The sequence below is a fragment of the Odontesthes bonariensis genome, chromosome 9, assembly GCF_027942865.1.
Source record: "Odontesthes bonariensis isolate fOdoBon6 chromosome 9, fOdoBon6.hap1, whole genome shotgun sequence".
Classification (NCBI taxonomy): domain Eukaryota; kingdom Metazoa; phylum Chordata; class Actinopteri; order Atheriniformes; family Atherinopsidae; genus Odontesthes; species Odontesthes bonariensis.
The window spans coordinates 5,517,145-5,748,880 of record NC_134514.1 but is presented as its reverse complement, the minus strand read 5'-3'; the positions used below and the strand labels follow the sequence as shown (position 1 = coordinate 5,748,880).

Below are 231,736 nucleotides of genomic sequence, written 5' to 3'. Positions count from 1 at the left end.
ACCGTGCAGTAAACAGGCGCGGTTGACGGCAGGCGTCTTTCCTTTCCTTTCCTTGTCTTTTGTTTCCTTTCCTTCTCTTTCCTTTCTTTCCCTTTCCTTTCCTTTCATTGTCTTTACTTTCCTTTCCTTTTGTTTCCATTCCTTTGCATTCCTTTCGTTTAGTTTCTTTTCCTTTCCTTTCCTTTTGTTTTTTTTCCTTTCCTTTCCTTTCCTTTCCTTTCCTTTCCTTTCCTTTCCTTGTCTTTCCTTTCCTTTCCTTTCCTTTCCTTTCCTTTCCTTTCCTTGTCTTTCCTTTCCTTTTCTTTTGTTTATGTGCTGTGTAGACCGTGCAGACCGAGCAGTCCCCTGCTTCCGAGCAGTAAACACCATAACAGGCGCGGCTGTCGGCAGGCGGCAGCAAGCAGTGATACGAAGGGAGAGAAAATAGAGCCAAGCGATTGTGAGGTCTGACTTTTTCCTGGAGAACCATTTTGTGATGCAAATGTATTACTCTTTTGAACGCATATTGTTTTGAGAAGCAAAACGCTTTATTTCTTAAACCCCAGCCAACTAGCTGGACTACCCTCGTCAACGCCAAAACGAGGCTGGAACTCGGCTCACAGGACGCAGCAGGGGGTAAGAACATGTTCATAAATGATATTGCTAATATGGGATGTCATACAGCTTCATGTCTCAAGAGGCGAACTATCCCTTTAACACAATGCCAAGGAGGAAAGACATCAGCAATGATCTTAGAGAAAGAAATTGTTGCTGCCCATGGGGAAAAAGCCTGGGGTTCGATAACTAAACCTCCACAAACTGAAGTCCCTTAAAATAAGTCCTAATGTATGAGTTTAGATTTGTATTCAGCCTGCTAGCTCCCAGCAATCACCTCATCAAGTCCCATAAAAACGACCCCATGCACCTCTGTTTATGCTCCGTTTTTATGGCACTGAGCATCAAGACAGAGAATCTGTCTCTCAAGCCTTTATTTCTCTTTACTTTCAAGCTTAGGCTTTTGCCTTTGTTGCATCTGTCCTCAGAAAGTTTAAAAATGCTCACTGATCTTTATATAATCTCCAGAGTTAGTGATCAATTCTTACATACTGAGGTATAATTTCAAGTTACAAAGTGGCCTGTGACCAGCTAAAAATGCCACATTTTTAAAATACAATGAGACAGATTTAGGCTGATTACACAGAAAATAGGTGCAATAAAGCATTCAGATGTACGTGTTGTTAATTGTTTGCGCTGTTGGACTTCTATGGAAGGTGGAAGTCCATCAGACGTGGGAGAAAATCCACATAATGATGTCATTTCAAAACCTGCAAACAGTAATTTAATTGAATGATAATTTAAAACTACTTTTAGAGCATTCTAAACTATAAGAGACAACAAATGTGACTAACCGAAATAAAAACACACTTTACACGGTTTGCATGTTTATCTCTATGCAGAGGACAATTATTTACATAGTTGACAGAGTCACAGGCATGTGACAGTGAAATAAAGGCATTCCACACCAGAGAACATTCATGAGAATCTCTAAATAACTGGACTCAGCTTTGGCAGTGCTAAACAAAAGAGGACTTCTTTGCAGATCACATTAAAACATAACCCTGCGCTTAGTGGGATGACTTGTTCTAATTTTTAAGAAGGTTGCACTCTTACATTGGAAATAGCAGCAAGAAATAACTACTTTTGAAATGATATAGTCAATTATTATGTTGTTTAATCAGTAAAACAACAAGAAAAAATGATAATCATACACCACCACCACACAAGAGTGATCACACAATGATCAGGGGATATAATTCATACAATAAGATCAGCTTATTTACCTTTTGGAGGACTAAGAAACAACATAAGGGCACCTTTTCAAACCAACAATCTTTTCTACCCACATTTGTTTTGTGATTTTTATCACATGAGAGTTACACCTAAAGTTTGAGTAAAAAGTATAAAAGTTCATTTAAATTACAAGGGCTAGACTTACAGACAATAAAAGATGCAACAATGACCAAACCGACCAAACGGGATGCTAATAAGCTAAACCTTCTATCTTAATATCCATTATCCCTCATACCCAGCTATGATGTCACATGCTCTGCAGTTATGCATCAGACAGATAACATGAAAACATTTAAGAGTTCTCCAGGAGGATCACAAATTTCACAGTTGCAGCCACCTGCCAGGCGGATGCTGCAGCCCCTTTGCACCCCCACTTCCAACATCCCCCGTGGTGCACTTACTTTCTTCTCTTACTTTTTGACGTAGTCAAAGTCATCAAATTGAGAACAGAAAGTGTTGCCTCACTGGAAACTTGATTGCAAAGTCAAATATTGTGAGATACCATCCCACATGCTGTTATTTTTTTGTCAACAAGTAAAACAGGAAGTTGTTTTGGCAAGCGGAGATCTATACGGCACTGCATTTCCTGTTCTCATCAGTATGAACACACTTATGCACTCAAAGTGTAATAACAGAAGCACACTGTTATGGACAGATCAACTTCAAAGGAACAGAAATCTCTCTCATTCTTTCTCCCACACACCTCATATCCAGCAACTGGTGAAAAACCTTATGTTTTAAACCTCTTTTTCCTTTAGAATCAAATCTTGTCTCTCCTTTAAAGGGATAGTTCGCCTCTTTTGACATGAAGCTGTATGACATCCCATACTAGCAATATCATTTATGAACATTTTCTTACCCCCTGCTGTGTCCTGTGAGCCGAGTTACGGCCTCGTTTTGGCGTTGATGAAGGTAGTCCGGCTAGTTGCCTGGGGTTTAAAAAATAAAGCGTTTTGCTTCTCAAAACAATATGCGTTCAAAAGAGTAATACATTTGCATCACAAAATCGTTCTCTAGGAAAAAGTCACACCTCACAATCTCTTGGCCCTATTTTCTCTCCCTTCGTATCACTGCCTGCTGACGCCTGCCGGCAGCCGCGCCTGTTACTCAGAAGCAGGGGACTGCTCGGTCTGCACTTCAGTCTGCACGGTCTACACAGCACGCAGTGATATGAAGGGAGAGAAAATAGGGCCAAGCAATTGTAAGGCCTGACTTTTTCCTGGATGAACGATTTTGTGATGCAAATGTATTACTCTGTTGAACGCATATTGTTTTGAAAAGCAAAACGCTTCATTTTTGTAACCCCAGCCAAATAGCCGGACTACCTTCGTCAACGCCAAAACGAGGCTGGAACTCTGCTCACAGCACGCAGCAGCGGGTAAGAAGGTGTTCATAAAGGATGTTGCTAATATGGGATGTCATACAGCTTCATGTCAAAAGAGGCGAACTATCCCTTTAAGGCCAAGAAGAACCTTGTTGCCACCACTTTTACGTCTGTGTTGGATTTTGGGGATGTTATTTACATGCTTTAAATGCTGTTTCCAGCGGAGCACTGAGGTTCGTCCCAAACCTTAAAACGCTCACCTATCTCTGCCCTGTGCTTCTGCATATTCAGACTCTGGCATATTCTCGTTTACAGAGCTACTCTTGGTCTGTTCCCTAATTACTTTTGGAACACCATCTTTCAGAGAAGTACAGGAAGTTATGATTAAACATTAAACATTGATTTATGTTGTTCTGTGGTTCTACTTATACGTGCATTACTTTTAGTGAAGGATGAGTGTGTTGCTGTGTTGTCTTCACCGACCTGGACTGCTGCCTCTCTGCAGCTCGTTCTGAGTTTAGTGGTTTATTTCTCTTTTTAAAAATAATTTTGCCCATATTTCCTGTTTGACACATCATTGATGACACCACACAGGCATGATGTTCTCTTTGTTCCTGCCTCATCCCATCTCAGGGGTGTGCTTTGCACCCTGCCCTTGTTTTTGCATTAACAGCTGCTTGCTAACATCACTTAAATGTGATAGATGGTATCAAATGTTCTCTTGCTTTTAAATCAAATCAGTGACGGTGACTGAATCAAACTGAATTAAGAATTGGAATTAGGTCATTTTCCTAAAATAATTTTCCACTAAGTTCTCAGTCGTTTATCTGCAGCTGCTGCTATATTCCCTCACAGCTACATGCATTCTTTGGCATCATTTGTGGCACTGTTATCCAAAGTGCTCACTTCAGAATGTTTCTCCACATGTACAGTATCACACCCATCGGCCTGCAGCAGCTCTGTTGAGACAGATGGAGTCTCCTAAACATTGGAGAGGATCCAGGCCTGTGTGAAGCAGCAACAAAATGAACGCCACGCAGAGATGAAAGCATTTTTGTGGCTGCGCAAAGCATTATAACGACTGTTTCATGACAACCTGGTGGACTTTCTGTGAGGTGGGCAGGTCTGAAACAACAGTACACTGTAAGACTGAGAAGTCATCTGCGGTCCTGGACAGCTGATGTTCAGTATTTGAGTAATTTCATCCCATTTTAACTCAGTTGGTCAGCCTCAATCCAGCTCATGAAACTGTCATAAAAGATGAGTCTTTGGCAGATTTTAAAAGTGAAGAAAATGACTTTTCTTTACTTTAATATTTACAGCTTTGTCAGGTTGGGGCACCTAAATTGTCTGGTTATGCAGAGGCATTAAAAAATGATTCGATTTTGGCACTGAAAATGATGGGGTCACCTTTACGCAGTAGAAACAAGCCGGGGAGGTTTAGGCATTGAGAACTACATCGAGGTTTGCCTTAAAAGTAGGGCTGGGCGAGTTAACTCGTTATTATTGCGTTAACTCGTTAATTATTTAACGCCGATAAATATTTTATTAACTCTTTTTTTTAGTTTTGTAAAATTCTGTTGCTCGCAGGCTGTTATTTTGTAAAAGTCTGTTGCTGTCTGCTGTGGAACCGGAAAAGAAAGTAATCGGCAGATCCACCAAACATGGAGAAGGGTACGGAACTTTTACTCGGCCATTTTCATTTTAAAGTTCTTCCAGACGGCGGAGTCGACAGAACCAAAGTCATCTGTAAACACTGCCAAGTTGAATTGTCTTCTCAGCGTAGTAGTTCCAGTCTAAAATATCACTTAAAGGCAAAACACACAACTGATAGCAGCAAGTCATTCAAGGAAACAGACAGTGGAGCGAGGCTTCTACATAAAAACTACAGAAAGATGCTGATGTTAAAAGTGTGTTTGCACAACAAATGTTATGGCACTTTCATTCATATGGCAGCACATTTAAAATAAAACTAAATGCTAAAAGCTATACACTACTTTTGGATTTTGCGTACAAATGCGATTAATCAGGGAAATCATGTGATTAATTAGATTAAACATTTTAATCGTTGCCCAGCCCTACTTAAAAGAGACCCTCTCACAGTCGGAGTAGTTACATGCATCGCTGAGTCGAGCTATGGTTGTAGCCCAGCCATCTAACTGGACCACCAGTATTGTCCCAGTTCACATGCACAGGAGCAGAATCAAGTTTTTGACTGCGGACTGTAAAAGAATGAACGTTCGAGACATTCTGCTGCTCACTTAAAGAAACTTTGTTGGGTAATACTGTTGTACAGCAGCTAATGGAATCCTACTGTATATAAACGAGCCCTCATACAGGTTTTTTTCCGCTCAGCAGGTTGACCAGCACATAAATTGATGTTACGCAGCAACACCCCATACATCAACATGTGGCTCAACAGGCCGTTGGCAGCAGCTCAGACACCCCGGTGACACAGAGAATAGATTATCAAACAACCTGCATTCCTCACCCTTTCTCCAAGCATTTCCTCTCTCCCACTCCCTCTTTCTTTTGCTCTAACCTCAGCTTTCTTGGTGTTTCAGTCCCGTTCTCAGCCCCATTTGAACAGTGCAGCCCACCTTTTATAATACTTTTTGCAACAAAGTAACCCATCTGGATTTGATTCATGCTGCTTCTCTGAAATGATGCCGTTAAAAAGTTTCTAAAAGAAACCAGTTACACAACACAAGTTTTTATATCTCCACAGATAAGGAAAAATGTTGAAATCTAAGATAGTTTTGTGTAGATATCTTTTAGAGTCTGATCAAATAAGCTGCAGCTTTTTATGTTTAGACAAAATTGAACAAAGCTCAAAATCTTGTGTGGGAACCCCTGGTTGAATTGACACAAAATGCATCACTTTTGAGTTGAGTGTTGAGCTGCATTCAAACAATAGCTCTTGCATGGGAGGGGAAGTCTTATAAAAGTGCAAATCTGTAAATGCTGAAGAGTCTGATAACATTTGTATGCTGTAAACATTCTCAGAGGCTTTTTTCATGGGATGATACACCCTGTAAGATGGTGAGGGTTGCGTCAGGAAGGGTATCCGGTGTAAAACATGTGCCAAATCAATGATGCGAGATCGACTCCGAACCCCTGAGAAAGGGAGAGGCCGAAAGAAGAAGAAGAAAAATAATACACCCTTTAAAGTCATAGTCAAATTTATTTGTTGCACATTTCATGTACAAAACAATTCAAAGTGCTTTACATAAAATAAAAGCATTGCAGCAGGGAGTGTAAGAAGCATTAAAAATACATAAAAGAATATCAAGAGAAACAAATAAAATCATTTAAATGAATTTGAAAACAAGCAACAGTCCAGATAAATTCAAAGATATTGTGCAGATTTCATGCATAGACACATGAGAAAAGAAATGTTTTTAACCTGGATTTAAAAATGTCTCCATTTGGTGAAAGTTTAATCTCCACTGGCAGTTTGTTCCACTTGTTTGCAGCATAACAGCTAAATGCTGCTTCTCCATGTTTAGTCTGGACTCTGGACTGGACCAGCTGGCCTGAGTCCTTGGATCTAAGAGCTCTGCTGGCTTTATATTCTCTGAACATATCTCTTTAATTTGCTGTGACGACAGACTGACTTAATTTGTGGGGTGTACATCTGGAACACCTTTTAAGCTCAATGCAGATCCGCCTAACTGCAGCGCTCCAACTGGACAGCTCATTACTTGTCTGCTGTTCCTGGTGTCATCTAAAGCTGTCAGTTTAAGTATAAACTTAGCCTGTTGATCTAAGATTGGTTAACAGTTAGTTAATGGTTATCAGGATGGTTTCTGAGGCATGGCTGCTGGATTACAGCTTGTGTGTTACCCTAAACATTTTCATTTGTTTTTTATGGGACAGAACTAGTCACCTTGAAAATAAAGATTCTCTAACATGCAACAGAAGGTTTAATGAAAACCAAAAACACCATGTTTTTATAAGTGATAGTCTAGACTGGTGATGAACTCGGGTATTAATCTAGATGACAGTCCTGTGGGACTTTTTCATGGGAAAAAAAAAGGGAAAACTTCCAGCACCACAAATGAATAGATTAGATTTCATAACAGTTTGATGGGAAACCTACATCTCTGGAATAAATATGATAAAAAAAACTAGGTGGGATCCTCTGGGAATCGCATGTTGTCACCCTTAGTGTTCTAGTAAACAAAATAAGTAGACCCAGCCTGTTGACTGCTGATAAATAGGACAAAATAGGCCACTGCCATCAAGTGATGGCAGTGGCTGAGATCTGTGTCCTGATTGTGTCAGAATGACTCTGCCCTGAACATGAGAAGATTTATTAACATCCCAGTTTTTAGGCCCAACATTGAAAAAAAAATCCTTTAAAGGTAATAATGAAGTCCTTTTCAATACACTTGAAAGAACTGGAGCTCATTCAAAGACAGCGCAATAAAAGGTTCATATACTTCTAAACTGTTGCTGTTCAGATTCTAGACTTTATTTAACCCTTTGTACGGTCTTAACATTGTGTTTACTCCCCTTGTCCTACGGGTAAAAAAATGACCCGCCCTACCAAAGCCCCAAAATAAAGCAACTTAATTGAATTTTAAATCCAAAATCTATTTTGTATGATGAAACCACCTGTTATTTATCTATTCAACTCAATTCAATACATTTTTTATCATGTAGGTTTTGTTACACAATACAAAAAGACAATCACCAGTTTTCAGGATTACACTTTTTTGTTTTAGCACAAACCATCTGAGACGGCGCATGTTTGTGTTTGTGAGAGCGACAGCCTCAGGGTTGTACTTTCACTCACTGTTGATCCCAGACTGTCAGAATATTCCGTTCTGTGTTATATCATTAAGTGTCACAGGGAACATGAGAAAAAAATCTGGGCATTTTCTTTTCTCACGACTCTTCTCCCATCAGAAAAAAGACGGGTGACACTTGCAGTGTTTTGTCTCGTTTACATATTTGTGTATTTCACACATTTTTCTCTTTATACCAAACAGGTATGAAGCATCACTGTTATGGGATCAGTTCTTGAAATGATCAAGTTATTTTGGATTTTTGTAGCTTTATCTCATAAATCTGTTCACTTCCAATAAAATTTGAACTTCAAATAAAATATGCATATATATCTATATATATAGATATATATATATAGATATATATATGTATATGCATATATACATACACTAGGGCTGGGCAACGATTAAAATTTCAAATCTAATTAATCACATGATTTCCCTGATTAATCACGATTAATCGCATTTGTATGCAAAATCCAAAAATGAATCCAAAAGTAGTGTATAGCTTTTAGCATTTAGTTTTATTTTAAATGTGCTGCCATATGAATGAAAGTGCCATAACATTTGTTGTACAAACACACTTTTAAAGTGATACTCCGGAGTAGATTCACCCTGGGGTCATTTGAACCGTGATATCCAGCCAAGTAGCCCACCCGCAGTTTTTTCGATATTGGCTGAACATCAGCTGAGTTACTGAGTTATCCCGAATAGCTTCGTACAAGGGTTAATGGATCCTGGCAGTATCTCCAAAATTACCACACTAAAATCACATGCCATGACACCAAACTTCTACAGTTGTACAAATATGGTCTGTAGTCACAAAACGATGCATTTGGAAGTTTGAAAATAGTCCAGGAGTTAATTATTATCAACACAAGCCTGATAGCTTCTCTGCTGCTAAAGCTGCGTCGACGTCACTTCTGGGAGCTGGGAGCTTCAAAGTAAGATGAGGGTTGATCTACTACTGTAGACAACAAAGTATATGCTATATTCTACATGTTTTTTTTATGAATTTTTATGTTGTAGAGTTGTGAAATTATTTTATCAATGGAGAAATTGAGCAGCCTTGCTTTGAAATGCAATACACCTAGCAGCATTTCCGGTGCGAGAGAACTACAAACATGTCCGCTATCGACGAACATCCAGTCTTCAATACAACTCAATGGGATTTACAAAATGTCAAATAAAACACGACAGAAGCAACTTTTCGCTACGCAATTTGATATGGATTACCAATGCACACCAGTAACCACTCCGGTGAGTTGATTATTTTGAAAACGGACGTTTATTGTGCTTTTACGGACCTTTTTGGACATGCACATGACTAGTCGTTCTGAAGCAGGTTGAGAAGAATCAAAATTAGGCAAATACCAGAGACAGCAGTAAACATCAAAAAAGCGGTGAGGGGGGTTCTAAAACATTGCAGATGACTCAGAAAAGAGGCTTAATGTTGAAAATACAGGAATTCCCCTTTAACGCGATAATAACGAGTTAACTCGCCCAGCCCTGATATATACATATTTTAAACTATCGTCTTTTTTTACCTACCTCCTAACTTTTCTTGAGTGTGTTGCTGGTATTAGATTTGGAATAAAATTAAATCGGTCATTCAGAACAGTTACATGCACAACTGAGTCAAACTGCTGCTTGAGGCCATTTAATCGGACCGCTGTACACAAGCACAGAAGCAGAATCGAGTATTTGATCCAATGTTGTGGAATAGTAAAGCATAATTTACAGCATAAACGTTGTTTTTAGGTTATTTTTATGTTGATTTTTTTTCAGATTACGCTGTGGTTATAAAAAAAAATCTGGATTTTATTAGAGCAGAGCGACAGCCTGGAAATGCTTTGAGAGATATGTAGTCTTAATGGGCTGATTTTCAGTCCCAGTTTCTGACAAACTAAACAGAAAAATATGTGAATGCAATTGAGCTGCATTATCATACCGTTACACATTTCTGTTTTTACAAAAAGATGGAGCTTTTGAGCATTTGTGGAGCACCTAGGACCCATTTTAATCTCGCTGAGTGATTTGATCCCCAACAGTCTTACGTAAACATGTTAAGAAAAGCATTTCTCTGTAGTTATATAAGTAAAATAAAGGTGTGAATTACAGATGAGAGGTTTTGTTGCCTTTTACTTTGATTGTTTAGATATTTCAGAATCTTCCAAACCAGTTGAACCTGTGAGGAAACTGTGACGTGGCAGCACTGCAGATGTATAAAAAGAAAGAAAGAAGAGTTTAAAGCGTTACCCTGACCCTCTGAATGTCTTCTGATGTCTCTATCCTCCATCTTTAGGTCTTTCGGGTTTGTGCAGACCTCGTCCTGCCTCCTCTTCCACGTCCCCTGTGTCACCCCGGTCCTCGGTTTCTCTGTTTATTATGCTGAAGTTGAGGGTATTCTATGTCTCTCACTCTTCCTTTCACTGTATGGGAAGTTCTTTAATGTGATGCCGGCCTTAAATCTCACAGAGCTCATAAAACCTACAGAAACAAACTATCTTTTACATCTCAATATATGAGGAGTCACGTATAGTAAAGTTAGTATTTACTCAGTTTACGGAGGGACATGGGAAGGTTATTTCTACAGGATACAACAAGTAAATAATACATTTAAATTTACCCCAAAAAGTTGTGAACTCGTTTTTGTGCCTTGTAAATCTGTGGAACACAGGACCCTGGGAACTGTAGAGTTACTCCTGTATCCCTCCTGTTGTCTTACGGGTCAAAAGTGACCCACCACCATGTTTAGCTGTAGAAAAAATACCTTAAAATATCTTTTTCCAACTTGAAATTTTATGACTTTTCCTAAAGTGGACCCCATCATTAGAAAAAGTCATACTTTATTTTTGTTTATGTTTCCATGTGGGCTGTACACCACTAGGGTACAAAGATTGTATTTTGGGTAATTGTTGACCCGTGAATTATAAAAACATTTAAACAGCAGAAAAAAGTTAACGGTTTTTTTTCCCTTTCAATATAATTAATTCAGAAGTAATTACTTCACATTTATATAATAGCAATAATAAACCTTTATTATGTAAAAGAAAACTGAGAAAACAAGAAAACTGTTGGTCCAAATGACAGTTGGTTTGTGGTTAAAAAAAAAAAGTGTAATCCTGAAAACTGGTGATTGTCTTTTTGTATTGTGTAACAAAAAATACATGATAAAAAAATTTATTGAATAGAGTTGAATAGATAAATAACAGGTGGTTTCATCATACAAAATAGATTTTGGATTTAAAATTCAATTAAGTTGCTTTATTTTGGGGCTTTGGTAGGGCGGGTCATTTTTGACCCGTAGGACAAAGGGAGTAAACACAATGTTAAGACCGCACAAGGGATATTATCTGACCGTTCGCTGCGATCTTTGGACAAACACTGGAGTCTTGTCCTCTCTTTGAGAACAAAATGACCACTCAGCCCCAGCATATGTAATTACTCAGTTACTCAGGCATTGGATGTTTGTGTTACTGCTTTTAAGAAGGTAGCAGTAATGCCAAATTAATTCCAATCCTCGGTTCAAAGTGGGTCCACTGGATCATTCAATTAGACACACTGATGCGCAATTTCTTCTAAACGCCCACAGTGGCCTGAAAGGTGAAAACATTTTCATTAACAACATTTCTGTTCTACTACAGTCATCATTCAGGGGAATTTGTTTGCAGACACAATCAGTTTGATCTAGTTTTCGTTAATTTGTGCTAAATAAATAAGGAAATAACAAAGTTTAGACCTTCACTTATCAGTCAGAGTGATCAGAGTGATGTCCAAAGTCGGTCCTGGAGGGCCGCTGTCCAGCAGGTTTTTGAGTAGGTGTTTCGAGGATATCACTGATATATAAGTTAAAGTAAGAGAAACTGAAAAAGAATAAGAAAAAACACTGTGCATCTGGAAATATGAAGGGCTGATTTAATGTTCCTTTAATGAAGGTGTGGGAACCTCCAGCATGTGTTTGTGTGTTTGTATCACTCACTTCCTGTTTATGACTTTTAGTCACAAAAGTTCACAAGAACTCGTTCAAAGTTCAGTCCACACAAATTAAGATTGTTTTTTATTCACCGTTTGATTTTCAGAACCAAATTCATGGTCCAAAGTTAAGTAGTTCACGCTTTTTTATTCTTTAATTATCCTCCTTCTATACTAAACAGGACATTTCAGCAGATTTGCGCACATCTCTGAATTACTTAATTTATCCATCAGATATATTCAGTCAAATTTTGTTTAAAACAGAACACATGCTGTTCATGGTACGTAGCCGACGTTGTTTCAGTGAGTTTAACAGTGTATTTTATTCGTAATACAGAAATTCTGTTTCAGACATGTTAAATAAAGCATTAATGTCTCTAAAGGATCATAAACTACTGAACTCACATTAGTTTACATTTATTAATCTTTTAAAAGCCGCTCTCAGAGGCAGAAATCACTGTTAGGTCAGGTGCCTTTGCGTGTATGCAGTAGTTAGATCACCTGAGTTTCAGAGTAGTTAAGAGGTTTGGAACCTTATTCACCAGAACTAAACTTCATCCATCCAGTGCCAGGTCTCCACAGCACTACATTTCTGAGATGAGCACCAAATCAAGGGCCAGAGTTAGTGGCTCTCACATCATATTTATCAGTCAAAAATTCTCCAAAGATATAAAAACTTTGTAAGTCTTGGCAAACTAGAAAAAAAAAAAAAATCAAGGAAGTCTTGAAGATAAGTTAGACTGAAGAGACAAACAACCTCGAGAAATGTGCAATAAATATCTGAATTATCTTTACTTATGTGTACGGAAACAAGGACTTTTCACGGCTGCTTTCACCACTTTCACTGCACGAGAGAAAAGGATATTTCAGTTTTATCAATGTGTGTTGCCAAAATAGAATTCATGGCAGTGAGAACCTGTAGCTACCTGATAATCTAACTTTTACAGGTTTTTACACCCAACATAACATGCTAAATATTGCTCATCTTGTTTTTTTTTTTTTTTTACACAGGACACCTGTTGGGGAATGTCAGAGCGTTAAAACAATTAGTGATCTGAAATGATTGGATGACTGCCATAAAAATATATATAATAATAATATAATTGACCCATCGGAGCCATAAAACAGCTAAAATAGATTTTGAAAGGTTTTACAGGATAAATTAAAATGATTTTTAATGTTGCTGCGATGGGAAGGATTCAGATAGACACAGTGGTGCAACAAATATAATGGAAAAGAGGGAAGAAGAGGGTTTCCCAAACTAAATTCAATTTATCAGGTTCTATTCTGAATTCTGATATTTAAACCGTCAGTCTTTGATCCTGAAATAATTCACCTTTAAACACACCACCTGTTGGCTGTCAGTGCATCACAAAACTGTTAAATCATTCAGTTTTCCATTTTTACTTCTCCTTTTCCACAAAAAAAGTTATTTCAAAAAGCACAGAAACAGATTTAAAATGGGAAAAAAAGTCGACCTGGATTAAGTGCCAAACATAAATTTATTCAAAGGGATCGAATACTTGGGTAAAAAACTTTATTAACAAAACAGAAGAAGGCAAAGCACAGCTCAAGCTCACTTCCAAAGCACAGCAGCATACATTACCTCTATGTCAACAACCCAAAAGTCCCACAATGAAATGATAATAATAATAATAATAATAATAACATCCATTATTGTTACAGCTAAATATTAAAATAACACAGCCACTCGGATATACTGCATAATATCTATATTTACTCAGGAGACCATTGACAGCATCTACAGCAGGAGGGAAGCCTCAGTCATGCTCATTCTTTTGCACTGTAGTGCCATCTAGTGCCTTCTCAGCACAGTTACAGTAGTAGTACAATCAAACACAGCAGCCTGGGGGGCGAAGGTCAAATGAAACAGACACTTTGTACCGTTCTCTTTCTCTAAAAGCAAAACTTTACAATCTGCACCTTAAGAGTTTGGAAATAAGGCTGAAGGACTGAAAGAGGGAAAGATAAGAAGGCGAGGGGTTGAAATTAGAACTCTAATGGGGAATGCCATCTATTTTAGGATTTCAAACAATCGTACTTTGCTCAAGGACGGGTCAGTGGATTCCGACTCTGGAATCTCACACTTTGATGGGGTTACATTCTGTTGTACAAGATCCCTGCAGCAAAGTTTGTCACAAGTTCGCAGGTTTAACTGATTTTATTTTTAAAATCACAAGCATCTACTGTGATCTCTTTTTTAATGAAATTAGGGCCATACTTTAATCTCCATAGTCCAAATCCAGGATACTTTACATCATAGCTCCTCTTGCTGTTCTGTTGACATTTACGGGTATTTTTTTTTTCCTGATTATTCAGCAATTAGTTGGTTTCCATTCAGTCAATATGATAGAAAAATATTTTGTAACAACTTCTGGATTTTATATGAGTTCTTTGTGAAATTAATGGAAACTAATGGCAGAAAAATACCACAATACATGTCAAGATATTAGTGTAGCATGCAGTGAAAACTTGCCAGCAAGCCTGTGTGTTAAAATAGATGGAATTCCCATTAAAAGGGGTTCAATTGAATGGAATTTAGGCACAGTTAGTACTAATGCTAAAGTCACAGGTCTATCATGTGGTCACCATCTGCATCATTCAACTGGGAACAAGTCAAGATTCACTTTCTGCATCACAACAAGTCATTTCTCTACAATCCATTACAAACAGCAAGACTTTTCTAGACTTTTTCAATTACAGTGATTACTCATAATCTAATTCATTGTGACATCAGCGGTTGATCAAGTTATGCGTGCTGTTTTTTTACATTTCTATTAGGCACAGAGGGGTGCTGCCACCTGGTGGCAGGGGAGTGATGTGGCGGGGAGGCGGCAGGGGGCCAGAAGTGGTGCTGATCCCCGCCTCTGGGGATGTAAAGCGTTGCCTACGCAACCACCCACTGCAGGATGCTGGTGTCCTTCCCGCCGGTGGAGATCAGGTGACTGTCACCATGCAGGAAGGCAACGTTGGTCACGTGACTGCTGTGGCCGCTGTACTCGTGACCCGGAGCCTGAAAAGAGTCAGAAAAATGACTTAAATACAACTGAAAGTAACAGTAATAGTCTGAAAACATCTGGCAGGCCGAGTACATTTTACAGGAACGATCTCTTCTTTCGTAACACATCTGGCGAGGTTACAAATCTTCAGAAAAAAAAGATTTGGTGGAGTACTCCGAGTGATCGAAATGCCAGAAGTTTGAAAAAGTCATATGTACACTGTAACGTATTGCTGTACATTTACGGTGGATTTACAACAGTATCCGACTGTATTTTACAATAATGGTAAAATACTGTTGAATATTCATCCCTCACGTGTAAATTAACAGTTAAATCAGTCATTTAACAATACCAGTAGATAACTGTAATTTAATTTAATGAATTGATGTCCAAATCCAAAATACGTAATTATACTGTTAAATAAATTACGGTAGATGCGCCGTAAAATGACTAAAACACAGTTATCCTCCCGTCATGTACTGTAATCGAAAAAAACATTATCATACTGTTTAACAAATAACAGTAGTTGCACTGTAAATTAACATTATTTTACAGGGAAATTCTTTACAGTGTATTAAGGCGAGACACTACAGGTGAATAGGGTAATATTTTAAAATAATAGATAGATATCACCATGAAACTTCCCCAGTTGATTACTTATACAAGTATGAAAAAAATGTATTACAAGTTTTAGAAATATGTATGTTTAATTCTGCAAATTAGGCATTATCTCATTAAATATGCGCACATTTGCATATATTTCTGGAAGATAAATCTGAACATATGATAAAGCCAGGTGCAGAATTATTTTTTCATTTTGTTTACACGCAAAATGAAAAGAAAATTACAGAGGGATTTCAGGATATCTGCTTTCATTTCTTAGGAAATCAAAATATACTGCCCATAGCCTAAAAAACATCGATTTTCGCCATGTTTTTTTATTATAATGTCACATAAATCAGGCCAGGAATGATTTATCAACAAATCCTTCTGTAAATATCTTCAGAATACTGCTAAGCGTATAACTGGAACGTTTGGTGTTAATAGGTGCTCCATAGGCTGAGATATTGATACTGGAAAAATACAAAAAACTGATTTTGAGAAAACGGCATTTAAAGATTTAAATAGGGGAATTCATTTTGGTAAATTTGGGGCGAAACGCACTGCCGCGATTAAACAAAATGGGATGAAATAAACATTTTAATTTATGTTTTGAAACAACATATTGAAGGAGTAGACTGGCCCAAAATCTAAAAATTGACCACTGCATGAAAAAAAACAAAAAAAACAACAAAGTTTTTGCCTGCCGTGTCTCGCCTTAAACAAGGATTCAGTTATTAATGATGGGTATACACACGTTTAAGACAGTTAAAACCATGTTGCAACAATTTGCTGCTTCTGAGAGCCTGAGCTGATGGAGGTAATTTTGTCTGAATGGATAATTACGTTTACAACACTGGTTAAATGTGTTTGGATAAACACTTGTAAAAGAAAGTGGGACAGCCTGAACTGGATTTTTGTGAACAGAACGCACACACCTGGCAAACATTATGCTCATTATGTGTCTGGTGATGATCCAGTTTTCACAGCATTCGTTAACACTCCATCAAATGCGGGCTCAAAATAAACAGTGTGGTTGCTCGGCTCTCCTAAAGTTTATGCTGGATGTGTGTGGAAGCAAATGGGGCGTCAGAAACGGTCGCAAAAGGCTTTGTGAAAAGTAAATGTGGCTGTGTCTGACCCTTGGTTGAGAGCAGGGGAAGGAGAACAAGTGCACTTTGCCAAAGTCATCAGCAGAGGCCAGCAGGGATCCATCATGTGACCTGCACACGGCGTTGATGTCGGTGCCGTCTGCACCATCTGGCCAAATCCCTGGGAGACAAAAAGAGTGAGGAAGACAGCAGGAGTTAGCGGGAGACAGACAAATATTGTTCGAAACGTAACGTTCTGTTTCAGCCTGCAGGAAAACACAGAGTATTGTGCACTTGTTTGGACTGGAACGCAGTCAGTCGGCATTTGGAGGGAAAGACACACTGGAAAAAATCTAAATCTTACCAAGTATATTTGTCTCATTTCTAGTCAAAATATCTCATTATACGTAATATAAGACACAACTGCCTAACAAGTACTATTTCAGCCAGATATAGGGACTTGTTTGAAGACAATACATCTGGAATATCTTGTTAAATGAAAAAGTCTTGAAAACAAATTGTTTTGAGTCATATTTCACATGAAACAATCTTTTTTTTTTAATTTGAAGAGGTTTTTAAACTAATTTCAAGATCACTTTTATCTCAAAAGTCCCAAATATCACATCTTATTTCACGAAATCTTGACAAGCCGATTTTCACTAGTTCCATTGGCAGATTTTTTTGCTTATTTCAAGCAAAAACGTCTTAACGTAACCGGTTAATCTGGTAATTCATGCATGGACTTGCATCCCAAAGTTTCACTTATGAACAGCGTGGCTTTGACATCTTTATAGTAGTTCAACAGAAACAGGTGCAAACAAAATATAAAATCAAAGAAAAAAGGCAAATATACAACAAGCTGAAATACAATGAAAAACAGAGCTACATGGCATCATATTTATCTTGTATGTTTGAGTCTGCCATCCTACATAAACGGTCTGCAGCCCCATGTGCAGGTTGTTTGATGGTGGAATCAGATGATAAATAACAGCAAGATATCCTTATCCTGTGTGGCAATATTCTGAGATTATAATAGGTGACTCACAAAGTGAGATCCTTCTAATTGACAACTTTAATAATCTGCATCTTTGAACAAACGACAAGGCAGCACAAAAACACAGAGATGACAAAGAATCAAACAGATTTGGGATCTCGATTCGTGGTTTAAAGATTATATAGAATTAGGATCTGGAATGAAATTCCTTAATGTATTTTCTGCTTTTCTCGGTTGTTAATGGGGCTGAATTCATCTGCTGCACCAGCCTTGAGGTTTTAGTTAAAGGGTGAAAAACATCTCTGAATACTCACTCGTCTTTATAATACAGCAGCCAGGCATTCTAACTAGGGCTGGGCGCGTTAACTTGTTAATTATTTAATGCCAATAAATATTTTATCGCGCATTAACGCAGGTTTTATTATTGTAAAAGTCTGTTGAATGCATCACATTCACAGTTACAGCAAACACCACGAAGCATGGAGTAATAAAATAAAGATAAACTAGCAGGTAACATCACCGTTACAGGTGCTCCTCGGTCTCTCTCTACTTCCTGTTTCACTTCTTTCAACATAAAAGCACGTATTTCAAAATAAATTGGAAAAAAAAACTCCTGCATTTACAGCCAAGTTGAATTGTCTTCTCAGCGTAGTAGTTCCAGTCTAAAATATCACTTAAAGGCAAAACACACAACTGATAGCAGCAAGTCATTCAAGGAAACAGACAGTGGAGCGAGGCTTCTACATAAAAACTACAGAAAGATGCTGATGTTAAAAGTGTGTTTGCACAACAAATGTTATGGCACTTTCATTCATATGGCAGCACATTTAAAATAAAACTAAATGCTAAAGGCTACTCACTACTTTTGAGTTAATTTTTGGATTTTGCGTACAAATGCGATTAATCGTGATTAATTAGGGAAATCATGTAATAAATTAGATTAAAAAATGTAATCGTTGCCCAGCCCTAACTCTAACATTAAACCAATCAACAAAGTAAAGGCAAAGACAGACTAAAACCAGTGAAATTTATCAAAAGAAATACTAACTGTCAGCATCCTGTGTTACATTTTATATGTATGTATGTATCCATGGGAAAAGATGTGCCATCAGTGAGCCAGCATAAGTTATCTAATAATATCGGCAACAATTAGCTTTAGCTTGCTGCACATAGACAAAAAGCAAAGAACTAGCTAACATTAATTCCTTACTGCAAATCTTTGTGTGGTCACTTTGTGTCTTGTTTGATTTAGCATGTGTTCATACAGGACACCTGGGGTAACAAAATGTTTTACTTGTTGCTGTTTCCACTTTATTTGTTGGCTGGTTTCATCACTTGTTGATCGTGTTGAACATCAGCCAGCTCCCCCCAAAATGAACAACATGTGAACAATAACAGCCCATCTTAATAACACCGGCTTTAATGACCTACCAAAGGTGTTGAAGCTCAGAGTGCAGGTCGAGGTGGCCCACTCCAGGTTGCGTATTACATCCATGTTGGTCATGTGTTTACCATTGGATGCCTCCCCTGAGAACAACAAAATATTCATCATGTTCTATCATAAGTCAAGAGTTTGACTATTTTAGCCGAGTAACAAGTTACAAATAAGTTAGCTGATGGCTTCTTACAGTTAATGGGTGCCATCTGAATGAATTAAAACAGAATAATTAAAGAACATGTGGACAGAGAAGAAGGACGACCTACAGAAGAGGATCTCATAGTCTCCTGAGTTGGTGGCAAGGTACTGGCTGTTTGCTGTCCAGTCCAGATGGGTGACGAAACTGGAGTGTCCCTGAGGAAGGAGGAAGCCGAACAGAGCGGGAGGATATTTATATATTTATACTCTGGGCAGTTTAACAGTAAAGATACAACTGTTTCCATTTCAAGCTTAGTTTTAAACCTTCTGTGGCTATTTCATTTCATTCTTAGAGCTTTCAGAGAAGCCTAATATTTGCACTCACCGTGCATTTCCCCACACGGCTGTACTTTCTGCCATTCTCAGTCACAGCATAGATGTAAACAAAGTTGTCATGGGAAGCGACAGCCAGGAAGTTGCCATCTGCAGGCACAGTGAGCTCAGAGTTAACGGTGCAGTTCACACAAAGCTGATGCGTTTTATGGCAGCGTGTGGGTGAGGCGTGCGCACGTGGCGATTACCTGGAGAGTATTTGACATTGGAAATGATCTCATTGCCATCTGTGTGCACAGAAACAAGGTCTCGAGTGTCGGTGTCCAGCACCAACCATCTGCAACACACATGGGCCAGACATTCGGGAAACTTTAAAGGTAATGTTCTTCAGTAGTTTTACAGCCAACTTAAAACCATCACAAAAAGTGGGATTTTCTCAGATTTGTACCAAGATTAACAAACTGTGTCAAATATTAGAAAGATACATTATAGCTTTCGTTGTTATCTTGTTTTAAATGGTTTCTGCCTCATCTACAAATCATTCACATGTTTATTTTGTGAGTTACTACGGAAGCCCAGAGCGGACGTGGTACGTATAAACTTTTTTCTGATGGTTTTCTCGGTATAATTATCTCGTTATCTCGAGAAAACAATGATCGTTTTCTCGAGATAACGAGATAATTTACCGATTGTTTTCGAGGCCACTTTTTCTCCCCAGTCCGCCCCTGTTTATATGTGTTCACAATTTGTTTGTCTTGTAGAGATAACTCATATCAGCCCGCCTCATTTAAGGAGACGGCCGGCTCGACTGCAGCTCAACAGGCGTTTACACCTCAGTGATCCTGTTGATATAGTCAACTTCATCAGAGACCAGCTGAGGGGACCAGACTGTCTCCACGGTTACCGAATGATGCACAAGAGGTGCCGAGATAACGAGTTTATCTCGAGAAAACGAGATAATGCTGAATCGAATTAAAACGAAATGCTTGTCACACCAGCAGGATTTGCTTTGTGCATTTTCACAGCAGAATTGTTACACAAACGCTCCACATTCCATGTTTGATTCATAGGCTACTTTATTCAGTTTTCAATGAAAGGGGGGTAAAGATGGGTAAAAAACTTTGCCAGAAATACATATAAACACATATAAACAGGGGCGGACTGGGGAGAAAAAGTGGCCTCGAAAAACAATCGGTAAATTAACTCGTTATCTCCAGAAAACGATCAGAAAAAAGTTTATACGTACCACGTCCGCTCCGGGCTTCCGTAAGTTACAGCTGCTGTAAAAATAAATACATATAAGAAAAAATATGTCAGACGGCAGAAAGGCTGACCTTCCACTCATGGTGCCCACAGCCAGAACAGCCCCGCTGGGATGGAAACCTGCAGACCTCCCTGGATCCTGAGGCACAGGAGGAAGCATTTTTATCATTTCTTTTGCTTTTTGAGTCGGCGCTCATTTAATTTCGCCATCCTGCTTACCTCGATGGTCTTGCTCCAGAGGGGCTGGTGGGAGTTGGTGTCCCAGAGGTGAACCTGTTTGTCCTGTGAGCAGGTGACAAACTGCTCCATGGAGGGATGGACGTCCAGACCCCACAGCTCATCCGTGTGACCCTGCAGCACGTCGCAGAACTCATTTAACACACCCGAGGCTGTAACATGCGTCAGGAGGGTACAAATAAACTGAATTTTGTGGGCAGATACCTGTACAATAGGGGTTAGGGTATCGGGAAAGGCGGCCCTGATGATGGCGTTCCTCGTGGTTCCAATGAAGAGTTCTCCTGGTTTACCTTCAGCCAGCGCCCGGACGGGACCGAGCGAGTCGGCCACCTGCACACACATACATCACAGAGGGTCAAATAAAGCTCACGTGTTCCCATCCGGACACTTTATTCAGCTTTTTGTTGTCTTTTTAAGCGACAGCTCCATCTTCTGCTTCTGAAGTAAAACAGTACAGCTCCATATTATTTGTATCATTACAAAAAGATTCCACATGTAGCTTACAGAATGCCATGTCAATGTATATTAGAAGTTATTTAAGTTATTGAATTTCGCATATAGCTCATAACAATAAAAAAAAAAAATCCACAGTCAGGACTTCTTGTTGTGTTGTAAACATAAACTACACCAGGTTGCCTTTGGGTGAAATTAGCTGCATGACATGATGCCTCAATTCTAATTCTAGTTCAGCAAAACTAAAAATCAAATACAGTCGTGGCTAATAGCAACATGTTAACAAGAGGCTAACGAATAGCCTACGTCACTCAGGTCACTCGTAGAAATCTGAGTCGTTTTATCTTTTGCCCTTTTCGCCACTTCTTCTCTTTCTAAACTGGGCACCTGATGGCTTCTTTGGTCTTTTACTATGATGATGATCCATGATCCACATGGATCACCTCTGCTTTTCCCATTTACACCGTCCGTTCACCCGTCAATCAACCGGAGTCACGTGACGTATACAAATTCACGTAGATGACTGCACAGATTTTATTTTTTTTTTTTCACATTTTTCACATAAACCAGTTAATTACATGAAGATATATGGGTCTATGTTCATTTTAGGAATGAAATACAGTTTACTTGGGTTGGAAGTAGTTTGTGTTGTGTGGCCTGGGATCAGTCTATCACATTGAGTGCGCCCTGGGCGGTCGCCCACATTGCCCATAGCACAAACCGGCCCTGGCTCCAGCAGCTCTTACCTCCATCTCAGCCTGCTTCCTGTAGTTGTGGTCCCACAGCACCACCTTGCGGTCTTTCCCACCTCCAGACACCATGGTGCCATCCTTCAGGACGCAAACAGAGAAAATCCCCCCTTCGTGGGCCCCCGACACCACCTGGCTGATGCGGTTACCACCTGGAAGTCAGAGCAGCTGCGTCTGATGGATTCTTTTTTGTTTTCAGGCTTGAGGGCATGTGCAGCTCAGTAACACATCTTTTATGGCTATGTTGATGAGGAACAACAACTGGTAAATTGAGCCTATTTTCACATGATCCCATATGCATTCCTTAGTTTTAAATAAAAACAATCTGACATTCTGAGCAGTTAAGACTATTATACTGGAAAAAATGCCCCTCCAAAAATAAGTAAGAAAAACAACAAATAAAAGACATTTTTGCTTGAAATAAGCAAAAAATGTCAAGATTTCTTGAAATAAGATGTGATATTTAGGACTTTTGAGTTAAAAGTGATCTTGAAATTAGCTTAAAAACCTCTTCAAATGTCAAAAAAAGCTTGTTTCATATGAAATCCGACTCAAAACAATTTGTTTTCAAGACTTTTTCATTTAACAAGATATTCCAGATGTATTGTCTTCAAACAAGTCCCTATATCTGGCTGAAATAGTACTTGTTAGGCAGTTGTGTCTTATATTAAGTGTAATGAGATATTTTGACTAGAAATGAGACAAATATACTTGGTAAGACTTTGATTTTTTCCAGTGTATAGGAAGATTTAATCTCCAAATTTCATGGATCATTGCGACTCTTTTCGGTTCTACCTTTGGCCCAGGTGTAGATATTTCCACTGGAGTCTCCTGTGATGGCGTCTCCATTCTCCGCAAAGGCCACACACAACACATACTTTGGTTTCTCGTGTTTCTAGACAGAAAGAAGTAGAAAAAAGTGCTGAAAAGACTGCAGTTGTTTTAACATTGTGTACTTCGGACCTACAGTCTAATGGTCGTACCTCAAACAGGCCTTGTCTCTTGGTGAGAGTGTTGCCCTCCATGGTCCAGAAGTTGAGGTGGGATTTCCCACACGTGACAATCAGGTTTGTGTCCATGGGATGAAACACAGCGGCCAGCACAGAGTCGTTGGAGCACTGCAGGGACAGAAGGCACGAAGCTCGAAGATCAATTCAATTATAGCCCTTTGTTCATGCGTCTAATCCTCTCAGGTTCTTAATTAAAGTTTAGAACAAACGGATAATATCAGTAATGATGCTGCTGGTCGCCACAAAGTACCTTGACCTCAGCCAGTTGCTTCTCCTTCTGCCAGTTCCAGACAGACAAGATGTGATCGTTGGCATCGTCCACAGCACAGAGGAAGGTACCGCCGTTCTGAAAGTGGAAAGTGAAGAGTAAGACCACAGCAGCAGCTTTTTATTTCAGCCGATACTCGAAACAACTGAACCTCTTACCGACTTGGAGAAAGACACACAGGTGACTGCTCGGTCAAACACGCCCATCCCGATCACATGGAGCGTGTTGAGGCTCACGGAGTCCCAGACACGAACGTGGGGAGCCAGCAGCTGAGCAGGTGACAGAGATGTAAATGTATTTTATTCATACAGCCCTTTACAGACAATCCTTTCGGTGTACCAAAGTGCTTTACAGCAGGTAATAAAAAAAAGAGAAGAATAAGTAAAAACAATAAAAGAACAGTGAAAGCAATAAAATACAACAAAATCAAATAAGATAAAAGTGTCATCATACTACTGGGTATTAAAAGCAATCCTAAATAAGTAGGTTTTTAGCCTAGATTTGAAGAGGCCCAGGTCAGAAATAAGACGAAAACTGAGATGAAAACTGATTAAGAAACACTGTGCTAGAGAAACAAATATATATAGTACGTGGGATAAGAATCACAATAGATGTTTAAGCATTTTTTCTCCTCATACAAACTATTTTGAGCTAAATGCTCTTTTTTTTTCTGAAATATCGAATTAAAGAAAAAAAACTTTAATTCGATATTTAGCGATGAGGAAAATGCACGGCGGGAAGATAAGTGTGATCTCACCTTTCCATCTTTAGAGTTTCCGGCCATTTGCCCCGTTGCTATGGTAACCATGTCAGGATGCACACTCAAGCTACGACGAAAAAAAAACGAAAGAAAATATTAGTGACTTTTGCGCTTTAATGCAAACATGGAGAAGCAGCATTTAGCTGTTATGCTGCAAACAAGTGGAACAAACTGCCAGTGGAGATTAAACTTTCACCAAATGGAGACATTTTTAAATCCAGGTTAAAAACATTTCTTTTCTCATGTGTCTATGCATGAAATCTGCACGATATCTTTGAACTTATCTAGACTGTTGCTTGTTTTTAAATTCATTTAAATGATTTTATTTGTTTCTCTTTATATTCTTTTATGTATTTTTAATTCTTCTTACACTCCCTGCTGCAATGCTTTTATTTTATGTGAAGCGCTTTGAATTGTTTTGTACATGAAATGTGCTACAAATAAATTTGATTTGATTTGAATGCGTTCCACTGCTTCTGGCTTTTGTGGAGGAAATGTGTGACAATCAAAGCTTTTCTGGTGCGTTTGTGTAAATCTAAACATATCATGACGCTGCAGCTGAAGATGGTTTGTTTCCATCTTTTAGGTTTTTTAATGAATTGACACTTTAAAATTTGACAGGAAGCATCTAATGCTCTGCAGAAACGCTACATCAAAGATAGAAACTCAGAAACTAAGTTTTTTGTACTATATCTGTCGTACAACAACCTTCTACTTCTGAAATAATAAAAATAAAAAAAGATTAAAAGGAAGCTAACAATGAGGGGTTCTTTATGGTAGCAAGAAGACGAGGATTCAATATGATGGCGTGGGAGCGAAGAGAACAGCCGACTCCCTGCAGAGACAAGTCGCTTTCCCAGCATGCCCCGGGGGGAATTTGGTGTTTACATCCCTGTGGCTCCAGGGACAAAGCTGACTCAGGATGTCAACCAGTGCCAATTAATAAAACCACACATTTCTGAGCCTGTCTACAAACGTTGTGTCGAGAATAATTTCAGCAGATGGTCACAAAAAAGTCAAATGAAGCATTTAAAGTAGGGCTGGGCGAGTTAACTTGTTAATTATTTAACGAGTTACTGTTTTATCGCGCATTAACGCAGGTTTTATTTATTTCTTTATTTATATTTTTTTTAATTTAATTATATTTTTTTTAATTAAAAAAAAAACAAACATTTTTGGCAGAGAGAGGGGGAACGACACGCAGCACAGGGCTGTCCGATGCGAAACTCGAACCGGGGCCAGCTGCAGCGAGGACTATAGCCTCTGTACATGGGGCGCCTGCTCAACCCACTACGCCACAAACCACCTCTGTTTTATTCTTTATTTCATTATTGTAAAAGTCTGTTGCTGTCTGCTGTGGAACCGGAAAAGAAAGTAATCGGCGGATCCACCAAACATGGAGAAGGGTACGGAACTTTTACTCGGCCATTTTCATTTTAAAGTTCTTCCAGACGGCGGAGTCGACAGAACCAAAGTCATCTGTAAACTCTGCCAAGTTGAATTGTCTTCTCAGCGTAGTAGTTCCAGTCTAAAATATCACTTAAAGGCAAAACACACAACTGATAGCAGCAAGTCATTCAAGGAAACAGACAGTGGAGCGAGGCTTCTACATAAAAACTACAGAAAGATGCTGATGTTAAAAGTGTGTTTGCACAACAAATGTTATGGCACTTTCATTCATATGGCAGCACATTTAAAATAAAACTAAATGCTAAAAGCTATACACTACTTTTGAGTTAATTTTTGGATTCTGCGTACAAATTCGATTAATCGTGATTAATCAGGGAAATCATGTGATTAATTAGATTAAACATTTTAATTGTTGCCCAGCCCTAATTTAAAGTTTAAACTCTCACACACTACACTAACCAGGACAGCATGTGATCAAAGGGGTACGTTAACACGTCCCAGAGTAAGTGGAAGAGGCCGGGCTGTGCAGGAAATCGTGCAGCTTTGTTAAAACATGCCTCTCTTATCCGCTTTCTGCTCTCTCACCATTTCACATCGTCGTTGTGACCCAGGTAGTGTCTCTGCTGCTGCTCCTCCGTGTTGTACAGCACCACCACCGAGGCGTTGAAGTACACAATCTCTCCTGTGGGCAGCAGATAGAGGTTGGAGCGGCAGTCACGACCGCGGTAGCCGTACCTGGTCCACGCTTTGGTTAGGGAAGATGGTGGAAGCTGGACGAAGGTCTTACGTTATCGATCAATACAAAAACAAGAGTGATATTAAAAGCTCAGGCCAGACAACACTTTAGGTGATAATCCATGTCTACACTGGAAAAAATGCCCCTCCATAAATAAGTAAAAAAAAACAACAATTAAAAGACATTTTTGCTTGAAATAAGCAATAAAATCTGCCAATGGAACTAGTGAAAATCGGCTTGTCAAGATTTCTTGAAATAAGATGTGATATTTGAGACTTTTGAGATAAAGTGACCTTGAAATTAGCTTAAAAACCTCTTCAAATGTAAAAAAAGCTTGTTTCATATGAAATCCGACTCAATACAGACAATACATCTTGAATATCTTGTTAAATGAAAAAGTCTTGAAAACAAATTGTTTTAAGTGTAATGAGATATTTTTACTAGAAATTAGACAAATATACTTGGTAAGACTGATTTTTTTTCCAGTGCAGAGGTCTGATAGGATAAATTAAAGCATGTCTGACCTAAAGTTTATAAAAAATAAACCCCAATTTATTATAATTCATTCATATATCAGTCATCCATCCACACAGTCCTGCCCGTGTCCATATATTTCTCCCCCTTTCTGCCTGAAGGATACACCCACTGCAGCTTGAGCTTGTGGTCCGGCGGCGCCATCTTCTGGTCCAGGCTGTAGCTCTCCCTCTGCTGGTCGGGGATGTGCATGGTGACCGGGCGACCTCGGAGGAACATCCTCACGTAGCCGTCCTCTGCAGGAAAACAGAGGGATGAAGAGAGAGGTGCAATCGATGATTAAATGGAAAGAAGAGAACAGAGACACAAAGGTCGAACTCACATGTGTGTGCACGTGTGTGCACGTGTGCTCTCAGGGAGTGACATCATCTCAGTACAGATACAAGCCGACCGTCAGCCCGTTTCACTCATCCAACAGCTCTGAGTTTTATACATTTTCTGACCTTCCACAAGCAGCTTTATTCTGGATTTTACAAAATCTTAAACTTGCTTACTGACCACAGTAACTGAACAACACATATTGTACACACAGTTTATTAAAAATAAAGCAGGAGAGAGGGGAAGCAGAGGAAAATATTAAGTGTTTCACCAGCCTGAAAAGCGAGGCCTCATTGACCTTTGACTTTAACTTTAATTTATGGATGCTTGGAAATCACAACCTCAGATATATGCAGTTCCATCTCTTCGTCTTAACACTTTCCAGCTACAGATCTTTCATTTTAGAGCAGTTTTATAATATCAAAATGTTTGTACTCGTCTTAATTAGTGGTTCTAATTAGGTTAAAATGACAGCAACGTTGCTCCAGATTTGAATCTGCCTACAACTATCCACAACTTTCTGGCCTTTGCCTCTTTATTAGCTCAACGAGCTGTTTCACTTAAGTGGAAGGATCCAGCTCCTCCTTCCTCTTCAGAGACATGATGTCCTGCATGGTTACTGAGAAGATGAGATACACTATTCGGGGATCTGAGAATAAATTTTACAAAATATAGTGCCCCTTTTTGGTATTTTATGAGAAACCCACAACAATAATATCTGCGTTTACTTGTAGTTATATGTCTGTCCATGTTTAGGCAGGGTTATGGGTTATGTCATGGGTGGATGTTGTTCAGAAAATACAAAATAATCTTCCCGTACAATGATGGTCTTATTTATGTTTTGTCAATAATAAAAAAGACCTTTGAAAGAAAAGAAAATGACAGCAACGAGCACTTTGGAGAACAGTAAGGACTCCTGCTGGAGTTCCACACATTAGCAGCTGCTCGTCGCCTTTCCAACAGTTCAAAGTAACGCTAACTGGAGGGTGAGACATGATAACTAATGCACGTTTGCACACAAATACAAAGCAAAAGGTGGAGTAAAGGTTGCTTTACCTGCATTGAAGGTGCATTCTTTGGATTTGCTGAAACAGAGGAAATAAAAAAGCGATTAAATGTCTGCTGTGAGGACTGATGTGCAGGAGGAGACAGTTCACTGTCTGACTTAGAACCAGCTAAAGATCTTTGTAAAAGGATGCATCCTCAGTGTGTCTTCATCAGAGTGAGACAGAGTGGTGGTGGTGGTGGTGTGTTAAACAGGTAAATTCACTGTTAAACTGGTAAATTTACTGTTAAACTGGCTGCATCCTGCTTAGCGATGCACCAACTGCGATTTTCATGGTCAACTCTAAAGAAGAATAACCTTAAATAACATTATTTTCTTTCCAAAACGGCACCAGGCTACAGCGTCTTCTCTCTCTCTCTGTCACCGGAAATCCCTAATACAAATTTACTATAACGTAGGGTGAAAAATATCCTGATTTGATTTGCTATGGTCAAGCTATAAATGAGCTTATTCTGATAACAGGCTGATCAGTGAGGGCATCCCTGTTCCCGCTAGCTTTCATCTCATGGGATGCAGAGGTTGTGGGGAATCCATTTCATCTTTGCAACAATTTCAGGAAAGAAACAACAAATTTAAACATCACAAATTTGTTTCCCCAACTTAATCTATCCAGCTCACAATATTGTGGACAGATCCATTATATTTCTCTACGTGGGACACCTGAAAATGGTCTTTTGTTTGGTTTCAGCCGTTTGAGAATCATTTTTAGGCTTTTTTTCCCTTCTGGAAAAATCATGCAAGTCTGTTGTGTAAATATATTTCCCCCTCAGGCTCTAACAGACCAACAGAGAGCACGAGCAGAAGTTTGAGCCCTTTAATGTTGTTCCTTTGATCTCATCAGCAGACAAAGTCAACAGCGAGCTCGTATCGTAGCCACTTATACAGAAGATTCCCACACACAAACGTTCGGTGCGTCTATAAGAAGTGGTGACTGAGTCGAAAACGATGACACCCGAGTAGGCCACTTTGCCTAAATGTATAATTAAATCTGTCAATCAAAAGCTGTGGCCGTCTCGTGGCTTTGCAGCAGCTCAGCTAAAACTGCAGCTGTTCCTGAATCAGCCATCTGTCAACTAATCAGAAAACAAGCATTTCAGGGCATGCTGGCCACTCAGCCCGACCTGTCAGGGTGCTGTCAGCCAATCAGCCGACAGCTGGATACTGCTGCGGCAGTAAGGGGAACAGGTAAAGCTTGATGAGATGGGAAAGTGAAAGCTTTGACTCTGTGTGTGCTCAGCAGCAGAGGAGGCACATGTTGGAGGAGTTTTTCTGTGGAAAAGGTGGAGTGGAAACAACCCAAAAGGATGTGTTAAAGCTGTGCTTTGTGAAAAACTTCACAGGGACGAGCCACGTGCGTCAACATGTCCTGATTTTAGTCAGACTAAGAGTAAAGGAGCCACCAGGTGACATTTATTCATAAAGGTTTTCCAGAACAGTTTTGGAGCTCAACAATGGGTTCCATTTAAGCCACAAGCACACCGATGAGTCACAAAAGATCAGAGCTTGTATGTGTGTTTGAATTACCGTGACGGATCTGAAGGAGATTAAAGGACAGTCTGAATGGTGAACTGAGAACTGAGCGGTGTCTGTTGTGTCTCTGGGCAGCTGGATCCCAACAGGCAGGCCGGGTGTCGGCTCTTTAATGCAACCACATAAAGGCCTGTTTGATTCCTGGACTGTGAGAGTGTTTGTGAGTTGTCTGCCAGGAAGATGAGGCGTGGCGCGGCTCTAACCAATAACAGACTGAAGATCGATCCAGGGCCGGTAATTAGTGCAGGGCATGCTGGGTAACTGGCAGCTGAACAGGCCACATAACTCTGAATCCAAAGCCGGTGCAGCGGCAGCGTGAGCCTCCAGGTTTCCCAGGAGAGGGAACGCACAAACAGAACATTCATTAGCATGCAGCACCCAGTGTGTTGCTGACATTTTCTGCATGCTTGCACACTGAAAACACACTGAGCTCAGATGTAAAGGTCCGGAGGGGCCTGATGAGCAGCTGAGACCGAGAGATCCTGCATCACGTCAGAATTTAGGAGAAGAATTGTTGGAAGTTATAAGCTGGATATGTTTAAACTTTTACAACAGTTTACATCCTGTTGCAGAACCAACACACATTTCTTTTAAGCAAATAGGCCGTGTTTACCAGCTGCCATGACAACCAACAACACTGACGTGCTTCACTTCTCTGAAGAAGTCAGCACAACTTCTTCCTCCTTTCTTCTAACAGTTTAATTTTATTTTGTCCTCCGTCTTTATCTGGTCCACTCACTGGTTCACCCGTTTTCATTCACAGTGAAGTTGCACCACCACTAAAAGGCCGTAATCTGACTCGGGCTACGTTCAGACTGCACATCAAATGTGGCCCAAATCTGATTTGTTTGTGTCAGTCTGAACATCAAAAATCACATGAAAACTGATTTTGTTCTATCAAATTATGCGATCATAAACCTGATACAGACCGGATTTTTTGTAATGTCTGCACAGTCAAATCCGAATTCATGAGACTTCTTCGTCACTCTCGAGTCTGTGCAGTCGGAAGTCACCGCATGTCTGCGTCTGTCTTTTCCAAACATGATGAAGGAGAGCACAGACGTTAACTGTGAGCAGTCAATCAGAGCTGAACATTAGGGCCTGCAGTCTATATGCAGTCTCAGTCCTGACTGCTTCAATGCGGTCATGTAATTTAACTTATCCCATTTTGTCTGTGTTTAACTTTAACATTTTGTTTTTGTACTCAACAGCTGAGAATAAATGAATTTTAAGAAGTGAAGATGACACAGTTTATCCATTGCTTGATTCATTACTGTGAAAACAAGAGATTTATTCTTTTGCTGTGATGAGAGCAAGACAAACGTCATGAAACGTGGAGAAGAGATGAAACTATAGGAAAAGGAAAAATACAGGAAATATTGGTGTGGACTGAGGAAACTTTTCTAAAATAAAATTCCGATATAAATTAGCATGGGCACACTGGAAAAAAATGCCCCTCCAAAAATAAGTAAAAAAAACAACAAATACGAGACGTTTTTGTTTGAAATAAGCAAAAAAAAATCTGCCAATGGAACTAGTGAAAATCGGCTTGTCAAGATTTCTTGAAATAAGATGTGATATTTGGGACTTTTGAGTTAAAAGTGATCTTGAAATTAGCTTAAAAACCTCTTCAAATGAAAAAAAAAGTTTGTTTCATGTGAAATATGACTCAAAACAAGATGTTTTCAAGAATTTTTCACTTAACAAGATATTCCAGATGTATTGTATTAAAACAAGTCCCTATATCTGGCTGAAATGGTACTTGTTAGGCAGTTGTGTCTTATATTAAGTGTAATGAGATACTCAATGAGAAAAATATACTTGGTAAGATTTAGATTTTTTCCAGTGCAGAGGCTCGTCTTCGTCTTTCATATGTGAGCTGGAGGCCTTGTGAAAGAGCTACATCCATCTTGAGGAAACTACTGTGATACACGCAAAGAGGAAATGGATTCTGCGGCATCACTAATGGGTTGCAGCCCCCTGAACTGTGCGGTCTGTGGGAGGCTGAACATCCATTTGCTGATCCATTATGACTAAAGTGCTGCAGCAGTCCAGCTTCTGTACACAAACGCTTCTGATTTACTTCACGTTTTCACTCAACTCATGTAAAGTACGCACTAAAACCTGACTGTAAGATAATGGCCAGAAGGTGGGGAGACGATGCAGGGAAAATATTTAGACAAATATTCGTCCTTTGACCTTGATCCTGTTCTTTCAATAGTTTCCTTCAGCGTTCACAGTTAGAAGTGGGACGCTGCTTTTAGATTTCTTGTCATAAAGAGATTTAAAACACAAATAGAGTGAAATTGACAAATCATTCCTCATATATTCACATCTCTAAAATAACCCACCTCTGTGCAGCACTCCTGGATTTAAAGGATTTTTTTAAATCCAACTTTAAATGCGTTCGTTGTTAGATGAAAGGAAAGGAGCAGGTTACTAATTCAATTGTGCTGCTCTTCAATCCGATACATGGTCAGTGTGTTTGTTGCATGTTAAGCAGGAAGTCCAATCAATGCTATCTGCAAGCTGAGCAGCGTCTGTGGTTGTAACATTTGTCCTGCAGTCCCGTCAGCCTCCTCCCTTTGCATCATTTTTACACAGACTCTATGCTCTCAAGCGCTCCAATTAATGTTATACAAGGAACACAACTGCACTCAAAGCAGTTCATGCAAATAAGATCGGAGTCAGCGATGTGAGGTGGTCAGTTCAACCTGAACATGGGCAAAGCCGTCATTGTGCTGAGCACAGTGTGTCTGTTCTGTCACATCCTGTTCACCCGTCTGTGCTTCATAATCCGACAGATTTGCTGCTCATTTAATAACTTTTTAACCACTTCATGGAAAAAAGGAGCTTTCACCTGAAAGCTAAAACTAAAATAATAGTTGGAGCAACATTTTTCTTTACTGTTTAAACTATTAAAGTAACATCGTTTTGTATTTTGAGTGATTTGATCCATGACTGACTCCATGACTGGCTGCTGCTTCTGTTTTATTCATGGGACTGTGCAGCTGCCCCTCCCCATAGCTGCCCACAGATCTGCAGAAGAGAAACTCTGCATCAAACTGTTTGCGTGACAACCGTTTCATAAAAAATAAAAAAAACTTCCCCAGGCTGTCAGGAAGCAAGACCACAGCGAATAACTACCACTAGCTTTGTTTGGAGTGAGAAAACTGCAGCTTATTATGGATGAATGTGAGCAATCAAACCAAAAACTAACCTGAGAAATTTAGGTTTTTAAAAAGCTACGACTTTGTCATCCAGAGGCTACAGATACACACTTTCTAAACACATATTCTGAACCAGTAAGAGCAAAACTTTGTCTTCCAAAAGCTTCAGCAGCAAGCTCTTTGCCTACAGTCTGCTTCTTCTCTGTCAGTCTTTACCTACCATAGAGCTGATATTTACCTGGTAGATCTCTTCATGTCTGCAGAGTTTCCGTTACGGTCAACAGTGTCGAGCAGTCGGAGTGGTTTCTGTCCTGTTCAACAGCCCCAGCAACACACCGACTTCCTCCTTCACTAAGCAAACTTTTAGCTCAGCCTCAAGGCCACCAGCATCCAATCAGACAGCAGTTCCTGACTGTGCAGCCAAACCCTCTCTACCCACTGGCCACACCTCCCTTTTACAGGAAATCTGATCCATCAGCAGAAAGCTGTGACAGAGGAGAGGAGAGGGGACTATTTCCTCAATAGTTAACGAGAGTAAATAACATAATTAAAGGTGGTTTGAGAGAAACTGTTAGAATAAATACAGGATTGTACTAAAGTCTTGATCCAGCCCTCATTTCTTTATGTTTTGCTTCCAAGCAAATGGTCCTGATCAACAGTTCTCCAGCTTTCTGAAGGTTCTTTCAAAGTTTTTCTTTGGACATTTTCTGATTTTTCCCTCATCTTCAGTCCAGTCCTTGTACCTGAGCATTTTCAGAGGGATGTGTTTTTTCTTTGTTAAAGGGATAGTTCGCCTCTTTTGACATGAAGCTGTATGACATCCCATATTAGCAATATCATTTATGAACATTTTCTTACCCCCTGCTGCGTCCTGTGAGCCGAGTTCCAGCTGAGTTTTGGTGTTGAAGGGAGAGAAAATAGTACCAAGAGATTGTGAGGTCTGACTTTTTCCTGGACAACGATTTTGTGATGCAAATGTATTACTCTTTTGAACGCATATTGTTTTGAGAAGCAAAACGCTTTATTTTTTAAACCCCAGCCAACTAGCCGGACTACTTTCGTCAACGCCAAAACGAGGCTGGAACTCTGCTCACAGGACGCAGCAGGGGGTAAGAAGATGTTCATAAATGATGTTGCTGATATGGGATGTCATACAGCTTCATGTCAAAAGAGGTGAACTATCCCTTTAAGCCACTTAACTCTGACCTGTGAATCATTCAGGCAGAAAAATAGGCTCCTAACTCATGGGATGAACCTGTGTTGTGTCCACACACACATTTAAATTGGATCTTTAGGCACTTTGTTCCCAGCAGCCTGTCACAGAGACACATCATTTGTTCCCAATTTGTTTAGTTGCAAACACAGTTTAACAGACATGCTGATTGGTCGATAGTTTAGCATGGGCAGTAACTGATTTCATCATAAAAAGGATAAAGAATGACATTTTAGTTTCCCTCCATCACCGTGTCTGTGTTTTCTGGCAGTTCTCATCTCAGACCGTCCCTCGTGTTTCTCACACCACCCCCAGCTGGCAGCAACACAGCATTTCTACCTGCGTTTACAAAGCTGCACTGAGGCAGAACCGTGGCTGGACCCTCCAAATGTTATCAGCAGGTGACAGTTTGATCTGCAGGAAGGTCAGTTTAGCACCACCTCTCTTCTACTAAGGAGCCACGCTGTTGTAAAATGTGCAGAATGGGCTTTGGAACTGTTAGATGGCAGCATTTCCACCACAGAATGGCATCCGTTTCTAATGCAGTTCTGAACATAATAGCTATCCAAGACCTTTTAAAAAAAGTGGTGCTTTCAAAATGTAATATTTCTCAGTTTTAATATTTAATATTTTGTCTTTGTGCATATTTCAGTTAAATATATGGGTCACATCACATTTCAGACATCATCCCAACTCTTTTTAAAATGGGGTCAGTCCATCCTGGATTGTGAGGGACGAAGCTTACCCAGCATGCATTGAGAGAGGGACCGGGCACACACTACAGCATCAGAACTTTAAGGTCTATAAAGCTCTGAATGGTCCAGGACCAGAATACATCAGTGACCTCCTGACCCAGGATGAACCTTCCAGACCCCTCAGCTCATCTGGATCCGGTCTTTTATCAGTTCCCAGAGTCAGAACCAGACATGGAGAAGCTGCATTCAGCTTCTATGCTCCACATGTCTGGAACAAACTCCCAGAAAGCCTCAGATCAGCTGAAACACTCAGTGTGTTTAAGTCCAGGTTGAAGACGCACCTACTTTCAGCTGCATTTGAATAAAGCTCCAAATCTGAAGCTTGAGTTTCAAAACAATCATATTTTAACTTCTGATTTTATCTATTGTTCTTATTTATTTCTTTTTTGTTTAAAATTTAAATCGTGCTTTTTATTTCTACTGTTTTAATGTATCTGTAAAGCATTTGAATCACCTTGATGTTGAATTGTGCTGTACAGATAAACCTGCCTTGCCTTACATGGGCTGCCAGCGCATTAAACTGATGTCTAAAATGATCTGTTACTCAGTTAAATTTCCTGACCTGTACAGACTAAGTTCACATTGATGCATGTTGATGTTACAGTCTGTTTACAGACAGACAGACAGACAGACAGACAGACAGACAGGGCCGCAGTAAGACGGCTCATTAAAACAATCCGAGTGACTCACTGAGCTCCTCCCCAACTCTGACCACAGTACACAAAAAATTGCTTTCAGCTTGTTAAGCTAAATTGGGAATTTCCTGTCTTTTCTTCTTTTCTTTGTCTCTCTCATTGCAACAGAGGAGGTTACACTGCGTCCACTCAACGACTCGTCCCCACATATTAAGGGGTGCTGACAGATTTAGAAATGCAGCGTATGGTTGTATACGATCCGGCAGATGACGACTGCTACCTTTTTCCACCGGAGGAGCTGCTGGAGGAGGTGGTGCGGCTCCGACTCTCGGCGGCCATCTCTCTCCTCACCAGAGTGAGCCGCTCGGTGGACATACTCTTTCTGAAGAGAAGGGAAGGAGAACGGGAGTGAGCTGTGTGTATCCTGACAGGAAAAACTTTAAATTAAAAGATTTTATCATAACAATAGGACAATAATAAAAGATTCGGAGTCAAAAAACACACAACGTTTTAATCCTGGCTTTGTAAAACACGCCTAAAAAGGAAAAAAATCTTATTCTAATATTAATATTCTTCATTTATCAGGCTCCAACTTTCCTGTACAGCAGCTGACAGATCAGGATGGAGGATGGAGCCTTGTCATGCCTCTTTTTTTCTAATTCAGACTGAGATACGGGCTAATTTCTGGCTCTGTCATTGAGCTGATACGTCTTTCCAGAATAAAAAGTCTGAACGCTCTTTGCTCTGCGACAAGATGCTTTATCATCCTGAAAAATGAGCTCAGCGTCACCAAAATGAGAAAAGCGTCCACCTGTACAGTCACTGTGGAGGCAATGGCTGCCATCTCCGCTGGTCCTTTACCCGACATCCACCTCATATCATCAGTGATGGTGGAAATGTGCCCGTTTTCTTCAGCCAGTCATTGGACCAAACTAAAGTTCCAGCATCGTCTCCATGGTGATTCATCTCTGAATCTCACTTCCATCCAACCATCCACAGTCCATGGCTGCTTCTCTTCAGCCCGCTGTGACCTGCTTTTCTTCTCTTTAGATGTTATTGATGGTTTACGTTTGGCTTCTCTGGATGAAAATCTCATTTTTGTCAGTGTCTTACAGTTCTAGAGTCTTTTGTCCCGATGCTTTGGCATCTTCCTTTGTCAACCTGTTTGTGTCCCTTTTTAGACAAATTGACCAGGAACAACCAACACTTTTTGACACATTCTGAGTTGAATTACCATCTTGAATGAGTTTTATAATCCACTGACTGCTCTCTTGTTTCCTGTCCATCAGCCAGGTCCAACACCTTTTACGCTCTGCAAACTAAGCTCTATTTGAACTGCACACTCACTTAGATTTGTGCCGTTATCTGTTTCAAAAGTGCAAATTAAAAACTTCTGAATTCATATTCATTGCAAGAGGTTGCAGTTAGGGCTGGGCAACGATTAAAATGTTTAATCTAATTAATCACATGATTTCCCTGATTAATCACATTTGTACGCAAAATCCAAAAATGAATCCAAAAGTAGTGTATAGCTTTTAGTTTTATTTTAAATGTGCTGCCATATGAATGAAAGTGCCATAACATTTGTTGGGCAAACACACTTTTAACATCAGCATCTTTCTGTAGTTTTTATGTAGAAGCCTCGCTCCACTGTCTGTTTCCTTGAATGACTTGCTGCTATCAGTTGTGTGTTTTGCCTTTAAGTGATATTTTAGACTGGAACTACTACGCTGAGAAGACAATTCAACTTGGCAGTGTTTACAGATGACTTTGGTTCTGTCGACTCCGCCGTCTGGAAGAATTTAAAAATGAAAATGGCCGAGTAAAAGTTCCGTACCGTTCTCCATGTTTGGTGGATCCGCCGATTACTTTCTTTTCCGGTTCCGCAGCAGACAGCAGCAGACTTTTACAAAATAAAAGCCTGTGAGCAACAGACTTTTACAAAATAATGGCTTGTCAGCAATAGACTTTTACAAAATAAAAGACTGTGAGCAACAGACTTTTACAATAATAAAATAAATAATAAAACAGGGTGGTCTGTGGCGTAGTGGGTTGAGCAGGCGCCCCATGTACAGAGGTTAAGGTCCTCGCTGCAGCTGGCCCCGGTTCGAGACCCACATCGAATGGCCCTGTGCTGCGTGTTGTTCCCCCTCTCTCTGCTTCCTGTCTCTCTGAGCTTTCCTATCCATTAAAGGCACAAAAGCTCCCAAAAAAAAAAAAAAAAAAAATTTTAAATATTTTATCGCGCATTAACGCAGTTTTTCATTTTATTTTTTATTAAAAATAAAAAATTAATAAAAAAAACAAACTGCGTTAATGCGCGATAAAATATTTATCGGCGTTAAATAATTAACGAGTTAACTCGTTATTATCTCGTTAACTCGCCCAGCCCTAGTTGCAGTTGATCTTGCGCTTTTTTCTTTTTAAATCGTACCTCTTAATGGATTGCAGCACCTCTTTCTTTGGAGATGAAGGCGAGGAAAGAAGGCGTTTCTGTTGAACATATCCGTTACTCAGAGGTCTGGAGGGGAGAGCCTGCAGCAGCTGACGCACTGGAAGGTAAAAACACCGTCATCAGTCTCACCAGAAGAGAAAACGTATAAAGTGGACTAAAACTACAACAGCAGCGCTGACAGGTGGGTAGCACTTACTCTTTGTTGGTGGTGTTGAACCCGCTGGGGCCAAAGGTCTCCTCCCAGCGTGGGCACCTCCGGGCTGAACCCCGTGACTCTGCTCCTCGCAGAAGCCGAGTCGGCGCAGAGCGTCGGCCAAAGCCGACTTCAGCAGCTGGATCTCGTCCTCCTGCAGCTGCAGCCTCTGCTCCAGGTGGGAGACCCGGTCCTCCATGTCCATGTTACTGCTCGCTGACACCGTGTCATCTGCATGCGGGAGAACAGATAGTTTGAGTTCAGATCTCCGTTAAAAGCCTGGGAAAAGTTGGTTGATACTTTACTCACAAACATGTCACTTAGAGCTTTAAACATAATCAATTGGAGATAAAAACTGAAATGACTGTAAAAAAAAAAAAGAGAAAAATATTAAAAAGAGCATGAATGAAAGTATGACGGCTGCCTGAATATTTGAACATGTTTTTGGATTTAAACACAAAATGCTGCCTCAGGTGCATTATGTGGATCTTTTTCCTTCACTGCTGCAGCTTTGTTTTCAGTGGTTTTGAGTTTCTTTGGGTAGGACAGCAGAACGGATTCTTCACGAGTTTAAATAATTCAGACAAAAGGTGAACATGAGTCTCAACCAAAGATTAAGAAAGAGGAAGGCCAGGCGAGCCATTGCAGTTTGAACCACCGGGCTCCACTTTTTTGCCTTTTTTTACATCCTAACCGTTACACAGAAGGACAGATGTAAATGATGTAGATCTGAAGAACAACGTCAGTAAAGGTTTAGTAGATAAAAACCAGCCAAAGGATCCAAATGGGAAATTATTCCGGTTTTTCAAATATTCATTAGGCAGAATCCACTTTAACTTTCATTCACCTAAAAGCTTGAATACCTACTTCAAACTAAAAGAAAAACAAACTTCTGAACTGCTATTCATCCATTTATTCGGGCATAAATATCCATTTCTTCACATTTCTTTTCCTTTCGACCTCGACACTGTCACATAAGCAAAGTCCGCAGCCTTCGCTTCTCTCATCTTGAACCTGTTTCAGCCTAATCGTCCACCATCATCCCCTCCATGTCATCACACGAGGCTGGCCAGATTAAAGAAGGCAAACTGCCCACAGCGGATTATTCATCTGTGGCCCATTTAGGCAGATTACAACCTGATGAAATCAAAAAGCAAGTTTCATCTCTGTCCCCTCTGGGAATCATCCACAGCCACGTGCACATGCTCACGAATACAGACTTTAATTCGATAGCGAGAATGAAGTAAAAGCAGCCGATGTTTTTTGTTTTATACAAACATATTCCCTAGTTGTTAAAGCTGGTTTTATATTCTCCTCTAAACTTGACCTCAGATATCAGACAAAGAGTCAAACAGTGATGAGTTGACACAGAATCACTATTAATTAGAGCTACTAAACGCATTCATTCTTAGTTGAAAAGAGATGATCAGATGTATCTGTTGAGAAGCAGAGGTGGAGATACTGCCATCAAAATATGAGAAGCAACTCTGACCAAAGGACAACATAGAACCCGTTAAACTGGGGCCAGCATCGGCCCTGAACATCTCACCGGCTGTGATGTTCGGCTCACTTTTAAACAGAAAGCAGCTACAGTTTGTCCTGATAGATTCATCCCTTGATGCATTATTTTGGAATAAAGGCACCAAAGTCAATAAGTTGGCATCGATGAGGACGGTCGAACACGTTTGCAGACACAGTGGCAGTCTGTGGACAGGCTCCCATGTTGGTGAGAGGAGATTTACAAACTCTGTCACATCTTTACACAGGAAACAGGTTAGCTAACAAATAGCATCGTGCCATTTTAGATTGTATTAATAAGATATCAATACAAATCAAAAAGTCAATACAATGCCCAACTCTACAGCCATTCATTTTGAGAAACGCCTTTTTAAAAAGTATAATCTGTCAGTCTATCAGTCTTTAAACAGCTGTTTTAATCTAACCCATAAATTAATTCTGTATATTAAAGGTTTCCTCTCCCAAACAGACCAGGAGAAACTCATCCATGCATTCATCTCCAGTAGACTCCACTGTACACTGGAAAAAAAACAAAGTCTTACCAAGTATATTTGTCTCATTTCTAGTCAAAATATCTCATTACACTTAATATCAGACACAACTGCCTAACAAGTACTATTTCAGCCAGATATAGGGACTTGTTTGAAGACAATACATCTGGAATATCTTGCTAAATGAAAAAGTCTTGAAAACATCTTGTTTCGAGTCATATATCATATGAAACAAGCTTTTTTTTTTTTTTTTTTTTACATTTGAAGAGGTTTTTAAGCTAATTTCAAGATCACTTCTATCTCAAAAGTCCCAAATATCACATCTTATTTCAAGAAATCTTGACAAGCTGATTTTCACTAGTTCCATTGGCAGATTTTTTTGCTTCTTTCAAGCAAAAACGTCTTGTATTTGTTGTTTTTCTTACTTATTTTGCGAGGGCCATTTTTTCCACTGTAACGCTCTTTTAACTGGACTTCCCCAAAAAGAGCATTAAACATCTGCAGCTCATCCAGAACGCTGCTGCTGGAGTTTTAACCCGGACTAAGAGATCTGAACACATCACAGCAGCTTTAAAATCTTTACTCTGGCTTCCAGTCCGTCACAGAATAGATTTTAAAAGCCTGCTGATGGTTTACAATCTGTGATCTGTTCAGAGAATATAAAGCCAGCAGAGCTCTTAGATCCAAGGACTCAGGTCAGCTGGTCCAGTCCAGAGTCCAGACTAAACATGGAGAAGCAGCATTTAGCTGTTATGCTGCAAACAAGTGGAACAAACTGCCAGTGGAGATTAAACTTTCACCAAATGGAGACATTTTTAAATCCAGGTTAAAAACATTTCTTTTCTCATGTGTCTATGCATGAAATCTGCACGATATCTTTTAACTTATCTTAACTGTTGCTTGTTTTTAAATTCATTTAAATGATTTTATTTGTTTCTCTTTATATTCTTTTATGCATTTTTAATGCTTCTTCCACTCCCTGCTGCAATGCTTTTATTTTATGTAAAGCACTTTGAATTGTTCTGTACATGAAATGTGCTATAGAAAATAAATTTGACTTTGATTTGATTTGATATAAATTCAGATTAGCAGCAAATGTTTCAAATTCCCCTCAGATAATAGGGATAATGATAAAATTATCCAGAACTTTGCTGTATAACAGTGAAGGGTGACAGGAATCAAGTGAGGATGGGATACAGAGGAATAAAGTGACTTTTAAACCAATCAGAGGACCTGGGTTCTGTCAAAGTTATCATATATATTAGCATGAACACTGGAAAATATTCTTTTTTAACACTTTTATCTCTTAAAAAGAAAGAAACAACTACATGTAGCAAAACAATAAAACCAAAAAAAACACTTTTTAAGCTGCACTAAATTCAAGTATAAACTTTAAACCCGCAGTAAAGGAACTCATCACTACAAAGATGCCATTTCACCCCCCCCGCCTCACCACAAACTGCTGCAATGCTCCCAGGATGCATTACCTCAGCACTGTTAGCTGAGCCAGGGGACACATGAAGCCCTGTTACTGTAACACATATCACTGTCAAATGAGACGCAATGGGACCGCACGGATATCAGGCCTCTGATTTACATGAAATTATCAGGCTCGGGGGAGATTTGCATGGCAGAACCGACCCAAGTACCAGCAGGATAATATCAGATTAGCCTTCAACACAGTTTCTCTTCATTGGGACGGAAGGAGTCGGGTCTCCCTTTTTACATATAGCTGCCAGTTTATAAAAGCCTTTCATTCATCTTCACTGTGGTCGAAATGCTGATTCAGAATCAGTACACCATTCGATAATTAAAACTCAGCTCAGACTGTGGTCTGTGGTAATGACACAGATAGATAATAAAAAAAAAAAACCAATATATTAATTAAACCGCAAACTAAATTAGGAAGAAACAAACAAGAAACAAGGTTATTAGCTGAAGTAGGAGACAGAATGTTGGTGGGAGGAGATCGTGAGAGAGGAAGCGACAGAGGGTGAAAAGGTCTGAGCAGAGAGAAGAATGATTCATTTTTAACTGATGAATAATAAACTGAGCAATAATCTCCTTTATCTATACTGTTGTAACCATCAAGTACGCTTCACTGAGAGAAATCCAAGCAAAACCCTCAAATGAAAAGGCAGGGTAAAGTGGGACTGCAGTAATTTAATATACTGGCATTTGAAAATATATGTTCAGTTCTTTTATGATTAGAATTCAAATGTAAATCAGTTTTATACTCACATGATCAGCCAACATCAGTGTGAGCACAGCTTCCAGCTCATTTTCCATCTCATACAAATGTTCTAAAAGGTCAGCATGCAGTTTATAGAAATCCACAGAACATTTAAAAGAATATCCAGCCACCACGTCTGAGATGTGAAGCCTAAAAGGAAGCGCCTTACCGATGCCAGCTCGTGGAGTCACATCGTACGTATCTGTTATTCACACAGCCGAAAACATGGAAGGCTTTTCATTCCCTTTGAATGGAGAGACTTCCTGCTTTGCCAGATTTTAAATCTGGGTTCGTTGCTACACTTGTGGAAAGGTGAGAATAGTTTAACTTTTTCAAGCTGCAGCAGAGGCACGAGCAACTCAGAACACCTGATTAATAATGCGTCTGTTCCTGTGACTTCATTATCGCAACAATTCCAGGCATCAGGAGTGTTAAAGCATCACATCTGTGGCAAATTGAGTTACACTGGAAAAAATCCAAGTCTTACCAAGTATATTTGTCTCATTTCTCGTCAAAATATCTCATTACACTTATTATAAGACACAACTGCGTAACAAGTACTATTTCAGCCAGATATAGGGACTTGTTTTAATACAATACATCTTGAATATCTTGTTATATGAAAAAGTCTTGAAAACAAATTGTTTTGAGGCACATGTCATATGAAACAAGCTTTTTTTGACATTTAAAGAGGTTTTTAAGCTAATTTCAAGATCACTTTTATCTCAAAAGTCCTAAATATCACATCTTATTTCAAGAAATCTTGACAAGCCGATTTTTACTAGTTCCATTGGCAGATTTATTTTGCTTATTTCAAGCAAAAATGTCTTTTATTTGTTGTTTTTCTTACTTATTTTTGGAGGGGCATTTTTTTCAGTGTACAACTGAACATTTAGCTCAGTTTGAATGAAATACGTCATTAAACCTAGAAAAACAGGGATATTTTGGTACATACTGCCCAGCCCACAGTTCCAATGCTGGACTTATGCTGTCAGCATCTATCACTGTGAAACTGCGGCACAGATGACGCCCCTCATGCTAGGAAAGCTCCTACAGTAGGACTCAAAAACAAGACCTTATAAAAGCAGTTATATGATCTACAATCAGTAAACAGGCCCTAAAAAAAGATGGCAAACTTCCTTCAGCAGTTTCAGGACTGTGAAAAAGTTCCAGCGGTCCAGAAGCACCTGATGTCATTTCTGCAGCTTCCATTTCCTCGTCACTGAGGGGAGTTTTGTCCTGTAACCCGATGAGTCACGGATCCATGCAGATACATAAACCTCCATCTGATGAAGAGGAAACAGAGCAAACAAAGGCCGAGTCTGCGGGGTTCACCTTCCAGCCCTCTGCTGTCAGAACACCTGTTTAAAGCACTGCAGCGCCAGCTTCTTTTCATTTCGCCCTTGAATTATCATACAAACACACACTCACACCATCACAGTGGCTGCACCTCGGCGGTACTCCGTTACTCTTCTTCTAAACCTGAGGTCACATCTGTTTGACATGCAGCACATTTTGTGTTTGAAGCCAACTTTCCAAACACCACAGCAAAGCTTTGCTGAAAAGTCAGCTGAATGTGAGGCTGTGTCAGACACATGGCTGCTGTCAGGAGGCAGAAAACACAACCACGCTGAAGGGAGGATGGAAAGGAAGTAGAAACAAAGGAGTGGAAGAAGAGATGGAGGGAAGACAGGCAGACAGATAGGGGTGATAAACACTGAGGGAGGTCGGTGCGGGGCAATAAGAAAACTGAAGGCTGATGAAATATTCATGCGGTAAAGTGAGGATGAAGGTGGAGCTGGTCTTGCCTACCTGCCATCGTGCCACTCTGAGTTTCTGGTCACTCCTCCTGTCACTCAGCCCACAGAGCAAACAGCCGGTCAGTCAGGCTGTCCCCCTCACTCTCACCCTTCCTCCCCTGGAAGCTTTTCGGACTCCGTCTCCCTCCCCTCCCCGTCTGCAACCACAGCTTGATAACACTCTCCCTCTCTGCACATTCACCTCCCCTCCGTCCGAACCACTCCCTCTTCCTTCCATCCCCTCCCCCCACTTTCCTCCTTCTCCCCTCTTTTATCCTTTCACTTCCATCCCTCCTCCCCCCCGTCTCATTAGCAATAGGCAGGGAGAGCAGAGGCAGAAGGGGGTGGAGCCTAACACACACACTGCATCAGCATCTGTACAGCCAGGCACCACCAGGACGAGATGCTGCAGAGCCACACTCTGCAATCGATGACACACACACACACACACACACACACACACACACACACAAACAAAGGTTAGGCACAACACGTGACCCGCAGGCCAGCACTTTATTTCAAATCAAAACGTAGAAAATGACCATCGTCATGACTGGCGTTCTCCAGGATTTACGTGTTTCCAGGCGAATGTTTTCTTTTTGTAAACAAACCAAAAAAAAAGAAAAGAAAAAAAGGTCAAAACCAATAATAAAAATAATCTCCCTTTTAGTCTGTGTGGCCAGAGCCTGACCACCAACACAGAGTATTAGGGAGCAAATATTGATATTTAAATATTAACTCATTCTTGTAGTGTTCTGGTAAGAAGTTTAAATCAGTTCATTACCAAATTAATTAAACTGCAGTTAATCGAGTGTTTGTTTCCAGTCAGACTGGAATATGAAGAGTTTCTCTGAGAGGAGCAACCACATTAACAGTTTTAATTAGGGAGTTAACTCGTTATTATCGCGTTAACGCATCAATTATTTAACGCCTATAAATATTTTATCGTGCATTAATGCGTGTTTTATTTTTTAAAAATTAAAAAAACATTTTGGGTGGGGCTTAATGGATAGGAAAGTTCGAAGACACAGGAAGCAGGGGGCAGAGGGGGAACGACATGTAGCATAGGGCCGTCCGATGCGGGACTCAAACCGGGGCCAGCTGCAGCGAGGACTGTAGCCTCTTGTTCATGGGCGCCTGCTCAACCCACTACGCCACAAACCACCCGTTTTATAGGCTTTTATTCTGTAAAAGTCTGTTGCTCACAGGCTTTTATTTTGTAAAAGTCTGTTGCTGTCTGCTGCGGAACCGGAAAAGAAAGTAATCAGCGGATCCACCAAACATGGAGAAGGGTACGGAACTTTTACTCGGCCATTTTCATTTTAAAGTTCTTCCAGAAGGCGGAGTCGACAGAACCAAAGTCATCTGTAAACACTGCCAAGTTGAATTGTCTTCTCAGCGTAGTAGTTCCAGTCTAAAATATCACTTAAAGGCAAAACACACAACTGATAGCAGCAAGTCATTCAAGGAAACAGACAGTGGAGCGAGGCTTCTACATAAAAACTACAGAAAGATGCTGATGTTAAAAGTGTGTTTGCACAGCAAATGTTATGGCACTTTCATTCATATGGCAGCACATTTAAAATAAAACTAAATGCTAAAAGCTATACACTACTTTTGAGTTAATTTTTGGATTCTGCGTACAAATTCGATTAATCGTGATTAATCAGGGAAATCATGTGATTAATTAGATTAAAGATTTTAATCGTTGCCCAGAGGTTCAAATGTAAAAACCTTCTGTTGCTGTTATTTGGAAGCTTAATGGCCATGATAAAGAGAATAGAAAACAATCTAAAAATCTAAGTTTGTTCCCTATTAAACAGCTGGTTGTCATACATCCATAAGTGTTACGATACGAGATCTAACCAGACAACTGTTAGGCTGCTTTCCTCTGTTTCGGCTCGAGTCAACCGGCTGATGGGTGACGTATGTTCCAGAGAAAACTGGGCTGCTTCCTTGATCAATGATAGCATCGGCTAATTTATGGCTTTCAAGTGTGCTTGTCCAGACAATCAGCCCAACAATCCCATTATTTCAATTTACTGTAACCATACTGTGAAAACTTTGTTATAGTGAACGCTAAAAATATCAATTTAAACTGTGATTATTGCGACAACCCTGAAATAAATCATAGTTATTGCCAATAAACAATGTTGTCTTCACATACTGATGAAGACTAAATGTATTCTAACAGAAATGGATTCATCCCGAAATACACAGACAGACGAAGGCAGAGTGTAGGAGCTCAAATTTAAATCATACATGACTATGAATGAGAGACAGAATGAGGAAAAAGGAGAAGGTGACGTCACGCTCCCCAGAAAGTTTCCAGTGATGACGATGAACTTCTTCCTGACCGGCAGCATTGGCAGACAGGGAAGTTCAGGAAATGGATAAAAGGAAATTGAGGTTGTGGCAGAACTCCACTAAAAACACTAAAAACTTCCTTCTGATGCAGGCAGTGCTGAGACAGTCTGAACCTGAACAAACACATCAGTCATATCTGAGTGAGAGGCAAATTTTGGTAAATGATATCCCTGACAAATCAATCCGGTTCTTCTTCTAAATAAAGCTAAAAATACTCAAAGACTCAAAGCTGCGCTGCACAGCTCGACGGTTTGTTCTCACCCTTCACAGCCTTTGCAGGGGAATATGTAAACGCACCATCCTGAAAATGTAAATACTCAGAAAAGCTCCAAGAGTTTATTAAAAAGAAAACACTGAGGTTCTATGGTTCTATTTACTGAGGTTTACTCAGGTAAGTATGAACCTTCCAGACCCCTCAGCTCATCTGGATCCGGTCTTCTATCAGTTCCCAGAGTCAGAACCAGACATGGAGGAGCTGCATTCAGCTTCTATGCTCCACATGTCTGGAACAAACTCCCAGAAAGCCTCAGATCAGCTGGAACACTCAGTGTGTTTAAGTTCAGGTTGAAGACACACCTTTTTTCAGCTGCGTTTGAATAAAGCTCCAAATCTGAAGCTTGAGTTTCAAAACTTAATCACATTTTAACTCCTGATTTTATCTATTGTTCTTATTTCTTTCTTTTTTGTTTAAAACTTAAATCATGCTTTTTATTTCTACTGTTTTAATGTCTCTGTAAAGCACTTTGAATCACCCTGTGGTTGAATTGTGCTGCACAAATAAACTTGCCTTGGCTAAGCTACCAAAGGTAACAGTCACATGAATTCTTCCTCTCTCGACACCTAATTTACACTCTCTCCTTTTCAATGGATTTTGCACTTCAAACTCTAAACAAAACTGCAACTCTGTATCCCACGGAGATAAAGCACTTCAAGCAGGCTTTTTTCTTCTTTTTAATCAACCTTAAGAGACTCAGCGCCTCGCAGCGGGGCCGTGATTGGCAGGCGTTGCAGCTGTAACCCTCCACACGCCGCCTCAGTTGTCAGTCACATCAATCTCCAGCTAAAGGAACAGACTGTTCATCTCTTTACTCCGTTAATGTGCTTCAAATGTCACTTTGCTCTGCAGTTCTGGGTGTGTTTACAAAAAGGATTACAGCTGCACCTTTGATTAAACCGACACTTAAACACGACGGGGTTAAAAAGATTAAAAGAGAAAAAGGGCCACCAATAGAAAATTCCCTCAAAGAAGTGTCAGGATGCAAGTATGGCTGACAAAATATGCTCAACACCTCACTGCTGACTGGAGACAAGTCTGAGAAGCAGAACTAAAGCTTTAGGTGAGGCAGTTATTGCTCCTGGGTTCATGATAAAGGTACATTTGATTAAAAGTTGCTTTTTTAAAGCAACGTATTGAGTGTAAAGAAAAGCAGCCCAGATGTGTGCAGCTCACCTGAGAAGCATCGCTGCAATAACACCATAAACCTGTCATTATATGACCCGGAGTGGCTGGATCAGGGTACAATAAAACTGTAAAAAGTCATAAACAGAGAATGCAAAGTGTATTTGGCTCAATTTGTGAGCAGGTGTGAGCGGAGGTGGATTTCTGGGTGAAATGAGAAGACAGATGGCAGGTGGACACGGACAGACAGAGCAAAGACGTGGAAACAAAGGAGGGGAAGAAGACACCTCGCCTGACTTTACGCTTCTTTTCATGTCCCATCCCCTCTTCTGCTCTCAACACAGTTTAAAACCTTTTTTTATTATTATTATTGAGGATTAAAAAGCCAACCAAAGCCTACAGCTGCCCCTCTGATGCTGACAGGAGTCTTTCTTTTCTTTTCCTTTACCCAAGCAGGCTAAAAACACCTTCCTGTCTCATTTAGGGGTGTCATGATGATTAACGGCTGTAGAAATAATTGTGATTAATCATCTAATTGTCTCGTTAATATCTTAAAACCCTGCGGTCCGTGAATCTTGAGATATATGGACCAGGGATAACTCATTTTTAAGTTATTTCACAGTAAAATTAGTTTAAAATCCTCCAAGTTCTTCTTTTCCATTTGTACTACAGACATAATATTCCCACAACAATGCTGTGTGGTTTGGCTTTACATCTAAATTCATGTTAATGTCAGTAGACGCTGATCAGATTAGGTCTATCTAATGTCAGTAATGAAAGTATATCCCTACTCATCAGTCACTAAACTGAAGCAGAAGCAGAAGAGCAAACATCATTCGAAGGGCCCCAACCAACTAAAAAACTACAGAAAACTTTCATGAAGGCGGTTTCAAATAATCCCAATGATACGGTCGAGTGATACAGCTTCAAATTCAGGCTCAGAGTAGTTAAATCTTTAAATCTGCCATGTGCTGGTGGATGTGAAGCCTTGATGGTTCACAGGGGCATGATGGGATGGGTAATACTTTTCAAACAGGCATTAAACTACAAGAAATATAACGCTTCATGCAACTGTCAATGTGTTACTATCACCACAAGATGGCGGTATTGTGCCGAACTGTTTTCTTCCTGCCATGAAAACAACAACAGAAGAGTGTAAACTATAAGAGCTTGAATAAAGGCGGCTGGACTTCTAAGAAAAGTCCAGCCGCCTTTATTTACAACGGTTACTATGACCTGGATGCCTGAGAGTCTGTACGGGCAACAGAGGAGCGCTTCATGGCTGCCAGGCTCTGGGCAAACCTACCTGGGACGGCGTGCTTCGATGCTAATGGTGCTCCAACCAGAGAAACACCAAAGTCACCTTTTATACACTTTTATATGGAACTGTTTAAAAAAAAAAAAACATAAAGACTACACACAAGCTAAACATCCCACGCACACATTTCCCACAATACAAATGATGGCAATGCATCACCAAAAACACGGTCAGGACGGGAGATTGGACTGAAGACAAGTTTCGGTGCAATCTGTTGGTTTCCTTAGCTAGGAAATTGTTTTTGAATTGACTCTATATGAATGAATTGGATTATTTTATAAACAATTATGATTACAATGAATTGAATTCCAATTGGCTTGAATTGGACTTTATTATTTAAGTGACATTTGTTGTATTTGGCGCTATAAAAATGAATTGAATTCAAAGAACGTGTTAGCATAATAAACAAATACGCTTTTGCATGTGTGTTTATGTGTCTGTGTCATATTAATATAAAAACACGTGACTTTGAACACTATTTGCACTTGAAATGCACATATCTATATCAAATGCTCTTGACCACATGTTAAATCCTTCTTTAACACAAAGTGTGACCTATGACCTCTGAGACTTTCAACAAGTTTGCCCTCTGAACTCACATATAACCCAATATCATACCCCAAAACATAGCTCTTATCACACCAGGCCCTGTATGTATTACATCATGAATCAATCTATTTAACCCAGTGTCTGGATAAGCATCAGTCTTTGTTCCCATTCTGTGTCTCCGGGTGTATTTCAAGTTTCATTCACAGGCTTAAATGTCATCAAAATGAGTCTCCTGAAAAAGAAATAGATTCACGCTCACACTGAGCCGCTGACTCCTCACTGCAGGACCAGCTCTCATTCATTACATTACATTAAGGTCATTTTGCAGACGCTTTTATCCAAAGCGACTTACAATAAGTGTGTTCCACATCGGTAGGCAAAAGAACTTCAGGTCACAAGAAATCATAAGTGCATTTCCTTCCAAAAGCAAACAGCTAAGAGCATAACTAGTGCTAGAGTAAGTGCGATAAGTCAGGTACCGAGACAAATGGGAAGACAATTTAGAAAACAAAGACAATTTAGGAAACAAATAAGTGCGTAAGAAGCTGGGACGAAGCAGGTGATGTCCTCAAAGGGCGGATCAGGGTAGTGTTTCCTGAAGAAATATAACCCAATATCATAACCCGAAACGTGGCTCTCCATTCTGTGTCTCCGGATGTATTTCAAGTTTCATTCACAGGCTTAAATATCATCAAAATGAGTCTCCTGAAAAAGAAATAGACATGATTCACGCTCACACTGAGCCGCTGGCTCCTCACTGCAGGACCAGCTCTCATTCAGCGAGCTTTTTCTGCAACTTCCACGTCATTTCTCCCTTCAGGTTTCCACTCCACCTCATTTTAACAGCTCCAGCTAAGTAAACTGAGTCTGGGCTTTCGTGTTTCTGCTTTGGCTGAAATCAGCCGGGCAGCTGCAGGAGGTTTGGAGGCACAACGTTCACCAAATGGTTTGAAGGGCTCGACTTGGATCAGGAACATCGCAGCTCTGATCAGAACTGCCTGACCCCTCGCTGTCTCTCCACCTGCCGCTCAGCATGGCTGTCTGTGAGCTTTAAATCCACACACACACACCTCAGATAACTGGGACTCAGATGTTTCACTGACTAAACCGATTTTTTTTTTTTCCCCACCTCACAGATAACATTCATTTGCATGTTTGCCCTAAACTGAACCACTGACATCCCTGCATTAATCTCTCCTGATTGTAATAATCCAAATTGTTTGAAGCTTTCATCCAACCATCACAGCCGTCTACTGTCCCAACAGATATGATCAAAATACAAAAAACCAGAAGAGGGATATTTGCATTGAATGCTGCATGTAAAGCAGGATGTCACTGATAGATATAAGAGGCTGCAGGAGAAGGAAGAGGAAACAAAAGAGCCAATGATCACCAGAAACCACGCTTCAAATGTGGAAAGTAAAAACATAACACGATTAATTGCCTTCCTGTTCATGATGCCAACCACCTTCCACTGTTGGTGTTACAGGCAACAAGTGGTCAAAATGCTAAAGAAACCACCGTTTGACAGACAGAAAATAGCATTTTTGCACCAACAAGGTGATTCAAACAGAGCTGTTAGATGAAAACCTGGTATGTCTCAGCATGGTGTGCAGTGTGTCCTTAAAAAGAAATAAGAAAATGGAGGACAAAAGAAGATGTTTCAGGCCTAAAGAACTATCTACAGCAGATGAACAGGATCTGAAAGTGATGTCCTTAAGAAAGAGGAAAACATCCAGCAAAGACCTGACACAGGAGCTGAGAGATGCATCTGGACCTTCAGCTGATCCATCTGCTGTTGGCCCAAGCCTCATCAGAAATGGGCTCCATGGAAGGGTGGCTGTCAAGAAGCCGTTCTTAAGGAAGGGAAACAGGGAGAAAAGGCTGAGCTGTGCCAAAGGACACAAGAAGTGGGCTGAAAATCACTCAGTGGGGTTACATGGCACTGAAAGGATCGGATTATTGGCTAAATTACAATAAGACTGAGTTATTAAAGGAGAACTGCGGTATTTTCAACATTAAGCCTCTTTTCTGAGTCGTCTGCAATGTTTTAGAACCCCCCTCACCGCTTTTTTGATGTTTACTGCTGTCTCCGGTATTTGCCTAATTTTGATTAATCTCAACCTGCTTCAGAATGACAAGTCATGCGCATGTCCAAAAAGGTCTGTAAAAGCTCCATAAACGTCCCTTTTCAAAATCATCAACTCACCGGAGTGGTTACTGGTGTGCACTGGTAATCCATATCTAATTTCGTGGCGAAAAGTTGCTTCTGTCGTGTTTTATTTGGTAGCTCGTTCATGCTCGCACTATTTTCTTAGCGGTGGCGGAGTAATATCAACAAACATCCAGTACAAAATGTCAAATAAAACACAACAGAAGCAACTTTTCGCCACGAAATTTGATATGGATTACCAATGCACACCAGTAACCACTCCGGTGAGTTGATTATTTTGAAAACGGACGTTTATGGTGCTTTTACGGACCTTTTTGGACATGCGCATGACTTGCCGTTCTGAAGCAGGTTGAGATGAATCAAAATTAGGCAAATACCAGAGACAGCAGTAAACATCAAAAAAGCGGTGAGGGGGGTTCTAAAACATTGCAGACGACTCAGAAATGAGGCTTAATGTTGAAAATACTGCAGTTCCTTTAAGTTCATGTAGACACCTTAATCTGCCAAGAAATTGGATCGAATCGGGTTAAGACCCCGAGATAACTGGGTTGAAAGTCACTCTAAACCTGCTTGTAGACGCTGAAGCACGTGGTGAATCAGACTTTGCGTTCTACGCATGCTCCAGATGTTTTCCCGGGGTCGTGACCCGGAAGTCAAAGGAGACGATATTCCTGTTGTTGTCGCCGTCAGAAAGAAACAAACAACGCGATGGAGAATGCTCCGTTGGGCATCGAGTTTGTGCAACAAGCAGCTCATCACAGACCAAATGTAGAGGGACGTAGCTTCATCTGGCTCTGCGTTCTCCATCTTTCTCCAATGCCTGAGTTTGATCCGGTTCATTCACCGCCATATATCCAAGGAAAATTACCCTTGCTCAACTCATTCTTATTGTAATTTAGACAATAATCCGATCCTTTCGGTGCCATGTGACCCCACTGAGTGTGGCAGCAGGTCTGATGGAGGGATGAATCCTCCCCAGAGCCCGGAGCTCAACATTACTGAAGCAGTGTGGGATCATGTTGGCAGAGAACGGAACAAAAGGCAGCCCACATCCAAAGAAGAGCTTTGGGATGTCCTTCAAGAAGCCTGGAGAACTATTCCTGAAGACTCCTTAAAGAAAGGACAGAAAGCTCGTCTGAGAGGTTCAGGCTGTGCTGGAGAATAAAGCAGCTCAGAGCAGATTCTGAAGAAACGAGAGGTGGCTCATTACTTAACACGGCACTGCGTGTCAGAGGAAATGAACCTGACTCAGTGAGATGTCATTTAACTAAACAGCAGACATCATGAGTACAAACTGAAAGTCCAGGAGGAACAAACACATATTGGCCAGTATTTTTCATGTTTGCTGCAGTCAGAAAATTAGCCTTTTTGAAGTAAACACACAGCAAAGTGGTGCCAGACTCTCCAATGTTCATTAAATCACATTTTACAGAAATATGTCGATGGTAATATTCACGTTCACATTCGAAAGGAATTTAAAAAAAATTCGTGCAGACAGAAACAGAATGAGCAAGCAGTGCGTGCATGTGATGAAATGAAAACTGTTGCATTCATTTTCTGCTCTCAGCTCGCGCTCATCTGGCTGTGTGTGCAGCCACGGGCAGCTCACCGTTGTTGCAGTACTGGAGCAGCAGGTTGGTGCTGTCATACAGGCTCCCGCACGAAGCCATCCTCTCAGACATCCTTCCCTCCTCCGTCTCTCCTCTCTCTCCAGCCCGGGCCCTTTGTCCTTCTCTCGGCCCTCTCCGTCTCGTCTTCAGGCCGCCAGCCCTTCCTGCCTCCCCAACATGCAGAAACATGCGCACACACCTGTACCTGCCTCAGCTCCGCTGCTGCTCCAGCCCTCACAGCCAGCATCAAGCTGCCATCAGCCGACACGCAGCGCTTCCTCTGTCTGCTTTCAAGTTAAAGTCACACCGAGCAGCCACAGATGTCAGCCATGTGGGATAAATAACAATAAAGCACGTTTTGACTCAAACATCTACATATTTCTGCATGTATTCTCAAAAGATAAAGTGTTTAGGGTGCATTTGTGCAGAAAATATGCCAATCTTAGGTGTTTAATACGTTTCTACTATTAATTTGTCTTGTGAATGTCATCCTGATGTGTTGTTTGACAGCTTTTCAATCTAATAATATCATATTCATTTATCTGTACATCTATCTTTTTTAATCTATCTTTGTATTATTTTTCCTTTCACATATTTCACTAAACATAAACATATGTATTTGGGTATTTTGATTTCATTCTACAAATTTTCTAAATAAATTATTCTCATTCTTTATAGCTTAAAGATACATTAATTTGTGAGTTATTGTTTGTAAGCAATATCTCCCCATTTATTTCCCAAAGTGTATTTATTATTGTCTTACATATCTTTGGCATAAATGGAAACTCGCAGATCTTTTTGCTCACCTGAGCAAAAGCCGGTTATGTCGTTTTTATTTTTATTTTTATTAATGTCTCATTTGGGGGCCTTTTGTTTTAACAGTCGCTGCTATGACTTTGAAGAGCAAACCATTTGCCTTCCGGTTGTGTCCTGGTTAACCATCGTTAACTTTAGAGAATCAGCTTCCTCTCCGTCTGCCCTGCGTACTCTTGTTACTATAGCAACAGCCTCTCCGTCAGCCCTGCTTCGTGATCATTGGAGGCAGGAGACACACACAGAGTATAAAGTGAAACTGTGAGTACAAACAGCGTGACAGCGGACCCACCAACCATGGTTCCAGTTTCTGAAACGAGAAAGCTGATCCCGGTGTTGGGGCTGCGCCCTCAATAATGCATGATGGAGAAACGGTGTGCTCCACCTGGCGCACGTGTTTGTAATTAATGCCAAAGAAGGCCAAGAAGGAGGTTTCACTCCACTGTTGCGTGCGTGTTTGATTTATTTCTTAATATGTTTTTTCATTTATAATTATATTATCATATGTAGTCTAATTAAAGTCAATAATTTCTGTTGATTAATCGATCTATATAGGGATTATCTTCATAAATGACCAGAAATGTCTTAACTTAATGTAGTTCCTTATTGTGACCACTGGAGGGCACTAAAGTCCCATATTGTGTTTGTTGTGTTTTTTTGTCGGTTTTGTTATGCCCCATGTGGCTGCAGCAACGAAGATAAACAATTGAATTAAATGCCTCTTTTATTAATACCAGAACATAGCAAACGTATAGTTTTGTGCAAAAGTCTTGAGCCAATTGTCATTGCTTCATATTACCAGTAACATGGGTGATAGTGCAGCGTTTTACTGAAACATTCTGCTTGACTAGACTATTGGAAATTGCTAAATTGTCTGCTATTAATCCCTTAAATTAGGTGCCTTCAACAGAATAAATCAAGTGTTGCAGTGGTTGATGTTGTGTGATATAATTGTATTATGCTGTAAGTGCTCAATAAAGCAGAGAAGAGCAAATTGCATACATGTCGTCCACACTTTCACTTTACAATGTTTAGGGGAGAGTGGGCTAAAATGAGCCAGTGTACTATTATAGTCATGTGACCTTCAACATTTCTACTAGAATGTAAACAGAAGAAGCTTATGAGAGAAGTAATGAGCACCAATTTCTCTTAAGAAGTGTCTTTTGCTCATCAGAGTGAAATTATCATATCAGATGTAACGGCTGACACATCGATGCCAATTTATTAAGGACTAAAGATATCTAGGTATGTAATTTGTCACCATATAATCTTGCAAAGCATTTAGCTAAATAATTGCCTGAATTTGTAAGCTGTGTAGTTTATTTCCCAACATGTGAGCTGTGGGGCAGACTGAGCAAGGTTTGAGGTTGGAGGAATTGTAAGGAGGGAGTGATAATTCATATTTCTCTGCCATCTTGGATGAAGAGAAAGTTAAAAACTGATCTTCAAGCTGCAGCTGTTGGATTGTTTGCAAGTTCCCAAAGTGAGCAAAAAGACAATCAACATTATCTACATTGTGCCAAAATTAATTTGGAGAGCTTTTTGATTAAGTTATATTATTTTCAGTTACATTTATTTATTCATTCTATTTCAGGATTTATCAAGTTTTGTTCAACAATCTTCCTGTTTTTGGATGGTTAAAAAAAACTGTTGGAATCTTTGTTAAATGTTTTATGTTAAGCTGTCTTTAAAAAAAAAAAGAAAGAAAAATATAGACTATTGAAATGGTTTTTAAAAGAGAGAGTCAGATTGATGGGACCCCAAGACCTTGCCTTTAACTTGGGCCCCAGGAACACAATCTTATATAAAGCCACATATACAAACATATGGTTTATTTATTTTAAAAGCTGTCGATTATTTAGTAATAGCAGGGAATGTAAGGATAAACCAACAGGGCCTGGGATAAAAGGCATAATATAATTATTATGAGCACAGAGGTCCTGATTGAAAAGAACTCTCACTCAGAACCCTACTGCGGCTGCGCCATGACGTACTAATGTTATTGTCACATGACACCTGACGCCTACTCGCTCCGCCCCGCTGTTGCAGAGTAGTTGCTCGTTGCTGGAAATGACGAAACGTCGAGCAAGAAACTCTGCTAACGTGTGACCAATATGTTTATGAGTACAGCCAGAGTCAGTCTATCAGTGTTTAAGTCCTTTAAAACGCACTCCGCTGAATAACCGGATAAAACAGGCAACAAAAAACTTTAACGTTAGCATTAGCATTAGCATTGGTCAAAGTTCCTCGGAAAGAGGAAGAGCTTCACAGCTGCCAACTGAACTAAAGGTAAGTTTACCTTTTATTTGTGTTTCCGAAGATGGTCTCTTTTTTTTAATGGTAATTAAAAAAACTACACACTACATTAACATGTACAATAAGTTCCTTAAACTTGATTTAAAGCCTTTATTCAGTTGCCTGTTCCTAAATATTTAAAGGTTTCTGTGTATTCCTCCTATTTGAGTCGCAAGATAAACAACCTGATCACTGCAGCGTTATGTATCATGTACACGTTTGATATTACATGCAACACAGAGAAATCCACGAATGCAACCAAAGGGCAACAACAGCGGACAGCAGCCGTGGAGATTTACTGGCATTCATCGGCACATGGAGCAAGAAAAGCAAGAATGTTTCATTAGCTGTAATCTGAAATCATGGAGGGTTCTGCCAGCCAAGAGCAAGTCTAAGTTGGACTGATGCATTTCAATAGAAAAGGCACAGCATCTCTTTTAGTGCTTGTATTTCATCCATAAGCTGTTAGGAGGACCTGGAAAGTGTTCATGTGAGACTGTTGGTGATGGTTGAATAAAACTGTAGGGAGTAAATTTATGTGTGCTCGTCTTTTACTTAAATGTGTATTCTCTGGACAAGTATACATGATATATCTGGAGTTTTAATGCTCTCATTCCAGGCTTTAAAATGTGAATGAATGTAACGAGAATGAGATTTAAGCACCTTTAGAATCACATTCACTCGTAGTTCTCTTGTTGTTGTAATGCCCGTTTCAGTTCTACAGAGGAGAGCCTCCTCTGATATTACGATGTGAATTCTGTAATAAACCAGAAATGATTGAACGTTAATCTTTTGGCTGTCTCCTCCCAGGTGGTCTTCAGTATGCATCCCAGACAGAGGAGGTCCCACATGGGCCTGCTGCTCCTGGCCTCCCAGCTGTTCCAGGTGGGCCTGGACAACATCCCTCCCATCACGTTGGGTGTCTTGGCTCTCAACGTGTACCTCTTTCTGTTTCCTGCTGCTCCTCTGATGCAGGTAACTTACTGATGCGGCTCTACACACTTTATTTATGGTTGGTGACCTTTCCTCTTTCAGTGCTCCTCTCTCCTGTGGAGTCCCTCTAGGATCTATTCTTGGCCCTATCCTCTTCTCGTTGTACATGCTACCACTTGGGTTAATTATAGCCCGGCACAACCTTTCTTTCCACTGTTATGCAGACGATTTACAAATGTATCTACCATTGAAGCCAAATAGTAACAGTACACAATGTTCTTTGTTTAATTGTATTGCTGATATTAAGCTTTGTTCAACCGTCAGAAATCTGGGAGTGACCTTTGACCTTTGATCTGAGGTTGGACAAACAAATTAACAATGTCGTCAGGACTAGTTTTTTCCAGCTGCGTCTCCCGGCCAAAGTTAAAATGTTTTTAAGTCGTCATGACCTTGAGAAAGCCATCCATGCCCTAATAAGTTCAAGGTCAGACTATTGCAATGCTCTTTATGTCGGCGTCTCCCAGTCTTCTCTCAGCCGCCTTCAGCTGGTGCAGAACGCTGCTGCCCGTCTTTTAACCAACACCAACAGACGTGTGCACATCACTCCTGTTCTGAACTCCCTCCATTGGCTTCCTGTCCTTTAGAGAACTGATTTTAAACTTTTAATGTTTGTTTTTAAAGCTCTTAACGGCCTCGCCCCGTCGTATTTATCTGAGCTTTTAACAGTCCTGGTAGAGCTCTGAGGTCAACAGATCAGTTTCTGCTGGAAGTGCCCAGGTCAGAATACAAACCCTGGGGTGAGCGAAAGGGCCTGTAAAGGGCTGTATAAATAAAATACATTTACATTTATTTAAGAACATTTAAAAAAACTTGTTCGAAAAGGTAAAGGTTGAATCAACCAAAACGTTGATATTTATTTCGATGTGCTGCTTTTCTTTGGTCTATTTTACTGCAAATAGTAGTAAAAAAAACCTCTGCTTTTTACCTGATCCCCAGGCTTGCGTGAGTGTGCAGCAGGCGTACTGGTTTAAAGACTGGCGCAGACTTCTTCTGTCTCCACTGCACCATGCAGACGACTGGCACCTGTATTTCAACATGGCGTCCTTCCTGTGGAAAGGTATCAGGCTGGAGCGACGGCTGGGAGGCGCCTGGTTCCTTTACCTGCTCTCGGTGTTTTCCCTGCTCACTGGATTGGTTTATCTGGTGCTGGAGGCGCTGTTAACAGAGCTCACTGAGGACCAGTCCTACAGCATGGCGTGTGCTGTTGGCTTCTCGGGTATAAATCATATCGCAGTTTACAAAATTACTTTTAATAGAAACACCAAAGTATCGTGCAACATCTTTCCCCAATGCCGGCATTTCCTAATCCCTGTTAATCATTGTTTTTGTGTTTTCTAGGTGTTCTGTTTGGTCTGAAGGTGATCAATAACCATTACCACCCCGGAGGCGTGACTTATGTGATGGGTCTCCCTGTGTCTAACCGCTATGCGAGCTGGGCGGAGCTTGTGTTGATCCACATAACATCACCTGGGTGAGTTTCCAGCCTCAGAATTTAACCAGCTTTCCAGAATTTAGTTCCCTAGGTGGCAGTCCTGGGACCACTTCCATTCATTTTTATACTCTCCATTGGCTACAAGCTTTTAAAACTGTCCAGTACACACATTGTGTGATTTAAAATATGTTCTGAAAACCAACAGAAGAAAACAAAGCTTCCAAACTGTCCATCACAACACAGAGATTGTGTCTTTTAGTTTCTTTAGGAAGCAGCACCTTATAGGGGATCATTTGTGAGCAAGAAACTGACATTTTCAAGCACAGCCAATAAAAGGATGAGACAGGAAGTTGGTACTTACTGAGGAGGCTGAGCTCAGTGCCATCGGTGCATGTTCTAAAGTGATCCCTCAGAAGGAGGCCAACCAAATCTCTGATGACCCCGCTCGCGTTGATTTCCCCCTGGTCCACATTTAATACTGTTCCAGCGACAGGACTAACACGGGACGAACAACTTTTTCTCCGTGTGGCCATATTTGATTTAGCTTTGGCCCATCTTTTAACTATGGGACACTTCTTCACCCTCAGTTTCCTCCGCTTACCGAGGTTCATTTAGCACACTCAGAGTATTTTTCTTCTCGGTGCTATGGATTAAAGTGTCCACCAGGTGGCGGTGTTCGGCTGGCTAACGCTTCATCTGTGCTCTGCTTCTCCAGGACCTCTTTTGTTGGTCACCTGGCAGGTATCCTGGTGGGTCTGCTCTACACCACAGGACCACTGAAGTTCATCATGAAGAAATGTGCAGGTTTGAGTTTAACTTTTAGTTTCACTGAAGCATTTTTTTCCTGAAGCCAAATGATTTTTTTCTGGCATGAGCGACCTGTTGCTCCTCCATTTAATTTTGTGACATCAGTCTGACCAGGTCAGAGTTAGGAACTGGTCCAGTCCCATTAACTGACAGACATACACAGCAGTAGTAGGTTAATTTGGCTTCTGATGACTTTTCAGAGGAATCTGACAGGTCGTGTTATGAAATGAATACTGGAGCTGAGCAGATTTTTAGTAACTGCAGCGCTTAGTCATGTTTTTTGTTAACATCTGACATGAGCTTCTGTTCTCCGTCTGATCATATGTCAGTATTTTCACCTGTTTCCCTTCAGAACTGTTTTGTTGAAGACGGTGCAGTGTGCTTGTTTGCTTGATATGAATTTTCTCATGATGCAACTTTTTTTTTTATTAGAAAACTCTTTGAGTTTTATGCAGTTGTGAGACCTTTCATACAGCAGTGACAATGAAACTGTGCCCTCAGCTGAAGTAAAAGATCATGTTTATGACAACTAGTCTGTTACTGCTGCACATTAAACCCTCACAAGTACAACAATGACTTTACATTACATTACGGTCATTTTGCAGACGCTTTTATCCAAAGCGACTTACAATAAGTGTGTTCCACAGCAGTACGCAAAAGAACTTCAGTTCACAAGAAATTATAAGTGCATTTCCTTCCAAAACCAAACAGCTAAGAGCATAACTAGTGCTAGAGTAAGTGCGATAAGTTAGGTACCGAGACAAATGGGAAGACAATTTAGGAAACAAATAAGTGCGTAAGAAGCTGGGACGAAACAGGTGATGTCCTCAGAGGGCGGATCAGGGTAGTGTTTCCTGAAGAGATGGGTTTGCAGCCTGCGGCCAAAGATGGGCAGTGACTCAGCTGTCCTGACATCAGTCGGGAGATCGTTCCACCATGGGGGTGCCAGAACAGAGAAACAGGCAGGGACCGCTGAGTGAGTGGGCAGCCGGCCGCCTGGAGGCCGCAGAGCGAAGCGGTCGGGCGGGGGTGTAGGGCTCGACCACAGCCTGGAGGTATGAAGGAGCTGCTCCTCCCACTGCCCTGTAGGCCAGCACCAGAGTCTGAAACTGGATGCTGCAGCTACAGGGAGCCAGTGTAGAGAGCGGAGAAGGGGAGTGGTGTGGGAGAGCTCGGGGAGGTTGAACACCAGACGAGCAGCAGCTTTCTGAACCCTAAACCCTCACAAGTACAACAATGACTTCTCACTGAACTTAAAAATGTAGAAAAGGGATCATTTTAGCTGCTTCAATCGCTGGTGAAATGTTTTACACAAACCACAGTGCACTTGGCACACTTTTAATTGTTGTGGTTTAATTACGTGTTATTAAAACACATTATGAGACTGAGGACTTCAGGGATGTACGGTCCAATCTCCCTCGACTGGCAGATGCAGCGTTCCTCTGACTGTTACTTTCACAGCCAGGAAGCCATGAAGCTGTACGGGCGGATGGGCTTCTGTTGCAGTTTTTAATCACATTTAAAAGATGTGAATTAAAAAGGGCAACAGTAACAGTAAGAGCCAACAACACTTCCACTCTTAATACGTTTAAGGTGGGTTTTGACAGTTTCCAGGAAGACTTGCTGAGCATCGGAGGGGTTGGAGACAATTTTGCAAATTACATCTGACCTGCAACGATTAAGATGGCGTGACGGATTGATTATCACCACATGACGGATTGGTTATCACCACATGAAAGCAACATGAATCAAACGTGGACACACGCTAACCCTTTTACTGCTCTTCAAAAGCTCGCTTCAGATTTTCTTTGAGTGAGTGCAAACCCGACCTGAGAGGAACATTAATGACTTTAAAGGTTGATAAAGCCATTCATTTCACATCTCTAAAGAGCCTTTAATGACATAATGAGTTCATGTGCTTCAATGTGAATGAGCAGTTCCAGAAGTTTGTGTTTGTGTGTATTTTTTCCACCAGAGTTGGTCACCTCGCATGGATATAGCTCGCAGCCCGGTGCGTACTACAGCTCCTCGGGCACTTCAGGTATGAGACGCTCAAGTGATTCAATTTTCTACATCACACACAAGCAGAGATGGGACCAAGTCACACATGTGCAAGTCTCAAGTCTTAGCTTTCAAGTCCCAAGTAATTTTTTCTTGGGCAAGTCAAGTCAAGTCTTTTATTTTTACCAATTTTACCTGCAGATTCTGATCTTAATAAAGTGAAAAGACAAGATAAGTAGCTGTCCCCACCCCGTATCATGTCGAGCTAACGTTAGCTAACTACCGACTAGGCTAACAGGATAATATTAGCTCATTTGAAGATCCATTCTGACCAGTAAGTGCTTGTCAAATGAGCTTATGGTAATTACGAAAGCCGAAGACAACGACTTTCGGTCCTGCGCTCCTACCGGGTAATCGATATTATTTTTTAAATTATTAATTTTATATTCAAACTGAAAACATGAACTGAATAACTCTCAAGTCATCGTGTCTCAAGTCAAGTCAAGTGCCGAGTCTTTAACTTCCAAGTCCGAGTCGAGTCTCAAGTCTTTTCTTTTTTTGTCAAGTCAAGTCACAAGTCATCAAAACAGCGACTCGAGTCCCCATCTCTGCACACAAGTGACGTCAGTCAGGTCACCTTTACTTATATAGAGCATTTAAAAGCAACTGTGCTCCACAGAATGGAAATAAAACAGTAAAAATGAAGATGCAGTTCGTCGGCTTTTCCAGAACGTATTTAAATTTGAACTTCAGCTCAGAGCTCTGACTGAGAAACTGTAGCATATACAGACTAAACAACACAACAGTCTTAACGTGTGTGTGCACAGGTTACAGCGGCACAGGTGGACGATTCTCAGGAAACTCTCAGCAAGCACCAGGTTACACAATGGGTCAGGCAGCAACTTTCACCGGTGGGCTGACGGAGGAGGAGCAGCTGGATGCAGCCATCAGAAACAGCCTGAATGACTCAGGTAAGAGCAGAGGGGGGGTTTGATTACACTGGAAAAAATCAAAGTCTTACCAAGTACATTTGTCTCATTTCTAGTCAAAATATCTCATTACACTTAATATAAGACACAACTGCCTAACAAGTACCATTTCAGCCAGATATAGGGACTTGTTTGAAGACAATACATCTGGAATATCTTGTTAAATGAAAAAGTCTTGTCAGATTTCATATGAAACAAGCTTTTTTTTTTTTTTTTTAAGTATTTTTTGGGGCTTTTTTTTTAATGCCTTTAATGTTAGGACAGTTTGAGAAAGACAGGAAGCAGGGGGCAGAGAGAGGGGGAAGACATGCAGCAAAGGGCTGTCTGGTGCGGGACTCGAACCGGGGCCAGCTGCAGCGAGGACTGTAGCCTCTATACATGGGGCGGCTGCTTAACCCACTACGCCACCGACCGCCCCTGAAACAAGCTTTTTTTTTGACATTTGAAGAGGTTTTTAAGCTAATTTCAAGATCGCTTTTATCTCAAAAGTTCCAAATATCACATCTTATTTCAAGAAATCTTGACAAGCCGATTTTCACTAGTTCCATTGGCAGATTTTTTTGCTTATTTCAAGCAAAAACGTCTTTTATTTGTTGTTTTTTTTAAACTTATTTTTGGAGGGGCATTTTTTCCAGTGTAGTGCAGGCTGGCTGCAGTGACACTGAGTCTGAAAACCTATTTAACTTTAATGTGTGTCTTATTTTATAGGACAAACTGGTCAGAGAGGGGGTCCTCCTCCTTACGGCTTCAACCTTTCTGCGGAGCCTACAGCTGAGGAGGTCAGATGGAGGAGAATGAGGAGGTTTGACAGCTGAACCGTCAGCTGGCGGGAAAGAAAAGACACAAGAAGTTCAATTAAAACTCCAAAACTGTCCAAAGGCTAAGGAAGAGCGTCCTAAATGAGAAGGTCCAACAACACACTGACAGATACGAGCTCTTTTACTTCACCACTTAGTTAAAGATATTTAGAGTTCGCTGGCCATGTGAAGATGAACATTCTGTGAATGTGTGACAATGTTGTTTTCACATTTCCAGCTTGTGATCTGGGATCCATGGTAAAAGTTTGAAGATATCAATGGCTGTGAGATATGTACGGCCTTGTAAATGCTGGTTAATATCAATTAATTAGAGAAAACACAACGTCAAACACTGCTATGTTTAACCTGGCCGGTAAATCTGGAGTGCGGGAGTTCTTGCTTCTGTCACGAACCACAAAAGACAGTTTAAGGAAAGTTTTCTGACAGAATTTGAATGTTAAACCCGATCCAGCGCCTGCATGATGCCTCTGCAGTGAATAAATGCTGCAGCTCTCTTCTTCCTCTCGTCCGAACTGATCCATGTTTACCTTTCATCAGCTCTCATCAGCTCCAGCTCTGTCCCAAAAAGGCATGAATTACCAGTAGTCACTGGGATGAATTCTGTTTGGATGCCCATTAAAACATCTCTCATAAAGGCCCAGTATAGCTGTGTAATTGTACATTTTGTAATAAATATATTTTTGAACACACACACTTGTCATGTGATGTGTGCCTGAGAATCCAATGATCCACCAATCCTTTTAGGAAAACTACTGCATGATGTCATATTCCTTCTTATAATAAACCCACTCTAACATTACCCATACCTTTCTATACAGTCATCAAAGCAAAGTTACAGATCAGCAGAGAAGAAATACATTTCTGGCTCTGATTCACCTAAAGCTCTGAGGCGAGACGGGAAGTAGGACAGCTGAAATTAGAGCCAGGAAACCCTACGAGCCACACATCATCCTACAGTCCTGTGAAACTAAAGAAGCACTCGCTAAGATTTTTAAGATAAAAGATAAAGATGAACTCAGATGAACACCAGCCTGTCACATATTATTCTGCGGTGAAAATGAAAAAGCTAATTCAGCCATAACTGGAATTAAGGGGGTAAGTGGTACCCTGGTGCAGTTAAGAATATGCACTTCAATTAATTAATTGATCATCATCAAGTATGAAGTTCTGCAGCATTCAGGTGTGTGTTAACACGATGCCAAGGAGGAAAGACACCAGCAACAATCTCAGAGAAGCAGCTGTTGCTGCCCATCAACCTGGGAAGGGTTATAAGGCCGTTTCCAAACTATCTGGAGTCCATCGTTCTACAGAGAGAAAGATTATTCTGAACACATTCAGGACAGCTGTCAATCATCCCAGGAGTGGACGTCCCAGCAAGGTCACCCCAAGGTCAGACACTCAAGAGCTACATCTCAGACTCTGCAGGCCTCAGTTAGCATGTTAAGGTTAAAGTTTATGACAGCACAGTTAGAAAAAGACTGACTTTGGAAGGGCTGCAGGAGAAAGCCTCTTCTCTCTAAAAAGAACATGGCAGCACAGCTTAGGTTTGCAAAGCTGCATCTGAACAAACCACAAGACTTCTGGAACAATGTCCTTTGGGCAGACCAGACCAAAGTGGAGATGTTTGCTCATAATGCACAGCAGCACGTTTGGAGGAAACCATACACAGCACATCAGCACAAACACCTCACACCAACTGTTAAGCACGGTGGTGGAGGGCTGATGATCTGGGCTGGTTCTGCAGCCACAGGACCTGGGCACCTCGCAGTCATTGAGTCCACCTTGAACTCCTCTGGATACCAAAGTGTTCTAGAGTCTAATGTGAGTCAAAGCTGGGCTGAAACTGGCTCATCAACAGGACAAAGATCCCAAACACAGCAGCAGATCTACAGCAGAATGTGTGAAGAAGAGAAGAATCGAGGTGTTGCAACGGTCCAGTCAGAGTCCAGAGCTCAGCCTGACTGAGATGCTGTGGTGGGACCTTCAGAGAGCTGTGCAGAAACCAGAGCTGCAAACCTCAATGAGCTGAAGCAGCGCTGGAGAGAAGAGTGGGAACAAGATTCCTCCTCAACCAGGAGAGAGACTGAGAACGTCCCACAGGAAACCAGCTGCTGGATCAGGGGTTCACTTAGTTTTCCACAGACTTATTCTGCGTTTTGCTCATTTTTAGTGAAATGAATAATGTCACGGTGTAATATGTCAGGAGTTGTTGTTCATCCGAGACTCGATTTGTCTCATTTTAGACCTGCGGCAGTGGAATTTTTAGCATGTCATGAGAAATGAAAGAGGATGGATTTTATTTTTGTCCTGAGAAATAAATCAGATGTGTGACAGTTTGCTTGGTTTCATTTAGTAAACTTTCAGCCGGAGCGGTGGAGCTCAGTGGGGCCTGGCAGAACATGAAGGGGGGAGTTTGAGGAGCGACGCAGGGGATGACAGGATGGGAGCAAGAATGACACACAGCGTGGCAGTCTGTCTGTAGCATGGCTGAAGATTAAAGACCGTTCTTGGCATGTTGATGGTTCGATGCCTTTTTTCTGTGTGCCTGTAACAGGAAAGCCTGCCGGCTCTCATCGGGGCTCCTCTGTTGACATATGTGACTGATAGGTTTTGTAGAAAGCTCCACCTGCTGGGACACTGCCACGGGAAACATGCTCTCTTTTTGTTCAGATAAAAGTTTGTTCTGATTCAGTCCCTGTTTATAGACATTTAGTTTCCTCATTGATGAGCTCTGAGGTCAACAAATCAATTTTTGATGGATGTGCCGAGGTCAGAATACAAACCCTGGGGTGTACCACACTTATTTAGGATTGCTTTTAAAACCCAGTAGTATGGTGACACTTTTATCTTATTTATCTTATTCGATTTTGTTGTATTTTATTGCTTTCACTGTTCTTTTATTGTTTTTATTTGTTTTTACTTATTCTTCTCTTTATTTATTACCTGCTCTAAAGCACTTTGGTACATTGTAATGATTGTTTGTAAAGGGCTATATAAATGAAATACATTTACATTTACATTTATTTAAGAACATTTAAAAAAACGTGTTCAAAACGCAAAAGTTGAATCAACAAAAATGTTGATATTTATTTCGATGTGCTGCTTTTTTTTGGTCTATTTTACTGTAAATAGTAGTAAAACAAACCTCTTCTGCTTTCTACCTGATCCCCAGGCTTGCGTGAGTGTAAGGATTGTTTGTAAAGGGCTGTATAAACAAAATACATTTACATTTACATTGATGATGTCTGCAGCTGCCTAGCGAAGACTCAAACCCTAAAATTTAGTTCCTAAAGGACACAAATCTGCACTAAATCTTTGGATTATTTGTTGTAAAATCACAATTTCAATAACTATGTCGTTATTCAGACGTTAGCATGTTTCAGATGCACCTGAGTCATATTTAATATGGAATTGATATTGTCGTGATTTGATTGATGTAATGGAATACAATCAGTGCCAATCAATAGGTTACAGGCAACTCGTATAAAGCCTCCTGCTAATCCTGGTATTTTTCATTGTGTGTCATTGACAGTCCAGTAAAACCTTCAGTATATTCTCACAGATTGCTGTCGTAGCATTTCCAGTGAGCTGGCAGCTGTGCCTCATCTTTATGTATTCTTTCCTATCCAGCTCACATGAAATATAACCCTTAGCTCCTTAGCTTTTGACAGTTAGTTGGCTTGAGACTACAGTTGTTCCATGTCGTTTCCACAAGCCAAAATGCACATCAAGCCGGCTGTAAATCGTACTGATCTGGTCAGGGCCGGATGAAAACCAACTCCCAGGACTTTACGGGACGGATCCAGAGCTTTGGAGCTGCGCTCACAGCTGCTTTGCTGACCGTCTATGCAGAAATAAAAAAGATGAGCGGGAGGTTTTCTGTGAATAATTCATCCTGTGAATTTTTATGCTGCTTTCAGGAATCAGGAGAGCTATAAACATCCTGGTGTTGGCTCACCTGCTTGTGTGGAGTCACCTCAGGTGTTGCAGGTGGTCCAGAATGTGTCCCCAGGACGGCGTGCGTTCATATCATCATAAAAACACAGACAGACGGATGTAATCTGAATGCATATTCATTAGGGCTGGGCGAGGTAACTCGTTAATTATTTAACGCAGATAAATATTTTATCGCGCATTAACTCAGTTTTTATTTTATTTAAATTTTTTTTCATTTAAAAAACTAAATAATTTGGGCTTTTGTGCCTTTGATGGATCGGAAAGTTCAGAGAGACAGGAAGCAGGGGGCAGAGAGAGGGGGAACGACACGCAGCACAGGGCCGTCCGATGTGGGACTAGAACCGGGGCCAGCTGCAGCGAGGACTATAGCCTCTGTACATGGGACGCCTGCTCAACCCACTACGCCACAAACCACCCCTGTTTTATTATTTATGTTATTATTGTAAAAGTCGGTTGCTGTCTGCTGTGGAACCGGAAAACTTTTACTCGGCCATTTTCATTTTAAAGTTCTTCCAGACGGCGGAGTCGACAGAACCAAAGTCATCTGTAAACACTGCCAAGTTGAATTGTCTTCTCAGCGTAGAAGTTCCAGTCTAAAATATCACTTAAAGGCAAAACACACAACTGATAGCAGCAAGTCATTCAAGGAAACAGACAGTGGAGCGAGGCTTCTACATAAAAACTACAGAAAGATGCTGATGTTAAAAGTGTGTTTGCACAACAAATGTTATGGCACTTTCATTCATATGGCAGCACATTTAAAATAAAACTAAATGCTAAAAGCTATACACTACTTTTGGATTCATTTTTGGATTTTGCGTAAAAATGCGATTAATCGTGATTTATCAGGGAAATCATGTGATTAATTAGATTAAACATTTTAATCGTTGCCCGGCCCTAATATTCATTCTATCCTGAGTGTGTTCACAACAGTTTTTAGTGCTCTCTATTTTAGCCCCATGAGTGCTCTTCACCCCCAACAATGGCTGCAGGACCTCAGATCTACAAACAATTAGCTTTAGGTGTTCTGACAATAAACCTCCAGCTGAGATGGACTTCTCCTCGTGGTGTTTGCCTCAACCCGAATGCTTCTAAAACCAGAATTCTGTGTTTCTGCCTCACTGGTGAACGGCCATGCAGTCGAGAGCTCAAGCATATCCAAACTTTCCTCAGGAAGCTGTAAAATCCAGTTTTATTAATTGTTCACAGGTGTTTCATTAAATCTATTATTTCCTGTAACATAACAGCTTGCCTCGGTGCTTTTAGCAACAATCACTTTAACCGTCAGAATTGGATCATTAAGATGGGCTGTGAAATCATTGGACTGGAACTAGAACCATTAAGCAGAATTTGCTGCAGACTACAAAGAGGTTCAGGCACCACACACACACACTGCATAACCAATGTGGCTGTTTCCATTTCGGTTTGAGACCAAGGACACCTGGCCACAACGTTACAATGACTGACAGGTAAAGCCACTAACGCTGGTTATTTTGTCTCCTGCATCCTGAATTTGATATTTGTCACCCACCTAAACACTTTTGCAGCCCCCGTACATCCACATGGCAACAGCTTTCTCCTCCAGTGGTCATCAGACATGAGGCTGTATTCATTTCTGGAATTATTAAACCGCCTCAACTCAAATACTCTTTGACTTCGAATGATGCAGCTCTATATTCGCAGCCTGCTGCCATAGCTCTGCACATATTGTGTCTTTCTGTGATATTCTATCGAGCTTTTCTCTGGGAAAACATTGATTTCTGTGTTGGTTTGAATGCTGTGCTGCTGGGGTGTTAAGATGTGTAACCAAACCAGTGGCAACGTTGTTTGCATCTTGGAGCAGCTGATTGAACTTTTCAAAGCCCAAGTAATGCCTGGAATGAGACGAGACCTTTAAGATATAGAGGGGAACAAAATGACAATTGGGAGGAAGTTTAGATTATTTCTTCCCTTGATTATCCTGAGGAATGTGAGATCTATAGCAGACAAATTGGATGAGTTTGGAACCCAGACGAGGACGTTGCAGGAATATCTGGAGGGCGGTTTTATCTGTATCACAGAAACATGGCTGCATGAACAACTAAGACCCGTCTATCCAGCTTTTAGACTATATGGGCAAAGATATGGAAGTTTTTCTGTGCCATCAGAGTTTGAATAAATTAAAAAATAAAAAAATTTTCTAATATTGAATTATTACAGCATCAAAATCAGACTTTGAATTTGAAAAAACAAAGGCTGCTGACAGAGAGATGTCGCACTATTGGCAGGGAGTTTATGTCCATGTTGAGTTTTCTTTTGTGACTGGCTGACGATGAATCCCAAGCTACAAAAGCTACATGCCAATCCATCCGTGGTGATCTCTGAAGATTTCAATCACCTCGTAATACTTAGACTTTCCTAAAGTTTGCCAACTGACTTTTATTCTGTTTTGTTAGCTATCCATAACGGTCATTTATACATGACTCCCCGACAGGGATTAATAAAATATAACTGAATTGATTAATGTAAAGGTTACAGCGGTTCTGCAACTTTTTCAAAACAAACCGTCTAACAACTCCACACCAATCAGACACAACCAGCTGAATGATGGAGGAAATGTAAATGTAAATGCATTTTATTTATACAGCCCTTAACAGACGATCCTTACGGTGTACCAAAGTGCTTTACAGCAGGTAATAAATAAAGAGAACAATAAGTAAAAACAAATAAAAACAATTAAAGAACAGTGAAAGCAATAAAATATAACAAAATCAATTAAGATAAAATAAGATAAGATGGTCCTGCTGGGACAATCTGCATACTGGCTTTCACATTGTTTATTAAATTTTCAAAAGACAAAACAGAAATACACACGACAAAATCGAACATACACACATTTGGCTCACATACGCATCTAAATTCAAATTCAGATTTAAATTTATACAGGCGAGAAATTCAGGAGTCATCCCATATAAATAAGATGAGCAAGCAAAATAAACCCAACACTGCCATGCATGATACATTCACATGATCAAAGAAAGGTACACATAAACAAAAACATATAAATTAAATGGTAGGGTGTCATTTACGAGCCAGAGCATTCTCAGCTCTGTTAAGGTAGAGATATTCAAACCAATATATGACAAAAAAGGGTCCCCATGTTTTACAGAAAACATCATCTTTGCTGTGTAATTTACACATCAAATACTGTAGCCCAAAGCAACATATTGGAGTGTCACCCTGTGCCACTGAGCCTTAGATGGATGGGGCTTTATCCATTATCCAATTCAAAAGAATACACTTTCCAGCACAGAAAGCAAATGTTTGGTGAAGTTTTCTCTTAAATTTGTCAGTAATGGACAAATCAGATATGCCAAGTAGTAGTGTTTTGGCTGCTTGAGGAAGACGTACTCAATGGGAGATCAGCTCATAATGTTATGGCTGATCGGTGCGTATTTTAGACAAAGTAGACTATGTGAAGTGCCTGTATCATTCACTCATTTTTGCCTGAGCTACTATGCACTGGAAAAAATGCTCCTCCAAAAATAAGTAAAAAAACAACAAATAAAAGACGTTTTTGCTTGAAATAAGCAAAAAAAAATCTGCCAATGGAACTAGTGAAAATCGGCTTGTCAAGATTTCTTGAAATAAAATGTGATATTTAGGACTTTTGAGATAAAAGTGATCTTGAAATTAGCTTAAAAACCTCTTCAAATGTCAAAAAAAGCTTTTTTCATGTGAAATATGACTCAAAACAAGATGTTTTCAAGACTTTTTCATTTAACAAGATATTCCAGATGTATTGTCTTCAAACAAGTCCCTATATCTGGCTGAAATAGTACTTGTTAGGCTGTTGTGTCTTATATTAAGTGTAATGAGATATTTTGACTAGAAATGAGACAAATATACTTGGTAAGACTTTGATTTTTTCCACTGTAGGACCTGATTTGACTTCTTAGCTTTCTCAGTGTAGCCAGATCCTTTTCAAAGACGAGCATGCACTGTGTTTTAATACATTTTTTTTTGCATCATTTCAATAAATGTTTGCACAATGAAGTGTTAAAGTTGGCATGTAGGATTAGGATATGATCCCTCCATGGTAGCCACTGCTAACCAGACACCATGGCAGGTGTCTTTCATCAGGAAACTGTCAGTAGTCTAAGCAGTAGCTGGTACCTGACCTAAATTACTCTTTAGCTCTCTGGCTGTGGAGCGGCACCCGCCACCACATGCTGTACCACTGCTCTGATCCCCCAGAAAAGAAAAAAAAAAAAAGCACCCACTCCAGTCAATCCAGTGTGAAGGTCAATTAGACTTAGCATCTGCCGGCTGAGATCACAATAGACCCACAGGACCAGTAAAATGGGCTGTTGTGTAAAAATTAAACAAGCATGTGTTAAAAGACGCAGCCAAAGTTTTGGATCTTATATTTTCCTCTTCCCCACAGTGCAGTGATTAACTTCATCATACACAAATCCTGCTTAGCAACTGGTAAAGTCTCATGGAGAATGGAATTAACTTGTGCAGAGGTATAAGCCCCAGGGCTAATTTTCTGAGCGTTTAAATCACGTGCGCCGGAGCCCACAGTGTGGTCGACTAAAGAAGCTCGCCATCCTATTTTTAGGACATTGTGAAAAACTCCCTCTCCTCATAACTCCCAGGCTATCCTCACCCTCCCGCAGTTATCGTGCTGGCTTTGATCTCAGACTCCTCCTCGACTTTCTAGCCCCACAGCTGAATGTAATGAACCTTCCTTTTTCTACAGGATCCTGTGCACCCAGACATGATCGCAGGACAACGCTGGCGTTTGGAGTTGAGCTCCTATCAGTCAACACTTTGAGAACTATGATTAAAAAAAACCCAAAAAAAACAGTTTATTTACCTAAACAATAGAAGAAGAGGGCCTGGTTTGACAAATCCCATTGTGTTTTTAATCGTGTGTGACCGGATATTTGCGCGTTGTCGGGGAAGAGATAGCAGCAGGATTAACTACAGGGCAGTATTCTGCTTATAAATCCTGGTTTTCATGTGGATGCCAGTTCAACATGCACCATCTACTTAAAGCAGAGCTTGAAAAGTTGAATAAAAAACAACCGGTGAAAATATCTGGTTTTTGGAGGCCTTATAGTGCCTCCAACACATTTGTGAGCATCCAATTTTTTTCATCCAAACATTTTTTCCAAAATTTTCTTCATTTAAATGATGACAGAACTGAATGCATTGTGTTTGGGGATACTGACGGCTGGCTTTGGCACCTCGTCTCCAAAGCTTAGTTCAACGGTCAGAAATCTGGGAGTGACCTTTGACCTTTGATCTGAGGTTGGACAAACAAATGAACAATGTCGTCAGGACTAGTTTTTTCCAGCTGCGTCTCCTGGCCAAAGTTAAAATGTTTTTAAGTCGTCATGACCTTGAGAAAGCCATCCATGCCCTAATAAGTTCAAGGTCAGACTTTATGTGGGCGTCTCCCGGTCTTCTCTCAGCCGCCTTCAGCTGGTGCAGAACGCTGCTGCCCGTCTTTTAACCAACACCAACAGACGTGTGCACATCACTCCTGTTCTTAACTCCCTCCATTGGCTTCCTGTCCTTTAGAGAACTGATTTTAAACTTTTAATGTTTGTTTTTAAAGCTCTCAACGGCCTCGCCCCATCGTATTTATCTGAGCTTTTAACAGTCCTGGTAGAGCTCTGAGGTCAATGTCAGGATGTGTGAGTGAGGACACGGATGCGGACTTTCAAAATATAACGGTTGGTTCATTAACAAAAAACAAAGTAACAACCAAAGGCGCGGCTAAGCCGGATTCAAAAATGTTACTGAGAAAACAAAAGGACTTGGCATGGCAAGAATAAATAAATACTTAACTTTACGACAGGGACGAAGAACATGGGAATAACGGGAAACAACGCAGGCAGGTCAGGTAAGGTAACTTGGGTAAGTGCAAACAACAACAACAACAAAGATCTGGCAAAACTGACAGGGGAGGCAGGAAACTAAATAGGGAGTGAGCGTGATTGGGACAAGGTGCAGCTGGAGGGGAATAAACAGGTGCAGTGAGTGAACTAATTAACCGGGTGCAGGGAAAACTAAGACATGAACTGACACAAAAACATAACCTAAAACATGAAACTAAAAAACACAAGTCCATGGGCATGACAGTCAACAGATCAGTTTCTGCTGGAAGTGCCCAGGTCAGAATACAAACCCTGGGGTGAGCGAGCCTTTTCCCAAAGCTGCCCCCGGGCTCTGGAATAAGCCCCCCGTCCAGCTGCGTCTTATTTCTGACCTGGGCCTCTTCAGATCTAGGCTAAAAACCTGCTTATTTAGGATGGCTTTTAATACGATAATATGATGACACTTTTATCTTATTTGATTTTGTTGTATTTTATTGCTTTCACTGTTCTTTTATTGTTTTTATTTGTTTTTATTTATTCTTCTCTTTACTTATTACCTGCTGTAAAGCACTTTGGTACATCGTAAGGATTGTCTGTTAAGGGCTGTATAAATAAAACACATTTACATCCACTCAGGGCATGACGTGCTGCAAAGTGCTCCACAGGCCGGGACTCGAACCTGGACCAGCTGCAATGGAGACTTCAAGTTGAATTTATTCAGATTTTTAAGCAAAGTGCACCTTCGTCTCATGCTTACTAAGTTCTTGAATCGTTGTTTGAGACCACCATTCATGATAGAAACGACCTCCAGCAGGGTAATACAAGTGTTACGAGCTCCAGATTCTCCAGATCTGCATTAAATTGAGCTTTTGTGGTATTTGTGTTGGAAAAACAAGGCGGAATGGGCTCACAATATTTGAAAGATCTGCCACAAATGTCTCGATGCCTGATATCTTCAGGGAACTTGCAGAGTCTATGTGTCGATGGGTCGCGACAGGTTTTGGTGGCACAGTAGAGGATCTACATGATATTAAAAGAGTGTTAAACAAATTCCAGCTACCAGTTTTGTGTGATTGATCCTCAATCTTAGAAATTTACTCCTGACATATATCTCAGTACTATTTTAGATTCATTTTTGCTTCAATACACCAGTATTCTGCAAAAGGCTGATGGTCTAGCTTTAGCTTTAACACATGCTTGTGCTGTATGTTAAACATGTATTTCAAACATATGAGTTGGCTTCTGTTGAATACCTCTTGTGCATTACTGTTTCGCTTTTTATTCCGTCCCATTTGGGTTGTATAACTGCACTGTGCAGCTACGGATTCGCACGTTTGTTCATGAGAAACACAACAAAGATGAAGCATACCTAGCCACTGACGGACACACACTAAAATTGAGTTCATTGGATCCTGAGAGCACAGCGTGGCTGGAAGTCTTTACTCTTTTTCAGGTCGTATCCAGTTCAACTCGCCTTTTTTAAGCATGATCTGCCCACCCCTTGACCAGCCTCACCAGAGCAACTTGAGTTGAGACGATCCTTCAACAGATATCAGGTCAGCTCTTCTCTTACTTCTTATTTCCCTCAGATGTCCTCGGAGCTGCTGCCACACCGTCTCCCCCCTCTTCATGTCTATCTTTTGTTCTCTCCTGCATCTCAGCGTGTCTGTCTCTACTTTAGGATTTTTCTCCCTTTGAATTCTGATCCCCAAATGTCTGCTCTCTCCTCCCACCTTTCCCCATTTTCTCCTCATATCTCTGCATCCATGTGCACATCTCACTGGATGCTCCTTTTTTCTTCTTTTCCCTTGATGTTTTTGCTTTTTGTCTCTTGATTTGTCTCACACAACCTAGTGCTGGTTTTGATCTCGCTGTACCTTTTGTTTTCCACCGTCCTTCTTTCCCACACAGGCACATACTGAATGTTTCTCTCCTCCTGGGTTGCCTGTAGATCAATGTTAGCATGTCTTTCTGCAGGCTGCAGAGTTACTCAACACCTAGATTCATACCAGCTATCTGGGTGACCCATTTCTGCACAAACGCACACATTTTAAAGCTCTGAAATGAAGTACAGTAAAGTGTCTCACCACGTTAATGCCTCAGTATATCTTAATCACCTTAGTGAGGCTCTCTTTCTAGTACAGATATCTCAGCATTGTCATAGCACCAGAAAACCAAAAGTACCAAAAGGGTTTATTTGTTTTCTGGAATGTAGTAGACTTGAAATGTTAATCCAACTAGGATTCACATGGTTTAACATGCTAACCTGACACCAGGGAATAAAACTCTTTGTCTTGGCTAAAAGTTTTCCAAACATCAATATGAAAACAGCCACTTAAACAGTCACCTAAAAACTAAAGAAACCGAACTTAAAACCCTTTGATATGAAGCTACATTAGTATCTGATTAACTGTAAATCTGTACTGGTGCCCCCTTAGTGGCACCCTGTACTGGAAGCTATGGTCACATTGTGTCTTGCTTTGTATCTGCTGAGGTTTCTGTGTGTTAAAAGACTGATTTTTGGTTCAGATGCTGCGCTGCTAAAGGAATTTCTGCTTTGATGAGTGTCAAGCAAAAAAAAAAAATCAAAACTGGAGATGAAGGGAGTTGTATCCCATTACTTTCCTTGGTGCCATCGGAATAGAGAGATCTCTGGAAAGTAAAGTAGAATGTGCATTGATCCCTGATGAAAATGTAGTATTATGTGTGTCACGGTCCTGGTCCCAAACTGTGGGGTACGCTACTGTGCAGGTCACCTATTACGCAGCTTTGTTTTTCTTTATTTTGTAAAGGTAAATATATGCTGTAACAATTTAATATCTCTTTGGTGACTGATAGTGTTATTTTAATAAAAACAAATATGGAGCTGACAGAGCTCTGTGTATTGCAGTAGTTTTTCACATCAGTGCATCACTTAGACACATTTTTTATTCATTTGTAATAAGTATCCAAACCTGTGACTGGTTCTATATGTTCAGGATCAGTTCAGCATGCATTAGGGCTGTTCCACAATAAATCCTCTAAATTCTATTAAAGCTGAAAGAGAAGCCACTGATCAGGCATCCTAAAAGTGATCTGATGAGATTTTTCCCTCCGTGAGGGGAACAGCAAAGCTTCTATATTCTTGAATTAAATGAACAACATTGAAACAACCTTTAAAGCAAATATTCAGACTGCAGAAATCTTGCAGTCCCCCACACCGGAGCCAAGGACAGGGCTCTTGGACGCACTGAATCATGTCAGTGAGCAGACATCCCACCCACCCCTGACCTGCGAAGTGAAAACGTCGCCGGATCGAGTCCAGCGTCCTTATTAATAAGGACTGCGCGCCTTATAAAAAAAAGAATAAGAGGAAACAACAAGCCACAACAACCGAGGAGGGCGTTCACAATAACAGGAAGGCGTTGGTATGTGCTGAGAAAAAGAGGGAAACGTGAATAAAAACTAGAAATAAGAGCGTATTCCTTTGCTGCTGCCGCGTTTCCGGAGGATCTACAACGTTTGCTGGAGAGGATGCTGCATTTCTTCAAGCGCCGCTAGCCTCTCACAATCCGCGCACTGTCCTTAGTTTCTTCTCATAGTGATTAAGGAGCATCGGCTGGAAGACGTTATGAGAACAGACAAGGAGCCTGAATGTTGACTGAGGGTTCGGGAGGATTTCCCTGATCACATCCGAGGATCTGTGCGCGCAGCCGTCCTCAGCCGCAGCACTGCCGGCTTCTGTTAGACGCAAAGGAGGGGAAAAGGACACACTTGATATTCTGCTCACTGTTTAATTATTTAGGAGTAGCTATCTCTTCCTCAAGCTCAACACATGCTGGCGTCTTTGTCTCGCATCTTCCGTGCATGGTTTTAAAGCCAGGCGAGAAGTGGCGGTGACAGGGATGACAGCCGACGGCCAGGCGCCCCAAATCTCCTCAGAAGGGGCATGCAACCTAAAATAACCCCTGTGTCAGATGGTAAGAGACCAGATTTATGTCCAGCAGTCAGTGCACCGGCGCACACATGCAGTAACATTTCTGTGGGCTTGTATTGTTTCTGTGCAGACTTTGTAACCAGCCGGTTGTGAATTATCCCTGCAGCTTTCCGCACATCTCAAGCCCAGGGAGCCCCGAATCTGCTGAACGCGCGGCGTCTCCCGAACCATACCCCCTCCTGACCCCCCCAGCACTCGGAGCCCAGACCTTTTTAATGGCTTTTGTGTTCAGAAGATGGAGGGTTTTACTGCTGCTGAACGTGCTCGCGGTTGCTGGATTCATGACCTTCTGGGCCAAGTGCAACACACGCAGCGTCCAAGCCGCCGGTCCGGTGGCTCCGGCTGATGGGAGGCACCCCCGGGCCAACGGGACAGCGCAGGGGCCCAGCATCAGCCATGAGGTGCTGCTGAAGAGGCTCAGCTCGCTGGAGGATGTGGTGTACAGGCAGTTAAACGGTAAAGAGCCTGATTTTACTCAGGGAGGAGTAATCTATGCAAACCGGAGAAGTCAGAGCTGTCCGACTTTCCTTTTGACTTATTCACAGGATACCCTGCATAAAGATTTAGGAGAGAATCAGTAAATCTCTGATATTACCTTAATATTCTTTAAGTCTGATTTGATTGATGCAATTTTGCACTAAACCCATTAAACTGGAAGTAATTTTAAAACTTCTTCAGATAAACAATTAATCAAATGGTTGATTTCAAATAAACAATTTAAATTTGAGGCACCATGAATATGAGATGAGTGTAAATGGATGCAATTAATGTGGATGGGTTATTCACTGCGAGCTAATCCAGAACTGTACGTAATTAATCCCTGAAGAGTCGGTGTCTTTGCTCCGTGTGGCTGGTTTGAGGTCAGGGTCGACTACAGAGAAGGATTCAGTGCCTGCAGGATGCAGGATGTTTGCCAGCACATGGATGCTCCAACACAGCTTTTCACATAGGAGAAGACTCACTTTGATCATTCAGCCGCCCACAAACACAACCTGACAGAAGAAGCGTATTTTATCTCTGTTTGATAGTAGAAGCCTTGAATCTTGGCATCTTGCGGCCCTTGAATGGGATTTCTTTCTTTGTGATTTGTTCTTTTTTAAAATCACTGAATGCACATTAGAAGGATGCAGTGGGATTATGCTCTTTGTACTTATTCCTATTTGTGAAATTCAAACAGACTTATCACGCTCTGTTTGAAGCTGTGCTGACATTTCTCATATTGTGAATACAGCTCAGAGATTCACCTGTTTTGACAGGCGGTTATTACATTCAGGGTAAGGCCATCAGCTGTGGGCCATAGAGCCTTTCCTGTGAGGAGAGCGGCTCAGGCACACTAAAGAATTCTGACATGTAACTCTTGTTTGTCTTGCCCAGGTCTGTCCAAATCCTTGGGCCTGATTGAGGGCTTTGGGGGTCGAGGTAAAGGCGGCCTTCCTGCCACGCTGTCACCGGCCGAGGAGAACGATGCTAAATATCTGAGGGAGAAGTACGGCTACAATGCCTTTCTCAGTGACAGAATCTCTCTGGATCGGACCATCCCGGACCACCGGCCCAGCAAGTGAGCATGTGTATTCTTCTGCAGCTTACTTCGATTCTGAGCTCAGATGTCTCATTGGAAAAAATGCCCCTCCAAAAATACGTAAAAAAAACAACAAATGCAAGACGTTTTTGCTTGAAATAAGCAAAAAAATCTGCCAATGGAACTAGTGAAAATCGGCTTGTCAAGATTTCTTGAAATAAGATGTGATATTTAGGACTTTTGAGATAAAAGTGATCTTGAAATTAGCTTAAAAACCTCTTGAAATGTCAAAAAAGAGCTTCATTTAACAAGATATTCCAGATGTATTATCTTCAAACAAGTCCCTATATCTGGCTGAAATAGTACTTGTTTGGCAGTTTATATTAAGTGCAATGAGATATTTTGACTAGAAATGAGACAAATATTGTATGAGTTTTTCCAGTGCTGCTTTCATGCCAAAGCAATAAGATTGGACGGAATTTAGTTTGTGGTCCTAACAGCCTTAAAAGGATTCATTTTAATAATTCAGCCGAAATTCCCTTTCCATAAACAGTTCAGACCTCACGCCGAACCGCTTTAAATGGAACACTTTGTAGTAGAGAAATAAAACTTGAAGATACGCTGAATAATTTAAGTGTAGCACTTACTTGTAAAAATATGAGCAAAGTCTAAGTCTGTTGATTTTTCAACTAAAAAGAAGTGAATGCAGACGCTGAATGTTAAAAAACGAGACATTTTTAAAATATAAATGCACTGCTAATATTTGTTTTATATACTTTAAAGCTGTTATCTGCAAAAGTCTCTGATGGTGAGCATTAAGTAAAGCATTAAGGGGTTACGTCCTGGATAGTTTGGCAGTCCATCACAGGGTTAACATAGAGACAAACAACCGTGCACGCTCACACCTCCAGTTAATTTCATTCAATGTATCCTCACAGCTGGTGTGTCACCAAAGGACACCTTGGGCATATCTTAGAGAATGACTGTGAATGACCACACGTTGACTTTGCTCCGGGACACTGATTTATCAGACAATAACCAATTAATTCCTGATTGTAACTGAGTAATAAATGTAAGTTCTGAAAGAGCTGTGAGGGCCTCTCCAGAAGGTGGTAGTTTAAAGAGTAACTGTCCTTTTTCCATAGGCTGCATCTGTAGTTTGTTTTCAGTTTTGCTCTTTAGATTGACTGCACAACAGTTCCATCAAATATTAAAGATGTTTCAAGGAAACTCTTTGTTCTTTACGTGCCTCACAATTGTCTAGAAGAATTTTCTCTTCTGTCCAACAGTGGATACACTGGAAAAAATGCCCCTCCAAAAATAAGTAAGAAAAACAACAAGTACAAGACGTTTTTGCTTAAAATAAGCAAAAAATCTGCCAATGGAACTAGTGAAAATTGGCTTGTCAAGATTTCTTGAAATAAGATGTGATATTTAGGACTTTTGAGTTAAAAGTGATCTTAAAATTAGCTTAAAAACCTTTTCAAATGTCAAAAAAAGCTTGTTTCATATATGTGACTCAAAACAATTTGTTTTCAAGACTTTTTCATTTAACAAGATATTCCAGATGTATTGTCTTCAAACAAGTCCCTATATCTGGCTGAAATGGTACTTGTTAGGCAGTTGTGTCTTATATTAAGTGTAATGAGATATTTTGACTAGAAATGAGACAAATATACTTGGTAAGACTTAGATTTTTTCCAGTGTAAGGTGTTTCTTTCATTGAATTATGCTCAATTTTATATCAAGCAAATACATTTGGTGATTGGGACTTTTCTTTTTAAATGAGGGAGCGGGTAAGTTTTCCTTCTCTCTGGTCCTACAGCACATCTAGAACTTGTCTGAGCTCTGCATGATTAAACATTGCATTTTATAAGGATGTTTTTGACAAGAGGAAAATAAAAGCTGGACATTTTGTGCTATAACCTCCTGTTTTATGGACAGTAATTAGCTTTATTTTACCGCAGATCTTAGGTCAGTTACCGCAGAGTAGGCAGCTGAATTATTGTGAGCATACAGTTCCCAGAGAGTTTCGGATTTGCCATTACAAGTCTGAATTAGTTAGATCCTAAAAAGCAATATGAATTTAACATGTAGCACAAACTTTGCACTAATATTTTACTTTTCAAAGTTCATGAACTAAACAGGAACAGAAAAAATGCAACACAATACTCGTAATTATGCCACACCACTTACAATGAGCTATTTATATCCAAAGACTCCATGGCTCCTCCCACCTCCATGTTGTATGAACTCAGTGCTACAATAATCCAGAAGGGATGAACCAAACACTGGTTCCAGAGGCTGACTTTCACATTATCTGTGGTCAGTATAGTTTGGATTAGGTGGAGGTATTTGGTTGGGTCCAGTTTGGAATTTAGGACGCTAAATGTTGCTAAAATTTACACATCGGAAGTTTAGAAATCAGCTAAATGTAATATACTTTTTAAATAGCTTGTTAAAACTGTTTTTTTTTAACACAAGTACACCCATTAAAGCCAGACGTTTGAATGTTTTCCAGTTGCCAGAAGCAGTTATTTACCCTCAGTGCCCCAAGGACAATACAGCCATTCACAAGCTGCCTCTGGGTGGACATGAAAGAATGGCATTACACTGTATCTTCCAGGCTTAAATGGATTACAGGTTTTGCCAATCCTATCTTTTTTACATAATTAGGCTGGTTCCACACGGCAGGTTTGTGGACAGGTAAAATGGACAAATCACGCCTCTTTCAGTCAGTTTCGGAGCCTCAATGTTAGAACTTAATTATAAGTAAATGTGTGTTTTGGTAGATTAAAAGTGAGCACTTTTTTTTAAAGATTAGCATGTGCATCCAGTCATTGTGTCCCATCGATGCCGATTAATAACCCAACCTCTGCTTACTGAACACCAATGTTAGATGGTGTTAGTGGAGTTTTTCCAACAGTGAATGAAGATTGGTGCCCAATCTCAGAGTTTTTCTCTCCATTGTACCTAAAGTTCAGGCAGAGCAGAGTTGTATTTGTGTTAGCCGATTTTGCCATCAGCTGTTTCATTCATGAGTCACAGTCACTGGATAATTCACAGCTGTGTGACAATCAAAAGACTCGTCACTGTTACGGGTTGCACAGCACAGTCATTCCAACTACATTATTATAAGCCTTCTCTCAGTTGGCTTATTTTTTGGTGCAACAAATTTCATTCATTTAGCTTTAATATAACATGTTGACGTTATTTTTTCAGAGCAGACTTCTTGTTAAGGTTTTGATTCGTTGAGAGCGACCTCACAGAGCAGAGCCTTTTCACTAAACCCACAGTAGAACAAGTTGCTATTAATCAATCATCCATTCTTTGACATAAATTAAAAGCAAATTTCCAGTGGCGTGGGCACCGCCTACGGCATACGATACGATTCGATACGATTCGATACGATTCGATGCGATTCGATACGATACGATACGATACGATACGATACGATACGATACGATTCGATACGCTTACATCATTGTCTGGGGGTAAAAAAAAGGGACAGTGTGATTTCACATGAATCGTCGCTGATTGGACCGGTGGTCCGACCTTTGAACCGGAAGGAAAACACCGCCAGACAAACAGAAACAAACGAACATGTCACAAACTAATTTATCACTGTTTTGTAGAATGTGACCCCCTGGCATTGTATTGTGTTACCTTAATGTTCGGTGTTCTCACTAATTGTAACGTCTGACTTTTCAATAAAGTTTGCTTTAAAAAAATGTTTTAAAAAAATAAATAAAAAAATGAATAAATCGATACTCACGGCTGAAAAATCTATACTTTATTGGGAAACGAAATATAAATATATATCGCAGTATCGATAAAATTGCTCAGCCCTAGTAACGACATTCATCTCAGCAACAGAAATGTTAAATTTTGGACAAATAACAACCCTAAAATGATCTTTATCAATGCACCGTCAGGCCAGTTATTGATATGAAAGCCCGCAGTGTGTTGTGTGTCGACTTTAACCTTGAATACTTTCTGAGCAGCAACACATTTGACCCCATTGTGGTTATGGTTTGGTCTTCAGATAGTTTGAGTCATGCATTCTCTCAACTGTGGGGCCCCATACGTATAGAAGGGGGTTAGCAGGTACAAAATATAGACTTATTATTATTATTATGTCCCAAACGGATCAGGAGAAGCTGATTCATGCTTTCATCTCCAGCAGACTTGACTACTGTAACGGTCTTCTGACTGGACTCCCCCAAAAGAGTCTCAAACAGCTGCAGCTCATTCAGAACGCTGCAGCCGAGTTTTAACCAGAACAAAGAGATCACATCACATCACCCCAGTTCTCAGGTCTTTACATCGGCTCCCGGTCAGATACAGAATAGATTTTAAAGTTCTGCTGCTCGTCTACAAATCACGGAATGGTTTAGTAGAGTATATGCTAGCAGAGTATAAACCCAGCAGAGCTCTGAGATCTGCTGACTCAGGTCAGATAGTGGAGCCCAGAGTTCAAACTGGACACAGTAAAGCAGCTTTTAGCTGTTATGCTGCACACAACTGGAACAAACTACCAGCAGAACTGAAATCAGCCACAACTGTAAGCACTTTTAAATCCAGGTTAAAAACATTTCTCTTTCCGTGTGGTTACGGTTGAGTTTATATTTTTCTTTTTCCCCTCTTCTTTGATTGCTTTTAACTGTGTTTTAATTTTTATTCTAAGTTTTTTCTCTTTAAATTGCTTGTTTTTATGCTGTTCTTTTAAATGCCTTGTCTTTATGTAAAGCACATTGAGTTGCCTGTGGTATGAAATGCGCTATATACACTGGAAAAAAATCAAAGTCTTACCAAGTATATTTGTCTCATTTTTAGTCAAAATATTTCATTACACTTAATATAAGACACAATTGCCTAACAAGTACTATTTCAGGCAGATATAGGGACTTGTTTGAAGACAATACATCTGGAATATCTTGTTAAATGAAAAAGTCTTGAAAACAAATTGTTTTGAGTAACATATCATATGAAACAAGCTTTTTTTTACATTTGGAGAGGTTTTTAAGCTAATTTCAAGATCACTTTTATCTCAAAAGTCCTAAATATCACATCTTATTTCAAGAAATCTTGACAAGCCGATTTTCGCTAGTTCCATTGGCAGTTTTTTTTTGCTTATTTCAAGCAAAAACGTCATTTTTTTACAGTGTAAATAAAGAGGCCTTGCCTTGCCTTGCCTATTACATATAGAATTTTGTATGCTTGTGCGTGTTCTTCAGCTAGCGCACTTGCAAATCGCTCCGTGGAGTTTAACGTTTGCACGGTGCAGCTTTTCTCCACAAGGGCTTTTTTTAGACTCTTCTCTGGTCCACATTGCTGCTTAAATGAGTAACAGAACAGTACATTGAAAGACACTAATGACGAAAGAGTCCGTGGCCCATTCCTGCCACCAGCTGAACGTGTGTGTGCGGCTTTGAGGGTGATGAGGTGCAGAATCCAGCGCTCTTATTTGTCACCCAGGGGGGTCTCTCATGTTGGTGGGATCAAAGTGGTCTGTGAAGCGTGTTGGTGTGTGATATCTTCAGGCTTAGCAGCAGCAGCATGTTAGCTGGAGTCTGATAAGTGTTTTCACTGAGCTCTCCTTACACTGCGGAGCAGGAGGTGGCGGTTAAACGTGACACGGGAGAAGCAAGGGAAATAAATGAGGAAATTATAGAAAAAAAAACACAGATCTAATGTTGTGCTGGCACATTGCTGATGTTCCATATATTCATGAGAGTCAGAGTTGACTGATACATAAACCAACATGATTGAAGTTTGCCACAAATCTGCCAGCATTGGGGATAAACAGAGCCATGAGCTGATGAGCTGACTCCTACAGTCACACTGAGAATGATCAATGAAGCTGTACTCGTAAGGAGACAAGTTCCCACTCTCACATTTGTAATGATTCGAGCTGCTCTCTTTTATCTCCTCGACTCTGCTGTCACTGGTTACATCGAGCCAACCGTCCTCAGCTTCTCTTGTTCTGAACTCTTATTGCAACAGTTGTGGCATCTATTATGTAAGTTATAAAAGACGTTTTCCACATTCTTTTGGTTGAGATTATAGAGCTTCATCCTGTGATTTTCATCTGGATTCAGGTCCGGTTCTGGCTGGTCCGTGCCAGAAGGTTGATGCTCTTCTGGTGAAACCTTTTCATTGTTGATTTGGACGTTTGCTTTGGGTTGTCATGCCGAAAGGCTCGTGATTCTCTCTTCACTTTAAAGGGATAGTTCGCCTCTTTTGACATGAAGCTGTATGACATCCCATGCTAGCAATATCGTTTATGAACATTTTCTTACCCCCTGCTGCTGTCGTGTGTTGGTTGGTAGGACACGGAGGCGGACTCAGAGGTGTAAAAAGCAAACTGGGTTTATTAATCAACTTAAGACAAAACAAAAAGCGCGGCTGAGCCGGATGTCAAAACTAAACCTTGGAAAATAAAACATGGCTAAGGAAAAACAAAAAGAACATGACTTGGCATAACATGAATAACACTTATTTAGGGCGTGGCGTGGCGTGGCGTGGCGTGGCGTGGCGTGGCGTGGCGTGGCGTGGCGTGGCGTGGCGTGGCGTGGCGTGGCGTGGCGTGGCGTGGCGTGGCGTGGCGTGGCGTGGCGTGGCGTGGCGTGGCAGGGGAATGGTGGAATCGTGGAAAGAAATCACAAACTGAAAGGGGAGCCTGGAAACTAAATAGGGAACTGGGAGTGATTGGTTGTGATTGGGAGTGAGTGCAGTTGGGGACAAAAACGTGAGTGACAACTAAAACCAAAACATAAACCTAAAACATGAGAAAACATCAAACTAAAAACATGGGGAAAACCCCGTGGGTGTGACAACTGCGTCCTGTGAGCAGAGTTCCAGCCTCGTTTTGGCGTTGACAAAAGAAGTCCGGCTAGTTGGCTGGGGTTTAAAAAATAAACCGTTTTGCTTCTCAAAACAATATGCGTTCAAAAGAGTAATACATTTGCATCACAAAATCGTTCTCCAGGAAAAAGTCAGACCTCACAATCGCTTGGCCCTATTTTCTCTCCCTTCGTATCACTGCGTGCTGTGTAGACCGAGCAGCAAACACCGTAACAGGCGCGGCTGTCGGCAGGCGGCAGCACGCAGTGATACGAAGGGAGAGAAAATAGTTCCAAGCGATTGTGAGGTTTATTTTTTAAACCCCAGCCAACTAGCCGGACTACCTTCGTCAACGCCAAAACTCAGCTGGAACTCGGCTCACAGGACGCAGCAGGGGGTAAGAAAATGTTCATAAATGATGTTGCTAATATGGGATGTCATACAGCTTCATGTCAAAAGAGGTGAACTATCCCTTTAAAGCCCCACATCTAGCTGAAGATAACCAGCCATAGCATTAGTTCAACTTCTATTATTCTTTTAAAAATTAGGGCCAAAAAGTTCAAACTGGTTCTCATTAAAGAAATACACATTTTCATTATGGTTTAGGGGGACTGGGTATGTCCTATTGAAGGAAATAGGTATGCTTGGATCTGCCAGGTGTTCTCACAATCTTTTCATCAGTGTTGGAGGGAGTTCTTGTGCTTAGTTGCATCACTGTTGTGCCATTTCTTTTTGTTGCCTTGTGTAATATTGTGTTAGCTGTGATCCTCAGTACATCTATTGCATCTAACGCCTTGTATGTTTGTTTGTAACTCTCTTCTAATGTATACCTTTGAACCTGAAATTGATGCTGTCGTTAAAAACTGACGCTTTTTGCACTTTTACATAACACAGTCTACCAGTTTGGGGGGGTTGGTGCTTTTGTGCTTTTAAACACTCGCACTTTCTGTTGGAAGCTTCTTCGGATGCAGCACATTTTTAAACATCATCAGGTCCTTACCAGGTCTTAAAGCTGGGTTATTATGGGACTATTTCTTTTCACGTCTCACAGCCATCTTTGTAATATTCATGCATGTGAATCTAATATATCATAGAGTAGATATAATTTACTAATAACTGTTCTGGCAACTGCCAAAAGTCGTCAAATCTTATGAATTTTAATGAGGACACTAGAATTGTTATAGAATGGCTTGTAATTAAAATTTAATCTCACTCGTGGCATGCAACATAAACATCGAAAGAAGACATTTCCTTTTCCATATGTGCTCCCCCCACCTGTTTCCTCTTCATTAGAGCTGCTTAAACTGAAGTAAAAATAGGCCTCCTCTCCTCAGCAGCCACCCGGTGGAAAGGACAATTAAAAAAGGTCTGTGTGATTATAGCTGAACAAGAAAAGGTACTTCCTCATTGTACAAGGTGTCATCTACTCTATGGAGGAAGCTCATTTACAGCAGCAATAAAAGGATTTATTCTAAAGATGATCTGCTTGCTTATCTCTCTGCAGATGTAGAAAAGTCAGCTACTCCAGAGACCTCCCCCAAATCTCCCTCATCTTCATCTTCGTCAACGAGGCTCTGTCTGTGATCCTGCGCTCAGTCCACTCGGCTGTCAATCACACGCCGGCTCACCTGCTCAAAGAAATCATCCTGGTGGACGACAACAGCGACGACGGTCAGTAGAGATGGAAGAATTATAATAATTCAAATCATTTGAATCCTGAATATTATATTAAGTGGAGTTTAGTTGCCTGTAGAAGTCAGGAAAGAGAGGATAAAACAAGTAAAGGGGGAAGAAGACTTCCAGCATGCCAAGATTTTGACTTAGCTTACTCCTTCAAATGCTCAAAACAATGCTGGAGGAATTAACATTTGAAAATAAGTTGGTGCTCTTTTGGTGCTAAAGGATGGAATTGATTTAGCTTCAGAGGTGGCGGTTCTCAGATGCCGTGCTGCTTCAAAGTTTATGTCCCTGATGCAGATAAAGAGAAACCAACTAAGCAAATAAAACTAAAAATATTCAACTTTTTTTGTTGGCTGTCTCCATGTTATCATGCCAAGTCAGACCATCCTCACCAGCACAACAAAATCTGCATTACAGTTGCAGAAAATGTCAGAAAAACTTAGCAACTGAACAGCTGTTCAGACGTCACCAGTGCAGGTCTCAGATGGTTCTGACGTGGGAGAATCAGCCCCCCGACTCTGTGGTGGCCAGTCCACACAGGTGGGTAGAGCAGCCAAATATTGTACTCAAAGAAAAGTACTGTTACTTCAAAATAATATGACTCAAGTAAAAGTAAAAAGTAGTCATCCAAATGAGTAAAAAAGTGCTTGGTGAAAAAACTACTCAAGTACTGAGTAACTGTTGAGTAACGTCTGATTTATTTGTTAACATAAGCATTCAATCAGACAGACAAAAATACTAAATAATCACCTTTAGGCAAATTAGAGTTCATCCAATTGATAAAATAAATAAATAAAAGGAAATGTTTAAAACATATGTAACCCATATGTAACCTAAAAAACAAACATTCACCTATCCATGGAGAAAAAAACAGAATTTAGGAAACTTAGCGCTACATGTTTCCTCAAGTTAGATGTTGAGTTTCTGCTGAAATGTGCGTTTGTTTTGGTTGACACAGAAGACACATAATGTAGCTGCTGTTTCTCACTCTTTGTAAGGTAAACATGCTTTCAGTATGAGGCCTCGTCTGCGTCTTCATTTCCCACCGTTGGTTCTGACATTTTTCATCTGTTTCTTTGTTTGTTTGCTACGACTGCTAATGCTAAAGCTAACCCGTCCCGCCGCTGAGATTGAGTACGGTCACGTGACCAGACTGCAGGGCTACGTCTGATTGGTGGAACACAGTCAGGTGGTAGAGCCTTTGGCAGAAGTCTCTCTCTCTGTCAGAATAAAACATTAAAATGAGGCGTACGCGGGGGGATAAAAATAATGAGGCGTAGAATACCAAAGAGGTAAGAAGAAAAGTAACCAGCTCATTGCACTGGAAAAAATGCCCCTCCAAAAATAAGTAAAAAAACAACAAATACAAGACATTTTTGCTTGAAATAAGCAAAATAAATCTGCCAATGGAACTAGTGAAAATCGGCTTGTCAAGATTTCTTGAAATAAGATGTGATATTTGGGACTTTTGAGATAAAAGTGATCTTGAAATTAGCTTAAAAACCTCTTCAAATGTCAAAAAAAGCTTGTTTTATATGATATGTGACTCAAAACAATTTGTTTTCAAGACTTTTTCATTTAACAAGATATTCCAGATGTATTGTTTTCAAACAAGTCCCTATATCTGGCTGAAATAGCACTTGTTAGGCAATTGTGTCTTATATTAAGTGTAATGAGATATTTTGACTTTGAGTTTTTTCCAGTGTGTAGCCTAATGTAGCGGAGTAAGAGTACAGTTTTTTCTGCACAAATCTATAAAAGTAAAAGCAAAAAGTATAGAGATTTAAAACTACTCCTAGAAGTATAATTTTTTCAAAAACTTGCTCAAGTAAATGTAATTCGTTACCACCCACCTCTGCCAGTCCATGAGTGAAAATGATGCATCACGCTCGCTGAACCACTCTTTCACAATATCAGCCCAGTGAATCCTTTGGTCATCGAATATGAAGAAAAAAGATTGAAAAACAAATGCCCATTCTGTAAATTCAGGTGGTGAATTTGATTTATTCTTTAAATTTCCTGGCAGTATTAAATTCCTTTGGCATTTTATTCTGACAAATCTCATCATGATGAATGATTTAATGTTTTCTAATTTAGTAAAAGAGAAGTGCAGGTGAAAGAATCAAGGCAGATACTGTCAGTGTTAGTGTGAACAAACCTGAATATTTAAATTGTGTCATTTCAAGCCAACAGACAGGACGAGTAAAACTTGTTACACAGAGCAAGACGGAGCGGATTGAATGTCACCAAAGCATCAAACTTCAGATGTTGTCTCGACCAGACAAGGGTGTGATGGTCTCCGAGGGAAAAACTGCGGTCACTGTGCCGAGGAGCAGCTTTGGCTGTGATGACTGATGGCGTCATATTTTTTACAAGGCAGACAGGCAGATAGAGGCGGAGCGCCCAATTGGTTGTCATGGGAGAGACGTCCCTGTCTTATTTATTGGGCCGGGCTGCCAAGTTGGGCTTTGTGAGACGAGAAGGGGAAGAGATTAAACTCGAGTAAAAGTGAAAGGAGGCACAGGGAGGATAGAAAGGTGTGGGGAAAATTAGGAGAACCTGAGCGGAATAAAAAGGTCAAGGAGAGAAGAAAAAGAGAATACAAAGCAACGGATAATAGATAAGCAGGAAGAACAGACCAGGCAATTGGAGAAAGAGGCAGAGAGATGAAAAGGACGAGAAACAAAGAGGAGCTGAGATAAATGAGGTCGGACAGAGAGGAGGAGACGGAGCACAAGCAATACATATCCGGAAGAAAAGGAAGGAGCAGCCGAACAGAACTGAAAACAAGACAAATCTGAAGGAAATGGAGGACATGACCAACTGTGCCTGTCTCACCCATCAGACCCTACAATAGTTTTATTTGACGGTACATTATTTCCTTAATGAGCTGCAGAGTGAAGTTTTCATGGAAAGTTTGGGAGGAAAGAAATTAATAGAAAATGATTTGTTCTGGACCAGTTTCATCCATAATTCAGAGTTATCACAAAGTGGTCAATGCTGTTTGTTGTTGGGATTCGATAACGTTGAAGGGCACAGAATCAGAAATCAAACAGAGCAAGAAACAAAAAGGAGGCAAGTAATGAGAAAAGTTTGACATTCAAAGGTTTTAACAGTTTAGAAAGCAGACGTTTTTATATTTCATTTTGACCCCCAAAAATATCCTTTTCAGCAGCATAACAATGTGTGTGACTGACTATTAATAAGATAAACTGGTGCTTTTAATGCTAAACACATCAAGCTGAGCAACAGTTTGGATCCGGATCTGTCACAATAACCCAAGAACATTTATATTGTCCCAGAAGTAGTTGTGATAAAACAATGTTTCTGTCGTTTTAAAACAATTTCAAGTCACTGATATGACAGTGTTACAGTAAAATAATGCATGTACACCCTTTTAAAGGGCACAAACTTTCAGTTCTGAAGAATATTCAGACAAAAAGCATGTGTGCTGCTCCAACGAGAGCTACACAAAAAACGCCCCTCCAAAAATAAGTAAGAAAAACAACAAATACGAGATGTTTTTACTTGAAATAAGCAAAAAAATCTGCCAATGGAACTAGTGAAAATCGGCTTGTCAAGATTTCTTGAAATAAAATGTGATATTTAGGACTTTTGAGTTAAAAGTGATCTTGAAATTAGCTTAAAAACCTCTTCAAATGTAAAAAAAAGCTTGTTTCATATGATATGTGACTCAAAACAATTTGTTTTCCAGACTTTTTCATTTAACAAGATATTCAAGATGTTTTGTATTAAAACAAGTCCCTATATCTGGCTGAAATAGTACTTGTTAGGCAGTTGTGTCTTATATTAAGTGTAATGAGATATTTTAACTAGAAATGAGACAAATATACTTGGTAAGACTTAGATTTTTTCCAGTGCACAATCCTGGTCAACACCAGCAAAGCAGGACGTCCCAGTTCTCAGTTTATGAACCAGGACAGAGAGCTGGCTCCGTTTCAGCGGATAAACACATGCTGCGACCACAGAAATCCCTTTTTGGGACGCTTTTATTCACGGTAAAGTGAGCTGAATTATCAGTTCCAGTGGCTCCAGTCTCTTTCTCTTGATACACTTCAATCTGCTTTGGTCAATTCCACTCTGAGTTTTTGTGTAGCGGCTTCAGTACGATCTGAAATGGCTGTTCTGCATTCTGCACGAGAAGATACTCGCTGTGGGGTTTTATGTGTCACAGAGATGGGGATACAGGGAAAGGGGGTCGACTCGAGGAGACACGATGCACTGATTCTGTGTTTCGTCTCAGTTTTTATTCAGTAAATAATGGCACAATGTAATGTGTCATGTGTTGTTGTTCATCTGAGGTTAACATCTGGTCAGGACCAGATTTAGTTCATTTTGTGGCAGCCTTGAGTGAGGCTGGTCGGTACAAGACGCATGCAGCGAGCCAGCTGAGGCCCAGCACCACAGCACCTCCGCCGTGCCCGTCTCAGCTGACACCGCTGGTTGGCTGACAGCACGCTATCCATCACAGGCGGAAAGACATTGCAGTGGCACAGAGGGCAAGGCAGGCAAACACTCACCAGTTTCACCGGCTTTCACCCGGCTCTGTAGCATTGCCTCGCACATCTCGTACGGGCGTGAGACGGAGAAAAGGCGGCATAGGAAATGACTTTGTGATCGAGCGTGTGCGAGAAAGACAAAGATAAGAGCAGAAAGACACGGAGAGAATGAGAAATGGATTCTTGTTTTAGGGGATGTTTAAGTATGTGCGTGCATGTGATAGAGAGGAAGAAGGGGGGAGTGTTTGGGTCTGTGGGGAAAAGGCTGATGACTTGATTGAGAGATCAAAGGAGGCGCATTCACTGACACTCAGGAAGGTGCAGCCTCCCTTTGGTGTTGTTTGGAGCTCCAAACAGCACCAAAGGGAACAGAGGAATGAGATCGGTATCAACTTCCTGTTCCTGCTTATGTGTACATGATGTTTGGGTAAATGAATTATTCAAAATATATTTTTATTTATTTATTTTTTAATTAATTAATTAATTCAATAATTTGTTATTATTATTAGCATTATTAGTTAGTAGTAGTATTTTTTATTAGAATTGGTATTATTATTGTTGTTAATATACAATCATTGTAAATATTAATAATTTTTTGAGCTACTTGACTAATTTGAATTTCCCCCATTGGGGGATGAATAAAGTATTTTTCTATTCTATTCTAAAATAACAGATTTTAGTAAAGTTGTGATACCTTTTAGTCTGTCAGCCCTGCATAGTGACGGTGACTTGTATACATTATAGTGTTGATGGAGAATTAGAGAAAACAGTCAACAGTTTGGAGCTTATGAACGGTCTTGTTTGGATTTATTGCTAAATCATTTGTCAAACTTGTTTGCTTTCCTAAGTGTCAGTCAAAGCTCATCCTTTTGATTCTTGTTATTGGATAAATCTGGGAATCACATCTGCTCCGTTGCAGCAGTTTAGACTGACTGATTTTAAAAGAGGCTTGAAGACTTTTTTATTTAAGCAAGCCTACTCTGCCTCCACATGATTTTATGTTTTTATGATGTTGATTTTATTTTTGATTTTAGTCCAACTGTGTAAGCACTTTGAGATTTTGCTATGAAAAGTGCGGTACAAATTAAATTGATTATTATTATTATTATTATTTAGAGTTTAAGGGTTGTACTTAATAGTATAAAGAAACAATCTTTGGTGTTTTGATTTGTAAGTCAAATTCAAAGCAACGAGTAAGCTAACAGGCTACTTTAACTCCATTTTTAGCTTTGTGTAATTTGAAAATAATCCCATTCTCAGGCTTCATGAGCATTATCTGGTTTCTTGTTTCTATAATGTTGATAGACTGATTGTGGTTATTTTATGGCCCACATTTAAGAAGTCAGAAGTCTTGATGATAGGATAAGCAGGTCATGTGCCAGAAAGAGGATGCTGAGCACTCAAACAATGTCCGACATGTACTTTTGTTCAGTGTGTAATCCCTTTTTTATGACCTACAGAGCAGCTGAAAGCCCCGCTGGATGAGTATGTGAACAAACGCTACCCGGGCCTGGTTAAGATCGTAAGGAACCAGAAGAGAGAGGGACTGATCCGGGCCAGAATCGAGGGCTGGAAGGTGGCCACCGCTGAGGTGACGGGATTTTTTGACGCCCATGTGGAGTTCACTCCCTCATGGTGAGTTTGGGATCAGGTCAGAATGATTATGTACAACAACAGATTAAAAAATAAAAACGGTGAGTACACTTCGATGGAGGTGAGTGGAATGAATTTCACTTGTGAAATTTGAGCTCCGTAATCCAAATTTAATAGTTTAATATTATGATATGATTATGATTGGGCTGCACGGTGGTGTGGTGGTTAGCACCGTCGCCTCACAGCAAGAAGGTTTCAGGTTCAACACCCAGCTGGGGCCTTTCTGTGTGGAGTTTGCATGTCCTCCCCATGTATGCGTGGGTTCTCTCCAGGTACTCCGGCTTCCTCCCACTGTCCAAAAAATCATGCATGTTAGGTTGACCACTTGCTGGTGGTGGTCGGAGGGGCCGATGGCGCTGGTGCTTGGCAGCCTCGCCTCCGTCAGTGTGCCCCAGGGCAGCTGTGGCTACAATCCAGTAGTCTGCCACCATCAGCATAGCACTTTGAGATTCCGTATGAAATGAAAAGTGCTTTACAAATGTAATTGATTATTATTATTATGATATTCGCATCGTAACGGTAGCAATAACAGCAGCAGTTGGATCCAATTTAAAATGATGTTAGTGGAATCGTGAACGAGAAAGAAAAGCTGAAGCAGTTTAAAATGAACATGGAGCTATTTCACACCTGGGAGGGTTCGAGATAAGAAAAGGAGAGGACTGAGCTGGTAGGATGGGGATTAAAAGACACATAAAGATAGAAAAACAAACAAAGCAAGCAAGTGTTCAACTTGTTAATAACAATGCATTCAAGGAACCTTTCAAAAAAAAGAGATTCCCCCAGTATCTGCACTCAGCTGTGGAAACATCATGCAGAGTTTTAGGCTCAGAGCTCATTGTGGACGAATGTTTTCACTGAAATTTACCCTTTTTACACGATTAACGTGCGCACGTTCTACTAATGTGTCAAATTGAACGCGTTCATTTGACAGCCTGTGTATAGATAGATAGCGAGAGAGAGGATATGTCCATCCCGCCAGTATCTGGTTGATTTAAGTTAACTGAAATGTAATGCACCATGTCACAAAGCTCAAATCATCTGAAACTGGTTTCCTGAACATAACAATGAGTTCCCTGGAGTCCAATGGCCTCCACAGTCGCAACTCAATGCATTTAGGCATGTAGAGGTGACAAGACCACCTGCTGAGGTTCAACCCGAGCATCGAGACCCCTGTTGGGGCTCTCAATGAAACAAAATAACTGAATTTTACACCCTTTTTTTTTACCCTTCAAAATGAGATTTGCAAGCGCATGGCGCTAATTGTTGAGGATGTGCACGAGAGATGCTCCAAACAAAGAGGCAGCCAGGATAAACACGTGTATCCATGATCAAAAGCAGGTATATTTCTGGCCTAAGAATGAATGAATAGAATCCTTGGACAACAAGCAACACTTTGCAGCCCTTTACATGAAGCTTGTGACTAGGGTTGCCAACTCCCTGAAAAATGAATAAGGGACACCTCATTAGACGGGCCGGTCGACCCGATTGCCCTCACCTTTCCTAGCCTGGTGAATTTTTTAGCCCCTTTTTTTGTGAGTGAAATGATTTTTTTTAACTATTTAACTCGAACCTGAATTGAATAAGATGCATATTTTTTGAGTGACATGAACACATGGAAAACAAATTATTATTCAGGAATTCACTTTAAAGCTGCAGTCTGCAACTCTTTTTCAAGCATAATGCCTGGAACTGTCCGGGGATTCTGAAAGTAGTACATTAAATACCCCAATACAAAAAAAATGAGTTCTCTAGGTCCCCTATATGTCCCGCTAGGTCCCTCCAAAGCCAGCAGGTTTGTTTACAAAATTGCAGACCGGACCGGTAAAAGGTAACCAATCAGGTTACGAGCTGGGCTCTGCTGCCTGTCAATCACCGATTGTGCACGCGCGATACAAGGTAGGCTCGTCCCCACGCTTATTTATCTGGACTATTGAACTTCATTACGGGCTAGTCTACTTACTGTGTCTTCCATGATCGCAAATGACAGGTGAGTTGATGAATGAGGAGTCGTGTTCGTGCATCTGGCGTGCACGTAGACGTGCACGAGTTCTCATGTGTTTTGATGGGGCGGGACAGGAAGTTGAATAACTTTTTATTTTTCGGTTAAAAAATAAGCATTTCTTGCATTTTGCGACTACGGAGGTCACCGTTTTCAACTTCAAGCGTTCTGATAGATGATGTAAACTCTTAAAATGCCAAACATTAGGACTTTACGTATGACAACAACAAATCCTGCAGACTGCAGCTTTAATACAAAATAACAAAATTAACTGAATAAAATAAGTATCTTTCTTAAAGGAGAAGTTCATTTTTTTTTTAAACCTGGACCTTATTTCTGGCCTAAAATACTTTAATCTACTCACCGATAACAGTTTGGTGAAAGTCGGCGTCCTTCCGAAGATATTTAGATCACTGGAAATCCGTTTATCATCTGTCTTTATTTCACTGATACTTTAAGACCAATGAATGAATGAACGCGTACTGTTGCACTGTTAGCTCAGAGCTGCCGTGTTGTTGTTATTTTGTAGCAGAGTGGTGCAAAAAGTCTACATTAAGTGGTTTCAGAGAGTTACATGGTTCTGTAAACGCATTCATAAAACAATACAGAAATCTACTGATATTAGAAAACGTACTTTGTACTTTTGAATACTTAAGTAATTTTAAAAGTAAGTTCTTCAGTATTTTAACTTGAATAAAATTTGGAACTTGTAGTTGAGTATGATTTGACCATGAGTATCAATACTTTAACTCAAGTACTGGAGTTGAGTACTTTGTCCACCATTGCTTAAAGCTGTCTGCTTACTGTCGCCCATGCTGCTGCCTTCCGCTATCTTCTCCGCGAGCAACAGTACCTCCTCGACCAATGAGCTGACAGCGTATTCTGGTGTGTGAATATGCTGTCAGCTCATTGGTCACAGAGCAGGACGGGGCCTGGGAACATGTTTACCGTACATTTTCATTTAAAGCCCCGTTATTCATTTCCATTGGCATGATACTGCCTATTTTTAGACTCTCACAGTAATAGGGGACAAAGTGCGTCCCTTTTCAGCTCAATACGGGACAGGTGCTGTTGTTTCTAAATACGGGACGATTCCGTTATTCAAGGGACGGTTGGCAACCCTACTTGTGACATAGTGAATGTTAAGTTATTTAGACCTATTAGAGGAGGACTGTCTGAGGATTCAATGCTGGGACCACTGGGGGTTCTCAAACTTAACAAATTAACTGGACCTACTCATGTGTAGCTTTGTTCAGTGTGAACAAGATCAGATGACAGACCTCTGCCCACTTTATAACATCTAATGCACAGAGATGAATTCTACAGCTCTGCAATCAGCTGAGGTCCAGACTGTCTCACACTGGAAAAAAATTGAAATCTTACCAAGTATATTTGTCTCATTGAGTTTCTCATTACACTTAATATAAGACACAACTGCCTAACAAGTACCATTTCAGCCAGATATAGGGACTTGTTTTAATACAATACATCTGGAATATCTTGTTAAATGAAAAAGTCTTGAAAACAAATTGTTTTGAGTCATATTTCACATGAAACAAGCTTTTTTAACATTTGAAGAGGTTTTTAAGCTAATTTCAAAATCACTTTTATCTCAAAAGTCCTAAATATCACATCTTATTTCAAGACATCTTGACAAGCCGATTTTCACTAGTTCCATTGGCAGATTTTTTTGCTTATTTCAAGCAAAAACATCTTGTATTTGTTGTTTTTTTTACCTATTTTTGGAGGGGCATTTTTTCCAGTGCAGCTGTTTTTTCCTTTAAGATGACAGAGAACATAAACTGCTCTGCGGCCCCTTAAAAGATAGATAGAAACATCCTTCATGCTAACGGAAGCTCTTGCTCTGCTGAGATAAACCCTCTTTTGTCATTCCTCCAACCCAATCCAGTCGCGATATATTAGAGGTCAAAGTGTCAATAACCGCAGGAGCCTGAAATTATCTCGGATAATTGAATCCATCTGTTGTGATCACGTATCCTTGTGGATTTTAAGAACTGCACAAATTGGATTAGAAGATGCGAGATCAGCAGATCTCAGCTGAGCTTTTAAGAGACGCACAGAGAACAGGCCCCTGGTCATTTTCCGGCTCAGTGAGTTTTTCTCGGGTCTGTACGCCATGCAGTTCACTCAGCATAAGTAGATACATGCCCTCCAGAGCCGAACGGAGCCGAATCAAATAGAATTAGTAACAAAGTTGATACAAGATGTGGGGTTTTCTGTCTGACTGAAGTGAGGGGAAGATGGGTGATCTGGGAAGCTCTGTTGTTTAGCTCGTCTCTGTAATGTGAGTAAATGTGAATGTGTTGGTGCTCCCTAAAGGGCTGAACCCGTTCTAGCCAGAATAAAGGAGGACCACAAGAGGATCATCTTGCCCTCCATCGACAACATCAAGCACGACACGTTTGAGGTGGAGCGCTACGAGAACTCAGGCCATGGTTACAACTGGGAACTGTGGTGTATGTACATCAATCCGCCAAAACAGTGGTGGGACGAGGGAGACATGTCCGCTCCGATCAGGTATATGCATTCTGCACCAGTGTTCAGCTGCCTCACATTTATTATTTATACAATATATAACAGGTTTTCTATAGTTTTAAGTAGGGCTGGGCAATGATTAAAATCTAATTAATCACATGATTTCCCTGATTAATCATGATTAATCGCATTTGTACGCAAAATCCAAAAATTAACTCAAAAGTAGTGTATAGCTTTTAGCATTTAGTTTTATTTTAAATGTGCTGCCATATGAATGAAAGTGCCATAACATTTGTTGTGCAAACACACTTTTAACATCAGCATCTTTCTGTAGTTTTTATGTAGAAGCCTCGCTCCACTGTCTGTTTCCTTGAATGACTTGCTGCTATCAGTTGTGTGTTTTGCCTTTAAGTGATATTTTAGACTGGAACTACTACGCTGAGAAGACAATTCAACTTGGCTGTAAATGCAGGAGTTTTTTTTCAAATTTATTTTGAAATACGTGCTTTTATGTTGAAACAAGTAAAACAGGAAGTTGCGCCGGTTAGCTCCGTGAGCTTTGTGATGTTACCTGCTAGTTTATTTTATTAGTTTATTACTCCATGCTTCGTGGTGTTTGCTGTAACTGTGTGAATGTGATGCATTCAACAGACTTTTACAATAATAAAACCTGCGTTAATGCGCGATAAAATATTTATCGGCGTTAAATAATTAACAAGTTAACGCGATAATAACAAGTTAACTCGCCCAGCCCTAGTTTTAAGCTAAGTGAATATCTGCTCTGAGCTCCTTTCTCCTCCAACACAGCCTGAACCCTCTCAGACGAGCTTTCTGTCCTTTCTTTAAGGAGTCTTCAGGAATAGTTCTCCAGGCTTCTTGAAGGACATCCCAAAGCTCTTCTTTGGATGTGGGCTGCCTTTTGTTCCGTTCTCTGCCAACATGATCCCACCCTGCTTCAGTAATGTTGAGCTCCGGGCTCTGGGGAGGATTCATCCCTCCATCAGACCTGCTGCCACTGATTTTCAGCCCACTTCTTGTGTCCTTTGGCCCAGCTCAGCCTTTTCTCCCTGTTTCCCTTCCTTAAGAACGGCTTCCTGACAGCCACCCTTCCATGGAGCCCATTTCTGATGAGGCTTGGGCCAACAGCAGATGGATCAGCTGAAGGTCCAGATGCATCTCTCAGCTCCTGTGTCAGGTCTTTGCTGGATGTTTTCCTCTTTCTTAAGGACATCACTTTCAGATCCTGTTCATCTGCTGTAGATAGTTCTTTAGGCCTGACACTTCTTCTTCTGTCCTCCACTTGTCCAGTTTCCTCAAATGTTTTAAGGACACACTGCACACCATGCTGAGATATGCCAAGTTTTCAGCTAACAGCTCTTTGGGAATCACCTTGTTGCTGCAGAAATCCTGTTTTCTGTCTGTCACACTGTGTTATCTTTGCTGGTTTTCACACATGCAGCTAAAGAAATGATGTGTCTCTGTGACAGGCTGCTGGGAACATAAAGTCTAAAGCAGGGGTCGGCAACCTTAAACACTCAAAGAGCCATTTGGACCCATTTCCCACAGAAAAGAAAATACAAAACCCTTTTGACATCTAAAATGAAGATAACACTGCATATATATATTTTTTCACCTTTATTCTATATATTAAAAAAAGCTAGTGTATTGCATTTATGAAATCAATGAACTGCTACAGAGAAGACAAAAACATTTTAACATTTGAATAAATCGTGTGTGTGACGCATACTCTGAACGGCAAAAAATTAAACACGTTTTATTTTAATGTTACAAGATCTCCATAATCTTCAAATTTAGAATTACATTTAAAAAAGAAATTACGAACTAAAATAAATTTAAATGAAATACTTATTATTTATTTTCCAAAGCCACAGGGAGCCGCAGCATGAAAGAGGGGTGAAAGAGCCTGCCGCGGGTTGCCGACCCCGGGTCTACTGATCCAATTTAAAGTAGACTCTTCGCTAAGTTGTCTTTCATGTGTAGACACAACACTGGTTCATTCCTTGGGTTTTGTTTGCTTTATTTATGCTTAAATGATTCATACGTCAGAGTTCTGTGGCTTATCCACATAAGAACTGGAGTTAAAATGAGTGAAAAAGCAACCAATGTCCAAAGAGCTTCAGAAAGCCTGGAGAAATATTGCCACTTTAAACCACCTTTGCACAGAACTGTAACTCCACTCTTCAAAGGACAAATATTCTTCAAATGTCTTTATTTACATCTCTATTCGTTCTTAAATATTTTCCATAAATATCCCGCTGTTTTTTTTGAGAAGACAGATTATATTACTCTGTTTTCATCATCCACTTTTTGGGGGAGATAAGAGGGACGTTGAATAAGCTCTTGATTCGGCACTAGACTCCCTTAAAGAAATTAAAAACGACAGCCTGAAGTGCAGAGTGGCTGCGCTACAAATGGGATTTAATTATCTGATTTTCACCCATAATTTGAACAACTTTTTTTAATTAAAAATAAACACTGAAAATGGAAGCTTGTGTCATATCCCATAAAGATAAACAAGACATGAAGAGTCTTATATTAAACATCTGTTTGGATCTGTTAAACTCTTCAGAGCCACACAAGGGTCCTAATGCTCATTTAATAAGGTGATTTACCATATGTGCATGTGCAAAGGCTCCGTCTCACTCGTGTTCATATTGCATCTTCCTCCTTGCAGGACTCCTGCCATGATTGGCTGCTCCTTTGTGGCCAATCGTGACTACTTTGGGGAGCTCGGTCTGCTCGACTCGGGCATGGACGTCTACGGCGGGGAGAACATCGAGCTGGGCATCAGGGTTTGTGTGTCACCCAGTTTTGTCTCGTTTCTGATCCCTCTTTACCCCTGTAGGCTTAAATAGAGCAGTGGCCACTGTAGGGTGGCACCGCTGATAAATGAGGCTCCATTAAGGGTCCTGGTGGACCAGGCCTGCATGTGCAGCTCACATCAGGGCAACAGAGATAAATAGGTCACACAAAGTAAGAACGGTTGGGAATTTGGAATCTGTTTTTCTTCTGAAAAAAATATCAAACATTTTTTGCAAATTGCACAGGTGGGATTTGACATTAAGCAAGCTTGTCTGATCTGTGAAGGAATTACTTGTGTTTTCCACAATAAAATGATTACTCTGCTGCTCTACAGGAGTGCTTTTTAGCCTCTTTGAGCTCCTGGTTTTGGTTGTATTGCACAGCAAATGTGAGCAACTTGCAAAGCAGAAATAAAACTGGACTTCATCAGGTGGTCAAGAGATCAAATAAACCCAAACAACTAACATTGCTCCATGCTCCTGTTCATCTTGATTTGTTTGTGGGAAATATAAGTGTGTGAGCTTTAAATAGATTTCCCAGTAACAGCCTCTCCCTGCAGGTGTGGCTGTGTGGGGGGAGCATGGAGGTGCTGCCCTGTTCCAGAGTGGCTCACATCGCTCGAATAAAGAAGCCCTACCACAGCAACATAGCCTTCCACACGCGGCGGAACGCTCTCCGTGTGGCCGAGGTCTGGATGGATGAGTATAAGTCCAACGTGTACCTGGCCTGGAACATCCCGATGGAGGTGAGGCGGGGCTGCTGTCTCCATGGCAACATCTGCTGGAGCCAGATGCATAAACGCTGCATGCACACAAAAACTATTTGTAGCTTTTCCCGCACACAAACTGCTATTTACAAAGTGATGCATAAACATTGTGTTCACATGCATAGCTCGGACCCAGAGGTTGTGATAGACTTTTTTGTCATTTTGACTGACAGGGTCGTAAAATCCCGTCAGAATCTATTTTTACCGGTCGCTTTAATCTTAAAAATGATATAAACTATACACTGGAAAAAATCTAAATCTTACCAAGTATATTTGTCTCATTGAGTATCTCATTACACTTAATATAAGACACAATTGCTTAACAAGTACTATTTCAGCCAGATATAGGGACTTGTTTTAATACAATACATCTTGAATATCTTGTTAAGATATCTTGTTATCTTGTTAATATCTTGTCTTGACAACAAATTGTTTTGAGTCATATTTCACATGAAACAAGCTTTTTTTTTCATTTGAAGAGGTTTTTAAGCTAATTTCAAGATCACTTTTAACTCAAAAGTCCTAAATATCACATTTTATTTCAAGAAATCTTGACAAGCCGATTTTCACTAGTTCCATTGGCAGATTTTTTTGCTTATTTCAAGCAAAAACATCTCATATTTGTTGTTTTTTTACCTATTTTTGGAGGGGCATCTTTTCCAGTGTAAGTACGGAAGTTTAAATGGTCTTGTTCCAAGTTCCATGGACTTGAATTGCGTGCCCGCTTGTGCGTAATCAAATGTCTTAAGTGGGATTGATGCAGAAGCTGTTGTCATGAGGTTTTGGACTTTAGCCTCGGATAGATGATTTCTCAACGCTGTTGTTCTGGAGGCTAAATCCGCGCTCCGCGATATTTCATACAGGTGAATCCAATCAAATGTCTGCTGTTGACGATGCAATAAAACACCCATTGGTTAAAAAGTAATTAATACTCTGAGTAGTTTTTGAGAAGAGTACTTTGTACAAATTTGAGTACAAATTTTCAGCACTCTATCCACCTCTGCTTCCTATCATCTGGAACCAGTCTGCCCATTCTCCTCTGACCTCTCACATCAATAAGGCATTTTCACTGCCTTTGACATATTTATAGAATATTTAAAATATTTATAGAATGTATAGAGCGTACATACATTAATCTTGCCTAAAAAGCTAATTTTGCGTTAAAACGTTCAATTCCAGTTATATAAATGACAAAATAAGCCGGTACTAGCAGCTTGCAGTAGCGGAAATTTCATTTCTGTTTTGTTTGCGCGTTCGTGGAAATCGGAAATTTTCGGCTGCGACTGAAATCAAGACTCGTCAGACCAGGCAACGTTTTTCCAATCTTCTATTGTCCAGTTCTGGTGAGCCTGTGTGAATTGTAGTCTGGTACTAGAGTACTCAAGTATTTACTTAAGTATTTTTTTAACACTAGTACTTGTACTTGTACTTGAGTACAAATTTTCAGTACTCTTTCCACCTCTGATTAATATACAGTTACACTTTACTGTTTTTACAACATTTTTAAAAAGATGGAACTTTGCAGCCCATTTGAGTCCTGCACATGTGCACCAACTGCATCATCTTGGTGTGTTAATCTGTCTTCGAGAAGCTCAATTTTGCTGTATTTTGGTCAGATTAACATTCTTAAAAGTTCGAGTTTGGTCAGACTGAAACAATAATTAACTTTTTTGTGTGTGCCAAATAAACATGCTCATTATTATGTCTACTTAGGCGTTAGTGGGGTGCCTGCATCCTTTAATGAGTGAAACTGGCAGAGGAAAGTATGTGCACATAGTGTTATGATGATTGAGATTAAAAAAAGAGAACTACATGTACACAAGTCTAAATTTGGCAGTTTTAATTATGAAGCGACACACAGTTTTTTGCATCTGGCCCCTGCAGAGAAGATGTTGTTGTTTCTCCTGTCGTAAAAATCCAAGTTTACTGCAGTGCTTGATAAATAACTATGACCTTATTTGGTCTATTGCACATGAAAAACGGGCGTTGTTGGCTGAAAGTTAAAGTATATCTGCTCCTGTACATCCGATTGTTTTTGTAAACTCGGAATTGTTTAATTGAATCTGTTCCACAGACATAAACAACACTGTTGTGTTTAAATTTTTCTGAATTGACTTCCTATAACAATTCATTTTTGCTCTTGCAGAACCACGGGATTGATTACGGAGACATATCTCAGAGGGTTGCTCTGAGGAAGAGTCTGCAGTGTAAGAGCTTTCAGTGGTACCTTGACAATGTTTACCCGGAGATGAGGAGGTACAACAACACAGTGTTCTACGGTGAGGTGAGTCATCAGTCCAACTGACATGAAGGAGAAAGGGGCTGCAGGGAAAAGCTTGTACGGCTAAGCTCCGCTGCATTTACATGAATGGAGGAAACCGCTGAGAAGGGATGAAAAATAGAAGAGACAAACGCCAGGAGATTTCCCAAAGAAAAGCAAAACAAAAAGACAAGCACTCAGGGAGCTTATCCATCAAGTCTGCCTCAGCTTTGTTCATTAAATTATAGAAAACGTCTCCATCTCTTCTAACTTTACTCTTAGAATGTCTGAAAATTGTTTGGAAATATTTGTAGTTTATTCAGTGATAAATTCTGAATATAAATCAAGAAAAAACTGAGGATGTTTATTCAGTCGTTTTTCTTCATTTCAGATCCGAAACTCTAAAGTCAGCCACTTGTGTATGGATCAGGGTGTGAAGGAGAACCACACAGCCACCCTGCACCCCTGCCATGGGTGGGGTCCTCAGGTACAACATGGACGCCGCACACTCATCAGCATGCCCATCGAGCTCTGCTGTCATAATTAAAATGTTTCTGGAGTTTCACTTTTCACGCTGAAGCCCTGAGTCAGCTCGTGTCAACTCCTGTTTTAACTGGCAGTGGCAAACAGGCGCTTCAGGGGGCAAGTCCTGGTTTCTGTCGTTAAAAATGCAAACCTTTGTTTTAGGAAAGTTAAGCTTTCCCCTTCCTGCTAAATATTCAATCCACTCTTATTTTTAATCATCCATTCGGTAAGTCTGCGCCGTAGTTTCTCACGCACACTCCACGCGTATTCCAGGTGACAGCAGCCCACAATTTACCTGACATTCCTGGCTTACAGAATGGGCTGCGGACACCTGAGACTGTTAGTCTAAACATGCTTAAAGGGATAGTTCGCCTCTTTTGACATGAAGCTGTATGACATCCCATACTAGCAACATCATTTATGAACATGTTCTTACCCCCTGCTGCGTCCTGTGAGCAGAGTTCCAGCCTCGTTTTGGAGTTGATGAAGGTAGTCCGGCTCGTTGGCTGGGGTTTAAAAAATAAAGCGTTTTGCTTCTCAAAACAATATGCGTTCAATAGAGTAATACATTTGCATCACAAAATTGTTCTCCAGGAAAAGTCAGACCTCACAATCACTTGGCGCTATTTTCTCTCCCTTCGTATCACTGCCTGCTGTGTAGACCGTGCAGTAAACAGGAGCGGCTGACGGCAGGCGTCTTTCCTTTCCTTTCCTTTCCTTTCCTTGTCTTTTGTTTCCTTTCCTTTCTTTCCTTTCCTTTCCTTTCCTTTCCTTTCCTTTCCTTTCCTTTCCTTTCCTTTCCTTTCCTTTCCTTTCCTTCTCTTTCCTTTCTTTCCCTTTCCTTTCCTTGTCTTTACTTTCCTTTCCTTTGTTTCCATTCCTTTGCATTCCTTTCATTTAGTTTCTTTTCTTTTCCTTTCCTTTCCTTTTGTTTCCTTTCCTTTTCTTTTGTTTATGTGCTGTGTAGACCGTGCAGACCGAGCAGTCCCCTGCTTCCGAGCAGCAAACACCATAACAGGCGCGGCTGTCGGCAGGCGGCAGCAGGCAGTGATACGAAGGGAGAGAAAATAGAGCCAAGCAATTGTGAGGTCTGACTTTTTCCTGGAGAACGATTTTGTGATGCAAATGTATTACTCTTTTGAATGCATATTGTTTTCAGAAGCAAAACGCTTAATTCTTTAAACCCCAGCCAACTAGCCGGACTACCTTCGTCAACACCAAAACGAGGCTGGAACTCTGCTCACAGGACGCAGCAGGGGGTAAGAAGATGTTCATAAATGATGTTGCTAATATGGGATGTCATACAGCTTCATGTCAGAAGAGGCGAACTATCCCTTTAACATCTTAACTCCCTCAGGAACAGACCACTGCAGGGTTGTGTTTCGGAGGAGGTGTTCAGCAGCTCAGGAGCACCTCAGGGGACTGTACTCTCACCCTTTCACTTTACTCTGTACACCTCAGACTTCTACCACGACTCAGAGTCCTGTGATCTGTTGGGGCAGCAGCATCAGAGTTTTGGTCTTTTGTAGTCTGGCTGACCACTCAAACTGTTTTTAAGCGCCACCTTCACCTATTCACACAGCACATCTGAGTCTGTACAGTGTTACCGGCTGCACAGAGCATTTTTTTTCCTCTCTTATCACATATATTTACACACTGATTGGTATCAGTGGCAACGTGTCTCGCCCAAGGACGCTTCGACATGTGAAGCCAGGAATCAAACCGCTGAGCTTCCAGTTGGCAGACGACCGCTCTCCCTCCTGAGTTGCCCCATCAGGTGTTTTTGTTTGCCTGTTCAGAACAAGATTTAATGCACATTGGGGGGATTGGAAATAACTTTGCAAATTGCGTCTGACCTGGCAAAGACTAAAAGGATGTGACTCACCAGCTGTTCCCGGTCTTTGAGTTGGCCGACAAACTCACCCGTCTGATGAAATATCCCAGATATTCCCAGAGATGAGCATTTTCTGCCACCACAGAACTACTTATGATGAGTTAAAATGATGAGAAACATAGCTTTTAGCTATCTCGTGACACTATGCAGCCTACTTTATTCTCTTAAGATCAGTCAATGGAAATGTGTCGGATTCTTTTTGTGGAGAAGATTTCTGCAGATTTGCTTTATTAGAGACTCAACTAATGACTCAAATAAATAAACGAATAAAGAAGGCTGGACCTATGCTGGGGATTGATCTGGAGCCCCTACAGCTGATTGGTTAAATTAGAATATTGCACTGCAAACCCTCTACGTAATATAGCGATTAAACAATTGAGTGTTCAGTTTTTATGATTTTAAGTTTTAAGTAATAACCTTACCTAATAACTTCTTATCCATTTATTTTTCTTTATTTTTTGTTCTTCTTTTGTTAGATATTACATTTCTAAGAACTTGCTGTAATGCAACTGTATGATTTCAGCTGGGATTGATGAATGATTCTCAGTTCAAAGCTGACTGAAGAGTGAGTTTATTTGACTCCAAACCTCATCAGCACTTATAGAATAAACAATAGATCTGATGATTATAAATTGGATAACTGCGTCTTGTACCAACTGACACCACGATAACATTTTACACAAAAACAAGTTGAGCAAGCAGAGGAGGCAGAATCTGAGTCTTTACGTCATTTTGTTTGTTATCGTCACATCCTGTGGAAACTCCATTTCTTTGATCAAACTAATCTATGTGCACTCTGTGGGTTGGGACGCTGTTAAATCAGCACTGATTACACTAATTTACAGGAAAACCTTGGAGTATACAGCACTGGTTGAGAACAAAGACATGTTTTGCTTCTCAGCTCTATTAGAACACACGGCAACACATCCTTTTGTTCGAAGTGGGCGAGGAAAAAGTAGGCGGCATGATGAAGGGAAGTTCCTGCCGGGGTTACAGTTGTCCCCTACAACTTTCACCTAAAATAATTTAAAAGATTTCACCAAGTCAAGACCATCATAACTGTGTGTAAACAGAGTGTATTTGCCAGCTCCCTGCCGCCTGTTGAGTCTTACCATCTTCCCACAGTTGGGACGTTACACCAAAGAGGGTCAGCTGTTCCTGGGCCCGCTGGGGAGCACCGGCGAGGACACTCGCTGTGTGGTGGACGACCAGATCAGCAGCTTTCCACAGCTCCTCAACTGTGACAAGGTGACCAACGTGAAACAGAAGACGTGGCATTTCTCTCAGGTGAGCAGTAGAAAGAGATTGGGCCTCATGCAACAACCGTTCGTACGCACAGATTTGTTCTTAAGTCGTGCGTACGAGTGATTTAAGAGAATTTGCGCATTCACCAATCTTTTCGTATTTTACGTTTTTCTTTCAGGTACGAACAGAATTTACGAGTGATCCAGACCTGTCGTAGGAGTTTCCTAAAATAGTCAGCTGTTATTCCAATCAAGTTTGCTTGACTAATGGATTGTATATTACATAATTATATACATTATACCCCATAATGATGCTGACATTATTCTGTTTGACTTAAATTATGCACTAATTGAAGGTTAATTTGACTCTGTATATAACAAGGTCAATGGGAAGCGTAACCAGCGGCTGACTTGCTACTTTTGGATGCCTTAGCTCGTCAGGCTCTTGGAAGAGAGCGTGTGTTCCGAGACCGTGTAGATACCCTTGTGGAGACAGACAAATGGCTGACATCGCGATTTAGATTGCCATTCTCATGACTCAACACTTCCTGGCACAGGAGAGAGGAAGCACATCCTAATATGGTATAATTTTGGGGCGTGGAGTATGCAAATCTACTATCCTCGTGCTCGTGCACATAAATACGCACCGGTGGCATTCATCATTTACGCAGGTCGTTTACACACTTTTTTCGTACGAAAAAAGTAAGAGAAATTTATAATAAAAATACGAAAATGTTCTTGCATGAGGCCCAATGCTCCTGATAATACCTGTCTGTCTATTTGAAAAGTAATTACTGTTAAGTGAGGGCCAGTTTATCTGACCCCTTTCTTGACCCTAACCCCTTCATTCCACAGATATAAGGAGCCATTTTTCTCTTAGAATAGAATAGAATAGAATAGAACTACTTTATTCATCCCAGCTGGGAAATTATTTTGCTCTTGAGGGTCAAGGAGTGGTGGTCACAGCTACCCAAGCTGCTCCAAACCCTGGATGAAGGGCTACATGAGCACGACTCCTTAATCCCCAAAAGAAAAGGGGCGGCCTACCTCTGCAAAGGGGAAAGGTCGGGATCGGGCTGAAATGTTCCTTAAGCGGCACTTTTAAACACCAGTTTAAGTCATTGTTTGTAATGGAACTAAATCAAAGAAACAAGCCAATCTTGTTTTCATGAGATTGTCTCTTATCTTGCCATTTTTTTTTACTGAAGACAAAACATTTGGTATCAAATTAATTGGTCTTTTAGTTCAATCTGAAAGGCTCACTCGGCTCTTTCTTCTGTTACACTCTGAAAACCAGTTAAGGGTCCAGCAGATTAAGTTGTCATTCTTAAAGTAGACATTTGTCTTTTCTTTTCCACAATTTTCTGAGGACTTGATGAAATCTGTAACATACTTTGGTGAAAATACCACAGATTTACTGTGCAGTAACTCCTTTTTATAACCATGTTTTTACATGTTTGTTCACAGCAGCTGGTTTTATAGGATGCAGTGAGCCACTCGACTCCACTTAATCCCTCTTTACTGCTTGGGGTGCCTTTTTTTTTTAGATCTATATTGCAGCATTGTACCACCATGAAAATGTAAAGTTGAAGATAAACACTTAATAACATCTAAAGTACACAGTTACCATATAAGAGAGCATTAAATATCCAACCTTAGAGCTCACACTAGCACACACTAAACTGATATATTCTATTTATTCTCAAATACTCACCGTTCTCTTATCTGTTGTTCGACTCCAGGCCATAAGGCCCAGTCTCATGTGTTGAACTGGCACAGATGGGTTAAACACTTCATGTCAGGAAGACCAGTCAGAGATCACAAAGTAATTCCTTTGTCACATACGAGGTTCATGAACTTTTTAACTTAAAAATTTAAGTTTTCAGAAGCTAACATCAAGCACTGCGACTTACATGCTGACGTACCACCAGTGTTTGGAGGCTTTTGGTTTAAAATGGTGGTTCTGGTGCTGCCAACATTATTAACCTATTTGTTTATTAAGTCAACTTTCTAACTGATGGTTAGAATTTGCTTTTAGTAGCAAAGGTTTTTAACTTCTAAGTTACATCAAATCTATGCATGAAATCTGCACGATATCTTTTCTTGTTTTTAAATTCATTTAAATTATTTTATTTGTTTCTCTTTATATATTCTTTTATGTATTTTTAATGCTTCTTCCACTCGCTGCTGCAATGCTTTTATTTTATTTAAAGCACTTTGAATTGTTCTGTACAAGAAATGTGCTATACAAATAAATTTGATTTGATTTGATGATGTGATATTCAGACCGAGGCAGTTTTTGAGTCGTTAGTCACTTGAGATGCCCAAATATATGTTCTGAAGCACAGAAATGTCTTTTTTTTTTTTTCATGTAACAATCGTTTAATGAGACAGAGTTAGCCGGGGTGGTTGATCTGATTAGAATGCCTCCTGGTTACCTCCCTTTCTCTGGAAAAAATGAGTTAAAAAAAACAACAAATACAAGACGTTTTTGCTTGAAATGAGCAAAAAAATCTGCCAATGGAACTAGTGAAAATCAGCTTGTCAAGATTTCTTGAAATAAGATGTAATATTTAGGACTTTTGAGATAAAAGTGATCTTGAAATTAGCTTAAAAACCTCTTCAAATGAAAAAAAAAAGCTTGTTTCATACGATATGTGACTCAAAACAATTTGTTTTCAAGACTTTTTCATTTAACAAGATATTCCAGATGTATTGTCTTCAAACAAGTCCCTATATCTGGCTGAAATAGTACTTGTTAGGCAGTTGTGTCTTATATTAAGTATAATGAGATATTTTGACTAGAAATTAGACAAATATACTTGGTAAGACTTTGATTTTTTTCCAGTGTAGGAGGTTTTTCGGGCATATCCAAGTAAGAAGAGACCCAGAACACACTGGGAGGATTATATAACCTGTTGCCTCTCTTAAGTTGGATGAGCAGAAAAAAATGGATACATGTTGATATAATATTTACTCGTCCAAGAATAATTTGGTGCCACTTTTGAAGCAACATGTTTTTGCATCCATAATTAAGGGTTGGAACACCTTAATAAATGTACAACCTGGAAGGATTAAATGAGAAGCATCTGTCTGCATTAAACCTGGCTCATGTTGCATCCTGCCACAGCGGGAAACACGGGCCATCTGTAAAACCTCATTAAGCTGTCACTCCTTCTGCCTCGCAGAACGAATCCATCATAAATCGAGCCACGGGGCGCTGTTTGGAGGTGGTGCCGGCCAACGTTTACTTCGGCCACCTGCTGGTCCTGCAGCCCTGCTCCGGGCAGAGATGGACCATCAAGAACGCCATGAAGCAGTAGCCGGCAGACTGGCTGTGAAACAGCAGAAGCCAGGACCAGGACCTGTCACCTGACCACGGCCTGGCACGCGGACAGGTGACGAAGCGCAAGCTCCTCATCCTCAAGAAAGACTCACGGAAGAAACGGCTTCTGAAGAAAGAGCTGCTTTGAATGTAACTGTGAGAAAGGGGAGTCGGGAACAATTTATTTTTTACTGAGTGAACATTAAAAAGAGGGACAAGTTCAGCATGAGGACTGTGTCTCTGAATTTTACAAACTTTTGATGTGATGTTGTCATAACTCCTGTATGTGCCACTTCTCTACGGTGTTTTTAGGTTTAAGAATAGAGATTCAGTCCATCAGAACCCTCTTAGGTCCTATTTGGGGGTAAAAAAAACAAAAGCAATGTTCCATCCTCAGAATCTCTCTGCAATATGTCATTCTGTGTCATGAAATGGAGTAAGATACCTAGAATTTAAAATAAAATAAAATCAGTAGTATGCACTCATCTGCATTTATAGTTTCAATAGGCACCATCTGTTAATGCAAGATAGCTGAAAAGGAAGGAGTGTCTGCTCATGACAGGCATGAATTTAACCGAAATAATTAGAAATACCCATAAAAATGTTTTTTTATTTTGAGCTGCCAGGAGTCTGCACCCTGTAAATAATAATCATTTCAGAAGAAAAAGGCATGGGCCGTAAATATAACTCGGTATATTGGGATCTATTTTTTTGCAGTTGTCGTAAATCATACCATTAAAAAAATGACGTTGCCAAGAGGGCTGCCGGGCTCAGTCGTGTTTTTATACGTCATGGATTTTTCTTTTTTTTTTTTCTTAAATCTCGAAGCACTCTGTAGCATCAGACACAGTAAATCTTGTAGCATGATTGTAAGTACTTTAAGCACATGGGTACAAAGTTTAGTTGAGCTAAGTTGATCTGTTCTGTTAGCTTCCAGGTGCCATAACTACTGCAGACGGCCAAAACTAACAAAGTTCTGTTCAGGACGCGAAAAAAAACGCTGACTCTGAGAGGTCGACCGAATCAGGAATAGAAAACTGCACAAGCATATTGGTGGCTCACATGCTGAAGGCCTCCAGGACTGGAATGAGAGAAATGCTGACATGTATATGATGTCATATGTTTAATTCAGTGTTACTGGTTGAATTTTTGCTCCTGAGATTGTCTTCCAATAAACAAATTGTTTCTGGATAATGCGTTGCTACGGTGTTTGAGGACAACATGTTGATCATGTGCTTTACTCTTGGTGAATAAGAAGCTGTTTAACCCTCATCCCTGATTTAAAGCACAACTTAAAACAACTTAACAAACACTTTTTTTCATAGATCTTTTATTCCACTTCAGTTCAGATCATAACTATTAAGTTTTCAATTATTTAAGAAAATTTAACCCTTTAAATACTGGTTTATATGATGTAAACGTCACTTTCTGTAAAAAAAAACACAAAAACTGCTATATTTTCAGTGTATAGAATGCAAAGTGGAATTGTTGAGCGGGGATAATTATGGTCTGAGATATGTCAATGATCAGCAACAACATTGATTTTTGGAGATTTTTAATTTTCTCGCTATGTCTGATTAAAAAAAAAATCTTAACTTAATAAAACGATCTAAAAACATCATATAGTACTATTTTTTTCCACTTATCTTTTCTTCCACTTCAGTTCTGATCATAACCACCAAGTTTTCAATATGTCCCTTAAGTTTTTATTAGTGTCTTGAGACACAACATTACTATTCTATTACCTTAAATGGTAAAAGACAACATTTCCAATTTTAGACCCTGCAAAGAACTACTTTGCTGCACTCTCTTTAGTTCCACAGATTTTTATGGGTTTTTTTGCATGAAACTGTGAGATTAGACCTCAAAATAATCTCCAAAAATAGGAAAGTTGAACTTAACAAAGCAGTTCGCCTAAATATGACACTGCAACACCTGAGGCAGCCAGGTGGCGTAACATTTAAGTCTTATGAATGGAACGTTATGGATTCCAGCCATTCATCCATGAATTAGTTGTTGCACTCCCACCGCTTACTCACACTAAGCTGCTCTGGGTGAAGCGTCGGTTAAATGCTTAAGATGTAAATGCAACAGGAGGAGCCTGCTGGGAGCACAAGGCCCTGTTTCTAGCAGAGAGCTGGATAGTGCAGAGCGCCGCTGAAGGACAGCGCCTGAATGTTAACGCCAGTCTGAATGAATGCTGATCAGACTCTGGATGACAGGTCTGCTCACCGTCTCCTGGCATGTTGGTTAAATTCCTTCTAAATGTTACTCAACAGTTAGAACAATGCAGTGATGAAGTAAACGTGAGAGTTTTCTAAGCCAGTCAGGTGTAAGATTGAAAACCTAAGGGCAGAACATTTTAGTTTTGTAGATTTTAACTTAGAAAAAAACCAACAAAGTTCTAGTAAATCAAAATAATTGCAGTTGTTTATTCTGTTTTTGTAGAAAAATCCTCTTTTAAGTCTCTTTTGGCTTCCATATGCAGAGCATCATCATAACCAGCAGTGTTCTACCTGTAGGCATATAATGAAAGCTGATAGTAGGACAGAGGAATCAGCGCTTACGAACTTGATCGTGTCATCACTGGTGCCATATGACACTTACTTCCAGTCAGCTTCACTGCAGCCGTCAGCTTGCTCCCTGCTCCGTGGGTTCTGGATACAGTGTGGCAGTCTGCTTAAAAAGCTAACAAAGATTGTTGGACGTAATAGCAACAGAACAACTGAATATCACTTGTGATGCAACATTTTCAGAGACAAGAGGAACAGGAGTCCTGCAGCAGATGGCTCACAGCCATGGCTGAGCATTGCTGAGCCAATCTGGCTTTCATCTTTCAGTTCCAAGCAACTTTACTTAACCTTACTTTAATATTTGCACCAAAATGTTTGCATGTTATTTGGACGGAATCTATCACATCAGCTTGATAAGGTGTTTGCCTTCTGAGAGGACTGAATGGTCAGAAACCAACACAAGATATCCTGATGGCACATCAGTACAGTTTTACACCAGATTATGCTGCTACGACCGACTGGATCCACTGTGCGCTCACAGTACTGAATCCATACATTAGCTCAGTGCTCAATGCTGCCATCTGGTGGTTACAAATATAGACACAGTACAATTAAACCAATGCACATTCAAACAGAGCAGGTGAGTCTATCCACTCATATAAAGATGATTGGGTGGTTGGCGTAAAAAGATAAATGTAGACAGGCCTGTGATTGGCATCAGATTAAATGGTGCAAATAAACAGAGACCTATAGGTATCAGTTCTATAGATTCATCCGGGGTTTGTGTACCTGCCTCTCGCCCAGTGGCAGCTGGGGTAGGATCCAGCTCCTCCTGCAGCCCTGAATTGAATTCAACAGGTATAGAAACTGGAAAGACGCCATTTAAGAGTTTGATTGTTGGGTTTATCATGACTGTAGGTGTGATATGTTGCTGCCACAGCCCAGGACCGGACCCTGGATCGTGCACACCCGTCACTCATCTCATCAGGCTTCATGTGCCGCTGCCTCCCTTCTCTGGTCTTTACTGCTCAGCTACAATTGATGGTTCAAATCTCGTCTCTCTTTACACTCCATTGGGTGTAAAATGATACAATATAAACAGATGTCCTTAAACTATGACATCACAGAAATGACCATTACAATGGTTACACGACCCCGACGGTCTATACTCTCCGTTTATTCAATTTCACTGTGTCCATTTCTCTCTTTAAAGGGATAGTTTGCCTCTTTTGACATGAAGCTGTATGACATCCCATATTAGCAATATCATTTATGAACATCTTCTTACCCCCTGCTGCGTCCTGTGAGCCGAGTTCCAGCCTCGTTTTGGTGTTGACGAAAGTAGTCCGGCTAGTTGGCTGGGGCTTAAAAAATAAAGCGTTTTGCTTCTCAAAACAATATGCGTTCAAAGGGAGAGAAAATAGGGCCAAGCGATTGTGAGGTCTGACTTTTTCCTGGAGAACCATTTTGTGATGCAAATGTATTACTCTTTTGAACCATGTCATGGCCACACCGGTGCATCCTCACTTGTAGCTTCTCTGGCAGGCCTCCATCATCGGCTCCTCTTTCCTTCGAATATCACTTTAGGAACCGACAAAATATTTGGCTGTGGACAATTTTCGGGAAACAAAAAGGAGGACCTGGAGAGAGAAGTCGAGGGAGCAGGAATTTAACAAATGAGATGAGCCCAAGGTGTTCTTGAAGATCACACAGGAGCCAACAGGAGAAATCCAGGAGATCGTTAACAAGTCCAACGTCAAAGTAACACATAAACCTCTATTTTAAGAAAGATTTTTTATTGCAACAATTCTTTATCCTTTGATTTTTATACAGGTTTCCATATTTACAATAACATAATTATTATGTCTCAAATAAATAGTACAACTGAAAGTCATTCTCTACGTTTAAATATCGCACGTGCAAAGTATAGTGTGTGCTTGTCTAATAGATATGCCGTCTTATTAACTATGTACAAAGTTACATAACAAAAATATAAAATAAAAAGTGGGATCTAACCACCATGCTACTGAAGAGAAATCTACTTCAGTGTTGGAGACATACATGCAGTCGTTCTGCAGGGGGAGAACAGTTTGATTACAGCAAAACTGTAATTCAGATCCCCAAAAAACATCAAATAAGAATCGAAATTTAAAAGACAAAGTCCCTCTTGATGAAATAGGTCTCCAGTTAACCACTATAAAGCAGCACGGACAAGTTGGAAATAAAAAGGTAATCTTAAGTTTAAAAGGAAAAGAAAATGAAACCAGTGTCAACTACAGACTGCATTTGCTCTCATTCAGTCCCCACAATATAACAATGACTAATCATAGGTGAATAAAACCTTTTACAGGTTTAAAATGACTTTTTCTGCCACAGGCAAGAAATGATCCCATTAAATACACCATTTAAATATGTGTTCGCATACGAGTGCTGCTCTACCTGCACTGTTGGCAGAGGTTTTATTTTACATAAAAGTTGTTGTTTTTTAACACTTAATATCAACATTTTCCAGACATTGTGGAGTTTCATTTTTAACAGAGTGAAAAATACATAAATCACAGATGAGACAACAGCATTGTGAGCCTACGCCACCTCTAGATGGCGCTATTGTACAAACCTACAACCCTCTCCGTCGTTTCATTGGAATGGATGACGGACACGGTGCAAAAAAACAACAGATTCAACATGACAAACACGTTTTCTGCCAAAGAAAATGCCCAAATGTTCTCGTGCTTCCGCGTGAAAACCCCGTGAACACTTCACAATGTGTCGTCTGGTTCACCTCTGCAGAGTTCTATGGCTTTGGCAAGAGGGTTGAGAGTGAAACAGAACGGGCATTTTACCGCCTGCGTCTTCCACGTTTGTGAGGAAGCAGCCGGCTCTCTGCCTGCTGAGCTCCTTCCCTGCATCAGAGAGCCCTGACGATCATGCACACACACACACACACACAGATACTGCACACCTAAACACACACTTTAGACGTGGGGTTACAGTATTTACAGGAGACACCGACTTGATCACATGCACTTGATAATAAGGGCGACTCCGACCTCTGGTGGAGTTTATACGCTCGGATGCAGGAGTTCAGAGCCAACCTCAGCAGATACCGAGCCTGTCAAAGTGCGTCTTTGAATGATAGTGTGCTGAAAGTTTGTACACCCCAAGAGTTATTGCAGTTTGTCCCAACTTATTTAAACCTATGCACACAGAAATAGGTTAAAACACCATCTCCAACCTGTAACATGTGGGGTGTGCATATAACTACACTCCTTATTTTCTTCTGTCCCTCAATCAGTCACATTTGGCCTGAAGAGACTTTAATCTATCATATTTCCAGAGTTCAGTGATCCACAAAAATAAGTAAATGCTGACAATGGAGAAATGCAACAACCTTCTGTTATTTTATCTTAAAAAAAGGAGCTAAAATCATGAAGGAATTACCAAAATTGTTGATAAACTGACAAATTATTTCAGCTATGTAACCAACAAAGGCTGATAGGAGACTGCGTGGTTATTAAAATCCAACAACACGACATAATTTGACTAAAAAACTAAGCACTAACTTTACTTAGTTATGGTTCAAATCAAAACTTTTTTATTAGTTAGAAAATGATGATAGAAAGGGCTGAAATACATGAATCTAACAATGCAACCATCACTGTAATATACACCATGTTGCTGGTTGCCTTGACGACATGCTATGACGACTACGGTTGGGTATAACATGACTTATAGGCCTGAAATACAGTTTTTGTACCGTGTCACCGTCACCACGTGCAGTTTCCTCCACAACCACGAAACGTTTTATATTCTGTGAAAGTAATTATCGGTCATTTATGCCTGAATGAACAAACAACTGATGGAGTATTGTTGTTTTAGGGGGGGGGGGGTAATGAAATTAAAGATCAAACACAGAGTTGACTTTGAGCATCTTATAATCAGGGATGCACAGATATAAGAAGCTAATATCGGTTGGCATCACATAGCAGCTGCAATTAAGTCATTAGTCAATAGGTGGCAGCATAGTTCCATAGCAGGTTATTGATTTTTAAAAGATTATTTTGTTGAGCCATTTAAGTTCTAAAAAGTAGGTAATGATTTAAAAGGCTAAAAGGGATTTTTGAATGTAGAATGTTTTCCATGAAAAGTTATATTAAAATGCTGGTTAATACATTTGTGTGAAAGAATTTGCGCTCATTCAAAGGTGTTGTGATAACGAGCTGAAATAAGTATCATTTCTAAAGAGGATAAAGTTTCACAATCAGTGAATCCCTACTTATAATTTACATATTGGAAGTTTAAAGTTTAAGAATTATTTTTTGATTAGTTCTAAGAGCAACGATATGGACAACAAACAGGGATGCGGGTTGTGATGAGCCCAACATTTAGTGTAGGAACACAACGCAGTTAACCAGAAACGTCTTTTCTTTATTGTAGATTTGTGTGAAAAATAAAATGTCTTCGTAATCTGGACCCAAATGAAGTGGAAGGAATTCAGCTGGTTGCAACCCGCAATCCAAGACAGATGTCCTCAGAACTTCCACACTGGACCTTTGGCAAAAAAAGAAAAATCCTTAAACACTTCAACAGTGTTCAGAAATACTCGTCTGGGGGTGATGTCATCTGTTTTCAAGTAAATTTGGTTTGTTTTTGTGTTTTCTCATGACTGACTGGTGGTGTCACTAATACAGCTCAGCTTAACAGCAGGAAATTTACAGAAAAACACGAGTTATATGATCGGGTTTGGTACCGATCCGTCATGACTGAAGAGCACAAGCTGAATTTAACAACATGCAAGGTTGAACTCTACCAAGAGGCCAGAGAGTATCACAGCCCCAGCACACAAAAACACGAGGCTGTGTTCGAAACCGCATACTTCTCCTACTACTCCCACTACTCCTACTAACTTTTTGAGTTAGTATGCGAGTTTGAGTAAGCGAGAAGTTCCCGGATGCATACTAGATTCGCCGAAATGTTGGGTATGCATCATAAGATGATCATGACATCTGAAAGTATTTTATCTGCACTCCACTTTTAAATTAATTAATTGCTATATATATATATATATACTTTTTAATGATTTTATTCCCTTCTTGTGATTTTATGTAGCTGTGAAGCACTTTGAATTGTGCTCTACAAATAAAATTGCCTTGCCTTGAGGTTACTACTCATACTCAAACTACCCAAGATGCTTTCCTGTCAAAACGGCAGTTTCAAGCTAGCTACAACGAGGGTAGGTTCACTTCCTGTTTTCAAAACAAAAGCACCAATTGTATCGTAATGGTTTTCCCTATGATAAAAGGCAACGGGTATTTTATTTTGTGAAAATAACAGGAAGTGCGTTGCTCACTGCGGCTAGCTTTAGTAGCGCCGAATTCGTGGGAACAAAATTGTAAACAGCCGGTATTTTGTCAGATTTTCAACACGTTGGGGATCTAAACGACTACTTTCTCTCCTGAAAATGTTTCAAATGTTGCTAAAGTTTACAGAGTTTAGAACTTAAGCGAAATCAGCTTCAGGCCGGCTGATTTCGGCTCGGGCAGGAGCGAAATGCATTGTGGGTAAACCCTCTGCATACTGTCTGATCGATCAGTATGCAGAATGGAAGTATGCAGTTTGCAAGTATGTAGTATGTAGTATGTAGTATGCAGTATGTAGTATGTAGTATGGAAGTATGTAGTATGTAGTATGCAGAATGGAAGTATGTAGTATGGAAGTATGTAGTATGTAGTATGCAGTATGTAGTATGGAAGTATGTAGTATGCAGAATGGAAGTATGTAGTATGCAGAATGGAAGTATGTAGTATGGAAGTATGTAGTATGGAAGTATGTAGTATGTAGTATGGAAGTATGTAGTATGTAGTATGCAGAATGGAAGTATGCAGTTTGCAAGTATGTAGTATGTAGTATGCAGTATGTAGTATGGAAGTATGTAGTATGTAGTATGCAGTATGTAGTATGTAGTATGTAGTATGCAGTATGTAGTATGGAAGTATGTAGTATGTAGTATGCAGTATGTAGTATGTAGTATGGAAGTATGTAGTATGTAGTATGTAGTATGCGGTTTGCAAGTATGTAGTATGCAGTATGTAGTATGTAGTATGGAAGTATGTAGTATGTAGTATGCAGTTTGCAAGTATGTAGTATGTAGTATGCAGTATGTAGTATGTAGTATGTAGTATGCAGTATGTAGTATGGAAGTATGTAGTATGTAGTATGCAGTATGCAGTTTGCAAGTATGTAGTATGTAGTATGCAGTATGTAGTATGTAGTATGCAGTATGTAGTATGTAGTATGGAAGTATGTAGTATGTAGTATGTAGTATGTAGTATGCGGTTTCGAACACAGCCCAAGATTAGAAGCTGCAATCCAAATTTTTCCAGCTGAAAAACATTTCTCTGAACCCATCATCTGTGCTTTTACCACTTACACATTAAGACCCGGCTGAATGCCACCAGCTCACACCTGTCCCTCCAGAGGTTGCAAACTGAAACTGGGAAATCACAAACTGACTCAGATGTTAATGAGACGCATCAAAGAGGGGGAGGGGGGGGGGGGGGGGGGGGGTTTGCTTTCTGCAGAGAGTTCACCCACAAGTGTCCACGAGGAGGAAAAAAATAAAAAGTCATATTTCCACAGTCCCTTCATAAATATCAAGCAGCAAAACACAGGCCTACAGTTAGCATCTGACGCTCTACTCACTTCACTGCTTGGTTTGTGAGGCTGATGAGGTGAGGCCAGCACCTCATGCCAGCCAGCAGAGCTGGGAGCTCCAGCCTCATGCGTACAGATCCTTCTGCCTCAGCGGTGGCTCAACGCTCCGCCAACAACCTTTCAGGAAATATAATAAGAGTGTGGGTTTTTTCCCCCTCCTTCCCTCCTGGGGCCCAGACGGAAGCCCCGGTAGCTCATCAGACTCCTGGTGGGCGACAGATTAGCAAACCGACGTCACATCTCGCCTGCTGGAAAAGCGAGCAGCTCTCAACTCCTGCACTTTTTTTTTCTTTTTTTTCGTTTAAAAACACTTTTATTGCATCAGGGAAACGGAGACAACGGTGGGTTGTATGTATGTCAGCCCTTGAGAGTCGATGTAGGAGTAAAGGGGGAGGAGTCCTGCACGACTCCTCATGCTGGCTTCATGGTTTTTATTGGATGTCGGGTGGAGACGTGCCTCTAGTTTGAAAAAAAACTAAAAGCACTGTTTTAAAAACGATAATTTCATTGTTATTCCTTGTGGTTCTTTTCCTACCGACTGGGACATGTCCTCACCCCACTGGCATGCACATGCAGACTGGCTTGCTCCCAGTGGGGTCCAGCTACTCCATGCCGTTCCTCAGCATCTGATTGGCTGCGATGAGCATGACGCTGATGATGAATGCCATGGCGAAGGCGCAGATGAGGCTCTTCCTCACACACGTCTGGCGGTTTTTCTTTGAGGGGTGAACTGAAAGAGAAATAAGATTAGAGATAAGAAAATAAATCTGAAACAAATGTCTGTGCCAAGATGAGGAATATAATAGAGATTCAAAGCACATTTTTAGTGGTTTATTTATGCTGCACTGGAAAAAATGCCCCTCCAAAAATAAGTGAAAAAACAACAAATACAAGACGTTTTTGCTTGAAATAAGCAAAAAAAATCTGCCAATGGAACGACTGAAAATTGGCTTGTCAAGATTTCTTGAAATAAAATCTGATATTTAGGACTTTTGAGTAAAAAGTGATCTTGAAATTAGCTTAGAAACCTCTTCAAATGAAAAAAAAAAAGCTTGTTTCATGTGAAATATGACTCAAAACAATTTGTTTTCAAGACTTTTTCATTTAACAAGATATTCCAGATGTATTGTCTTCAAACAAGTCCCTATATCTGGCTGAAATGGTACTTGTTAGGCAGTTGTGTCTTATATCAAGTGTACTCATTGAGACAAATATACTTGGTAAGATTTAGATTTTTTCCAGTGTGAGAAATGTTTACTCAGCGAGTCAAAAGTTAATTCCACGTATTACTGGTGGAGCTGAAACATTTCAGCAGTGATGGATGAGACGAGCTGCAGAACTTCTGCACAACATTTTTAAAATCATCTAACTTTTATTCATAAATACACTTTGAAGTGTGACTGGAATACACTTCACTGCGGTTGGGATCAAAGGAAATCGACTCGAGGTGTGATCTCACATTTGTGTTGCCGGGCAGAGTTGACAGCTCTGCTCTGGATCTCATCAGAGTGATCAGAGGGTTGCTGGGAAGCTACCAGCAGTGAGGGGCAGAGAGGGGCAGGAGCACGCAGATTTCTATATAAACGTCCAATTAACCTGGCAGCCGTACAGCATTATGCTAATCTTTAAGCTTTATGCTGTTGTTTTCTGTCAGACAGAATTGACACATTTACAGTAATTCTGGTCCCTAACCATCCGAAGATGCATCTGTGTGAGCAACGATGTAAAGAAAACTTGGTAAAAGCACAATTTTTTGTGGACCACTGTTAGTATTTTATGAGTTGCAAAGGTGAATCATGTTAAGTTTAAAGGGATAGTTCGCCTCTTTTGACATGAAGCTGTATGACATCCCATATCAGCAACATCATTTATGAACATCTTCTTACCCCCTGCTGCGTCCTGTGAGCAGAGTTCCAGCCTCGTTTTGGCGTTGATGAAGGTAGTCCGGCTAGTTGGCTGGGGTTTAAAAAAATAAAGCGTTTTGCTTCTCAAAACAATATGCGTTCAAAAGAGTAATACATTTGCATCACAAAATCGTTCTCCAGGAAAAAGTCAGACTTCACAATCGCTTGGCGCTATTTTCTCTCCCTTCGTATCACGCTTTATTTTTTAAACCCCAGCCAACTAGCCGGACTACCTTCATCAACGCCAAAACGAGGCTGGAACTCGGCTCACAGGACGCAGCGGGGGGTAAGAAAATGTTCATAAATGATATTGCTGATATGGGATGTCATACAGCTTCATGTCAAAAGAGGCGAACTATCCCTTTAAGGTCTGTGGCTTCTTCGACTGCTGCGACATTGCTTCTTTTTTTAAGGGGGAGACTTTTACTCTAGTCTTTATCACACTGAAGGGCCACTGAACTGCATGAAGCCTTTAAAGGCTATATCCAGCAAACTGACATATATACGCCCCCCCTGCTGTAACTCCTCAAGTTGCCAACGTCTGGACACAGCAGCAGTTCAGTTCACTGCAAAGTGAAACTAGGACTGCTGCCGAGAACTTATAATCAATCCCTGCATGAAAGGAAATAACTTTGCAGTGTAGAATGGAGTAAAAAATGTAAAGAAAACATCATTTTTCATAAAAAGTTGAGCCACTTTTAGTCCTATTTTCAGTATTCAATAAATATTCTGGTGTTAGGGGGTTTAAAAAAAAACTAATTCTAATTTAAACTAAGACATATGTATTGCTTTGTAGCTTCATGCTTTTATCAATGCATTTACAGTTAATGTCAAATGAACATACAGTGCTTATTTATTTCGCTGCCAATCAGGCAATCAGACTGACTGGCTGTTCAGCCTGAAGCCAGAACCAACATCCATTCAATATGTTAAATCAACTGAGAAAAAACGCCAACGTGGTCCAGACAGAGCCAACAGTGCATTACACACCCAACGACTGGAGAGACAGATGTTCCCAAACGCTCCCGATGTTCCCGACGTAGGGTTTCACGGCACAGGACTGACTCTGCTGTTCATGTGCTGCATCCAGGCCACATCCTGGCATACACTCATAACACGAGTTCTGACAGAAGCAGGAGGATGAGATGAGTTTGCTCGCATAAGCCAAACACTGCGAGATGACGGGATAGTGGGAAACAAAACAGGTCGATAATGGCCCCAAACAGACTGCGAAAGAAGCACAATAGCTTATTTTTTCTATTTTAACTGTAAATATGGGCCATGAAAAGAAGAGTCGAAATAATAATGAGTCAATTCCACAATGGAAGCGGCTCGGTGATCATATATCTGTAACGGCTTCAACAATCCGTCTTAATTATGTGGTTGAAAACATCAGAAAATTGTAAATAAGCTGAAATTCAATAATGTAGATCCCTCAAGGGTAAAATATTAACAGCCAAAGAAATCAGGTAGAAAAATGACTAATATTAGAGAGAAAAGGGAAGATGCAGCAACTCAGCAACCTGGGTTTACATCGGCATCCCTGAGATTTGCTGTAAGACGGGATCTTCTTTTTTAAAAATCTGGAAATTATGTTCGCCTTTCCCATTACCAGATGGGGACTCAAGTCACTGTGACTTGGACTCAAGTCGACTCAAGTTGCTGTTTTGATGACTTGTGACTTGACTTGACAAAAAATAAAAGACTTGAGACTCGACTCGGACTTGGAAGTTAAAGACTCGGCACTTTACTTGACTTGAGACACGATGACTTGAATGACTTGAGTGTTAAGCATCTAGCATAACTTCGAACTTTATTCGTCATTTTAAGATCCATTCTGAGCAGTAAGTGCTCGTCAAATTAGCTAATATTATCCTGTTAGCCTAGTCGGTAGTTAGCTAACGTTAGCTTGATATGATACGGGGTGGACAGGTTGGACACATTGGCCAATGATGTTTACTGACAGTTACTTATATCTTTTCTTTTCACTTTATTAAGATCAGATTCTGCAGGTAAAATTGCAATAATAAGGTGACTTGACTTGACCAAGAAAAAATTACTTGGGACTTGAAAGCTAAGACTTGAGACTTACTTGAGACTTGCACATGTGTGACTTGGTCCCATCTCTGCCCATTACTGTGTTAGAATGGTTGCAATTCCTCAACAGTTTATTCAATATCTTTGTCAAACAACTTGAATTTAAGCTAAAAGTCAAAACATCAAAACATCAGTCCCGTCTCCACAGATCCATTGTTCAGAAGTTAAATTAGACAAATAGATACGTGTGAATCTGACTGAACCGCTCCACGTCTCACTCTGTTCACCACAAAATCTTAAACTAATGTAGTCTAATAAAGTATCCTTGCAATAAAATATACCTTTGTGGTTTGATTTTCAGTTTTTTGCTGAGTTGCAGGTGTTTCTAATAAATTTGTCGACACCAACAAAGTAAAACTACGTTCAGACGAAAAATATCAGAAACATTTGATCTAATTTATTTCTGCTCTCTAAACAGAAATTAAGACACCTGGCAGTAAAGTCCACTTCAGCCCATCAAATTCACACTGATGCCATCAGATTCTTCACGTTGAACTGAAGATTATTGTAGAAATGCACAATGAGACGACAGCGGGCCTCCTGCCCTACAGCCGGCAGCTGAGATGATTTTAGCAGCCCACGGTAATTAAAGCAGCCGGGCCAACGACCTCCAGCCACTCTGCTCCCACTCGCCTATTTTTAACTTATAATTCAGGAGGTACTGAAGTCATCAAAACCGCTTCCTGACTGCTGTTCTAATGATTATGTGGAAAGCAGGACAGAAAGCGCAACATCTTTCTTTCTAATGAGACCAAGGCAGCGTTATTAGTTGACGAGCTTTGGCTCAGTTACATTATTCCAGGGTCCATCAACGTACATAATGAGAGACTTTTCACCAAAGTCTGTAACTACATGCTGTGTTTGGCTTCCTCCAAACACGCTGCTGTGCATTATTATATCTAAACGTCTAAAATAGTTTGGGAATGACCTCGTAACTACGGAAACCGAGAGCAGACGTGGTACGTATAAACCTTTTTCTGATGGTTTGAGAAAACAATGATCGTTTTCTCGAGATAACGAGTTTCGAGGCCACTTTTTCTCCCTAGTCCGCCCCTGTTTATATGTGTTTATATGTATTTCTGGCAAAGGTGTACCCATTTTTACCGATCTTTACCCCCCTTTCATTGAACAACGAGGGTTAATTTGGCTAAAATTATTGTTTTTAATTGTTTTTATGACATTTATAAGACTAGTCAGGTGGAACTTTTGTTTTCTTTTTCGGTTTCTGTACATTCTTTTATGGGGGAGGAACATCTGTGACAAAAGACATTGGCTGTGTTCGAAACCACATACTTCCATACTACATACTCATCGATCAGACAGTGTGCAGAGCGTTTACCCACAATGCATTTCGCTCTTGCCCGAGCCGAAATCAGCCGGCCTAAAGCTGATTTCACTTAAGCTCTAAACTCTGTAAACTTTAGCAACATTTGAAACATTTTCAGGAGAGAAAGTAGTCGTTTAGATCCCCAACGTGTTGAAAATCTGACAAAATACCGGCTGTTTACAATTTTGTTCCCACGAATTCGGCGCTGCTAAAGCTAGCCGCAGTGAGCAACGCACTTCCGGTTATTTTCACAAAATAAAATACCCGTTGGCTTTTATCATAGGGAAAGCCATTACCATACAATTGGTGCTTTTGTTTTGAAAACAGGAAGTGAACCTACCCTCGTTGTAGCTAGCTTAAAACTGCCGTTTTGACAGGAAATGACGATCGGCGACGTCACGTTACGTTGCATCTTGGGTAGTTTGAGTATGAGTAGTAACCTCATGATGCATACCCAACATTTCGGAGAATCTAGTATGCATCCGGGAACTTTCGCTTACTCAAACTCGCACACTAACTCACAGAGTTAGAATGAGTAGTGGGAGTAGTATGCGGTTTCGAACACAGCCATTGTCCTGCCTAAACTCTTCCTCTTTTTTCTGATGTTCTGTGAGGAAAGTTGAGCTCCCATTTTAAGTTAAGTTCCCTTAACCAATCAGTAATGTTTAGAAAGGACGTAGGTTATGCGCCGAGGTTCATGCTTACTCTCGCGAGGCTCTAGCTCGCGAATCACGCTTCCCACATCCGCTTTCATTATACCGGTACCATTTGATAAATCAAACTTTTCCCAAAGCCAGTTGGAAGGAGAGCTACGACATCCTTGCCACTAACAAAATTGACGAGGCATTCCTCTTGCTCTTGTTTTAATTGTGTAATGCTCTCCAGAGTTGAGACAACTTCATGGATAGCTTCTAGCGTTCTTCCGTCGCCATGTTTATTTCCGCTGCGGTTGAACTACAATTATATGGACTACAATGGACTCCGCGCGTGACTTCTGCGTCACCACTCGCAATTGTTTGCTGATTGGCAAAACACTGAGCGAACCGAGGTAGGGGGATTTGGCCAGACTATGTGCGGAGCCAAAATCTTTGGGCGGAAGTACGTAGGATGGCGTCGCCAGGCTAATGAAAGTTATCTCTACAAGACAAAAACTGCAGTTTCAGCCTGTTAGACCTCGACAGAAGTAAAATCTGATGCGTTGATCTATGTCGGGTTCTCCAAAATCTGACATTTTCAGCTCGAGTCCGTTCTTGGAAAGGCTTTAAGAACACTGAGAAACTGATCATGAGCATTCAAGAAAAGATAGTCATCTCGTGGCCTCGAAAACCATCGGTAAATTAACTCGTTATCTCGAGATAACGCCATAATTATCTTGTCATCTCAAGAAAACCATCAGAAAAAAGTTTATTTCGTACCACGTCCGCTCTGGGCTTCCGTACGTAACCATTCCCAGATTGATGGATCTTTGCTGATGTCTGCTAAGGGTGTACTTAGTTTCTCTCACTCTGTTTCAGCATTTCGCCGTTAATCGTTCATCTGAGGTTATATTTGCCCGGATTTATGACCTCGTAAGAACCAGACAATTTTCTACAATGCCCTTATGTTCTGACCTTTTTCAAATAACTGTATATCATCGGGTGGTGCACCAATAATACTGTGTCAGCTGCGAATTCCTGCTTTAACATTTTGTCCCGACTTCCACAGCCCCCCTTAGCTACTACATTTAATGACAGTAGAGGGTGCAAGCTTCTGATATCTTTTAATAGACTTCCTTTGGATTGTAGTCATCAGTTCTGCTGTGCCTAAATGTTTGGGAGCCCTTTAAAGATACGACACGAAAAAATTACAATAAAAAAATCATCAAGTCTTCACCCGACCTAAGAGCAAATAAAGATAACCCAATTTAACTAATATATTCAAAAAAAATATCCTATATGGTAATTCATTCATTGAAGGAAAGGGATCCAATAATGCACACTGAGTAGAAGAAGGTGTTTAAACAAAAGTAACTTTGTTAAGATGGGGTACTGTGGCAGGAAATCTGTAAATATATAGGCAGAGAAAGTCATGCCTCATTCCTGACCCCCCAAAAAAAAACATAATTTTGGCTTTCTCCAGGTCAGGCACTTTGTTGGATCCAAAACCTTCCTCTCTCAGTCATGTACAGTGATGCTGAGAGGTTCCTTATTACCCGTTTTATCTCTTCCTTCTATGCACTGCTATACTCTCTCAGTCCAGGTGATGTCACAAGCTTTGCACAGAAGTGGGAGAGAGATCTTGACTTGAGATGACTGGCAAGAGGCCATTAAAGTATTTAAATTTACCTTTACGTGTAATAGATTGAGAGAGAAACAGTATAAAATATTACACCGTCTACACCTCACCCCTTACATACTAAATAAGATGGACCGTCAGATCTCACCTCTGTGTGTCATAGAGGGGTAGGAACATATTACCATTACTTCAGGCAATGTAAGTTGATCAAAAGATTTCGGGGTACGATCTCACAGGAACTGAGTGGCATCTTCATCCTCAGCCTCCCCTCAAAAGGAGGCGACTCTAACCCGTTTGAAGTTTAATCCCAGATAGCATGCGGATGTGGGCCACTTGAGGCAACGATCCAGCACTGTAGGCATTCTTCTGGCCCGGACAAAACAGATGTGAGCCTAAACTGGCCCATGTAGTCAAGGCTACATGGGCCAAATATCACAAAACAAATACGGCCCAGCTTTGGCCGATATATGGCAAGTTAGCAACGACTAATCCGGATGTGAGTTTTTTTTCACTACCACGAATGAGGTTGACCAAGCAGATATTGGGTCAGTGATCAGTCATAATATCAACTATATCTTCAGATTAATTGTAATTAAAAACAGACTAGGTTTTTAGAAAACCTAGTCTAAGTTATATTATAGTATATAACTTTATATCATTTCACAGGGCCTTTTTTGTTTGGTCTCCTGATGAGGTTTTGTGTTTTGCACTTCACTGCCACCATACACAGTAACCACAGTAATGCCTTACTGAGTCAACTAAATCTGTTCTTTTGTGTATTTCTTAAGGGGCCACAAGACGGATTTGGATTTTTGTAGGTCAACAACTCTTTTCCTTTGGCCTGGATTTTGTTTTGTTTTGCCATTTTATTTTCTTCAGTGGGTTTCCTCATCTTAGACCCCAAGATGAGTCCCAACAAGACTGGACCACTGCATGCCACCATTCAAACAGTATCTGGGGGTACCATAATGGCATGTGGCCACAAATTCAGACCATTATTCTATGTTTTCATATTTGACATACCATTTTATCATGGCTGTGACTCCCTAAGTGTGCAGGTTAGTCACGGTCATAGAGTGTAAACCAGTTCTGGACAGAATTAAAATGCACAGTGGCCCACATCCGGTTGAGTGCTGGTTTATTTGGTCTGTTTTTGGTTGACATCTGGCATTGTGATGGCTTGGTTGTGGCCCACTTTTGGCAAACATGAGCGGACCGCCCAAGTGCCATCAGCCCATGCTGTATGTGGGCCGGTGAACATGTCAGGTGTGGGCCGGATATGGGCCAAACGAGTTTTACTGTCTGGGAACTATGTGACAAATTACTACTATTGGCCAGAAAATGTATTTTAATTAACTGGATCAATGATAAATCACCTACTGTCACCTTATGGTGGGCTCCTCTGCTCAACTATCTACCTGATGAATTGACTCAGCTAGTGATGAGGGGCCAGTCTTCCTTACAATGGCCACGCCCACCTGATATAAACCCGTTAGGGTCTTTTCTTGCAGTTAAATACTACCATATTTCATTATATTAAGTCTGCTTGGTGTATCTCTGTTTACTCTGTGGGATGCTGATGTGACTGGGACTGCATTAATGGGAGATGTGTATGTATACAGAGCACTATAAGGAGGGTGCCTGTTTGCACTGCGGGGGCAGATGGGGGGCAGTTAACTGGAAGATTTGCCTGCTTAGGATAGATGGATGGCAATATTTATTCATTTATTTTTTCTATCTTTGTGACTGACATGATGGCAAAATGTATATTTTGTGTTTCTGTTGAAAACCAAAAAAAAAAAATCTGTTAAAAAACAAAACAAAATAAACACAGTATCTCACAAACTCTTCTTCTGGTGATGACACCTTATGAGATCGGATGCCTTAAACTCATCTCCAGCTGGTTAAAACAGAGGAAGCCTCTTGGATCGGAGCTGAAATGTTCTGGAAAAACAGGTCCAGCTGCTTTCTCACAAAGCACTTAGGCCATTCTGACCCAAACCGTAGTCCTGCTACCTTTTATGTTCTATACGTGAAATAAAACACGGTGGTAGAAAAGCAGCAAACATAATACGTCTAATTCAAACCAATGATTTCTGTCTTGTTCTCATCCATCCACCACAAGCTCGCTGGCTGGTCCATGGGATCGTTAGCAAACTGTATGTTTTTAATTGTTTTTGGCGAGCAGTGGCTTTCTCCTTTAGGTCTTCTCATTAGAGATTTTATGAAATATAACACACCCGGGGAGGATAAGGAAGGATCTCAATTATCCTCCGTTTACATGGTTGTGTGATGAGCGTCAACGTGCTTTTTCTAAGGTCAGAAATCTCCTCCAAACTTCATCAACTCAACAGGAAGTGACGATGTGCTGAAGATGTTGCCAGTGGAAACAAAGCGTGCTCCTCTGCTGCGTGGAGAGTTGTGGTTTAGACATTAGCTCTCAGAACAATCACCAGAACCTGCTGTCAGCCTCAAAAACAACCCAGCAGCAGCTTAAATTAATGATACAGCTGCCAAATATCCACAGAGGACCATTTTAGTCCTCGAGGTAATCAAGGCTGATGAATTACGGCTGCCTACATTCACGTGTGCTTTAAATACATTTGTTTTTCTGTGTTCACCGGGTTCACATAGGCTGTGTTCGAAACCGCATACTTCTCCTACTACTCCCACCACTCATACTAACTTTTTGAGTTAGTATGCGAGTTTGAGTTAGTGAGAAGTTCCCGGATGCATACTAGATTCTCCGAAATGTTGGGTATGCATCATGAGGTCAAGTCAAGTCAAAGTTTATTTATAATGCACTTTTAAAACAACAATAGCAGCTGACCAAAGTGCTAACAGGAACACCTTGAGGGACATGAACAACACAGACAATAAGACTAGAAGACACCCATAAAACACAATAAATTAAAAATAAATAGATAAGACTCAAAGACTAGGATCATAAAGAAATAAAAGCCTGGGCATAAAGATGGGTTTTAAGATCCGTTTTAAAAACCGCTAAGGTGGGAGCCAGGCGGATATGAAGAGGGAGCTCATTCCACAGTTTTGGGCCAACAACTGCAAAGGCCCGGTCCCCTCTACTTTTTAATCTGGAGCGAGGCACCACTAAACGCAGTTTGTCTGCTGACCTGAGGGCCCTGGAGTGGCTCTGGATTTTTAAAAGATCAATTAGGTAAGGGGGTGCCAAACCATGTAGGGCTTTAAAAACAAATAAAACAATCTTAAAATTTATCCTGTATCGTATGGGGAGCCAGTGGAGGGCAGCAAGAACAGGAGTGATATGAGGTTACTACTCATACTCAAACTACCCAAGATGCAATGTAATGTGACATCGCCGATCGTCATTTCCTGTCAAAACGGCAGTTTCAAGCTAGCTACAACGAGGGTAGGTTCACTTCCTGTTTTCAAAACAAAAGCACCGATTGTATCATAATGGCTTTCCCTGTGATAAAAGGCAACGGGTATTTTATTTTGTGAAAATAACCGGAAGTGCGTTGCTCACTGCGGCTAGCTTTAGTAGCGCCGAATTCGTGGGAACAAAATTGTAAACAGCCGGTATTTTGTCAGATTTTCAACACGTTGGGGATCTAAACGACTACTTTCTCACCTGAAAATGTTTCAAATGTTGCTAAAGTTTACAGAGTTTAGAGCTTAAGCGAAATCAGCTTCAGGCCGGCTGATTTCGGCTCGGGCAGGAGCGAAATGCATTGTGGGTAAAGGCTCTGCATACTGTCTGATCGATGAATATGTAGTATGGAAGTATGCAGTATGTAGTTTCGAACACAGCCCGTGTCTTTTGTCACAGATGTTGCTCATGCTGAGGCGGCCACAAAAACACTGCCATGAGATGCATAGAGACGAGGTTACAAGACATCGATAAGGCTGCGTGTTTTCATAGCAAACACATTCTAGTTTATCTAAATTATAGTCTGCTTTTCTGAATGAATCAGGTTGTGTCATATGTGTGGAATCGATACATGAAAAACATAATTTGCTTTGTAGATATTACAGCAATATGTGCTGCAAAATAAACAAAAAGAAGAATCTTTGGAAAGGTTGAAAAGCTCCAAGACTACCAAAAAATGGCCAAACAATTTTACATGACAAGAAGTTATTAGAATTGGTTTGAAACAGGGCTGAGGAGGCCTAATGTGGATGCATCTGTGAGTCAGAGATGATAATGATGAGGTCACAACTAATGTTTCAATCTCTATTAAATGATGCAATGCTAATGCACATGCTGCTGCCATAATATTGTGCATTTCCCATTAGCAGTGCTAAAGCAAATATTTTTATTGCGAACCAGCTTCAGTTCCGTCTGATTTACAGCCTCCACAGAGCAGAGGGAGAAATAAGTGTATTATTTTCAGGATTATAAAGCTGCGTGTGCACACATAACACAACATAGAAAGGTAAGCTAATTGGTTATAACTTACCAACCACCAGCAACAACAAAACTAAGTCTGCATCTGTCCGTCTCTTCAACAGTAAAAGCTAATCTTGTGTTTATTCTTGCCCTATCACGGTGAACATGCCTTTAAAAAACAAACAGAAGTTTTATTTATTGTGCCAAAAGTGTGTTGTTTTCTTGTTGCTGCGCTGGGCCAAAAGCTAACTGAGGTATCTGAGCTGCCGGGCACTCTTGGGCAATTCCAGGCCCAGAAATGTGCATCACAAAGGTGGGCGTACTTTAGCTTGTGAGCTCTAGGAACTGGTGTTTTTAAAAAGAATCATACCAAGATCCTAAGGGTAAATGTCTAGTTTTGCTTCTGAGGAAAAGCCAGAAACCCAGAGCCTAAAAAAATTCATTACAAGGTAATTACATGTTCTTCTCGAAAACGAAAAAGCATTAAAAATGCATCAGCTTGTGTGTTCCAGAGGAGTTTTCCACGCTCATAACAGCAAAAAATGGCGTACAAAAATAGGAATTAAACATAAATGTCCTTAAACGTGTACACCTGTACGGCAGCTGTGACATTCACGGATCGGAGGTGATTTCCATGCTTCCAAATGGCTCCCCCTCCTGCATTTCCCTGGGCAGCTGCTGCTCCGGCATGTTGCTCCATGCTTCATGCTATTGGGGCAATTTGTTCAGCAATGAATCAGCGCTTGGTGGGCTTCTACGGATCAGTGGTTACATTCTTTATAACGTTGTTTTGCAGCTCCGCACCATATTGATTCCAGAATGAGCTGAAGCCAGAGGGGAAATCAAGTGCCTTTTATGCTTCTTCGTATATGAGCACGATGATTTAGGAGGTACTAGAGTAGCATGATGAATTGTATTTAGTATGAACCGTACCGTGACACAATATATTGATTCCTCCATGACTGAGCACATTTTGGTGTCCCTGCGTATCAGGTGGTACCTCATGGACCTTGGGACCAATGATTTGCTCCATACAATTCTGCAGTGGTCATCCATCATCATGAACTTAGCGGGAACATCATGTTGTCTTCACTCTATACCAGTTTTAAGAACTTGATGAAGTGCTAGAGAGATCTGTGTCCATCCTCAGCGACGACACTAAATCCCCTCAGACAGGTGCAGAGATTCAGAGGCAGGAAGTGTTTGCAAAGAGAATTAAAGGCTGTTTCAGCTCTGAGCATCAAAGATAAATGAGCAGAAATGGAACGGAAAATTTCACACATATAGTCTAAGCTACTTTTGATGAAGGCAGCCTCACTGCATAACATAGACGGCTGGGTCCCTGTTCATCTACGCTGCCTCCAGGAGATGTAGAAACCTAAAATTTATCTTTCAGGTTTTGGGGCCTAATAGATGCTGGTGAGAAAGTCGTACTTTTTAGCTGCTTTCAGAGCTCATTAAGTCAAGGTAAACAAGCTGTGAGTGAATGCAGCTCATAAAAAGTTAACCATTTATTCTTTTATGCGTGACATTTCAGGGCCATAAGTGTTGCATTTTTTTATTATCAGTTCTGTTTATTAACTCTATGTCATGACCAGTGTTGTGGGTAACGCATTACAAAGTAACACGTTAGAGTACTCTAGTTACTTTTATTGAGTAACGAGTAACGTAACGCGTTAGTTTCGTGCGTTCGGTAATCAGTAACTTAGTTATTTTTTAAAAATGTAATCCGTTTAAAACCCCCGGCAAGATGGCAGAGAGGTCAGCGTTTTCATCGTACGCACAGTATGTTTCAATTCACCAGCGAAAAGGACAAGAACAACATAACGGTAAAATGCTCTCTGTGTGTTGGTGAAAAGCTTCTGTCGACCTCAAAAAATTCCACTTTGAATTTAAAAAAACATCTTGCATGGAAGCACCACTCAATCCCGCTGGTCTTTTTTTGCTACGTTTCAATCACTACTTTGAAGAGTAACAGTAAGTGGACGAAGGTAAAGTGAGTTTAGGCCTGTGATACTTCATAGTTCAGCTATTAGGCTATATTTGTCATTAGCCTGCTGTGTGTCAGTGAGCGATTTTATTGTTCGTTTTATTCGGCATTTTTGTTAGATCGTTGATTGGACCATACGCAGGGGGGATGTGCGCACTCGCATAAAAGTCTGCCATACAACAAACACAAAAGCCCCATGAAAATGAGCGAAGAGAAAGTTTGTGAAAGGAATTAATACTTCCTACGTTTCAATTAAATCAATCAAAAAAATAAATTTAAAAAAAATGCTTCATGTCACACACACCGACAGTGCTCCACATATCCCCTTGTCCCCCCGTGCCAGGCGATTGGAAGAGCAAGCATGGGAAATAGAACATTTTTTTCCTATTGGAACAACCAGAGAGCCAGGGCTTTTTTGTCATACCACACACGGGAAAACGTCCGATTGAAAGACCTTATCCATTGTTTGCTGAACTATATTAATATCAGGTTTATGGGGGCCGAGGTTTTTAACTCATTGGCTGCCAGCCATTTTCAGTGCAGAGAGACCCATACTGCCAAGTGTTTTACAGTATTTTGACTGATTTTCCAAGACCCACAGAAAAGTGTGTCTTATGACTATGTACACACCGAAATTACCAAAAGAAAGAGTAGACTCTCTTCTTTCAACAGGAAAAAAAAAGTTTGTTTCTACCATTTTCAGTCCTTTAGTAATAGACAGTAGAACATAGGTTGGTTTCACCAAAAACAGCTGTTTGACCAAAAAAAGGGAGAAAACGATCTTTTTTTTTTGTGCAAAGTGGCACTGCTGTAACCTTGCGGGTAATTTTGCCAGTACATTCTCTGTTTAGTGTTTACAAGCCTAAGATTTAGTGACGAACTCCGCTAGATTGTTCCCCAGCCCGCTCCGTTAAAAAACGCAATTGACGTCTATAGACGTCAATGGCACCGAAAGAGTTAATAGCCAATTTTGTTCCCAAATCTAGTCTTTCAAATGAGTTCTCCAAGAGAAACTCAACGCTATTGAGTACAGGTTCGATGCTAGCAGCCATGGTTAAAACTTCACCGGCGGATTACTGCTTTCACTCACTGTAGCCTACTATCAGACTGACTCGCTCCTGAGGTTGTGCAGAGTAATATAGCAGTAGGCGGGACAGTGTGTAGCAAAGATTCTCGGAGGAGATCCTTACAATGTTTTTAGCTAGTCTTGGGGAAACCTAAGCTAGCAGACAAGTAACCTACTCATAGGCGTCGATTACGGGGGGACGGTGGGGACATGTCCCCCCCACTATTTATGATTTGAATTTTGTCCCCACGACTTTTAAAAATGTGCTCTGATGCGACCGAAAAAAAATCCCCACATTCTCAACCGAAATCGTCGAGTCTAAATCATGCGATAGGCGCGCACGAACATGTGAAAACCCCAATTTGGTATTTAGTCGTTTGATTTGCCGACTGTGAGCCACTGTAGAAACATGAAGTTGTAAAATGACAGCGGAGTCGGTGCATTCCAATGACGTCACACCAGAGGTCTGTTTCACGAAGCAGGTTTAGTGAAAACTCTGAGTTGATTAACCCTGAAATGAGAGAAACTTTTACTCAATAAACCTTGAGTTTCTCTCTGTCTCCGACCTCTTTCAGCCATCTGATTTCCTCATTCATTCAGTCAGCAGAGCGAGTTCTTTTATAGAAGTCCATCAGGCACAGCAGGAGGCGACTGTTTCCACCAACATGTCCTTTTGACAACGATCCCGTGGATGAAGGAGCAGCATTATTGCGCAGAGAAATAAATATTCCTCAGGAGATGGTTATCAGACCGCGCATAGATTTTTGCATTTCCAGACAATTATCTTTTTGAGCGGCACCATCGGAATTTTGTTGGGACAAAAGAAAAAAAAGACATAAAATACAAATAAATATTTGTATGAATAGGCTTAAAAAAAATTATATAGGCCTATTATATTTTATAAAGACACTCGTTTCTTGGGGGTGGATTCCCTCAGCCACTGCCCTCCCCAGCGGTGCTGGGCAGCACCCGTTTTACGGGCATCTGCCTTCTTTCTGTTGGCTGAGTAGAAGTCTGTGTTAGTTTAAATAGGCTTAATTATTTAACAGAACATGATATAGATGAGAAGACATTTATGTGTGTGAAAACAGCATTATGTTGGGGATAAAATAACTGCACAGTCAAATCGCCACTTAATATTTACTTTACAGTGTAAAACATGATCAAAATGAGGAACCTCCATGCCGAGGTCTCACCTGTTTGAACAATGTTTTTATATTTCATCTTAAACTGCTGCAGAGTGCGCTTCTCCCCTGTGGGATTGCACCTAAATGAAATAAATGAATGGGCTACCATTCAAGCAGTTTCCCTGTAATATTATTGTGATTGCAAAGGACTACATTTAAACTCACACTTTTGCTGCTGCAACGGTGTTGCACTTATTTCTAAAAACGTATTGAAACTCGCCGTATGAGCGCATTAAGATTTCCAATTCGAGGTTGGTGAAAAACGTAGCCCCTCCTCTTCCCCGTTGCCATGGTGACTCGTCGAATCGGGGCTCCATTGATGCTGGCTTTTTAAAGTCGCTAAATTCAAGGTCCTACTCAGAGTTGATTAAACTCACTCAAATCAGCGTTTCTGGAACCGAAAACTCAGAGTTTTCTATCTCAGAGTAGAGCAACTCAGAGATCAGGAATAGACTCAGAGTTTGTTGAACCTGCTTTGTGAAACGGACCCCGGGTAAACCGCTTTCCCGGCGAAACTCATTCAGAGCTACTTCTACACAAACAAAAATGCAGCGTTTCTTCGCAACTTCGCTGGTGGTTCTTCCAAGGATAACTTTAGAGGATATACACAGGGTCGTGGAGTCACACTCACCAACACCACAGTCCAGGCTGAGGAAAGGGTACAAGTTATTTGTGGAGGAGTATATACACAGTTAAGGTAAATTGTCTAACGTTTTATTTTTATCAGTAGGCTACTCAATAGCCTTCCACATTCATGTTTTGTAATGATAAGCAAACCGTATACGATCCATAGAAATCATCTGAAATATTGTCTGTGTGTGAAATGTGTGTTAAATATTTGTCATGTGTAGACTATAATATTATGAATATAATTTGCCATGGTGGCTATGAAGTCTCCGTGTGCAGCGTTAGCATTTTAGTATTAGGTTAGCCAAGGAAAGGTTAAGCTAGTTATTTGCTTGTTTTTTTTTAGCAACTCCTGAAAATAACATTCTGTATATGCTCAGTGTCAAATGTAGTTGATGGAAAGGTGGTAGTGAGAGGCTCGATGAGGAGGAATGAGGAGCCCCACAGACTACAGGTTTCTGCTTAGTTATAGGACCCGTTGGCCGAAGTCTGTGTTTGTTTTGATAGTCTGTCCGGACTAACAACTGCAGTTGCAGTTGCACTTTTCCCCTTTCTTACAAACAGTACAGTAGCGTAATTAATTAACAGTAATTAATTCATGAATAAATACATACTTTCGAATCATATCATAATGATATGGAAACATGACATTAAAGGATATATTTTATAAACTCTGTATGCGTTATTAAACATGACGCTGGAATCGATCTAGAATGCGTTACTTTTTAATGTGCTGGATGGTGGGTGGTCCGTGGGGGGCAGAGAACGCATTACGTTTTTTGTCCCCACCACTTCTAAAACCAAACTGACGCCCTTGAACCTACTGTAACATTGCTTTGCTAACCAAGCTAAGATATTTCATTAAATCACTCCCAGTTTCCCATTTTGCAAAGACTTCGTTCACAATCACTTAAACTTTGTAAGATAGCAACTATAAAGTCAAATCTTTACCTACCACAAACGTGAATCCGGATTAAACAGCCAATATCCTTCATCAAATCCGACATAGTTATCCGCTTTATCCAACAAGTTTGTAGGGGAATTTGGCGGCTCTGAAGTTCCCACTGGCTAGATGGGCGGAGTAATATATTTCTTAAACCCTTTGAGTCCTTTCCATGTCCAGGGCAGATCATACACCTGCCCCTATAGCATCTATACAGGCGCGCTAAATGTTACATGATATTATGCTACGTAGGGGCCTACAGTGATTCTGATTGGTAGAATGTGCTTGAGAGTTCTAAGAAGGGGCGGCGGGGCCGGGCTTAGCTGAGGGCAGCCAGGCATCTGCTCTGGCCGGTGGCCATAGATCTAACGTGAAGCAGCCACACTGGAGGTAGGCTATATTTCAGCGAAAATAAAAACAGATTCCACTCGCAAAGTCCGTCACAAGCCACAATATGGTGTAATACGATTCCCACTGTGATTGAAGTTGAAATAAATATTTTATCTATAATTTCGGAAAGGTTGGGGGTGTGGCAGGCGGGGCTCTGCCCATCCTGCCCAAATACAGCGGCCGCGGCTGACTGCTCCTGCAACTAGCAGCACAGACACAGACTGCAGGCATGAAGCAGCAGCCGCTGAAAGCTTGCTGACAGGCATGTGTCACTTAGTGAAACCATTAAAGACATTCTGCCCTTTATAACATTCTCTCTCAGTGATCATCGTACGGGAAAATGTGGCTGAAATCTCCCTGTAGATGTTGTCTGTAATGAGGTCTTGTCAGATGATGCTGTGCTTATAAAAATTAAGGTTTTCTACCAAAGAGCGGGTTTACATTCATTTCAAATGCATGTATTAACATAGATTATATGTGAACAACAGGAGTAAGATGGAAGCAAACAGTTGTAAAGATAATATGTGACACAATTAAGATTAAGATCAGATTTATTGTCATGCATACATTTGTCTTCTGCTTCTAACCCAGGTCGGCACCTGTTGACAGGGTCACACACTCGTAGATACAGATGCCAGACACTGGAGCGATGGGCAGCCAATCACAGCGCCCGGGGAGCATGGGGGTACCGGGCTTTGCTCAAGGGTACCTCGGCTGTGACTGACACCCCTCCAGCTGTCAGTTTCACCAATCTTTTTGAGTGACGAGAGTGGGAATCGAACCGCCAACCTTCCGGTTAACCACTAACCACTGGGCCACAATTACGGCTATGATACTGGCTATGTCTATGACATCATTTCCTTTTTATTTTCAGAGACGCAGCTAACGTGACGACGTGCCCGTGTTCTCAGGCGTTTAACTGTACATGTGTGCCTCTACGTGTTGCACACTGTTGATGTTCTGGCTCAAGGACGAGAAAAGGATGGTGAATGGAGTAATTCTGTTAGCTCTCACACAAGAAATCACTAGTTTCCGACTCATCCTGCACATTACAGTCCTTTCACAATGAAATTGAGGCTTTGACTTGGCTCAGGTCAAGCACGAGCGGGTACGAGCCTCTGGGACTTGACCAGGACTGACTGAGCGCCCACTGGCAGCTAGCGCCTGCCCACTCAGCCAGGAAAGCCACTTCCAGCCGCCCGTTAACCTCACCTTGTGCTTGCTTCTCATCTTATGATGGGCAGGGATGTGGGTGGAGACACATTAGCCTATTCACACATCCCCATTCACTAAAGAAGGAAAAACACCCAATCTACTGTATGGCCATGAGTGGTTTTATCACACTGAAAACTTTTTTGAATATTAAAATTTTGAGTACCACAGATGGAGGATTAATAACTAATAAAGTTAAGGCTTAAAAATAAATTGTTAGAATAACAGAAATGAACACTGGGTTGCACGTTTCTATACTTATGACGTTGGGTTATGATATTACTACATTTTGGATGCGTCAAACTTACTTATCACGTTTCCTGGTGAAACTGGGCTGGTTTGCCTCTAGTTTCCATAAACAATATGTTTTTTACTAGGGCTGTGCAACGATTAAATATTTTAATCTAATTAATCACATGATTTCCCTGATTAATCACGATTAATCACATTTGTACGCGAAATCCAAAAATGAATCCAAAAGTAGCGTATAGCTTTTAGCATTTAGTTTTATTTTAAATGTGCTGCCATATGAATGAAAGTGCCATAACATTTGTTGTGCAAACACACTTTTAACATCAGCATCTTTCTGTAGTTTTTATGTAGAAGCCTCGCTCCACTGTCTGTTTCCTTGAATGACTTGCTGCTATCAGTTGTGTGTTTTGCCTTTAAGTGATATTTTAGACTGGAACTACTACGCTGAGAAGACAATTCAACTTGGCAGAGTTTACAGATGACTTTGGTTCTGTCGACTCCGCCGTCTGGAAGAACTTTAAAATGAAAATGGCCGAGAAAAAGTTCCGTACCCTTCTCCGTGTTTGGTGGATCCGCCGATTACTTTCTTTTCCTGTTCCACAGCAGACAGCAACAGACTTTTACAGAATAAAAGCCTGTGAGCAACAGACTTTTACAAAATAAAAGCCTGTGAGCAACAGACTTTTACAAAATAAAAGCCTATAAAACAGGGGTGGTCCGTGGCGTAGTGGGTTGAGCAGGCGTCCCATGTACAGAGGCTATAGTCCTCGCTGCAGCTGGCCCCGGTTCAAGTCCCGCATCAGACATCCCTGTGCTGCGTGTCGTTCCCCCTCTCTCTGCCCCCTACTTCCTGTCTCTCTGAACTTTCCTATCCATTAAAAGGCACAAAAGCCCCCCCCCCCCCCCAAAAATATATATTTTTTTAAATAAAAAAACATGCATTAAAGCGCGATAAAATAATAATCTGTATTAAATAATCGATGCGTTAACGCGATAATAACGAGTCAACTCGCCCAGCCCTAGTTTACCCTGTAAATACAGTGAACCTGTCAGATCATGACTCACCCGCATCTTTAAATCAAAGAGACACAAAAGTATAGCGCATAGCTGAACAACAAGCACCTGTGCAGCTAAAGCCAAACAGATGCTTATTAACATTCAGCTGTGACCCGCACACATGTGAGAGCTACTTTCTGGACTGCATCCTGAGCTCTTTAACACCACAATGTCAAGTTTAATTTCCCAGTAAACTGTGATTTTTCATTTTTTAACATGAATTTAATTGGTTTTGGGTTTGTTTTTCCCGTGTAAATTTTCTCTTGTTCAGACCCGAAGGAGAACACTCATTTAAAAACATCTTAAAATGATTTGACTTATAATTAGTTTGAGAGAAACGGTGACATTTGCTGTTTTAATGGTTAGTGGGAGAAAGTCCTGGAATACCCTCTCCTGCTCTGATGCCCATAAATCTTGGATGGCCGGGTGTGCAGAGTGGAGTCATGCATCTTTCATCCCTGCCACTGCTGACCAGCTGACACCAGTCCCCACAACACCCCAAATCAATAAATCAGCAGGTGTGCTCGGATTCTGTCGGCTGCGGAGCCCGATGAGACGGCTCAGATTGTTCCTGACAGCATGGGTTACTTTCAATTTCCCAAACCCACACAGCACAGAGTGCACGGCTGTGACACACGAAAGTGCCCGCGGGTGAAGCCAGTTCAGGGATTTTCACTCACCTCCCTCAAACTCTGTCTGACAGTTCCCAGAGTTTTCCTTCAGGCTTTCTTCTTCATTGATGATGATGTTCTCGATGTCCTTCATGGTCAGGTGGTCACGGAAGGCGTAGAACAGGATGTGTTTCAGCTCCTCCAGGGTGATCCTCTGCATATCAAACTGGGGAGAAAAGAGAGGAGCATAAACAGTCTCTGTTCTTCTGCCGAATGTCAGCTCAATAAGTTCCATTTCTGTGCAATCATGCAACAGTTCTTCCAACAGTATTTCTGCTGGAAACGTGCTCCATCACCTTAAGTTCTGCTCTTTTTTTTGCTGCCAATGACTAATAAAAGCATAAATCCTCACATCTCTTACAGGTGTTGATTTAATGCATTCGCTTTGATCAGAGCAATGCAAAAAGTTGATCCATTGATTAAATTAAGTGTGCAGGATTTACGGTCTGAAAGTGATTTATTTACGGCTTCTCAAATCAATCCAAAAGAGGACGCAGACACATCTGCTGACACTTGTAAACTCAAGAAGTTTTAAGGTCTCAGAGAGAGAAAAAACAGCAGGAAAGCAGTGCTTCAAAGCTGCGTGACTATGGGGACAAAAGGGATTTGATTTTCTCTTCATTAAGATGCTGAAAAGATGACAATATGCTAAACAGAAAAAAGGGGGAATTATATGAATCCTGTAGTAGTTGAACATTTCACTCCTGCTGAATATTTACTTAAAAACACACAGTTTGTTTAGTTATTTGATAAAACAATGTCTGCCTTACCCACCATATGACCAGATCTCTAAAGTTTCTAAAGTTCAGAAATGACAAATAAACACGAGTCCCCCCCTGCATGAATCTGTTGCCATGACAGAAGCTGTTGTTACTTATTGTGACTATTGGGAGGTCATCCTATGACACATGGGACCGCTTCCACTTTGTAAACTTGGACAATGCTGAGTTTGATTTCCTAAAAATCATGATTTTTTAATTAATTTCCTGAAAAGTAGAGTTTTTGACATAGAAAGAATGCACCTTATATCACGTTAAGTAAATAAAATGTCCAGCGCAGGACACTGGAACCGAGTACTTTGGATTCGAATAATTATGCCACCACCAATGAACAGGAGGACGTTTGAATGTCGTGTCATCAGAAGTGTGAAAGTAGAAAAAACTAAGCCACATCAGTTCAAATGAGCATTTACAAACACTGAGATGCATTTTTGGCCTTTTTTGACAGCAGTGCTGACACTTTGCCATGTAAAAAAAAGGAAAGTATTGTAGAATAGACACGAAAAATGACAGTTTTTTGCTGTAAAACTCCGTTTTAACACCTTTGAATCCCAAATCATAATGTGTTTGTTGTTATCAGCGGTTTCACGATGCTCATCCGAGAGAGTGAAAGATAACATTTACTGGAATGCCTGGCAAGGCCACCGGGTGGATAATTGCATAAATCACTGCATAAATCACGCTTGGACACCGACCATCAATACCATTTGTTATCTCTCAGTCTCAGAGTCAAATAATGAACATTTACACCTATCGTGCCACCAATGTTAATCAGCCTCTGTAAAGATTCATTATGAAGGTTAATTAAAAGGTGCGGGTCAATGTTTCGTCTTTTGTTTGCAGGGTCATTAATCTGAAGTGAGAGTAAATGCTGGCAAATGTATAATGAAAGGCAAATGATAATAGAGCCATAAAATGCATAATATTATGTATAAGTTAAATAAAAATCAGGAATAATTATTCCTTCTGTCAGAGGTAAATTCCTGCAAATTGGGAGGCAGAGACTTCAGTTATCAGGCCCCTCTCTTGTGGAACCAGCTACCAGTTTAGAAGGCAGAGCCTTCAGTTATCAGGCCCCTCTCTGTGGAACCAGCTGCCAGTTTGGGAGGCAGGGCCTTCAGTTATCAGGCCCCTCTCTGTGGAACCAGCTGCCAGTTTGGGAGGCAGGGCCTTCAGTTATCAGGCCCCTCTCTGTGGAACCAGCTGCCAGTTTGGGAGGCAGAGCCTTCAGTTATCAGGCCCCTCTCTGTGGAACCAGCTGCCAGTTTGGGAGGCAGAGCCTTCAGTTATCAGGCCCCTCTCTGTGGAACCAGCTGCCAGTTTGGGAGGCAGAGCCTTCAGTTATCAGGCTACTCTCTTGTGGAACCAGCTGCCAGTTTGGGAGGCAGAGCCTTCAGTTATCAGGCCCCTCTCTTGTGGAACCAGCTGCCAGTTTGAGAGGCAGAGCCTTCAGTTATCAGGCCCCTCTCTTGTGGAACCAGCTGCCAGTTTGAGAGGCAGAGCCTTCAGTTATCAGGCCCCTCTCTGTGGAACCAGCTGCCAGTTTGAGAGGCAGAGCCTTCGGTTATCAGGCCCCTCTCTTGTGGAATAAGCTGCCATTAAATGTCTGGGAAGCAGACACCCTTTCCACTTTTAAGACCAGGCTTAAAACTTTCCTTTCTGATAAAGCTTATAGTTAGGGATGGCTCAGGTGATCCTGAAACATCCCATAGTTAAGCTGCTATAGGCCCAGCCTGCTGGGCCTCATCTGTCACACCTTTCCTCACTTTACTCTCTTTTCTCCTTTTTAATTTCTCAAATGATATTATGTACATGTGACATTATTGTGGTCATTAACTCGTGTTTCCCTGTTCCAACAGGTATCCTTTAAATGGTGTTACAGTGGGTTTTTCCCCTCTTTTCTGTCCTCTCAGCCCCCAGCTGGTGGAGGCGGATGGCCACCCTTCCTGGTTCTGGTTCTGCTAGAGGTTTCTTCCTGTTCAAAGGGAGTCGTTCCTCTCCACAGGCACGCTCAGGACGGGAGATTGGACTGAAGACAAGTTTCGGTGCAATCTGTTGGTTTCCTTAGCTGGGAAACTGTTTTTGAATTGGCTCTATATGAATGAATTGGATTATTTTGAAAATAATTATGATTACAATGAATTGAATTCCAATTGGCTTGAATTGGACTATATTATTTAAGTGCCTTGAGATGACATTTGTTGTAATTTGGAGCTATATAAATAAAATTGAATTGAAATGACGACTAACAGCCGCTTTGGTCCACAGCACCAAATGTAGCAGTTTGTTGCATTGCATGAAGCTGTCACAGATGTGATATTGCACAACTAAAACGTGTTCAAAAACAGTTGGAGGTAAGAGGGTGTGGACAGTGGCATTGCACCAGGGCCAGAGAACCAAGTTAACCCCAGTCCTACTGGACTTTTCTACTTTGCAGACAGTTGGAAATGTTAGGGATACAAAACACATGTTTAAACTTAAATATTAATACAGACATGGTCACAGGTTGACCTTTATTTATGGTCACTGTAGCAGTGTAAAAATAGAAAGTACTCTGGTCTTGATGTGATAAATGCCATAAATGATCCATAAAAAAAAAAATGGATAAATGGTTCATATTAAAGTTACAAAAACAAACTCCAGTTATTGCTGCATTCTGTGAGTGGATACAAATAATATAAAAATGTAAAAATAAATCTGACAAAGTCTTTGAGACTGTAAAGGCCCTTCTCTAACCTCTCTAACACTAACACACTTCAGAAACAGATCGGGTCTCTAACAGACAGCCGAGCTTTGTTTGTTTCTCCTCATCTTCCTCCGGGTAATGGAGAAAGAATTAAATGAAAATCAGCCCAAAACAGAAATGATCCAGCCGGAACAATCCTGCAGCATCTGACACTTAGAGTTACAGCCAACTGCTGAGTTACTTCTCCACAAGGGAGACGGGTCGGTGGCGTAGCTGTGTTTACCAAACCTTTATGAAAACCTTGCCCCCCCTCGACGACGGCATCGCTTGCGGACATGGAGAGACGAGCAGAACTTCATTTGTCAGGGAGAAGAGGAACGAGCCAGCGGACGGCTTTGTTCACCGAGCACTTCAGCAGCAGATAAGAAAAAGCCATTTTATTCTCAGCTTCCAATCACCTTCAAGCACAGAGTGACCTTTCCAGAGAATATGGTGAAAGAAAGGGAGTCTAAAAGAATAACACACCTGGACCTGAAGTGAGCCCCACAGAAAAGATCTCCGGACACCCAGTGATGTGTGACCTACAGGCTCACACTGAACCCCACGCTGGAAATCTTTGGTTTCCTTTGTCACATTCTTCACTGAAGTTCAGCCTTTAAGTGTAATCACATGCTCAGCACAGGGCTCTTAACGGAGACTTCGGAAAAGTTGAAAATGTCACATTCTGTTAAAACCTCACCAGAGGTGGGTAGTAACGAATTACATTTACTTGAGTAAGTTTTTGAAAAAATTGTACTTCTAGGAGTAGTTTTAAATCTCTATACTTTTTACTTTTACTTGAGTAGATGTGTGCAGCAGAAGCTGTCCTCTTACTCCGCTACATTAGGCTACAATGAGCTGGTTACTTTTCTTCTTACCTCTTTGGTATTCTACGCCTCATTATTTTTATCCCCCCGCGTACGCCTCATTTTAATGTTTTATTCTGACAGAGAGAGAGACTTCCACCAAAGGCTCTACCACCTGACTGTGTTCCACCAATCAGACGCAGCCGTGCAGTCTGGTCACGTGACCGTACTCAATCTCAGCGGCGGGACGGGTTAGCTTTAGCATTAGCAGTCGTAGCAAACAAACAAAGAAACAGATGAAAAATGTCAGAATCAACGGTGGGAAATGAAGACGCAGACGAGGCCTCATACTGAAAGCATGTTTACCTTACAAAGAGTGAGAAACAGCAGCTACATTATGTGTCTTCTGTGTCAACCAAAACAAACGCACATTTCAGCAGAAACTCAACACCTAACTTGAGGAAACATGTAGCGCTAAGTTTCCTAAATTCCGTTTTTTCCCCCATGGATAGGTGAATGTTTGTTTTTAGGTTACATATGGGTTACATATGTTTTAAACATTTCCTAAGTCTCTTTTATTTTTTATTGAAGTACTTGAATTTACCTGGATTATTTTAATTTAAGCTATTTTGTAATTAATTCATTCATTTTAATTTATTTTATCGATTGGATGAACTCTAATTTGCCTAAAGATGATTATTTAGTATTTTTGTCTGTCTGATTGAATGCTTGTGTTAACAAATAAATCAGACGTTACTCAACAGTTACTCAGTACTTGAGTAGTTTTTTCACCAAGCACTTTTTTACTCTTACTCAAGTAATTATTTGGATGACTACTTTTTACTTTTACTTGAGTCATATTATTCTGAAGTAACAGTACTTTTACTTGAGTACAATTTTTGGCTACTCTACCCACCTCTGGACCTCAGACAGAACTTCCTGTTTAAATGAATCCGAATCACAAATAAAACAATTTAAGTGAGCGGGACAGGGTCCCAATGTGAACCCGTAGTTGTTCATTTACTTTTGCTCTCAATCTGGCTGCTTTATTGAGCAGAACTAAATAGTTAGACAAGAAAAGTACTTGGTTTGGTATTAATTATGGACATCAATATGCGAGAAAGTGGGTGAGACGTCAGGTCGGTTTTACTTTTATATGAATCATCATTTGTCTGTAGGAAGAAAAAACTGCAACATTTTCTTTTCTAGCAACACGTTTATCATTTGTTCTGTCAATTAAGGAAAGATTTTCCCTCAGAGTTAAAGGTCTCGATAGCTGATTTCAAGTCTTTGTTACAGCAGGACATTCATTTAGCACATAAAAAAGGTCCCATTTAGAGTAAAATGCACAACGAAACAGGGCTTACTTTGTAACTGAGCAACTTTTAGATCAAATGTGTAACAGCCAACAAGTTCTTCAATCGAATCGACCAGTTAGGCTGGCTCATTCTCTGAAAAACAAGGCTTGGGTGGCGTCCTCTAAACTGAAGAGAAATACAACTCATATGAACATTAATTTGCCAGAATTTGTATATTCATTGAAGGTGATCATAAGTCGTTACTGCCTGCAAGAACAACCTCTCTGTGGGGTCTTTTATGGGAGGAGGAACCTTCGTCTTCTGCCCAAAAAGCTGTGATTTTTACAATAAAGGCTAAAAAATTGAACACCTTTTTAGCTCTAAAACCTTTATAACGCTACATGTACCTTTCACCAGAGATGGGACCGAGTCACACATGTGCAAGTCTCAAGTAAGTCCCAAGTCTTAGCTTTCAAGTCTAAGGTAAGTCCCAAGTAATTTTTTTCTTGAGCAAGTCAAGTCAAGTCACCTTATTATTGCAATTTTACCTGCAGAATCTGATCTTAATAAAGTGAAAAGACAAGATATAAGTAACTGTCAGTAAACATCATTGGCCAATGTGTCCAACCTGTTCACCCCGTATCATATCAAGCTAACGTTAGCTAACTACCGGCTAGGCTAACAGGATCATATGAGCTAATTTGACGAGCACTGACTGGTCAGAATGGATCTACAAATGACGAATAAAGTTCGAAGTTGTGGTCTGGCTGTCCGAGATGTTGATGCCGCATGTCTTGCACTGTGCTGTTTGTCTTTTGCCGTCAAAATGGTAATTACGAAAGCCGAAGACAACGACTCTCGGTCCCCCTCCCGCTGACATGTTGATGCATATCTGATATGAGTTTATTCTCTCCAATAAACACTAAGGCATGTAGAGAGGGCATGGCTGATTCACAGGGTAGCGATCCAATAATGACGCCATTCTCAGCCTGCGCTCCTACCGGGTAATCGATGTTATTTTTTAAATTAATTTAGTAATTTCATATTCAAACTGAATAACACTCAAGTCATCGTGTCTCAAGTCAAGTCAAGTGCCGAGTCTTTAACTTCCAAGTCCGAGTCGAGTCTCAAGTCTTTTATTTTTTGTCAAGTCAAGTCACAAGTCATCAAAACAGCGACTCGAGTCGACTCGAGTCCAAGTCACAGTGACTCGAGTCCCCATCTCTGCCTTTCGCAGTCATAACATGGCGACATTTTCATTATGTGAAACCATCATGCATGATGAAAGATTAGAAAACTGCAACATCCCCAGGTTTTGTCCCATCCGACCTGCTACTGTCTGACAAATTTAACTTTTCTCCCTCACAGCTGGTCACAGCTGGTCAGGGTTGGGAATAAAATCTGCTCAACACACTGGAAAAAATCTAAATCTTACCAAGTATATTTGTCTCATTGAGTATCTCATTACACTTAATATAAGACACAACTGCCTAACAAGTACTATTTCAGCCAGATATAGGGACTTGTTTGAAGACAATACATCTGGAATATCTTGTTAAATGAAAAAGTCTTGAAAACAAATTGTTTTCAGTCATATTTCACATGAAACAAGCTTTTTTTTTTTTACATTTGAAGAGGTTTTTAAGCTAATTTCAAGATAACTTTTAACTGAAAAGTCCTAAATATCACATCTTATTTCAAGAAATCTTGACAAGCCGATTTTCACTAGTTCCATTGGCAGATTTTTTGCTTATTTCAAGCAAAAACGTCTTGTATTTGTTGTTTTTTTTACTTATTTTTGGAGGGGCATTTTTTCCAGTGCACAAAACAAGCAGCGTATAACACCACCATCTCACAGCTTTTGTGACCCCACAATGGTCCTCTGAGACTGGGCAGTGAGGCTGATTCTCTCACCCTGGCAGGATCATTGGGCCTTTGAATTAAACCATGAACTGTTTTTGATTTTTATTCAAACTGCAAAGGGGATTCAGGTTTTCAGATTCTGGAGGGGAGACACCCCGGGGAGAAAGCTCTGTTCAGCTCCACAGTCGTAAATGAGGTTCACACACACACACACACCCAGGCAGTGAGAAGGTGCCAAGAGCCTGCATCCATCCATCTGCTGAGTTCAGCCTGTTGCAGTACAGCCAAATTACACAATCGTCATACAGAAAACACTCTGCACTTACTGAAGAATTAAACGCGTTTGCCGATCTAAATTTAAAGCGACGGACTGGAAAACATTATACGCCACAGCCACTCTAAACTGGAGTCACTGGGTTTAAACGCAGAACACTGTGTGCATCGGGCTCGTCTCATTAGACGCAACTTCTCACATCCACTGTGTCAAAACTGTCTTTTATTTGATCATTCTCAGAAGCTAAATGCGAGAGAATGCTTTTGATGGGAAATAGAACCGAGTTTTGGACCAGAGGGGAGGATTTCATACGAGCTCGACAGCAAAGGAAGAAGGAAGGCAGAGTGTGTTAGAGACAGAAATCTTATGATCTCACGGGTTAAAAAAAGTAATGCACATGAAAAGCCCCCAGGCTTAAAGGTATGTATTTATATATGGTGAGAGAATCTTGGCAAGACCTGTGAAGCTGTTGGAAAGGAGGAAAACTCCAGCGACATCAGTGAGTCTCTAGCAAAAAAAAACAAGACATGACAAGAAATCCCACAGACATTACCGAGGTTACGATCAAGCGCCGTATATATAATCACGTCTTTGTAGCTGAACTGCTCCGTCAGAGGAGGAAAAACACGAGTAATCTGAAGAAATGAAGCTGGGGAAAGAACTTGCCACTGAGTGGAGCATTGGAGCCCCTTTGCCTCGAATAAAACAGCATTAGGAAGACTTTAGGAAGATGTAACTATAAATATAACAAGTTTAACATATTCATCAAGATAAGATCAAAACTGAAATGAGGACTTTTATACATTCATTAAAAAGGAGGGTTTACATATCATAACTTAAGGTTCTGACTCCATTATCAGAAGAATATCAAATCAAATATATTTGTAGCACATTTCATGTACAAAACAATTCAAAGTGCTTTACATAAAATAAAAGCATTGCAGCAGGGAGTGGAAGAAATACATAAAAGAATATAAAGAGAAACGAATAAAATAATTTAAATGAATTTAAAAACAAGCAACAGTCCAGATAAATTAAAAGATATCGTGCAGATTTCCTGCATAGACAAATGAGAAAATAAATGTTTTTAACCTGGATTTAATAAATAAATGCGCTCATACCAAACATTGACTTTCAAGTTCATTAGACTCACACAAAACTCCATTTTTGTGTTATATATTGTATTTACATTTATGTTTGCACATTTTAATAAACCGCTGCTTTTATATATATATATATATATATATATATATATATCCTTTTTTTCTTAGCAGTATACAAAGAAATGAAGGGTACCTCAGGAGTTTTCCTCAGCACTATGCAACCTTCCTATACTTTGTCAGAAATGATTGTTGAAGCCATTTTTCTCTTTTTATGATCAGGGCGTTGATATTTACAGGCACGCCACTGCGTCCTCTCTTAAATGCTTGGATGCATTTTATAATCTTGCCCTGAGGTTAATTACTGGAAGCATGAAAAAATCTTCTCTATCTGAAAGTGTGGACGAGTATGAGGTTATTCCTCAATAAGGACCATCTCAAGAAGCTGCCATCTCAGATTTTCATCACCCATTTGCTGCACTGGTGTGGTCCATGTCTTATAAGATTGGGTGCAATGACTAATTTAAAGTCTGGAAAATCTGCTTTCAGTTTCTCTGCTTCAACCAACAAGATCGTCCCCGGATCATTTTGCCATCTAATGACTGACAAGACGTTGGACTTGGACTATGTAAAGTAAAATCCATTCCCTGAGGAGTGGTACTGTACTTCGTCTCCATGTTAAAGGGATAGTTCGCCTCTGTTGACATGAAGCTGTATGACATCCCATATTAGCAATATCATTTATGAACATTTTCTTACCCCCTGCATGTCACACCGCGGTGAGGTCAAGTGGGTTTTTTGTCTCGTCTCTGTCATGTTTTGTCACTTCCTGTTTTATTTTGAAATATTAACTCTTCCTCTCGTGTCCCAGTCTAATTGTCGCATGAATGATTCCACCTGTTCCCTGTTAACCCTGTGTGTATAAGGGGCTGTGGCTGTGTTCGAAACACCTACTACATACTTCCATTCTGCATACTCAGGCCTCCTCAGCCCTGTTTCAAACCAATTCTAATAACTTCTTGTCATGTAAAATTGTTTGGCCATTTTTTGGTAGTCTTGGAGCTTTTCAACCTTTCCAAAGATTCTTCTTTTTGTTTATTTTGCAGCACATATTGCTGTAATATCTACAAAGCAAATTATGTTTTTCATGTATTGATTCCACACATACGCCACAACCTGATTCATTCAGAAAAGCAGACTATAATTTAGATAAACTAGAATGTGTTTGCTATGAAAACACGCAGCCTTATCGATGTCTTGTAACCTTGTCTCTATGCATCTCATGGCAGTGTTTTTGTGGCCGCCTCAGCATGAGCAACATATCCGCATATGACCGTCCTGTTGCAGGATTCAGAGAGACATTTTCTTATGACGGTGGTGTGACTTTCCACAGCTGTAGAGGGAACCAAAGAGTCTCTGTGTGACTCTAAGGCTGTGTTCGAAACCGCATACTACATACTCATCGATCAGACAGTATGCAGAGTGTTTACCCACAATGCATTTCGCTCCTGCCCGAGCCGAAATCAGTCGGCCTGAAGCTGATTTCGCTTAAGCTCTAAACTCTGTAAACTTTAGCAACATTTGAAACATTTTCAGGTGAGAAAGTAGTCGTTTAGATCCGCAACGTGTTGAAAACTTGACAAAATACCGGCTGTTTACAATTTTGTTCCCACGAATTCGGCGCTGCTAAAGCTAGCCGCAGTGAGCAACGCACTTCCGGTTATTTTCACAAAATAAAATACCCGTTGCCTTTTATCATAGGGAAAGCCATTACGATACAATTGGTGCTTTTGTTTTGAAAACAGGAAGTGAACCTACCCTCGTTGTAGCTAGCTTGAAACTGCCGTATTGAAAGGAAATGACGATCGGCGACGTCACGTTACGTTGCATCTTGGGTAGTTTGAGTATAAGTAGTAACCTCATGATGCATACCCAACATTTCAGAGAATCTAGTATGCATCCGGGAACTTAAAAAAAGTTTAAGTTAGTAGGAGTAGTGGGAGTAGTAGGTGGTTTCGAACACAGCCTGTGTCTCCCATTGTCCTGTGCCAGTGTGTCGTATTTGTTGGTTCAAACGTGCTTCACTCTTGCCTTTTCAAAGCCATTGTCCAAGTTCTAAGTAACCATTTTGGTCGTTTTCTCGCTAAGAGAGTTTTTTTGTTCCGATTAACTTTAATAATATAGTCTTCCTAAAGCCAAGTTTAAGTTTCAAAGCTTTCTTGTTTTTTCCTCCCAGTGGAGAGATTTTTTGTTTGATAAATATTTCATAGTGTAGTGCCTCCTATGCTTTTTGTTTTCCTCTGTAGCAGGAGTGGCTTTAAGTTAAAACTAAATTTTGCTAATCCTTTTTGTATTTCCTCCTTATAGTGGAGTGATTCTTATTTTAATAATTTTTCATAGATATACTTCTCTCACTTTGGGATAAGTATATATGTTAATAGATAACTTCTATAGACTTCTATGTGCAGGCCGTGCAGTCCCCTGCTTCCGAGCAGTAAACACCATAACAGTGATACGAAGGGAGAGAAAATAGCGCCAAGCAATTGTGAGGTCTGACTTTTTCCTGGAGAACGATTTTGTGATGCAAATGTATTACTCTTTTGAATGCATATTGTTTTGAGAAGCAAATGTTCATAAACGATATTGCTAATATGGGATGTCATACAGCTTCATGTCAAAAGAGACAAACTATCCCTTTAAGCTGGACTGAGAGCAGGCTAGAGGCTAATGTGGCTGACAATCCCAGTGCCACAAAGTGTTGCTATGAGGATATGGGCCACATTCTCTCACATTGCATTATAGCCATTACTTAACCACTTACTTCAGTTTAAACTTTTTAAACTTATAAGCTTTCAAAATGCCCCTCTGCCACCCGTGTACCAACATGGAGACATCCCCCCCGCCCCGCTTAAATCAACGCCTAGCATCTTCATCGATCTGTGCTTTAAAGCAGCCTTTCTGCTGTGCCTGAAGGGCCCAGAGCCTTCGAGAGAAATTTATGTCTCCATTACCGCTGCATCACCCAGTCGTCAAAGGGCAGAAGATTCATTTAGAGGAAAAGAAAACATGATGTGCACCACGGGGGTAACAGCAGAAGGGAAAATGGATCGGCGTTAACGTTGGGAACCAATCAGCACAGTGTTGGGAGCGACAAAAACATCGGTCACATGATGTAAATTAGCTGCAGTTAGATTCTGTTTTAACAAACCTTTCAAACGGTCGAGGTCTGCGAACTCTGCACCCCAGTGAACTGTTGTGCCTTCTTTAGACACAGACAGACCATAATAATCAGGCACTTAACAGTCCGTGAATCCTTCTGGGAAATATATTTAAATCTCAGCACAGGAAGCAATACTTTCCCTTCACTTTTAATTTGCTGCAGGCACAATGACAACGAGCCGGTTTCATCAATGAACCAAAGAGACGGCGTTTTTAACTCAAAGGCAGTTAGAGGAATATAAGGAAAGAAGGAGAACTGCCTTAAACTACTGAGCAAGGTATCAATAGACAATTACCGCCACTATAATTAATCAAGGAGAAATTTCTCCCATTGACCCCTGGATTGGAGAAGGCTAAAAAGGAGCTGCCTGAAGGTCACGGCCCTCATTAACAGGATTCAGTGGATCTATATGCACCGTCTGTTGTAATTCGTTGCTATTTCACAAGATGAATGAAGAAGACACAGAAGGTGAGAGGGAAGGTAGCTGAACAGTAAGAGGGAGGAGGAGGAGGGGAAACGTGAGGAACTGGTAAAACTCTACACATACTTTTACTGAAAGTATTCGATTCAAACCTGGAAGTATTCATCCCGTGGTTCAACTAAGCCGAAGACTCAATCAGACTCATGGAAAAATGGACCTCAGATCACCATATCTAGATAGCTTGGAAGGGAAAATCTGAAAAGTTTGAAGCAAATTCACTCAGTAATTTAGCCTAGAAATCTAGACGCCCCTAGCGGCCGCAAATGGAATTTGCTCCGGGGCTAGTCTAGTCACTTGTGGTCGTTTTGCGAGGTTCCAAATCAAAACTTAATCGAGCCAATCAAATCGTGAGGAGCGGGGTCAGAGGCCGGGCTACCTAGTGACGACAGAGGTGCGACGTTTCAGTGTGTAGTTCCAGAGAGAGGTAAACAATGGCTGCGCCCGGCGAACAGGCTTATATAACAGCTATATTGCCTTCCATTAGCTAGCTCTCTTTAGATTTATAGGGAAACGAAGTAAACTTACATCTGAGAGCAATCCCCAGTCGAAGACGGCGGGCCGAACGGCAAAACCGGAAGTGCGTTGCTCACTGCGGCTAGCTTTAGTAGCGACAAATTCGTGGGAACAAAATTGTAAATAGCTGGTATTTTGTCAGATTTTCAACACCTTGGGGGTCTAAATGACTACTTTCTCGCCTGAAAATGTTTCAAATGTTGCTAAAGTTATATATTTACAGAGTTTATAGCTTAAGAGCAATCAGCTTTTCAGGCCATAGACTACACACCACGATGTACATTCCGTCGCGTTGACTACATAAAACTTCTTCATCGCTCTGATTGGTTGTTGCGCCATCCTATTGCGTGGCGTTAAACTTGACAGACAGCCGTTTATCCCGCCCACACTGCTATCCAGCGTCACTCGACCCCTGTACAGCTTTTTGCTGTACGGGTCTGGCTTACTAGGCTATCAGTAATTGTCTTTCCTCAGAAAATGTTTAACCCACCAGAGGGAAAGAGATTCAAAAGAGTTTTATTTTTTGCATCTAAGCAAGCATCTAACTTCAAAAGCAGGGAACAGATTATTAAACGAAAGTACAGAGAAAATGTCTTGAGTGATTTATAGAAACATGTTCAAAGATAAATGTAAATACATGATGTAATGACAGCCTGAACCCTCTCAGACCAGCTTTCTGGGGAGGATTCATCCCTCCATCAGACCTGCTGCCACTGATTTTCAGCCCACTTCTTGTGTCCTTTGGCCCAGCTCAGCCTTTTCTCCCTGTTTCCCTTCCTTAAGAACGGCTTCTTGACAGCCACCCTTCCATGGAGCCCATTTCTGATGAGGCTTGGGCCAACAGCAGATGGATCAGCTGAAGGTCCAGATGCATCTCTCAGCTCCTGTGTCAGGTCTTTGCTGGATTTTTTCCTCTTTCTTAAGGACATCACTTTCAGATGCTGTTCATCTGCTGCAGATAGTTCTTTAGGCCTGACACTTCTTCTTCTGTCCTCCACTTGTCCAGTTTCCTCAAATGTTTTAAGGACACACTGCACACCATGCTGAGATATGCCAAGTTTTCAGCTAACAGCTCTTTGGGAATCACCTTGTTGCTGCAGAAATCCTGTTTTCTGTCTGTCGCACTGTGTTATCTTTGCTGTTTTTCACACATGCAGCTAAAGAAATGGGAACAAATGATGTGTCTGTGACAGGCTGCTGGGAACAAAGTGCCTATCGATACGATTAAGAGCCAGGGACCTCTAAAGTAAGTTATAGGTCAGAGTTAAGTGGTTTGACAAATTGAAAAACAAATGCCATGAAAATGGTCAGGTACAAGGACTGGACTGAAAAAGCAGCCAAATGTCCAAAGAAACCTTCAGAAAGCTGGAGAACTATTGACTATAGAACACTTTAAAAGATTACAAGAAAGCCTGGCTGCTTGGAAGCAACATATAAAGAACAGAGGGGGTGGCTCAATACTTTTGCACATGACTTCTCCGTAAAGATGTCACATTGGACGCTCTTTCAGTTGTGAAGGAAAGCATCACCGGAGGATTTGGAGCCTGAGAGTAAAAGCAAAGGTGTTTTGCTGAGTCACTGGGAGAAGAATGACCTCTAATCTTCACAGGAAATGTTCAAACTATTGAGTTAACCCTCCTGTTGTCTTGCAGGTCAAAAGTGACCCACCACCATGTTTAGCTGTAGAAAAAATACCTTAAACTATCTTTTTCCAACTTGAAATTTTATGACTTTTCCTAAAGGGACCCCATCATTAGAAAAAGTCACACTTTATTTTTGTTTATGTTTCCATGTGGGCTGTACACCACTAGGGTACAAAGATTGTCTTTTGGGTCATTTTTGACCCGTGAATTATAAAAACATTTAAACAGCAGAAAAAAGTTCACTGTTTTTTTTCCCTTTAAATATAATTAATTCAGAAGTAATTACTTCACATTTATATAATAGCAATAATAAACCTTTATTATGTAAAAGAAAACTGAGAAAACAAGAAAACTGTTGGTCCAACTGACAGTTGGTTTGTGGTATAAAAAAAAAGTATAATCCTGAAAACTTGTGATTGTCTTTTTGTATTGTGTAACAAAAAATACATGATAAAAAAATTTATTGAATAGAGTTGAATAGATAAATAACAGGTGGTTTCATCATACAAAATAGATTTTGGATTTAAAATTCAATTAAGTTGCTTTATTTTGGGGCTTTGGTAGGGCGGGTCATTTTTGACCCGTAGGACAAAGGGAGTAAACACAATGTTAAGACCGCACAAAGGGTTAAATCATGAATAATAACCTAAGGCCGAAATCAAACATCCGTACTCTCTCTTCTTCCTCTCCGTCTGCAGCTCTGATGAGTTTAAATTGCAGCTCGGAGGACAAAACACCAAACAACGCTGTGCAATGACGATCAATTAAAAGCGAACTCCAGTCGCGTTCACTGCATTCAGCCGACATATGATTTCCTCCATTTGTCTGAATAATTTTCTGCACTGCGATGTAGTCAGAGGCATTTATTGTGATTGGCAGATACATCATTAAAACTCCGGCCACTCAATAAGGCAAACGCTCCTCCAGTGTGCGTGGGCGTGTGCATCTTAAGTTAAGCGACTGTGCAGAAAATGCAGTAATGTGTCGCTGACACTTCTCAGAGCTGCAGCCTGGATGAGAAAGCTCTGTAATGAAGTGAATCACCGAGGTAGCCAAGCTGACTCACATGCAATTAAAGCTGCGGAACATAAGGAGTCGAGGTCTGGATGAGGGAAAAGGTAGGAAACTGTCATATTGTGCACAGGAAAAAATGAATTTGAGGGTTTAAGCAGGCCTGAAAACCTGTGATGCTGCTTCTCTACAAACTTAAAAACAGCACCAATCACCACGAAAAAGGTTCAACACACAAAACTAATTGGTGCAGCGAGTTTGTACAGCTCAGGGATCTCACCGCTAACTCCACATCCAAACACTTACTCCGTGTGTTCAGGTTTTAATCTGAACTCACCTCTCGCTGTGCGCTGCATTATTAATTCTGCTCCCTCTGTGAGGGTGATGTTCCTCCTGCAGCCAACTGTCACTCTCTAATCAATACCAACATGAAACAAGGCGTCCTGGGAGCTGCATCAGTTACTTAAGATGCTCGGCGCTGTTTTCAGATGCACTGCGCATACCATTTGTTCACATAAATGTCAGCTGCCGGCAGATTTAAACTCCGTTGGCTACATAAATGCATGTGTTTTACCACAGCTACCCCTTGTTTTCTGAACAAAAGCAAGCTTGATGAGGAAAAAACATGCGTTTTCTTTATGTAGGAGCTTTATTTGAATGCGAGTGTCGGATGTTTCATCTATTTTGCTGCCTCCTTTAGTGATAATGCAGCTCGGCTTCATGTCCTACTATCAAATAGTCACAAAGGAAAAAATAAAAAATAAATCCCAGAATATTTGCAGATAGATGCAGACTTTTAAAGAAATGTGTTTCAATGGTGTCTGCAACACCGTCCATCTCATATTATTATATTATCCCTCCCTCTTAGACTTTTAATTATATGTCTTTTATGTTTTATGTCTTTTTTACTTGCTGCAACACTAATTTCCCTACGGGGACACAAATAAAACTTAATCTGAATCTGAATCTCATGGCAAAACAGGAAATAATCACAAAAACTGAATATATTTATTTTTGTCTGCAAAATAACTCCACAGAGGAAAACGGGGAGGCAGCATTTAGTCATAAATTAACCAATTAACTGTTGGCTCATTCAACAGCAGGGGAAAAGTCCATATTTGGATGGTAAAGTTGAAGAGCAAAACTTCAGGCCTGTCCCGAACGCTAGCGCTTCACTTAGGTTCAGTATTAACAGTGTGATTGTTAAGTTTAGGAAAACATCATTAACTCATACCAGAAATCCTCCTCAAATGTGTGCACAAAAATCAATACATATTTATACAAAAAAAATAGGGCTGGGCAATTAATTATTTAACCCCAACAAATATTTTATCGTGCATTAGCGCAGGTTTTATTATTTATTTTATTATTGTAAAAATCTGTTGCTCACAGGCTTTTATTTTGTAAAAGTCTGTTGCTGTCTGCTGCGGAACAGGAAAAGAAAGTAATCGGCGGATCCACCAAACATGGAGAAGGGTACGGAACTTTTACTCGGCCATTTTCATTTTAAAGTTCTTCCAGACGGCGGAGTCGACAGAACCAAAGTCATCTGTAAACACTGCCAAGTTGAATTGTCTTCTCAGCGTAGTAGTTCCAGTCTAAAATATCACTTAAAGGCAAAACACACAACTGATAGCAGCAAGTCATTCAAGGAAACAGACAGTGGAGCGAGGCTTCTACAGAAAAACTACAGAAAGATGCTGATGTTAAAAGTGTGTTTGCACAACAAATGTTATGGCACTTTCATTCATATGGCAGCACATTTAAAATAAAATAAATTTTGCGTACAAATGCGATTAATCAGGGAAATCATGTGATTAATTAGATTAAACATTTTAATCGTTGTCCAGCCCTAAAAAAAAAAAAAAACATACAAAAATTTGTATGAGCTTTTTGTTTGGTGACAATTTAATGTTTTTCATTGAGCTCAGGCCTGTGTTGTGCAATAGGTGCAGGTTCTGTCATCAGGTAAAGTAGAAGGAATCAGTGGGTCCGTTTCATTGGCAGCCATGATGCACAATGTTTTTTAATCCTAATTAATTACATTTTAAAGAAGGGATATTGTGAAAAATAAATAAAATCACGTTTTCTGTGCCTGAGGGGATGTACTGCTACAAACAAACGAAACAAAAAGAAATGTTTACTTTTGTATTTTGTTGAATAATATAAACAAATAATCTTTTTTAAAAACATCACTTTTTATCACCCAGCTACAAATCATGCTGAATTCAGTGTACATCAGAAGAATATACTGTTCTTTTTGTTGGCATTTGGTCAGATTTTTCCCCCCATTTACAAGACAGAAGTTCTGTCATTGAATGCGACAAATAGGAACTTGGACAATCAAAGCCTTAACCAAACCGAAACGCATCTGAAAGCAGAACTAAACTACAGCCAGCAACAAAAAACAAGAGTTTTTTTCACTTAATTTTAGTCAAAGTTTCACAAAATCTAAGTGTGGTCCTTTATGTAATTATTTTTGTTATATATTTTTATTACCTCCGCCAAGGAGGTTATGTGCTCGCCCGAGTTTGTCTGGATGTTCGTCTGGATGTTCGTCTGTTCGTGCTGCAATCTTGTGACCTGCCACAAGGTGGCGCGACCTCAAGGTGCCAAAGCCAGACAGAATGCATAGTGCGCGGATTGAATGCAAATTGCGCGGATTTGCTGTAATTAGCACAACAAAAGATTGCAACGGCAAGCCAGTGTGCACGGCGAACACTGCTGTTCAATAATGAATAGGGAGAAGGTAATGCCTCTTCTGCTGACAGCGCCAAAGAACAAGTAGCCCACATCAGGAACGTATGTCCATACATGGCTCGCTATCCACAGGTAGGCCACACCTTCGCAGCCATCTGTGATTGTTTCAGACCATTCACTACAATATATGGGTGGATAAAAAAAATGCGCTTATAAAACAAAGCTTCCTTGGCGGAGGTCTGCACTCTCTGAGTGCATTTCTAGTTTTTTTTATAGATTTAACAAACTTCAATAGTTTGGTACTGAAGGACTTACATGTTACAAAACTACAAAGAGATCAAGAAACAGGGAAGCAAGGCCTCTCAATATAACAGTTCTGCTCAATATTAGTTCCTCTGTTTGGATTTTAAATGGAAAATAAAAAGGTAAACAAAGTTTAGATTGCACTTTTCTTTTTTTTTTAATCCAAGGCTATAAAAAGAATATTGGTAGCAACCGTTGCTTGCATCTACACCTTGGTCTAGACCAAAGTTGGCAGTGAAAAGTCACCTGGAGAACATCCAGCTGTGTCCCACTGCGATAGCGAAGGCTCCTGAGGAAAAGACTTTGGCCAGAGTACAAAGAAATGCTTTTCCCTGGCATGACCGCACTGTAAGACTTGGCAAGATGCAAACAAATGGGAGTAAATTTCACCAAGATAATCCTCCACAGTTCACCTCCCAACCTCTAAAGACGGACGACACTCGGACCAGACTGTTTGAAGGATGCTGATCATGGAGGGAAAAGGAGGACACGTGCATGTGTGTTGGCGTCGATTAGCCGGCTCTGACGTCACGTCTCTGGGCCGCCTTCATTGCTAATCAAGGCCATGCCTGGCAGAAAGAGTATGATTTTTCTACCTCTCCGCCTTCTCAGCAGGTATATTAACACCCTTTGGGTGTGTTTGCATCCTGCTTGGCTGCCTCAGATCCATCAAACACCCAGCAGCTGCTTGTTAGAGAAGAGCTGGCTCTCCTCACAGTACCTGCAGGGAGCAGGAATTCTGATAGTCAGCGGTTCTTGAGGTGACATTTAATTTTGGTTTCAGCAATTTTTCATGGAAGTTTGGGAAACTTGGTATTAGATCTGCCTCGGTGCAACCTTTCGAGGTTAAGAAAGTATCAACTATTATTGGATATGTGGTGGCATATTCAAACCTCTGACTTTATAGAAGAGTTCGGGTGCCGGATTGACCAGCATCAAAATATAACAAAGAAGACCCCAGGACTGTTGAGCAGCTAGAATCCTATATGAGACAAGAAGAGGATGAAGGTCCAGCCGTTGGTGTCCTCAGTTCTCAGACATTTATGGACTGTTACTAGAAGAAGAAGGGATGCTACACAGTGGGAAACATGGACCCGTCCCAACTTTTTGAGATCTGTTGCTCCCATGAAATACATGTCGAGACAATGGCTATGTTCGAAACCGCATACTACTCCTACTACTCATCCTGACTTTTTTCCCGAATGCATACTAGATTCTCCGAAATGTTGGGTATGCATCATGAGGTTACTACTCATACTCAAACTACCCAAGATGCAACGTAACGTGACGTCGCAGATCGCCATTTCCTGTCAAAACGGCAGTTTTAAGCTAGCTACAACGAGGGTAGGTTCACTTCCTGTTTTCAAAACAAAAGCACCAATTGTATGGTAATGGCTTTCCCTATGATAAAAGGCAACGGGTATTTTATTTTGTGAAAATAACCTGAAGTGCGTTGCTCACTGCAGCTAGCTTTAGTAGCGCCGAATTCGTGGGAACAAAATTGTAAATAGCCGGTATTTAGTCAGGTTTTCAACACGTTGGGGATCTAAACGACTACTTTCTCACCTGAAAATGTTTCAAATGTTGCTAAAGTTTACAGAGTTTAGAGCTTAAGTGAAATCAGCTTCAGGCCGGCTGATTTCATCTCGGGCAGGAGCGAAATGCATTGTGGGTAAACGCTCTGCACTGTCTGATCGATGAGTATGCAGAATGGAAGTATGTATGCGGTTTCGAACACAGCCAATATTTTTCATTTAATAGTAAAATGTCTTACTTTCAACATATGAAACATTTTCTACGTTCTATTGAGAATACAATATTGATTTATGAGATTTGCAAATCCTTGCCAATAAAAAACAAAGTGTATTTTACACAGTGTTCCAATTATGGCTGTTTTTTTTTATCTGCATGCCCTTAAGAGAGCCTCAAGAAAGGATTTAATGACAAGTTTCAGGATCTCTACAGAGGAGCAGGCTAAATTATTAATTGAAACTGTCACCCGTCTCTATAGAAAAGTCATTGTGGTCCATGTATTATTCATCAGAGACGAGTTACTCCAAAGTCGTTATGAAATCAAAATTGTGTGCGGGCACAAAGGACTGATAAAAAAGATGACAAATGGATGCAATTTAAAATGAAAATCTACATATACAAACTAAACAGATCGTTTGTCAAAATGCAGGGACAAAAAAATAATGTTACAGATGCAAAACAAAAGTCTACATGTATAATTACTGCTTTAAAGAGTGAAAAAGACTAATTAAGTGTCGCACTTTATATTCTGAAAGACAAAACAAAACTGTTCAGATGTCACATATTCACAACGGTAGATTACAGAAATCTGTTATTTGATTTTCACTTAAAAATATTCCTAAAAAGAAGAAAAACACTGGCTTTATGAGACAGAAGGAACACTTTAAAAATGACGAAACACTTTCTGTCGTGCCAAACAAATGAGTCATTAACAATAAAAAAGCGCTTGTGACATTTTGATCATAGTCTGGGGAAAAGAGAGAAAAACATCTTGGCCCATGCAACTCACAAACATGCCACCTCAGTCAAATTCACTACAAACCATATCCAACTGTTGACCAAAGTGCTTTACAGGCTCGGCCAGCGATAAAAACTACAACAAAATTACAATAAAAATGCAATAAATACATGGACATGCCAAGATGTCTGGGCCCAAGTCGAAATGAAAGCCAAAGCTAGTTAATTGTTAGCGTTAGAGAGTAATTATGAACTCACTTGTCTGCTCTGTAGTGCCTCATCCAAACAGCTTTCTGAAACACACTCTTAAATAAACAAAGTTTGGCTTAAATTTAAGGAAATCCAGCTATTTTTACTGTAAGCTTTCATAAAGACAAAATAACAAAGAGCATTTAGAAAGAAAGAATTAACACCTGCATTCAGGTATCATCAGTTATGGCATGATACACTTTAAATGCTGGGTCTGTTCTTGTGGAAATGAAAGATTACGAAGCAGAAATAACCTTCTGAAGCACCCGCCACACTGGATAAAAACAGCTGAAGTATAACAATTACCATTAGAGTTTTAGCTTTATATTAAATTGGAGATTTACTGGATTACTCGGGCGGCTCTTTCAGGGCTTTTTTTTGTGTGTGAATGCAGTCAGGGGTGGAAATAACACTTTGTTTCCACAGGAAGCAGTGGAGACCGATTCCGGCTTAAATGCAGTCACCGAAATTGATCGCATCCAATTAAGTCAATAATTGTGTTTCCAGCGGCTTGCTATCGCTCTGCTATGCTAAAAATACGCAGTTGGTCTATTTTTGAGGGAAGTGATCTCAGGCAGCACAGATGAGTCAAACTGGGAGTCAGATAAGAGAACACCATCCATAATCCTATCTTTTTTTTTTTTTTTTTTAAATGAAACACCATGTGCAGACTTCATAATCATATATTAAATCACAGACACTGACAGAACTGGTTGCATAGGATCAGAAATGAACCACTTTGAAAACACATGATGGTTTAGGACCCCTAAAGATCAGGGATGTCCACATCTGGTCCTGGAGGGCCGCTGTCCTGCAGGTTTTAGATGTTTCCCTGCTCCAACACACCTGATTCAGATCAGTGCATCATCAGCAGGCTGCTGCAGAACTTAATCTTTTGAAGAGATCCATCTGAATCAGGTGTGTTGAAGCAGGGAAACATCTAAAACCTGCAGGACAGCGGCCCTCGAGGGCCAAATTTGGACAGAATCAGATGATCTGTTGTAGCCTACCTACTGACAACAAGGTGTGGAAATGATCTACATCATCTAAGTCGAGTTTTAGGAATAAGTCAAACTAATAAAAACAGAAATAGAAAATATGGAAATTTTTCCACAACTTAAAGTAACTTGCACATTATGGCAGACAATGGTCTCTAAAGGTTATCGTGTGAAAGAAAGTGGTATAAGGGATGGAACAAAACAGGCAAAACACAATGAATCAAAGCTAAAGTGGCCTGGTCACAGGAACTGCAGCTATGTTTGGTGCAGACAAATAACATATTTTCAGGAAAACAACCTTATACTAATTGTAAATGGTGATGGAAATGGTAGGGTTAGGGTTCACAACCTCAGGGGCAGAGTAACCTGCAGTCATTCAGTATGGTCGCATGCACAGTGGAGAGGAGCAATAGTTACAGCTAATTATAGCTACCATGCTCTAAATGCACCACCGTCTTTGTTAAAGTATACATGCATCCATAAGTATGTCCAGTACAGCGATGCTGTGGACTGTGTGAGAAAACATTCAAGACATGCTGCAGTCTTTAGCACCGATGCAGATGTGATTCAAAGCCCAAAGTGCACCATCCAGGTGTGTTAGTCAGATTTTGTGAAGCTCTATTGTGGATGATTTCGGTCGGACCAACATGTTTCCGGGAATCTTTAAGTCTTGTTTAACAATAATTTGTTTTTTCTACCTTCACGTAAAATGTGCTTATTGACTGAATCTAAATGCTGAATCATTTCAAGGAGTGCTAAAAGCTAATGTTAGGACCATTTGAGTGCTAGAAACAGGGATCTTTTAACAGCACATCGATCCTCCTCATGCATATTGACCCAAAGTCGAGTCCCAGTTTGGCAGAACAGACAGGCCCATGTGGGAAAACTCCAAATCATCTTTTAGCTGACGAATTGTGCATAAATGAGTGGTAAAAATGTCAGAACAATGCAGAATACCTCCTGGAAGTTCTTTACCGATGAAGGAACGACGCCGACTTCTGATGCCAAGGAAGTACTTTTCTTTCTACAGTAAAATTCTACAATTATATACAAGTACGACTAATATTTCAGTGCACTTACTGCTTAAAAACAACAACATTTTCCATTATTTACTGTTTTACAACTGAAAGGACTGATGCTGAGAAGTTAAATACCAGAGCTTATGGAAGAACAAGTCACGTGTTACTACCTGAGCCACTTAAAATTCAGACATGACACTTTCTAAATGCGTTTTTGCACGACTTTTCATCCTCATAATGGGCTTAAAGCCCAGAGGGATTTTAGTGGCAACACCTCTAAAATAAGATCATGTTGCTCATGTCAAAAAGCAACAGGAAACCTAATCCTTTTTCATGTGCCTATTCAACAGAAGAGGTACAAGTCTTTTCCATTAAACTGTTTTTGACTGGAACTACGATCAGTTGGGAAAATCGTGTCGCTGCAGCTGCTTCTGGTGTGATGGATTTCTCTGCAGGGACACCAAGTGTCCCGCAGGACAGCACGGTATTTTTATCCCTGTCAATCATCCCACAGATTTAGACAATGTCCTCCACTTTCATTGGCTTTATTTTTCAGATATGGCTTTTATTCGGTGGCTGTGAAGATGGCAACAGCACACGTGGGTCAAGAGTAGGTTAACCTGTCACCGTCTGTGGATCCTGTAGAGGTAGATAAGGACTTTGGGGACAGTTCATGTGTGTTATGTCAAAATGACTGTTTGCTAACACTGACACCTTCTCTGATAGTCGCTCCAGCTCCAGCTCAAACCATGGGAGCTAAGGCTATGTCTAAGGACAGAATAAAACCTTCACCCCCACCATCTCTTTAGCCTTTCCTCCTCATCAAGACTCAATGAGGCAGGATATGCTCCCTTATAAGGTCCGTCCTTATTAAACACATGAAATGACACCAAACAGGGAACATTTGGAGGCAAGTTCTGGAGAGTTGATGGTGGAATAACATGGAAATACACCTGCAAACCAGTGGCATGCCGGGATTTTTCTTCTTCTGAAGATTTTTTAACTTTTTTTTAAAGAACACGACGTGAAGCGACAGATATACGAGTCTCACAGAAACCGTATGACTGAAAAATAGATGTGCTGATTTATGGAAGCACTCTTGTTGAAAATCAAAGATGATTGTGAGACATAAAACTCTAGCAATCAATAAACTGTGAAGCACTTCCCATTATACAGGTCAGCAGTTTGCTGGACAAAGCTCGCATCGGTCATTTTTCCAGAAAAAAATTAAAGAAAATAATTTCTTTACTTCAACACAGAAAACAAGGAATCTATGAGATCAATCAGACTATTGGTGGGATTTTAGAGAGCTGAATTCAAATAGAATACATTTCCTAAGTTCCTCTGTAACGTGCATAATCCTGAAGCACATACATATCTTTTAAATTAGTAATCATTTTAAGATTACCCGTCAACATTAGCAACATGGTCCACATTTTCCCACTTACACAAACTTACTGCCACACATTTAGGTGGCTGGGATGTGGATACCTTAATTGTCCCAAAACTGTCCTCCTAAAAATGACCCCATGGGCAGAGGTGGGTAGTAACGAGTTACATTTACTTGAGTATGTTTTTCAAAAATTATACTTCTAGGAGTAGTTTTAAATCTCTATACTTTTTACTTTTCCTTGAGTAGATGTGTGCAGCAGAAACTGTCCTCTTACTCCGCTACATTAGGCTACAATGAGCTGGTTACTTTTCTTCTTACCTCTTTGGTATTCTACGCCTCATTATTTTTATCCCCCCGCGTACGCCTCATTTTAATGTTTTATTCTGACAGAGAGAGAGACTTCCACCAAAGGCTCTACCATCTGACTGTGTTCCACCAATCAGACGCAGCCGTGCAGTCTGGTCACGTGACCGTACTCAATCTCAGCGGCGGGACGGGTTAGCTTTAGCATTAGCAGTCGTAGCAAACAAAGAAAGAAACAGATGAAAAATGTCAGAATCAACGGTGGGAAATGAAGACGCAGACGAGGCCTCATACTGAAAGCATGTTTACCTTACAAAGAGTGAGAAACAGCAGCTACATTATGTGTCTTCTGTGTCAACCAAAACAAACGCACATTTCAGCAGAAACTCAACATCTAACTGGTGGAAACATGTAGCGCTAAGTTTCCTAAATTCATTTCCCCCATGGATAGGCGAATGTTTGTTTTTTAGGTTACATATGGGTTACATATGTTTTAAACATTTCCTAAGTCTCTTTTATTTTTTATTGAAGTTCTTGAATTTACCTGGATTATTTTAATTTAAGCTATTTTGTAATCAATGAATTCATTTTAATTTATTTTATCAATTGGATGAACTCTAATTTGCCTAAAGATGATTATTTAGTAATTTTGTCTGTCTGTCTGATCGAATGCTTGTGTTAACAAATAAATCAGACGTTACTCAACAGTTACTCAGTACTTGAGTAGTTTTTTCACCAAGCACTTTTTTACTCATTTTTACTTTTTACTTTTACTTGAGTACAATTTTGGTCTGCTCTACCCACCTCTGGCCATGGGGCATTTGTTAATGCAACGAATTATGATCAAGAAATAGATATTAAGAATATGTGACCTTTGTGGCTGTAATGGCATGTGAAGTATCAAAATAACACCTATTAGGTTCAAATATAATGTAAATTGTATTTTCCTCCTGCCGCCTGGAGGTATGCGTCCCTATGGTTCACATTTAAGGGTATTTTAATTGGAAGACTTGTTGCTCTCCCAGTGTGACCTGCTAAGGAGGCAGTGGCAGGTGAGGAGTTTGACTGAGGTGGTGCACCTGTCAGAGGGTAACACAGGTGTAAGGAAAGGGGCAAAAGCTCGCTTCATCTTGATTTTCAGTATGAAAACAGACCATGAAAGCAGGGTCTCAGGATTCTTCTGTTTTTTGGGGTTTTTAAGCAGGATGTGTCAGAAAAGCTATTACGGGGATAAGTGGCTTGTGGCAGCCAAGCGTTTATAGCGATGCCGCTTTATGATCAAGAAACTAAATCAATAGACTTAAAAATCCGGCTGATATATTAGATGCACTGAAACGGAATTATTCGGATGGCATGCTGTGAGGGTCGAAACCAGCTTTACAACCAAGGAGATAAGCATGAGCTCCACTGGGACTGACAACTGGAAAAAGTCAGACTGCTGCAGAATAATACACACTGTGCTCGATTTATGACTTCTGATGACTGACTACCAACTGGTTATGATGACCCATATATGACTTTCCACCATTATTATACAGAGAGATCCTTGTAGTTTGGTTACTTGTCCCAAATCACCATCCCGTTCATGAGTCACAGTCCTGTTCTATGAAGCAGTGCGATGAGGGAGCGCTGAGCTGTAATAAAAAAGCACAGCAGAGCTTTGACCTGCAAAATAAGAGTTTGAAAATCTGTGCAATCATCCATAAAAGCAATCAGGATGTTGTAGATGAGGAACAGGAAACAAAAGTGTTGTCAATCCTTGAGAAAATGTCTTCCTCAAAATCAAACAAGTGCTGATGAAAATAAAAAATGACAGCAGAAACTCAACATCTAACTGGTGGAAACATGTAGCGGTAAGTTTCCTAAATTCCTTTTCCCCCCATGGATAGGTGAATGTTTGTTTTTTTAGGTTACATATGGGTTACATATGTTTTAAACATTTCCTAAGTCTCTTTTATTTTTTATTGAAGTACTTGAATTTACCTGGATTATTTTAATTTAAAGGGACACTATGTAATAAATTAAGTCATTTATTAGCTCAAATCAACATATTCATTCATAAGTTAGTCCTCATTGGTGTAAAATGATCTCTGTCAAAAATCTCACTTATCCTCCTGAGTGAAGAATAACTTGTCTGTATCTACATAGAGCGGGTAAGCTCTATGGAGGCTGCCATGTCCTTCCGGTCTATGAAAAACGACGAAGTGCCGAGAGGGACATAAAGCACTTCGAATCGCGATTTCCCCACCAGGCCTACAAGCAGAAATGACGTCATTGTGACGTCATTTCCGCCAAATGGCTTATTACAGCCGCTAATGCTAAATAGATTTTATTCCTTGGCACATATGTCTTTGTGTTCATTAGCTTTCTTTTTGTAAGTGCATCACCTTCTTCTTTTTATTATTATTCCTATGCTCCCCCTGGATATCTTCTTTTTGGCGTTATGCTCACATTTGTAAACTGTTATTTTGTTGATTTACTAATAAAGTTTAAAAAAAAAAAAAAAATGCTAAATAGATTTTATCTCGTAAATGATCCCACTAATAATGCATTGATTGTTACCAAACTTCTGCCGTAGTACACATAGCATTGCATTGCTTGCACACCAAAGGAGATGTTATGTTATCTGACATGTTATCTGTCATCTGTATTCATAGTGTTGTTGTATGTCTGTTATGTAATCCTTTGTACTGTGTGTCTTGATTTCTTTTTGTTTGTATGGACCTTGAGTCTGAAGCTATAGCTTCTTGAATCTTGACACATTCCGCTTGCCGTAGTTCAAGAAGTTGCAGTGCACATTTGAAAACGTGAGGCGCTAGAGAGCAAATTCATTCAACTTTACAAAATAAAATTGCACCACTAGATGGGGGAATAAATTACAGTGTCCCTTTAAGCTATTTTGTTATTAATTCATTCATTTTAATTTATTTTATCAATTGGATGAACTCTAATTTGCCTAAAGATGATTATTTAGTATTTTTGTCTGTCTGATTGAATGCTTGTGTTAACAAATAAATCAGACGTTACTCAACAGTTACTCAGTACTTGAGTAGTTTTTTCACCAAGAACTTTTTTACTCTTACTCAAGTAATTATTTGGATGACTACTTTTTACTAATAAAAAGCACAGCAGAGCTTTGACCTGCAAAATAAGAGTTTGACACAATCTGTGCAATCATCCATAAAAGCAATCAGGATGTTGTAGGTGAGGAACAGGAAACAAAAGTGTTGTTGATTAAATGCTGCCTATTCCAAAACAAACAGTACAGGACGGATCCTCCTTGTTAACCGTGCTGCCAATGACCGGCAACACAAGGGAAAGAAAAACGTCTGTAGTTGTTCAATAACACTGTAATTACACAATGAGATAAATTAACGAACTGTTCAAGAGCAAATACGAGTGAGTAGGAAGGTGAGTGTGTGACAGCGAGTGAATCATTATTCCATCACCACAGTTGGTGGGGATGTGACACTGACGCCTCAAATCACCGGAATGAGAAAACCTCTCATCCACGACGAGAGGCAAGTTACTCTCAGGCTAGATTAGAAAAAGACTGAACCAGAACATGATGAGGATCAGACAAAGTCTGCTTGTGCCACACCTCTGAGTGAATCCCGCTCTGATGGAAACACATTCTGACAAACTCAGCGGGAGGATATAAATACTTCATCTATTAATCCTACGAAATGCCAGAAGGAAGGGAAAACGTAATCTGTGAAACAAGCAAAAGCTTTGATGGCTGAACATTTATTTGAGGGTTACAGAAACGCCCCCCCCCAGCCAGATGTCGCCAGCACTGCGCCACCGCTGTCGTATCCTTGTCATGATTCATGTTTTATGGAAAGTGTTGCATACTTATTTTCTTTCCTCCGTAAAGAACGCTGATTAGTCAACAGAAATGTGTGGATTTATTGAACTTTTCCCCCGATGAATGGGACTTTTTTTACATTTAAAACAGCTAAAGTTAGCAACACTGCAATGTTCTGCCAGTAAAACCTGCATCCTGGTGGATGCTACTTTGATATTTTTTGTCGATCAGTCACACCACTCACATGCAGAGGTGGGTAGAGTAGCCAAAAATTGTACTCGAGTAAAAGTACACAGGAAAAAAATCTAAATCTTACCAAGTATATTTGTCTCATTGAGTATCTCATTACACTTAATATGAGACACAACTGCCTAACAAGTACCATTTCAGCCAGATATAGGGACTTGTTTGAAGACAATACATCTGGAATATCTTGTTAAATGAAAAAGTCTTGAAAACAAATTGAGTCGGATTTCACATGAAACAAGCTTTTTTTTTTTCATTTGAAGAGGTTTTTATGCTAATTTCAAGATCACTTTTAACTCAAAAGTCTAAATATCACATTTTATTTCAAGAAATCTTGACAAGCCGATTTTCACTAGTTCCATTGGCAGATTTTTTTGCTTATTTCTGTCCCGCCATGGGACTCTGTTTAAGTTTTATGTTTTAGTTATCATGTTTTAGGTCACGTTTTGGTTCTTAGTCCATGTTTAGTTTAGTCATGTCTTAGTTTCCCTGCACTCTGTTAATTAGTTCACTCACTTCACCAGTGTCATTCCCCTCCAGCTGCACCCAGTCACTAATCACTGTCCCTATTTAGTTTCCAGTCTCCCCTCTCAGTTTGCCGGATCTTTGCCATTCATGCCTTCCCTACCTGCCTTGCTTCGCTTCCTGTTTGTTACCCATGTTCCACGTCGTATTTGCCAAAGTTAAGTATTTATTTATCCATGCCATGTTGAGTTCTTTATTTTGTCACAGTTTGGTTTTTTGAATCCGGCTCAGCCGTGCTTTGTGTTGAAACTTTGTTTTTTTTTGTTAATTAATCAGCCTTTATTTTTGAAAAGTCCGCATCCGTGTCCTCCATCCTCACCATCCTTGACATATTTCAAGCAAAAACGTCTTGTATTTGTTGGTTTTTTTAACTTATTTTTGGAGGGGCATTTTTTTCCAGTGTACTGTTACTTCAGAATAATATGACTCAAGTAAATCCAAATAATTACTGGAGTAACAGTAAAAAAGTGCTCGGTGAAAAAACTACTCAAGTACTGAGTAACTGTTGAGTAACGTCTGATTTATTTGTTAACACAAGCATTCAATCAGACAGACAAAAATACTAAATAATCATCTTTAGGCAAATTAGAGTTCATCCAATTGATAAATTAGATAAATTAATTACAAAATAGCTTACATTAAAATAATCCAGGTAAATTCAAGAACTTCAATAAAAAATAAATGGCACGTTCCTTGATAAGTGGGTGGGGAGCAATTCAGTGTGATTAGTTATGGTCTTCTGATTAGTTTGAAGTATCCTGTTGCCAGCTAATTGCCCCACTCTCATGCCACTGGAAATCAGTCAGAAGCAGTCAGACGAGCACTTAAACTAGGATAGCATAAAGCTGAGGGATGAAGAAATGAAGATGCTTGAGGCAGATGCGCTCAAGTGTCTAAAAGGACTAACGACGGTGGCGATGAAGACGCTGACAGCTGTGGCCTTCTTCGTCTACACAGCTGATATAAGAGGCAGAGAAGCACAACCCCAGAGACCAGGCAAAGAAACACTCTGTATATTATGTGAGCAAAGAGAAACGAGTCAGTTTTTAAGTTAATTTCTGCAGCGATTAACAAAAATTCAAAAGGTTGTGTTCGAAACCGCATACTGCATACTGATCGATCAGACAGTGTGCAGAGCGTTTACCCACAATGCATTTCGCTCCTGCCCAAGCCGAAATCAGCCGCCTGAAGCTGATTTTGCTAAAACTCTACCCTCTGTAAACTTTAGCAACATTTGAAACATTTTCAGGCGAGACAGTAGTCGTTTAGATACCCAACGTGTTGAAAACCTGTCAAAATACCGGCTATTTACACTTTTGTTCCGACAAATTCGGTGCTACTAAAGCTAGCCGCAGTGAGCAACGCACTTCCGGTTATTTTCACAAAATAAAATACCCGTTGCCTTTTATCACAGGGAAAGCCATTACGATACAATTGGTGCTTTTGTTTTGAAAACAGGAAGTGAACCTACCCTCGTTGTAGCTAGCTTGAAACTGCCGTTTTGACAGGAAATGACGATCGGCGATGTCACGTTACGTTGCATCTTGGGTAGTTTGAGTACGAGTAGTAACCTCATGATGCATACCCAACATTTCGGTAAATCTAGTATGCATCCGGGAACTTCTCGCTTACTCAAACTCGCATACTAACTCAAAAAGTTAGTATGAGTAGTGGGAGTAGTAGGAGAAGTATGCGGTTTCGATCACAGCCAAATTCTGTTATTTCACTCGGCCAAGAGTCCGCGGTATACTCCATCAGTAACCGGTCTGATGAAAAAAACGAGCATTTATTCAAACCCTGTCAGATCTGTCGACTGTGTGTTTCTGAATTTTGATGAGCGGCACATGATGATCCAACAGCATGAGTCGTCTTAGTTGATGGTTTATTCAGTGTTTGCTGAACTGTTAGGTGGGCTTTCAAGCAGATAGTGTTATTTTCCTCCATGTATATTTGCATTGCTGAAATAATTTCCATTTTCCAGTTGTTGCACTAAAACCACAGAGCATGTTACCACCTGCCAAGCAGATGCAATTTTTTTACGTTTAATATATCTAATATGCTTAATGTTAAGCTCTTGTTGTAAACAAGATCATTTGCATTCAGGGGCAGACGTAATCTGTGTCATTAGGATTACCAATATATGGCAATATTACTAGTACATGTTATTTTGAGCGGGATTACTGCAAGCGACCAACAGTCGGGCAACTAAATAATTTTTTCGAAATTTTTCGAACAAGTCAGGAATGAACCTTAACCAAGAGTGGAAACCATATGATTCATTTACAACCCGTTATAATCGTTAAGATGATGTCCGTCTGGTGTTGATTATCTCTTTCAAATTATTCGTGTGATGTACATCCAACCCAAGTGCTTGACAAAAGCTCCATTCAAAGCTTCAACTGTGTCCCCAAATCATGTGAAGAGAGTACATTTTAAAGAATTGTCCCTTGTCAAACTGCTTTTAAGAATTAAAACCTACTTCTGAGACTTAAAGGTGTAAATATATGCGTACGTATAGAACGTACGTATTAACGCACACGTTAATCTTGGCTAAAAAGCTAATTTTGCGTTAAAAACTTGGCTTTAATTTAGAGATTCCTCAAAATTAAAGCAAATTAACCCAATACTAGGGTCTGGAAGTAGCGGAAGTTTAATTTTTCTGTTCCGTCACGAATTCGACTGAATTCGAGACTCATCAGACCATGCAACGTTTTTCAAATCTTCCATAGAAATGGTATTCTTCATTCCTTGGTTGGAACGAGCGCTTATTTGAGTTCCTGTTGCCTTCCCATCACCTGTAACCAGTCTGCCCATTCTCCTCTGACCTCTCACACCAAAAAGGCATTTTCACTGGATATTTTCTCCTTTTCGGACCATTCTCTGTGAACCCCAGAGATGGTTGTGGGTGAAAATCCCAGCAGATCAGCAGTTTTTGACATATTCAGACCAGCCCGTCTGACACCAACAACCATGCCACGTTCAAAGCCACTTTAATCCCATTTCTTCCCCATTCTGATGCTCGGTTTGGAGCTGTTTGTCACAACTCTAAAGCTTGAAAACAGCTTTGGAGCTTTTGATGCAACAGCAGATATTCAAGCAGAATGACAGAACAAATTAAGCTTGGTGAGAAGAGGCTGAGTCATATACCACAGCCCATTAACAAACGTGAACGGGACAAAAATCAGTAAACTCTGAAGCGACTAATCATCTGGGAGGCTATGTAGAAATAATCATGATAAATCATTGACTGTAGTATATTTACCCTCCCTCAATGAGCTCCATGCATTAGACAAGCTGTTTGCTGCCAATTCATGCTCCTAACATTAATTAAACAGGACACGTTGGGTTTGTAACCAACCCTTAAGCACAAACACGAGCTGATATCTGAGGGCTACTGAAAACTGTTTGAAACCAGCCACTCTCTTTCACAAGCCAAGGTCACTGCAGCAGCTTAATGTGTCCGACAGCACATTCTCCCAGCCTGCAGTCACACCAACAAAGACTTGAGTCGTCAGGGTGTAAACTGCGAGGTCCTGCCCCCGAGAGAAAGCACGGGTCAAGCTGATGATTGCATCACGAGGATGGGCTCGCCAAGTGTTACGATCAGTGCCAAATGTTCTGCTCTGTCTCACACACCTGCTTTATTTGTCCTCATGCCCATCCGGCCTACAACCTCCTTTCTATTGTTTGCATATTCTGTTAAAGGCAATATAACTCACTCCAGCAATTCCATTTTTTTTCATTAGTTTCTACTTTTAACTCTTTTTAGACTCTCAAGGCCTTTTAGGGTTTTCATCAATCACAACATCACTCAGAAGACATCAGGTGCTTTCTTTCCTGTGGCCTTAAAAAGAGCACGGTCAGATACAGAATAGATTTTAAAGTTCTGCTGCTCGTCTACAAATCACGGAACGGTTTAGGTTCAGAATACATGAATGACATGCTGGTGGAGTATAAACCCAGTAGAGCTCTGAGATCTGCTGACTCAGGTCAGATAGTGGAGCCCAGAGTTCAAACTGGACCCGGTGAAGCAGCTTTTAGCTGTTATGCTGCACACAACTGGAACAAACTACCAGCAGAACTGAAATCAGCCCCAACTGTAAGCACTTTTAAATCCAGGTTAAAAACATTTCTCTTTCCGTGTGCTTATGGTTGAGTTTATATTTAAACTTCTTTGATTGCTTTAAACTGTGTTTTAATTTTTATTCTATTTAATCTATCTATCTAGTCTTTGTGTAAAGCACATTGAGTTGCCTGTGGTATGAAATGTGCTATATAAATAAAGATGCCTTGCCACAGAAACCACGCAGGTACGAAAACTGGGTTAGACTTCTGTGTCCTGTCACACTTTGACCAAAAGGCTGACTCCAAACTCCAGACAATATTATCTTATGACCACCAGTGCAATGAGATGTTACGCTTAACGATAAAATCTCAAAAATCTCAGCTTAACAACAACAACACGCAGCTTTATTTAGAATGTTTGAGCATCAACAAATGCAGATAATTCAACAGGCAGACTGGTACGCTTTCATTTCTTTGGTTGTTTTATGCTTCATAACAGTTCTGTAATCACTTAAAAGAAAAAACAGATGGGCCAAAGAGCACTACTGAGTCTGTTTTATTTGATCACGAGTAACTCAAGGGGGAGTGATGTACAGTAAAATCTAACTTCTTGTGGCATGACATTGGAAATTCTAAGTTTCTATTTACAATTGAATTGAACATCTGGAAACAAGAATCAATCTTTGTCTCCCTTATCTCCCAACATCTGGCTACAATGAAGCTATGATGTCAACACATTTTTATTCCTGTCAAACAGAGTGATGAGTCTGGAGTGAGAACAGGTTGCCAACCTTGAATCCCATTCCCGCTTCTCTCACCTCTTTTATTTCTCCCCCTACCCGAACCAGGGTTTGCATCCCCACCCCGCTGTGACTGGTGTGCAGTTGGTGAGAGGCTGAGGTAGCTTGTGGCTGTAAAAAGATGGTTGTTGTGGTGTGAGGAGCAGATCTATATAGGGAGTATAGGGAATTACTCACTGAGTCTGGTCCTTTACTTTATTTTATTATTTATTTTTTCGTTAGCACAAGTTTCTTGTGTTTACCTTGAATAGGGATGGCTCATGTGATCCTGAAACATCCCATAGTTAAGCTGCTATAGGCCTAGACTGCTGGGGGGCCTCATCTGACACACCTTTCCTCACTTTACTCTCTTTATGTATATGTGATATTATTGTGGTCATTAACTCGTGTTTCCCTGTTCCAACAGATATCCTTTGAATGGTGTTACAGTGCCGCCGTCGCGGTGGCCCCCTGCCCCCCCCCCCCCCCCTTCCCCCCCTTCCCCCCCCCCTTTTTCTGTCTTCTCAAACCCCAGCTGGTGGAGGCGGATGGCCACCCTTCCTGAGTCTGGTTCTGCCAGAGGTTTCTTCCTGTTAAAAGGGAGTCGTTTCTCTCCACAGTCGCCTCAGGCACGCCGCTCAGGCCGGGAGATTGGACCGAAAAACAAAAAGTTTTCAGTGCAATCTGTTGGTTTTCTTAGCTAGGAAACTGTTTTTGAATTGGCTCTATATGAACGAATTGGATTATTTTATGAATTATGATTATTATTAATTAATTGAATTCCAATTGGCTTGAATTGGACTTACTATCTAAGTGCCTTGAGATGACATTTGTTGTATTTGGCGCTATATAAATAAAAATGAATTGAAACGCTCAGTATTATACACCGATACGGGATTTTTTTGTCATTAAACTAGCAGCTACCAATCAGATCAATTGAACCTAAGCCACAGCTGCATATAAAGACATGTAGCTATTAGGGATGACATCATAGGAAACATACATCTAATGTGAACACTCCAAAACAGGAGCAGTGGTTGGAAATTGTCCAGAAAATCTGTGTCATGGAAAAATTGACATACCTGTTGAGAGTATTAAGTATTTGAAAAAAACTGGGAAAAATGGAACATTTATATGAGACACCAACTGAATAAATGCTAAATGGAACAGTGGACTGAATAGTAAGATCTCTAGACAGTTTGTTAGTGTTATTACCTTGTTTGATGGATTGTTTTTGCCTATATACAAATGTGAAAACTCAATAAAAATTCTATAAAAAAAGAAAAGAAAACATACATTTAATCCGGATCGTGATTTTTACAAATGTTACATCTTTAAAGACGTCCAAGCAAGGGCCGCTGAGAAGACATTTTGTGTTCATGTTGAGACACTCATGCAAGCGTTCTGTTATTGTGCTATTATCCCAGTCTTACCATGCAGTGAGCTCACCTGCGCCTTCATTTTCATAACAAAACTAACCTTTCCAAGTTGGTGAAATGTGTTCCATACATGGTAAGACCGTAATTAATATCAAATAAGCATGTCTGGTGCAGGATTCATGGAACTTCACATCCGTGTTGGCTTGAGGGAACACACACACACTGTGAACACAGTGTTAAAATAAAACAGACCAAAGGCTGCTACTTTGAACTAAACTAAAAATAAAACAGCAGTCTGCTCTCCTTTGCTGTAATCATCTTTCAGTATAGGTGACACAGAATTTGCATAAGCATAAGCTCTGCAATTATGCTCAAGAGAACTGAGATTTACCTGCCAGAAGATGGTATCTATTGTGCTGCCAAGAAAGCCTTCTCTTGTTTCAGATGAAAGCAGCTTGGGGCCAAGAATTGTCATGAACTCTTCAAAATCAACCTGTCCATCACCTGAAAACAGAGAGAGAGTGGAGAAGGCTGTTATTGACTGATGATTTATAGATACTGACATGGTTTGTGTGAAATGTTTTGACCAAACCCATCCTGAGAGCTCCAAACAGCAACAGAATAAAGTAAATGTGACACCGAAGTAAAGCAGAGCACTCATGGAAATGGAGAAACTTCTCCTGAGTTAAATATGTGTGCAGCAGATACATAATTGAAGCCTTTTTCGAGTTGTTTCTGGAGTTGCTTTCTTCAGTCTGTGGAGGAAGTCACTGTGTGGGCTCAAAGAGACATATTGATACTGTTGTCGGCCTCTGTTTTAATTTATGCCTCAAATCACACAGTTCAAAACACCACTAACAACACAGATGATGGATAAATAAAGCTGTGAGCTCTGACTGGATCTTTAATACAGGATATGAAGCAGATCAAAGTCTGGAGCTCCTGGGATGCACATAGATTCAAACACTTCTCATCTGCATGGCTTGATGATAGTTTTTGGAAACTACAGCCAAAACAAAGCATCAATATCTGTAGACGCCATTTTAAGAGTAAGTGATGCAGCTCAGTACCCTTCAGTTTGTTTTTCTTTAACTGTTCAGGGGGAAAGCTTTTATAAACTAAGTGAGGTTTCATTGTTTTCCCTGGAAGGAGTTTCATTATCTGAATAGATTAACCAAACAAGCATTTAACATGGGACTCAGCCTTTTAAAAGAAAAAAATCTGCAAAACTAGCAAAGATCCAGTGAAAAATAAACTAAAGAAAGTTGGTAACAGCACAGCTCGTCCCTCCTGCTGTATCTGCAGATGAGGCCATGCCTGGATAAAGTTACAGACTACATCTGTCCCTAATACCTCTGCACCCGTTTTTATTGTTGCAGCCACTTCGGGACATGGTGGCAGTGTAACTTTGGATGCCATTGACTTCCATCTATACATATTCATGAGTGTAAATGCAGGACTACGGGTCAGATGGATCGACACTTGAGACGCCGGGATGTCAAGACTAGAGGACGGACGAATGACAATGCAAGGTAAGACAATACACTGGGACCATGATGCATTATACAAGTTTATGTTGCTCCACTAAGGGATATTTTGTATATTTCTGATTTTATTTTTTTAAATTGATTGACAGAAATGAGAAAAGTATTTTCTATCTTGCACATGTATGTGTTTTTCCACTCTTGGTACTTCATTCAAGCTCTGTAAAAGTTATGGACTAGATGTTGAACAAAGAGAAAGGTGAAATAGCTCAATGGCCAGATAACTTTCTTGTCAGTATATGGAGATTTATTTCTATTCTATTTGGTCTATATTTAGGGAGACCTGGTTAAGATGGACATACAAAAAAAATGTCAAATGTAGTTCATTCAAAATGGACCAGAGTCAGTGAATAATTCCCTAAATTCAACAATTAACCTTCCAATGCTGGCTCAGTACCTAATGAAGAACCTCCTGATCCCTATACTCCCTATAGACCAGTGAGCAGTGCTGACCAACATGTCATTGGGGTCATCAGGTAAGAACCTCCTTTCACCAGTGTTTCGTCTCTAGTTGAGCCCACGACACCTCCAGGAGGCTAGACAGTGGCTGTGTTCGAAACCGCATACTACATACTTGCATACTGCATACTCATCGATCAGACAGTATGCAGAGCGTTTACCCACAATGCATTTTGCTCCTGCCCGAGCCGAAATCAGCCGGCCTGAAGCTGATTTCGCTTAAGCTCTACACTCACACTAAACTTTAGCAACATTTGAAACATTTTCAGGCGAGAAAGTAGTCGTTTAGATCCCCAACGTGTTGAAAATTTGACAAAATACCGGCTATTTACAATTTTGTTCCGACAAATTAAGCGCTACTAAAGCTAGCCGTAGTGAGCAACGTACTTCCGGTTATTTTCACAAAATAAAATACCCGTTTCCTTTTGTCATAGGGAAAGCCATTACGATACAATTGGTGCTTTTGTTTTGGAAACAGGAAGTGAACCTACCCTCGTTGTAGCTAGCTTAAAACTGCCGTTTTGACAGGAAATGACGATCGGCGACGTCACGTTAGGTTGCATCTTGGGTAGTTTGAGTATGAGTAGTAACCTCATGATGCATACCCAACATTTCGGTAAATCTAGTATGCATCCGGAAATTCACACATACTAAAACTGGCATACTAACTCAAAAAGTTAGTAGGAGTAGTAGGAGAAGTATGCGGTTTCGAACACAGCCATTGATCACTGGCGTCCCAGAGTCACTCCCCTAATGCCAGCTATCACTGCTCCTCACACCACAACCACCATGTGGACAGGACAAGACACACTAGCGGATTCAGCAGACACACTCATCTAAACAGTCTTACAATCACTAAAGCTTTGTTTTCACTATGCAGTGCAATACGGGTCGCTTCAGAACGGTTTGCTTATTTCAGTGTTTCCACTACCATGAAAGCGTACCGGTCCAATGGTACCCGTTACCATTTTTGTAATCCTTCTGCTTGGGGTACCTAACACACAGGACCGGTTCCAGGCTCTGCCCTCCGTTGTTGGTGAGGAGGCTGTGCAGCGGGAGCTCGATGGCGCTGTGCCAAACCAAAAAGTTTTCCAGCTGATTGCCGCAAAAATGGCAGAGAGTGGTTTCAACCGGACCGCCAGCCAGTGTTGCATTAAGCTGAAGAAGCTAGGAGGTGGTTCGAAATTATGGATGTTATTTGTTATTTACGCTTTGGCACGCACTCCGCCCACCCCTGAGGGGCCCCTTTGTACAGTGGGAACGCAAAGCTGACCCCAAAGCAAGCCGACCCGACCCGTACCGATACGAAGTGACCCGAACCGTACTGACAGTGGAAACGAGGCTTTAGAATGCCAGCAAATACAAAGGCCATACAGGCCAACTCACCCAAAATGGCCGCCTGGTTTCAAAAGGCTCACATGGGCCACATCCTCCACTTAAATACATCCTGGATTTCTTCCTTGCTTCTCCCAAGAGTCGGTTTACCCTAAGTGCACAACTAAATCCAACAAAAAATTAACCTCCATAACAAGGTCCAGTGTAGGTTATTATTAAAGTTACCTAAAACAAATCTAAATTAAAAAGTTTAATTTAGATTAGCATTATGAATAAAGTATTATATTTATTACGTATATTTGAATGTGGCGATTTGATACTGCTTTTGTTTGTGTCATACGTAATTTAAACAGCTTTATGGATCTGAAACATTTAATTACAATATAGAGGATGCACCATCTCCTGAATAATTAAAAAGCATAAAACCCCACATGAAAGGGTAACATTGTAGAAAACTTACACCCTTAAAAAAAAAAACAGTGTTTTTCTTATCACGTCACAGTTGCCTGCCGGCTTTCATTTTGCATTCACAGTTTGTGACAGCTCAACATTTCTGCACAAAGTCCCTGAGTCGCTTTCTGTGTCTGTCATAGCCAAAGTTGCCTGCCTGTGACCACCGACTTCCCGCATTGTGTCACAGCCAAGCATACAGTTTCATCTGGAGACGGAACTAAATCAATTATTAAAGATGAAGTGAAATCATCCTTCCTTTTATGTCGTTAAAGTCAGGTTCACATAAAAGGCAATATGAATGAGAACCCACAATAAAAGCTGGTCTTCCCAATAAGTATGATGAATATTAAGAAGAGAATGTGTAAAAACAAAGGGTGCTGAAATACTGTGATAAGAACAAATAAGAGCAGTCAATAACAGAGGTGGGTAGTTACGAGTTAAATTGAGTATGTTTTAAAAAAAAAAAATCATACTTTAAGGAGTAGTTTTAAATCTCTATACTTTTAACTTTTACTTGAGTACAATTTTTGGCTGTCTACCCACCTTTGGTCAATAATAATCATGTGGATTGGCTTGGCAGCAGTTACGAGTAGAAGACCGTCTGCTGCAGATCAGCTGGACTGAGAATCAATTGCTGCGAAAGGAGGCTCCTTACGGCTGCTCTGCAAATAACGCTCTGCTTCTTAACAGTGTCCCTTTGATCACTCACTACTTATCATTAATACTAATCAAGCATGCATAATTTACCAAATTAAGAACTGATTTCTGATGGAAGTGGTTACAGCCGGTAAGGACAGTGAATGGAGGGAGGAATAAATCAGGACTGTAACTCAAAATTACTTCCATTAATTTGAAAATGTATTTCTTTATCAAGCTGGTAGATTACAGAAAAACAGTTGTGTTACAAAGAAAGTGAAAAAGAATATTTTAAAGCATTTGCTGCAGACCAGATATGTGCTCTATTGTGGTTTAGAAGAAAAGAAGTTGCTTATTTAATCCCTGGCGTCTTCTGTCCTTGAGCGAAATACTGAGCCCCCATTGCACCTGATGTGTCAGAGTATGTGATACAAAGTGTATGCATAGAATATGCAGGGCTCTATACATGGCAGAGTGCTTTTAGGACTCAACAGTAGCAGAAAATGACATGAAAAAAATATACTTTATTAATCCCAATGGGAAACCATAAAAGCACTATTCACCATAACTCTCTTCTACTGACTGTCCTCCCACAAACAATGCCACGGATAATTTGTTCAAGCTGAAAATAACTAAATGTAATTAATGTTTGAAAAATAGGGAACCTGTCGCGATTATAAGTGTAACTGCATGCAAGGTGTAAAAATGGTGCCCATTTAGATGACAACGGGTGGTAGAAAGAACGTATTCAAGCCCCAATGACAGAAATTGCCTTTATCTTTTCCTCCAAATATGAAGTTACAAAAGTTTTGTAAAGTGTTGTAACCTTGAAGTATCACTGTGGCAACCACTACAATGGCATGCATAGCAAATGTGTTTCAGCCCCAGCCATGATTGAATAGTGAGTATCACTGATCTACAGGGTCATATAGATGCATGTTCAAGGTCAGTGGTTTTCAAAGTGGGAGCCGCGGCCCCCTTGGGGGCCGCCAGGGGGCACTAGTGGGGCCTCAGAAAATTGGAGTGAAGATAAGAAAAAAAATGCAAAAATGAAAAAATAGAATTAAATTTTTTTAGAAACATCATTGTAAAAAATTGTCACTTTTTTTTTTTAATCAGTTTTGTAAAATACAATTTATAATAATATATCATATCGAAATGTTATTTGCCATGCTTGTCTTTCTGATTGGCTGCCAGTCAAAACATCGTAGACCTGGCGGTTTGCGCCTGTTCTGAAGATGCTCTGCTCCTCAAGCTAGCGTGTAGGTAGCTAGCCAAAATGGACAGATTTTTGACTTGGAAGAGACTGAAAGAACTGGCCGACTAAAATCAGAAAGTATGAGACAGCATACATTAAGTTTGGCTTTACAGCCATACAGAAAAATGGCCACGATTGCCCAAAATACGTCCTCTGTCTGGAGACCCTCTCAAATGAGTGTTCAAAACCTTCGAAACTTCAGCGTCACTTGATACAAAAACATCCGGCAGAGTCCGAAAAAACGGTTGACTTCTTCAGACGTAAAGAAGAGCATTTAGTCAGGCTGCATTCACACAGCGAGCTACTGTCCGTGAATAAAAGAAAGAAAATACGTTCTAAAAGTTTATGTTTTTTTACATATTTTGTAGCATTGTCTGTGGTTTGCAAAGGGGGTCCCCGGCCAGAAGCTAATACTGTTTGGGGGGCCTTGGCATGGAAAAGTTTGGGAACCCCTGTTCTAGGTGATCTTATTATATCGTTGGTCTATTGTTCAGTGAACGTTTGACAACAGCAACTTTCATTCTATAAAACAGGTATATCAAGAGAGATAGCTCCACCTGATCCGCCGCATGCTGTTCCATCTTAACCATCTGATATAAATGATCTCTGCTCTGATTCCCTGGACATTAGACACTCTCTTGGCATGAAATCGATGCTCGGGTCTTTCTCTTCATTAACTTGTCTAAAATGGCAAGATCATTTCTCAGTAAGCTGTCCTCAGTGAACAGGAATTTAACAAACACAAAAGCATTCAGCTGGATCCAGATTCAATATTGTAGACATAAACGCACGCTAAGTGTTTTGCTAAATAGCTCAGTCAGTACAAACAAGCTGACCGAATGTCCTTTGATAGATAAAGGTTTTCCAACAGATTGAGAGTCAATAGACAGCGACAGGGAGATAAATGACAGCCAAGTGAATAAATAAATTAACAGCATGATACGTCACAGACGCTGCTGTGACCTTTGTCGACTTCAAAAATGTCCTCGCCTGCTTCTTCAAATTGAAGTTGATGATGCAACCAGACCATCCTGAGGCCCCAAAGCAGTTAGGGTCTCCAGAGATTCCGAAGCAGATGAGTCACAAGACGAAGAAAAGTAGTCTAAACCTTTAATATTGAGCCTCGAACATTTCAGTATGTCTCTCCCTGCAGAGATCCCAAAGACTTAAAGGTTTCTCATTGATCTGACGTTTGCATATTCCTTCTTCTGCTCCCCGCCTTGTACAAATTCAGGAAAAGTCTTCATAAAGCGTCAGGCACAGTTATTGTTAATGACCTTGTCTGAAACCGGGCTTCTTAGCAAGAAAGGGGATTGTCTGTGTTTGCATGTTTCTGTTGCTGACTGTATTCTCTGTGAAGTTTAGGGTTCAAAGGTCAGAGGAGGGAATAGTGCCATACAAATGGGCCTAAATAAATTCATATTTCACTTCTCTGACAACAGGAACCATACATACTTTGGATTTATTGTAATTCCGTTTTTTTAGATGCAGCAAATAGGCTTGAAGTCTTGAAGTCTCTCCTAAAAACAATAACAATGACAATTTGCATAACTGCTCATTTTGCACTAATAACATTTGCACAAATATCATCATAGTACAATATAATGTAAATTATCTATATACCCTATATTTCTTATTGGTTCAGTCTGCTCAGTTAAATTTATTTTTACCTTTATTGTTAAATGTACAAATCTGTTTTTATTTAGTTTACTAATGTTTATTATTATTATTTACCCTACTCTTCATACTGTAGATTTGTATATAGCTGATGTTTATTCTCTATTTTTATTCTATTTGCTTGTTTTTCCTTTAATTGTTTACATATCTTTTATACTGTACGCTGCTGCAACACAATAATTTCCCAAATTGGGATGAATAAAGTACTTATCTATCTATCTATCTATCTATCTATCTATCTATCAACCAATACACAATACATAGATTTTATTAATCTCAAATATCTATTCATTATATATCACTACATTGTTGTTTCCCAGCGTCGGATTAACTTTACTACTTTATTATGAATCTGATGACAAACTGTTTTTCATGCCCAAGCATGATGTAACACAAAATATTTGTTTCACAGAACATTCTTATACCCAAGCGTGTGCATGACTCACCATCCATGTCTAGTCTCTGCATGATGATGGCCAGCTCCACCTCACTGGGCATGTACCCCAGAGACCGCATGGCCATTCCCAGTTCCTGCTTGGAAATGAACCCGTTTCCATCACGATCCAGCACCTTAAACGCCTCCCGGATCTCTGCCAAGACAAACAGGAAATCGACTCAGCATCTATAAACAACGCCCATCCCTCCTGCTTCCATTCTGTACAAACATAAATGCTTTTTTTTTTTTTTTTCATTTACAAAATTATGTGTCAAATATCCCCCATTATTGTCATTTTCCAAACTGTCCTCTGCAATTTCAAGATTAATTTTCTGTGCAATGAAACACTTCTTGGGATTTTGAATTCATTCAGTAAAGTAAGTTAGCGTTTCCTCTTTGTTCATTATAATGATCTGCAAACCTTTCTCTACCTTGTTCTCTCTGTCTAATCCTGTCAGACCCAGCTTTGGGGAGCGTGTTATGCAATTGGTCTCACACCACTGCAGCCAAGTTAACAAGATCGATTCCAGTCATTGATTCATCCTCTCCACCTGCTCTCACAGCCGCCGCCACCTCTGATCGTTTTCATGCTTTCACATTCCCAACTGTACTCCTTCAGTGCATTCCAAATTAATTATTATAGTCGTCCACGGTTTCTTCTTTTATATTTCACAGATTTAACCTTTCAGACCTGCATTTTTTTTGGCTGATTCTGACTACTCTCCAACATAAAAACAAAGTGCAAAAAACACATTTTTTGTAACTCGTGTTTTTAATAGTATCTTTTCATGTCCATTCCAATGGACGCCACGACAAAATGGGCGTAGAATGTCATAAAAACATAAGAAAGAGTTTTTCCACATAGTAACCAATAAGGTATGACCTAAACATCTGGAACTGGATGTTTGCATGGTTTTGAGTCTGTGTACAGTTCTGAACATGCACATGAACTTGATGGTGTATCACAGCGTGGGTAGGGAACAGCTGTGAGGTCATCACCAGGAAAACCCGGAGCCTGCAAGAAGATAGAGAAATTACGCAATCTGAACATGCACAAGACAGCAATAGATATGACTGTAGATAAGATTACCTGAAAAAAAATCTGTTTTTCCTCTAGGCTTTTTGGCCATCTCTTTGTCAGACAGTAGAGGAGGCCTGGCAAAGCGAGACACCCTTGGTGTCCCAGCAGCATGAATTTTCCTCTCAGCCAGCAGCTCCAGAAGATTGTAGGTTGTGAAATAGTTATCAAAATACAACTTATAGTTGGCCTCTGTGATTCGCTGGCTAAGATGGTACACCACTCCAGCTCCAAGCCCTAGCTGCTTCCTGTGCTCTTGTGGTGGCTCCATTGGTTTTGCCTTGGTGCAGCAGGAAGTCGTAGGCCATGCCACTTTTCCCACACAGGAAGTATATCTTCACTCCTCATGGGTGTGGCTTGCATTTGATGTATTGTTTGACTGACAAAGTTCCACAAAATGGCCCCATTTGTTCATCAACGCAAAGGTTCTCCTCTAGTGGAAGCTCCAAGCATCTACTGCGTATGGCATCATAGAGAGGGCGTACCTTGAAAAACACATCTTTGTTGTCAGCTGGCTTAACCAAATTGTCGACCAAATGCAAATGTGACCGGAGCTGGAAGAATCTGTCACGGGGCATGGTGTTTTGAAAAATACCAATGTCCATCCCAGCTTCCCAGTACATGGAGACTCTTGGCATTTTCATCACTCCCATAGCAAGGTGGTGACCGATTAGGGTTCTGATGTCTCCAGGACTTGTCGGCTTGAAACTTAGTGTACCACTTTGCATGGCATAAATATTTGTGTTATCGGCCATCAAATTGAAGATCTCATCTGGTACATACTGTTTGAAGTATTCATAGGGCCTCGTGGGATGATCTTCATGAATTGGAGGATTCTCAAAGGAAGTGTCCATGATTGTAGTGAATGGCCTGTGACGCCACTTGATTTCTTCCTTCCTGGCTACTGTCATCTCCTCCTATCCACCTCTGTCCTCCTCTGTCTGTCTCTTCTATCTCAACCTCAACTGCCACATCAAGTTCTTCTGGCATGCGTGTAATCTCTTCACTGTCCCTCTCTGAATCTAATAAAAAAACAATCACATTTAACTAATTTTATGTATTCTTACTTTTGAACTCATATGCATCCATTTAGATCTTACATACAAGACATTAAATTGAAAGAAAAAAAAACATGCTAAGAATTAAAAACACTCTTAATTTCTAATTTACCATCAATCTCATTCCTGGTTTCATCCTCCTCATTTCCTGAATTCAAGGAGTCAAGTTCAGATAACTCTCCATTTATGAGATGTTCAAGGAAGTCTTCAACTTTATACTCTGCAAGAACATTATGTACAAAACATTTTATAATCATGAATAAATAAACTCTAACACCATCTGACCCCCCACCCCCAAAAAAAAAGTGTAAACCCAGGGGAAACACTGTATGAAAAGCTTACAGGTATTTTGTTTCTTTATATATTGACACTAAACATGTGAGTGTTAGCTAAACCCGGACAACTCCTGATGTCCACTGCAATCCTATAAAAATCCTATAAATTAATGATATGATGATATATGTTCAAAATAACTTAAAATATTATCACTTGTAACAGTTACAATTATACTGAGAGCAAATTTATTTGGCCACCATGAACATAAATCGATATTTGAGATTGAAAATGGACACTTACTGCAGTCGCTCCGCCATGCTTGTCTTGTCTGATATCTGTCACTCTCTCAGAGCTTGCTCAAAGTCATGAAATGATTGTGATTGGATAATCAGGATCCAATTAGTAACCAGCACTGCTGGCATCATTCAATTACAGCGTATTTATTGGTTTAGAGACAGAGATATGTCATGTCCATTACAATGGACGCATGGTCTGAAGGGGTTAAGGTAAACACAAGAAACTTGTGGGGGTAAACTTGTGGGGGTGAAAGTATAGAGGGTTCCAGAGGTGGAGGCAGGACAAGACACACTAGCAGATTCAGCAGACAAACTCACCTAAACAGTCCTACAATCACTAAAAATGCCAGCAAAAACAAGGCCATATAGGCCAACTCACCTAAAATGGCCGCCTGGTTTCAAAAGGCTCATATGGGCCACACCCGCCATTTAAATACATCCTGGATTTCTTCTTTGCTTCTTCCAAGAGTATGTTTACCCTAAGTGCTCCCCCTGTTGGGCCCCCAGGTACTATTGCTTCTTCTAATCCAAATCCCCTGACTGGACTTCACTGCCTCATCTGACACTTCCTTCACTATTTTCCTCACACTCTGTCCACTTACACCCAGCTCCCTCAACTATGAGACAGCAGACTTTGCAACAAATCCTCTATGTCCTACTTCCACTGGACAATTCCTAACTTTCCATCCTCGCTGCTCTGCTTCTGTCCCCAACTCCACATACCTAAGCTTGTTCCTTTCATATGCTTCTGCTACTAATTCCTCCAAAAGAACAGACTCTATGAAATGGACTCTCATTCTACTCCTGGACCACAAGACTATATCAGACCTTAAATTTGTAGAGGCTATTTCCTGGGGAACAACAAGCTTATTTCCTAAATCTACCTGCATCTCCCAATCACAAGCATCCTCTAAGCTGCCTTTTCTCCTTATTGTCTTATTAACTTTCTCCCCCTCTTTAACAAACTGAATTGCCACTCTCTTCAGCCAGAACATTTTGAATCTTTCAGTTCGTTAACCTTTCGATTAAAGTGTTTACAAGCTTTTTCTAAGAGGCATAATGTCTGTTGCCTGGGTTGATCATATGACCTTCAGGATGTGGATTTTTCCCTCCAATAACTAAATCACAGAAACTGGTCCAAACACTAGGGAGAAAATATCAGCACTGGTTGTTTGTACCTGCCACCATGAGTCAAATTAGCAGCCTGGAAACAACATATTGACATTTTCTTTGAATGGTTAAATAACCTGGGTCTTTTGGGAGTCTTTTTTCCACTTACCGTCATCTTATTTTCGGGGGGAAAGGTGCAGCTAAAGCTAAATTAAAGCGAAACTATAGAAAAAGAGCACCTCACCTCCCAACAAATTTTTGTTGCTCCATTTCTCTTAAGAGATAAATGAGAACACGCATTCCAAAATTTACAAAAGACATAAAGCAATTCATATATGATTTCAGAAAATATAAACATTAAGTGACAAAAGGAAAACTTTAAATAGTAAGGCAAAGATAATGACTCGTCTTCTAATAATAAAACATAAGGCAACGCATCAGCTCATATCTTTTAGGCATTATCAGAGAATATCATGGTCTTAAAAAAGTTTTTATTGTGAGAATGCTGTAAAGCACTCACTATTGTTTTCCTGTTTTTCTTCATTTGTATTCCATATTCTTAGTTCTTCCATACGTTTTTTGAAGTTTAACTACCTCGCATACTTTAAGCAAATTAAACCATTTGTGCACAAAACGTTCAGCTCTTTCTGGAGATTTATGCAATGAGTCTTGGTGTTTTTAACTTTTATAGTTTTTAAAATATTAAGGTTTTTGTGCAACTTTTCCTCCCTTTAAAAGTAATGGTAAATCCTTTCAAATCATAAATAAAAAACAAAAAAAAAAACAGCATACTTTCACCTGGAGACACCATTCAAACTTTAAAATGTTCACAAGACATTCAGCTATTACTGAATTATGCAGCTTCTTAAAATATTCAGCCAATTTTGAACTATCAAAAATTTAGTAAAATCCTTGATGATTTCTGAGTTTACAATGCGCTCCAATGACACGGAATGTTCGTGTGGAGGCTCCAACTGACAGAGTGGAAGAATACAGAAAGATTCTTCAGAAAAAAAGTTTTTAACTTGTCACTGTTTCCAAAATCTTTAAGCCACAGAAATACATTTAGCATTACAACGTAGGACACCTTGTCCTCTTTCAGCCAATGTGACTTTCATAGCCTTCAGAACTTTACTTTTTGAATTAGAAGCCTCTGAATCACAGCAGTACCTTCCGACTGCCAATGCTTTTTTGCATTTTTATTCTCTTTTCTGCCTTCATCCAGCTCCTTTCAAAAATGCCTTTCAGGCCTTTTGAAGCCTCAGCAAATGACTTTCTGCTAAATTTTCAAATTTTTCTGTTTTGCATTTTTTTTTTCTCTTTTCTGTAGTTTTCTACCCTCGTTCAGCTCCAGCTCCTTTCAAAAAATACCTTTCAGACCTTTTGAAACTTCAGAAAATAACTTTCTGCTAAATTTTCATTATTTTCAGCTTTTTTTTAGCGTGGTCAGCTATCCCCATTCAGCTTTTCAGCATTCTCACTGCTGTTTCCCAGGAAGTGAGAGAGAGAAAATGTTTTAAGTTACCAGATATATTCAAAAACACTTTAAATAACTTCGAGTCCATCGAGCAAAATGAGGAAATGGAGGACAGAGTCTGGATGGAGTGCAGATTTTACTGCTACTGATGCACTGCACGTAGTTAAGTCCACTACTGTGTCAATCACCTTCACTTTGTTGAAAAAGGGGATGTTTTACTCTGGAACTGATAAGCTCACAGTCACATCCATACATCGCTTCTAAATCCTTGCACTTAGAGGATGTTTAATGTTGGGAGAAATCAAGCAATACTGTATGATTAGGAAGTGTTTATCTGCCGTGCACATGCTAAATAATCTGTTAAATGCCTTTTCAAAGCAGTACCAGGGTTGAAATCTGCCCCCCCCGTCAAACAAAGCATGTTGGGATGTGTGATGGTACTCTAAACTGGTTCATATATCTGGGACAAAAATGCCAATTTACACAACTGAGTCAGAGCTGGTTCACTGGTCATCAGTGGCAAGAGTCAGCAGGCTTCAGTGTGCTTTGATAATCGCACATTTCATGAGTGTGTCTACAGATCAGAAAGTGTGTGTGGTAAGAAAAGGTAGAGACTGACAGGCACCTGGTGTTTTAATTTCAAACAGGGGTGAAATGACATTTCTGTGGAGAACAGTGACTGCATGACATGCATGAGCATACTGTGGAGCGCGGAATAATTTAACTGAAAAGTGGAATGGATGTAGGTAACCGCATAGTGCACACCTGACAAGGAGAATTTCTAAAGGGATATTTTGAAGACATTTTAACAAAGACATTTAGCATATTCAGAGCTTAAATTAAAAAAATGTCAGGTACACATGCTAAGTACAGAACAATAAAGCCCAAGATAAAACAGAACAATACCACTGATTTTAGATGCAAATAATAAACCCATCATTCAATTAAATATGTCCCTCCCTGAGGAATAAACAAACAAGGAGCATTTTCTGACAGCCTGAACCAAGAAATTGCAACTCTGAGCCAAAAATAAATCATTAAGAATAAGCTCATCAATCATCTTATTATCTGCTCCGCTGCCAGCCTTCTGAACCTGTCTCCTGTCAAATGACTTGGAACAGCAAAGTGTAAATGGGGCATAACTTATTAATTGTGTCATGAAGTTACAAAGAGCATTTTGGTCATCTTTAGTACCTCCTGTTGACAATAGAGGCCAAAGCCTGACAACCTGCATCCAAATAGTATGGTTTCTGTCACTTCAAAAAGAAAGCATTATAATTATTTGCAACTACAAAAAGCATCACTCTGGAGCCAATATATTCCTGGAGGCAAAGGCAGCTGACAAACTGTCAAAAAAAAGCATATTATTTGGTAGATTATTTTGCCTGCACTGAAAAGAGTCTCATGCATAAATCTATCCATGACTCAGGCCTTTGTTGGGTACTTTTCTGTATCTGGAGCATGTTGGAACAGGAAAAAAAACAACACTTGGATTGGCTTTGTCTATTCAAATAAATCAGTACATTTTCAAGCACAAATGGTCCTATCCATCATGACTCCGAGCACACAGGAAATATTAAGCTGCTTTCCAAGGAAAACCTGACATTTGGTACAGCAGCATTTCCATCAAAGGGGCTGAAAATGACTAAAGATGTCACAGCACACCCCAGCTTAGAAGGAACAGTTCAGTGGTAGAGGGTGTTTTTATTTTTTGCATGCAATTATGACTTGCAGTTTATGAGGGAACGCATGCATTGTGTGTCCATGACTACGTTTGAATGACTAATGCCTGTTTTCCTGCATTATCTAATCTGCTAACTATCACATTCTGCTTGACCTTTCAGATACAGCAGTGATGCTCGACATCAGCAGAGACACAGCTGGTACATACAGAGCCGTCACCACCATTTTAACTTCAGCACTGAGTCAATCAATATCACCGCCAAGATTACGCACCATGACACCGTCAAAGTCCAGGCGCATGGTGTGGAAGACGGTGGTTAGCAAATATTATATTATCATTTGAAGAGATTTATTTATATTTTTCACCTTCACTTTGTCAGGATCGCTCAGAAAGTTAATTACATTGTTAATGTACACGAAATGAATCAATCGATCCATTTTCTGCCGCTCATCAGGGACGACAGGGTGAACAGAGATACCGAGACAGGCCACCTCCTCCAGCTCTTCCAAGGCAACTCCCAGGACTTCCAAAATCTGCTCTGAGTAAACATGATCTCTCTGGCAAGGTCCATAGACCATAGATGGTAGGTAAGGCATCCAAGTGACTGCAAATGCTGCTCAAATCTGCCCGTCAAACACCCAAATTTTATTATCTCTCCACTTGTGAGACCTCAAGACACTTAAACTCCTCCACTTGAGGCAGTGACTCACTCTCATCATAGATTGAGCAATCCACCCTTTATCACCCGAGGACAGTGCCTCAAGATTTTTAAAAGATGCCAAGTCTCATCATGACTGCTTCACACTCAGCTGCAAACCAACCCAGTGCCTGTTGGAGGTCTCTGCTCAAGGTAACCAACAGGACCACATCTGTCCATAAAGGTTGAACAAAAATAGTGACAAAGGGGAGTCCTGGAGTCTGCCTTAATAACCAAACTCTCACTGTGGTCGTAATGGCCCTGAATGGCCAATAGTATTAGCCTCAACACGTGCAGCCTTAAGGTCCTTTTTTAGAAATATACTGGACTCTGTAAACAGGAACTGAGTATATACTCAGTCCATGTATACAAAATCCAGTATGAAATTATCAAAGGGAGGTTAAGGCTTCACAACATATAAGAGAGGTGGAATACACCCCTGTGAAATCATCTTCCATTAACTTTATTACATTGAACCCAAACAGTGGGATATTTGCTTTTATCCAAAATCAAAACAGCAACAGTGTAGATATACATATATTATTTATCTTATTTTTTTAACACTACAACCCCAGCAGCAGCTTGATGCAACAAAAGTTAGTTCACCTTTCGTGACTGAGATTCAAGGCTTATTTTTTGCATTATGTATGTTTTTGTTGGCAGACTCCTCAGGAAGAACAATTCCAGCACGATGCCCTGTTTTTTTTCTTATCCTTTATGGTAAATATGGACAGTGACTGCAGGTCTATTCTTTTCTTCCCTTGCATTTTCTAATGCTGTCAAAATGATTATTTCCTTAATTTCAGCGTCAGTGATCTCCCTATAATCTTTTCGTCTGCTTTCTCTGGGCCCATCACCCACAGTTCTCTTTAATCAAATATCATTGCAGTTATGTCACTCTGCCTTTTAGATCATCTTGCAGGTAACTACCCTCCTCCTCATTCTGGTTACTCTGTGGTCTCCAGTCTTACTTCTTTCTGTCTTCTGAGGTTTACATGATGTAGTGTCGTTCATACCATCTGATCTTTCACAGAAACAGATTATTACCCGTGTTTTGACTGAGTTGATCACTGATCCTGAATCCTTTTCATTTTTTTTCCCCAAAAGGGTCCAGCTGCATCGCATTTTTTCAGTGATGACTCACAGCTTGTGACCTTGATCACAGATGTGTTCATTTTGATACTATGAGCCGACTTTGATGCCTGTATTTTTAGAGCAGCATTTAAAAAGTATTTGTTCATGACTGAAGAAAACACTTCAAAGTCTGCTCAAGTTTGAAATAATTTGACATTTACATGACATTTCTCAAATATTATTTTATGTATGTGCATGTCTCTAAAACATTCGTTACTAAATTCATATGAATGCAGTATTTCACTGCTCTAAACAGCTCTAGAACACATTTTCGTTGAGGTGTTGTGACATCTTTACGTGACTGAAGAGAAGAGAATTCAGCACCCTGGATAGCTCTCCCGGCTTTGTTCAAATCCTCTTTTTGTTTGCGATGCCAGTTTCTGTTATACTAGTATCAGTGGGTAGGTTGTAAAAGCTCAACAAATTGCAAAGAGGAAACTGCTGCTTTCAAACAGATAAAGGTGGAAACCCCGTTTTGTTCTTTCCATTCAATTCTTTGGCTCGACAGGTACAAACGTACCTGCTGGTTTGCTCATGTTTGATTTAAGCTTTGGATGCTTAGTGAAGGAAAAAGACTGCGGGCCAACTAAGAAGGATTTCATTGTGAAATAACTTATTCCATACCTTGCTCCAGGCCTTTATTTTATGTTAAATCTAAAGGAATTTACCCTGGACTGGCTCTGTAGATGCAGATTCAAGCGCCATCTCCAACTGAAGTTTATGGTGGCTACAATCCTGTACGGAAGCCCAGAGTGGACGTGGTACGTATAAACATTGATGTTTTTTTTTTTTTTGATGGAAAACGAGATAATAATCTTGTTTTCTGGAGATAACGAGTTAATTTACTGTTGGTTTTCAAGGGCACTTTTTCTCCCCAGTCCGCCCCTGTTTATATTTATTTCTGGCAAAGGTTTACCCATCGTTACCCCCCTTTCATTGAAAACTGAGTAAAGTAGACTATGAATCAAACATGGAATGTGGAGCGTTTGTGTAACAAATGTGAAAATGCACAAAACAAATCCCGCTGGTGTGACGAGCATCTGAAGAATGGAATCAGGTTTAACACACACCAATCATGCCGTTATCGTTTTCTCGAGGTAACGATAACGGCACCTCTCGTGCATCATTCGGTAACCATGGAGACGGCCTGGTCCCCTCAGCTGGTCACTGATGAAGTCGACTACATCAGCAGGATCACTGAGGTGTAAACGCCTGCTGAGCTGCAGTCGTGCCGGCCGTCTCCTTAAATGAGGCGGGCTGATATGAAAGTTATCTCTACAAGACAAACACATTGCAGTTTCAGTCTGTTAGACCTCGACAGAAGTAAAATCTGATGCGTTGATCTATGTCGGGTTCTCCAAAATCTGACATTTTCAGCTTGAGTCCATTCTTGGAAAGGCTTTAAGAACACCGAGAAACTGATCATGAGCATTCAAGAAAAGATGATCTCGAAAACCATCGGTAAATTAACTCGTTATCTCGAGAAAACGATCTAAAATAAAGTTTATACGTACCACGTCCGCTCTGGGCTTCCGTACATAATCCTGGCAACTTGAATGAGAACATTATCAGTATAGTATAGTTCATCCTCCACAATACAAGTGACAAATTTCAGCTGTATGATAGGTTTAAAAAAATTAAACTGAAGCTGGTTTTCAATCAAACTTATTTTAGAAAAATAATTTATTCCAACGTTTGAGCCATTTATATTATTCTAAATCTCTTCCCATGCTGGCCTGATGTCAAAGATGCTCATATTTGATCTGCGAAATACATTAAGACCGAAGATTACCTTGATGTCTCCCCAAATGTTATCTGCATTCCTCTCTCAGCGGCACCATGACTAATATTATATGGCTCAAAAGAGAGAGTGTACCTGCTCCAGCAGATAAAATGATCCACCAAGGAGGTTATTATCCAAAAAGCCCAGACAGAAGAGTTTGTTCCTTTCAGGATTACAACTCCAGTGATTAAAAAGGCTTTCCAGCTCTTTTATAACAACAGACGATATATAGAACAGCACAAAGGCAGCTGTTGAAGCCTGTGGTTTGTGCTGGCGTTTGGCGAGGAGACGGTTATGTTCCTCGAACGTGCTCTGAAGGCTTTCCCTGCACTGTGACCGGATTTACACGAGGACTTAAAACAAAGCCATCAGCTGAGGCACAAATATGTAGGGCTGATCTCTAAACTCCTAAAGAAGGAGCTCAAAAAATAGGTGATGCAGATACTGAGTGGTAATGAACAGACATTACATTAATTCTAAGTGGCATTTAGATGTAAAACTCAGTTTAATCCTGCAAAACCAGATTACAAAGACAAAACATGGATCAAAAATCCTTATTAGCAGTGAAACCTCTGTTTAGGTAGAAACCCCAGATCATTTCCATTTCTGTCTAGTTAAAAAAAAAAAAAAAAAAAAATGTTCATGGCACATTTATCCCTTATAAATAAAGCAAAACCGTAGTCTACAGGCAACACTCTGCTCTGGAAGTACACTTTATAGAGTTAGAACGAACTGAGGCCTCAGTCATCAGTGAAAGTCACTTTAATAAATGTCAATATTGATCCTTAATTATACCTGCAAGCCCAAAAAGATGTCCCTTTTCTCTTCACTTGCTAGTGAATAATTAACCCACAGTAATGCAGCCCACTATTTTTGTATGACTGACATATACCGACCACCAAGTCCAATCTGTTTCAGTAAGAAAGACTAGAGGCTATCCCTGCAGGCAACAGTAGTTTTTCCTACAAGATGAGGTGTAAACAAAAATGCACCAGCTGAATAATTCCACACTGCCAGCCATGTGGCAGCTCAGCCCACTGCTGCAGGGTTTTTAAATGGCCCTGAACAAATACAGTAAATTGCCTCTTTAAATATTACAAAGCAGTGAATGTTTAACATGCAGAATGGGAAGCCGTGTTTCTGCGTCCTTTTGGAGATTTGGAATCAGAGGGAGAAATCACACAACAGCTGACCATGACGCAAGACGTTTTAATGAAAATCTTAAGAAAAATGTCATTTCAAGTGGTTCAACACTAAGCCCAAAGTTTACACCGTTGTCACCACTGACCATAACCAAGTGTAGCCGAGTCATTAAAAAGGCTTTTTGTAGATTATGGTTACACATTTATTTTGTGGACGTGCCTGAGGTGGCTGGGTGTGGTTTTAGTTTAGCTGCAGTGGAAGAAGTGGAACAGAGTAATTCAGGGAAAAGTGCCAGATGGAGCTGTTCGGGGCAGCAGCGAGGCATTTCTCAGTAGTCTCGGTCTCTCTTCATATCCAATATTGTAATAAGGTCCTGGACGGCCACGTTAAAACAACACTGGATGCCAGCTGGCAGATCAGCTTTGTTTTGTAGTATTTTTCTGTCTTCTGTAATGAGTTGGGGAAAGACACCAGAGCAGGCAAAGTGTAGAATGAATAAGGAGAAGGAGCAGCAATTGTGACAATGAAACAGAGATCAGAGTGATAGAACTTTATTTTTGGGATATTTCACAGCAGTAAACATGCAAACACCTCAGCACAACCATGTGCGGAAGCGCCACATTGCTGATTTGTGCGACCTCTTTTCACTTTTATATTGCAACTCCAGTGTCCTCAGGAGAGTCAGCAGGATTAATCTGACAAATTTACTTTGTACTTTAGACCACAGAGGAAATGCTGAAACTTATATCCTACATAAATGTTTTTTAGCTCCTTGAAGAAAACATCCCTGTGGATAAAACGTACAGGGTACAGTTGATCCATCTGCAGATTAAAGTCCGTTACAGACGGCCTGATTCTCAGCCGTCACAGATGAAAGATCCCCAATGTGAAAGAATCGTGGAGATATATTTGATCATGATTAAAAAAAAAAAAAAAACTAAAAAAAACACACTAACCGAATTACAACTTAAAGGGATAGGTCGCCTTTTTTGACATGAAGCTGTATGACATCCAATCCTAGCAACATCATTTCTGAACATTTTCTTACCCCCTGCTGCGTCCTGTGAGCAGAGTTCCAGCCTCGTTTTGGCGTTGATGAAGGTAGTCCGGCTAGTTGGCTGAACGATTTTGTGATGCAAATGTATTACTCTTTTGAACGCATTGTTTTGAGAAGCTTTATTTTTGTGGCCCCAGCCAACTTTCTTTCAACTACTTTCGTCAACACCAAAACTCAGCTGGAACTCGGCTCACAGGACGCAGCAGAGGGTAAGAAAATGTTCATAAATGATATCACTAATATGGGATGTCATACAGCTTCATGTCAAAAGAGACGAACCATCCCTTTAAGCAGGATTATTAAAAGGATTATAATATAAACACCACACATTCAGTAAGGTAAATTTAACCAGTCTCACAATGGGTTTACTCTCAGTTCACACTCCCCATTAGACTGAGCAAGTTTCAGTGAAGGTTCCTGAACACTATCCACATCTTCACAATGTTCGTGCATGGGGAGCGACGGCACAGCTGACCCCAAAAAAAAAGAAAAAAAAAAAAAGAAAAATGGTATATACAAAGTTATATTTGCAGTTTGTACACAGATATGAATAAAATTAACTGAACGAAGAACCCTCACATGAGAAAACGTGACGTGTATGAAGTGATACGTCTTTTGTTTTGACTCATTCACGAGACTAGAAGCAGTGCGATCCATTCGTGGGCATTTCCCTTCGACTAAAACCAGTCAGACTGGTGACGATTCCATCGTTCCAACATATTTAGTATGCTAAAATCCTTTTACAGGATTTTATACTGATAACAGGCTAAAGTTAAACAGTTGGTGTTACTAAATGGAACTCATGTGAACCATCTAACTACAAATCATTTCTCATTCTTCGAGCAAAACACAAACCCACTGAAACAGAAATTAGGAATTCATGCATTCAAATTCCCTGCATGCATATTAAAACTTGACCTTGACAGAGTATCCGGCTGTTGCCGTGCCCTGTGCCGACATTTTTCCAGGCGGCTGCTTAATGCTGCATTGGCGAATTAATATTTTTGGTGTCTGGGCATGTCTAGTTTGTCCACAACCAGCGTGTCTGCCACTGCTGATGCCAGCAGACTGTTATTGATCAGGTTTATGTTGCACAGGCCCTGGTGATTGCTCTCAGACAGACTCCAAAACAAAGGGTTCAAAAACACAGCCTCAGAGGGAGAGGCCGGCAGACCCGAAATGATCCTGGTGAGACGAGCCATGTAGAGAATGATGCACTCGTGTTTAGACGAGGGAGTATTGTCTTTAACCCTTTGTGCGGTCTTAACATTGTGTTTACTCTCCTTGTCCTACGGGTCAAAAATGACCCGCCCTACCAAAGCCCCAAAATAAAGCAACTTAATTGAATTTTAAATCCAAAATCTATTTTGTATGATGAAACCACCTGTTATTTATCTATTCAACTCAATTCAATACATTTTTTATCATGTAGTTTTTGTTACACAATACAAAAACACAATCACCAGTTTTCAGGATTACACTTTTTTTTAACACAGACCAACTGTCAGTCGGACCAACAGTTTTCTTGTTTTCTCAGTTTTCTTTTACATAATAAAGGTTTATTATTGCTATTATATAAATGTGAAGTAATTACTTCTGAATTAATTATATTGAAAGGGAAAAAAACAGTGAACTTTTTTCTGCTGTTTAAATGTTTTTATAATTCACGGGTCAAAAATGACCCATAAGACAATCTTTGTACCCTAGTGGTGTACAGCCCACATGGAAACATAAACAAAAAAATGATGGGGTCCCTTTAGGAAAAGTCATAAAATTTCAAGTTGGAAAAAGATAGTTTAAGGTATTTTTTCTGCAGCTAAACATGGTAGTGTGTCACTTTAATACAACAGGAGGGTTAAAGTAATACTGACTATAAAACAGTGAGTAAAACGGTGTCTGGTTGACCTTTGCACTACTTCTGCTCTACATACTGCAGGTTTGGGGTACTGCAGTGGGTTCTTTTTTCCCCTCCTTTCTGCCTCCCCTAAAGCTAGCATGAAGCCTAACTAAGCATAAAATTCGTACGTGGCATTAAATTCCTGGGGTGCTTACCTTGCAACTATAAATCAGCTGAAAATTGTTAAGAAATAACTAACACTGCCTTTGGCTGCTGTTGAAAACCCAAAACACTAAGTTTCTGCCCCCAAGAACAGGCACAGTGAAGCTTTTAAAAATATACATGTTTGAAGTATTATTTCAACTGAAGAAGTACAATTTTTCACAATACTGCAAGAACATACATGCTTTACAATATGGAAATCTGAGAAGTCTTACCACCGAGCTCCTCAACAGAGATGCTGGCCAGCACGTCGCTGTCACTGTCGGACAGCGAGCGGCTCAGGTAGTTCCCTTTGTAGAGCAGGCCTGCCGTCACATGGTGGAACGGCATCTTCTCTCTGAGACACAGAGGAAGACATTTAGAGGGCAGTGAAGAGAAGCTGGGGAGATTTGTTGAGTTTTCCAGGATACAAAACACACACGTAACCCATTTCGTGGTCGTGTTGCAACGAATTAAACCTTTTCCAGAAACAAACATGAGAATTCCTTGGTGAGGTGCACAGATTTCAACTTGGCTTGCTTATAAAAAGACAAATAAATACAACATTAAATGTGTGCCTATCAGCAGAGGAATGTGTGACATTGGTGAAGCTACGACAGAAATAACATCCAAAGGGCGCCACCTAAACGAGATCTGCAAATGAAGCAGAACTCATTCACTAAATGGGTAGTTATACAGTGAGGCGAATTCGTAGCCTGAAGTAAACGTGGCCAGCATGTGTGTGTATGTGTCTGTGTGTGCCCTGTATGTGCAAATGAGTCTGAACTGGCAATTAATTATTCAATAAATTGAAGCTCAAGGACACAGAGGGAAAATAAAAGCACCAAAAGCAAAAGGGATCTCTGCAAGTGCTCTGAGACAGCATCTCAAAGATCAACTGAGCTCTTACACCAATGCTAAGTGGATTTGTCTCTTGCTGCAGATTCATGGTGAAGGCCTCAAGAAGTGAAGTTATAAAAGCTGAAGTCCAACCTTCCATATTTACTTGAAAGTTTGAAAGAGGCGTGTTCAGCAACCTTTCTAATAATTACCTTCATTTGTGGTTAAACCATTTTGAATTGGAGTTAAAATTCCTCTTGGCCTGCTCATCTTTTCCTTAAATAAAATATTTAACCTCTGATGTTTAAGACTGTAGCACCAGTAAGGTGCAAAAACTGCAATTAAATATGTCCCAACAAAGGATGAATACAGATGCTGTATAAGAAAGCGATTCTTTGAGCATTTGGCAAATATAGCTTTGGGAAAAAAGGCAATTTTAAAGCCTATTCCAGTAGAACTTCTTCCTAAACAAGATTATCTGAGAAGTTTTCCATCGAGCGCCTCAGTAGAGATGTCCAACACATCACTTGTACTGTGCAACCAAAAGGAAAACATTTATTTATTTAACCTTTATGTACCAAAGAAGAGGCCGAATAAGATATATTTTCTTTTTTTTTTTTTTTCTGACCATAACTTAAGGAGTTCTGCAAGCTTCCATTTTGGGACCCATTTTGATTTATATAATATTCTAGATAATAAAAAAAGGTCCAATAATTCTTCATGTATTCATACACATTTCTCATCTATTGCAGATGTTCCCAACTCAGTTGCCTGTGATTACAATGTTTCTTCTCCGACCCCATTGTACCCTGGATCCCTACATTTCACAACAAATTCACTGTATTCTTTATGAGTTTGGAGGTTGGATATCATTGACTTGACAGACAAGAGCATCGGTATATTTAAACTGACCAAGTTTCCAGCTTCCCTGTGTTCCCTTCTTTGTCTCGGCTCTAAGTAGTTGTCAGAACTTTGCAGAATAGCTTCAACCGAGTGAAGGGAAACTGCATTTTTCCATGAAGCACAAAGAAACTATTATTATATTATTGTTCCATCCACCACATGTCACATGGAGCCATCAGTCACCCTTTACCTTCCAATTCAAGAATGATCTCTGCATCTTTCTTGCTTGTCAGTTTAATAAGCATTCATATCAAGACGTCTGCACCTCCGCCTTTTCCTCACAACTAATATCAGGATTTTTCATTTCCCAATTCATCAATTATTCAGTCATCTAAGCTGCCCTTTTGAATATTACAACCATCCCTCTTGTCTTTCTGTTGTATCAGCCTATCCATACCGTCAAGCAGGTTGACACAAATGTCGACTGCATTGAATCAGTGATGCAAGAAAAAATATTGATCAAACTGATTTACAATGCTGGGACAGCAATGAATATATATATATTCATATTTAAAGAAATGAATTAGTGAATTATTTCACTGCAACCATAGGTTGACTTTCATGTGTTGTCCGTTTGTTCAGCTTTTAGTAACAAGAACTAGGATTTTGTTCTCACCAACGATGGCATTGAGTTTGTAATTTAATAATAATAATAATAATAATAATAATTCAGATTCAATCATTTTTACTTAACATTCAAAATGTGACTCATACCTGGAGTTTAAACACCAACAACAATTGAAGTATTCAGTTGTGAAACATTAACACAGATGAGATATTCAACGAAATTTACACGATCAAAATCTGTGACATTCTTTAAAATTGAGCTATTAATGGAAAAGTTTGGCATCTTAAAAGTAAAACTAGGACATTTGGTAATTTGTTAGCTCTTTGGCTTCCCCTAAAGTTGTGAGATGCAACATCATTGTCTCAATGAGAAATGCAAATGTACAGCCATACACATGTCATGTTGAACAGGCCACAAAGGACCCATCGAAAAAATGTCAAGCGACCATAAAGCAAATCTGTGTGGTGCTGGGTCGGAAACCTAAGTCATGGACAGTGGTATCTCGCCCCAGCCTGATCCCCCAGGGGCTCCAGAGCAGTTTCAGGCCCAGGAATGTGCACAGAGTTAAGGTTCTTCTCCAGTGTTGCTTTAAACCGCGGCCATCTTTCCTACATTTCTGGGTTGAAATTAATAACTTTCGTAGAATATCGTTCAAAAACACCACAACCAAAAAGATCTGCCACAATGTAATCCAGACATGCCTGCAATTGCACACATCCTTAGTGAGTGTGTTACATTTTAGATGGTCACGTGACTGAATATAAACACAAAAAACTCCTGCCTCACCGAACGGTTTGGGTTAGCGTATCCATCTGGGATGACTTGCCGACTGACCTGATCAATAATCCTTTAAAAGTTGAGGCTGACTCAGCAGTTGCACAATTACTCAGTGGACCATTATTGATGAGGATGGTAGGTTATTTGAGTTTAAATGGTTCGAACCAGAGTTCACAGACTGGGAGTCGAATCAAAAAGAGAAAGAATAGTCAAAATAAAAACCGGAAAGGCCAAATCCTTTGCCACACCGTTCGTTCCTGTGGTCAAAGATCTACGGAGGACTGAAGAGGAGAGCTTAAGCTGCAAAGAGTGCACGTGTTGTTGCCACATTTGGAAAACCTTCAAGGTTCAATGGATACGATCTGCAGTAGCTTTGACAACATTGCTGCCCAGAAGACCTAAATGAGATCAACTTGAAGGAAACAACAAGCTGAACAGACTTCTCTCTAAGCTACAACCATTCAAGCATGAACACGTGCTAATCTAAAAGCTAGCCCCAGTCTCATGTGCCAGAATGGCTCACTGATCACTTCAGATTATGCAGTCCGCAAAATGGCAGAGTAAGGCGACTAATAGACCCATTTCAGGGCAGACTTTGTCTCATCACAGCATGCAAAGCACAAATTTAATGAAATTGCCCCGTTCCTTTTAGCGTCCTTGTAGCAGCAGCACCTTCCACCACGAAGAACGCAGCCAAAAACGAGCACTTTTATTTCAGCACCAACAATTACACCATGATTGCCTCATCTGCCATTCCCACTCAGTTTTTCTTAGTTATACCAAACTAAAGCATCGTATTACCCAAAACTACAGAAAATAGATGTTTCTTTTTTTCCACAGATTGATTTAAAATACTAAATTAAAAGCATAATTGTACAATTTAGCATTAGCCTCACATAACCTCAGAAATCACACACAACATGACACATCCTCCAACTCTGCAGATTTACTCATGCAAACACCATTTACCTTTGTAGTTCCTTTATCCTTTAACAGTAATCAAAGTTTTTCCTTGTCTGTTTGTAAAAGGAAGTGTTCAGGTGGCGTTACACAAACCCACAACCATGTATTTATCAAGATCCAAGCCTATCCAAGTCTTCTTTTAAGCCCCAAACCATATGGTACCATCTAAACCTAACCTTGTATTTTTAGTATGTGCATTCCTAAGCAACCATGTCTGACAGCAAAGTAAAAAGTTATTACAATATTGGATTGACTCGGACCAGAACAGTACCGTCCACTTCCTCCGCTCTCTTTTTCTAAACCAATAGTCTCTAAACTCCAATAGTTTTGTATTATCATTTGTTTTATGTAATCCAAAACTTGGTTTTCTTTTTGCGACACTGAAAGACAGATATGGCGGTTTGGTTTTATAGCCCAGAAAGCAGAGCAACCTCACAACTTTTGCACATTTACTGTCGAACTGCTACGTTTTGCACTGAGGACCGATGCAGGCGTGTAACATTTTGATGCGAGACGGTGTCGTGGTAACCGAAGGGGTTTGTACTTTCAACAGATTCCTCATCGCTGCTGAAACCGAAACATTCTCAATGATCTCCCATCAAACCTGAATCTGAAGCTTTGGAAAGTTGAGCTAACTTCTCAGAGTTCATCACAGGTCAAATGCTCCCAGGTTGCAGGTACTCATTTGGTTTAATCAAACCTGGAAAAGATTGAGTGCTAAAGAGTAAACAAATCTGACTCTAGTGACAAACCGAAATGTAGATGTGTCCTAAAGGAAATGCTGCCACATTTTACTGTAATATCTAAGAGGAATCTAACAGGAGGGGATGAAATGTGAGATAACGGGCGGAGGCCATAAAGCAGCAGCTCTTCAGCCCCTTCAGAACTCGGCTCAGAGCTGAGCTGTTCACAGGCTTCAGCATCATTACACTGATTAAACTGATCAAGGCCTCAGCCGAAGGTGCTAATGTGCCCTTTAGAAACCGAGCATACAGTAATCACTCAAATCAGCCTCTATCAAGACACTTTAACAGCTAATTGTTATTCCTTACATACTGTGATATAGGTGAAATGGTATTAAACATCATCATGACACAAAATGAGTGAACAAGGGAGATAAACACGCTTTGCTACCTCAGTGTCTTACTGAGTAAGCAGCCTTGATCAACTCTTCTTCACTCCTTCATATTCTTCTCTGCAACAACAACTGGTTTGACTGTTGATGACTGTTGTTTTTATTTTGTAACGGTTCAATCACACTTAACATTAATGTCTTTGGTGCTCCAGGAGACCAGAATGTTTTAGCTGAAGAGTCAGACAACTCAAGAATTTGTAATCTTGCACATGAATGTGACACAACAAGCGACTGAAACCGTCGCCGGTTTTATGGGATAGTAACTCAAATTTTACATCTGGCTGAGGCCATTAGCTGATGCTGATACGAAGTGACTTTCCCATCAGTGAGTGAGTTGACAGTCAGTGTCTGGCTCAAGGAGAGTGTTTGAATTGACAGGACACCGTTGATGGCTGCTGTGATTGGACTGGTTTCATTTCATCTCATGCTGCTTTGCAGTTTCCTGTGCTCCTGATTTAAACCCAAATGTGTTCCCATGCAAAGACAAACCTTCTGCCACCAATGGATATCTTAAAGATGCATTAAAGTGATGACATTTATGTCTGGCAGCTGAGAAAAAGATGGCAGTGCACGATGATCCGTATCTTTAAATTGATTTTCAACTATGTGTGCTAAAAGAAGGGGGGTGAACACTAAACCAACTGTATTCTTTAGCTAATAAAAGGAAAAAAAAAATTTACAGTGAAAATAATACCCTAAACCCTAAAAATATCCTCAAATTAACCAATTATCAGATTAACGTTTGAACTTATTTAACACAAAGACCTCAATTATTTTCTCCATTTTTGGTAAAAGGAAAAATGGCAGATTCTTAAACACAGGAGACGAATACAAACATGATTTACAGTGAAAATAATACCCTAAACCCTAAAAATATCCTCAAATTAACCAATTATCAAATAAAAGTTTCAACTTATTTAACACAAAGACCTCAATTATTTTCTCCATTTCTAATCCATCTGACTGCAGTGATTAAAGTTCCAATGAATGATTTAATGTTTAATGATAAAACAGGAAGGCTGAAAACCACCAGTCTGTATCAGCTCTGCTGAATTTCTAAAAAGCATCTAATCATTAATATAATTAAAATCCAACTCAATAAAAGAAAATATGTTTCATAGGAAAGACAAACATTTAAGATACTATAAATAAGAAATTATTAATGCAGGCAGTGGCATCTAAAAGGATGACATCATCATTGTGTCACCTCAAGCACAATTTAAAAAAAAAAAAAAAAAAAGACGTTTCACATCGGTGGATTTAAAGCTGAAACGTGTTTTCTGAGTCATTACCAAACAGGTTCACACAATATTCAACCGACTTTACCAGAGTTTATAGTAGAAAAAGTTTCTTAAACTCAACACCAATAACATCCAACATTGAAAGGAAGGATTAAAATATCATTAAGACGGAAATGGTGGTGAAGAAATCAGTTCCACACTGAGGCTTTGACGATCAAGTCTAGATTTCAATTAAGATAACTGGATCAGTAGAGGAGAAAAAAAAGAATCACGAACATATAAAAGCTTCTTTTGAAAGATGGTAAACTGGAAAAGATAAACCCATTCAGGGTGGGGAGTGTTTTAAGTGCATTTCCATTAATAAACAATACAAATTTAAGGTAGTTTCACAGAAGAAAATAATCACTGCATAACTATTGTACCTTTACTCTGAACTGAACCCAAGTCCAGAGCAGCTATAAAAAAAAAAACCTCCTGCAGTGCACACAGCCATGTGAGGATGTCTCATAAGAATAAGACGACATGACAAATCAAATCACTTTCACCCTGAAGGACAAGAGGGGGAAAAAAATGAGCTGCAATAACGTCTCAAATCAATGAAACTCTGCACACAAAAGCATCAAGAAGGTATATGAACACATTCATCTTCCCCTCTTTGCAAACTTCTAGTGTCCATCAGCACTGAGCTGCAGAATGAAGATCACATCCCAGCTCCCAGCAGGATAAATGACCAAGTTACATTTTCACGAAGCCACAATCACACACACATCATCCATGTTCCTCAAGCAGCTTTTCATTCATTTACACATTCTCAGGAGATATGAAACACTCCATATTCACCTAAGGGCTCAGAGTCCGACTTGTGCAGGAACACACCACTCAGGTAAGCCCCGTCAACCCACATTTATATTTATATATATATAAAAATAATAGTTATTTAATTTATTTTGTAAAAGTCTGCTGCTGTCTGCTGCCGAACCGGAAAAGAAAGTAATCGGCGGATCCACCAAACATGGAGAAGGGTACGGAACTTTTACTCGGCCATTTTCATTTTAAAGTTCTTCCAGACGGCGGAGTCGACAGAACCAAAGTCATCTGTAAACACTGCCAAGTTGAATTGTCTTCTCAGCGTAGTAGTTCCAGTCTAAAATATCACTTAAAGGCAAAACACACAACTGATAGCAGCAAGTCATTCAAGGAAACTGACAGTGGAGCGAGGCTTCTACATAAAAACTACAGAAAGATGCTGATGTTAAAAGTGTGTTTGCACAACAAATGTTATGGCACTTTCATTCATATGGCAGCACATTTAAAATAAAGCTAAATGCTAAAAGCTATACACTACTTTTGGATTCATTTTTGGATTCTGCGTACAAATGCGATTAATCGTGATTAATCAGGGAAATCATGTGATTAATTAGATTAAAGATTTTAATCGTTGCCCAGCCCTATGTATATACATGACAAAATTCCAGGGCGGAATATGAACACTCAGGATCCAGATTCATCAAGTTTATCACTTCTTTGTCGTCTCATCTTCTTTAAAATGTTCCTGCAAATCTGTTCAGATTTTTTTTTTTTTAAATCAATTGTGGTAACAAACGGAGTGCTAATACTTGACAAATCTTAATGAAGCTCATCAGGATCTGCAACAGAATGTAAATGGTCTCTTCCTGTGGCCATGCTTAAAGTCTCCATCTAAAAATGTGGGAGTTTTTGTGTCATCTTGTAAAAAACAAACAACCAGCATCGATCACGAGCCTCTGCCTCAGCTCAGCTCGACAGAAGAACGCACCGAACCGCCCATAATCGTCTTCCTGGTGAGGAATTTAAGGGCTTCTAACAACTGTTGCTATGCCAGTCCCCCAAAAAGGGATAACACTGCACCCTGCGTCACAAATTATTGATCATACTAATGTTTCTCCCCCCCCTGGCAGCTGACAAGAGTGTTAAAAGCTTTCTTGCCCAGCAGGGACAAAACATTTGTATGATCAATAAATCGTGATGCTGAGAGCATGATGCATTTCCCCCCTTTTTTAAACTTAAGTGACACCTCCATCCAGGGCAGCTGGACGGGCAGAAAACCCGTAGACTGACCATGTTTGTCTCTGAATAGGACAATTCAGACATAAGTGCAGCATGTCTCACTTACTGCACTTTATTTTAAGAGGGCATTCATATCGTTGCTGCAACTCTGATACTTTTCAGATTAAAAGGTGGTTCACGAACAATAAAACACTGAGAACACGCCCTGAAACTCAAGCAGGTTTCATATGTTCAGCTTGATAGTTTTTAAGTGTAATCTTTTACGTAAAAAAAAGTAATGATAATATTTTATTTTGTTGGAAAAAGCTATTTTACCAACGTTATACATAAATAAATTCAATCAATAAATTAATTTTCAACCATGTGTGCTATAAAGAAGGTGGGGTGAACACTAAACCAACTGTATTCTTTAGCTAATAAAAAGGAAAAAAATGGAAGATTCTTAAACACAGGAGACAAATACAAACATGATTTACAGTGAAAATAATACCCTAAACCTAAAAATATCAGATCCTAAACCTAAAAATATCCTCAAATTAACCAATCATCTGCAGCAGAAAGTTGCAGGACACACAAAGTAAGCATCATTCAACAAATAAGCGTATGCAGTAACTCTTGAATCTTTGTGACATAGCTGTGAATTCGAGTTTCTTTCTTTCCTGAGAAATGACTAATGGACCCGTGACCACACCAGAGTGCTAAACCAGTCAGTCCTCGGGCTCCGAGACTTGACTCCTGAAGACTGCAACCTGATAAGAGCACAGCTTTACTCACAGCTTTCTGCATGACAGGGAGGCCAGATGGCAATTTCTTACATCAGACCCTGCAGCACAACAGCCAATAGCAAAGGTCCAATACTGAGGGGGGCTCAAGCAGAACACCGTGTACCAGCAGCAGGCCCTCAACTTTACAAAGGACCACGGATGCTGCGTCATTATATGTTCAAAAAAGAGAGAAATCTACACCAGAGAAAAGACTATTAGCAACAGAGTTTAATTATCTTTCAAGGGTCATTACTTTTAACATTAATGAGCTGGATTTGCCTACAAAAGGCTGCTGAACTGAGATAAAAGATGCTTTGCTCTGGTAGCACAGCTACTGCTTCAACTTTAATATTTCTGCTGCAAACTGGAGACAAAAACAAACGTATTTCATCCAAAGAAACAAATCCAGCAGCAAGGCTTCAGAGATTTTAATTGCTTAAGATTCCAACATTCAACTGGTTATAAAACTGGCTGGATCAGGAAATGGCACCTCGGCCAAAAACATGAAGATCTGCAACGCTACAGCCTTAGAATCAGGTCAGAAGTTTGTTATTCTGATGAAATTGGTGCCGTCCTTCGGCTCCGTTGTTGAGCACATGAATAAACTGTTATACAGTGAACATTGATGTTGTACAATGCTGCAAACACACAAAGAAGATGCTAAAAATCACCAACATAAACACTGAGCAGTCCTGTGGAGCCAACGTGGCTTTAACTGACCGTGTGTGTGTGTGTGTGTAACACCAGCTGACAGCAAAGAGATTGAGACCAAACGTGTCCCTTAACTGTAAATAACCATGTGAAATGTGCGCCTGGACTTTCTGAGAGAGCAATTTTTCAATTAAGATAACTGGATCAGTAGAGGAGAAATAAAAAGGAATCGCGAACAAATAAAAGCTTCTGTTGAAAGAAGGTAAACTGGAGAAGATGAACCCATTCAGGGTGGGAGTGTTTTAAGTGCATTTCCATTTATATACAATACAAACGTAAGGTAGTTTCAGCTATAAACAAAACCTCCTGCAGTGCACACAGCCATGTGAGGATGTCTCATAAGAATAAGACGACATGACAAATCAAATCACTTTCACCCTGAAGGACAAGAGGGGGGAAACGAGCTGCAATAACGTCTCAAATGAATGAATTAATGAAACTCTGCACACAAAAGAAGCATCAAGAAGGTATATGAACACATTCATCTTCCCCTCTTTGCAAACTTCTTGTGTCCATCAGCACTGAGCTGCAAGATCACATTCCAGCTCCCAGCAGCATAAATGACCAAGTTACATTTTCAGAGCAGTCCACAGAACGTTATTTATAATGTTCCACAGAACATTATTTATAATGTTCCACACTGCGCAGCACACAGAGCTTTCATCACACCATCACTGCGAAGCAGGATTCAAACCCAAACTGAGAAAACCAGACGGGAGTGTCCCACCTCATCCGTGCACACATCCACAGCTGCTCCCCTCAGTGCTGATTCTTACCCACACTGGTGGCTCAGATCGTACTCTGTGGGATACTGCAGCACAACGGGCTCCCTGACCGGACTCTCCATCACATCCTCCGTCCCAGCCCCGGCGTACGGGCTGCCCGGCAGGTCTCCGTTCACCTCCGAGTGTGGCTCCAGCGCCTGAGGACCGGGCTCTGTGACCTCCAGCTCCATCAGACTCTCAGATGCAGGGGCGCCTCCACCAGCACACTAACCGCTGAAGCCCGCTGCCTCCACAGTTTGGGCTCGTCCCAGAGCAGCAGCATCAGTTCCCAGAAAAGCTGTTGGTGTTTGAGCAGTGAGAGCAGCAGGTACAGCGACTCCTCTCACAATCCTCCCTCCCCCTTTGCTCTCCCCCTTTGCTCTCCCACTCACTCTCCAGTGCAAACATTCCTCCACATGGTGAATCTGAGAGGATATCTCATTAAGGAGTCCCAAATGACAGACTCAGCCCTGCCTGCGGCTGTACTCAGAGTATATACAAGAAGAGGCTTGTTAGAGGAGAAAAAAAAAAAACGACGATGATGGGAGCAGAAAGTCTGAGACAGACGGAGAAGATGGACAAATACAGACTGAGAGCAGCAGCAGCTGCCAAGAAAGAGAGGAAAGAGGGAAGATGGAGCGACATTTAAGGTGGAAAATAAAGTGTATCTGTACAGGCAGCAGATTGTGCTTATACGGTCACAGGGATGCCGTGATGGCACATCATACAGGGGAGAGCGCGCGCCATGCGTCTGCGTGCGCCACCGTGTGGGAGCAAGAGCGCGCGTCGGATGCTGAGGATGATGATGGTGGGTGCAAGGCAGCGTCCCAGCAGGGGGTCCACAGTGAGAGCTCTGCTGAGACCCTTCACAGCATCACATCCACCCCAAAAACACACACTTCCTGTTAGAGCCGCGTGCAAACAGCACGGCGGTGGGGCCGCCTTCTTTTTTCTGAATATATATATTATTATTTCTGATTATTCTGCTCAGGTTAAACATTTTACATTCATGTGTAGGAGCTTATTTAAAGGAAGTATCACCTGTTGAGAGTATGAGATACCTGGAGATGATTTATCTGAATCAATAAATCAATCAATCAATAAAATATGTTTAAAAAAAATAATAAAATAAGCTTGACGCGTTTAAAAGATTTAAGGAGTTTAAAAAATATATACATTTTCTGACTTATTTTTCATAATTTACTTACCATGTGAAGAAGTAAATGAAAAATAAAAATAAAATCTGTAATAGAGATTAACGCACGCGGACATCCGCGGCTCCTGAGCGATCCCAACAACAGGTGGAGCATTTGTGGGATTCAATGCGGATATAATAACAACAAGTAGCCTGTGCGCCACTAATCTAATAAACAGCAGCCTACTTATATCATTTTTTGCCGGTGATTTATTACCGGATTGCCTGAACTTACCTCTGAGAGTGTCTGGAGGTAATCAGTCAAATCCGTTAATCGTTGTTCGGAGTATGATCCAGTTTAGATGCTTGAGGCAGACTCAGAGCGGCAGTGATAGATCCTGGTGACGTTTCCCGGAGATTGGTGAGTTAACAGTTACTTATTCCTTTATTTTTAATTAGTCTGGGTAGTCCTTTTTTTCCCGTGAAAGGTCACACCAGTTGGTTTGTGTGCGCTTGTAAATCCAGCAGGAGCGCGCCTCGCTTTCCTTCGAGTTGCACTTTTCCTCCAACTCTCACCAGTTTGTCATTTCTCCTCTCCCCTTCCAGGTGCTATCTCTCTAATCAGAAAAAAGAAAACATTTGAGTGCACAATTCCATCTCTGAATAACAACCCATGAGCTGAAGATCCACGCACAGGTGCAGAGAGTCGGGGAGATTGATGAGGCAGCCCGGTGCCCAACTGAAACGCTCCAACCCAAATCTTTACGCAATCGAGCAGGAAAGCAGCGGATTGGCTGCTCTTACGCGTTTGCAGTTATCAGTTCATCGTGTTATTTTCAATCAGCGAGCCCATATATAACAGGACAGACATCTGCCAAGGCGGAAGTGTATATCAAACAGGCCGAAACAGTTTTATTTTTGGATTATTTCAAACAAAACTCCGTAAAAACGAAAAAAAGGAAGACCACAACATTGATTTAGAATATTTATCTCTTTAATTAACTGGAAAAGTTCATCCTGGAAGTGTCTTCTTTTATTTCCTTATCATTTTCAGATAGTTTTGTTTTATATATATAGAGAGAGAGAGAGACGAACAAGCTGCCACAACTTTTACAAACTCTTTTCAGAAAGTTAAAATTAGTTTGCTGGATCGGCCCCTGTTGGTCTTAAAGTGCCACTTCCAGCCCAATTCAGCCTTATAAAACCCTAATCCAAGTTCAGGTTACTGAACAATGACATTCACAGTACGTTTCTGTTTCCCGGGAACAGAAACAGAAAAAGAAAAGGCGATGAGCCAGAGCAGCCAGCCAACAACTGCGTGATGGATGACAGAAGAGTCACTGTGACAGTCTGCCGGTAAATGTTAAGATTAAAAGGGTCTTGTTTTGGAACTGGGGGAATTGCTACAAGTGATGAACACACACACACACACACACACACACACACACACACACAGAGAGAGCTGAGTAATAAAGTGATACAAGCTCTCATGGAATGAACATGAAAAGGTGCCAAGTGTCTTTTGAAAGACAACAGAGCCCGTAGAGCTGAGAGTTTAATAGCTGCTTCAGATTTTACAGTAGTGTCAACGATGCAGACAGTTTCTCAGTTTTCATGAATGAGTTCAGTAAAGGTTAAATCAATGTGGCTTTGGCTCATTTGAGGAGGGGAAATAAAGAACTCAAAAGAGTCAGCATCCTCCTGGAAGTATCTGCTGGTCTGTGGGAAGCTGTTTTTCTGTTCACCCTCCAGCTATAACTTTGGATGTAACAGCGAGCTTCACATGTACCCCGACTGTATCCATTAATAAATGAAATACATTTGATGAGACCAAAATATGTTGGGCTCGATGCTGCCTGCTGTGAAATAAAAGTTAAAGTTAAATTCATGGCATTTTATTTCTATTTTTCGTTTGCATTTTCCTATTGTGTCAACTTTTTCTGTTTTGGAGTCGCAGAAGCAGTTAGTTGGTGATTAATATACGTAGGTGTCACTGTTAAAGTTCGGTTGAGAATTACAAGACTTCAGTGATGTCAAAAAGTCTTGAGCCACCCCTCAATTCTTTCTATTTCCTTCCAAGTAGCCAGACTTTCACGTAGTCTTTTTAAGTGATCTTAAGCAATAGTTCTCCAGCTTTCTGAAGGTTTTCCAAGTTTTTCTTTGGACATTTTCTACTTTTACTCATCTTCAGTCCAGTCCTTGTACCGACCTGAGCATTTTGTGAGAATGTGTTTTTCTTTGTTAAGCCACTTAACTCTGACCTATGAATCATTCAGGCAGGAAAAAGGCTCCTAACTCAAGGGATGAACCAGTGTTGTGTCCACACAGAAAAGACAACTTAGCAAAGAAGCCATTTAAAATCGTATCTTTAGGCACTTTGTTCCCAGCAGCCTGTCACAGAGACACATCATTTCTTTAGCTGCATGTGTGAAAACCAGCAAAGATAACACAGTGTGACAGACAGAAAACAGGATTTTATGCAGCAACAAGGTGATTCCCAAAGAGCTGTTAGCTGAAAACTTGGCATATCTCAGCATGGTGTGCAGTGTCCTTAAAACATTTGAGGAAACTGGACAAGTGGAGGACAAAAGAAGAAGTGTCAGGCCTAAAGAACTATCTACAGCAGATGAACAGGATCTGAAAGTGATGTCCTTAAGAAAGAGGAAAACATCCAGCAAAGACCTGACACAGGAGCTGAGAGATGCATCTGGACCTTCAGCTGATCCATCTGCTGTTGGCCCAAGCCTCATCAGAAATGGGCTCCATGGAAGGGTGGCTGTCAGGAAGCCGTTCTTAAGGAAGGGAAACAGGGAGAAAAGGCTGAGCTGTGCCAAAGGACACAAGAAGTGGGCTGAAAATCAGTGGCAGCAGGTCTGATGGAGGGATGAATCCTCCCCAGAGCCCGGAGCTCAACATTACTGAAGCAGTGTGGGATCATGTTGGCAGAGAACGGAACAAAAGGCAGCCCACATCCAAAGAAGAGCTTTGGGATGTCCTTCAAGAAGCCTGGAGAACTATTCCTGAAGACTCCTTAAAGCTGCAGTCTGCAGGATTTGTTGTTGTCATATGTAAAGTCCTACTTTTTGGCATTTTAAGAGTTTACATGATCTATCAGAACGCTTGAAGTTGAAAACGGTGACCTCCGTAGTCGCAAAATGCAAGAAATGCTTATTTCTTAACCGAAAAATAAAAAGTTATTCAACTTCCTGTCCCGCCCCATCAAAACACATGAGAACTCGTGCACGTCTACGTGCACGCCAGATGCACGAACACGACTCCTCATTCATCAACTCACCTGTCATTTGCGATCATGGAAGACACAGTAAGTAGACTAGCCCGTAATGAAGTTCAATAGTCCAGATAAATAAGCGTGGGGACGAGCCTACCTTGTATCGCGCGTGCACAATCGGTGATTGACAGGCAGCAGAGCCCAGCTCATAACCTGATTGGTTACCTTTTACCGGTCCGGTCTGCAATTTTGTAAACAAACCTGCTGGCTTTGGAGGGACCTAGCGGGACATATAGGGGACCTAGAGAACTCATTTTTTTTGTATTGGGGTATTTAATGTACTACTTTCAGAATCCCCGGACAGTTCCAGGCATTATGCTTGAAAAAGAGTTGCAGACTGCAGCTTTAAAGAAAGGACAGAAAGCTCGTCTGAGAGGGTTCAGGCTGTGTTGGAGGAGAAAGCAGCTCAGAGCAGATATTCACCTTAAAACTGCTCAGAACTGAACAAACTATTTATTTCCTTATATTCTGTATTTAATTTTATGTTTGCACAAGACTTTGGCATATTACTGCACATCTCACCTTTTTCACTCCTCAGTCGCAGCCTTGAAATACATTCAATGTTATTTATTCACCTTTCATTCAATGAAATCTTTCTAAGATATCATGTAGAATACAACAGGTCAACTTCACATATATTAAGACTTTACATTTGCTTGTAAAGTTTTTCTTTAACTACCACAGATGGCTCTATTTTTTTGTCTCCGCCATCTTCTCCGTGAAAGAGCACCGAGAGATGCAGCACTTTCAAATCTGTATTGTTCGCCACAGATTTTGTTTTGACATTTCATGTGTCTTTTGAGTGCAGTTCAGTCATTTCCCACCATTGTGCTTCTTTTTTTCCATGCTCGTAAGTATTAAGACTGACAATAACAAAATGTCTTCGGCTCAGTGAGTGCAGCATTCATTTGTCATCCCCCAAAGATTGAAAGCCCACTACTCCCCGAAATGATTCAGAAACTCCTTGTTTGGTACCTAAAAAAAGTTCTATATCAATACACAACCTGTATTAAATGACAAGAAACTACATTTCTCGAAGATGATAGGTGTGAAAGATAAGAAAAGAGGAATTAGAGGTCGATATCTTCTGAGAGCTGCAGAGCTGATGGCAGAGCACTTCCTACACACCCACTCTCTTTCATTATTTTTATTCCTGTCATTTTAATCAAATGAAGGCCTGCGTCGAAGCGGGTATTGTAACAGCGGGATTCGAAATTCAAAGTAACGTGCAACAGGAATGCCTGCAGACCAAAAAAAAAGGATCTGCCAAAAATGGGACCCACAATTTTTTACGGTGCTGATTACAACAATTAATTTTCACATTTTTAGGCGTTTAAAGAGTTCTCACCCAGTGGGATTTAGTATGAGTCAACAGGCAGAAATTATGGTTATTATACAGTCTCACACCTGCTGGACATAATTCATATTAACTGGACAAATCAAAGATATTACAGTTTCCTTTCCAGCTGTGATTCACTGCATTGGATGACTTTTACGTCAGATATATCCAACCAGAAATGTCTCTTGAAGACTTTTACAGCATAAAAAAACAAGGACAAAACCTTTTTGTGTACAAAGAAACAAAGCCACAACATCTCCTGCACCGTAAAGTCTGATAGATGTTAAAAAGTGAGACAAAGGGGCTGTTTTGTACTGAAAACCATTGATCTGAAGCGTTATAATGCAACACATTTCTTTTCTCATGTGTCTATGCATGAAATCTGCACGATATCTTTTAATTTATCTGGACTGTTGCTTGTTTTAAAATCATTTAAATTATTTTATTTGTTTTTCTTTATATTCTTTTATGTATTTTTAATGCTTCTCACACTCCCTGCTGCAATGCTTTTATTTTATGTGAAGCACTTTGAACTGTTTTGTACATGAAATGTGCTACACAAATAAATTTGATTTGATTTGAACTGAACTGTTTATATAACAGCTTCATTTTTACAGCATAGTGCCGCAATCAGAGTATACAGTAAAAAAAAAAACATCTCTGATTGTAGCTTCCAATCATCCATTTCTATCCACTCGTTATGTAATGAGAGCACAATTACGTCTATATATGGTGGAAGCAGCCTGATGAACCAGCAGCTGCTTGTGTTCATGAGGTATATACAACCAAAGTGCACCCTTATGTGTTAGGATATAATAATCTGAACCACTTATATGACATATTCATACAACAAAAACTAGTATTTAGGTGTGTGTTAGCATGATGCCAAGGAGGAAAGACATCAGCAATGGTCTCAGAGAAGCAGCTGTTGCTGCCCATCAACCTGGGAAGGGTTATAAGGCCGTTTCCAAACTATCTGGAGTCCATCGTTCTACAGAGAGAAAGATTATTCACAAGCTGAAAACATTCAGGACAGCTGTCATGGACGTCCCAGCAAGGTCACCCCAAGGTCAGAAACCCAAGAGCTACATCTCAGACTCTGCAGGCCTCAGTTAGCATGTTAAAGGTTAAAGGTCACCCCAAGGTCAGAAACCCAAGAGCTACATCTCAGACTCTGCGGGCCTCAGTTAGCATGTTAAAGGTTAAAGGTCACCCCAAGGTCAGAAACCCAAGAGCTACATCTCAGACTCTGCGGGCCTCAGTTAGCATGTTAAAGGTTAAAGGTCACCCCAAGGTCAGAAACCCAAGAGCTACATCTCAGACTCTGCGGGCCTCAGTTAGCATGTTAAAGGTTAAAGGTCACCCCAAGGTCAGAAACCCAAGAGCTACATCTCAGACTCTGCAGGCCTCGGTCAGCATGTTAAAGGTTAAAGTTCATGACAGCACAGTTAGAAAAAGACTGACTTTGGAAGGGCTGCAGGAGAAAGCCTCTTCTCTCTAAAAAGAACATGGCAGCACAGCTTAGGTTTGCAAAGCTGCATCTGAACAAACCACAAGACTTCTGGAACAATGTCCTTTGGACAGAGCAGACCAAAGTGGAGATGTTTGCTCATTATGCACAGCAGCACGTTTGGATTTGCATTTTGTCTCAGCTTTTGTTAAATGAACAGCGACACAGCGTAATATGATCTTAATTTGAGGTTTTATTTACCTGTTTCTGAGACCCATCAGGGATCAGATGATTGCATATTGATGACTGTAGATTCCATTTATTCATAGGAGCCAGAAAAACACGACTAATGCTAATTCCATAAATCAAACTAAACACAGCTGTTGAGAAACCCTGCAACGAGTAAACAAGTCAACTTTGTAACTCATCACTCAAACATTTCAAAGCAAAGAACTTTCAAATAAACTGCAGTTTCATTAGCTTCAGGTTTATCATGAGCTTTAGGTCAGAGACTCTGATGTTTTCCTGTAACAAACCCTCACACACACAGTTATTACCCTTCACATATCCAATCTGTGCTCAGTTCCTGCACCGGTCCAGCCACAGAGAGCTCATCACCATGAGGCGTGTGAGTGTGAGTGTGACTGCCTGTCTGAGCATCTGTGTGTGTGTGTGTTTTCTCGGTAGAATGAGTCACAATATCTCCTCCTGTGGCTTCATCTAACTTTTTATAAACAGAATCTGATGCGTCAGTACCTCTGTTCTGGATTTGCTGCGACCAAATTAAAATCCTTGTTTCAGCTGCTGAGGATCACAAAGCTTCTGGCTGCTGCGGATCTCTGTGAGAGAAAGATGAAACGAGGGAGTTTCTCTGTAAAACCGAACAAGCACCGTGATGATACTCTGAGCACCGCGGGATTATTATTCAAGCTGTTATCCTGAATTCTAAGTACTCCGCATTAGAATAACAATGAAGCCATGTTTTTTGTTTTCAAAGCCGAGTTCAAACTGAATGGACCTGCATAGCAACCAGAGAGCGGGTTTATTTCTGGTCCCAACTCACAGGTGTATTATTAGCAGAGGGAAAAGAGAAAGAGTGACGGGTGTCAGTATAAAAGCAGAAGCCTCCAAGCATGCACACACAGCCAGTTCAACACATTCACACTTCTGGCTAGTTTGGAGAATTACAGTTTCCGCCCACAGGCCAGAGACAGAATCTGTTAACCAGCTACTCTGAATTTCCTGCTATATGATCCTCTCTGTGGGGAAGTAGTACAAATAAATACGAGTGAGTAAATACACTCCAGTCATTAAAAGATCCTGCATGTGTGAATATGAGATATTTCTGACAGGTGGGAGACAGTAGCTGATTTATTAAGAATAACGGCGTGAGGTCAAGGTCAAGGTCACGTTTATAACAACCTGGGTTGACCAAAGTGCTTTACATAGAATAGAAAAATAGAATAGAAAAATCCTTTATTCATCCCCCAATGGGGGAAATTCAAATTAGTCAAGTAGCTCAAAAAAATTATAAATATTTAGTTAATATACAATAATAGATTGTATATTAACAACAACAATAATAATACAAATTCTAGTAAAAATACTACTACTAACAATAATAAAAATAATAATAAATGACTAAATAAAAAAATAATAATAATAAAAAAATAACAAATCAATCAATCAATTTGAGAAGAACTTAAGAACTACATAAATAAATAACAATAAAATTCAACAGATACGTTTAACAAAGAAATTCAGCAAGAGATAAAAATAAAAATTAAACACACAGACAACATCTGTTTCACCCAGGTCTGAAAGCCTGGGAGAAAAGGTGGGTTTCTGATGAGCGAATGTGCAGCGGTAACCATGGTAACCCTTTCCAAAGTTTAGGGGCAACCGCTGCAAAAGCTCGATGGCCTTTTGTTTTTAGCCTGCATTTAGGCACATCCAGGTAAAGTTTGTTAGCAGACCTCAGAGCTCTGATTGGTCTGTGAACATTTATGAGTTCAGCTAAATACTCAGGGGGGCCAGACCGTTTAAAGTTTTAAAAACAAACATCAGGATCTTAAAATCCATTCTGAAGCGGACAGGAAGCCAGAGCAGAGAGGCCTGAACCGGGGTTATATGTTCCCGTCTCTTTGTACCCGTTAAAAGCCGAGCAGCAGCATTTTGCTGATCTAAACCTACGTACAATGAGTTGCAATAATCCAGTCTGTAAAAATAAAAGCATGAATCCCCTTCTCCAGGTCACTAGGAGAGAGGTGAAGTTTGACCCTGGCCAGAAGTCGCAGCTGGAAAAAGGCACTTTTGACTACAGATCCAACTTGCCCGTCAAATTTAAAATCACTGTCAAGATTGACACCGAACCCCAAGGAAAGTGAGGTTATTGCCTAAACCCAAATAAGAAATGGCAAAAGACAATATCTGGGTGCTCAACTCAAGTCCCATTGTTGAAAGCACGCTCGGTTGAAAGTGCCTCTCGGAGTCCAAGCATCCTACCTCTTTGCACGTGCACAGTGGTTTGACTGTATTGCCGATACCAATACCGATACTTTTTACTACTACCATCTACTTTTATGTAGTGGACAGCAATGTATCATAATTGAATGCATCATCAATGTACAAATTTGAATGAAAACTTTTCATGATTATTTAATTATTATGTAGGTTTTCCTTTAATTAATCATGTTTATGATGATAATTAAACACAGGACAAAGTTTTCAGGCAAATAAAAATACTTTTATTAAGAAATGTTTATAGAAAACTTAAAACTTAAATTTCCCTTTTGGGGTGCTAATCTGTATTTGCAATTAACAAACTCAAGAATTTGTTTTTTCAATTTGAAATGAAACTAAGTAAGTTGTGCATATTTTTATGTAGGGGCGTGGACAGGGAGGAGTCGGGTGCTCCGACATGTGCGCTCAATTACGTGTCGATTGGGATGTACAAAGGAAATTTGCATACGCACAGATTCATACATCTGGATATTTTTGTGCGTTGGCATTTGGGTTTGAGCGTACGCCATGTTTCAGTAGGAAATCCACACAAGTCTTTGAACATGAGGCCCCTGGAGTTGTACAGAAGAGAAACTGAAACTTAAGAATCGATCTCATCACACAAGCATCGATCAATACCCAATACCAACGTTAGTACCGATACCATCGATGTTTTAAATCGATCCGCCCAGCCCTAGTGTCAGACTTGTTGGGAAGCCGGTGGAACATGTTTGTGCTTTTCCAGGCTTTCAACACATTTTTGCTGCCATTGGTATTTTAGGATTAGTCCATCATCAGTCACAGATGATCAGCTGCAGGATACAGATTAAAGAAAATGTCCTTTTAAAATAACCATTTTTAGAAGGCTGCATTTTCTACATTTGAAATATTGATTAAAAGATTCAGATAATAATTGTTTCTATTAGACTATGTAGACTCCATCCTGACTTTCAAACCACCATGAATATCAACTGCTGAACCTCAGAAATATTTCATCAGATGGTCAGGAGCTCGTTTTGCTGCTCCCTGTGGAAGACTCCTAAGTGCAGACCTCTATTTGCCCTGCACACTTTCCTCCAGTTCAGCGTTATCATCCACAGGGGAACCACAAAGTGCTCACAGGGATGAAAGCTGGTGTTGCTCTCGAACCATTTCATGGCTCCACTGCCAAAGATTTATCGTCTTATACTTGTCTAAAAGTCCAACACTTCTATTTAAATGTTTGTAGTGGACTGAAAGCGTTTGAGTACGAGGCATCTTCAAATGATTAAATGCTTTCTACTTGCTACTTTTATTGTTATTTTATTGCTAATTTTATCTCAAATTTTATTTTTATGTGATGAAGTTATTCTTGTTGTTATTTTATTGCTAATTTCATCTCAATTTTTATTTTTATCTGTGATGAAGTTATTCTTAATGCTATTTTATTGATGACTCTCTTAATATGTGATGCAGATGCTGTTGTGAAGCACTTTGGTTGTTTTAATGTGCCATATAAATACATTTTGAATTGAATTGAATTGAAATGACTGCAGACACAATGGATCTGTAAAATAAAACTACAACCATGGTTAGGATTGGACTGAGCGCCACAGTTCTCTTGCTGACATACAAACCAGAATAAATAAGCAGATGGAGGACATACAGCGAATAATCCCAAATCAGTCGATTTTTTCTCCATAAGGGCGTTTTTCTGCTGAATCCAACAGTGGCATTTCCAACTCTGACTGAAGGCTCTCACCCCTTAACGTTTGCAACAATCCCCATCATCAGAAACGCTGCAGGGACTGAGATTATATCTTAAATTTCCTTTACTTTGATCGTCCCTCAGAATGTCAGGGTCCTCTTGTGCCTATATTTGGTCGCTCGTATTCCTGCCAAAGCTCTCCTCGCAGACGTAGCACTTACAGTACGTTTAGTTTCTCTCCAACAACCAAATGCGAGGCATCTGTGTTCTGTGACTGGTCATGTGTTCACAGTAACCATGTGCAAAGAGAAGAGCTTCGCAGTGTGAGAGACGACTGCCAACCTCTCACACAAAAGCTCATTCAGGCATTCATTATTCAACAGAAACAACAAATTCTGCCTGTTTACCGACATGCTGTCGGCTCGGTGCAACATTTGCCTGGAAAACAATGGTTCCTGTGTTATTAGCAGACATCATGGAACAGAAAATCAAAGAAAAAGATGCAGGTAAACCGCAGCAGACTCGTTTTAGCTGCATCCGAAACACTGAAATAAAAATCCTGATGCTCCTTTTGACTGGAGATAAAAAAAACAAAACTATTTTCTTTTCAAAAAGCTTCAAAAAGCCTCCTCAGAAGACTCAGTTTAATCCACAATCCCTTCCTTTTCGCCCACGTCTGCAGTACCTGGATCAAGCTTTGCTGTCTTTGCACACAACATTTCCTTATTTTGTTATTTTTGGTAACTAATGCGAATGTCAGCTCTTTGATGGCTGTTTTAAGGAAGCTTATGTATAAACTTATTTGCCGGCTAAATGAGTGTAATAATAGAATTATCCTACTGTTGACTAACATTAAATATAGTGCAGTAAGCTTGTGTTTTCTAGAGAGTGTTTTTTTATGAATGTTCTTTTATAATCGATTGTTTTTCTATGTGATCCGGACTACGAGTCTTTAATAAATCCATCTATCATGCCAGTGTGACTCAGATGTAAACGCCTGTTTTTTTTCATTAGCAACCTGTCTGAAATCCAAACTGGCCATCATAAAGCAGGCTGTGCACCAACACACAGGAAGGAGGAAAAAACATATCAGGGGTAAATAGACTGAAACATCGAGTTACTTTGGGCCATTTTCATTAAGAAGGCAACCTGCAGAGCTCACTGTGAGTGAGGCGCATGCAGCACATACATATTATGGGTCTACTTTCTGAAAAGTGGCTAATATACAATCAACACCTGCATGATTTAGAGTCAATGAAACAAACTCAGCCTGTGTGCTGATTCAAGAGTCTTTATTCCAGTCTGTTTGTTTGATGGATAATGATCAGGTTGGTGTGATTCAACTGGCTTGTTGCCCACTGACCTGCCCGTGGCTCATTTATCCATCAAACTGCGGGCTCACCAGCCCACAAGACTTAAAGGTTACGGGAAAACAAGCTGCATCCGACGCTCACCAGAGGGTCCTTCTTCACTGCTGCACACGGCCATGAAGGTAAAATAAGTAGGGCTGGCCAACGGTTAAAATGTTTAATCTAATTAATCACATGATTTCCCTGATTAATCGCATTTGAACGCAAAATCCAAAAATGAATCCAAAAGTAGTGTATAGCTTTTAGCATTTAGCTTTATTTTAAATGTGCTGCCATATGAATGAAAGTGCCATAACATTTGTTGTGCAAACACACTTTTAACATCAGCATCTTTCTGTAGTTTTTATGTAGAAGCCTCGCTCCACTGTCTGTTTCCTTGAATGACTTGCTGCTATCAGTTGTGTGTTTTGCCTTTAAGTGATATTTTAGACTGGAACTACTACGCTGAGAAGACAATTCAACTTGGCAGTGTTTACAGATGACTTTGGTTCTGTCCACTCCGCCGTCTGGAAGAACTTTAAAATGAAAATGGCCGAGTAAAAGTTCCGTACCCTTCTGCATGTTTGGTGGATCCGCCGATTACTTTCTTTTCCGGTTCCACAGCAGACAGCAGCAGACTTTTACAAAATAAAAGCCTGTGAGCAACAGAGTTTTACAAAATAAAAGCCTGTGAGCAACAGACTTTTACAAAATAAAAGCCTGTGGGCAACAGACTTTTACAATAATAAAATAAATCATAAAACAGGGGTGGTTTGTGGCGTAGTGGGTTGAGCAGGCGCCCCATGTACAGAGGTTATAGTCCTCGCTGCAGCTGGCCCCAGTTCGAGTCCCGCATCGGACGGCCCTGTGCTGCGTGTCGTGCCCCCTCTCTCTGCCCCCTGCTTCCTGTCTCTCTGAACGTTCCTATGGCACCAAGGCCCCAAAAAAATAAATAAATAAAAAAACGTTAATGCACGATAAAATATTTATCAGCGTTAAATAATTAGCGAGTTAACTCGCCCAACCCTAAAAATCACGTTTAAAGGGATAGTTCGCCTCTTTTGACATGAAGCTGTATGACATCCCATGCTAGCAACATCATTTATGAACATCTTCTTACCCCCTGCTGCGTCCTGTGAGCAGAGTTCCAGCCTCGTTTTGGTGTTGATGAAGGTAGTCCGGCTAGTTGGCTGGGGTTTAATAAATAAAGTGTTTTGCTTCTCAAAACAATATGCGTTCAAAAGAGTAATACATTTGCATCACAAAATCGTTCTCCAGGAAAAAGTCAGAACTCACAATCGCTTGGTGCTATTTTCTCTCCCTTCGTATCACTGCGTGCTGCCGCCTTTCCGGAACTGTACTATACTGGTTCAAAACATACTTAGAGAACAGCAAGTACTTTGTGTCAATAGGTAACTTTACATCTGAACAAACAACAATCAAATGTGGAGTTCCCCAAGATTCCATCCTGGGACCTCTTCTGTTTAACATCTACATGCTCCCACTGGCACAGATTATACTGGCAAAGGGCTCACTTTTTCCTGGAGAACGATTTTGTGTTGCAAATGTATTACTCTTTTGAACGCATATTGTTTTGAGAAGCAAAACGCTTTATTTTTTAAGCCCCAGCCAACTAGATGGACTACTTTTGTCCAACAAGGCTGGAACTCTGGAACAGGGGGTAAGAAAATGTTCATAAATGATATTGCTAATATGGGATGTCATACAGCTTCATGTCAAAAGAGACGAACTATCCCTTTAAGATATGAGTAGACTTGTTTTTTGCACCTCTTTGGGTTTCTTGATGTCATATTCTAGGTTTGAAAATCTATTTACCACATCTGGTTAAAAAAATAGTACTCAAAAACAAAAAGAAATAATGTAAGTTGATTCAATACATCATCAAATTATGCATGAGCTTGTGTGGCTGTTTTTCAACACTGACTGATAATCTGTGTCGTGTTACCATAATGTTGCTCCCCCTTCAACAAAATGATGCGATTGGCAGGTTGTGGTTTGCATTGAAGGCTCTTTCAGCGCATGGACATAAAATCTTAATTACTGCTCTCATGTTTCTGTGCCGGTGGGTATTTAATTAAGTCTCAAATGTACGATTTACTGTACACACAGAGAGATTCTTCAAGGACAAATAAGAGGAGCAAAGGGTCCCGTCAGTCACTCTAACGTGTTTGTCTCTTCTTTAAGAGCTGCTGTAGAAGCGCATTTGATTGTTATAATGAGGGAACTCATTAGTAGAAACTGCTTTTCTTACAGTGCTGTCATATCCAAAAGCAGCACAGCTGTAAGCACCGAGGTCACCATCCACACAAGGAGTTCCTTTTGATTCTTTTAATTGCTCTGTGTCGTGCATGCAGGTTTTGTTTTTTAAAAAAAAAAAGCTTTCAAGGGTAAAAAAAAAAAAAAAAAAGGTTATTTGTTATTTCTAAAGGTTAATTTTATGTCCCGCAGCCACCAATAAAATGTTAGCTTGATTAAAACTGATCATTTAAGAGAACGCACACAAGTCAGGGAATTATTTAACCTTTAAATGAGCTTTTAATTGCTTTCCAGGAGGTAAAAATGGTGTTAGATTTTTATCATGGAGCGTTCCCCTTTAAGCAACGAGTTGTGAAACAGACCATATGACAGCTGAGCCTGAGGAAAGAAAGAATGATCCAGGACACACAGCAGGCAATTAGCACATCGCTCCCCTAATCTCTCCGCACCCGGCCCGCGTTTCAACACTCGTTTCAGAGACAGATTTTCCTGTGATTCATCAGATTGCTGCGTGAGTCGCAACCAGTCAGTTGTCAGGCGAGAAGTCAATCCATCTAAAGAATGCAAATGCTCATTTAAAAAACGAAGCATCGGTCTGAAAGTCTCATTAGACGGTCATCTGGTTAATTGAGTCACTTTGCTTGAAGAGAGGATTTGCATACGAGCTAATCAAGGTCATTCCCCACATCATGGCAGCTGGGAAGCAAAAATAAATTAATCATAACGCAGCCAACTCACACTTGTGGCCCGAGTGGGTGCATACGAACACTTCTGCAAACCTCTTCGAAATAAAAGAGGCCGAGTGTGTTCATCTGTCTACAGCAGGGTTGTGTTGCTGGTTTTAAAAAGTGTCCAGATGTGAAAAACGGATCAAAGTCCAGGTCACACACCGACTCAGCCCATGACCTCGAGGTGATTTAGACTCCAGAAAGCATTTGGACCATTATTGTGTAGGAAATTATTGTCAGAACTGGGATAAAGTCTGATTCAGTGAGTGATATAAAATACAATACGGGGCAAAAGTGTTTTTATATTTCGCTTGCGAGCTGCCAGACTTTCATATAATCTTTTAAAGTGCTCCTGAACAATAGTTCTCCAGCTTTCTGAAGGTCTTTCAAAGTTTTTCTTTGGGCATTTTCTACTTTTTCCACTCATTTTCAATCCTTGTACCTGATGTGTTTTTTCTTTGTTAAGCCACTTAACTCTGAGCTATGAATCATTCAGGCAGGAAAAAGGCTCCTAACTCAAGGGATGAACCAGTGTTGTGTCCAGACAGAACAGACAACTTAGCAAAGAAGCCGTTTTAAATTGGATCTTTAGGCTCTTTGTTCCCAGCAGCCTGTCAGAGAGACACATCATTTGTTCCCATTTCTTTAGCTGCCTCTCTGAAAAACAGCTTCATAGTTTCAACTTTGTTGTACATTTACGTTAAAACTGCTTTCAGTTACCAAAAGAGTCCAATTAATATAAGAAATTCAGTTTAAAAAAAATCCTAATAAAAAAAATGAACGTTATCACGTCTAAAAGTAGGAAAAAAATAGACAATAATAAGAATTATATGTTATTCAACATCAAGAAAAAGTAAATAAGATTCAATTTAAAGCTTAAAAAAGGAAAATAAGATATAATCTAATGACTAATATTGGAACAATTAATGTAAATTAAATGATTAAACTGTTTTATGCCACCAGAAATGAATAATCTAGAAGCTCTTTGTGGGTTTTAGACTGGAATTAAGATTTGTTCCCATTTCTTTAGCTGCATGTGTGAAAAACAGCAAAGATAACACATTGTGACAGACAGAAAACAGGATTTCTGCAGCAACAAGGTGATTCCCAAAGAGCTGTTAGCTGAAAACTTGGCATATCTCAGCATGGTGTGCAGTGTGTCCTTAAAACATTTCAGGAAACTGGACAAGTGGAGGACAAAAGAAGAAGTGTCAGGCCTAAAGAACTATCTACAGCAGATGAACAGGATCTGAAAGTGATGTCCTTAAGAAAGAGGAAAACATCCAGCAAAGACCTGACACAGGAGCTGAGAGATGCATCTGGACCTTCAGCTGATCCATCTGCTGTTGGCCCAAGCCTCATCAGAAATGGGCTCCATGGAAGGGTGGCTGTCAAGAAGCCGTTCTTAAGGAAGGGAAACAGGGAGAAAAGGCTGAGCTGGGCCAAAGGACACAAGAAGTGGGCTGAAAATCAGTGGCAGCAGGTCTGATGGAGGGATGAATCCTCCCCAGAGCCCGGAGCTCAACATTACTGAAGCAGTGTGGGATCATGTTGGCAGAGAACGGAACAAAAGGCAGCCCACATCCAGAGAAGAGCTTTGGGATGTCCTTCAAGAAGCCTGGAGAACTATTCCTGAAGACTCCTTAAAGAAAGGACAGAAAGCTGTCTGAGAGGGTTCAGGCTGTGCTGGAGGAGAAAGGAGCTCAGAGCAGATATTCACTTTAAAGCTGCTTAGCATAATGAAAAGTTAACGGCCTGATTTTTATCTCTGTGGTGCATTTGTTCCTTTGTGCCAACAGAACAAAGATGCCAAAGGTGTCTCGTGGTTCAGGTTGGATCTGAAGGATTACAAACAATAATCCACAAAGCAGATATTCACTTTAAAGCTCATAAAAAAAAAGAAAAAAAGAAAAAAAGAAAATGTGAATTTCCATTTCTTGTTTCATATCTGAATAAACTGCTGCACCCGTAAGGAGGGGTGTCTCAAGACTTTTGCACAGAACTGTATAAATGATCGATGCTTCTGTTGTTACAACACAGAAGAATTCAACTGAGTTTGAAAGTATTTTTAAGAGATAAGACGACAAAACTACATCAGAAGCAACATCTAGAGGGCCGAGACTTTTTAATGGCTCATATACCGTTTCTAGAACAATGCTCCCTGCCTCCGTGACACGTGCGTCTATTCTATAGATATCACTTTCAGAGGGCATCTCAACGTTTGGCTCCTGTTGGTCTGAGACGGCTTAAAACTTCAGCGTATATGTCTGAATGGGTTTCCGTACAGACAGACGAGTTCACCGAGACAAAGACATAAACACAGCTGGGTGCACGCAGGTTTACGGGTCACTCTTTTCAGAAGTTTCACAGATAGTTAGAACACATGGGCGAGCATTCATTCACACGGGTAGATATCAAATCACATGAAGACGTACACAAACTGACGGGTTCTGTGTTTGTGATAGATCCAGTGGTTAAAATAAGCCTCTGTTGTTTTAGGCCTAATTTGGATGAATCAGGTGGAAACTGATGCTGCCATAAACAACACCAAGATGATTCGTCCTTTTCTCTGTACTGCTTTGCAAAGTAAAGATCCCACATGTTAATAAGCTGAAAGGAAAGCTCCACACACAGGTTATAAAGAAGTCTACATGCACGCAGAGTCAGCAGCTGAGTGATGGTGGTGCAAACAGTCTGAAAGCCCCTCCGACTCCTCCCAATCCCCTGCACTGTTCGTCAAACATGAAATCAGACAGATATCATGCAACAATACATTTACACCTATCTGAAAGAACCATTATCACTTTCACACCTCGAGTTTCAGGCACTTTGCTATTAGGAATTTATGCAGATGCAGAGTTTAACACACCTTCAAAAGCACTCAGATTGTGTTGAAGTTTTTTTTTTAATGTTAGGACAGGTGGAGAGAGACAGGAAGCAGAGAGAGGGGGGAGACACGCAGCAAAGGGCCGCTCGGTGCGGGAGTCGAACCGGGGCCAGCTGCAGCGAGGACTGTAGCCTCTGTACATGGGGCGCCTGCTCAACCCACTACGCCACTGACCGCCCCGCGTGTTGAAGTTCTGAGAGGAAGCTGAAAGAACGACACAGGAACACACATCAATACACGTACAACTGAGTGTGTGTATCAATGCTTAAGCCTATCATGTATATGTATATAATCCCTCTCTTTGGTGACAGTCTGCAGTGAAAAGACGGGCACGTAACGTTTATGGATGTACCAATAAATGAGCCTTTATCATGAAATGCAGTATTTAGTGTTGTGAACCAGTTTAGTTTTTCCAGTCTGATGTGAGACTACTTTGGCTCCAGTTCTCCAGGAGTGAAATTTGGAAACTGGAAACAACGAGAGTGCGTGTGTATGTGTGTGCGGTAAACAACAAAGTTTCCCTCAGAAACAACAACATTTCCCTGAAAAACAACAACATTTCCCTGAGAAACATCAAAGTTTCCCTGAAAAACAATAAAGTTTCCCTGAAAAACAATAAAGTTTCCCTGAAAAAGAACAAAGTTTCCCTGAAAAACATCAAAGTTTCCCTGAAAAACAACAAAGTTTCCCTGAAAAAGAACAAAGTTTCCCTGAAAAACAACAAAGTTTCCCTGAAAAACAACAAAGTGTCCCTGAAAAAGAACAAAGTTTCCCTGAAAAACAACAAAGTTTCCCTGAAAAACAACAAAGTTTCCCTGAAAAAGAACAAAGTTTCCCTGAAAAAGAACAGTTTCCCTGAAAAAGAACAAAGTTTCCCTGAAAAACATCAAAGTTTCCCTGAAAACAACAAAGTTTCCCTGAAAAAGAACAAAGTTTCCCTGAAAAAGAACAAAGTTTCCCTGAAAAACAACAGTTTCCCTGAAAAACAATAAAGTTTCCCTGAAAAAGAACAAAGTTTCCCTGAAAAACAATAAAGTTTCCCTGAAAAAGAACAAAGTTTCCCTGAAAAACAACAAAATTTCTCTGCAAAACAACAAAGTTTCCCTGAAAAACAATAAAGTTTCCCTGAAAAAGAACAAAGTTTCCCTGAAAAAGAACAAAGTTTCCCTGAAAAAGAACAAAGTTTCCCTGAAAAAGAACAAAGTTTCCCTGAAAAACAATAAAGTTTCCCTGAAAAAGAACAAAGTTTCCCTGAAAAACAACAAAATTTACCTGAAAAACAACAAAGTTTCTCTGAAAAACAACAAAATTTCCCTGAAAAAGAACAAAGTTTCCCTGAAAAACAACAAAATTTCTGTTCCTCTGTCAGTTTCTGTAAATATGATAGAAGTTCACTGAATTTTTAGGTCAATAAAAAACATCACATGAACTAAAAAGTATAACTTTACCTTCCTTATATCGTCCTAAACTGTGTAAATCTTCTCACGTTACATCAGGCACCACGTGTCTTCTTCATGAGCCAAACACACGTAGCGTTACGTGGAAGTCTGAACCTAAAAAACCCCTAAAAACAGAAGATTAGACTACCGGAAATATAAATATTAAGACACAACACGTAACAGCTACATTCGCCTGGAATGCAGAATATAACTAAATGTAAAACATACACGGTTAGAGCTTATAAGTTACTCTATTCATGGATCGTAGCTAACATGAGGTCACATGGACACAAACCTGTTGCTGTTTCATTATGTGGACAAATGTACCTTTTACACATTTTCCTCAGAGATGTGTCTGAAATACAAATATAAATGATGCGTTTCACCACTATAACAGTAGTAAAGTGTATAAAGAATGTGAATCTGATTTCTAGCTGCACTTTTATGCCTCCAATCTTGTTCAATTAGTGCTTTCTGTTGGCCTTTAAGTGCAGTCTGA

General features: G+C 40.3%; 4 protein-coding genes across 11 annotated transcripts; 2 read left to right on the top strand and 2 right to left on the bottom strand.

Annotated features, from left to right (window-relative positions):
* Positions 1-13,444: 13,444 nt before the first annotated feature.
* On the bottom strand, positions 13,445-53,993 carry eml2 (EMAP like 2). The gene is made up of 22 exons (XM_075472845.1): positions 53,748-53,993; positions 38,295-38,522; positions 38,078-38,195; positions 35,924-36,025; positions 28,331-28,359; positions 27,063-27,192; positions 26,272-26,421; positions 24,274-24,343; positions 23,675-23,785; positions 23,499-23,594; positions 23,222-23,356; positions 23,034-23,133; positions 22,236-22,390; positions 21,241-21,366; positions 21,019-21,150; positions 20,871-20,938; positions 19,785-19,873; positions 19,589-19,686; positions 19,332-19,419; positions 19,059-19,154; positions 16,684-16,814; positions 13,445-14,956 (listed from the first exon to the last, which is right to left on the bottom strand). The coding sequence occupies exons 1-22, from the start codon at positions 53,935-53,937 to the stop codon at positions 14,831-14,833; spliced, it is 2,568 nt and encodes an 855-aa protein (XP_075328960.1). The 5' UTR covers positions 53,938-53,993; the 3' UTR covers positions 13,445-14,830.
* Positions 53,994-56,585: 2,592 nt separating this feature from the next.
* On the top strand, positions 56,586-64,585 carry rhbdd1 (rhomboid domain containing 1). Its single transcript, XM_075472840.1, has 8 exons — positions 56,586-56,850; positions 57,667-57,831; positions 58,786-59,065; positions 59,188-59,320; positions 59,997-60,085; positions 62,064-62,129; positions 62,917-63,060; positions 63,787-64,585. The coding sequence occupies exons 2-8, from the start codon at positions 57,679-57,681 to the stop codon at positions 63,891-63,893; spliced, it is 972 nt and encodes a 323-aa protein (XP_075328955.1). The 5' UTR covers positions 56,586-56,850; positions 57,667-57,678; the 3' UTR covers positions 63,894-64,585.
* Positions 64,586-76,978: 12,393 nt separating this feature from the next.
* Positions 76,979-111,677, top strand: galnt17 (polypeptide N-acetylgalactosaminyltransferase 17). 2 transcript variants are annotated; one of them, XM_075472838.1, is made up of 12 exons: positions 76,979-77,682; positions 77,806-78,155; positions 79,074-79,257; positions 87,569-87,735; positions 93,725-93,899; positions 98,257-98,454; positions 101,108-101,225; positions 101,795-101,980; positions 104,148-104,285; positions 104,653-104,748; positions 107,806-107,967; positions 111,113-111,677. In XM_075472838.1, the coding sequence occupies exons 2-12, from the start codon at positions 77,915-77,917 to the stop codon at positions 111,245-111,247; spliced, it is 1,800 nt and encodes a 599-aa protein (XP_075328953.1). In that variant the 5' UTR covers positions 76,979-77,682; positions 77,806-77,914; the 3' UTR covers positions 111,248-111,677. The 2 variants fall into 2 exon arrangements, with proteins under 2 accessions (XP_075328953.1, XP_075328954.1); XM_075472839.1 differs by having other exon boundaries at positions 77,770-78,155.
* A 3,864-nt stretch (positions 111,678-115,541) lies between these two features.
* caln1 (calneuron 1) lies at positions 115,542-213,006 on the bottom strand. 7 transcript variants are annotated; one of them, XR_012770287.1, is made up of 8 exons: positions 211,168-211,509; positions 200,680-200,801; positions 185,623-185,766; positions 178,206-178,318; positions 141,854-142,010; positions 120,465-121,206; positions 120,193-120,255; positions 115,542-118,313 (listed from the first exon to the last, which is right to left on the bottom strand). XR_012770287.1 is itself a non-coding variant. In XM_075472837.1 (6 exons), exons 2-6 carry the CDS (start codon positions 200,792-200,794, stop codon positions 121,079-121,081), a joined length of 657 nt encoding a protein of 218 aa, XP_075328952.1. In that variant the 5' UTR covers positions 200,795-200,801; positions 212,586-213,006; the 3' UTR covers positions 115,542-121,078. The 7 variants fall into 7 exon arrangements, 2 of the variants coding, with proteins under 2 accessions (XP_075328952.1, XP_075328951.1); XR_012770283.1 differs by having other exon boundaries at positions 120,193-121,206; XR_012770284.1 differs by having other exon boundaries at positions 115,542-120,255.
* Between the last annotated feature and the right edge of the window lie 18,730 nt (positions 213,007-231,736).

Bases quoted from the DNA above. Each gene is read 5' to 3' on its own strand.
- rhbdd1 (XM_075472840.1), top strand. From the start codon at position 57,679: ATGCATCCCAGACAGAGGAGGTCCCACATGGGCCTGCTGCTCCTGGCC. The intron at 57,832-58,785 runs GTAACTTACTGA...CCTGATCCCCAG, and splicing joins CTGCTGCTCCTCTGATGCAG to GCTTGCGTGAGTGTGCAGCA. The intron at 60,086-62,063 runs GTTTGAGTTTAA...TTTTTCCACCAG, and splicing joins CATCATGAAGAAATGTGCAG to AGTTGGTCACCTCGCATGGA.
- galnt17 (XM_075472838.1), top strand. From the start codon at position 77,915: ATGGCTTTTGTGTTCAGAAGATGGAGGGTTTTACTGCTGCTGAACGTG. The intron at 79,258-87,568 runs GTGAGCATGTGT...ATCTCTCTGCAG, and splicing joins CCGGACCACCGGCCCAGCAA to ATGTAGAAAAGTCAGCTACT. The intron at 93,900-98,256 runs GTGAGTTTGGGA...TGCTCCCTAAAG, and splicing joins GTGGAGTTCACTCCCTCATG to GGCTGAACCCGTTCTAGCCA.
- caln1 (XM_075472836.1), bottom strand. From the start codon at position 211,346: ATGGAGCTGGAGGTCACAGAGCCCGGTCCTCAGGCGCTGGAGCCACAC. The intron at 185,767-200,679 runs GTAAGACTTCTC...TTGTCTTGGCAG, and splicing joins CTCTGTTGAGGAGCTCGGTG to AGATCCGGGAGGCGTTTAAG. The intron at 178,319-185,622 runs GTGAGTCATGCA...CTCTGTTTTCAG, and splicing joins GCAGAGACTAGACATGGATG to GTGATGGACAGGTTGATTTT.
- eml2 (XM_075472845.1), bottom strand. From the start codon at position 53,937: ATGTTTCTGCATGTTGGGGAGGCAGGAAGGGCTGGCGGCCTGAAGACG. The intron at 23,786-24,273 runs GTGAGATCACAC...TCACCTGCTCAG, and splicing joins GAAACTCTAAAGATGGAAAG to CTGCTGGCTCCCCACGTTCG. The intron at 21,367-22,235 runs GTAAGAGCTGCT...ATGTGTGTGCAG, and splicing joins GGAAGCAGGCTGAGATGGAG to GTGGCCGACTCGCTCGGTCC.